Source organism: Rhynchophorus ferrugineus, unplaced genomic scaffold, assembly GCF_030347505.1.
Source record: "Rhynchophorus ferrugineus isolate W39M unplaced genomic scaffold, kcgeb_rfMv2 rfM2, whole genome shotgun sequence".
Lineage (NCBI taxonomy): Eukaryota > Metazoa > Arthropoda > Insecta > Coleoptera > Curculionidae > Rhynchophorus > Rhynchophorus ferrugineus.
Window position 1 is genome coordinate 30,039,690 of NW_027472581.1, and position 211,428 is coordinate 30,251,117.

The 211,428-nt window shown below is 30.4% G+C and overlaps 5 protein-coding genes and 2 long non-coding RNA genes across 32 annotated transcripts; 3 read left to right on the forward strand and 4 right to left on the reverse strand.

The window, feature by feature from the left end:
* Positions 1-28,628: 28,628 nt before the first annotated feature.
* On the forward strand, positions 28,629-29,973 carry LOC143191077 (uncharacterized). The gene is made up of 3 exons (XR_013004396.1): positions 28,629-28,777; positions 29,295-29,455; positions 29,746-29,973. It is a non-coding gene; the product is annotated as an uncharacterized LOC143191077 (long non-coding RNA).
* Positions 29,974-41,116: 11,143 nt separating this feature from the next.
* Sar1 (Secretion-associated Ras-related 1) lies at positions 41,117-43,787 on the reverse strand. 2 transcript variants are annotated; one of them, XM_076394884.1, is made up of 6 exons: positions 43,655-43,787; positions 43,334-43,381; positions 42,900-43,019; positions 42,729-42,794; positions 42,440-42,675; positions 41,117-41,621 (listed from the first exon to the last, which is right to left on the reverse strand). In XM_076394884.1, exons 2-6 carry the CDS (start codon positions 43,374-43,376, stop codon positions 41,505-41,507), a joined length of 582 nt encoding a protein of 193 aa, XP_076250999.1. In that variant the 5' UTR covers positions 43,377-43,381; positions 43,655-43,787; the 3' UTR covers positions 41,117-41,504. The 2 variants fall into 2 exon arrangements, with proteins under 2 accessions (XP_076250999.1, XP_076251000.1); XM_076394885.1 differs by having other exon boundaries at positions 43,703-43,762.
* A 238-nt stretch (positions 43,788-44,025) lies between these two features.
* On the forward strand, positions 44,026-45,351 carry LOC143191789 (uncharacterized). 5 transcript variants are annotated; one of them, XM_076397174.1, is made up of 5 exons: positions 44,026-44,084; positions 44,152-44,437; positions 44,489-44,681; positions 44,740-45,047; positions 45,099-45,351. In XM_076397174.1, exons 2-5 carry the CDS (start codon positions 44,221-44,223, stop codon positions 45,320-45,322), a joined length of 942 nt encoding a protein of 313 aa, XP_076253289.1. In that variant the 5' UTR covers positions 44,026-44,084; positions 44,152-44,220; the 3' UTR covers positions 45,323-45,351. The 5 variants fall into 5 exon arrangements, with proteins under 5 accessions (XP_076253289.1, XP_076253285.1, XP_076253288.1 ...); XM_076397170.1 differs by having other exon boundaries at positions 44,740-45,351; XM_076397173.1 differs by having other exon boundaries at positions 44,152-44,407; positions 44,740-45,351.
* Positions 45,352-45,914: 563 nt separating this feature from the next.
* On the forward strand, positions 45,915-194,449 carry slo (calcium-activated potassium channel slo). Of its 19 annotated transcripts, XR_013004265.1 has the most exons (30): positions 45,915-46,132; positions 56,695-56,977; positions 62,735-62,920; positions 89,179-89,240; positions 98,188-98,284; positions 99,088-99,199; positions 102,272-102,423; positions 108,797-108,964; positions 113,296-113,387; positions 127,641-127,751; positions 132,497-132,602; positions 139,132-139,284; positions 142,588-142,743; positions 151,673-151,785; positions 155,627-155,782; positions 155,838-155,914; positions 164,069-164,119; positions 166,909-166,929; positions 170,080-170,142; positions 172,459-172,488; positions 172,797-172,938; positions 178,527-178,595; positions 183,503-183,677; positions 187,383-187,607; positions 187,673-187,952; positions 190,380-190,516; positions 190,576-190,688; positions 190,740-190,989; positions 192,322-192,557; positions 192,615-194,449. XR_013004265.1 is itself a non-coding variant. In XM_076394886.1 (29 exons), exons 2-29 carry the CDS (start codon positions 56,780-56,782, stop codon positions 192,442-192,444), a joined length of 3,618 nt encoding a protein of 1,205 aa, XP_076251001.1. In that variant the 5' UTR covers positions 45,915-46,132; positions 56,695-56,779; the 3' UTR covers positions 192,445-194,449. The 19 variants fall into 19 exon arrangements, 12 of the variants coding, with proteins under 12 accessions (XP_076251001.1, XP_076251003.1, XP_076251005.1 ...); XR_013004266.1 differs by lacking the exon at positions 178,527-178,595; XM_076394886.1 differs by having other exon boundaries at positions 192,322-194,449.
* On the reverse strand, positions 113,896-116,529 carry LOC143190547 (uncharacterized). Its single transcript, XR_013004274.1, has 2 exons — positions 114,403-116,529; positions 113,896-114,367 (listed from the first exon to the last, which is right to left on the reverse strand). It is a non-coding gene; the product is annotated as an uncharacterized LOC143190547 (long non-coding RNA).
* Positions 194,450-194,835: 386 nt separating the features above from the next.
* On the reverse strand, positions 194,836-197,299 carry LOC143190544 (trophoblast glycoprotein). Its single transcript, XM_076394903.1, has one exon. It carries the CDS (start codon positions 196,375-196,377, stop codon positions 195,229-195,231), a length of 1,149 nt encoding a protein of 382 aa, XP_076251018.1. The 5' UTR covers positions 196,378-197,299; the 3' UTR covers positions 194,836-195,228.
* Positions 197,300-197,301: 2 nt separating this feature from the next.
* Positions 197,302-211,151, reverse strand: LOC143190542 (cytosolic carboxypeptidase-like protein 5). Of its 3 annotated transcripts, XM_076394902.1 has the most exons (11): positions 211,021-211,151; positions 210,567-210,773; positions 210,355-210,507; positions 210,161-210,306; positions 209,774-210,106; positions 209,443-209,714; positions 208,029-208,201; positions 207,620-207,941; positions 205,924-206,128; positions 205,657-205,860; positions 197,302-198,604 (listed from the first exon to the last, which is right to left on the reverse strand). In XM_076394902.1, exons 2-11 carry the CDS (start codon positions 210,658-210,660, stop codon positions 197,978-197,980), a joined length of 2,529 nt encoding a protein of 842 aa, XP_076251017.1. In that variant the 5' UTR covers positions 210,661-210,773; positions 211,021-211,151; the 3' UTR covers positions 197,302-197,977. The 3 variants fall into 3 exon arrangements, with proteins under 3 accessions (XP_076251017.1, XP_076251015.1, XP_076251016.1); XM_076394900.1 differs by having other exon boundaries at positions 207,620-208,201; XM_076394901.1 differs by having other exon boundaries at positions 207,620-208,201; positions 210,847-211,055.
* Positions 211,152-211,428: the final 277 nt, after the last annotated feature.

The window sequence follows — 211,428 nt, forward strand, 5'->3', positions numbered from 1 at the left end:
TTCGAAATATTGAAAAATTCCCCGGTCCCCCCTTTGCACTTTTTTCACGTAATTTTGAAAAGTTCTCTTTTCTAGTTCCTTTTATCATATTATGTACTCCAAAGTACGCCGATTAAAAGTACTACTCGCATTTTGAATTACTTCAAATAGTTTCTGAGGTATGACGCATTGTACATTAATAAATTTGCCTATCTACTGGTTTCTCAATTTTGACTATAATACGAAAACTGTAAGGAATAGAGGAACGGGACTTTCACAATAAGAATTACAACATATTTTTTAATAAACTGGCGAATTTTTACCAGATTGTGTCGGATTTCGAAATTTTGAAAAATTCCTCCGGTCCCCCTTTGCACATTTTTCACGTAATTTTGAAAAGTTCTCTTTTCTAGTTCCTTTTATGATATTATGTACTCCAAAGTACACAGATTAAAAGTACTACTCGCATTTTGAATTACTTCAAATAGTTTCTGAGATATGACGCATTGTAAATTGATAACTTTGCCTAACCGCCGGTTTCTCAAATTTGACTATAATGCGAAAACTGTAAGGAATAGAGACAGCAGGTTTTCACCATAAGAATTACAACATATTTTTTAATAATCTGGCGAATTTTTACCGGATTGTGTCGGATTTCGAAATTTTGAAAAATTCCCCCGTTCCCCCCTTTGCACTTTTTTCACATAATTTTAAAAAGTTCTCTTTTCTAGTTCATTTTATCATATTATGTGCTCCAAAGTACGCCGATTAAAAGTACTACTGGCATTTTGAATTACTTCAAATAGTTTCTGAGATATGACGCATTGTAAATTGATAAAGTTGCCTATCTACTGGTTTCTCAATTTTGACTATAATACGAAAACTGTAAGGAATAGAGGAACGGGACTTTCACCATAAGAATTACAACATATTTTTTAATAATCTGGCGAATTTTTACCGGATTGTGTCGGATTTCGAAATTTGAAAAATTCCCCCGGTCCCCCCTTTGCACTTTTTTCACGTAATTTTGAAAAGTTCTCTTTTCTAGTTCCTTTTATCATATTATGTACTTCAAAGTACGCCGATTAAAAGTGCTACTCGCATTTTGAATTACTTCAAATAGTTTCTGAGATATGACGCATTGTAAATTGATAAATTTGCCTAACCGCCGGTTTCTCAAATTTGACTATAATGCGAAAACTGTAAGGAATAGATACACCAGGTTTTCATCATAAGAATTACAACATATTATTTAATAATCTGGCGAATTTTTACCGGATTGTGTCGGATTTCGAAACTTTGAAAAATTCCCCCGGTCCCCCCTTGGCACTTTTTTCACGTAATTTTGAAAAGTTCTCTTTTCTAGTTCCTTCTATCATATTATGTACTCCAAAGTACGCAGATTAAAAGTACTACTCGCATTTTGAATTACTTCAAATTGTTTCTGAGATATGACGCATTGTAAATTGATAAATTTGCCTATCTACTGGTTTCTCAATTTTGACTAGAATACGAAAACTGTAAGGAATAGTGGAACGGGACTTTCACCATAAGAATTACAACATATTTTTTAATAATCTGGCGAATTTTTACCGGATTGTGTCGGATTTCGAAATCTTGAAAAATTCCCCCGGTCCCCCCTTTGCACATTTTTCACGTAATTTTGAAAAGTTCTCTTTTCTAGTTCCTTTTATCATATTATGTACTCCAAAGTACTCCGATTAAAAGTTCTACTCGCATTTTGAATTACTTCAAATAGTTTCTGAGATATGACGCATTGTAAATTGATAAATTTGCCTATCCGCCGGTTTCTCAAATTTGACTATAATGTGAAAACTGTAGGGAATAGAGGAACGGGACTTTCACCATAAGAATTACAACATATTTTTTAATAATCTGGCGAATTTTTACCGGATTGCGTCGGATTTCGAAATATTGAAAAATTCCCCCGGTCCCCCCTTTGCCCTTTTTTCACGTAATTTTGAAAAGTTCTCTTTTCTAGTTCCTTTTGTCATATCATGTACTCCAAAGTACGCCGATTAAAAGTACTACTCGCATTTTGAATTACTTCAAATAGTTTCTGAGATATGACGCATTGTAAATTGATAAATTTGCCTATCTACTGGTCTCTCAATTTTGACTATAATACGAAAACTGTAAGGATTAGAGGAACGGGACTTTCACCATAAGAATTACAACATATTTTTTAATAATCTGGCGAATTTTTGCCAGATTGTGTCGGATTTCGAAATCTTGAAAAATTCCTCCGTTCCCCCCTTGGACTTTTTTCACGTAATTTTGAAAAGTTCTCTTTTCTAGTTCCTTTTATCATATTATGTACTCCAAAGTACGCCGATTAAAAGTGCTACTCGCATTTTGAATTACTTCAAATAGTTTCTGAGATATGACGCATTGTAAATTGATAAATTTGCCTAACCGCCGGTTTCTCAAATTTGACTATAATGCGAAAACTGTAAGGAATAGATACACCAGGTTTTCATCATAAGAATTACAACATATTTTTTAATAATCTGGCGAATTTTTACCGGATTGTGTCGGATTTCGAAATTTTGAAAAATTCCCCCGGTCCCCCCTTGGCACTTTTTTCACGTAATTTTGAAAAGTTCTCTTTTCTAGTTCCTTCTATCATATTATGTACTCCAAAGTACGCAGATTAAAAGTACTACTCGCATTTTGAATTACTTCAAATAGTTTCTGAGATATGACGCATTGTAAATTGATAAATTTGCCTATCTACTGGTTTCTCAATTTTGACTAGAATACGAAAACTGTAAGGAATAGTGGAACGGGACTTTCACCATAAGAATTACAACATATTTTTTAATAATCTGGCGAATTTTTACCGGATTGTGTCGGATTTCGAAATCTTGAAAAATTCCCCCGGTCCCCCCTTTGCACATTTTTCACGTAATTTTGAAAAGTTCTCTTTTCTAGTTCCTTTTATCATATTACGTACTCCAAAGTACGCCGATTAAAAGTACTACTCGCATTTTGAATTACTTCAAATAGTTTCTGAGATATGACGCATTGTAAATTGATAAATTTGCCTAACCGCCGGTTTCTCAAATTTGACTATAATGCGAAAACTGTAGGGAATAGAGGAACGGGACTTTCACCATAAGAATTACAACATATTTTTTAATAATCTGGCGAATTTTTAATGGATTGCGTCGGATTTCGAAATATTGAAAAATTCCCCCGGTCCCCCCTTTGCACTTTTTTCACGTAATTTTGAAAAGTTCTCTTTTCTAGTTCCTTTTATCATATTATGTACTCCAAAGTACGCCGATTAAAAGTACTACTCGCATTTTGAATTACTTCAAATAGTTTCTGAGGTATGACGCATTGTACATTAATAAATTTGCCTATCTACTGGTTTCTCAATTTTTACTATAATACGAAAACTGTAAGGAATAGAGGAACGGGACTTTCACAATAAGAATTACAACATATTTTTTAATAAACTGGCGAATTTTTACCAGATTGTGTCGGATTTCGAAATTTTGAAAAATTCCTCCGGTCCCCCTTTGCACATTTTTCACGTAATTTTGAAAAGTTCTCTTTTCTAGTTCCTTTTATGATATTATGTACTCCAAAGTACACAGATTAAAAGTACTACTCGCATTTTGAATTACTTCAAATAGTTTCTGAGATATGACGCATTGTAAATTGATAAATTTGCCTAACCGCCGGTTTCTCAAATTTGACTATAATGCGAAAACTGTAAGGAATAGAGACAGCAGGTTTTCACCATAAGAATTACAACATATTTTTTAATAATCTGGCGAATTTTTACCGGATTGTGTCGGATTTCGAAATTTTGAAAAATTCCCCCGTTCCCCCCTTTGCACTTTTTTCACATAATTTTAAAAAGTTCTCTTTTCTAGTTCATTTTATCATATTATGTGCTCCAAAGTACGCCGATTAAAAGTACTACTGGCATTTTGAATTACTTCAAATAGTTTCTGAGATATGACGCATTGTAAATTGATAAAGTTGCCTATCTACTGGTTTCTCAATTTTGACTATAATACGAAAACTGTAAGGAATAGAGGAACGGGACTTTCACCATAAGAATTACAACATATTTTTTAATAATCTGGCGAATTTTTACCGGATTGTGTCGGATTTCGAAATTTGAAAAATTCCCCCGGTCCCCCCTTTGCACGTTTTTCACGTAATTTTGATAAGTTCTCATTTCTAGTTTCTTTTATCATATTATGTACTCCAAAGTACGCAGATTAAAAGTACTACTCGCATTTTGAGTTACTTCAAATAGTTTCTGAGATATGACGCATTGTAAATTGATAAATTTGCCTATCTACTGGTTTCTCAATTTTGACTATAATACGAAAACTGTAAGGAATAGAGGAACGGGACTTTCACCATAAGAATTACAACATATTTTTTAATAATCTGGCGAATTTTTACCAGATTGTGTCGGGTTTCGAAATCTTGAAAAATTCCCCCGGTCCCCCCTTTGCACTTTTTTCACGTAATTTTGAAAAGTTTCCGTTTCTAGTTTCTTTTATCATATCTTGTACTCCAAAGTACGCCGATTGAAAGTACTACTCGCATTTTGAATTACTTCAAATTGTTTCTGAGATATGACGCATTGTAATTTGATAAATTTGCCTAACTGCCGGTTTAACAATTTTGACTATAATGCGAAAACTGTAAGGAATAGAGGCACAGGACTTTCACCATAAGAATTACAACATATTTTTTAATAAACTGGCGAATTTTTACCAGATTGTGTCGGATTTCGAAATCTTGAAAAATTCCCCCGGTCCCCCCTTTGCACTTTTTTCACGTAATTTTGATAAGTTCTCATTTCTAGTTTCTTTTATCATATTATGTACTCCAAAGTACGCAGATTAAAAGTACTACTCGCATTTTGAATTACTTCAAATAGTTTCTGAGATATGACGCATTGTAAATTGATAAAGTTGCCTATCTACTGGTTTCTCAATTTTGACTAGAATACGAAAACTGTAAGGAATAGTGGAACGGGACTTTCACCATAAGAATTACAACATATTTTTTAATAATCTGGCGAATTTTTACCGGATTGTGTCGGATTTCGGAATCTTGAAAAATTCCCCCGGTCCCCCCTTTGCACATTTTTCACGTAATTTTGAAAAGTTCTCTTTTCTAGTTCCTTTTATCATATTATGTACTCCAAAGTACGCCGATTAAAAGTACTACTCGCATTTTGAATTACTTCAAATAGTTTCTGATATATAACGCATTGTAAATTGATAAATTTGCCTAACCGCCGGTTTCTCGAATTTGACTATAATGCGAAAACTGTAGGGAATAGAGACACCAGGTTTTCACCATAAGAATTACAACATATTTTTTAATAATCTGGCGAATTTTTACCGGATTGTGTCGGATTTCGAAATCTTGAAAAATTCCCCCGTTCCCCCCTTTGCACTTTTTTCACATAATTTTAAAAAATTCTCTTTCCTAGTTCCTTTTATCATATTATGTACTCCAAAGTACGCCGATTAAAAGTACTACTCGCATTTTGAATTACTTCAAATAGTTTCTGAGATATGACGCATTGTAAATTAATAAATTTGCCTATCTACTGGTTTCTCAATTTTGACTATAATACGAAAACTGTAAGGAATAGAGGAACAGGACTTTCACCATAAGAATTACAACATATTTTTTAATAATCTGGCGAATTTTAACCGGATTGTTTCGGATTTCGAAATCTTGAAAAATTCCCCCGGTCCCCCCTTTGCACTTTTTTCACGTAATTTTGAAAAGTTCTCTTTTCTAGTTCCTTTTATCATATTATGTACTCCAAAGTACGCCGATTAAAAGTGCTACCCGCATTTTGAATTACTTCAAATAGTTTCTGAGATATGACGCATTGTAAATTGATAAATTTGCCTAACCGCCGGTTTAACAATTTTGACTATAATGCGAAAACTGTAAGGAATAGAGGCACAGGACTTTCACCATAAGAATTACAACATATTTTTTAATAAACTGGCGAATTTTTACCAGATTGTGTCGGATTTCGAAATCTTGAAAAATTCCCCCGGTCCCCCCTTTGCACTTTTTTCACGTAATTTTGATAAGTTCTCATTTCTAGTTTCTTTTATCATATTATGTACTCCAAAGTACGCAGATTAAAAGTACTACTCGCATTTTGAGTTACTTCAAATAGTTTCTGAGATATGACGCATTGTAAATTGATAAAGTTGCCTATCTACTGGTTTCTCAATTTTGACTATAATACGAAAACTGTAAGGAATAGAGGAACGGGACTCTCACCATAAGAATTACAACATATTTTTTAATAATCTGGCGAATTTTTACCGGATTGTGTCGGATTTCGAAATCTTGAAAAATTCCCCCGGTCCCCCCTTTGCACATTTTTCACGTAATTTTGAAAAGTTCTCTTTTCTAGTTCCTTTTATCATATTATGTACTCCAAAGTACGCCGATTAAAAGTACTACTCGCTTTTTGAATTACTTCAAATAGTTTCTGAGATATGACGCATTGTAAATTGATAAATTTGCCTAACGGCCGGTTTCTCAAATTTGACTATAATGCGAAAACTGTAGGGAATAGAGGAACGGGACTTTCACCATAAGAATTACAACATATTTTTTAATAATCTGGCGAATTTTTAATGGATTGCGTCGGATTTCGAAATATTGAAAAATTCCCCCGGTCCGCCCTTTGCACTTTTTTCACGTAATTTTGAAAAGTTCTCTTTTCTAGTTCCTTTTATCATATTATGTACTCCAAAGTACGCCGATTAAAAGTACTACTCGCATTTTGAATTACTTCAAATAGTTTCTGAGATATGACGCATTGTAAATTAATAAATTTGCCTATCTACTGGTTTCTCAATTTTGACTATAATACGAAAACTGTAAGGAATAGAGGAACGGGACTTTCACCATAAGAATTACAACATATTTTTTAATAATCTGGCGAATTTTTACCGGATTGTTTCGGATTTCGAAATCTTGAAAAATTCCCCCGGTCCCCCCTTTGCACTTTTTTCACGTAATTTTGAAAAGTTCTCTTTTCTAGTTCCTTTTATCATATTATGTACTCCAAAGTACGCCGAATAAAAGTGCTACTCGCATTTTGAATTACTTCAAATAGTTTCTGAGATATGACGCATTGTAAATTGATAAATTTGCCTATCCGCCGGTTTCTCAAATTTGACTATAATGCGAAAACTGTAAGGAATAGAGACACCAGGTTTTCACCATAAGAATTACAACATATTTTTTAATAATCTGACGAATTTTTACCGGATTGTGTCGGATTTCGAAATTTTGAAAAATTCCCCCGGTCCCCCCTTTGCACTTTTTTCACGTAATTTTGAAAAGTTCTCTTTTCTAGTTCCTTTTATCATATTATGTACTCCAAAGTACGCCGATTAAAAGTACTACTCGCATTTTGAATTACTTCAAATAGTTTCTGAGATATGACGCATTGTAAATTGATAAATTTGCCTAACCGCCGGTTTCTCAAATTTGACTATAATGCGAAAACTGTAGGGAATAGAGGAACGGGACTTTCACCATAAGAATTACAACATATTTTTTAATAATCTGGCGAATTTTTACCGGATTGCGTCGGATTTCGAAATATTGAAAATTACCCCGGTCTCCCCTTTGCCCTTTTTTCACGTAATTTTGAAAAGTTCTCTTTTCTAGTTCCTTTTATCATATTATGTACTCCAAAGTACGCCGATTAAAAGTACTACTCGCATTTTGAATTACTTCAAATAGTTTCTGAGATATGACGCATTGTAAATTGATAAATTTGCCTATCTACTGGTTTCTCAATTTTGACTATAATACGAAAACTGTAAGGAATAGAGGAACGGGACTTTCACCATAAGAATTACAACATATTTTTTAATAATCTGGCGAATTTTTACCAGATTGTGTCGGGTTTCGAAATTTTTAAAAATTCCCCCGGTCCCCCCTTTGCACTTTTTTTACGTAATTTTGAAAAGTTTCCGTTTCTAGTTTCTTTTATCATATCTTGTACTCCAAAGTACGCCGATTGAAAGTACTACTCGCATTTTGAATTACTTCAAATTGTTTCTGAGATATGACGCATTGTAATTTGATAAATTTGCCTAACCGCCGGTTTAACAATTTTGACTATAATGCGAAAACTGTAAGGAATAGAGGCACAGGACTTTCACCATAAGAATTACAACATATTTTTTAATAAACTGGCGAATTTTTACCAGATTGTGTCGGATTTCGAAATCTTGAAAAATTCCCCCGGTCCCCCCTTTGCACTTTTTTCACGTAATTTTGATAAGTTCTCTTTTCTTTTATCATATTATGTACTCCAAAGTACGCCGATTAAAAGTGCTACTAGCATTTTGAATTACTTCAAATAGTTTCTGAGATATGACGCATTGTAAATTGATAAATTTGCCTAACCGCCGGTTTCTCAAATTTGACTATAATGCGAAAACTGTAAGGAATAGATACACCAGGTTTTCATCATAAGAATTACAACATATTATTTAATAATCTGGCGAATTTTTACCGGATTGTGTCGGATTTCGAAATTTTGAAAAATTCCCCCGGTCCCCCCTTGGCACTTTTTTCACGTAATTTTGAAAAGTTCTCTTTTCTAGTTCCTTCTATCATATTATGTACTCCAAAGTACGCAGATTAAAAGTACTACTCGCATTTTGAATTACTTCAAATTGTTTCTGAGATATGACGCATTGTAAATTGATAAATTTGCCTATCTTCTGGTTTCTCAATTTTGACTAGAATACGAAAACTGTAAGGAATAGTGGAACGGGACTTTCACCATAAGAATTACAACATATTTTTTAATAATCTGGCGAATTTTTACCGGATTGTGTCGGATTTCGAAATCTTGAAAAATTCCCCCGGTCCCCCCTTTGCACATTTTTCACGTAATTTTGAAAAGTTCTCTTTTCTAGTTCCTTTTATCATATTATGTACTCCAAAGTACGCCGATTAAAAGTACTACTCGCATTTTGAATTACTTCAAATAGTTTCTGAGATATGACGCATTGTAAATTGATAAATTTGCCTAACCGCCGGTTTCTCAAATTTGACTATAATGCGAAAACTGTAGGGAATAGAGACACCAGGTTTTCACCATAAGAATTACAACATATTTTTTAATAATCTGGCGAATTTTTACCGGATTGTGTCGGATTTCGAAATCTTGAAAAATTCCCCCGTTCCCCCCTTTGCACATTTTTCACATAATTTTAAAAAATTCTCTTTCCTAGTTCCTTTTATCATATTATGTACTCCAAAGTACGCCGATTAAAAGTACTACTCGCATTTTGAATTACTTCAAATAGTTTCTGAGATATGACGCATTGTAAATTAATAAATTTGCCTATCTACTGGTTTCTCAATTTTGACTATAATACGAAAACTGTAAGGAATAGAGGAACAGGACTTTCACCATAAGAATTACAACATATTTTTTAATAATCTGGCGAATTTTAACCGGATTGTTTCGGATTTCGAAATCTTGAAAAATTCCCCCGGTCCCCCCTTTGCACTTTTTTCACGTAATTTTGAAAAGTTCTCTTTTCTAGTTCCTTTTATCATATTATGTACTCCAAAGTACGCCGATTAAAAGTGCTACCCGCATTTTGAATTACTTCAAATAGTTTCTGAGATATGACGCATTGTAAATTGATAAATTTGCCTAACCGCCGGTTTAACAATTTTGACTATAATGCGAAAACTGTAAGGAATAGAGGCACAGGACTTTCACCATAAGAATTACAACATATTTTTTAATAAACTGGCGAATTTTTACCAGATTGTGTCGGATTTCGAAATCTTGAAAAATTCCCCCGGTCCCCCCTTTGCACTTTTTTCACGTAATTTTGATAAGTTCTCATTTCTAGTTTCTTTTATCATATTATGTACTCCAAAGTACGCAGATTAAAAGTACTACTCGCATTTTGAGTTACTTCAAATAGTTTCTGAGATATGACGCATTGTAAATTGATAAAGTTGCCTATCTACTGGTTTCTCAATTTTGACTATAATACGAAAACTGTAAGGAATAGAGGAACGGGACTTTCACCATAAGAATTACAACATATTTTTTAATAATCTGGCGAATTTTTACCGGATTGTGTCGGATTTCGAAATCTTGAAAAATTCCCCCGGTCCCCCCTTTGCACTTTTTTCACGTAATTTTGAAAAGTTCTCTTTTCTAGTTCCTTTTATCATATTATGTACTCCAAAGTACGCCGATTAAAAGTACTACTCGCATTTTGAATTACTTCAAATAGTTTCTGAGATATGACGCATTGTAAATTGATAAATTTGCCTAACCGCCGGTTTCTCAAATTTGACTATAATGCGAAAACTGTAGGGAATAGAGGAACGGGAATTTCACCATAAGAATTACAACATATTTTTTAATAATCTGGCGAATTTTTACCGGATTGCGTCGGATTTCGAAATATTGAAAAATTCCCCCGGTCTCCCCTTTGCCCTTTTTTCACGTAATTTTGAAAAGTTCTCTTTTCTAGTTCCTTTTATCATATTATGTACTCCAAAGTACGCCGATTAAAAGTACTACTCGCATTTTGAATTACTTCAAATTGTTTCTGAGATATGACGCATTGTAAATTGATAAATTTGCCTATCTTCTGGTTTCTCAATTTTGACTAGAATACGAAAACTGTAAGGAATAGTGGAACGGGACTTTCACCATAAGAATTACAACATATTTTTTAATAATCTGGCGAATTTTTACCGGATTGTGTCGGATTTCGAAATCTTGAAAAATTCCTCCGTTCCCCCCTTTCCACTTTTTTCACGTAATTTTGAAAAGTTTGCTTTTTTGTTCCTTTTATATTTTATATTTTATATATTATATTTTACATTTTACATTTTACATTTTACATTTTACATTTTACATTTTACATTTTACATTTTACATTTTACAATTTACATTTTACATTTTACATTTTACATTTTACATTTTACATTTTACATTTTACATTTTACATTTTACATTTTACATTTTACATTTTACATTTTACATTTTACATTTTACATTTTACATTTTACATTTTACATTTTACATTTTACGTTTTACATTTTACATTTTACATTTTAGATTTTACATTTTACATTTTACATTTTACATTTTACATTTTAAATTTTCATTTTATATTTTATATTTTATATTTTATATTTTACATTTTATATTTTATATTTTATATTTCATATTTTATATTTTATGTTTTATATTTTATATTTTATATTTTATATTTTATATTTTATATTTTATATTTATATTTTATATTTTATATTTTATATTTTATATTTTATATTTTATATTTTATATTTTATATTTTATATTTTATATTTTATATTTTATATTTTATATTTTATATTTTATATTTTATATTTTATATTTTATATTTTATATTTTATATTTTATATTTTATATTTTATATTTTATATTTTATATTTTATATTTTATATTTTATATTTTATATTTTATATTTTATATTTTATATTTTATATTTTATATTTTATATTTTATATTTTATATTTTATATTTTATATTTTATATTTTATATTTTATATTTTATATTTTATATTTTATATTTTATATTTTATATTTTATATTTTATATTTTATATTTTATATTTTATATTTTATATTTTATATTTTATATTTTATATTTTATATTTTATATTTTATATTTTATATTTTATATTTTATATTTTATATTTTATATTTTATATTTTATATTTTATATTTTATATTTTATATTTTATATTTTATATTTTATATTTTATATTTTATATTTTATATTTTATATTTTATATTTTATATTTTATATTTTATATTTTATATTTTATATTTTATATTTTATATTTTATATTTTATATTTTATATTTTATATTTTATATTTTATATTTTATATTTTATATTTTATATTTTATATTTTATATTTTATATTTTATATTTTATATTTTATATTTTATATTTTATATTTTATATTTTATATTTTATATTTTATATTTTATATTTTATATTTTATATTTTATATTTTATATTTTATATTTTATATTTTATATTTTATATTTTATATTTCATATTTTATATTTTATATTTTATATTTTATATTTTATATTTTATATTTTATATTTTATATTTCATATTTTATATTTTATATTTTATATTTTATATTTTATATTTTATATTTTATATTTTATATTTTATATTTTATATTTTATATTTTATATTTTATATTTTATATTTTATATTTTATATTTTATATTTTATATTTTATATTTTATATTTTATATTTTATATTTTATATTTTATATTTTATATTTTATATTTTATATTTTATATTTTATATTTTACATTAACATCAGGCGAACATATATAAAACAAAATACATTTTAATATTTTATATTTTATATTTGAACATATTGTAAATTGATAAATTTGCCTATCTACTGGTTTCTCAATTTTGACTATAATACGAAAACTGTAAGGAATAGAGGAACGGGACTTTCACCATAAGAATTACAACATATTTTTTAATAATCTGGCGAATTTTTGCCAGATTGTGTCGGATTTCGAAATCTTGAAAAATTCCTCCGTTCCCCCCTTTCCACTTTTTTCACGTAATTTTGAAAAGTTTGCTTTTTTGTTCCTTTTATATTTTATATTTTATATATTATATTTTACATTTTACATTTTACATTTTACATTTTACATTTTACATTTTACATTTTACATTTTACATTTTACATTTTACATTTTAAATTTTACATTTTACATTTTACATTTTACATTTTACATTTTACATTTTACATTTTACATTTTACATTTTACATTTTACATTTTACATTTTACATTTTACATTTTACATTTTACATTTTACATTTTACATTTTACATTTTACATTTTACATTTTACATTTTACATTTTACATTTTACATTTTACATTTTACGTTTTACATTTTACATTTTACATTTTACATTTTACATTTTACATTTTACGTTTTACGTTTTACATTTTACATTTTACATTTTACGTTTTACATTTTACATTTTACATTTTACATTTTACATTTTACATTTTACGTTTTACATTTTACATTTTACATTTTAGATTTTACATTTTACATTTTACATTTTAAATTTTAAATTTTCATTTTATATTTTATATTTTATATTTTATATTTTATATTTTATATTTTATATTTTATATTTTATATTTTATATTTTATATTTTATATTTTATATTTTATATTTTATATTTTATATTTTATATTTTATATTTTATATTTTATATTTTATATTTTATATTTTATATTTTATATTTTATATTTTATATTTTATATTTTATATTTTATATTTTATATTTTATATTTTATATTTTATATTTTATATTTTATATTTTATATTTTATATTTTATATTTTATATTTTATATTTTATATTTTATATTTTATATTTTATATTTTATATTTTATATTTTATATTTTATATTTTATATTTTATATTTTATACTTTATATTTTATATTTTATATTTTATATTTTATATTTTATATTTTATATTTTATATTTTATATTTTATATTTTATATTTTATATTTTATATTTTATATTTTATATTTTATATTTTATATTTTATATTTTATATTTTATATTTTATATTTTATATTTTATATTTTATATTTTATATTTTATATTTTATATTTTATATTTTATATTTTATATTTTATATTTTATATTTTATATTTTATATTTTATATTTTATATTTTATATTTTATATTTTATATTTTATATTTTATATTTTATATTTTATATTTTATATTTTATATTTTATATTTTATATTTTATATTTTATATTTTATATTTTATATTTTATATTTTATATTTTATATTTTATATTTTATATTTTATATTTTATATTTTATATTTTATATTTTATATTTTATATTTTATATTTTATATTTTATATTTTATATTTTATATTTTATATTTTATATTTTATATTTTATATTTTATATTTTATATTTTATATTTTATATTTTATATTTTATATTTTATATTTTATATTTTATATTTTATATTTTATATTTTATATTTTATATTTTATATTTTATATTTTATATTTTATATTTTATATTTTATATTTTATATTTTATATTTTATATTTTATATTTTATATTTCATATTTCATATTTTATATTTTATATTTTATATTTTATATTTCATATTTTATATTTTATATTTTATATTTTATATTTTATATTTTATATTTTATATTTTATATTTTATATTTTATATTTTATATTTTACATTAACATCAGGCGAACATCAGGAATTACGTGAGGAAAGTGCAAAGGGGGGACCAGAGGAATTTTTCAAGATTTCGAAATCCGAGTGAAACCGGTAGAAATTCGCCACTTTCTGTGGAATAATCGTGTCCCTATTATATAAAAATAAAGAAAAACTTTTTAAAACCTCTCTACCATATACGTACAATTTGGAAATGGATAATTAATTAAAGTTATAATTAATTAAATATATTAATTGATTAAAAATAATAATTAACTTAAAATAATAAATAATTAATAAAAATATTTCATCAAAATTAATAATCAATTAGTGAAAATAATTAAATGAAAGTAATAATTTATTAATGAATATATATTTATTAAAAAATAATGATAAATTAATGAAAATGAATAATTAAACAATTATCATTTTTATTAATTATTAATTTTATTTTTTATTAATTATTATTAATAATTAATTATTATTATTTATCAATTAATTAACATTATTAATTGATTAATTATTATTATTATTATATTATTATTATTATAATTATTAATTATTATTAATTAATTTACATTATTAACTAATTAATTATTACTATTATTAATTATTATTAATAAATTAATTATTATTAATTATTACTCATAATTAACTATTATTATTAATTAATTAATTAATATTAATTCATTATTATTAATTAATTAACATTACTTATTAATGAATTATTATTATTGATTAATTAGTATTATTAATTAATGAATTATGATTATAATTATTAATTTTTATTAATTAATTAATTATTATTATTATTAATTAATTATTATTAATTAATTTTTATTAATTAATTATTATTAATTAATTATTATTAATTAATTGTCATTAATTAATTATTATTACTTAATTATTATTAATTAATTGTCATTAATTAATTATTATTAATTAATTATTAGTTATTATTAATTAATTATTAATTATTATTAATTAATTATTAATTATTATTAATTAATTATTAATTATTATTAATTAGTTATTATCAGTTAATTATTATTAATTAGTTATTATTAATTAATTATTAATTAATTAAAATTAATTTATTATTTTTAATTTATTATTATTAATTAATTATTATTATTAGTTATTTTTCAATAATTAGTCATTATTTTTTTATAATTATATTTTCATTAATTAATTATTATTTTCATTTAATTATTTTCCTTAATTAATTGTTATTTTTAATTAATTATTTTCATTAATTAATAACTATTTTTAGTTAATTATTATTTTTAATTAATTATTACTTTTGATTAATTATCAAAATGTTTGAGATGTTTTATAAATGCTAGTGATACTTTTAAGCGGCGTACTTTGGAATACAAAATATGAAAAATGGAACAAAAAAGCGATCTTTTCAAAATTATGCGAAAAATATGCAAAGGGGTGAATTGAGGAATTTTTCAATATTACGAAATCCGACAGAAAGTGATAATAATTCGCCAATTTATTAAAAACATATGTTGTAATTCTTATGGTGAAAACTCCGTGTCTCTATTAATTTTAGTTTTCGAATTATAGATTTATTAGATTATTATTTCAAATTATATGACGTCTTGTAAATTGATAAATTTGCCTAACCTCCGGTTTCTCAGTTTTTTGGCTATAATGCGAAAACTTCAAGGAATAGAGACACGAAGTTTTCACCACAAGAATTACAACAAATTTTTTAATAGACTGGAAAATTTTTACCGGTTTCTTAATCTTGACAAATTCCTCCGGTCCCCCCTTTGCACTTTTTTCACGTAATTTTGAAAAGTTCGCTTTTTCAGTTCCTTTTATCATATTTTGTACTCCAAAGTACGCCGATTGAAAGTACTACTCGCATTTTGAATTACTTCAAATAGTTTCTGAGATATGACGCATTGCAAATTGATAAATTTGCCTAAATGCTGGTTTCTCAATTTTGACTATAATACGAAAACTATAAGGAATAGAGGCACGGGAATTTCACCACAACAATTACAACATATTTTTTAATAAATTGGCGCATTTTTACCGGTTTCTGTCGGATTTCGAAATCTTGAAAAATTCCTCCGTCCCCCCATTTGCACTTTTTTCACGTAATTTTGAAAAGTTCGCTTTTTAGTTTCTTTTATCATATTTCATACTCCAAAGTACGCCGATTAAAAATACTACTCGCATTTTGATTTACTTCAAATAGTTTCTGAGATATGACGCATTGTAAATTGATAAATTTGCCTATCTACTGGTTTCTCAATTTTGACTATAATGCGAAATCTGTAAGGCATAGAGGCACGGGACTTTCACCTATAAGAACTACAACATATTTTTTAATAAACTGGCGAATTTTTACCAGATTGTGTCGGGTTTCGAAATCTTGAAAAATTCTCCCGGTCCCCCCTTTGCACTTTTTTCACGTAATTTTGAAAAGTTTCCATTTCTAGTTTCTTTTATCATATCTTGCACTCCAAAGTACGCCGATTAAAAGTACTACTAGCGTTTTGAATTACCTCAAATAGTTTCTGAGATATAACGCATTGTAAATTGATAAATTTGCCTATCTACTGGTTTCTCAATTTTGACTATAATACGAAAACTGTAAGCAATAGAGGAACGGGACTTTCACCATAAGAATTACAACATATTTTTTAATAAACTTTCGAATTTTTACCAGATTGTGTCGGATTTCGAAATCTTGAAAAATTCCCCCGGTCCCCCCTTTGCACTTTTTTCACGTAATTTTGAAAAGTTTCCGTTTCTAGTTCCTTTTATCATATCTTGTACTCCAAAGTACGCCGATTGAAAGTACTACTCGAATTTTGAATTACTTTAAATAGTTTCTGAGATATGACGCATTGTAATTTGATAAATTTGCCTAACCGCCGGTTTAACAATTTTGACTATAATGCGAAAACTGTAAGGAATGGAGGCACAGGACTTTCACCATAAGAATTACAACATATTTTTTAATAAACTGGCGAAATTTTACCAGATTGTGTCGGGTTTCGAAATCTTGAAAAATTCTCCCGGTCCCCCCTTTGCACTTTTTTCACGTAATTTTGAAAAGTTTCCATTTCTAGTTTCTTTTATCATATCTTGCACTCCAAAGTACGCCGATTAAAAGTACTACTAGCGTTTTGAATTACCTCAAATAGTTTCTGAGATATGACGCATTGTAAGTTGATAAATTTGCCTATCTACTGGTTTCTCAATTTTGACTATAATACGAAAACTGTAAGCAATAGAGGAACGGGACTTTCACCATAAGAATTACAACATATTTTTTAATAATCTGGCGAATTTTTACCGAATTGTGTCGGATTTCGAAATCTTGAAATATTCCTCCGGTCCCCCCTTTGCACTTTTTTCACGTAATTTTGAAAAGTTCGCTTTTTAGTTCCTTTTATCATATTTTGTACTCCAAAGTACGCCGATTAAAAGTACTACTCGCATTTTGAATTACTTCAAATAGTTTCTGAAATATGACGAATTGTAAATTGATAAATTTGTCTAACCGCCGGTTTCTCAAATTTGACTATAATGCGAAAACTGTAAGGAATAGAGGCACGGGACTTTCACCATAAGAATTACAACATATTTTTCAATAAACTGGCGAATTTTTACCGGATTATCTCGGATTTCGAAATCTTGAAAAATTCCTCCGGTCCCCCCTTTGCACTTTTTTCGCGTAATTTTGAAAAGTTCGCTTTTTTAGTTCCTCTTATCATATTTTGTACTCCAAAGTACGCAGATTAAAAGTACTACTCGCATTTTGAATTACTTCAAATAGTTTCTGAGATATGACGCATTGTAATTTGATAAATTTGCCTAACCGCCGGTTTAACAATTTTGACTATAATGCGAAAACTGTAAGGAATGGAGGCACAGGACTTTCACCATAAGAATTACAACATATTTTTTAATAAACTGGCGAAATTTACCAGATTGTGTCGGGTTTCGAAATCTTGAAAAATTCCCCCGGTCCCCCCTTTGCACTTTTTTCACGTAATTTTGAAAAGTTTCCTTTTCTAGTTCCTTTTATCATATCTTGCACTCCAAAGTACGCCGATTGAAAGTACTACTCGCATTTTGAATTACTTAAATAGTTTCTGAGATATGACGCATTGTAATTTGATAAATTTGCCTAACCGCCGGTTTAACAATTTTGACTATAATGCGAAAACTGTAAGTAATGGAGGCACAGGACTTTCACCATAAGAATTACAACATATTTTTTAATAAACTGGCGAATTTTTACCGGATTGTGTCGGATTTCGAAATCTTGAAAAATTCCCCCGGTCCCCCCTTTGCACTTTTTTCACGTAATTTTGAAAAGTTCTCTTTTCTAGTTCCTTTTCTCATATTATGTACTCCAAAGTACGCCGATTAAAAGTACTACTCGCATTTTGAATTACTTCAAATAGTTTCTGAGATATGACGCATTGTAAATTGATAAATTTGCCTAACCGCCGGTTTCTCAAATTTGACTATAATGCGAAAACTGTAAGGAATAGAGACACCAGGTTTTCACCATAAGAATTACAACATATTTTTTAATAATCTGGCGAATTTTTACCGGATTGTGTCGGATTTCGAAATCTTGAAAAATTCCCCCGGTCCCCCCTTTGCACTTTTTTTACGTAATTTTGAAAAGTTCGCTTTTTTAGTTTCTTTTATCATATTTCATACTCCAAAGTACACCGATTAAAAATACTACTCGCATTTTGAATTACTTCAAATAGTTTCTGAGATATGACGGATTGTAAATTGATAAATTTGCCTAACCGCCGGTTTCTCAAATTTGACTATAATGCGAAAACTGTAAGGAATAGAGACACCAGGTTTTCACCATAAGAATTACAACATATTTTTTAATAAACTGGCGAATTTTTACCGGATTGTGTCGGATTTCGAAATCTTGAAAAATTCCCCCGGTCCCCCCTTTGCACTTTTTTTACGTAATTTTGAAAAGTTCTCTTTTCTAGTTCCTTTTATCATATTATGTACTCCAAAGTACGCCGATTAAAAGTACTACTCGCATTTTGAATTACTTCAAATAGTTTGTGAGATATGACGCATGTAAATTGATAAATTTGCCTATCTACTGGTTTCTCAATTTTGACTATAATACAAAAACTGTAAGAAATAGGGGAACGGGACTTTCACCATAAGAATTACAACATATTTTTTAATAATCTGGCGAATTTTGCCGGATTGTGTCGGATTTCGAAATCTTGAAAAATTCCTCCGGTCCCCCCTTTGCACTTTTTTCACGTAATTTTGAAAAGTTCGCTTTTTTAGTTCCTTTTATCATATTTTGAACTCCAAAGTACGCCGATTAAAAGTACTACTCACATTTTAAATTACTTCAAATAGTTTCTGAGATATGACGAATTGTAAATTGATAAATTTGTCTAACCGCCGGTTTCTCAATTTTGACTATAATACGAAAACTGTAAGAAATAGGGGAACGGGACTTTCACCATAAGAATCACAACATATTTTTTAATAATCGGGCGAATTTTGCCGGATTGTGTCGGATTTCGAAATCTTGAAAAATTCCTCCGGTCCCCCCTTTGCACTTTTTTCACGTAATTTTGAAAAGTTCGCTTTTTTAGTTCCTTTTATCATATTTTGAACTCCAAAGTACGCCGATTAAAAGTACTACTCACATTTTAAATTACTTCAAATAGTTTCTGAGATATGACGAATTGTAAATTGATAAATTTGTCTAACCGCCGGTTTCTCAATTTTGACTATAATACGAAAACTGTAAGAAATAGGGGAACGGGACTTTCACCATAAGAATTACAACATATTTTTTAATAATCTGGCGAATTTTGCCGGAAAAAAATTGGATCGCTGTCAAACTAACATCAGTTTTTCGACATAATATCGTCAAGTTGCCGTCAAAGTTGTAGGAAATATTGGACAACATTTTGATCTAAATATATTATACTAATCCCTCCCAATAAATGTATTTTTAAAGTGAAATAATAATACACGCAAGTACCTAATAATATACTAGAAAGTTTTAGGAAATAATAATCGTGTTTATCAATTGATTTATCACTAAAACAACATAAAGGTCAATATTTATTTATTATATTACATTGTGCGTTGCTGCAATGTTCACATGTATATCGAATTTTTATTAGGAAATTAAATGAAATTATATGCCCACAAACATAGAAAAATGACAGTTGCATTTATCGATTAAACAAATATTCGAATGATGTTTATTTTGAGTACTGATACTTGCAATCTGTACACTGGGTGCGCAAATAAATGTTGGAGCTTTTTTCGTAATCAAGAAACTTTATCACATAAACTAATACAATGTGTTTTACTCAAATTTGTTAGTTATGACTTTTTCACGTCCTTTAAACAATATATTTTGTCTTGTTCATGGGTGGTTAAAGATCTTACCTGTACTGTACGTTAAATTGTCAATATATGTCACTGTTACCGGAAATAAATAGATTCATATTGGCGACATGCTACCACCCTAGTTAACAAACGCATATACCAGATAGCATCACAACATATGAGAAGAATAGTATTCAAAATATTACCCTTCCTGCCTTAAAGGTAACTAAGGACTAACTAAGAGGATAACATGAAATGTCTGAGACTAATACTAGTAGCAGTACTACAACTAAGGATGATTTTATTGTTTTTGTGAAAAGGACCCGTGATCAACTACAGATATCAAAAAATGATTCAGCTCATTCCATAGCTATCCAAATATAAAAAATTTTGTTCGTGTAACCCAAGTTTGTGCACATCAAGCCAAGAAAGATTCATTCCTCAACAAGAGACTGTTTGTCTGATAATACAGGATATTACAAAAATCCAGTGTTCATGAAAGGAAATTCATCTTTTACTGAATATACCAGGCTGTATTAGTTCTATACTATTGAAATAATCTAATTCTGATATTAATTTGTATTTTAAATAGAAATTGATTATATAGTGTATTTTGTTATTTTTATACTCTTATATATTTTTCATATATTTCAAATACACAATTTAAAATACTTTGTATTTCGTATTTAAAATACATGCGAGATAATATTTTGTAATTTCTATTTTAATGATATTATCTTACAGATATCTTGACCAGCTCTGAGGGCGGGTGAGGTTTTTCTTTTAAAAGTTTCCATGTAAATTTTCTTAGATGTCGCAATATGTGCCAGAACAATTTTATATTACGAAGTCTTTTTTTTGTATTTTAATCACTACACAATTCCTCAAAAGATTCAATTATCAAAAAAATGGTAATGAATTTTTAAAGTTTACAATTGAGAAAGATTTCTTAAATATAATTTGCTGAATGTTAACCCTGGTATTTGCGGCATACGTTTAATCAAATAGTAAAATGTTTTATGGCTGCTCGCCAGACCGACATTCTAATATGCTGGAAAAGCTGGTTTGTTAATATAAACTTTAGATTTCAAATAGTTCCACAAGAAAAAATATAAAAGCTTTATATCAGGATAACATGGAGATTGATAAATCAGCTCTGAGTTGGTGTTTTGGGCCTTTAATTATTACAATAATTGAATTTTGCAAGGTTTTATTTTGTTTATCAGATGAGCTAAAGCATTAAACTAAACAAATATAAAAATATCTTTTAAGGCACCTTTTATAGCGACTGTGTTGATGGGTGCTTCACTAGGTGGTCTTATATTATTATTTATTTCATTTCGTGCTTTCAATTCTACATCTTTTTATATTTTTGTCATTCGACGCCAAATTCACCATCTAAGGTTTTTGGGGCCATACTCGACAACATGTGGTACTGATATAAAATGTCTAATATTTTAAATTATAATGTTGAAAATTGCTAGTTATAACATGCCGGTATAAATAAAAAATAATATTTAATTTTTTTGACGAAAAATAATTATCTGAAAGAATAATTTTCTGTTACAATTAATATACAATGTAGGAATGTTCGTCTGGTCGGTCGGTCGGTCGGTCGGAATGTGTAGCTGTCGATGCGGTTGTTTCCGAACACTCACTACTATTTGTGGAAAGACTTTGCACGAGAACTAAAAACATTGCTTGAAGAAATACTTGTTTTTTTTTTCGATTTAGTGGTCACGTGGTCTACGGGAAAATGAACAGGATATTAGGTTAGGTAGAGGAAGTACGTTAGCTCCGTGGAAGTGGTACTGTTACAAGAGAGTAGAGAAAAGAAAAGAGAGCGAGACGTCGTCGTGGTGGTCTTTTATAGCCGGGAACTACATGGTACAAATCCACCGGCGCTGTCGACCTTTGAACTTGCTGTAGGTGAATGCGTGCTGACCTAAATGGTCGCCACATCACTCCCCTCCTAGTGGAGCTGCCGTGGAACGTGCTTCTATGTGGCGCAGATTAGGGTAAAATATACAGGCTCAGTGAATAGAAATAAAACGAAATGAAACAGTGTTGTTTACATTATGTGACCGTTATTAATTGACGATATAAAATAAAATGTGGAAAATACGAGTGACAAAAAGGATCGGTGCTGGGTTTACCTGATGACGAGGCTTGGGCAGTCGATGGTGGCACGTTTAATCTAAACGATAGTCGGTTACTCAAAGATCCAAAATGCCCTATAATAGTCTCCCAGATAAACGTCTCGGGGTTGCCAGCTATTCGTTATCGTGTTTCAGTTGGCGCTGCTGGCACCCCGCCCGTGTTCAACATTTGGGATTATATTTCTGGGTATTTTAGTAGACCGTTATTCCACGATGTAAAATTCGACCTGCGTCAAGGTCGCTACAACAAAAATAATAAAAACCACATAATACTAACACTTTTTGTTAGAATATTATAGGCATTAGTCACTAGGAAGATATTATAGATAGAAGGTACTAAGAGTAATAAGAATTAAATTCAGATTTTCTCCAACATATTTTTGTTTTGAACAATTTGTATAGAATGACACATCATTGCTGCTTTATTTTAGTCAATGTTGATTTCTTGCAAACACTTTGGAAGCATGGATAAATAAATTATCTGATTGTCAGATCAGATGAACGTAGATTAATTAACATGCTTTATTATTGAAATTAACAATTTCTTACACCGTATATTAATTTTGTGAATACTCTGCGATTCTTCTTAATTTCAATATTTAATCGATCCAGTCCTATTATATCATCATCCTGTTTAAATCTGACACTGATTTTCCTGTAATTTGGGAATATCATATATTTTCTTCCCAGAACCAGTAGTTGAATCTCGGCTTTTCATTTTTTTATCTTTTATATATTTAAATATTATTATTATTCGTTCAATTTCAAAAGTATTTATTAAGAAAAAATAGCATAATATATTAATCAAATTATTTTCCATCATTTTCTACAGCTTCTTCAGAATTGCGAAATTATGCAGGCTAAGCTATGTTGCATCGATCTGAACATGTTCGCATTCGAACTGCAACAGTGTATGTGCGCATATGGCCGAGTATAGTTATGGAAGAAAACGAGTTTGCGTCTGTTAATCATTATTACTGGTCTTTTTTGCAACAATACATTGTTTAGTTTGATTGACAATTGAGAACTGCAATAGTTTCATTTGATTTTTGATAATTGCTCATAATACACTACACCTTGCTAATATCAGGTTCCGCTAGTGCGTCGATTTGGACGATTCCCCTGACTTTTTGCCTTTTAGATTGTCACTTTTTCAACCAAAATACACAGCAGAAAACTATTATTTTTAGGTGGTAGCCTATGAAGCCGATGCGCGGGACAAATTAATGATATAATTAAGCCGCATCACATAAATTACTGTGTAACTGTTTGATAGGCTTCCGGAACAGATTTATTCAAATCAAATAACATGATTAGCGCCTCTATCCAATGTATAACTCAATAGTGTTAAAGGAAAACATCCAAGTATCTAATATTAGGTCATTTTTTTCGCTTTATTACTATGTAGTCTACTAAGAATTCAAAAGTCGTCCATTTTCTAATACTATAATTATGTAATATTTAATTTTTAAATTAATTAATGGACTTTAAGTGCCGTGCTATTTTGACACCTCACGTCACAGAAAAATTATCCAGGACCGCCACTGGTGAGGATTGATATATTAAAAATGTAATATACATATTTTAATAGCAAGACATGCTAAATAATGCAACGATGTGTTAAATAATTATAAATTGTTATGAGTAATGTTCAGCTTAAAAATATTTTATCGCGAACAATTAATACTATACATTATAAATCAAATTTATCAATATATTTATTAACATAACGTGCTCATTTTATATTTCTGTGTATTTACTCGAAGGCTACAAATAATTAATTATTATTTTTTGATAATTAACCCAAATATATACTACATGTGAATACAAGTAATCATAATATTATATATACTCTGAATTTCGATAGGAAATTAATGGGAATTTAATGCGAATGGAAATGATTAATATATTACAAATAAAAGAAACATTTGTACATTTTTTTCTTTAAGTTGCGTTTATGGTTTTCGATATTAGAATTAATAAACTATTATGCAATATAATTAATAAGTGTGTAGAATAACACTGGCGATTTAACCCATTTACCTATTAAGTCTTCTGTTTAACTTTGACCTCATACTGTTTAACATTGACTTTATGTGAGTGAACAGAGCCAAGATAGAGGGGTCAATATAAATAAGTGACAAAAGAAAGGTAGTCGGCTGCTATGAAAATGTGGAATAATAAATCTACTCACTTGTTATAATCTAGGATTTATAGAAGGTGTGGTATTAACTTCTTGAAACTACATTGCTATCTGAATCATTTTGTGTTAATGTGTAGTAAATATGACAAATTTGAAGAAAATCTACAAACAAAATAAAAAATAAAATAAAAATTATCGTATACATGTAGGCACTTATAGCAGCCATATTCTTATACAAAACGCTTGTCCACGTCTTAAGCGAACTGACAAATTTGTTTTAAAAAAGAAAGACCAACAAAACAAATTGTGCGTGTGTTAAATTATAACTACTGTTGGATGCAGATGATCCGAAAACGCAGTAACAAATAACAAAGACAGATCAAATATTGTATTAAATAAGTAAATAAAATCTAGAAAGATGTGGGTTGAGTTGGAACAACGATCAACAACTACCACATGACTGAAGCATTGCCGAAACCAGGTATAATAATAACAACTCAAATATTCCTGTTGTTAACTCAACTTTCATAAGAACAGAACCATATTTTAATTATTAAATTAAATCTAGTAGGAATATTCTAACGGTACAGTAATTTGAAAGAGATTTTAAAAAATTGCAAGTCGCTTTATTACTATATATCTAGGACTACCGCAAATAGGCGTAAGAGGGGTCCATCTCTTTATCTCTGAAATAAGTTCATATTAAATTTTTAATTATTTTAATTAAATTTATAATTTTTTTTAATATTCGATATATTCAATAAATTGTCTAAGTCTCTAAATATTACTATTGTAGCGCTATGAAATACAAAAATCCATGAAAATAGAACCGTTTTGCAGAAGAATAATACCATTTTCCATTAATAACGCCTACAACATAGCTCAAAAAACCAGTCAATTAAAAGATTACTTGTTTTAAAAAGCTAGTCTTATTATATGTTCCACAGTGCATCACGTTAGACAAAAGCAAAACACATTAGAACCAAAATAAAACAACTATACTGTTTAGTCGGAATATATTCTCAACTTGATCTAAAATCAAAGAAGTTGATCTATAATACAATTATAAAGCCAATTTGGACCTATTGAGTGTAAATATGGGGTTGCACTAAAAATTTAAATCAACTAGTCATACAACGCTGTCAAAACAAGGTTATTCGATTGATCACCAATGCCTATCGCTATGTAACTAATGAAGAACTGCACGATGACCTGGAAATCAAATGGATTTGCGAAGTTATCCAAGATTTCGCCTTGAAACACGAAAGAAGATTACTAAATCATACTAACGTGGAAGCAATACAGCTGCTGGATAGCGCGCAGGATGTCAGGATATTGAAACGAACAAAACCATACGAACTTATATAAAGTGTATACATTTAGTGTAAACTATAGCTATAAGTTAATAATTAATAAAATAATTATAATTTTATAATTGAGGAATACATACTGATGTATTTTCTCGCACTCGTCTTGCTTGTTAATTAATCCAAGTACATAGGAAAAGTAGTAATAAATTAATTGTAAATTAAGATTGTACTGAGCGTATCTAATAATGATGTTATAAAAAAAATTATATGTTCCACAGTAAAGATTTCCGTGCATATCGCCTCCAAATCGAAAAAGTCTCTATCCCTTGGTTCCAGAAGGTATCATACCTCGGATTCCAGTGCGACAGTAGGTTCCAATGGTCAGCTCAAATACAGCTCGCTATTGGCAAAGGTAATGACGTGTACAGCCTACTATTACCACCTCTCTGCAGAAAAAACAAAATCTCAATCCCCCAGTAAACGACTCAGAGATACTTGTCCTTCCAGTCAGCCTCTTCCGAGCACAGGTGTGGTACAGGTACGTCTCTGAAATTCAACTTGCTTTACATCAAGTGTTCCAGTCCAAAAAATATGCTTAGTGTAAGGTTCTCCCTTAACGTCTTAGAACACGAAAATAATCTGATCAAATCCCAGTGGCAAAACTCGGTATTTAAACTAAATAGGACAATCCCAGTCCAGTCGTTTCCCACGGCCTCTGCTGCGCGCAAGACATTTCTATCCCGAACCCGAAGCGACATCAGCAAAAAATATTTGGTTCTAGCTGGTCAATCTAGAAAAATTAAAAAAATCATGTTCGCGTCCCAAGGTTATTACAGAATATTTAAAGATGACACAAATAATTATGCTTATAAAAACTGAGAAACCGACAGAACAAGTCTTGTCCTATAGACCTATTCCGCTATTATCTGGCATATCTAGATTGTTTAAGGAACTCCTGTTAGGGCGTGTTAAACCTATTTTAAATATAACAGATTTATAATTTTCGAAAGCGCTACTCAACTATCCATCAAATGCATAGTAAGAGTGTTTAAAAAAAGACTATATTGACCTGTAATGTTTTTGCATATCTCACAGGCATTTGATAGGGTATGGCATTCGAGATTGATCTACAAAATGAGAAAATGAGTTTGTTGTCAACTATTCTTGCTGCTCTTGCCAAAAAATGAGTCCTATAAAACATAGTGAAAGTAGGTAGCAGTATCTTGAGACAATTCCTATATTTATTGTACACTACCGATATTCCAAAAACCCACGGTCAGCAACAACAACAAATGCACTACAAACTGGGAAATGTATCCTAATAGTTTGTCCAAATCTATTTGCGTTGCTGCGAAAAAACATGAACCTATTAATATTAGGACTATACGAAGATTGACCAATATCTCAAGCAAAGCCAACGAAATAGCTCGGCATCCATCACGATAGTAGATTAAATTGGAAACATTATGTTATACAAAAAGTTGAGTATATGAGACACAAAATTGAAAAACTGTCCTAATGCTTTTAATCGGATAATAATAAATAATAAAGCATATTTGGATCTATGAGGTGGAAATATGGGATTTCACTAAGTGATCAAACTAGTAACTAGTAACCCAATACTACAAAACAAAGTGCTTCAATAAATTAAGAATATTTATCGCTTCATAACCAAAGAAGAACTGCACAACGATCTCGAAATTAAATGGATCCACGAAGTTATCCAAGTTTTCACCCTAAAGCAATAAATCACAGCAACATGCATGTAATGCAACTACAGGACAACGCACTGTAAATCAGAAGATTGATGCAAACCAAGCCATACTAACTTAGCTTAACTTAGACTAATGTACAAAAGAAAAGTACTAATAAATGTGTTACTAAGATTTTACTAAGCAAATACACTAAACACACTTTACTAAACAAAATATGTTATAAAACATTCTTGCTTCGCGATATCGTGCAGTTTAAATAATGGAGATGTATTTTTATGAGATTTTTAGAAAGCTTTTATTATAAGTTTATTAATTCCAAAGAAGAACACCCAATACAACAAGTAGAAAACAATTATGCTAAATAATTTACAATTTTGCTTAGGTTAATGCTACCCGTAATATGGATCTTCAAAAAAGCTCCGCATCAATTACAGTATATGTAAACAAGTGTGAATTATTGCGCATTTGTTTTCTATCAGGTACTGGGGGCATCCGACCCCAGTAACATTATTTATAGTTACTTAAGTCGTTATGTAAACAATGTTGGGAAGATGCCTGTTTTTAAATATTTCGGTGCACGATTGTGGCAAGTGAATCTCTTGAGCGATGATAATAAGTTTGCGGTCGACCAATTAAACAAAACACGCTAAAAAATTCTCTTATGCTGTGAAAAACAAAATCGTTAAGATAACTACGTAACACATCAATAATTCTGATGTAAGTAGAAAAACAGGTATTTTTGTATACCCGTCAATGTACCAGTACCGTATCTTGTTACACAATTGTAGACATCGTTAATAATAACAAAAATCAAACCTGCAAAACAAATTTTGAGAGCTGTTTAGGTTTTGTGACGTAATAATTAACGTTTTTGAGTGTGCTGATCCAAAAAATTACTTCCTTTTCCTTAGGACGACACGTTTATTCACAATTTGGGAAACTATAGTCTACTAAAAATAACAGTGAACTTACGTCATTAATATGTTTAATCTATTGCCTGTCGCAATTTGTAAATTCGTTTTAGAAACAGACAATGTTTTCCTTCTCATTTGCTTCTAGTTAAAAAAAGACTGAATGCTATTTAATAAGTTCGAACATGTAAGCAAAAGAATCTGCAACAGTTATCCGGTTGTCAAACGTCTGCAAAATTCTTAGATAGAGAGATAAGCATTTCTACTGTTAAATATTAAGTTACTGTCGTTTTTAATGAAAATACTTTTTTTGCGTGTTTCAGCTGCACTGAATATTAGTATTGACACGGTCATTGATATTTAAATATGAAAAAATTAAAAATATAATCTTGGATTTGCCGGGAAGAAACCATCTTCATACGAAGCGGTTGACGAATCAGATCAAGCTTGATGTTAGCTCAATTATATGAAATGTATAAAAACTGTGAGTAGTTTTTCAATATAAACATAATTTAATACAATTACTGCGGAGGAAACTGTTAAACTGAAAAGTATCGATAGGAAGCTTAGAGATCTGCAGCTCTTTCTTATAAATAATATAAAAGATAAAGGAAAACCTGGGAGATTAATTCAATTTGTGTATTTAGATGAGACGGATATTTTAGAATAGGACTAATATTCCCAACGGTCACTCACGGCAAGATCGTAATAATAATAATAGTGTTAAGGCAATTAGATTTTATTAGTCACAACATTTTTAATCATTCATTGTAGATATATTGCTATTTATGGTGGAAACACGTATGGTCAATAACACCTTCGGTTTGGATGAACTTGATCCAACGTATTAAAGTAGAAATTGACAAATGATGAAATCATGAACAAATGTTAGATGTATTGAAAATTGACACTTTAATTATTCACTTGAATGAAACTTGCCGAATATGAGATTATGATTCAATGCTGACAATTTCCAAGACAGGATGATGAGAGTGGAAACAACTAAAGGCGAGTATACAATAAATATTAAATAACTGTAGGAAATCTGTAGACTGGGAAAGGTTTATGTACACAGATATGTGTGTAAATATAAATAAAGAATATACATAACCATTTAGTTAAAATGAGCAAGGAGAGAAAGAATAGTAATTATTTTGCAGATGTGGCAAATATATTAGACAGAAGGCAATGATTAAATCTATTTTTATTGAGAAATATTTATACAGGGCACACTAAGGAGAAATACACAGCTATATCTAAATAACTTTACTCGGAACACTGTACCGAAGGAAACAAAAACTAAGCGTAAATGGTAAATATGCTCTCTAATGAAAGTTTGTTTTTATTATTTAATTAATATATTGTTACTAGTCGTTTCCGTCTAACCTACAATTTGTCTTTATGCTAACTTAAATCTAGGTATATAACTAGGACGACCCATCGGCCCTATCTCAGTCTCTGGCGAAATAATGTTTATACATGTCACTGCGGAATTTTTTAATATTTGCACCTCACTACACAACACTACACAAGATCAGATGGTTTAATTCTTTTAAGTCTGTGTCCTGTTTTTGTGGTATCCAAAAGATGCAATATTTCAATTTTAGTATGAGAATGGAGTCTTTCTTCATGCCCCCTTGCAATTGTCTTGATTTCTTGACTGAATGTGGGTATCTGAAGGTCTCGATGTAGGTAATCAGTCCTATAGTATTTGGGTGCACCCACAATACCTCTCAGGACTTTGTTCTGAAAAATATGTATTTTATTAATGTTACTCTTTGCAGAACATCCCCATAATTGAACTCCGTATGTCCATATAGGTTTCAATATTTGCTTATATAATAGCAATTTATTATGTACTGATAATTGTGATTTTCTTCCAATTAGCCAGTACATTTTCGTATATTTCAACTCCAGTTCTTTTCTTTTCTTCTTTATATGTTCCTTCCAGCGAAGTTTTGCATCGAAATTCATTCCGAGATATTTAGACAAAATCGCCAAAAAACGGCCGCATTTGAAGAAAAAGAAAGTGCTGCTTCACCAAGAAAATACACCGTGTCACAAGACAATGAAAGCTATAACAAAAATCCATAAATTGGGCTTCGAATTGTTTCCTCATCCACCGTATTCTCCAGATCTGGCTCCCAGTAACTATTTCCTCAAAAGTTCCTCAAACTATTATCTCAAAAGTATGCTCGCTGGGAAGAAATTTTCGTCGAATGAAGAGGTGATCGCGGAAACTGAGGCCTATTTTCAAATGTTACTACAAAAATGGTATCGAAAAGTTGGAGAGTCACTATAATCAGTGTATCACCCTTGAAGGGAATTATGTTGAATAAAAAAAACTAATTTTTCCAAAAAAATGTGTTTTACTATGGTAGGCCGGTGACTTTTCAAATGACTTGTTATGTCGTGATGAATTGTAGGTCATTGTTGTCAATTGTAGGAATTGTAAGTCATCAGCCGTCTAATAATTGGTACGAAGAAAACACCTTCCATAGCTTTTGCCTCTGAGGGGTCTCGAAATTTTTAAACTGCATATTTAAAGCAATCTCCGTCTCTGAGAAGCGATTTTACAAAATTCTTCATGAATCTCAACTATATGTGCAGGTAAAATAACTTTATATGGCTTTATAAGTGTTCCTTGGAGGATATTCTTTTCACCAAATTTTAACTCGTTGGGCAGCCAACTCTGTTTTTCTCAACAAGGAAGTCTTGAAAATCCAGCTTGTTGTCTCAATTCTTGTTTTTTTTTAGATGTATAGAGTAACATAGGGGAATTGGAGCATAACAAAAACAGCCGTTGTGAAGCAAAACTCTTCTTGTCTAAAAAAACAATTGTTTTGGGCGTTCAGCTCACACGCGAAGGTCGGTTAGTTATTTGGTTAGAATATTTGTCGAATCTCCTGGACTAGGTAGCGGACCCCGGGGTTCCATATTTTCAATCACTGTTTCTTTATTCCTATTTTTCCTCATACAAGTTACACTTTTACTTGGCCTACCCATTGTAATACTTAATAAAATAACTGCGTAATTTGTTGAGTAAATATCTAACACTAAATAGAGTGTGCCGCGTCCAAACCATACAAAAATAATAATATAATTTTGTGTCATATACCCAAAATTGAATTACGAACAAGACAAATCTAATTTATTGCTCGTGCTTTATATAAAATAGTGCTTTATATACTATTTTGCAGTCGTCACTCAATTAGCTTGTGATTTTAGACCGAACAATTAATTTTTCAAATATTACCAAATCATTGTTTGGAAATCTCAATTGTTTGGAAATTGTTTAGAGCTTTTTATTTTATTGGCAGTCATATATTACCATTCTCATCCGCGATAGTCCATTGTTTTAATATAATAATTCGAATAATGACTCTAATTGAAGAACAATAAAATAAAAGAGTTAGCAATGGAAAAAAAATTGTGATTGGTTTTACAATATAATCCGATCCATAAATTAATTTTAAAGGATTTAAAACAGATGTTATTACTGTGTATTAAATACCAATCGGATACATTTGTAACACGTTAAAAATGTCTGAATTTCTACCGAGTGGGAAATTTTCCTTTTTTATATCAATTTGAAGAAAAATGCGGCGAATTTTGCGCAAAGCTTATGGCAAGCATGCTTAACCTTGAATACTGCATTCGACGTTTTGGAAGTGATGATTTCGATACCGAGGGATATTGGCCGCCGAAACAAATATCGTTATTTCGATACATCGATATTTTTAAAAATATCAATATATTTTTAGTAACAAATATACAAAATATCAATATTTTACAAAAAATATATCCATATTTTTTAAGAAAATATAAAAATTGTGAAATATTAGCCTATTAAAATATATAATTTTTTTAGATTTTTAGATTTTTTTAGTTTTTTTTTTATTGTTTTAGAAAAAAAATATGTGAACTTTGTAGATGCTTTTGAAATTTGAAGTTTTTCCTCGATTTCCCTGTATTCCGCCATCAGATGCTGACTTGGTTTCAATGAAAGTGCACTCTTTCGAATAAAAAATAGAATTTTGAAAATTCGGACCATCATTGACAGAGAAATTCGTTAACATACATTAAAAAGATATACAGCCGAACATGGAACCTCCTCCTTTTTTGAAGTCGGTTAAAAAAGAACGTTTGGTTCTATTTTCTGTTTATTGATGTGTTCTTGAATACACAATATTTCTTGTTTTTCATCTGGTCTGTACAGGAATAAGTCAAGCGGTTTTCCTAAGGCTGAGAAATTTACTGTCCGTGTGAGAACTATAGATTTTCCAAATTTAGTCCAGACAATTGCAGTGATTGTTACTGCCCTATGGTGGGTACTGCAAGTACGAATCCCAAAAGAAATTGCAAAAAACTTATATCATGTAAAGTTACATATCTGTTGTGCAAAATCAAAATAGACTGATAAGCTTATCGCAAGCATGCTCAACAGTGAATACTGAATTCAACGTTTTAGAAGTGATATGATAGAAGTTGACACCGAAAACTAGGTGTTTTGACTAACGAAAAAAAAATATATTTTACAAAAACTAAATTCAAGAAATGTTTAAAATTAAGTACCAATTTTAAAAGTTTATTAAAAATTGTATTTAATTTATTTTGAAAAAAATAGCGATATATCGCTCAAAAAGATATCGGCCAAAAATATAGATATTTTTTTCAGAAAATATGGATATATCGCAAAACTGGTGAAAATATAGTTGGAAACATTAAAGTAGGAAGTGCTCACCATATTTTCCAGGCTTTGCTGCTTCTGGTTATTCCTTGTTTCGATATATGAGTCGTGACCTGTCTGAGCAGCACTTCACTTCTTATGAAGATACCAAAAAATTAGTAGATTCGTCGATAGCCTTAAAAGACACATCGTTCATTCGAGATGAAATCCGTAAATTGCCTGAAAGAAGGGAAATGTATCTATCGATGGACAATACTATGAATAAAATATATTGTACCAATTTTTTCACAATAACGCGTCAAGTTTAAAAAAATTGTAACTAATTTCTAGACCTTGATTGATACATTATCAATTTTTTCCTTTTTACAGTAAATATCGTATCGAACATCATAATACTGAGTACTATATTGTTGGGTCCTCTTGAGTTTGTTGATTTTCGCAGTAAATTATGTTGTTTTAGCTCGCGTTTAATTTTATTTCAAATATTCCTAAATTCCTTCGTTTCGTTTGTTTTTTTTTTATTGCGTTGAGTTTACAAAATGTACTTCAAAATTAATTCATAGTTTATATATATATATATAGATTTAACATTTTAGGAAATTTTAGTGAAGAGTTTTTGTTTTTTGGTATTATTTGAATTTGATTAGTTCATTTCATTTCTATAGTGCGTTTTTTTATACTTTGGTCGCTATTTTCTGAATGCCAAAGTAAAGAACAGTGCTTTTTACATCTTCCATTAAATGGGAAGGATCCATTAGGAAGTGTAACCGGGTGTACAGAGAGCAAAATAATGAGACATGGATTTCTTATTAAGAAGTTTCCGACTCTTACTCAAAAAATAGATAGATCATGTCAAAAATTCTAAATTATCTGGATTAATTGTGTGTAGTTTCTGACTCAGCATTATTTTTGCCTGGTATATATACAATTATATACATTATCTTTCTTATATATGAGTTTTTCATATTTTTTGTATATATAAACATATATTGTTATTTCAGAAAGTTAGACTATTTTTCAACTTTTTACCAACAAATGGACGATATTTGTAAAAATATTAGCCACCGTATAAACTCAAAATATGTTGAAATAATACAATCTTAATAATATGAAGGTAAATATGGCAACACTGCAAGAACATTTGAATGACCTTTGAATAGTGTTAAATTTCATTGCATTTTGAAAATATGCTTTTTAAAGTAGAATAATTATTAAGGGGTTAATGTATTTAAAGAAATATTTATTGAGTAAGTATCCAAAACGGTATGTTGTGATATGAGACTACTTAACCAAGACAATTTGGATCTTTATTATTTGGACCTATTATAACAGTCAAAAATATATATGACTCAACAATTTATTTATAACCTGTTATGGTTAACTCAGTAGACCAAGATGAAATAAAGTTTATAGTGACAGGACAATATTTTATGCCACACTTAGTAAGTCCGTTAAGATTATTTTATTATGTTGTGTATGGGTCTTTAGGCTATCTGTTTTATTTTATTCCTAGATTCTACAACTATTCAAGTTACAATAATTTCACACAATGTTTTTAAATATTAATTTTAAGCCTTTTTGTTGTATAATATGAATGATCGATGTGACATATTTTTGAATTAAAAGAATTATTCGAGTTATAACAGGAAGTATTAGAAATTTGCTTTCAGTATAATACATCAAAAACTTAATACAAAAATATATGTAAAAAATATATATATAAATATAAAACTGTATATATTTATAATGTTTTTATATATAGTTTAACCTAAGTTGCTGTGAACATATTTCATGAAAATGTTTAATGCTGCAATTTTTAAATTCGTTTTTGAATCAGACAATATTTTCCTTTTCATTGTATTCTAGTTTAAAAGAGATACAATGCTACCTGATAAGTACGAAAGTGTAACCGAACTAGCCTGCCAGTCGTCCGGTTGTCAAACATATGCAAAAAAAACAATAAAACAATAACACAAATAAACAATAAACAAATTCTCAATAAAACAATAGTATTAAGAGGTTATAACTCTAACCTATAAATTATTGTGGCTATATAATTAACTCTAGTTTTTAGATTTACTACAATCTAATAACTTTTTGGTTTCATTATTTTATTTAGATTAGAATTTTGTTATAGGTGAAATACAAAATAAACTAAAACTCACATGTGATGCGGCAACATTGCACCGTTTTAACGCCATAAATTGAGATGACGTATGTTGACACCAACTTTGGATAGACTATATACTCTTTATGTTATTGAATTTGATTCAATTTTATTTAACAAATTTGTTCTGCAAAATTAAATTTAGTTTCTCATTTCAATTTTATTTATCAATAAAATGTGATGTAATGGGTTAGCCGCGTGATACATATATGTGACACAGTTGTAAAATCTGTTTAAGAACCAATCAAACGCCTTCATAACAAAATCTTTTCCTTACAGACCTCTATAATTTATATTTAAACTAACGAATGAACTTATTAAAATGGCGATCAAGTACCATCTGGATGTTGAGAGACTGGTATCAAGGACACCATTGAGTTTTCTCTAATTACTCCATGGTTAATATAATGGTATTTCGTCAAGACATTTATTATTATTCTAACTATAAATATAAATATAATCTAAAGTAATTCTTTATTATAACCTCATTATTTTGTCAAGCTTTCATAATAATTCAATTAAGTAATAACTTAAACCCAATCGTCAGTCTATTTAAAAAGGCACATTTTATGTCATATAATGAGATAAAAATATTACAAATAACATCGTAATAATCTCCTCCATTAATATATATTTAAAAATAAACTTTTCAAAACATTTCGGTCAATTATTCCCAAAAGCGCAGAATTATTTATAATTTCGAAAATACTCAACGAAATGTAAACGTACGACTAACCGATGTGGGTTCCGTATTTTGGTCGTGTGTCAACGTGGTCGATGCATGACCGATAAATTCGTGTATTAACTATTTTGGCGCTAGATCGAATCGAGGCGCCTTTGACTCCGTTTTTATTTGGGATTCATCTGTTTTCGCATCTCGACAAGGACGATTCGATTATCGAAAGGTGAATTGAGGTTATATTTGGACTTAATTACTGGTGGACATGTCAAGCAAATAATAACAGAGAATGGATTGGTTCAAGAATGTGTTTTCTTGGTCAGGCGAATGGAGCAAACAAAATATTGATAAATCGTACGTTGCAATTTTAAATCGTAAACTATCATTTTTATTATTCGGAGAACAAAATGCCGATACATTAAGAGAAATACTTTCCGAGGAAATCTATATAGAGTATAAGTAAGTCTTCCAATTATTGATCGTTGACATAATTTGATTTGAGAGCGCAGCGACGCTTATATGGGGAACTTACTTAATATGGTCGAATACAAGGATAGTGTTAATTTTAAATGAATGCCTTTATTTGATTGGAAATAAGTATTTTCGATTTTATAGTGTGAAATAGAAACCATTTGCTATAGATAGTAAGGAACTTTAGCTATTAAATATCTTGAATTATTAGAAATAAAATTCAACACAACAATCGATTTAATAAGAATATAACCAACATGTCATTATTAAATTACGTTCAAGTTCAATTAAATTTTAAAGACAGAGCTGTATGTAAGAAAATGTTATCACCACTTTGTTTGGACGAAAACACAATTTTGTTCTAACCTATTAAATTAATTGAATGAAAGAATGGCAAAGCTATGGCTAAAATTAATGAATTTAAGTACGAATAGCATATTGCAGTATTGTAGATTTTTAGAGTTTATGGTATCCAAAAAGAAAACATAGTAATACACTGAACTATTAGACTCTTGCATGTATTTTCATTTTTAGTGCATATGTGATTATATAAATATAAACAACTTAACCTAATTTTTAAATTCGATAGTTTTGACATTTCTCCACCTAACATAGCCTACAGGAAAGTCAACAAGATATAATTTTTATTCCATTGTTACTAGTCATTATGTCATTAACCATTTCTTAGTCTCAGATATAATAATGTTTATGTATTAACGCTGCTATTTTTCTATTAAATTTACCTGACCACACCATATTACTCAAGATCAAGTGATTTGATTCTTTTAAGTCTGTGTCTCTTGATTTTCTAACCGACAGTCGGTATCTGAAAGTCTCGGTTTAAGTAATCAGCACTATACTATCTGGGTTACATTACTTCTCATGACTTTTTTCTGGAAAACTTACTATTGTATTTACATTATTTATTGAATTCCGTATGCATATATTTGCTTGTATAATAGCAATTTATTATGTACTGATAATTGTGATTTTCGTCCATTTAACCTATCCATTTTCCTATATTTTGACTCGAATTCTTCCCTTTTATTATAATATTGTGCAAAAAAATATCCATATTTTTTAAAATATATCGAAAACGGTATATCGACATTTTTTAAAATATGGATATATCTTAAAACAAATTAACATCTTTAGTAGATATGCTTAGTACATTCTTAATTATAAATTAATTTATTCCTACATTTCATTTTTACTTGGATTAATTCACAAGCAAGACGAGTATGCGACATAAATACATCAATATGTATTCCTCAATTATAAACTTCTAACTTAAGCTTATTACTTATTACTAACCAATATAGTTGGTTTATTTTGGTTCTAATATGTTTTGCTTTTTATCTAACATGATTCCAATTAAATCTACCGTCTAGATGAATACCGAGGTATTTAGCTGATTCTGCTTGAGGAATCGGGCATCCATTGAGTGATATAATTAAGTTTTTATTATTTCGCCGCAATACAAAATTAACATGAACAGATATGGAACTATTAAGTTAAATTTTTTAATCTTTCGTCCATTTGTAGATTTTGTCGGCTGCCACTCGTACTTTTTCTACTGTCACATATTTAAATATCGATATTGTTCTCGGTGGCCGACACCCCTTAGCCAAGCAAAAAAGAAGAGTTTTCTGTATTGTAACTGGCGTGTAAAAAAAGGAACTACTATGACAATCCCAAGATCAAAGACAGTGGATTCACCCAAATGCAAAGTAAAAATAGTAAAAAGGAGTCACAGATGAAATATTATCCTATTACAACCTAAAATTATTAGAATATTTGCAAGTACCTAATAAATATAGTAATCATCATAATTAGGTATAAGTATTATTAAATATAAGAAACAAAAAGTCATGCTCTGTCATCTTATATAAGCATAAGAATTACTGTTCAAAAACATGAGAATATAACTCTTACAAATAGAAAATATAATAAATACGCACACTTTTACGCATCGAAAGGATCATATTTTTCGCAAGAAAAATTTAGCTCTCTACATGAACATGAACTGTGCTTTCAAAATACCCCTATAGTAAGTAATATTATACATTTAAAATAAACTTAATAGAGAGAAAACTTAATAGAGGTCTCTGGAGAAATATTTCGCTACATCCAATACGTCTAGATGAGGCTATAATCGCCTATTCAAGTAATATGATTTGTCAGTTTAAAGCTCCATTATAGGCACCTGTATGGTAAACATTTTGCAGTGAAAACATTTGATTGGTAAAAGCTGCCACGCAGGTGCGGCACATGAGAGCCCAGAGATGTCACTTTCATTGACCAATGAAATTTAAATAAACAATCTAATTTCTGAAAAAAAACTATTAACTAAAATTGAATACATATATAAGAATAAATATATCTATAAATAGAATTCAAAATATTCTCTTCCATTTTTTATATTTCTTTAGTGCCATCAATTTAACAGGATCTATTTTGGTGTTGTCTTTTTGTTCTCTTATACCGAAAACAAACTTTGAACCTTTTTTTATTAAAACAATGTTTAATATTTTATCAGGAAGATCATTATGTACTGTGCAATTATGATTTTACATATTATCAACCCAATTTTTTGAAGACAGCCAGATACTTCTTCAAATAAAAAAGATGCTGCATTTCTTTATTAACTCTGCATCCGGGTATACAACACTTCCTAGATCGAGAATGCATTATACTTTAATAAGTTCAGAGTAGTGACATCTAGATATTGGACGTCGCGAAACATTTCTTCAAAATAGCCTATACAATAATTAATACAATCTCCATTTTATCTATGATTATACATTAGTTAGATAGTTGTTGGACTAAAGATATTAACGTTGAGGAAAATTGTATTGAAAAATAAACTCATTCTTTTTTCAAATAAATTCATCACAATTCATTGGCTGGCTGTTATATATAAATAAATGCTATTAAATCAAAACTGTGTAGGGAATTTGTCTTTTTGTGATTGCAAACATTATAATATATAATTTAAAATTAGGGCTATGTGAATAATTTAATCTGATAATATATGAATTTAGAGCTCTATGGTTCATTTTGTTATCTGTACTAATAAGCTTAATATAGCTTCTGCTTTCTCCGCTATTATTGGTGGCCCCACGAAATTATTAAGTAAATCTTCAAGTAATTAATATCCGATAAGGTTTGTTAATAACCCCCCCCCCCCCCCACGAAATATTATTTTTAATCTTATATATACAGTACTAAAAGAATAATATTCCTTAAATTGGAGATGAAATTTTATACTAATTTTTTATACAAATTTTAAATAAAAACATTTCATGAAATCTAAAGTATTTTATAAGATGTATTATATTCTGTGTTAAATTTTTGCAATCTTTAAATATATACATACAAAAACCTTAAATCCAAAGTATGGTAAATATTTTAAAATCATTTATTCGAACTTGCGAATGGCGTCATATGCATGGAACGGATGAATAGGTATGAATGCGAGGAATGTAATGATAACAATGAAATTAGGTTCTAGATTATACAGACGAAATACCATTGTAACGATCCAAATATGACTTATATACTAACGAGTTTGCTCATTTTAAATCTAACAGAACGAGTAACAAAGATATATAAAGAATTCCAAAATGAATTTAAAGTAATGGTTTCGTCAATATATCTGAACTAATAACTATATGTTCAGATATTTACAGTTGTTCCAACAATTTAAAATCAATTTTTATTAGCTTCAAATTTTCAATAAACAAACCATTCTCAAGCATTTCAAACCTGTTTAAATACAAAATCGACAACACTCTTACTCTTTCATATATCTAATGGTCAATTCCTCATGATAAGCCTATACATACCATAAAAAAATATTTCCTAATTGTAAGACATCGAAAAAAATAAACCCATCAATAGTTGCAATATATCGTAAACCAAATTATGGATATCATCATGCACACATATACAAGATGTTTAGAATATGGCTATGAATGATATTTAATTAACAACTCGACCATGTTTTCAACACATATTAAGATATTACTTTTAAGACAAATTTAATTGTATTTTTAACTGTCGAGGCATCATTGGGCTCCGCTAATAACAGTAAAAAAATGCTGTAAAACTTACATTTACAAATAAAACGAAAACATTATAGAAAGCACTTTATTGTTTAACAAAAAAAAATAACTGTGTATGTGTTCGAATGAAATTAATATCAAGACTTGCCTGTAACAGTTCAAACCTCACAATTTGTTGACCGGATTAAATTTAATTTTGTTATTAATCACTTCGCTTGTAACTGCCTGTTTACTATCCGGAAACGTTATAGATAATTTGATATAAAATTGAAATCAAAGGTAGAAATAGGTTGAAATACATATAAGTATATTATGGACAGAACAGCATCGGAAAAAAGGAATTTGCAGCTGGACGTAACGAATAAATTAACGTTTGATTACCTATAAAGTTTCGAATCGTTTATAAACCTAACCACGTTCATCCTTAACCGAAGTATTTAAAAATAATAATAACACCATTCAGTCAATGTACTGCGCCAACCAACGAAAACCTTCACCATATCCTTGTCTTTTCAATATGGAGCACATGAAGAGTTCTAGTGGACGACCAGGTAAATCGGACCTAGATACTTTGCCCTGAAAATAAAAGATGAACAAATATTATTGTACAGTATTTATAGTTATAATATAATGTTGAAACATATTGCTATAGCTTTTTAATTAAAATCATGTTTTTATCCTATACATTTCTGATAGTTGACACATTTCAATAAAATAGTACATTTGACCTTGGTCGAAAAAGTCCAATAGCTATTAATTTTACATCTCAAATAGAAAATTATTGTTAGTATTATGCCACCGTCCTGAAAGCTGTTCAAAAATAGTTAATGGTTTGCGTCGATGTTTTGAAAATAACAGTAATGTGACATATCAGCCAAACAATAGAAGCCACAAAAAATTATAAAACCAACGTAGATAATTAAAATTTCGTGTATGCCCTTGATAAACAAGTTCTAATAAAATGTCATGGCAGACTTATTGCGCAACACATGCATTTAATATCACAACGTATACATATTTTCGGATTATTACAAAGAATAAATATTAATAAGTTATAGTAAAAATTATAGACTGTATAGAAACTGAATCTGATAGGTTCAAAATTGAATTTTGATAATTGCGATATAATTAAAAATTTTTATATTAAAAAAAAAGGATTTTTTGACTAAAATGTATCCATAAACATTATATTATAATACACACTACTAATATAAATTACAACTAGTTCAAAAATGTTACATTACAATTGTCTAACAATGCTTTATAGAAAGATGACTCGATAACCTTCAAATATTAAAATAAACACATCTTAATACAATATATTATATATAAATTCCTAAATGATTTTGAATACATTAACACTGCTAAAGATTACCTAACATATTGGGGCTCACCTTTCCTGTTGTTTGTCCGAATAGTGCAAAGAAATTTCTAAGCTCATCCTCAGAAGCTGCACCAGGCAAATCAATCTTATTACCCAAAATTAATACAGGACAATTGGCCAAACTTTCATCTGTTAATAGAGAATCTAATTCTTGTTTACTTTCCACAAACCTAGACCGATCATTGGCATCTACCAAAAAAACTATGGCATCTACAGCTGGAAAATAGTCTTTCCAAACTCTTCTTGCTGCAAAATAAAAAATAATATTATGAAACCCAACAACTCCTAATGTTGATTACCTTGTGTGTGTCCTCCTAAGTCAAAAGTGGTAAACCTCATGTTTCCTATTGATAATTCTTCAGAAGCTAAAATCAAAGTTAAAGTTATAGAAATTATAAGATTAAGCAAAGTTACAGTCATTAAAAAGAGTTGAAAGAGGTATTAAGGTATATAGTATTAATTAATCTTACTAGGATGGAGAGTTGGAAGATGCTGTGCGAGCCGGTCATCCTTGAGCATATGCAAAAGGGTAGTTTTGCCTGCATTGTCCAAGCCCAAAAAGAGGAGCTTGCCAGATTTCTTCCACAAACCTGCACAAACATGCATAATGTTAGTAAACACCACTTACCATCTGGGTTACATTCTAATGGTATATCAGAATATGGTATAAAATCAATTTCATTGTCATCTAATAATTGTCGAATCAAAGTGGCTTTTCCTGAATTTGATAACCCAAGGAAAACGAATTTGCCTTTAGTTTTGAACAAACCTAATAATACAGAGATATATCACAGAATTGACTGCCTTTGTTCTTTGATTTGATAGAATAAGACTTTTAAATTCAGTTCTTATTGAAGAACTAATAAGATTTAATTAACACGAGAAAAATATGTTTAACACTTACCTAAATATCCTAAAACTCCTGTGAACCAATCCCAAATAAACATTTTTTCTGAAAGTTAAAATCTGCTGTTAGTTTAAGACGAACTAGTGTACTTTAGTACGAATTTGTAATCACAAAAATTATCAACTATTAAGTAAAAATGATGACTAGCCGTTTATACGGAAATCAAAGGTTTCCGTTGTCCAATATCTACATTAAAAGACTATAATTGCGATTTAACTTGACAATGAAAAACGTCACTTTTGAACAAGGATTTCAAAACAGATTTTACAAATATTCAAGGATTTTAAATTATAGAATCACAAAACAACAATTACTTACACTATATATTGCCTAACACCACTATTTATCTAATTAAATTAATAATACCTTACGTAGTTGTTTAAAATTTAACTAAAAATTATGAAAAGAGCCAACGCGGTTGACAGTTCAAGTGATGATGTCAGAACCGTCTGTTTGTCACTATATTAAGCAGTATCTCCAACAAAAATTAGAGCATCTAAATCATATATAATCGATAAAATATATAATAAAGAAAAACTTTCATAAAATAGTTCTACGAAGCACTGTATTAAATTTAAATATATTTATAAATTTAACTCATTCATATATAATTTTATTGACAAATAAATTATATTTATATAATCAATCACTACAATTAAAAAGAAGAATTTTATATGTAATAGGTTATATTTTTATTTACTCATAAGACATTACAAACATATGCATTTCAATACTGAACTTATAAATTGTATGTGTTTATATATTTAGGTAAAACAATAATTTTAAATTGCAGAATCTGATAACTTCATTTGTAGAAAAGATATGACTACTACTTTTTGTAGTCTCATAAAAAACCTAATAATATTGAATTATTTACACATAAAATGACTCACAGACGAAGAAATAGGAGTGTATCAACTATTCCTACTTACGATAAAAAAGAAATTTTGAATAATGCAAATGCCTCTTCATATATTAATTGTTTAGAGCGAGTCTTAGGTGAAAATATAGATGATTCAATTAAAAAATGTACAAGAGAAAAGCATGCTTTTGGAGATTGTACCTTAGGAGGTAAATCTACCTCTAGTAGTGATCTAGAAGGTTTGTTTTTTTCTTGCTGCAAACATCTTTGTACATATTAATATATTGTAGATATCTTTGATCTAAAATTAAGTGGAATTAGTTCAAGTAGTTCATTAACTTGGAGTGATGATTATGATTATGAAGTTAGTAAAAGGGTGCAGAGTGAATTGGAGAGAATTGATAGGTGTTTTCAAGGCATAGGAGTACCTACATATTATAAAGAAGAAATTAATGAGTGGTTGCACTTTTTTCCTCACTTATCGTAAATATTCAATATTCTTTTAGTCATTATACTTAAAATATATATACAATTATTTTAGTATATTAGGATACAAAACTCCCTCAAATTCATTAGAAAATTCAGAAGCAAGTTCAGAGTCTGATGATGAGCAATCTACTGTTGCTATTAATAGTAATTCAACTCAACTAACCTCAAGTAACAAAACTAAAAGAAAAAATGAACAAGTCATACAAAAAATATTACACCGTAAAGGACAGACTATTCATCCAAAACCCAAAAGTTTAGATATTGATAAATATTTGAGGATATCGTCAATAAAAAGTCCATATCTGGATAGAAAAAAGGACAGTGTACCAACACCTTCAGTAAAAGATGCACATAGATTAAGTGAGCCCTCAGAATATATTTCCTTACCTTTTATAACAAATGCTCTTAAAGCTGAAACTAGTCATCATAAGCAGCCAAAACCTGTTTCGAAGTTAATATTGCCACCAATAATTAATAATGCTAGGTCAGTGTCTGCAACACCGAGACAATCATCAACCAAAAGTATGTTTGTACGTCTAAACTTTGAAAAGGATATCAAAGCCAAAGAAGCTCAGATGGAGTTGAAAAGTGATCTTTTAAAGTTATTTGAACACATTCCTGTTAGCAATAGATGATAGCAAGAAATATATATATATTTTTGTAACTGTATTTTATTATTAAACTAAATCTTATTGTATTTGTTATATAAATAAATACCGATGCTTTGAGATTGAGAACATTTATAGTATATAGTTAATATTAATATGATATAGTTAATATTAATATGATGATATTTAATATTAAATGACTAAAACTTAAATCATAATAATATCATGTTCCACAAAATTTAGAAATATAAATTTACATTTAATTATACCAATATTAATTGTGTAAAAAAACAAGTAATGGTGATAATAGGAAAACCTTGGGCAACAGTGTATATTATGGTTATTTGTATTATATTATGAATATTAAGTACAAATTATAAGTTAAACATTTAAAATAATTAATATTGTTGGAATGGGGAGATATTGAGTAGTTTTAAGTGTTTGACCCATTTGTTTTATTTTCACCAATGATCAATGCTAATTAATAATATCAATAGAACTAATTTGACGTTAAATTTCCAAAGATATCTGTATTGGCGTTAGATGGCGGCACATAATAACGATGTAAAAATTAGAAGAAATTTACTGTTGTTTCCCTAAACGAATGGAAAAACTTCCTATGTGACAACATAGCCTTCTGGCGCCCGCCTCACCATCGATCTGCCGCATCGGCTGGCGTCGGCGCCGTCACGACGCGGTCGCCGGGCGTCGGATCAGTCGCGCTTCGACGTTGAGCAGTGTGCGACGCCCTGCACTCAAAACAAGACGAAACCGCGAACACCGTGCTGTGTCTCAGTGCGACAATGTGCTTTCCAGTGTACCATTTCTGAATCAATTGTAAGTTTTCGTTACGTTTATTCAACTCATCATTTTCAACGCAATCAGAATTGATGTTGGGGTTTACGCAAATGTCAATATCGCGCACACATTTAACAAAAGAATAACACCTATAAATAATTAAACAGGTCGACGCGGCCTACTTCTCGACTGGGAGAAAAAAATTTGTCGCGTTATAGGGTCCGACGACGAAAGCCCGTTTTTTTTTTCTAGGCTGGTGGATGAGATTAATTAATTTTTGGCACATTCCTCGATCGAAGTGGAAACTCCACGGCGCGCGGTTATATCGATAGTGTCGTCCTTGTGTCTAGTGTCACCTGCAACAGTTTCTTTCACGCACAAACACGTAATTTCTTTTGTTTTATAATATAGGGTATGATATGATAAATTTTCTACCCTACTTTTATTAAATCACACAAATTATATAATATAACAGTGATAATCTTTTTTTTATGGTGGATCATTATACTCTCATACATTTTATCTAAATATGAAATTTATGAACGTTGAATACACTTAGAGCAAATAGATGTTTACGTTCGGTCAGCCAAAAAATATATATTACATTTTAAGGGTATTTTTAAGAATCGATTCCTAGTGAAAATGGTCCACCCGAAAAAAAAATGGGTCAATCTGTGCTAATGTCAAAACCAGCTGATTTGTTTAAAATCAAAAATTGATTTAAACCCCATTATACTATAATAGTATTAAATGTTAGAATTAAAATCGGAGTTCCTACAATTTTACAGTTTTGTTATTCATTTGTTTAGTCGAATATTATTGCAAGCTTATTGCTTTGTTCCAGCTTCAGATTATATAGATTTTATGTGAGTTAATTAATTACTTTCATTATTATTTGATCATCGTATATTTATTATAGTGTTATTTATCTATTTAATTAACTTAAAAATTACACTAGCCTAGTCATTTTATTACTTATCTGCCTCCGGTATTCTAAACCTGTGTCAAATTGTTCTTATCATCAATATTAAGTCAAAGATCTATACCGTGGATCTATACATTTTTAGCATCAACATTTGTACGTGGATACCTCTTTGATTATTTCTGAAAATATTTTAGATATTAGCCAGTTGTATTTAGTACAATTTTACTATGTATCGGTTATGTGTTTTAAGATAATAATTATGATGTAGCGTTAAAACTATTATCTTTTATTATATTCTTGTGAAATATTTCGAAATCTCCTTTGAAGGAATTGTAATGGAAGGATATTATTATTAACTTACCGCAAAGAGTAATCTCTGGCGAATGAGTACGTTATAATATTACAACAAAATTATATATTGTATGTTGAAATTATGTTTTGTTGTCTATGCCTCAATATGACTTGACGAGAGAGTGATTTTTTTGTTTAAATGCAATTAATTCTTGTTCTATGAAAATCTTATTATATTATTAGTTGAATATTATGATGTAGAGTTTAGCATGCGATTAAGTAGTAAGCTCATCAATTATTTTGAAAAATGTATGGTGATACATTTGACTTATCGGTTTTAGTTTAAGCCATTGAAAAGTGGAGATTTTAGGTTAATCAAAGGTTCGAAGGCAATGAATTGCACACCCTATTGGACGAAAATCCTGCTTAAACTTACAAGAAACTTCCAGACAGCTTAATTGTTGATGAATTAGCTGTTTCCAGATGTTTACGAGGCTTGGAAAAGGTCTAAAGGGGTGCGGATGGCTACCACATGAAATAACTGGAAATGTCAGTTCGAACCATTTCAATATCACCTATTCATTGCTTGCTTGGCAAAAAAGAAGAGTTCTCGTGACTGACTGACGGTGAAAAGTGTATATACTCTACGACAGTTTCAATCGCAAATAGTCATGGTTACGAGGGTGGTTCGATAAGTACTTAGTCTACAAAAGAAAAACTAAAATTTCTAAAATTTGGTGATCTATTTCTCAGCATAGTCTCCTTTTAGCTTGATACACTTGACTCAGTGATGCTCCAACTTATTTAACCCGTCTGAAGAATATGTTTTCTCGAGGACTGCAAAGTGGGTTCGACTCAAATGTCGGCCCGGCGAGTGACTTTTTTAAGTTCGAGTACAAAATTAAGTCACGCGGTATCAACTATGGAAATTCCAGTGCATGGGGCAGCAGTTAGTAGCCAAATTTGATCAATTTAGCCGTGGCGAATGCGGAGGTATGAACTGGTTGATTGTCATTGTGGAAAATCGCTTTTTCTTCGCCAAATGAGGCCGCTTTTTCGGCGTCCAATCGGCACGATAATTCACCATAGTACAGTCCAGGTAGTCGATGTAGATCACACCTTGTGAGTTCCAGAAAACGGTAGCTATCATCTTTTCGGTAAGATAGTCTTCGCCTTTTTCGGACCACGTTCGCTGGGTGTGGTCTACTGTTTCGACTGTTTCTTGGTCCCTAGTGCGTACCAGGGGTACATGTTTCGTTGACAGTCACGAAACGACGCACAAATCCCTTCAGATTGCGCTTAAACCGCGTCAAATACTGCTCTGAAATGGTTTCAAAATTACGTCTGTTGTTCGGAGTGAGAAACCTGGCACCTCGACAGCTTTCTCATTCTAAAAATTTTATGGAGTATATCTGGCGCATATTCAATCGGCGGTCTGACATTATGAGATTGTGGATTTTTGTTGTGTTATCCTTCGTGGTAGCCGTTTTCTTGGGACACCTGGGCATTAAAAATCGGCATGCGACTACTTTGAAACTCTTTAAACCAATTTTTGACGGTCACCATCGAAGAAGGGTCACCGTACACAGCATTCAAGTGCCCCCTAATTCCGCTGCGCGATTTCCTTTCCAAAAACAAGATTCGAATCATCGACCGATATTGCTGTTTTCCGATTTTTCAAAAATTCCTGGACACGCCTGTTTCGACACATGATGGAAACAAAGCTAGAAGTCCGATTCGGCTAAAATTTCGACAGTATTAGTCTAGGAAAATGTACTACACGATAGGACCAGGTTAATTGAAAAGTTCCCGGCCTGACACATAGATGGCGCTACTAGAATTAAATCCATATGTTTTTTAGTTAGCCCTAACTCTCAAAAAACGCGTATATAAATTTGCCAGCTGTTGGATCATTAGTTTGTGAATTATAGCATTTTGAGTGAAGCAACTTTTGTTATTGTGAAAAATGGATAAAAAGGAATTTCGCGTGTTGATAAAATATTGCTTTTTGAGGGAAAAAATACAGTTGAAGCAAAAACTTGGCTTAATGCCGAGTATCCAGGCACTGTCCCAGGAAAATCAACCATTAAGGATTGGTACGTTAAGTTTAGACGCTGTGAAATTAGCACATAAGACGTTGTGGTGGCCCAAAAGAGGTTGTTACCGAGGAAAACATTAAAAAAATCCACAAAATGATTTTGATTGACCGTAAATTGAAACTGAATGAAATAGCAGATTCTAAAGATATCAACTGAACGTGTACATCATATCATTCACGAATATTTGGGTATGAGAAAGCTCTGTGCAAAGTGGGTGCAGTGCGAGCTCACTTTTGACCAAAACAACGACGAGTTGATGATTCGGAGCTGTGTTTGAAGATGATCAAGCGTAATAAACCCGAGTTTTTATGTCTATATGTGACAATGGATGAAACATGATGAACAAACAACATCCATCATTTCACTCCGAAATCCAATCGACAGTCATCCTAGTGGACTGCACATGATGAACCCGCTCCAAAGCGTGTGAAAACGCAACAGCTGGCAAGGTTATGGTGTAAAAAGGAAGGACCATCAATAGCTACTACTACATAGCGTTATTGGACCGTTTGAAGGATGAAAAACGGCCTCATTTGAAGAAAAAGGAAGTGCTGCTTCACCAAGAAGATGCACCGTGTCAAGAATCCATGAATTGGGCTTCGAATTGCTTCCTCATATTCCAGATCTAGCCCCCAGCGACTATTTACTGTTCTCGGATCTCAAAAGAATGCTGGCTGGTTCGTTGAATGTAGAGGTGATCGACGAAACTGAGACCTATTTTGATGCAAAGGACAAATCGTACTACAAAAATGAAAAATAGGAGGGTCGCTATAATCAAAATTTTTTTTTCCAAAAAAATTATTTTACTATGATAGGCCGGGGACTTTTCAATTGACCTGTTAAATTTCTCTTGCGATAGGGGCGCCATTGGGCGGTGAGGCTAAGTACTTTTCCGACCGCCCTCGTAGTTACGGAGAGTCTTAATCATCAACATCGATTTGGAATATTCATGTTCATAGTCAATATTTGTATTTATATTTATAGTTTCTATATTTGTTGTTATTTGAGTTGTTAAAACTGAATGAAACTTATTGCAGATGTCTACCGACGTCAATTAACAAAATAAACGACGTATTGTTGCTATTCTCTGGCGAGATGCAAGTGGCCAATGCAAAGAGTTGTGAATAATGCACTGTGTTAACCGAATAGGAATTTCTACCGCACCCAGCAAACTTACCAGTCACAGTCATTTCTAATTACCTTTTTCATACTAGCACAACATAACATAGCTGGCACACGATTTTGAAATGCTGAAGAAGTGCAAATCAAAATTGTTCTTTCAACACGGTATCGTCATGTTGCCCGAACGTTGGGAAAAGTTGCGGAAAATAATGAAAAATATTTTGATTTATATAGAAAGCACCAATACATGACTTATTAAAGCGAAAAAATGAACAAAATATCTGCAAGCATCCTATAGCTCTAATTCAATTGATGTCTATGATTATATAACTTTGAAAATGAAAATGAGCTTTGTTCGAAGTGATATTTTTCGAAATAACATCCATATAATTATTTTTCAACATTATTTGACTTCATGCTTTAGACCAAATTATTTATTCAATGGTGTTAATGTCGGCCATTTGTTTATTTCCACAAAAATATATAAATGGCCGACCTTATAAATCTTATCTTTTTATATATATGTCACACGACATATTACAGTATTCTCTGAAATCCTATAATACCCCCAATTAGTTTTATAGCCACCCGTTATTCATCGCTTGATAATATATTCGAGTTTTATGGTGCTCCAAAATCTAGTGTTTCTTTTATTAATGATAATAAAACAAAGCTACATCCAGTATATAAGCGTGAGACTGATCGGGTATATGCATTAATGATAATGCGGTTTCCTCGTCAGCTTGCCAACACATTCTAGCGGGGAATACGCTTGAATCTTTGAACATTGTCTTAATAATAGAGGTGTTGAGAACAATGTTATGTCTGTTTATTATTGGATAGCCTCGTATAAAAAGTATTTTATCACTCATCTTTTTAATAATCATAGTAATATAATATTAGTGACCATCCTATGGTCGAAATACGACTTCAATTTGTTAAAATTTAAGTAAAGGGAATGATAAAAAAATATGTTACTAAAATTTGTTTTTACAGTATTTTCAATATAAGATCATAAATGTGTGATATATAACGTTACTTAATATAATAAATTTCTGTCACTCACTAAACATATTTAAATGACATTTAATTAAATCTAATTTCCAGTAATTTTCAATAATCAACAAGTATTAATAAGTTTTTACTCATTTATTCATTACTGAACAGTATAACAAAATATCATATGCAAGATTATTTTCAGAACTGTAACAATTTTAGAGCATCAAATGTAAGTATACATGATGTTTCTTTACTTTTATGTTATAAACATAAATAACGAATAATAATTAAAGTAATACATGTTTGTATATTAAAACAGAGAAGATATGTGTATAATTGTAAATAAATGTAATAAATAATTGATTTTTTACAATTTAGAAATGCTTATTTATTCCAATTTTTCAATCTCTTCCTTCCAGAGATCATCTTTAATTTGCCTTCTATATATTCTGTCGTTCTACTACTTTATACTTTGTCTTATGCTCCATATGAGAATCAACAACTCATCAATAAATGAGGAATTAAAATTCTGTGAAGCTATTTTATAATTGTTAATATTCTTTATAACATTTAACTTCATTTTGATTCTTGATGCATGAATTAACGTACTTATTTCCTGCAATATTCAGTTAGTGTTTCATAATGCATTTACGAAATTAATATCAATCAAATTTACAGAAAAAACTCAATAACTTTTAGAAAACCTCTACTACAATGATATACTATGTACCCAGAATAATATCAATAACTATCACCCTTTAAGCAAGAAGAATTCGCCAGCTATCAAATTAAATTAAAAGCTGTTTTTGAATCTCAAGATATTTTGTAAACACAGAGGACAGACGATTTTTGTTATTCTCGAATTTTGTTAATCTATGTTGGGATGAAATATTCGCATACGTGGGGTTTTTTTTCACAGCTGTTTATACCTTCCGATAAACCAGACACATTAATTGGTTCTGTACAAAAATGTATAAAATATAACTTCAATTGATCAGACTATTGCTCATATCATTTGCTATACTTCTATAATAGTTCTAACAATACGGGAATAACCGGAAGTAACAGAAAATCTTGAATAATGCTGCTAAAATTAATTAAATAATTTCCTTTAATAATCTATTAACATACTCACTTTCCGTTTTATTATAGTTTGAAATGTAAAACTTAGAGTTTTCTAATTCAAAATTGCCTACTGGAATTTTGAACATTGCCAGATTTTTGTTTCAAAAATTACGCGTCCGTAGTTGATTTACGTATAACCGAAACGGCAAATAATCTACCGTATAAGACTTGGAGCTGGCAGCGCTTAAAATATTTGTTTATATATTTTGTATCACCGATTTGACGTCTACTCCTGGTTGCTTGATTTTGACGTATTTCGGTTTTAGTTGAATTTGGTTATTTGTAGCGCATATTACACAAGAAATTTAGGCCCAAAAATTCTTCCTCGATATGAGCTTTAACCGTTCCAAATGTCACGCCTCCAGGTGCCCCCCTTTTCGTCAAAAAAGGAAGCAAAATGTTCCCCAAGTCAATCAATATGTAGATATTAGATGATCTTTGGATCACATACATTTATTTAAAACATTTTCTCCGCAGATAACTATAGCTACTTCGTCGATTTTCGGTGAATTTGTAATGCTTGGATAATAGTTCGCTTGACTGTTGGATTGATAGCATAACACCTTTCCGCACACTCATTAAATACTCATACATTTGTAAGAATTGATGATCGGCACCTGGCGGTGGTAATACCTCTCCAAGTCATTCATTTGTCCCTGTATCTTAAATTGTTTAACATTTTGTTAACTTATATCGGATACTAATTTGCTTGTTACCAAAAAATGTTATGATATAATAACTTGAAAGTGGGCAAGAAATTGTTTATGTTTTTGTCAATTGATGTCATTTAGAAACAATATTTATGTTGGCCAAGTCGTTAGAACCTTTTACTATCCCAGAAACTAATGAGAGTACTAGATGTGTTGGTGGGACCAGTTGATGCATACTAAAACAACTCTTATCCACTATTATCATTTTCTGTCTCTCGCTGGTTAAGGTAGGGTGGTTGCATATTTGATTGACCTCGGCAACCTAAATCAAGTGAGGTAAATAACAACAAATGTGAATTACATTTACAGAGTTTGCTTTACCGTAACGAATCATTTCGTATTTCAACTCTACCCTGGGTACAAAGTGCTGGAGCTAATTTTCATTTGAACAATATTATATCATATTTGACGTATGTGTCATTATTTTTCACTTGATTTCGATGTTATCGAATCCATGTACCTATCAAAAAATACCAACATTTGTATGAAGTATAAATCACTGTAAAGAATTAAACAGTCGCTAGCGAGAAATTATCTTCAGTGTTTAATACACTGTATATTCGCAGCATTCAACATTAAAATAAACAAAAACAAAATAAATTATCAAGCGCTCCCTAAAATATTTGACTACCAACAAAAAAGTCCATCCTTCGTGACAGCGAGTTTTAGCTAGACTAATGAACAGCAATTCACTTTATGTGTATAGGGGTTGTTATTGAAGATATTATAGAAGATATATATAAGAAGTTATAAAATGTTTGTTTAAAAAAGGGGTTTTACAAGAAGTAATTTTGTTTTGATGTGGTAAAATATAAGGTATGTTAAAAAGGGCTATCGCAAAACAAAGAAGATGTACTAAACAATTGGTTGGTCTAAGAATAGACGTCGAGAAGTGTCGTTTTATATTGCTGTTCAACAAATCGTCACTTCTTTCGATGAAATAAAATGCTCCAAAAAAATTAATAAAAAATATATATTACTAAATTTAACTAACAAAATAAATATCCGTTGATACAAGTTTGAATTTATTGTTAGTTGTGAGTTAATTTATATATATATATATATATATATATATATATATATATATATATATATATATATATATATAGACAAAAGTAGACCACGTGGCAGCAGAAATAATCAAAGCCTATATCAAGGCTTTCTGAGACTATTCTATATTCTAAGAGAAAAACGTTATTGATATCTTCGTAGACTTTGAAAATAAGCTAAAATGATGAAAATCAATTTCCTAATTACTTCCTTAAAAAATTAATTCAATTTAAGTCTTTTAAAATATTTTAACGATTTGTCGCATGAAACTTTGGTTCCCAAGAAAAGATATCTAACCAATGGCAATGAAATTACCATAGCTTTATAGTCGGGAATCTATGCCGTCGGTTGCTCCTATGCTCGAATTTTTGATATTGGGGTATTATTACACTGCCCACAATTAGGAACACACAATTTCCAGTAAAAAACAACTAATTATTTTACAAACTGTCAACGTATTTAAAAGTTCAAGAAAGCTCAACGTTCAATGCTACTCCATAGTTTGCCAAAATAGTTTTGAACTAATGCCAGAATATTTAAAAATTTAGGTTCATAATTTTTTTTTTGATACCAGCGCCGTTGGTTTACGCTGGTTTTGAAGTTTGAAAATTTTGTCACTTTCCTTTGGCTAATGGTTCATTGTCTATTAGTATTGACAGAATATGCTCAACTTTCGGATGGTAACTCCATATAATGGTTTAGATCATTCAAAGTGGTTAACAATTCTATTTTCTTACATGAATATGAATTCTATCTTTTTTACATACGCAAGAGATATAAGAACAAACTTAGTTCATATGTATTTTGGAGAACTTTAAGAAAACAATAATAAAAAATTTTCTATTTGTAGTGTTATCATGTCATGAAATATTAAGAATAAAATACAATAAATACGATGAGATACAAAAATACAATGAAAGGTCCCAGGCCTTACACATAGATGGCTCTACTAGAATTAAATCTATACGTTTTTTTGTTAGCCCTAAACCTTAAAAGATGCGTGTATATATGTTACAGCTGTCGGATCATTAGTTTGTGAATTATAGCATTTTGAGTGAAGCAACTTTTGTTATTGTGAAAAAAATGGATAAAAGGAATTTTGCGTGTTGATAAAATATTGCTTTTTGAATGGAAAAAATACAGTTGAAGCAAAAACTTGGCTTGATGCCGAGTTTCCGGACACTGCCTCAGGAAAATCAACCATCAAGGATTGGTATGCTAAGTTTAGACATGGTGAAAAGAGCACCGAAGACGGTGAACGCAGTGGACGCCCAAAAGAGGTTGTTACCGACGAAAACATTAAACAAATCCACAAAATGATTTTGAATGGCCGTAAATTGAAATTCAGTGAAATAGCAGACACTCTAAAGATATCAACTGAACGTGTACATCATATCATTCACGAATATTTGGGTATGAGAAAGCTCGGTGCAAAGTGGGTGCCGCGCGAGTTAATTTGATCAAAAACAATGACGAGTTGATGATTCGGACCAGTGTTTGAAAATGATCATGCGTAATAAATCCGAGCTTTTGCGCCGATATGTGACAATGGATGAAACATGGCTCTATCATTTCCCTCCGAAGTTCAATCGACAGTCATCCGAGTGGGCTGCACACGATGAACCCGCTCCAAAGCGTGGGAAAACGCAACAGTCGGCTGGAAAGTTTATGGCGTCTGTATTTTGGGATGCGTATGTAATAATTGACTACCTTGAAAAAGGAAGGACCATCCACAGCGACTATTATATTGCGTTATTGGATCGTTTGAAGGACGAAATCGCCGAAAAGCGGCCGCATTTGAAGAAAAAGAAAGTACTGCTTGACTAAGATAATGCACCGTGTCACAGATCAGAGAAAAGGATGGCAAACATCCATGAATTGGGATGCTTCTAATTGCTTCCTCATCCACCGTATTCTCCAGATCTGGCCCCCAGCGACTATTTCCTGTTCTCAAAAGAATGCTCGCTGGGAAGAAATTTTCGTCCAATGAACAGGCGATCTCCGAAACTGACGCCTATTTTGAAGCAAAGGACAAATCGTACTACAAAAATGGTATCGAAAAGTTGGAGGGTCGCAATAATCGGTGTTTTACTATGGTAGGCCGGTGGCTTTTCAATTGACCTGTTATATTATCTTTTATAAAACGCTAGATATTAATTCCACTACCTATTGGTTTTCATTTTTAAGTATTCTTTTTAAATAATAAGATTAAGTTAATGTACTATATAATTTCTACCGAGGTATTATGGCAATCTGTTGATATGAGATTTGAATTTCCAGGTCAAAGGGGACTATTTCAGAACGACAGGTGGGGGCGGTTTTGAAGGGGCGAGCGCGGTTACCCGATGCCTGCGCGGGCGACTGAATGACGCCCGAGGAAGCGAGGGGCGGTACCGGCCCGCCCTCGCCTGCTGCCAACTGCACCCCGCCTTTCAATGGCACCTGGGGCAAGTACAACGACACCCTGGTCATCCCGGCCGACAAGTGTTTGCAGGTGCGGAAGTACTGGTGCTTCCTGCTATCGTCGATCTGCACCTTCTTGGCAGGATTGTGCATTGTACTGGTAAGTTTTCGATTTTACCATTTGCTAGTAATTCCATAACAAGCCCCTGTTAGCGGTGATCACAAATTCATTGTAGTTAGTAACCTGCTTCGAAAGCAAGATATGGTCAGACTTGTGTAAAATTGCAAAAGACACCTTCGAGTATCTTTGAGGTCTTAGCTATCAATCAAGAATTCAAGAATGACAATTCTCCTGGTGCCGTTTCCTAACATTTTTCAAGTCAGTGATCAGCACTCTTTGTTCCCATTAAATCGACACATACAATTATTTTCTGTTCCATTTTTCGAAACTAACAATATTTGTTTGATTAAAGCCACTGTAAAACTTGCAAGCTAATAGTGGGAATGACGTTAAATTTAGACAACTATTGTTTGAAGATTAATACTATTCAGAAATCATATGGTGCAGTCAACGTACTATCTGTTATTCAGATTGGTGACTTATTGTGTTATATATCATGGGGATTTTCCCCATTAATATAATTTTTTTGAACATATTTTAAAGTATCCTTTATACCAATGAGGGTTTATCTGGATTGCATGTACTGTTTAACGTGGGCTCCGAACCACGGTCCTCGGCATTAAGCCTACCCAGCCTTGGTTACTGGAATGGTTATTCCTTGTCGTATTTTTCACTGTTGCCTATAAAGACATTTACAATTATAATTAAAAACATAAAGCACATCCATGCCGCAACAGAATTGGAACTTGCGACTATCGCATATTTAATACCCTATCGTAAAACGATAGCATCTGAACGCGCCTTTTCATTTAGCTGGAGTCCTTATTACCGTCTGTCTAGGTCGTCATCGTATGTAAAATTACATTAGGCTATTTGTCTGTATCGTATTATCATTTTGTTTTGACAATAACCCATGAATTTTTTACTTCAGATTGTCGTAATATATCTATCTTTCATCGTCAGTTACAATACGTACAATCGTTTTCACTGACTTGTGACACGGTGCATTGTCTTGGTGAAGCAGCACTTTCTTTTTCTTCAAATTAGGCCGTTTTTCGGCGTTGTCGTCCTTCAAATGGTCCAATAACCCTATGTATTAGTCGCTGTTGATGGTCCTTCCTTTTTCAAGGTATTCAATGAAAATTATTCCATGCGCATCCCAAAATACCGACGCCATAACCTTACCAGCCGACTATTGCGTTTTCCTACGCTTTGGAGCGGGTTCATCGTATGCAGTATACTCGGATAACTGTCGATGGACTTCGGAGTGAAATGATGGAGCTATGCTTCATCTATTGTCACATATCGACGCAAAAACTCGGGTTTATTACGCTAGATTATCTTCAAACGCTGCTCCGAATTATCAACTCATCGTTGATTTTGTCAAAAGTGAGCTCGCGCGGCACCCATTTTGAACAGAGCTTTCTCATACCCAAATTTTCGTGTATGATGTGATGTACACGTTCAGTTGATATCTTTAGAGTGTCTGCTATTTCTTTCAATTTCAATTTACGGTCATTCAAAATAATTTTGTACACCAACCGCTTTTGGGGGTCCACTGCGTTCATTGTCTACAGTGGTCATTTCACCACTTCTAAACCTAGCATAGCAGTCCTTGATGGTTGATTTTCCTAGGGCAGTGTCCGGAAACTTGGTATCAAGTCAAGTTTTTGCTTCAACTGTATTTTTTCCCTTCAAAAAGCAATATTTTATCAACATGCGAAATTTTTTTTACCCATTTTTTTTACAGTTACGAAAGTTGCTTCACTCAAAATGCTATAATTCACAAACTAATGATCCGACAGCTGTCAAATTTATACACGCATCTTTTGAGGTCTAACTAAAAAACATATGGATTTAAATCTAATAGCGCCATCTATGTATCAGGCTAGGAACTTATCAATTGACTTTTACCACGCTTTTCAATTAACGATTACGAGCTGAAATGTCAGTTGTTTATTCAAGAAATGATTGCAGAGTATTAAATGGTGCACTATCTTTTCTGAAATTTTTAATGCAAACAATCTAAGAGACACGTTGAAGGAGACTAGACAATTATTAGAAATCGTGGAAAGAATTCAATGACCGAAGATCGAAGAGCAGCTAACAGTAATGCTATATATTGAAAAACGGTTTATATCAAATTTGGGAACAGAAAAGAACGTTGAATGGACTTGATTTATAAAAAGTTTTTTTTTGCAAAGATTGTAGAAGACCTTAAAAAAATTTTCACGAGCCGCTACAGACACTATCCAATTTTGGGCATCATCTTTAATCATGAACTAGCAGTTCTAGTAAATGTTTATTCATTCTGTGGTCTTTATGCGATTATTTAATTTTCATTCTAATTCTTACGCTGAAACATGGATATAACGATCGCAGTTGATGAAACAATCGGGGTGTCAACAGCTGTATCATTCCGATTTATTGCTATCGGTATCCGACTCTCTCGAACATCAAAAATAAAACGCGTGGTCGTAAAGTTTGAACGCTCCATCGGACTAAGTAGCTTAGCATGTCAGTATCCGCGAATATTGTTTCAATTACATTTTTCATCGGGTCCATCAATGAGCGAGTCATTTAAGGTAAATGGATTCGAATATTGGAGATAATTTATACGTTCGACATTTTTATGACAAACGTTCCTGGAAAACGATGAATCAAATTAATTGCGATCATTGGGTGCGACTTGGCGATGGTCTGACATCATAATTAAGACTTATGGCATGTTTAATAATAATGTGCGTATATTGATGGGTCATGATGCATTTTATTTACTCCTATACGTATTAGAGTTATAATATAATACTAGTGAATTATTAACATATTAAAATTAATATTATTAAATAGTTAAAAATACAAATAATTATTTGAAAGTTATATTAAATAATGTAAGAGTTATTTTAAAGGAAGGAAATTTAGCGTAATTAAATGATCTATTAATTCTAATTAAATAATGAGCAACTGATAAAGGATAAAAAGAGTGAAATGGCTAATAGAAACTAATATATCTAATATAAATAATAGAAATAGAAACTATAATATTTTTAAAAGCTGAGAATATCTGTTCATGCGATATGCACGTTTTCGTTTGAAAAGATATGACTACAGCAATTAACAAAAGTTCTGCGGAAACAATTTGTGGATTTGTGAACTCATCTCATAAATAGAAAAATATTATTTTATATAGAGAAATTCCAAAAGTGTATAAATAATAGAGTTGTATTAAGGCACCTTCTTTTGAGAAAACTTATCTAGTGATATATCTTAAAAATAAAAATCTTCTTAAAAATTCTTCTCACTCACAACTGCCGTTGCTTTTACCATTTTGTATTGAATATTAACTCTTACTCTCTTACTTTCAGCGTGAATAATATTAAAAATAGGGTTCGTTGAGCTTAGAAAAAATATTTAAAAAAAAATCTAGATAATGAAACAAACATCAAGATATGTTAAAATACCGAAATAGCACATGGACTGAAAAGTTCCGCATGTGATAAGGAAAATGCGTTTTTTTTTTGTTCAAAATTGGCTTTATTCATCAACCTAATCTCCATCAAGAGCCACACAATCATTCCAGAGCTGCTCTAATATCTCAATACCACTTTTGTGAAACGATTTAGCTTTTGCCTCAAAATAGGCCTCAGTTTCAGCGATAACCTCTTCATTCGCGCGAAATTTCTTACCGCTGCGCATTATTTTGAGGTCTGTGGACAGCCAATAACGAAATCTGGCGAATATGGTGGATGCGGGAGCAATTCTTGTAGTTTTGCCATTGTTTTGATCGACCTGTGACACGATCCGTTGTCTTGATGAAACAAAATTGTTTCTTTGCCATATGCGGTCGTTCCTTTGCAATATCGGCCTTCAAACGCTCCAATAACTCGATATAATATTTACTGTTGATGTTGTATCCTTCTCAAGATAGTCGATGAATATTATACTATGCACATCTCAAAATACCAAGGCCATAACCTTTCCGATCGTTTATTGTGCTTTCGGGCGCTTTGGACGAGGTTCACCAGTTGCTGTTCACTCAGATTAAGTTTAAAATTATTTTCGTTCATTGTCACATATTGAAGCAAAAATTCCTGTTTGTTTCATCAACACAATTCATCAACAAAATTCATCAACACGTTCTTGTTTTTCGTTAACAGTGAGCAAACGCGGCACTACTTTGAACAGAACTTTCTCATAGTCAACTAGTCATGCAATATAAAGCCAATACGTTCTTTTAATATCCTTACGATATTAAGTAATTTAGGCCACTTCAGTTTTCGGCCATTCAAAAAGATTTTGTGGCTTTTTTGTTTTCTGGTGTTAGCACCTCATTTGGACGTCCACTGCGTTCTGCACAATCACTGTCTCTACGACCGTGATGTTAGTCAGACGTTTGAAGTCAGCAAATCAACGTTTTATTGGATAGAACGGAGTCCTTATAAAAATGTTTAGCCATTGCGTCGCTGGAACGGTATTCCCATCAAGAAGCACTGTAAAATTAAAACACGAAATTGTTTTTGATTCATTGTTTTGGAACAAAAGTAGTGTCACTCTTAGTACAATAACTCACAAACTTATGAGTAGAACATCATTAAATTTTAACCGTTGTCTTTTGAAGGTTAGTACTAACTGAAAAGCGATGAATACAATAAATGTAGCGCCATCCATGTATTATGCCCGGGAGTTTTCAACCCATGTGTTACGCTAAACAGGGCGCATACCAAGAAAAGAAAGAAATTAAATAAATAGCACTAGTTTAAATGTATCTCAGATCTTTTGAAAATAATTATTTTTTCTGAGAAAGCCTAGTAAACTGTTGTAGGTATTTCAGATACAGTATTTCTGTAGTTAGAAAGATTGTATGTGGAAAACAGGACTTTCGTATATGATACCTTAGTCCTATCTTAGTTCTATCAAAGGTATTTGACGAACTTCAGGACTTCCAAGAACATTATTTTGAAACTGTAGAACATTCCACTGATATTTAGTTGCGTTACATACATCTATTCTGACTTAAATAGTTGCTTGTATAATATAAACTTATTACAGATTAACAACCTTGTTTTTGGTTTGCTATTATAACAAGGTTTAGAATATTTTCTTTATTCTAGAATGTATTAAGTTAAATATTATCAGACTTTGTTGTGCATATCAACCGCTAGAGGGCGTGGCAAACGTATATATTTATAACGGGAAATTACAAAAAGATTTTAATTAAAAATATTTACACATTTTATATACTACTTAATATTTCAATGAATCATTCTCAAAAAACTATCTACTGTGACAAATTATGTATGTATTCATATATGTACTTTTAATTAACTTAATAATATAATTTTAATTGGGAGTATACTCTACTATTTATTCTTTAAGAAAATATGTATGACATATGTAAATCATATATGTAAATCAAACACCTTTGTTGTACACTAATGCACATTTATCGATGTTTTATGAAATTCTAATTTTACCGTATTAGCCAGATTTGGTTCCCAGCGATTACTGGGTGTTCTCAGACCTCAAAAAAATGCTCACCGTTAAGAAATTTAGCTTGAATAAAGAGGTTATCGCTGAAACTGAGGCCTATTTTGAGGCAAAAGATAAATCGTTCTACAGAAGTTGTATTAAAATGTTAGAGCGGCACTGGAATTATGGTGGAAGAGTCACACAGACTCTTGATGGAGATTACGTTCATGAATAAAGCCAATGTTGAATTAGAAAAAACGTCATGTCACTTTGTCTTTTAAAATAACAAATTGTTCTTGCAAAAGCTTTAACGTTTGTTTCTTTTAGGTATGGCGGCTGTTTGCGTTCCTTTGTTGTCGTAAAGAAGCGGAATATGGACCGAACGATCCGAAACAGAAGGAACAGAAAGCTGCGCGGCAGGGCAAGCAGGAGTTCGAAGGTACTTTCATGACAGAGGCCAAAGATTGGGCCGGTGAACTGATATCTGGACAAACCACAACTGGTCGAATATTAGTAAGTAGCCTTTGTTTTGTGATAACTGCTCTATCTATTCAACTTCTTTAAATATTTTTTTTACTATTGTTTCTACTGATAATTAGAATTAAAAAGTGAACAATGTTAAGTTATACATAGAACAAAGTAATTAAATTAATTGGTGATGATAATAGGATATTTGCTAATCACTGAACTTACCATTATCCCAATTTATCTCTTTTATATAATCTCTTTCAAATTATGAAAATAATTCCGACTCGGCATTTCAGCGATTAAATGAAAATTATTAATATTTTTTTGTATATTACAGAAAATGAACTCCCAAATAACAACATAAATTAATGAAAGCTAATTTTAATATAATATTTTTTAATTTTTAACAATATTTTAATGTTTCCTCTAATTACAAGCCCAATGATTGAGCATAATAACTAAAATTGCATACCACATAAAAACCACACATATGATTCATAGACCAGTACTAGTAGGTTATTATGGATAATTGTTTTGCATGATTTAGTCATTGGAGGCACTGAAATCATCTTTTCGCGGAATTTGATTGGTCAGCCAATGAAAAAGGCATTTCATTGGCCTTTGATTTCATTCGGTTTCAGTGTCCTACCAGTAGAATCTATATGACTAACCCCTGACGATATGTTTAGAAAATAAACATATATAACATAACAAAATTCAAATCAGCAACATTTAAATACTGAAATAATTTTCTTTAATCTTAAGTAAATCTATACAAGTTGCGTAATGAATATTTTTAATATAAAAATATCAAAATTATAAATAAAAAATAATTAAATATGATTATAAAAATTTACTTTGCTGGACCATAACTGAAAAATTTTCCCATTTTCATATTTCTTAGTGTCACCAATTTAATAGGGCCTATTAAAGTTTAAGTATCAAAACTATCAAACCTGAAGCCTTTCCTTCTTAATGTTAATTAACTTGTGTAAACCAAAAATATAATGAACACCACCATTAATTTTAGAAATTAAATAAAACTGCTCAAATATCTACAGTCTAATAAATCTATCTTGAACCATAAAATCAGTCTCAAATTGTGAATCTTCGGACTTAATTATTATTCATCGCAAACATTTTATTTATTTACACCCGAGCACACATATCATACGGAAACTTTTTTTCTTCAGTAAAATGGTGCTCAAAACAAAAAGATCAAATAATAAGCAAAATTTAAAGTAGGTTAGAGAACTTCAAGTGAACTAATCAAATGTATTTGCGAGCCAAGTCTTAGATATTCAAATGCTTGAGTTAATATAATTATTCACGAGAGGTAATGTTGAAAAAAATATCATTTTTAAAGAAGTATTTCTTAGAAAAAACTACATTAGATAATGATTACTGTAAAAAGCTATTGTGGTTTTGTGGCAATTACCACATGCTTTCCTACTATTATTGACTGTATTATTGCTTTTATGATCATTCGTACTTTAAACATCTAATTTAATAAATAATTGCAATCATTGTAATATATAAATAATTAAATTTTTAAACTATTGCACTATTTAGTATATTTTATAGTATAAATATCATATACTCTGCCAATAAAACAGCCAATTCACGTTTTGAATGATGTCGAATATATTGCCAATTGCAGTTTGTAAATATGGGAAATTGATTTTAGAGCCGTAGCGGAATTCTTCTTCTAATTTTATTCTAGTTACAAAGAGATAGAATGTTGCCTGAGGCGTCGAAACATGTGACCGAACGGAATTAGTAAATAAAATATGATTTGGGTAGGTGCTGGTGCGCCATGTTACCAAATGTTCACAAAATTCTTCAAAACATTAGTGGTACTAATTAGAGGTTACAAACCGGCAAACGTTATAAACCAAATTTCTTTTTTAAGCTGCGATATTGCGACTTGTTGACGTCATAAATTATGATAACGTGATGACGCGCATTGGCTTTTTTTATTGGATAGACTATAGCTTAGTTGCTCAGCCTTAGACAATTGTATTTTGGAGTCGCCGAGGCTTGGGAAACCACTCTATTCCAAATGTTTTGTTCTTAAACCCTACACGTTTTTAAATATACATGATATGTAGCTGGCCAACATTCGAACTACGACTAATTAGAGAATAGAACATGAAAATCAAAATTGTATTTACGATAATTGTTCACTGGACGATCAACCGAAAATAACTAGACTTATAATTAGACGCGTCTGCTAACTTGTATATAAATAAAACGTCTTTAGCGCGACGCTATAGATAACTTGTTTACTATTTGTTACAGTTTGTCTACGATGAACGCTACTATTCACTACTTGCGTATTAAAATACTTGCCGAAAATCACTTAATTTTTTTATACGTTGACGCCCGCCGATCGTCGATAGTACGTGTACCACTTCGATTTATTGGCAGACCGACTCGTCTCGTAAATTTCATTCTGATTCACTCGAGCGCCGGGACCTTTCCAATGATTTGTCTCTTTTCAAAATGTGATATTTTTAATACGTGCAAGTGCTATGTAGAATCCACGCTGAGTATATTAAAATGTTTTCTTTTTGTTTCTTACTCTTGTTCGGTCTTAAATTAAGACACTTATTTAAGAAAATTAATATAAAACAATTTCGTATTTTAAACAAAGGTATACCGGAAAGTAATTATCGGCTTTTCTCACAGACGTTGTTAGGATTAAATATGCAGTGTTATGATTTGACACATATGTCATTTTATTTTACTGACATCAAGCTTCAACACTATTAACGTTATATTATGCGAAAGTAACACCGTCATAGATTTATACCTCTTTGAAGATGTCAAGTTACCTTTATGAAAACGCGCATTTGTTACATGCACTACTTTTCTTATTTAATCAAATGAAAAAAGCCGCTGAAGGTCATCGTTTGCTGATATAAACCTTTTGATGAGCATGCTCTAACCTTAAAAACATGTAAGGCGTGGTTTCGAAATTTCAAGAGTGGTGATTTTTGATGTACAAGACAAGGAATGTTCTGGTAGACCGAAAAAGTTTGAATATGCGAAACTTCAAGAGAAGGCGAAGGATGAAGACCCAACCCAAACTCAAAAACAATTGGCAGAAGCGTTAAATGTGACCTAGTAAACTATTAGCGACTGATTACGAGCAATGGGAAAAATCCAAGAGATGGGTGTAATATAAATTGAATGACGGCAAATGGAAAATCGAAAAATCATCTGTGAAATTCTGTTTCAAAAGTATGATCAAAAGTCATTTCTTCATCGAATAGTGACATGAATTTATGGTTCATGACATTGAAAATAATGGTTCAAAATCAGCTGCCGAAACCGGCTGATCGACTCCAAGGCTAAATCGTTTTGGTCGCAAGATACTCTGTGTCTGGTGGTACCAACGTGTCGTGGTGTATTACGGACTGTTGAAACCTGGTGAAACAGTTAATAGCGATCTACAGACAACAAATGATCAATTTGGACCTTGCATTTATCAAGAAACATCCAGAATGGACCCGAAGACGCGGTAAAGTGCTTTTACAGCACGATAGCATTGTCATTATTGTACCCGCCATACTCTCCAGATCTTTCCCCGTCCGCTTCGTCTGACTATCAAGTTTTCGCATCAATGGGATACGCGCTTGCAGAGCAAACATTTTTCGAATATGTTAGAAAATAGCTCCATGAATTGTTTTACTCAAAGGACAAACAGTTTTTAGGGTGGCATTCATAAATTGCCTGAAATATAGGTAGGGCCTATAGAATCAAATGTCCAATACTTTGAAAATATAAAATATGCAGTTTTTCTTGAAAATTAATTAGTTATTTCAGGAAAAAACTGATAACAACTTTCCACTATACTCGGTGTAAAAAATAATATGTTGGTTATATGGAAGAAAAGGCAAATCATTCGTATATAACAAGTTGATGCTATATAGGCAAACACTAAAACTTATATGGATTTATAGTATTCAGTTATGGGGATGTTGTGCGAGAACTAATATCAACGTACTACAAGTGTTTCAGAATAAAGTTCTGAGAGGTATTGTGAATGAAGTCAGGTCCTATAGGAATAGTTAGTTAGATCGAGACCTTCGGACTCTGAAAATTAAGAGATTTACTACAAGACATGAGGAAACCAAAGTAACTGAAATGAACACGTCGAAGTGCGTCAACTCTTGGCTTATACTGAACTAGGACTCAAGAGAACTAAACCGTGTGACCGTGTAGTTGTGTAGTAAAATGTACTAATTGGAAAAAAACTAGAAAGTACTACTAATTTTTATTTTATTTTATTAGACTAAGTAAGGGCCAAAGGGTCTTTCTACTTAAGTGCCCAGTTTTAAGCCAAAAATTCTAAAAAAAGAAGACAAATAAAAAAATGAATGTAATAAAAAATACTTATAAACAAAATAAATAAATAATACTAATTTTGTGTGTTAAATTGTGGTGTTGGGGTCATCGGACGACAGTTACGTACCTGAATAACAATTTTTGCCAACAATTGTAGTAATAAATAATTATAATAACAGGTAATATGGCAGTAATGTAGCTGTAATAGACTTGCCGAGAAGAACTTTTGCATGCGCATACCATACGAATGGAAAATTAACAAGTGATGTACCCGCTTATACCATTCATTATAGTGAAAGAGAAACGCGTAAAATACCTTGTCATTAGAGTAGCAGACCTATTTAGGATAAAGCAAAATTAATTTGAGTATTGAGATGTTCATGTGCAATGCGTATCAATAGAAAAATTAAAAATCAAGCACGTTAGATGAAAACCACTTAAAGACACTTTATATAGCTCAGATTTGTTCACTGATATTTATGGGATAGTCCCTTGTCGGTTAAAAAGGGTTTTATCTAATTGACTTTGTGTGACTTTCATACATACATTGAACTAGCTGTCGTTTTAATTTAAATATTTAATGCAGAAAATATTCATTTACTTCTCATTTTTAGACAAACATGTTTATGTGTGGTTTAAAACTATAGCTGAGAGTGATACTACTAATAGATTGCTCTTTGTGGTCTATTGTCGTCAAAATGAATATCAATTTCGAATAACATATTTTTAAAGTCTGTAATAATACGAGAGATAGGCAAAATAACATGAGCACTATGTAATATACTATATGTTGTTACATGTTGTCAACACTGCTATAACAGGTCAATTGAAAAGTCCCCGGCCTACCGTAGTAAAACACATTTTTTCGGCAAAATTAGTTTTACATAAGTACATAGTCATTACAAGTACATAGTAGTACATAAGTCCCTTCAAGGATGATACACTGATTATAGCGACCCTCCAACTTTTCGATACCATTTTTATAGTACGACTTGTCTTTTGCTTCAAAATTCCTTATTATTCATTTTTACAATAATAAAAGTTGCTTTACTCAAAATGCTATATAACAGCTAATGGCTGAGTTAATTCCTTGAGAAACTTTTGCGCTACTTTCGACTTCAGGATCGTGTTCAAGGATAGTTAACACTATTTAGGTTCATAACCACCTCTTTGAGTAATTCCCTTTAATATGTTGGGATATTCCTTATATGCGGCCACATAGGAGCTAGCGGCTACACCTTTCATTTTCAAATTATCAATCTCGGCTTTTTCCTGGGTAGTCATTTGACTCCGTTTGTTGGCATTCTCCGTTTGTTATTATTCTCAATCCTTATAATCAATAGTTTTTCCATGTTTTCCATAATCCAGTTTCTTTGGCGTGTTAATTTCGAGACATTTAAAGGTGCAGCAGATTGCAAATATGTTTTAATATCTTCTTTTTTATCGCGAATACTTTGAATGGTAGATTTCACAAGTCCCATTGCCTTGCATATTTCGACAATACATCTAGTTTAATTCCTAGCGTGACTGATTTTCGGCATCTCTTTTTATCAATCTTCGAAGTTGATAATCTTTTCGGTGGCATTTTGTCTAAAAAATAATGAAATTACAAAATAAGTTTAATAAAAAATACATATTAAAATTTTTTATTTTGCACATACATACACACGTACCAAAAATACTTATAGACAAGTCAAAACCTACATTTTGTTGCATTTGAACTCCAATTCTTTTTCTTTTTAATGATTACTCCAGCTAAATTTTGCATCAAAATTAATTCCGCGATACTTTGCGTTGTTGCTGTATGGAATGATAGTATTATTTACTGTTTTTGGTGCGGTCTGGTTAGACCGCAAGAATAAATAGCACATAGACAGATTGAAAATAGTGGTTCCAGGAGGTTATTTCCTGTTTTATACTAGTCAGCCGTCATGCCAACTAGCTGCAAGTTCCGTTCACGCCGTTTACAATCATCTTGTAATTTTGTTAAATGCTTTCTGGAATAACCACTTCAGTTTTTATCTATTAAAGTGTTCCTGTGCCCACCTTTAACATTAGCTATAATAATTAATACAATAAATCCTACTCGCACTAAGACAGCTGATAATAGGTATACGTCAAAATACTATTAAGTGGCGTTCTAGCCGTCATAATTAATATCGACCATCAATTAACGATGCCGTGTTTCGTCGCAAGCGGAAGCCGCCGAAAAGCTGGACACTTCGCCTTTTTTACACATCGTGCATTTTTTTCCGTCCCCTCTAAATTGGCAGATTTCTATCTGGTAATTAATTGAAAGCGACAATACGCCACCGAAGGCCCGATAATAAAACCGAAATTTGTCTTTCTATTTTCGAGGCTCCCAAATCGATCCCCTCCCCCCGCCTTGTCCTTCCCACGCCCGTTCTGTCTCCGTTAAATAAATGATTATCTGTGTTCATCGATCCGGGTAGAGGGTGGGGGGATTTGAGGTGGTGTTTGTAGGGAGTTGTAGCACGAAGAAATTCGGCTCGCGCGGTAATCGAACGATCTACACTAAATTATTTTGTGAAACGTTTTTGTTCGCTTTTTTTTTTCTAGTCGGGCGACGTTGGAGGCAAGGTGAAGGTTGGAAGGTTTTCACTTTTCGGCTTTTCCGTAAATGGGTCACGGCGTTTGCGAGATATCGGATTCGGAGGAAATTTACCTTCAGGGTGACGGATATGAGTTATTAGAGATCGATATTATTGGGTAATAAACTGGGGCGCCATTATTTAAAGTCAGCTCGATGGGATGTGCGTGAATGGGATATTGATTGAATAATAAATTAGTAATGTGGCGAAGATGCCCGGATATTGGAATTGTAATCGGTATGAGCAACAATGTCTATTTAAACATTTTGGATGCAAACATTTTTAACATAGAGGGGATAGACAACATAATATTTTGTCATAAGAAAATATTGAACATCTTGTTGCATGTAGGAAACATTGCTTTCCTATAGATAATAGCACACAATAATCTTCGCCAATTTCACTCACATTTTTGCTGTTACTGCTATAGTAGGGCTGCTTTTCTTACAAAAAAAGTAGTTCTTTCTGTTCTGGCCTCAAAGCAGGCGGTGGAATGCATGATGCATACCCGATAACGCAGACTTGCCCGGGAGTAATACGTTGGACCGGGTTATGTGGAACTGCCTCTGGGCTTACCAATACACTAAAACTAAAACGCTTCACAGCTGACCCCTGTAGGTCTCTACTGCTACTGCAAGAAGATGGCACCTGTCAATCGGGCAGTCATTATTGGTTATGAGGGCTTGGCGAAGAACAGTTAGTGAACTAACTGTGGGTTCGCGAACTTGAGTTAATACACGACTGGGTACTGTCCTATGGGGCAAAAGTTATAACTACTGCGACGGATGAGGTCGTTGCAGCTTGAAAAAAGGGGAGTTTAGCGGTGACGCGGTGCTAAGCTCCCTGCATGTCGACCAGCTCGCAAACAAGCGGGTTTTCAGAAGATCTTCAGCTCAGTTTTTTGTGAAGAGATTGATATGTGAAGTGCTTGATTTGTGGAGTGTCAGTTTCTCTATGAATTTTATTATTTCTAACAAAGCATGGAGCATTTAAGATTCTCCTGAGGAGCTTATTTTTGAAAACTTAAAGCCGTTTTTCCTGGTTCGGTTTAACAAACTTGAAGTAGACATTAGATCCGTAGAGGAGTAAGGACCGGATTAACATCTTGTAAGATAAGCATTTTATGGAGATGGCAAGTCTGCTAGAAGAGGAGATCAGTGAAGATAGCAGGTTTGCTCTCCTCGAACCTTTCTGGATTTGGAAATGCCAACGAAACCGTCGGTTCAAGTGGAGACCTAGGTACGTAACATAGTCTAGGCATGGAATTATTGCGGTGTCGATTTGCGAGATGTTCAGTGTGAAACGTTTTTTTATGGAAAATAATGGCCTGGGTTTTCAGGAGGTTAGTTTGCAACCTCCAAAATTTGAATTTGAATGTGATTTTATAAACGTCGTTGAATGGTATCGTCGAGCTTGAAGCCTGTGAAAAAAGCAATATCGTCAGCGTAAAACGTCGTCAATGTGCTCTTTTCTCAGCATATCTGAAATAAAGATAAATAAGGCATGTCCCCAGCCTTAGTGGAACCTTGAAGTACGTTAGCGTTGATTTTCGTAAGGAAAGTTTCCCTGATCTTGACCTGGATATCTGTCCGATAGATAGGACTTGATGAGAGCGGTCTTCTGAGAGGCCTAACCTTTTTTCTTTATATTTGGTTTTAACCATAGCCATTTAAAATACTGTAGTTATACTGGTGGCAGTAACATTTTTCGATTTTACTTCATTTGGTGAATTTTGAAGTTTCGGGATCATATTGATTTGATTAATTAATCTGTAATGTATGATCAATATTTCATCCTTTATTCACGTCGATAGTAATAAAAAAAAGTAATTAGAAATTAGTAAAAAGTAAATAATAATTAAGTTGATAACATTAACACGTATAACATTAAGCTTCTAACTACTTTGAGTAAAATGTTCAGATAAAGATAAATAGTAGTAATTAATGATGCTTGACCACTTAAAGTCAAATTAAATTATCATAATTATGTTATGTTAAAAAATTATCCTTTAAAAATATCAGTGATTTACTATCAATAAACAAACATTGGCATTTCCTGAGATTTATTTTTCAAATTACAATAACAAGTATTAGGCTTGTTCGTCAGTAGGTTCTGAATACATAGATTTTGTTTGAAAAGTAACGGAAATTAGATAATGAAACAGAATTATTTAATTATTTATACACATTTGTTGTACCGCTTTCAAAGTAGTCCCCTTCTGAAAAAAAAAGACTTTTTGCCTACGCGTAAACCAAATAACAAAATAAAAAAAATTAAAACAAAATACTCTTATTATTATTTAGTTGTGGAAATATAATATTTTACTATTATCAAACTTGTAGTGTCATAGTGCAAGTAGTTTTAAAGTAATTTAGAGGCATGTTAAATTAATATATGTTTACTGTTTCCATATATGTGAAAAATCATATTTTTTTGGTATATTTTATAATTTTCTTTTCTTTATTTCTTTTTTTTTTCTTATTAATCTACCTACTGATTAACGTGGGCTTCGAACCATGGTCCTCGGCATTAAGTATGCCGTCTGGCGAGTGACTGAACTTAGAAATCATCACGGAAGTATAATCAATTCAATATAGCAGTGACACGGGAAACGTCGTAATGTTGCCGCAGCTTCTCCAAATAATCCACTAAAATAATCATTAATCACCTAATCTACTGAATTAACAATTGTATATCAATAATTATTAGTTTATTCATAATTATTAGTTATATCAATAACATTTATATATTGAGTAATGTATTTTACTTTCATTACAGAATATATTTATGTTTTACGCTTAGTTCTTGTTTCTTTCGATACAATGTATCCTTGTAAAGTCATTATAATATTACTACATTTCTCTTTAGTTTGTCCTGTTACTATCTGTATACATCTTTCTTGATAAAACTGCATTTAATCACTGCATCCTCCTTAATGCATTTCCCATATCTGCAAAATAGTTAGTGTTATTTCTCTGCTCATATATGTTAACCAAACGCTCATGTATATTCTGAACAATAACACACATGCTCATAAAGCTTCACACTCCATAATGCAATTCCCTACAATCAAAGTATATCAATTGTAGACTGGCCGTTAGTGGTGTCCTCTTTCATCTCCCTGTCTTGGTAATCGTCAGCATTGAATCAGAAACCAACATTCATAAAGTTTTATTCAATCACAGTCACTTTCAGAAATATTAGTCAAGTTAATAACCAAGCTGTTTACTTCCAATCTATTAAAAACTTGCTCAAGATTCTACCATTTGTCAATTTCTTCTTCAATTTGTCTGATCGAGCTCATACAAACCGAAGGTGTTATTTTCGACAATGCCTCTTTCCATAAATCCAGACAGTTCTGGTTTGAATATCCTCCTCGACCTGAATATCTATTGTAATAATTCTTTGCAATACCCCTTATCCACTAAATTGGATTAAAAATGCAGTGATAGGAAGGGAGACATAATACTCTGTTGCCACAAGGTTCAGTAATCTGATCTACTATGTATCTTTTCTCAGGCTTAATTCTGAAAAAGTAAATTACATAAAATGCAAATAAATATTTCATTTATATTTATCGAGTAATAATTTTAAAAAGTTCATTCTTTAACATGATTTCCTCGAAAATTATTTTATGTATTTTAAGCCATTCCTTAATTGCAGCCTTTGTTGAAGGATTTTCTTCACCAGAGTACTATATATACCAGTGTACTATATAGTAGATATGGTACATTGTATATAACAATAACTGATGGTTTCTCCAAGTTCTTTAAAAGCTGATTTTCAAACTACTGCAAAGATAAGTTATGGTTCATTTCTTCATGGTAGTCATCCTTGGACTTAATGAATAAATGTTATGACTAACAAAACTTAATCGATAGTTATTCCAACATTTACCTTTTTCCATGAACCTTTGTTGTCTTTATACTATATTTATTATCATCTTGCCATGAGCAACCCAATGTAGCATTCTGAAGTATTCATGGCTTTTTTAAATATATAAATTGATATAATTCTTCCTTGATTTTGTTATATGTTTTTAAAAATTGTATTATTTTAAAAGTAATCTCCGGAAGTTCCATTAAAGCCCTTCGTGGGTTATCTTTACACCACTTAAATCCTAGATTATCCAAAAATGTATGAACGGGATTTTCTATATCTCTCAGATATATATCATTTGGATCTGTATGCATACTCTGAAATAATTGTATTAAATTATGTTTCGATTGAAAAAACTACTTACTGTTTTATACATTTCGTATATTTGATTTCTGAAACACCAAGATTGATCTTGATTCGTCACCTGTTTCGCATAAACATGGTTTCTTTTTGGAGAATTTAAGGTTATATTGTTTTTTATTTTTTGAGATATTTTAGTGAAAAATATTTTCAATAAAAACCGCGGCGATTTCAAATTTATTAAAATAACGTTTGCCGGTTTATAACCCATAATTATAATATTTTGAAGAATTTTCAGAAGGTTGGTAAACGGACAACTTTTGCAGGCTCATTCCGTTATGTGTTCGAACTTCTCCAACAACATTCTATCACTTTTTAAATAGAATAAAATAACAAGGATAATATTGTCTGGCATTGTCTGTAAAACGAATTTACAGCTTTAGACAGGCATATATTGACACTCGCGTCACTGCTATTTTGAATTGACTATATATGCAATCACTAGATTGCTAGTTATTGCATTAGTTATTGGGGTGACTGTGATCATTTTTCTTATCGGATTTTGCTCTACTGTCTAATGGAAATTTATATATATATATATATATATATATATATATATATATATATATATATATAATATATATATATATATATATATATATATATATATATAATATATAATATATAATATATATAATATATATATATATATATATATATATAATATATATAATATATATAATATATATATATATATATATATATATAATATATAATATATATAATATATATATATATATATATATATATATATATATAATATATAATATATATAATATATATATATATATATATATATATAATATATAATATATATAATATATATATATATATATATATATATATAAAGTGGATTAAGAAATGGCGAATATAAATGAATGTTATGAATGTTATGAACATATATATAATATATATATATATATATATATATATATATATATATATAATATATATAATATATATAATATATATATATATATATATATATATAATATATAATATATATAATATATATATATATATATATATATATATATATATATAATATATAATATATATAATATATATATATATATATATATATATAATATATAATATATATAATATATATATATATATATATATATATATATATATATATATATATATATATATATATATATATAATATATAATATATATAATATATATAATATATATATATATATATATATATATATATTGGAATATATTTTGAAAAATTAAAAATATAAATGCATAACCATGCCTCAGCAGGATTTGAACCTTGTGACTATCGAAACAATAGAAGAACTATCCTATCTCCTTGACTACTGCACCAACCAACTCAGCAAATTATGTTTTTATTACAATAATTTATTTTAATTTGTTCGCAACAGTTTAAAAATACATCAATTTATATTTTCAAAATACTATGTAGTTATTCTCTTACATTTAATTACTTTTCTGGGTCGATTTGTTAGTGAGTTTTAATTAATATCACTGGAATTTGAAACTCGTATATAATCGATGTATGATTGCATGTAAATGCAATTTTAATTAATACCTAAAGTAGTAAACAACAAATCTCAGGAATGTATAAAATGTTATTTCCGACATTATCTCCTCAATTTATGTCATATGGGTTTTTATTCATGAGTTTTTTCGATTAAAGGTAATCGTGCATAAAATTATGTGTTTTGCGCTGTTTTTACGTACCATTTATAGGATAATGTTAGATAGGAAACCCATTGTCATATTAACATATCGATTAATTACGGAAATTATAACGTGCAATGAAACAACAATCTACAATCGTGTTTATTGGAATAAGCGTCTATCGATGGAAACTGAATACAGATTATAGTTTTGATATGTTTTTACGCCTAAATTATTAAATTCACTTGTTTAAACTCAAATGTTTATCAGAAACTGATATTTCGAGAACAGCTATGCAAATTTTCATTTATAATTTTTAAATTCTAAATTATTTACATTTTTCTCTACACTGTTATAGTTTTTATCTGGTTTCTAGTATTTCTTTATTTCTCATGTATTATTGATGCTCACATTGCTGTGATCTTCATGTTATATACTAAAAAATAAAGAAGACATAATAAAACTAGCACATTTATTTAACACTATACTGTGACTGAAATATTTGATTTATAATTAGATACAAAGAAACAAAGATTCCACAATTGTATCGTATTACTATGGTAATTGAGAGTACTTTTTAATAAATGATATTTATTCAGCCGTATTTCTAGAAGTGGCCGAAGCCTTTGAAGAGCGGCATTAGCGTCTGCAATATAAGTTACCAAAAAAAAATTCCAAGTAGACGAGCCAGATTCTCAAATACTATATTTCCAATTGTGATTCCAGAAGAAGATACAGTGACGAACATTCAGTTTGAAACCCATATATGCGGGTATATGTATAGTATTTATGCATATGTACGTATGTAGTATATATACTTGTCCATGGATCAATATTGTATTTACTCTATACTTGTGATATCCCTAATGTGAAGGAGCAACAATGGTCACATTTGTTGTTGATACTGCACTACTTTCTACAAATGACAATACTGAGACAATAAAAGTGGATTAAGAAATGGCGAATATAAATGAATGTTATGAAGTTTACACAAGTGGTTCAGAGTAATACCTTAAGCGAACATTGTTAAAAATTGGGCATGACACTGGACGCCAAGCTCAATTGAAAAGAGCATGTTGAAAAGAAACGAGGAGAAATTTGGCTCAAGATGTGGCAGTCGGACTTAGACGATAATCCGAATTAATACTCCACAATGAACTTTTATTAGACAAGCAAATACTGAAGGCAGCATTGTGAATGTACGGCATGCAATTATGGGCTTGCACGAAGAAATCTAATGTTAGCGTGATCCAAATTTACCAGAGCAAAGTTCTACGCAGTATTGTTAACACCAGATAGTGAAGAAAACGAATGGAGAAATGAGGGCATCCACAAAAATCTAAGGGTACCAACAGTCAGCGAAAAAATTAAAAGGTCTGAAAAAAATCAAGAAAGATTGTGGGATCATCAAATCGTCGAAGTTCTAGAACTGCTTGATAACAGTGGGCTTATCCGGAGGCTGAAGTAACAAATGTCTTTTAAACTAATGTAATTAGGTTTAAAAAAAAGTGCGTTTCCTGAAAACTATTTGGAGTGCACTAGTGAGGGTACATCCATTAAAAGTTAGTTAATAATGAGTTGTAATATGTAATATAGTAATATGTGTGTCATGTATTAATCGAAAATAATGATGATGAAAATGAAGACTAAAGACTTTAGAGCAAGGCCTTATTTTTAACAAAATAATATCACATTTGTTAGAAATAAAATATTTTGTTAATTAACGCTTGTTAATACAATTTTATATTTTATAACCCAATTATTTGCAGATACTCATTTCACAATATTTACTTGGTTTGCATGGTTTACAATCATGATCCGGATTAATTAGTATTATACAAAAACCTCCAGGTCACTCAAAACAATAATCCTAGAATATTTAATGGTTTTTAAGACAATTTTCAATAGTCCCGAATTTCTTCCGTGATGAAATGCATAAACAAACATTCAATTAAAAACGTTCCTTGAGTGAGACGATTCTTCATTAGTTAATGACAAATTATAAACATATTCTGGATTAGCTAAGTGACATTGAAAAAGAAAATAAAATTAGCAAGCCCATCTGCTTTCTATCAAAATATTTGTATTGAAAGTATAGTTATTCCCCGTGTTGTATATATTTACTGTAGTTCCTGCGCCTTCGCTGTTCTGTAATCGGTATGATATTTGCAGTTACTGAATATTGATTGATTACTAAATCGATTGTCATGGACAATGTGAGATCACTTACATTAAACAGTCTGGCCATGCGAATCATATTAAATATCTTGAATGATTAACGAGTGAATACTATTTCTAGGTAGACGTGCGTTATTATTACAGGATGAACGAATATAAGTATGCTCTGCATTTAAATTAACCGATTTGTGAAAATATATTTGTCGAAATATTTCAACTCGATTATTTTTTCACTTTAAAAAGGCTTTTACAGTAATCCTTCGTTATAAGCGGTATCACCAACCGCGGTTTCTCTTTTCATGTTTAAGGCAGCTAAGAACCGACTAACTCTCTTGTTGTAACGCCTCAGGTAATAAGGTGAAGCCAATTCTTGTTTACAAATCATTAAATCTACGACCCTTGAAAAATAAAAATAAGGACTGTCTGCCTGTGTTTTGGACAGTAAATCCCAATGCTTGGGTTACGATAGCGCTATTTGTAGACTGATTGCTTTATACCTAGTGTTATACAGTATTAGGCCTCAAAGTCACCACCGTTTAAGGTACTTCTGCTTATAAACAATGTACCCGGACATCCGGAGATCCTAAATTTAATCAACTCCATTGTGAAAATACAATTCCTCCAAACCTTGCAAGACAGCTTCGGTTCTGCAAACAAGATCAGGGTATGATGGCAGCATTTAAACGATATTATCTAAGGCACACTTTCAGTCGCATCTTACAATGCATGGAAGCAGATCCTCTGTCGATTGTTACCAAAAGTTGGAAATAGTTTAATATAGCTCATTGCATACCCATTATTAAATATGCAGTATGTAATAAGTAGCAGTAATAAATGCTGGAAAAACCTATGGCTGGAAGTTGGCATTGCCGGACAAAAAAGCCGAAGTCACTAACATTTTACCAGTTATGCATTAAAGGAGAAAGATCTTCACTCAACCGATGTTGAAAAAGTTTTAGCCGCTAATGACAATGAACTCACAGAAGAGGAACTCAATTTTCGAAAGCAATGCAAATAATGAATCAAATAATGACGATGATACTTCTCAAGAACTAGCTGGAAAATCAACTACGTCTTTAAGTTTATCCAAGATATATAAAAAAAATTATCTGCTCATCAACTGCATAATTTGATTTTGGATTTGGATTCTTCACTAGGACGAAGTATGAAGTTTAATAATGATCTAGGTGGTTTACTACAACCGTATAAAGAAGCGCAAAAAGATGCTAAGAAAATAATAAAACAGCCAACAATCCTGTCATTTAAAATAAACTTTGTTTTGTTACACTTGTATTTTATAAGTACGTGTAACTTTGTGACTTGCGTACTAAGGCGTTTTTGTCATTTTATGTTTTTATCAGCAACTAAAATAAAAGTTAAATTAAATTTTGTATTAGTACAAATGTACCTAGAGTTTTCTTCATTAATGAATAGACAAATAAATTCAACTATAAATCTGAAAAAATTACATACTTTTCTCCTTTTCCCCCTTACATGTATGGATCCCTCGTCAACCACAGTTTCATCAACCGCTGCTATCTTATCGTAACGTAACCCCCGGAGGTAACGAGGGATGTGGGGATGATGGGATGTTATTGTTTTAAGAAAAACAGGGACAATTTATATTAATCAAAATATCTCCCATTATTTTCTACAACTTTTTCCTCTATCTGTGAGAATATGGCGTTACCGAGTCCAAAAAAATGAGGTTAGTTTGACAGCGATTCTATCATCGATCCATTTTCACTCATCTTCAGCATTTCTAAACCTTGTGCCAGGCAAGCAAGGTGATACATTCGATGAGTACCTTCATGACTGAAAAGAATAATTTAGCGTGCGGTCTTTTTTACGGCAATACGTTGTTCTTGTATTATTATGTATTAAATTGACATCGCTAGACATCTGCAGTAACAGTTTCAATTTTAGCAGATCGCAACACATTACACCTTACACACAGACTTTATCGCTATGAATATTCTTTGGTGTCGATATGGATGGTTCTCCTGAACCCATCACTGACTTTTTGTACCAGGGATCGTTGTAATGGATCTACTTTTCGTCGCCATTACCAAACGCCACATATAACCCCTATAATGACACGGTTCAAAATAGCATCTTTAATTAATTCGTGAGGTAACAATTCTTCCTCCTTTTAGATCTTTCCATTTGCATGTAAACCTCTGAAAATAATTTGTTTAGCTACTGCTAAGCTGTATAAAATCTTTGATAATTTGAGCTATGTTCGTGCAATGAATCTTTAAATTTCATCAATTTGTATACACTTCTGAAAGTATTTGATGGGCCTTGGCAGTAGGTTAGTTGGTCGAAATAAAAAAAACAAAAGAAACGAATGTCTCAAAAAGCAGTTTGAAGCATTCCAGTGATCAGCATCTGTATGATATGAATAAATCAATAATATTAAATGTAAAGCCGTTAATTTATGTAGAAAAATGTCAAAACGCTTATCAAGATACATATAATACCTAATATCTGAAAACTGGGGATAAGTATACTTTGAATAGTTTGAAAGTTTTATATGGAATTTATACAAATAACACTACAGGGTGAAAACGATGAAAAGATCTAAAAAAGCAAGAACTATTTTAAGTTAAAGAAAAAGTTTTATATTTATTTAGGTATCTTACAAATATTCAAGAATATATATACCAACGAACGACTGAGTGTTTTCCAAGAATGTCTCCCCGTAGCCTTTCAACATAGCATTATACGCTAATTCAAGAAATCGTTAAAATATCTATATCTATTTCTCAAGCAAGATATTTGGTGTTTTATATTAAACATTATATTACATTTACACAAATGAAAAGTGACTTCATAAAAATAATTGTAAAATTATATAATTTTTAAAACAGTCATTAGCTGATGTTGAAAAAGTAAAAAATAAATACAAATTAATACAGTAATTTTGCCTTAGAATGTAGTTAATAATGATTCTGACATTTATGTGATTTTAACTAAAATTATCAATGGATTTGCCTCTATTACTGCGTAGTTTAGAATAATTTATGCTGTGATATTATCAATCAGATTAAATTGTTGTGTGTAATTAAGGTGACTTTATGTTCGACATATGAGTACAGTTGAAAACGAGAGCGTTGCATTCTAATTACAAATATAATTTCTGAATTTTTTTAGGTAAAGAGAAACTGTACAAAATTTATTTTATTTGAATATTTATTATCAAATTTCTTAAATTAAACATGTCATCTAGGTTAAAAAAAATTCTATTCCAAATATCCATAGGAATCTATTAGTTCATAGCATTTTACAAAAGATGGCGCAAGTGAAACATTACTCCGCTGTTCCCGGCATCAATATGTTCTCCAGAAAACAGAGGTTATTGAACATTAATTTCCATATATTCTATTTTGTTAAAGGTTGAAAAAATGAAGTGGTTTACTTCACATTTATAATATAAAAACACCGTAGAAACTTACCAAACACTAAACGTTTTAAGAAAAGGAATAATGAGTGTAATAAAGAGTCATAAAAATATTAATTTATTAAACCTTGACGTCATAAAAACTTTCCTAACCAGCATTTCCACATTTTAAAATTTGGACTTTTTGATGTCTTCGATTTTATTTGTATTATTTATATTATATTTGATACTTAATAAATCAGTTTAATAGTATACTTGTAATATAATTATAAATAATAATAGTATAGTTGGCAAAGAATTAATTTAGTTTAGACATGCTTCATGCATATTAAATTCTTTGAAATCTTAATCTAAATCTCTGTTCAGATTCTTTTACTTTATTTGACTTCAGTGGCAACATATGCACTCAAATATTGTCTATACCTAAGTACTGTTCGAAGGGTTTGAAATTTCAGTCCGCCATAACACGTACATACCAATCTATAAGCATTTGATAAAATTATGTTGTTCAACCATATATGTATTACTTACCCTTAATCTGGTGAAGTATAGTTCATAAAAGTATTTGATGATGAAGAAACCAATTATTTGATATCAGCTTTTGGTAATCTAAACACGATAGGGTTGATTACACCTTTTAATGGCATGTATTTAATTATTATTTTTCTTTGCATGTTGTGGATATATAAGCGTTGAGTAATGAATAGCAGTGATATATTCGGAGAGTTTAGCTAGAAGCTTTTCTTTCTTCTGTCAGCTGTCATTGAAATCTTGTAGGAATATATGCTGACTTCATGCACACTTGGAAAACTAAATCAAACTGAACAAAATTATTAGGGACTCAATAAACAAATTAAGCCTAACCTCAACTGTGTTATTTACGTCGATATTACGTTTAAAAGACACCTTAGATATTATTAAAGGCAGTCAAAATAGTAAACAGTTGCATTAGAATGGTTTTCACAGCAATAAATTACCGATGATCAAGCTATGTGCCCTCCACTATTTAACCAGGCTTCTCTAGTATTTTTCTGCCATGAAACGGAAATAGATAACTTGTGAGAAAATTTTACCGATGAATAATTACATTAGGAAACCTCACGCCATCGTTGCATATTAGAACTTGTAATTATAACCCAAAATAATGTATAAGTAAGACCTGTATTCATACAAACCTTCCAGCGGGATAAATTTAACTAGGGTACGCACAAAATATCAAAAAATCTTTTAATCGAAAAACTGAACAGGATATCGCTTCAATAAAGACACGAAGAAACGACAATTTATAAAAACGGCAATCCATTTTCCATTAAAAAAAGAATTAATTTAACACAAAACATTTTTAAACATGTCTAAAAAATCAGTATTTATTACATTTTTAAACTCTTTAATACAATTTGTCAAACTGTTCGGAAATACACAAAAAAGCCGTAAATGATATGAGTTGGCTTACTGTTCATCAGGATGATTCCTTCGCAATACTGACCGTCGTAAATACGTTCGGTCGCTTTACGCCGGAATTAAATTTGCATACGGATTGACTAGAGAGTTAAAAACAGCCTTATAGCGTTGTAACGAAGTGTCACCCTTGTGTTCATCATATAAATAATTTTAATTAGAGACTGTACCTGGTTTAATTAAACCGAGAGAATGTGTCGAGGTCGGGAATAGGTTACAATTTTCGCGTCTAATTAATGCGTAGGTGTTGATGCTGTTTTCTGGGATGAAATAGACCAAAAACTAGACTCGTAAAGCGGGAGATATATTATTTATGTATAAAGTTAATATAGAGGAAGCGTTGAATATAGTGGGTTGTTAAAAATGTAATTTCTAGTTTTATAGTGTGAATTAAATATACAATTTGTGCATAAATGAACTTCTATATCGTTTAAATTGTGGTAACGCAATGTTGAAATACACATTTTAGCAATTAGAAATTTTTCTAAATCCCAAACACGTCTAGATTCAGTTCAACACTCTGGATTCTCGGTATAAATATCTGACTTAGGAAGATTCTTAAGATAATGCCTGGAGATTTACGTCTTCGATTTCAGAGCTTTGATGGCGACTAATGGTAATTTTTGAATTGATGTAGACTGGTTTTACGATCGAGGGTTTATCTGGACTGGACTTACAGTTTAACGTGGCCTCCGAGCGATGGTCCTCGGCATTAAGCCTACCGACTAGCGAGTGACCAACTTAAAAATCATCCCAGAAGACATCCGGTCGTACACAACCTGGTTACTGGTGTGACTGGAATCATTTTCGTTGTCGGATTCGAAACCGCGACTATGCCAACAGAGGGAGGTCGCCTTTACCACTGCGCCAATCAAGCCGACCTATTCAGTTTATGTTGATATAAATAAAGTTGATATAAAGTTGATAAATAAATAATTATAAAAATACTGAAGAAATATACTGAATAAACGTCACAAAACATGTCGTTTCTTCACGCAATTAAATTTTCACTAGAAATATGAGAAAAAGTAAAAGTATTAATAGACAGTTTTTAACAGTGTATTATATAACACTGTCTATAGACAGTGTTTTATGTATGTTTTATATAAAAAATAGTAACACCTTTTTTTCCTTGCAATTACTAAAAAATTCCTAAATTTATTTGATATTAAAAAGGCCGAAACTACACTTTCGGTTGTAAATAGAAAAATTAAACAATATATGTGCATTAGTTTTATTTAGATACCCCACAAATTAATACTACTAGTACAATAGTAATTTGCGTAAGATTAATAAAAAATATTTTTTTAAAATACAAGAATAATATTATTTTGGCCAGAAACTACTAACAAGTTTTAGGAGGTCATAACTGCAAAAGCTCAAACCAAACCCCAGTCAATTAAAAGTTGATTTTGCATATTTAAGATTAAACTTTTTAAGAAGGGTTAGTGGAAGAAGAAATCTAGCAGCTGCCGATAATGAACGCTAATTTAAATTTAATTATTTGGGAACGTATACTTGTCTTATTTTCGAAATTTATTCATACTCTACTCTATATTTTCGACACTGATATTTCTTTATGACAAGTCCATATAAAACAACAACCAACGTTTTTGGTTTAATTACTAGATAAATAGCGTAAAACTGTGAGATTTAAAATACTATATCGGAAGGTTGAATATCTGCAAGTTATATTAACTTCAAATATTAGAGATTATGCAATTATTTTTTCTTGTCATCTATTCAAATTTTGAACCAAATAATTCCTTATTAAGCGACTTCAAAAAAAGGAAAAAGGGTTTTAGGTTCGGCTGTAAATATTTTTTTAATATATGTTCGCCGATTTCTCCGTCTATTATGGACCGATTTTCAAAATTATTATTATTTTTATTCGAAAGAGTGCACTTCCGAGGTGGCCCCATGAGAACCAAGTCAATGTAAAAACCTGCTTTTTAACTACTAACCATATCATAGAAGAAGTCGTAGTAATATTGAAGGAAACTGCTTCTATGGTGTAATGGTTAGAACGTTCAGCTCTTACGAGGATGTCAAGGGTTTGATTCCTGACGGGGGCAACAACTTTTTGTTGTTCTAATTTGGTTAGAAAATTTATAAAATCGCCTAGACTAGGTAGCGGACCCCGGGACCTGAAGCGTTCCTTATTTGCAATCATTGTTTCTTTATTTCTATTTTTCCTCATATGGGCTGCTCCTTTACTTCGCCTACCCATTGTAATACATGTCGAGCCCTAATAATACAAAAATAATAATATAATTTTGTGACATATACATAAAATTAAATTGCGAACTAAACAAATCTAATTTCAGCACCATTGCTCGGCTTCAAAGTGATCAATTGGTAGAAGTTAAAACAATATTGTAAATAGATAAATAGATTTGAGTAGATATTCTGCTAAATTATGTGTATATAGTAGATTATAAAATACGTATAGGTTAAATAAGGTTTTTGTTTATTTTTATTTAGTTATTACAATGATTATTATGAAGATATTTTATTATAAAACGTTTTTTTGTGTTAAAAATCTAAATTTGATTATTTTTACTTTTTAATGAGCTCCTCATTTATTTTTTTAAGTCAATGTTGTTCAATTTTTTTGTTAATAATATGTTTTTAAGTATATTTTGAGAACGTTAAAAGTTTCCGCATATATATATATATATATATATATATATATATATAAATATATATATATATATATATATATATATATATATATATATATAAATATATATATATATATATATATATATATATAAATATATATATATATATATATATATATATATATATATATATATATATATATATATATATGATCGATACTAGATTTAACATAGAAAAATTGCCTAACGAAATGTAATAGTAATTTTCTGGAAAAAAAGCAAAATCATAAAGCACCTCAAAATCGTGTAGCAATCAATCACTATCTATCATCCCAACAAACAAGTATAATAATGAATACGCCAAAATGGGCAGCACTATTAATAGTGTAACATAATATTAGCTTGTTTAATATCTTCTGCATCATCTGTTGTATTATCCACTCGACTAAATCTATTACCATACTGACTATTATTCTCTAATCAATGAAGCTTCTTAAGGCAAACGCGAAATTACCATAAAACTCAAAAACAACGTTTAATTCTGAAGGTAACGACTTGTTATGAGTCTTTTTTATGTAAATTCTTTTAATTAGACGCTATAAAGAATTTAATTAAGCGAAGAGGGTAGATTGTTGCGAAAATGAGAAACAGTTTAGGTCTCTAATGTGACGGGTCTGTGAATATGTATGAGACAAACACTGGTAGAGTTTGAAAGGCATTTCAATCAATTCTCCGGTTTTCCACATTGTATATTTAAATCCTCTTATTATTCTAGTTACAGTTTATTTTTTTATTAAGTATGAATCTCAATTTTGAATGCAAAAAAAAAGCTAAAGCGATGAATGATAGTGATAGGAAATATTTCTTATTTATTCAGTCATTATTATTACTGTTTGTTTAGATATCCAAAATTTTAAGTAAAACTAACTTATATGAATATAAGGTTGCATGAATATAAAATTTAAAGAATATATGAAAGAATATAATGAATATAATACATTGTAGAAAATAATAAATATACAATTGTACTAATCTTTTCCAAACTTAATAATTATATTCTATTCTAACTAATATTTTGAATAATTTAGCGTACATCTGACAACCAGAAGGCGACCGGCTGTCAGACGTATGAAAAATTCTTGAAAGCAATAGTGATAAGAGGTTTTAACTCTTACGTATAAATTATTGTGGCTGTGTAATTAACTGTAGTTTTTAGATATAATATAATGTTAAAATAAATTATATTTGATAACATTTTTGTTCAATTATTTTATTTAGATTAGAATTTGTATGTCAAAGACAAACTGAACTAAAACTCAGATTTAATGCGGCAACATTGCAATATTTCGACGTTCTCACTGCAACTTCCATTCCAAAAATCGGTTTCATCACAGAAGTTCTAACACAATCTAGGAAAGAAGCATTATTCTATCTATTAAGACACTGACAGAAGTCAGGCCGTAACAGTGTTGTGCAGCCATACGGAAGAATTGGCCCAATAAGCGTTTAAAGAGCTGTCTTGATTGCAATATATCTTCTTTTCCATATGCACCATCTTACGCAAGCGCAACCGAAAGCTCCTACAGTTTGGTAAATTTGGCTTATTGCTTCGGTCGTTGAATTAATTGAGTTAATTGTTGTAGTTACTGATAATTATTCACCACTTTGTTATTGTCATCTCTCAGCCTTTATACTTCGACGCTTTAGATGATCTTTTGACCATTTTGTGTTTGTTAACCAAAAATTCTTCTTTTTCGCACTTTTTTCAGATTGACATTTTCTTCTTGCTTTATATGGCTTTGCAGACCTTTTGAAATGACGCCTTAGTTTCTCTTTTTCTTATTTATTGCGGCCTAATACTTTCTCTGATCTCTTTTTCTGGAATAATAAACATTTTAAAGAGTCTTTAAAGAGTCTGAAATAATTGTTTTTACTTTATGTTAATTTTGCATATGGTTTGATGGAAAGTGAATTGTATTTTTACTATATGTAGTTTCTGTTTCTGCTTTACTGATTAGATTTGTTTCCTGAAAAAAATACATAGTATACCCTTTTCATTTCAATTTTTATATTTTGTTATATATGATATTTTTGGTTGCCACTTCCTTAAGAAATTAATTAACTTATTTATCAATCAATTTTTTTTCATGGATCCTTATTGCTTTTAATTGTCTCATTTTAATTGGTATTTTTGGGCATCTAAGGTCCATAAAGCTCTAAAACTTAACTTTACTTGATCTCGACATAGACATCTGACCTTCAGACTTATTGATTACTAACGCTGCGTTCATTTTGATTGTTTTTACTCACGTCTGGGATTTATTGGAGTTTTCATCCATTTCATTTCGCTCTCTAAAAAAAAGATTTGTTTAAAACTATTTACTATTTTAATATTACATATTACTTTTGCTTTTAATCTAATTCGTCTAATCTAAATATCAGTCAGTAAATCTACAATTTATATAAGCGAAAACTTCTTTTACAGTTTCCTTTAAATTCGCGCAATTTCAGTACCTTCAATATTACTTTTAGGTACTTGCATGTATTCCGATAGTTTTTTCATTTCAAAAAAGTTTTTATATAATATAATATATATAATTTATAATACTAATGTTAGTTTTGCGCTGATCTAGCCATTGATCCATCGATCTGAGCAAGTGGTGATCAAAAGGTGCTATATCTGGTCAGTATGTTAAGTGCAGCAAAACTTTCCATTAGAGCTGCAAAAATGTATCTTTCATAATTTTTGCAACGTGTCGCTAAGCGGACTCATGCGAAAGGATGATTTTGCGTCTATTACATACTATTGCTGGTCTAAATTTGTTTAATTGATGTCGATATATATCTACAGTAATAGCTTTATTCGTTTTTAGTACACTACTCCTTAATAAGCTCAACCCTAAACCGATATGGCTGTGTCTCGTGAATTAACCCATGATTTTTGCGCTTGGGATTGTTGTAGTAAATTCGCTTTATATCGCCTGTCAAAATACGCAACAGAAAACTTTTTTTTGGGAAGCGATGAAGCCGCGATGATGAAACGGTTTGAAATGAAATTTCAAGTCAACTTATATAGTAACCATTTTCTTTCCTTTGAGCATTTAAACTGTCTCTGGGCAAACAGTTGATTCGTAAACTGCTAAACCGTTTGAAAGTTCTTTGAGAGTTTGAGTTGGGTTTCCGTCCAATAAGTTTTGCAATTCATTGTCTTTCAACTTTTTGCCGTCCGAGTTGTTCTTTGTCATTAACATTAAAATGACCAAACAGAATTGACCATTGAGAAATTACCGATGACCAATGACCAATTCAAATCGTTGAAACAATTCGAATTTGATAACAATCAATCAACATTACCATAAGTTTCTAAACGTTTGGGTAGATTCCTTCCAATCAAAGAACAGAAAGATCGAATGTCAAATATGCAAGTTGAGTGTTCCATGATTAGCATCTATATATACTGAATAACTCAATAATGCTAAATGGAGGAATCCTGGCTTAGGGGCGCAGTAGTAAAGGCGACAGGACGGTCCTCTTGCTGTTGTGATATATGTCAACAGATATCGCTGATCAAAATACATTTAAATACCTAAAACAATTGCTTGATGAACTATTTGGAATCCACCGATGTAATTATTTTACTAAAATATTATTGAAAATGTATATATTTTGTTAGACAAGCAAGTTTTGTGTTAGTAATTATAGGGATTGGGATTAACACACTGTTAAAATATTAAGCAAGTTTATCACAGAATTTAATTAAACGATTTTATTTCTATTTCAGGTGGTTCTCGTATTCATATTGAGTATAGCATCATTAGTCATTTACTTCATAGACGCCTCATAGTAAGTATAACTTTTCATACGAGCTTTTTAAACCGTAACTAATATTTCTATAAAGAACAACGTACTTCTCGAAAGTTTTTCTGTATGTAATAATGTAAAAATAATGACAATTTTTACTATTCGTTTTTCTTTTATTTTTCTTTCGTTCCACATTTGCTTAACCACATTTTTTAAAATAATATTTTTCAATTTTTTTTTAGTTTCCATGTCCGGTAAATATTTTTTGTTGCTAAGATTCAGATAAGTATTTTCAAGCTATTGGGGAAAATCTTGAGGAACAGATTAATGTCTAATCTCAGGGTTTTGACTAACAATGTGTGGCTTTGTAGGCTTGAACAAGATTTATTGATGTACATATATACGTATAATATATTATAGAGAAAGTGTAAATAATGGCATGAATTGTAAATTGGAAATTATTGGTATTAATAGTTGGATTTTTTATAATATATTTTAATTTGTTTAATTTGATTATTTGGTGAATATATTGTAGTTAAATATTTCTGAAGTTAAATATTTCTGTAAAACGTTTATGTCAACATTAACAATAATTCTAATTATAATAATAGTTTTATTTATATCACAAGAGATTACCAAATAGTATATAAAAAAGTTTTGCATAGGAAATTAACTTGGGTTTTGCCAAACAAAAAACTGTGAAATATTACGTTTCATATTATTACCCTTAATTGGTCAATACTTTTCCCATCTTTATTGCATAACCATAATCAGAAGGGATAATGTCTGGTGAACAAGAGGCCTCTAATATTCATTAATTAATTTTGTATCAGGGTGTATCAATTGCAATTTTTTTGTTGTATTTCCCTTTGTAATTTGACTGTTTTCCCTTCATATTCGTCTCACATCTATTACAATTACTAGCGATCTTGAGTGTTTCAGCTGTCAATTCCTGATTCTAGAACGTCAACGATACTCACAAAGTTTCCAGCAAAACATTTAGCAACACTTTATTGAGTCACATAAAAAAGGAAATCTTTTTTAAGTATTGTTCGTACACAACAAAATGATACTTATCAAATCTGTAAGACTAATAACAGAGTATTGTTATGATAACAACACAATATATGAAGTACTTGCATGTATTTTTATAAATTTTTTCTCTTTATTTATAGAAAATTTTGAGTACTCATTGAGAAAAATGTCTTCAATATGTATCAATCATAATAGTTTTTATCATTTTCTACTTCTTTCCATTTTTTTGGAGACAGAGTTGTTCGTTTGGCAGCGATTCATTTTCACAGTTCAGTATTTCGAAATCGTTTGCTAACCAAGCCACTGATCTAAACAAGTGGTAACCAAAAGACATTATGACTAATAAGTATCAGGAGTCACTTTACAATTTTTTGGCCCAGCGTTGTCATGCAAGTGATAACTTTATGTATTTCACTCGCTATTGCTGGTTCTCTTTTGCAACAATACGTCGTTCAATTTCTTCAATTCGCTTGCTTACCGATGCATCTTCAGTATCTGTAGTATCGTTTGGTTTGAAACAAAAATAATAAATGCAATTTTGCAAAGTGAAGATGCAAATATTATTTTATGTAGTTAAATGGCCAAGTTAGGTTATTTAATAGTTTTTTTTCATTAATATGTTGCATTTTGATCAATAGATATCGCCGACTAAAATAAATGCAACCATCTAATATAAAATAGTTGTTCGTTTACATTTTCCTTATCTATTTGATTTGACGGATACATTTATCTATATTTCATGATTTTCATAACTTCAATGTAAATTCGGGTAATATATGGTACAATAGATAAAGATATTGACAAAAACTGTCTGGATAACTGAACATTTAAATCATATATGAAGAAGTCGTTCTTTATGGTGCTTGGTGTGAATTAAATGTGTGATAGTGTCCATTTAAAAATTTTTACGGTTACAGAATATTTGGAACACTAAAAACAGTTTTCTTATATATAGTTTTTAATAAAGTTAATTATATTAAAATGATTCCCCACATGGCCATTGAATTGAAATATACATGGTTCTCAAGTAATGCTATACATTACTAAATGAGAATGCCATCTTATATTATACTATATACTTTATTTCATGGTCGAGACACTCAATCAAGCTTTTGTCAGGATATATTAAAAATCATCGTGGACCGGTAGATTAACTATACTGCACTGGCTCGCGCGTCCTCAGTGTTAGAAATATTTGAGTATTCTCAATACTGAGACTTGGACTTGGGACGTCATGAGTAGGGCTGTGTCTTATCTATAACCAAACTTCTGATATCGACATATTCTTAGTCTTCGAGACGTAAACTATACCCTGTATTAGTTATAAGGAGTAACGTTCACAAGTTTTATATTAAGCTATATATACCATACATATGTATATATAGTAAAACTGACTTAAAAAAAAAGTAAGAACATGAATTTAATTTACGAAACATTTTAGATGAGGTAAAAAGAAAAATACAGCATAATACTAAATTTTTATAATATATTCATTTATATATTTTAAAATTTAATATTAATTTTAAATTATAAATAAGACGATATAAAACAATGAACCTTAACTATGCCATAAACTATTTAATAAATTACCACATATTCGAATATACAATAGTACAAATGTATTATATATAAATAAAATTTTATAACAACTTTCTTTTAGATAGAGTTCTTTATACTTCTCACGCTACTTACTAATTAATTACAATACAATAAAAGTTGCAAAATAAAATGTCGAAATTTCCAAATAAAAGTAAAATTCTCATCTAAAAAAACATCACCATAATTAATGAAATCAAGGACTCAAGTACCTAAAAACTCAATGATGTTAATATTTTGTGTTTTATTTTAGTATATATATATATATATATATATATATATATATATATATATATATATATATATATATATATATATATATATATATAGCTTTCAATTATTTTCTTTTATTTCTGCTTAGGTATGCTTTTCTGTTTTTTGATATTTTGGCATATTACTTTTCCATATCAACAAATCATACAGATGTAGCAAGTACAATCCTTTTCTACATAGTTACCTTTTCAGGATTAATGATATGCAATATTTTCCTGCATTTCTGCAAAGCCTATAAACTGGACAATTAACTGAAATTACTTAAATATATAATTCTCTATTACCTTGTCAAACTTCAATTGTCAAATATTATTTTAGGATTCATATTGGACACTTATATTTGCTTCAATATTGAGTCTTAAAACATTCTTAACAAAAAAAAAACTTATATAGACAGACTCAAATTATTTTTTTTGCCTGTAACCCTTGTTGACTTATCGTACCCTACCTAAAATTTATTCTTAAGATAATAATGATACCAATAGTTTTATGGAAAATACTTCCTTGATAACTTCTTATACAGTGGTATATAAGCTTCTTGACCTCTTGTTTTCTAAGAAATTATTTAAGCTATTTTTTTTTTCTTTATCGTCCTGTGGCCTCCAACTTTCAAAACCTTACAAATTCTTAAAATATAGATTAGATTTTGTAACATCTATTTTATGGATCCGATAAAGATGCTGTCGAAATTCAGTATGTATGGATGCTAAAATCATTAAATTGGAGATACAGAGAAGGCAGATGATCCTTCGGTTATCGGCTTTAGTTGTGCGGCAAGCTCATGGTGACATCTTTTTTTCTCTTTCTACTAAGTATGTCATATTACAAACTTGACATATTAATTTACTTTCACTGCAAAATTTAAGTTATTTAATTAATTTATCCTATTTCTATCAACTAAAACTAAACCTACCTTTAACTCTGCATATTTGTAATCCTATTAAAATGCTGAAATGTTAAACTAAAAGGCCTTCTTTTGTCTTTTCGTCGCCTTTTCTTTCGAGAAACGTTTGGCTTGCAATACTATGCAGTGTTGCCAAATCTAAAGATAAGACTATATATTGTATTAAATACTAAAAAACGTATCTACTTTGGTATTGATTTTTTTTCATAACAAAATATAAAATTTAATGTCAGAAAGTCTTGTTACATATATTTTTTTTAAATAAAATACATTCATAAAGCAAATAGCTTAGGTGTAAATTTGGCAACATCGACATTTAGCATTTCGGCTTACGAAGAGTAGATTGCCCCGACGAATATACGTATAGTTCCGAAAGTAGCCGAATCTCAGGAACACGATGATTTTTAATGTATACTGCTTTTGTCGAATTGCTTGTGGCATAGCGGTCGCATGACAAAATGTATATTTGCTTTCCGAAATATGACAAATATAATTAATTTTAATTAAACAATATATACCAAATTTAATAAATAAATATATTGTTGAAATGAATTTCGGATTGAATAGAGTGAGTTGTAATAATAAATCAGCCTTTTTAAATATGGCTAATATATAAGTAAACTATTAATATGAATATAGATAACAAATAACTATTTTTACTGTCAATTTTCGATGTTTTAAACGTAAATCAAATAATCGTTATTTTTATTTTCCAGGAATCGCGTATATTTGTACATCAAAAATCATATATCTAACTTAAATTAGAGCATTAAGCCAATACATAATTTTTGCTAACAATCTCATACTAACCGAGAAATTGTTTGTGCCTAATCTGTCCCAGGAGAATGTAATTAATGGGATTCTCGCATCTCTACCGCTATGAGCAGCTTTTAACACTATCCAGTATGAAAATAAATAAAGTTATGTCGGTTATTAAATGTAATCTACTAAATTATAAACGGATGCCAATCAAAAGGTGGTGATTAGTACCAAACGGTTTGTTTTTTTATCTAGTAAAAAGCTTTTTAATAGTATAACTTTAAAATAGCCTGTTATTTTGTCATGATATTGTTGGAAATATAATTAATTGGACTATTGTTGAATTTGTTTCTAACTAACTGAAAAAGAGCAGATTTCGTGAAAAGGGTACTATGTGACTTGTAATTTAAAAGAAAGAGATTAATGAAGTTGTAATGTTTTTTTTCTGATAGGTGGTGGAATTGTGAGCAGGATTTCTCGCCTCAGGTCGCTAAACACTTTAAAAAGGTTTTTATAAATTAGTTTTATTAAATTAATCACTGTAAGCGATTCAAAGATCTTGAGGACTTCTAGGAATAATTTTCGATAATTTCAACTAATGAGAATATTAATAAATATAGAATTAATCAAGAGACTAAAAATTAAATAAATTGCAATAGGATTTAAGTAATATCCTTTTTTCTGTTTATTTTATGAATGCTTAAAAATTACAGCAATAAATACTTATTCCAAAGAAAACATTTTTTTATAACATCTTTATTAGATACGCTTAGTACAATCTTAATTTACAATTAATTTATTACTACTTTTCCTATGTACTTAGATTAATTAACAAACAAGACGAGTGCGAGAAAATAATATAATTATTTATTAATTATTAACTTATAGCTATAGTTTACACTAAAGGTATACACTTTATATAAGTTCGTATGGTTTTGTTCGTTTCAATCTTCTGACATCCTGCGCCCTGTCCAGCAGTTGTATTGCTTCCACGTCTGTAAGATTTAGTAATCTTCTTTCGTGTTTCAAGGCGAAATCTTGGATAACTTTGCAAATCCATTTGATTTCCAGGTCATCGTGCAGTTCTTCATTAGTTACATAGCGATAGGCATTGGTAATCAATCGAAGAACCTTATTTTGACAGCGTCGTATGACTAGATGATATGAATGTTTAGTGCAACCCCATATTTGCACCCCATAGGTCCAAATTGGCTTTATAATTGTATTATAGATCAACCCCTTTGATTTTAAATCAAGTTGAGAGTATCTTCCGACTAACCAGTATAGTTGTTTTATTTTGGTTCTAATGTGTTTTGCTTTTTGTCTAACGTGATGGTTCCAATTTAATCTACCGTCAAGATGGATTCCAAGGTATTTAGCTGATTCTGCTTGAAGAATCGGGCATCCATTGGGTGATATAATTAAGTTTTTATTATTTCGCCTCAATGCAAAATTAACGTGGATAGATTTGGAGCTATTAAGTTGAATTTTCCAATCTTTCGTCCATTTGTAGATTTTGTTGACTGCCACTTGCACTTTTTCTATTGCCCTAGGCAGAGATATATCTTTTGCCATAATAATTGTGTCGTCAGCAAAGGTTCCAAGAAGTGTTTCTTTTGTTGTTGGAATGTCAGCAGTGTAGAGCAGATACAGGAGAGGTCCTAAGACGCTACCTTGTGGAACTCCAGCCGAGATATTTTTAAATGTCGAGAACGCCATTTCGTGCGATACTCTAAATTTTCTTCCGAATAAATATGTCTCCAGCAATTGACAATAGTTACGCGGTAACAATTTGCTCATCTTACAGATTAATCCCAAATGCCAAACGCGATCAATAGCTTGTGAGACATCCAGGAATATTGCAGGGCAGTATTTCTTTTTCTCAAACGCTCTTTCAATAGCCGCAGTTACTCTGTGCACTTGATCGATTGTTGCCAAAGAAAACATAAGTAGAAATCAGTAGATGAAATATAACATTTCTTGTATGATTTGTACAATTTCTAATAAACTTCTATTTGTTGTTATGAATGTTCATGTTTATTTAAATTCATATTGAATAGCTAGCCTGTCTATAACTACAATGATAAACTGATCTATGAAGTAGGTACTATAACATTATACGATAAGCTTTAAGAATGAGTCTCTTAGAGAGTAGAATATATGGTCAGATGTGCAAAAACCTAATAGTATTATTAATAAATTATTCTGAATAACTTTATTAGGAGGTTCTTAGTGCAAATTTAACCTTTAATATATCCATAATAATGATTGGGAAATATAATTTAGGGTTTTTTCATATTTTCAAGGTGAATTTATTCATATAAATTATAAACACTAATCATACGAGCTGATGATATGATTTTTTCTCACTTTATGGTAAAACAATAATTATACCACTGTAGAGTTTCTGAGATTTATGGGCACACAACACTCTTCGAAGCTACTTCTATTTCATTAAGAGAGTTTTGTAGAAATCAGGAGAAATGGTGGATGTGTCAAAACTTCTTAACTAACCTCATTAATTTTTTTCTCAGTCATTTTAATAGTTTTAGTTGTTGACAGTAAAACCAGTATCAAGTATGTTACTATGAACAACTAATTTTCTTGGTCGGATTGGAATTAAGAACTTTTGGTGTATCAAGATGGGTTTTGCAACCGATATTTAATTGCACAGCGATCTTGCGATATGAGTGACCAGAGCGAAGTTCACCTTTAACATTTTTAAGAGGAAAACTAATAAAACAATTTTGCTATTGGTGTTCGCTTAGATACTCATTATCATAAATAGCACACAATGTTTTATGACTTTTCTTACCTTTAATTGAAATATTATTTTAAATAGTTTGCAATGAAATGTTGTGTTAAATTTCGAAAACATCCGCCAATGATATTCTGATATTTGGTTGTGTGTATGGGCGTATTATCATCTTGAAATATGACAATATGGGAATGTTTGGCGGCAGTATACTAGTCATAGCAAGAACTGCATCATTGGGGATGTTGAGATATTCATTTGCAATTATCCGATCAGATCTGCAACGTGAATAAAAATGTGAGCTGAATACTACAATATTGATGCCCAAATTATAACGACCACCTCCCTCTCCCCCATGCTGGACTAAAGTCTGTAATAAACAGATAATCTTCGGATTCTTCATACATACAGCAGGCCGTTTGTAGGAAACAATATAAACCATGATTTATCGGAATATACCGCATTCTTCTAATCACCAAATTTTTTTATAATGGTTGCATCAGTTAACAGTTCGGTTTAGTCATACTTTTCATCACAGACCCTCTCTCTAACCGAATACCAACGATTTGCTTCTTTGTAACTATGAGAGACCACACAATTCACTGCTCGCTTGTTTTGACTGTCGCAGAACAAAGCGTAAATCAGTATACATTTTATAGATAATATATGTATTAAAATAATATATTATATAGAATTACAATTGGAATTTAATTAGTGTAATGTATACATCATAGATACTTACAAATCCATCCAAACAATAAACTAATAGAATACAACTGAAAGAACACAAACATTCTTTATTTGTTTGATACTACAACATGAAGATGAACTGCATCAAATTTCAAGAGAAATATTTACTATAACAAAAGGATTGATATAGTAATATTATCAAAAGAATTGATAATTTAGTCTATATCTATCCTGTTGTAATATTAGCTGGATTTAATAAAAGGAGAAAAGAAAGTCAAAGGTAATAATTACAAAATGTTATGTTACAAATTTCAACAGAACCTGTCTGATCTTTAAAATGAAAAATGTCTAATTGAATTACGAGAATTTGAAATTGATGGGTCCATATGTTTTTCACTAGCAAATAAAAACAGAACTTTCACTGAACATGTTCTGATTACTTTATAATTAAAAAGAGTTGTCGATTGAAATATATTCGACGTTAAAACAACTATACTTGCGTAAAAATAATACTTTTATTTCAGATTAATTGCCTTTGATAATATCAATTTGCCTTACTCCCCAATTAAATTAGTCCATTATAATTAGTTTTGAATTAATAGATTTATTCTACAAGACATTTTCTTTAAAAAATACTCAGTAACTGCTAAAATTGTAACAATAACTAATAGTTATGACAAGGATATAATTTAATTTCTTCATTTATTTTCATATGAAATCGAAAACATCTTTTTTTCCTGAAACCTCGGTATTTGTTGCTTATACATAGTTAATCAAGTCGTATACAGAGATTGGTACCAAGCAATAAAGTTGTACTCAAGACATTATGCCGTTAAATGATCGACGGTTATGACCTATCGATCCAAGCAATAAAGTAATACTATTAATTAAGTAAAGTAACGTTCGCATTAAGTAATTAAAATTCGAGCGAAAGAATCCGCTCTATACCTTTTACTTACAGACTGTCATGTTTTCAGCGAGGGCGTGGAGCATTGTGAAGAATGGAGCAAAAATATCACTCAACAAATCGACCTTGCCTTCAACATATTTTTTATGGTGTACTTTTTTATACGAGTAAGTATGACGATCGTCTGTTTCGATACCTGCGTAGATTTATCGGGTTATATACGGTTCGTTTCAGGTCGAAAAATGCTTTATTATTCAGCTGTTTTGCGTTTTGTGTAAATTTAGTTTTTTTCTAGTCAAGAAATATTAGTAATTTTATGTAAAGCAGTTGAGACCTAACATGAAATGTTGAATTTATATAGACCAACAACTATATCTCTATTGTTTTATTTCAAATATCTTTTATTTTCTTAAAATATACTTCCTTTTTTCCTTTAAGTCCTTTTTCTTTTTTTACTATCGACGGTTTATCTGGACTGGACCTACTGTTGAACGTGGTCTCCGAACCACGATCCTTGGCATTAAGCCTACCGACTGGCGAGTGACCAACTTAGAAATCATCCCATAAGACATCGGGTCTTAACCAGCCTGGTTACTGGCGTGACTAAAACGTGACTATCAACTAAAAATATCATTTAAAACTAATTTATAGACTTACATTAAAAATATGTTTAGAGATTATGATTTGTGGGACTTTACAGGACAATTTAGGTAAGCTTATTCATAAATAAATTACAAAAAACATAATACTATACAGATGTTTATTATGAACTGAAAATTATTGTGATATTTATAATGCAGGACTATTATTTAACATATATTATTACATACAATATATTCTGATTAGATTCTATTTTTAATAAACACGAAATATATACATTAAACTGATTGTAAGAATATCTGAACGAACCTATATAGCCAACCGATATCGTTGAATCGATTTTACAATATGTGTATTTATTCTCTTTCAGTTTATAGCAGCAAGCGACAAATTATGGTTTATGCTGGAGATGTACTCATTTGTAGATTACTTCACGATACCTCCATCATTCGTTTCCATATATCTAGATCGAACATGGATAGGTGAGTGACTTCAGAACTCGTATCGAATTACCATAATAAGATTGAAATGTCGTGCGTGTTTCGAATTCTGACGACAAAAACAAGGAAATAAAATAAGGAAACTCTAATAAGTCAATTCGTTTAGGAAATATGAGTTTTTCCTGTAAAGATAAAAACAACATTTAATTTAATACACGCAATACATTTTTCTTCATTATTTTGTTAATATTAATAACAGCTTTACTAAAACTATTATATAATGGGCTGATGAAAGGGTAATTTTGATTTTTTCATGTTTTGCAAAGTAAATGTGTTCATATAATGTGAATTGCTGTTTGCCTAGCATCGCTAAAACTCGAGAGCGGCTGGACCGATTAGTTTAATTTTGGTTTTAAAATATTTGTGGAAGTTCTGGAAAGGTTCGTACGGTGAGAAAATATGGAATAATCATGAGGAAAATAGTAAAAAAGTTGTTTTCTCCTGCAATAGGTCACTGTCACTGTGACAAAGGATTAACTTTGTTATTGGTTGTCAAATATTTATGGGTGATTTGGGAAATCTATTTTGTAACTAAAAATATTGAGTAAAGATTAAAACCATCGGCTACTTTATCCAACCGCCATTGAAATATAAGATGTATTGAACAATGAAGATAATTTCTGATTGCGTTATCATGATTTATATTTCATACAACTGTAGGTATTTTATAATAGGCACATCGATTGATAATGTGAAAATCACGTGAAAAATAATGATATTTTGCGACGCACTCTTCCTGTGAGCCACGTACAAGCAGCATTCCACTACGATCCATAAATAGGTTATGGTAACATCAAGCTAGTTACATTTGTGAAAATGACAATCGTTTGTCAATATTGTAAGACATCAAAATACACTAGATTCATTACCATCAGAAGTTCCTAGTATGGGAAATGATTTTTATCCAACATCTCAAAATGTAATAGTTTTCTCCGAATAAGGTCGTTTGGTACAACGCATATTGTAAATGATTTTATATTCAGTTTCGAGATATTATACCATAAAATTTTGTGATAACATCCAAATTTGTATCAAAAATACGTTCTAAAGTAAAAAAATCTACAGATATCAGGAAAAATGTATTACTTTCTTGGAGCTGTTACAACTGACAGATACACATCATCAATTCTTACAAATTAATTTTATGGGAAATCCGAATGCCGAAATTGATGGGCGTTGTTATCACAATCCAACAATGAAGGGAACTATTGTCCAAGAATTTCAAATGTTTCTTCATCAAGACAATAATTTAATCAAATTGTTAAAAATAGCATTGTATCTGACAGCCATAATATCGTCATCAGACCTGACAATGACAACCTGACCTATCGGTGAGCAAGCGAGGAGGTTTAATTTACTGACAATCGACGAAAAGGCTATTGTAATTGTCGGAAAAAAATTGCTACAGAGATATACGAAGTGGTGATACGAAGTTTAGCGGGTCATTTACTCAATAATATACGTACTGTTTCTGAAAAATTGAATCAAGTTATATTCGTAAGTCCAAAATTTTGAAACCAAAGGAAGAGATTCCGGAAGAAAAGAAGCAGACTAGTCGGGTGAGGCCAGGTTTGGGTTTCACGGTAGTTAAGGTAGTTTCTCAGCTAATTTCTCTAAATTTCTGCTAAATATCAAAAGATGTGTGTGATCTACCATTGACGCGATTGAAAACAACCCCTTTCATATTGATCATTTTTAAGCGCCTGCCTCAATCCCATTAGTTGTAGACAGGTAAGAGTCGAATTAGTGATTTGGTCAGGGCTGAGTAGCTTATGATGAATAATCACTTCCCACTTCCCCCTAACACTTTGTATCATCTTTCATATTGTCAATGTGATTTTCAACCATTTGTAAACATTTCTAGAGCACTCACGGACTTTTTCATCCATTATACATGATCTAATTTGCATAATTTCCTAATCATTCGTTCCAGATATTAAGCCTCTTTTGGTATCCAGTCTTACGTAACCAGTTCAAGACAATGATGTAACATGATGAAATATATCAACTTACATCGATATTTTTAAGATTTTATGCACCGTTTCAACGATATTTAACATTCCAAATTCCAGAAGCAGAAGCATTAAACTAAAACTGACCTCTGGGTTATCTTAAAAACTCATCGCCATGTTTCCTTTTTCGGAAGTAAAAAAAGCAAAACATCAATCAAGAAATAACAAACATTTATTAGAAAAAATCAAAATTACCTAGATAGCTATGGAGTAGTATTAATTACTGACATTTGTCTTCTGGAGGTTCATGTATTTAAATTTAAGGAATTTTTGTTAGTGGTTTTTTTCATTTATGAATTTATGAGATACAGAATACATCATGTAAACATATAATTTGAGTATGGTACACTGAAATTGGTTCGTATTGCATTGCATATTGATCGGCTATAATTACAAGTACAGAAATTAAATAATTAGGTAAATACTAAAAAGACTTCAATAGTAACGTTCCTCAATTATTAGAGGGGCAGTATCTTGTGTAGACAGTATATGCTTAATAACAGAATACCTGTTAGACTTATTCTTTACATGAAACTTTAGATTGTCATATGTATATAATATAATAACGGAAAATCATTTAAAATTTTTTGAATTCATTAAGAATTAAGATATTTTGACAACCAAAACTAATCACTATTCTTTTTTTGAAATGAACTATAGCTGGCGATAATAACAAATAATAGTTACTATCAATGTTTAAGAGCAAATCTTTCAAATACATGAAATATACTGAACACCTGGAAAGCTAAGTGAAGTAAGAACATAGTGCCTTTATTAAGATGTTTCTTATTAAGTAATGAATTCATCATTAATACCCAAATCAATATATAAATGTAATTATTAATTCCAACAATTCGTTATTTTAATTACGTTAGGACTTTTTACCAAATATTTTACTTCGAAAATATAAAACTTCTCATGCATTCTGTATCAAATGGTAAGTTACTAGACAAGAACAAATGTAATTCCAATAGTAATTTAAGATAATAATATAACTAAAAGGTGCATTTTGATTAATGATGATGATTTCCTTTTATTATAGGTCTTCGTTTCCTTCGTGCCCTAAGATTAATGACCGTGCCCGACATTCTTCAATACCTCAACATTCTGAAAACTTCCAGCTCTATCCGACTTGCTCAGCTAGTTTCTATTTTCATCTCTGTGTGGCTCACGGCTGCCGGTATTATCCATTTGGTAAGTTCTGCATGTTTATATATGGTTATTATTATATGATTTAAATTTTATGACATAATTTATAAACAGCTTAATTTTATTGTTAACATTTCTTTTCTATAAAAAGTTTCAATGCATTTGATTAAAAATTTACTAAGTTAGTGATTGAGAAGTTATAGTGGCCACAAACAAGTAGTGCAAATTTTAAACGTAAACTAAATTTATATTTAAATAAAACAATATAAAAGAATTTAGTAGCTTAAACAAATAAATACACAGATCAAAATAAATGATATAAGAGATATTCACACAATAAAAACATAATAAATAAATTAAACTAATTTTAAGCATTAGAGATCTTGATCTCGAGGTGGTCAGGTGAATCAAAATTCAAAATGAAATGAAATCGTATCTGAGCCACCAATTTATACTGACTACGTGACTGGTAAATTTAAAAATACATGTGAAATATATTATCACGATATATAATTTTAATGTCAAGTAATAATGAAATGTGATGGTAGTGACAATTATTATTACTAGCAGCTAATAATATGGGTGATTAATTGTATCGATAAGTAATGGTATTTATAATATCAACAGTGGATAATAATGTATATTACCATGATAGTTAATAACATTCTTGGACAATATTATTCAAAAACAATGACAAAGAATTATAACAAACAATAATAACAGACAATGGATAATAGCAATGATTGATTACAATAATAAAGAATAAGTATGAAGTATGACGTGGGTATATGGTACGAAAGTAATGACGACCACAAATTAACGTACAACCATCTTCCACTTCTACCTATAACAGGACGTTTAATGAGGCCAAGAAAGAAGGCGGGCGAGATCATTCTACTAAAACTACTGTAAAGCCATAATAGCAAACAAATCAATAAATAAAACCGTAGACTAATTTCTCTTAACGCGGACTATGATGAACGTGCAATGCGTACAAGGCAAAAGCCAAGGCAAACACGCTAGATAGGCTGCCATCATCAGACGGAGGGAACCACTGAGTAGTTTCAGCCGCGTTGTGTATGCTTCACTCAAAAATCACTACTGGATCAATATATGAAGATAATACAGCCATTTTACTATCTCACAAAGATCTAATAACAACATCAAAAAACCTCCAAAACCTTGATAAAATACTGTAGCATAACACATGGCGTATTAAAGCAAATTAAACAAAATCTACCCATGTAACTTTCACTCTGCATAGAAGAACATGCCAAACAGTAAATATCAATATTTGCCAACTTCCTCAAGACGTGGATGCTAAATATCTTGGTATGCTTCTAGACCGACGCCTAACTTGGAAGAAGCATATACTTGTTATCATATATATACATATATATATATATATATATATATATATATATATATATATATATATATATATATATATATATATATATATATATATACATATACATCTTACAACGGCTCCAGAACAGTATTGCGTGCTATTGCCGATGTACGTACTGTTCTAATGAAGTGCTATAACGTGATATCCCTCTACAACCTATAGCTAGTGTAATTCAACACGTTTTTGTTTAAGAACTTTAAAAGTGCGTTAGTGTATACATTTTAAAATAACATTTCAAATAGGACTAACTAATTAAGATAATATTTTACATAGAAGATCAATTAAAGTGATTTTCTATATGTATACATTATAATTATAAGAAATACTTATTGCCCACTATGCAGATTGTTGAATAGTTAATAGTAATAATAAAAAAAATTATGCTTCAAATTATTAATAATTTATAACAAATATCTATAGTTATAGTTTAAAATTTATAGTTGCTACAATAACACGCTATTATCTTTAATTTAAAGTAATTTAAGAATTATGAGAAAGATAAAATAAATAATAGAATAGAAGATAATAATATAGATAACGATAAAATAGAAAATAATAAAGGGTTAACATCTAAAATTCTAACATCTGTTGGATACCCCGTCTAATTCACTTTACATTATTACTGAAACCTTTTTACTGAACATAATGTTCCAAAATTTTTAAAAAATCTAAAATATCAAATTATCAGATGCAATTATAAATGCCATAAGTATTCGAAATGACTTATGACTTTCTTGATGTCAGGTGTCTTTGTCCGCGTTTTAAGAAAAAAATTGTGAACAAATATAACTCGCTTTTATATATAAAAATAGATATATACCACCGTATAGATCTAAAAAAACAAAAGTTTAAATGAAAGACATTTCCAAAGTACATAATAAATTTCTTTGAAATGTTGATACAAAGTTGCATTCCAATACATACAATTTTTTATTTGCTATACTGTTTCGACAGCATCTAGATTTAATTAGTAAACTGCCTACATAGCAAATAGAATATCGTTAAAAGAAGATTAATGTGAATTAGTTATTGCAGATCCAGTAATTGCTAAATCTGATGAATAATCTGGATATTGAAACAATTTGTGCTTTAATTTACTGGTCTAGTTATTTGATTTAGTTTCCTTACTTGTATAAGCTGTTGTTTGATGGAAAATTTTTTGTATAAATCGGATATATTTTCATCAGCTTTTGTATATATCGAGCTAATATTAAGTCTGACATCTAGAATAAATAATACATTTACTTTAGTATTGAAAGAGGTTAACGCTAACTCCTACTTAAAATATTTTAACATTACATAATTCGAAAAGATGTAGTACTTAACTAGGTACGTATTTTAGTAAGGTGTTTTCATGTGTTTTGATCATACTTTCAGCAACACAACTATTCAACCAGTCTGTACGGCGCGGAATATTCTACTTCAATGTATATGATTTATACTATATGAAAAGGTTTTAAACAAAAAAACTATTAATTTTCTTTGAGAAACTGTTTTATTTAACGCAAAGAAGAAGCGACTTGTTGAACGGCGATATAAAGAGATACTAAGGGTTTTTATATATTAGAAAACAGATCAACCCGTCTCACCCGTTTACCATTCAGATAGTTTTAATACAGATGGCCGGATAGTCAGGACCGTTTTACATAACAAATGAGCATGGCTGTCCTGGACCACCCTGGACATTTTGCCTTGGGAATTGCAGTGGATCCACTTTTCTTTCGCCAGTCACAATACTCTATGAAATGAAAATTCTTCTTATTTGCTTGTAAGCAATAAAACAACGATGTTGAAACGGCTCGAAATAGCAATTATAGTAATTTGATATGGTAGTCATTATCTTCCCTTTTGGATCTTTTCCATGTAAACGTCTGGAATTATATATCCATCATCTGCTAAGCTGTCAGATTTTTTTATTCTTCGGATCGTCATTTGTCATTGACATCAAAATCACCACTTAAAAATGGTCAAAACATAAACCGACAATTAGGACATGACGGAGCAACATCTAGATAAGTTTCTAAAAGTGTTTTTGAGCTTTGGCAGCAGATATCTTCAAATCAAACAATAAAAGTAATAAATGTCCAAAATGCAATGTTGATCGTTCCATGATTATCGTAAGTGTATACTGAGTAACTCAATGATGCTAAATTTAAAATTGTTATTTTTTGGAGAAACAGTTAACGATATGTTGCATTTTTTCTATTAGAATGCACCAATTAAAATACATGCAAGCTCCCAATACTACATCCGTAAGTATGGTAACAGTTAAATATAAAAGTTAGCGCCATGCGTAGAGTACTATACAGAAGTGGTGTTGGCCACCGAGAAAATATCGATATATCATTTATATATCAATTATTTTAAAAAATATTGATATATAATTTTCAATATTTTCAAAAAATATCGATATATCGAAGAAAAAATAATATCGATATATTTTCGTAAAATACATTGATATTTTTAACAAACCCTTGCAATCAAATATCAAAAACCACAATGTTTAAGAAATATAATTAATTTTTTTGAAAAAATATCGAAAAATGTCGGTTTACAAAATATCGATATATCGGTCAAAAAAATATCGGTCAACAAAATCGATACATTTTGGCATCCCTACAATATAGAGTATTAATTTAATACATATAATTATAAAATTATTTTGTGTGGACAGAAAAGGCCCTGAAATCGCCATTTCACTGCGTTTTATTGGTTAGTTGAATTACTATTACATCTTCGCATCTCTAAAGAAAATATTTTGTCATGAAGGCATTTCAATGGTCCAGGATCTTTTTCGGTATCACGTGATTTACTTGTATCACCACGTAACTAATATATCACGTCACGTCAGGTATAATTCCTGGTAAAATTTATTGTAACAAAATAACATACATATAAAATATAATATATGAATATATATATAAATGTAAATATGCTAAAATATAATATAAGAAAATGTATAACTATAACGTATATAAATTATATAAATAGTATATATAAATAAATAATTATAAATCATGTACCTTTACCATATTTTTTTTGTGTTATCAATTATTTAATTTTTATTAAAAAAAAAGAAATATATTTTATTAAATTTCATACATTTTTGTTACGAGAGAAACGACGTCTAATTCTTTATATTTCTGTACATACACTAGGTACACAACATTTCTCAGACTGAATTCTAATCAAATAATAGTGATCATAATTAAGTCATAAAAACTCAGAAAAATGCTTTTAGCATTTTTGTCAAGCACACAAAAATGGCGTCATAAACAAATAATCGCGTTATAGATGAATCAATCAAACGCTTTTCTGAGTACAATTCAAACGAACGAACCAAACGCATAAAAAAATGGTCTGGTGCCTGCTTTGATGGGACCACGCAACTGAATTTTCTAGCTTCTCCTATTTGAGTTAATCCTCTATATATGTTATTACTCTATGATTTTGACTAGCTACGTGTCTGGAAACCAAAACTCGTACAGTGACTAGTGATTACTGTACATTAGTGGCCTGCAAATGAAAAAATAATTTTAAAAATATAAAATAGATATAGAAAATAATTATATATTTTAGCAGATTAATTGAAAAGTCCCCGGCCTGACACATAGATGGCGCTACTAGAATTAAATCCATATGTTTTTTAGTTAGCTCTAACCGTGAAAAGATCCGGGTATACATTTGACAGGTGTCGGATAATTAGTTTGTGAATTATAGCATTTTGAGTGAACCAACTTTTGTTATTCTGAAAAAAAAATGGATAAAAAGGAATTTCGCTTGTAGATAAAATATTGCTTTTTGAAAGGAAAAAATACAGTTGAACCAAAAACTTGGCTTGATGCCGAGTTTCCGGACACTACACCAGGAAATTCAACCATCAAGGATTGGTATGCTAAATTTAGATGTGGTGAAATGAGTACCGAAGACGGTGAACGCAGTGGACGCCCAAAAGAGCCCACACGTTGTTACCGACGAAATCATTTAAAAAATCCACAAAATGATTTTGAATGACCGTAAATTGAAACTGATTGAAATAGCAGAAACTCTGAAGATATCATCTGAACGTGTACATCATATTATTCATGAATATTTGAGTATGAGAAAGCTCTGTGCATAGTGGGTGCCGCGCGAGCTCACGTTTGACCAAAAACAACGCCGAGTTGCTAATTCGGAGCAGTGTTTGAAGGTGATCTAGCGTAAGAAACCCGAGTTTTTGCGTTGATATGTGACAATAGATGAAACATGGCTCCATGATTTCACTCCGGAGTCCAATCCGAGTGGACTGCACACGATGAACCCGCTCCCAAGCGTGGGAAAACGCAACAGTCGGCTGGCTAGGTTATGGCGTCTGTATTTTGGGATGCGCATGGAATAATTTTCATTGACTACCTTGAAAAAGGAAGGACCATTAATAGCGACTATTACATAGCGTTATTGGGCCGTTTGAAGGACTAAATCGCCGAAAAACGGCGGCATTTGAAGAAAGAGAAAGCGTTGCTTCATCAAGACAATGCACCGTGTCACAAGTCAGTGAAAACGATGGCAAAAATCCATGAATTGGGCTTCGAATTGCTTCCTTATCCGCGGTATTCTCCAGATCTAGTCCCCAGCGACTATTTCCTATTTTCAGATCTCAAAAGAATGCTCGCTGGGAAGAAATTTTCGTCGAATTGAGAGGTGATCGCCGAAGCTGAGGCCTATTTTGAAGCAAAGGACAAATCGTACTACAAAAATGGTATTGAAAAGTTGGAGGGTCGCGATAATCAGTGTATCACCCTTGAAGGAAATTATGTTGAATAAAAAATAAACGGGGACTTTTCCATTGACCTGTTATGTTATTGCTCTATGATCTTGACTAGCCACGTGTCTGGAAACCTAAGCTGTTGCAGTGACTAGTGATTACTGTACATTAGTGATCTGTAATTAAAAAAATAATTTAAAAAATCTAAAATAGATATTGAAAATAATTATATATTTTGCTATTACTATTTTTATCTGTTTCAGTTGGAAAATTCTGGCGACCCTCTGGATTTTGACAACCCCCACCCCTTACCCTACTGGACCTGCGTCTACTTCTTAATCGTCACCATGTCAACAGTCGGTTACGGCGACGTGTTCTGTCACACGGTTCTCGGCAGGACGTTCTTGGTCTTCTTTCTGCTGGTCGGCTTGGTAAGTTCGCTCAAGCACATTTCTTATCTCTATATTCATTCTTCTCCGGCTTCAAATAAATTTAAAGAAAAACATTCTCTCCGTCAATAGCAATGTCAGCTTGTCGCTTTACTTCTTCTTCTTCTTCTTCTTTAATTTATTCGTGCTTTTCACGTCGTAATTAGCTATTAAATAAAAAGACAATGATTCGCGTATTATTTTAATCATCAAAATTTTTTCACTATTTCGTGATTTGGTCACTGATATATCTTGAGCAGTGTATTTCATGAAACTTCGAGATTTTTCTTAAAAAATTGGTAATATTTTTGCTATCTTACTTCTTTCGATTACAAATAATGGCGTAAATATTCCGTATATACATTAACTGAGCATTATTATAACCTTAAATTCATTAAAAAAAACTATCAATGTAACATAAAATAGGAATGTTACTATTGCTAGTTTTCTAATTAGCTGGAATTTATGGTCATTACGAATGGATGTAATTTGGTTTAAACAGTTGCTGATCAGTTGGATTGCTGCCAATTCAAGAAAAGACCGACTATATTTTTTTTACAAATAATTACATGGTTGTTCTCGGCGTCATTACTTTTAATGATACCAAAAAAGGTCACCAAAATATCATTACCTTTAAAAAATAATAGAAATATTGTATGCCTAGTGTATAAAATGAAACACACTGCCAATATGTTGAAGTTGACACGGGTTCACTTTTAGTTTTAGGTTAAAAAAATTCCGAAACCGAATCCGAAAACATCGTACCTTAACTCCATTCATCCATTATACACCCCCCCGTTTTTTTTCTCTGAAAATCACTCCCCCGTTCCCTCTTTTTACACACGTTTTGATTTTGAGTCCTCAAATTAAATTCGAAGGATGTTCTAATTCGTTCTACCTCCACCCTTCTTGTTTCGACCGTTGTTTCGTTCGTACGTCGACGCTTGATTCGGATTAGATGACAGTCTCGATCAAGTAGTATGGAGATACGTTTAGGAAATAGGGTGGGGGATGAGTGGATGATGTAGTTTAGGTTTTATGTGCATGCGCGTATAATGCTGGACAGCTTTGGTGGTGTAGTGTTTTTGTAATACGTTTTTGATGAGCTTCACAGCTTACACTACACAGATCACGCGCTTTCAGTTGACCAAAAATATTTTAATAAATTATATTTACATATTTCTTAGATAATTTTGTGTTGGATGTTCGAGGATATGAGATTAGTATTACAATATTATAGATTTCTTTTTACTTTTTTTGTATGGGAATAACATTACCCTTATTTATAAAAAATACTTCTTTTAAATGTTACTACTGTTAATTCTGATGAGCTGTAATCACAAGTAATTGACATGCCCCATTTTTTTCACTATATAATGGGCGAAAATTTTTTGACAAAGCTACGAAGAAGAATGGAAAGTATAATAGAAGAACTTTATTAATTTTTAAAATGGCATACATATACTAACTTCCTTGATTTATATCTTTGGGGCCTTTTATTTTTTATTGATTGATATCTTTTTAGATAACAATCTTTTTTGTTATTGTAAACAAAAATGATGTCACAATTAAGGAATTCGTAAATTTTGTGTAATTTTGAATTATTTTCTTCACTCCAAAAATCGACAATCTATTAATAATTTAGAAAAACTTTATTTTTGTTTTTGTTAGATGCAAATTTATTAGTCAATATACATTTTTTCAATTCCAGTTGATTAGAATGCGTTAGGAGTTTTGCACCTTTTACTGTTCACAATGCTATTTTTTTGATTCAGATGTATAATAGTGGAGCCATCTTTCATTCACTGTCATATATCAACGTAAAGTATATTATATACTATACTGTGAAGCATAGGGGCATTGTTTCTGGAGATAAGTGAACAAACGCGAACCATTTACATATTTTTGTGTAAAACTGTGAACACATTACCTTTTGATGTCAAAACTATTTCATGGCTTTCCTATTTTAGACGAGCACATCCTTCAGCTTTATTAACGCATCGTCCATAATAGCTGATTTTTCTGGTAAAGAGTATCTGCAACGTTTGTCTGTTTGGCTTTAACAGTTTAACGAAACATAAAATTAGTTTTATCGACTAAAATAATAAATAACAAATAGAAATAAATAACATATCAATATTCCTGTTCCTATTCCTATTGAGAAATCATATGGATCTGTCAGCAATTATGCTATCTATTGGTTAGACCGAAAACTTTTTGGAGTGATAAGCTCATTAAGTGTTGTGTTGGAAGATAACTTTAGGTGAATTTTAAATCATTATGCATTTTTAATAAATAACTTATTTTTTCCACTACGTGTTTTCCCAATAATATCGTTTAGAACTAAATTAATATCCACAACCTCAAATATTAATATATGGATAATCACATACAAATGTTATGTAGAGTAACTACTGGGAAAATTCATATTTTAAACTTAGATTGTACGACATATCGATATCGCTATCTTCATCATACAGCCACTGTCACTTTCACATTCTGAGTCACTGTTCAAGTAAGCCACTAAATTGTTATTTCTCATTCTATCAACAAGCGTAAATACTTCTATCATTTGACAATTTCTTGTTCCGTGTGTCTAATGGAGTTCATCGAGTCCAAAGGTGTTATTGTAGATAATTCTACTCGTCCAAATAATTGAAAAATGCAATATTACACACAATTTATTAAAATGAGAAAAGCACCAAAGCAACGTTTTCCAGCTTTTAACGTGTAATTTTTATTAATAATATTAATTTTGCAAATATTTTTATAAATTTTATAGATGAGAAAAAAGAATACGATCTGATTTTAAAGCGAATATACAAATCGTTATGGCGTGAAGTATTTTCAATCCATGCTGTATATATTCTCTCTAAACCACTCTTCTCACAAAATACATCCCTCTAAAAAAACTTATTCTCCTCAAGAAGTCAGCATTCGATAATTTTCTTTTCAATTTTGTTTAATTTGATATTACGATATTTATCTTAAGTAATTTAATTACTTAAGATATATGGATTAGTAAGATCCCAAATTGAATTAGACTATTGAATACATCAAACGCTTATTTGAGTTTTAATATCAATTAGTTTAAATGTTTTAAATTATTGATTCTCGGTTTATGACATATATTTAAAGTAAACAATCCAGAAGTCAAATTATATAATTGATGTAATAAAATTCACGCCTCGGCTACTTTCGAGCTGAGTAGATCTATGACAGTAGTGTTTAATTTCTTTTAAATTTATTTATTTCATATTATTCTGTCCCTATTTACTATATTTTATTGCCCTTTGGAATATGCAATGACGTTCACTTAATGGTTATACATAATTATATAGTATCTAGCTTTATTGTTTTATTATTATAAAAAAAGATCTCTGATGATAATGCTAATATTCTTTTAGCCAAAAATGATCATTATTAAAATCAAACACAAGCTCTATCGAAAATAAGAAATTATGATAAATAGAATTGGCAAAAGGCCAGTGCTTTTCTTTCGTGCAATTCATATCTCTGTATCATTTATAATATATAATTTAAATTGAATATGGTGCAATTTTTCGCTATCCATATCCATAATATCCAACATTATTTAAATTCAACAATTAATCAGAGTTTTCTTAAATTTTATATGAAACTCCTCGATCTAGTGTAATCTTAAAATGTTTTGTCTATTTCAAAATATCTAGATATATTTATGTTAATTGATCCATATTAATCCTAGTTACATTTTAAGATTCCATTAAATATATTTTTTTATTTCTAATGATGTTTCTATTTATTAACCAATAGAGTTTACTTCAAGAAAGATATAAGATTTCAGATTCATATTTCATCCATATTCCTTATTGTTAGAATGATATTTACTATGAATTGCATATTATGAATTACATTTTGTCTTCATAATCAAAAATCTGTGATATCGAACATTAGACCTGGTATCACCATTAAAACTTGGTGTTGAGATTCATGTTGAATTAATCTTCTATCCCCTATTATTAACTATACACATTGACACATTGACAATATGTAGTAATTTAAACTCTGTATTTGAAGAAAGGCATGGTTCCTTAAAATATATTCTTTGATTTTTATATAATAGTGTTGCCAATCATTGACTGATAATTTTTTAATTAATACCAAAATACATATATTTATTACAAATTTTGCAGTTGAAACACGACAAAAGTAATTAAAATGTTATAATATCTGAGTTTAGAATATTTTTGGTCAACTCGTCTTTTGTTACATCGTCCTGCTAGGTTATCCTGCTTTAACACCGCTCCAAATACAGCACAAAGAATTTAAATATTTGCCAATGATTTTTTCAGGCTATATTTGCTAGTAGCATTCCCGAAATCATAGATCTAGTAGGTACTAGGTCCAAGTACTGTGGCGAGTACAAGAGAGAACATGGAAAGAGGTACTGCAATACCATAAGAATAATTAAAAATAAACAAAAAACGAAATAAATAAAAACGAAACAAAATTAAAGGAAATTTATTTCCCCTCTTAGTGAGATTAAATTTTCTTGAATTTTCGTTCGATTTAATGTCTTAATGAGATTGTATTGGGTCTACAAATAAGTTAATTATTATTGTTTGAACATCATCATCCCATTATTTGATGCTATATTATTATAATGAAATTATAAAATAATCAAAATATTCAGATCTAGAGTTGCGTTGCTATGTCACTTCTACTATCATCTTCAGACATCTAAAGCACCAAAATATATCGGAATGTAGCGAAATGTAATTTTGAGTTTAAAATAAACTGAAAGAAATATCAAATCGCGTACATTTGGCCAGCTAAAGATAGTTTCTTTCCACTGTATCCGAAGAGAAAGGCGTTTGAGTCATTTTGAGGGCTTTAATAAACAGCTGTGAAACTCGTATATCTGCTATGTGTTTAAAAGTTATGCATGGTCCAGAGAGCTGGCGCCATTCCAACTTTTGTAGACTTTTAAATCAATAGATTTAAAATATTCATCGTCACAATTTTAAATACGCTATACAAGTTGTTTGATTTATTTATATTATTTTTGTTATCTCTACAATAACGGTTTGGTAACCTATTAGAGCTATGAAACTTATTTTTTATATATTTGTTTTTATTAAGTGCATATTTTTGTTTTTTTATAATTAAGCCATCAGTCTAATGTTTATTTCACATTTATTTTTGCTGATATCCGAGATAAAGTTTAGCTTGTTTTAGGGTATTTAAATAGATTTTTTTATATTGAAACATAGTGAATTGCAGTGTTTAAAATATTTTCGTACCTAATCGTTATCCTTCATAAAGTCTATCCGGCAGTATTTCCGATATAGGCTTTCCAATTGTGACAATTGTGTTGTGACAATATGACATGGGTTTTATTGGATTCTTGTATGTTTATAATGACTGTTTTTTATCAAATCGCTGGTTTTACTCGTCACTAATGAGGATTCATGGAATAGTTTGCCATTCATTAGTTTTATTATACCCTAATATAGGTATACCATACTATTACCACCAAATCAACTTAATGGCAAATAAGTAGCTACTTATCCTAATAAATAAGAGACTCGTCAAAATAACCTTTATCCTCGAGCTTTTAAATATATTACTGATATATATTTGCAGATGATTAATCACCTTAAAGCTTTAATATATTAGGGCTAGTAAAAAGGAATCCATTTGTTCTAATAGATGCATTTTATCAATTATATCTCGCAGTGTAAAAGTCGGATGGGTTTATATTGGATGGTATTAGGAAGTTGATATAAAAAACCTATTTGATAGTTTTGTAATGGTTGAATCAGTTATGTTTGAATTCACATCAAAGATGGCTTATGGTGAAAATATGAGCAGTGGTTAAAGTTATGATACTTTAATAGCTAATTAAGCATATTTTAGTGTCGTCGAATTCGTTCTGGTAATTTCCATATACACGACGGTCTCCATGGTCCGGAAGGCCTATTTCTGAAAATGTGGATAAAATCATGGAAATGGCCTAACCAGATCGTAGTATTTCTATAAAAACTATTTCTATTTTCCAGGAGCTATAAATTAGACAAAAACCGTTTGGAACTATTTAGAGAAGTCTATATACTAAAATAATCTAGATGTATGATTGCCACACGTGTTACACCTTCATAAACCGAATATCCTTTTGTGAATCGCAACAAAATTGACCCATTTCTGAAGCAGATATTTTTTGATGATGAAAAGTGGATTATTTCCTCCAATGTCAAGCGAAAACTCAAACGGTCAACGGTCATATAGGCGAGATGAGCCTGCACTAACGGTGGCCAAGCCAGAATTCATGCCAGGTAGGTTTTAAGGTGTATTTGATGGGATTTCCAAGGAACCATACACTATGAGCAGCTCCCATATAGCCAAACTCTTAACTATGGCCAAGGGATTTCATAAAATAAGAATAATGGAATTACCATTTGTATAGCAACAAGTTGTTTGTTTTAAATTGGATAATATTAAGCATTTGAATAGAGCAAAAATAATTGATTTCTTTTCACTATACCTACTATAACCCTATATACAATAACCTTCATTGTTTCAATGTTATTCAGCGTAAGTATAAAAAGTATAATAAATAATAAAAATTTAATAGTTACTTAGTTAATAATACAAATAGTTTTCAGAAAAAATCTACTTGAATAACACAAAATAAGTATATCTATAAGAATATCATCTCTCATCATCATTTATTATCATCTCATCAATATATTTCATCTTAAGAATCTCTATCTCAAGAATATAAGGTTCTTGACTAGTTCTTCACTTCGGCTTAGGTATACAGCTGTGATTGTCAATATAAAAGTTACAGATAGTTTGGAATGTTGGCCAAGATCCAATATTAGAGGACGTCTTATTCATTATGTTCGTAATATATTTTTTATCAATTTAGATCGATTTTCGGTCAGACTCTAAATTAAATCCAAATTTATGTCACTAATAAGTGATGGTTTTGTTATATTAAGCAATATTATTATTTTATGAAATTTTAATCTATGACAGAATCCTAAAAATGATTCTAAAAGTGTTCGTCAGCTTATATTACCACCGTTCACTCAACAAATCATCAAATTCTAGCACTATGTGTGTCAATTATCATTAACAATTGAGAACTTTATTCGTAAACCCAATACATCAGGATTTTTTACTGCTATGGGCATTAATGGGAGCAAAATGGTCTCATTATTAAACATCATGAGGTTTAAATGGCATGATAATGGTCATAGCGAAAATTAAAAGGTTGTAAACCGTTACATGTTATAACACAGACTGGCAATATTACCAGAGCCTACTCTTAATGAACAGCCAGAAGCGCGAGCAAACGAATATTTAACAAAAATTAATATATTATGCTGTAGTGTTGCCGGATTGACTGAATTGTATGTATCTATTTGAAATATATTACACAACTTGCAGGATCGCTTCTAAAATTCTGAAACCCTTTTGACAAAACTACCATTATGTATTGATTTTTATGTTTATTTACTATTTAATTATTTATATCATCTTATAATCTTATAATTATTATTTATCATCTTATAATTCTAATTAAATTTTTAATTCATATTTAATATAGGATATTTTCTAAATTTTGGTAACTGACCCACAAACATTAATTATCTATTTTGCTGAATAAATAATTTTTCAATAACTTAAAGGTATTTCAATAAATGTTGTATTCTATAAGAAATAATGTTTATCGGTAGATATTTAGCAGGAGCACTAGGAAATTCGTTAAGCCGCATAAATAATACAATGGTGAGAGTTTTGGGTTTAACAAATCTATATGCAATAAATTCGAATGCATATTTAAAATCGTTAGAAGTTTATTATGTGTCACTCGGTCAATTTGAATAAGATTTGGATTTACCTTTATAATTCTAAATGGAAACATGATTATTATCCAGTATATTGGCTCTCAAATCAGTTAAAGTACAAAAACTAATATACTGCATGTTGTCACCAGTTTTTTAAATTCATTTAAATCACAAATTTTAAACAATGCTCTTATATGAATTTATTTTCTGAAAATGAATTTTATTTGCTTCAATACATTCCAAATTGTTTATTATTATATAAAATGGTTTCATTTTTGTTGATAAAATCATCTTGAATTATTTAGAAATGAATTAATTTACATATATTTTAAGTATCTAGAACTTGTATTAAGCAGGAGGAATTTTAAAATCCACTACTTAAAACTTTGAAACACTCCGCAAACATTTACTGAGAAGTCATTCAAGCAAAAATCAAATGAAAATAAATCATTCTTGTATTTTTTCATATTTAGATCATATAATTCCTTCCTAAACAAAAAAAAACGTTGTTGTGTAAAGGTATATTCTAGAAAACTTGATTGTGACTAGTGATTAAGAGTTAAGGCCCATATTTCTGAGCTAGATCAATTATATCCATCTTTTTTTTAGACAATCAGTATATTTATTTTGTTTAAGTTTTAAATATTTTATTGCATTAAAAGTTATTATTTACGCTCCTAATATTTTTTGTCTATTGTTGAATATCATACTTTTAATTTTTGTCGATTCAAATTATACTTTTATAATATATTCTTATATAACGATTTTTAAGACAGACATTAATAATTTAATAGTTTTAGAATTCAACTCTATTGCCACACTCAAATATATATAATTAAATAATAATATATATTTTACTCTTATATAATCAACAAATAAATAACTTGAATTTTAAGATAACACTTATATTATATTATATAACACTGATAAATTAACTTAAAATAAGGAATTCGTGTCCTTATTACCTCTGAAATTGAGTAAAATTTTCTAACAAACTTTTCTAATGCTGTATCGAATAATAATACAAAAGATAACTATTGATATTAAAGGGCCCAATCATTTTTAAATGCTTTCCTATCTTTTTGATAAGCTTTACTAGTTCGAATTCCTCTCTGAGTACCAATGGAAATAATGTTTTAAGTAAAGGTGAATAATGTGACCCAGATAATTGTTCTGTAACTAAGATGATGTCAAAAATGTTCCATTTGCTAATTTGTTGGATATATATTAATACTCCGAGAGATGTTAATCGAGATTCCAAGCAGTAGATATGGAAATGAAATATCCAAGAACCGCTACGTCGAAGAATAATAGCAAATATAACTATTGATATTAAAGGACCTAATCCTTTTAAAATAATTTCCTACCTTTGTACAAGCTTTTATGGTTCGAATCTCCCTCTGAATACCAATATGAATAATAGTTTAAATAAGTGAAAAATGTGACCTAGATTCTTGTAATTAAGATAACGTCATCAATCTATTCATTTATAGCAGTAGATATGGAACTGAAATATACAAAAACTTGACGTATTTATGATTTTTTTTATATATATTTTAAAGTTTTCTTTTTACTAACGACGGTTTCTCTGGACTGGACCTACAGATAAACGTGGTCTTCGAATCACCATTCGATATTAGGCCTACCAACTGGCGAGTAACCAACTTAGAAATCATCCCAGAAGACATCCGGTCTTAATCAGCCTGGTTACTGGCATGACTGACATCATTTTGTTGTCGGATTTTACACTCTTCCTAGGACAATCACGAATATTAAACAATCACAAACATACATTTTAGGACTATTCCCCACCAGGATTCGAACCAGCGACTATCACAACCGTCCTGTCGCCTGTACCACTGAGCCAACCGAGCATCTATGATTTTTATACTCAGTTCTCTTTGTGGCTATCGTAAATCAAAAACATGTTAATAACAGTTATATATATATATAATAATTGAAATAGCTGTTGTTGTTTAGTCCTAACCGAAGTCTCGCTATTTGATGGATGAAAATATATCAATAATTCTTTATCATTTTAATTTATAATTATATAATTAATATAATTGTAATATTTATTTTAGTTATAAAAATTGAAAATTAAGTTGAATTATCATGCCATTTGCCTTAACAATGTTACGAATGTTGTTGGCTTATTTTAACCCACTATGTCTGAAGCCATATTGTATAATTATCTGTTTACACCATAACGAAAGAAATCAACTTGTACTACAGCCGATGAAAGCATGACTTTGCACTAACAACAGAATTAACAGGTCAAATTTTAAACTTTTTTTTGACACAGCCAGCCCGCACAATATTAGTGAATTATTTTTTGATATATATATTTTTGGTTTTTAACAATTATTTAACATAGTTTTCACACACATGGGAGTCACCTGATTATCTGATAATATTTCCTTTACAAGTTTTAGTCTCAACTATTACGTATCAGATGTTCAGTTCCCTGGTTATTAGACTGAGTATTATTTATTGTATTAACATTAGAGTCGAAATTAGTTAGTGTTTATCGTAATCTGAGTAGAAATTATTCTGCACATTATTTCGACACATTTTATGTCATTTGTTTGCAATAAAACTCCTATCCCGGTCCATACATTTTTATATTTATTTTTATGCATATGCTGTACTATTAAGAAAGTAATAATACAAAATTATTATCATTTAAGCAGCTAGCTTCAGAACAGGATATACTGAAGACAACAAACCAGTGTCAAAATTTTATCAAAAAGATTCCAATAATTATTAATAGCTTTAATATTTTTCCATATATTGTTTAAATTAATTGATGCAAACCAAATAATACTATATAAAGCTAGCTGATAGTTTATGTCAGAATAAAAGTGTAATTGAAATCAAGTAACTAATACAAGCTAAGACAGTATGTATCCCAAACAAATATTTTTAAATGCAGATCGTACTATCAAAAAATAATGAATTTTTATGATTTTTATAATCGGCAGAGTTCTTAAAATGATCATCTGTTTTCATACAAACTGGCTTTTATTGATTTTAAATTAAGAATCAGGAAAACATATTAAAGTTTTTTATATAGTATGTTCTTCTATGGATCTGTCAAAAAAACAGGACTTTATTATTGATTGCCGTCTCTTGTAATTAATTTCCTCCTTTACCAAACCAAACCAAACTTCCAGAGAGATATACACAGTTTAATTTTAACAATAGTTCTAAATATTATATTTTTTTGTTAAGGACATACCATATCAGCTATGTATATTTTAAAACAAGAAGATAGAAGAATGATGGTAAAATCCCTTCTTGTATTAAAGGAAAACAATTTTCGACAATTTTTAGAAGCATTGCAGATATAAAAGAATAAAGCATGTCTGCAATTAATCATAGTGAATTTAGAATAGCATTTTTTTACAACTCTTCATTTAACGCCATTTATATTCAATATTCATATAATGAATATTACCCCACCAATTATTTTAGAAATATTACAGCATCCTGGGTGTCTATCATCATCATCCATCAATACGCTGGTTGGTGGTAATAGACCAAGGTTTATTATTCACCAAATTCGCCACTGTTGACCATAACCGTTCTGACTTTGAACAGTGTTAGTTTCCAATTTTTCTGATAACTCTCTGATCCATGTTTAGTTTGGAGCTAATGGGAGGAATTCGCATCCCTTTCATTTGACAAATATGTCCAAGCCATATTAATTTTCGTCGTTGGATTTGTTTCAACGGTAAATCAGTACACAGTCACTGACAAATTTGACTTTTAATGACGATTCACCGACGATTTAATTTACGACCTCCTTTAGACCAAAAATCTGTCAAATCTTCAAATTACACTCTGTTATAAAAATGTATTCATTTTCAGAGCTAATTATTATTCCATTCCCCATAAGAGTACTTTAAAAAAGAAACTACAAACATATTTTTAGCATTATATCTTGAATGCTAGAAATCTTTAATAATAATTTTTAGTATTTTTGTATAGGATAATAATTTAACTTAAAGTCTAAATAAAAAAAAAAAAAATATATATATATATATATATATATATATATATATATATATATATATTAGTTTGAAATTTTTATAACAATTTTTAAATTTTCTTTAATTTTCTAAATATTATTGTAAATTTGAAAATCCAGGGCAATAGATAAAAAATTTATATATTGTGTGAGTATAAAAATAAGTTTTTTAACATTTTATATTGCTAATTGTTGTCTCTGTGTATTATTTTTTAGTATATTTTTGGGTAGTTTGAACACTGATGTAATTAGAGAATGTTTATAGTTCTTGAAAAATTTGCTCACTATATGTTTAAATGTGTTCATTTCCATATCCTTACTTTTTTTGGTGATTTTCTACAGCTAAGTACTATATTGTATTATATAAATTAGTTGATATCGTTTATTTTGTTGACAACTGCTAATTTTCTACATTACAATTACAAGTAATAGTACAGCAAATGTATTTTTCACTGAAAAACTAACACTACATCGTTCATTGTTCTGATGGAAAAGCATCACCGTGTAATAATGCTACAAAAAAAGTAAACGTTACGTAATACCTTTCGCGATCACCATTATCGTCAACCAATTAGTTTGAGTAGTAGAACAGTTGTCATAAACTTTGGGGAGCCTCAATAGGGGTAATGTCGATTCTCTGACAGGCGGTGTTCGCTAGTTGGATACCCGAAATCACGGAACTCGCTGCCAATCGTCCGAAATATGGTGGAAAGTACAGCAAAGATATCAGGCGCAGGTACAGATCGATACTACGAAGACGCAACTCAAAATATTTAAACAAAACAACAACCAAAAGCCTGTCACACGTTGACTAAATTTATGTTGTTTTATTTTTCTTCCTTTATTTCTTTATCAATCGGGTTTTACCGACACTTGTACAGTTTGATTTGAAATGGGGGGAAATTTTGTCACCGTTAGTTTTTTTTTACTAAATTTTGAATAAAATATTGCAAAAGTAATAAAAGTGGGAAAGACATTTTTTAATAGTTAATATTATTAATTAAGTGTTTGTAACAATAAATAATCGTAGGATAACATGTGCTCTCTCCAGATATTTTATGTTTGATTTTCGTTATATGAACTACACGACTATTAGATAGTTATAACGTAAAGTTAGTATAAGAAAACCTGATGATGTTATATACAATTGTGTCCAAAACGTCATCAAAACAATCAACGGTTCCCATGATGACCATAAGAAAATGAAAATAGCATTTGTAAATTACTCAGAATACAGTTTGTAAATTTTATTTGCTTGGTTTTTGTCCACTTGATTTATTATTAAAATATGCCCTTTTGTGCAGATATCTTGAAAATTACATCTCATTTAATTCCAAAACTTTATTGATCCTATCATAATATTTCTGTATTCCGTCCATATTTTCAAACAAATTTTATAATCGAAATTTATGGAAATGTGATGAAGATAATTACGTCAACAAGTTATCAAATAATAATCAATTAAAACATAACTAAATGTGTTATTATACGTACATCGATTATATATTCGATTATAATTCATTAGCCCTCCCTTGGCACTTGATGCATAGTGCTTCCAGTCATGGTCGAGACTGAACACTCCACACAAGTAGTTTTTCCTTATATTTAAGTTAATGGTTCCTTCTCTTTAGCTTTATCTCCACTTTTTTTCTTTAGACTTCACTCATATTTGTCATCCAGATCTCCTTCAATGTTTTATTATTTTTTTAATTTCCTTTCTTTTTTCCCGTTAATCTTTTAGTTACTCAGTTTTTCCTATGAAGCAAAATTACACAAAATGACATCAGCATTTCGCTTCTTTCACAGTTTTCTTTTGACATATCGGTAGTTTTAACAACATTTTGGCTACTGTAATATACAAAGTTTCTTAATACAAGAACCTTTTGATGTTGATGTACACCTCCTTAATTCCTTAATTGGGTTCCATCTTTTTCTTTTTTCCTTAAGGTTCCTGTTTTTTTTTTGCTATGAAGTAAAATTTTGTAGGGTAACAACATCATAATTTCACTTCTTTCACAATTTTCCTTTGACGTATTAGTAATTTTAACAACATTTGTCAACTGTAATGTACAAACTTTCTTACAACAAAAACTTTTTGATGCTGATATACCCCCTTAACTCCAGTTTCATCACAGTTATTAAATATTGGAGTGTACATATTGTATGTAGTAGTATATAGTGTCATTAATCTTTTCAGATTGTCATAAAATATTTCAACCTGCACTTTATTGAACCTTAGCGAGGATGTCGCACCTAGGTTAATGCTTTCAAATATATTTGAACTATTTTATGATGAACTTTTAATCATTTTTGCAAAACTATTTCTTTTTTAACGTGTCTTTATTATTTTTGAAAAGTTTATGGCAATTATTTCTTATAGAGATCCACTGCTTTTTGTGCAAACGTGTTTAATACATTACAGTAAAGTGTAAATATTCTATTTGATATTAAATTTGACATGTCTTACTTCGGCGTATTTCTGGGACTAAATTTCAAGTTTGCTTATAAAATTTAGTTCTGATTTTACTACTACTGAACTACTATTAAAGCTTTTGTTATAAAAATACTTTGTTTTCTACTTTTTTTGTTTTGTAAATGGTGTAAAGGGGTATAATATTAGAAATACATATCATAAATATGCGCTTATGGTTATGGTTCCAAATATTATAAGCACCTGTACTTAATTAACAGTTGATAAATAAAAACTCGGCCATAGCCTACTTGATCCCATTCAAACCCATAATCACAAATTAATTATGGATACCCTAAAATATCTACGTCAATCGATTTTTACTATTTTTGAGCTAACTTAACAATTAAAAAAGTCTTTTACATGATTTATTACAGATTTTTATTTAATCAGTCCTATTTTCTTTGAAATAAATTGAAGACTACTGACAAATAAGTACCCATTAACCATTTCATTTCTGTTTTATTAACTATTACGATTCTCAAACTGACTCGAGTATTTTTTGTTTCTATTTACTAATAAAAAATAATAACATTAATAACGAAGTTCATCCTATTTCAGCTCCACATTTTTGTACAAAACAATTTCTTTTAAAGGAACTCACTTAGCAACGGAGCTGAAATATGAGTTGGTTTTTGACGCAATAATAACAAACCACGTGTGGCATGGGCCAGGCCTATTCTTTTCATAGGATTTTGATTTCTTGTTTATTTATTTTTGAGAGAAAGAGAGAGCAAGAGCTATAAATATGGCATTAGGTTGTCCCAAAAATAATCTCGGTTTTTATATTGCTCGAATAAAGTGATATTAATGTTATTAAAATGTTATTCTTTGTGTTTTAGAATATTATGTACTGTAGAAGTTCTTCACTTATTTTTAACAATGTATGGTACTAAAGTAAAATATGGATAAAATGTTAATAATTTATGTGAAATTGATATCGTGAATATTCTGCAAGAAACCATATCTGCCATTAATACACATTTTAATACAGCAGTAAATCTATTTTCACACATAAAAGTATGCGAGTATGCTGAAGAACATAATGTAAATATACTAATTTTAAAGCATCTGAAGGTATATGGAATATCACAAATTGTCTAAATAATCCTTAGCCATTCACTAGAATTTAATTCTCGACAAATATTGGGTTCAGTGAGACTCTACAAAGCTCTACAGCATATTTAATAGCCAAAACGGAAAGTGGTGACAATTTCTTTGTTAACCATTGCTAGCATCGATATTTTTAATTGATATGATAATAAAATAATTAAATTGAGTCTAGTGGCTTTTATTATACATTTTAATTTTGTTAAGTTGCTATTTAATAAGAATAAGAAACGTCATTACTTTTGTGACAACCTAATTTTCATTTTGGAGTAGAGTAACAATTAACTTAGCATGTTTTAATGCCAGTTTCAGTCGCATTTTGTATATTTTTGTAGAATTAAATACAGCCGACTTTTTTTTGAAATTAGATTGATCGAAATATACAGAACGCTTGACTGTAGATCGTTTATCCACTTTATGGATAACATTGAGAACGCTTCATTTTTTTCCTTTTATTATTGAATAATTCGTAAAATAAGATATTGGAAACTTGTGGCGATTTGGAGCACTAATATAGCGATTTAAGATATGGAATATTGTCTAGAATCTTCTAGGTTACTGATCGAAGTAGGTAGATATGAATAGACGCACATTTGGTCGCCTGCACAGCCTTCAAGAGCCACGCACTTGATTATATTTCGAACGGGCGTGTACAATTTACATAGAGAAACGCCGTGAACATGTTCCTGGAGACAGTTGCGTGAGACGAAACGCATTTTCACATCATGTATGTTTTGGTTTTAGCAGCCTACGTCACCCTACTTAAATATGGGCTTTTTCACGGCGGGAGATCGAAACCTAACCTCCAAATCGAACAACCAACAAAAACCCATTTTTGAGTATGACGAGTCGATTTGACAAAATTTTAAAATTGAACAAAATATTTTGAACAAAGATGATGCGTTACCCTTAACAGGCTCCCCAGAAGAGATCCTCATTGTATTATTGTCGTTTTATTTTTCAGTTTTTGTTCGTTTTATTTCGTTACTTTTTTATTTAAACCTGGTACCTGTTTCTTTGCCCCCATCCCGATGTTCGAATCCCTTGATCCGTTTCCGACCAATTTGCTTTGTCTAAGATTTCCAGAACAGATATCATTATCGTTCTAATGGTTGTCTCTTGACATTGACGTGTCGTTGATGTCAAGCAACAATCGTCAATTATTTTGCGCAAGATTTTGAGAAGAAAGGAATGAAATCAGTTATAGTGAGCTTCAGGATTGTTCAGATGATTTATGGGTCATTTTTATTGTTGGTGATAAAAATAAGAGAAACATAGTGAGGAACTGTGATAAGAACTCCGACTCATTTGGCATATGGTGACAAGAGCGTCACGTGACGATATCACATCGAGCTTAATATAAATAATTTTGCTCGGGTTATTATTTTATTTCTTCATGACTGATGATGGACGTGGAGACTCATGAGTGATAATTTTAAGTTGCTGAAATTGTTTGTTAAAACCTAAAATAAAAGTATGTCAAAAGGATGGATAAAATAAAATTAATGATAGCAATATAATGATAGAAGCAATGGAAGTGGAAGTACTAAAATTGTAGTAATTTATCAGAATTTGTACCACCATTTTTAAGGTAATATATTTTATCAATATTTAATTTAAATGATTATAACGATTAATAAAATTTGTAAACTACTTATAATCTAAAAAATATTATTTTAAAGTAAAAAAAACTTCAGTTCAATTATTTTTGGTTAAAAATAGGGAAAGAAAAATGGAGAAAACATGGTAACATACATATTTTTTATAAATGGGTTTATATGATTTATGGACATCGTATTTTTTTAACAAATAAACATTATGTGCCTCTGCATTTTTCCTTTTTACTTTTATTGTGGATCTTATAACAACAATGATAAGATTTGACGTAATAAAATAAAAACGAACATTTTATCGGCCACAGTCTTATCAGAGGAAAATGAAATAAATAAAGCGATAAACAGAGGAAGAATATCTTGGAATTACATAATGTCGTCGACATTTATTTTAGTTCTACTTGATTTATTGATGCATTTGGTTTTATAGTCGGAAGGAAGTGCGAGGATGATAAATAATGAATATGGTGATTCATCTATGTTTCTTTTATTTGTCAACATAACGATGACCGTTGATAGAACAGAATGGGGTACTACTACTGATATAATTGTCTACTCCATGTTTCTTGTATTTCTTCAGATTTGATGATCGATTTGATGGTGGTGGTGATGGAAGAAATATGAATGGCGCGTCATTCATATTTCTTCCAGTGCTTAGAGTTGATAGCGGAAAAGAAGGGTTCCGATCTGGAAAAATACAAATATACAAACATAGTTTCTCTGATCTTGCTCAAAATAACAGTTGTTTAACGTGCAAAACACCATTGATTCTATGTGTTTGTCTTGGTGATAGGCAATATTCGCTAGTTGTATCCCAGAAATCATTGACTTGATTGGAACACGTCCTAAATATGGCGGTACCTTGAAGAACGAACGTGGCCGCAGGTGAGATTACCTAGAATTTTTTCTAATTTTCTTATTTTTGGTAATAACATCGCATTGGGATGGATCAGAGACCAGCCGTTCCGGTCGGTCTGTTGCTCATTGACTAGCCGACCGTTGTCTTGATGATAGTTGATGTGTATTATTTTATGTGTTTTTTTTTATTTTATTTTAGAACGTGTAATCGAAACCGAGATCGAAAAGACATCGTTTCTATCGATTTTGCACGCTATTTTCTTCCCCATTGTTGTCAGTGTTGTAACATTGTTTTTTATGTTTTCTTTATTGTCTTTTTTTGTTGTTGTTATTGTTGTTTTTTTGTTTCGTTCTGTCGTGATTCGACTGAAAACGTTCTAGTATTGCATGGACATGACATGATGTGCAAAATTAAACATTACCATTTGACCAAAAAAAAAACGAGATTACCTAAAAACTATGTGCGTGGCGAGGCTGTTGGGCATTTACCACATTTTATTACCGTTTTCCGTTCAGTTCAGTTCCGTTTTTCCTCCGTTTTAGATTTTTCGATGATATTTGCACAGTTGATTTTGATTTGAATTGATTCGAACGTTGATCCTAGTTTATCTAAAATTACTAATTTTGTTTTCGGTTTGTTTGTGTTTTGTTTTTTGTTTCGTTTTTGTTTTTGATGATAGATTAGTTGCATGACGTTATCGAGCCGACGGTCTATTCGTTACTGGTTTACTTATGGACGTTTCTTCCTGTTATGTAGGCATATTGTGGTCTGTGGACATATTACCTATGAATCGGTGTCGCATTTTTTGAAAGATTTCCTGCACGAGGACAGAGAGGACGTGGATGTGGAGGTAGTGTTTCTACATAGGTATGTTTTAATTTTTTTCTATAAAATTACTATTTAAGTATATATAACATAATTATAATAATACAGTTACCCATATTCTTTTAAAATTGTACCGAGTTTTTTTAATTAAGTCAGTCAAAAGTAGTTTAGAACTGTGTAAAATTGTTTGGAAAACAACGTTTCCCATTGAGAACAACCACATCAGTAAAACAACGATGTGAAATTGATTTATAAGGGTGAACAGACGAATGACAAAACGGAATATACTGGCATGTGTGAAGCTTCGGCTGTCGATATCTTTCGATCCGATACTGTATTTCATCGGTGCTCTGGAACTTGAATGTAGTCTCTGGACGACGTTGAAAATAAAATAATTTTCGAACTGGACTCCCGTAATCGACACATGACATGACAAGTCTACGATGACTGCAATCGATACCTAGCTTCTGTGGCTGCTCTATGACTAATCCGTAGCCACATATGTTACGGTTTCCAGGAAAACAAGTAGCGACGGCGTCCGACCAAAGCTAAGCAAAGCTTTTCAAATGAAAATATCTGCAGATAAGACTGAGACAGCGGGCGAATGAAGACATTCTGATTTAAACATAGCGCCGAAAGAAATATCCAGTCGAAATATTGATGATTAGACAGTGGAAATAATGATAATGATGTTAAAACTTCTAAGATTTCAAAAGATTCTCAAAAAATAAAAATTTGAAAAAGAAATTAAATAAATGAAATGAAATTTATTAAAGTTCCGGCACTAAAACTAAATTTAATAAGGAACTACTTCATGTAAGACTATAAATATTGAAAGAAAAACACTTGTGAAAGTGTGATATTGAAATTCAAAAAAAAATGTGTCAGAAAAAATATAACGGTAACACACTATATTGTACGAAATATCCATTCACCAGACCAAATCTCATATTGCGAAAGGATCACATCAGGGTCACCACTTTATGGATTATATGACTATGAGTGAATGAACGATTCAAATTACCCTTTAGTAATATCCCAGATAAATGTCTCGGGGTTAACAGATCTTTATCGTTTACTGGATGTCGCTGCTGGCACGCCGCACGTCTTCAACACCTAGGATAATATTTTCTTGGTATTTTTTTTTTATTTTTCTGGGTAAAACTTTACACCTTCGCCATGGCTCAAAGTCGTTACAAGACCATAAATATAACCAGATTTGAAATTTAAGAGACTATAAATTTCATGCTCTAACAATTATATTTTATACATTTTTATTTGAATACTCATTTATATTATATTTTGAACTTTTTCTATTTAATTTCACTTTTATTCTTTTTAATATGTTTATATTTATATATATTTATAATATATTTATTTTAATTATCTTGAAAGGCAAGTTTGATGACTGAAAGTTAAAAAAACTTTCGGCGTATTGTCGGTACTTTTTTAACAGAATATGTGAAAGTGTTAAATAGAAAATATTATCTACAGTAACCTACTAAATTAAACTAAATTAACAAGACATTTATTTTTATATTTAATTACCTGAAAAAAATTAAAATAAATGTTTTAATACATAAAGCATTTTTATGTTGCGGTTTTTTTTCGAACTTTAATAGGTTGATGCTAAATGTACTTGATATTTTCTACAATAATATTAATTAATCAGCATTAACACAAATGTAATAACCAAAATATTATTTTAAATTAATATACAGCAATTAAAAATAAATTAACCATAGAAAATTTAATTCTCTACTATTTTTGTTATTAATTCTCTTATTTATTTAATATTATTCTGTATTTTAGGATATAAAATAACCTCTGGGTAATTTTTGAGAATATTAATGCTTTATTTAAAAACTTATAAGAGTATATCAATGAAAATATTGTCCGTTGCTAGTGTGTATTTTTTCCATCTTCCTTGTAGTTCTGAAAGATCGGGTGTCCAATACGAATGAACAAATCTTGCGATATAATTACAATAACACAGAATATTCAGAAGGAACAAGATCTGATGAATATAAGAGTAGTAGTTCTAATGGCACTTTAAATAAATATGTATCATAATAGAAACTGAAAAGCTCATAATAAATTATACGAAGTTTATTGTTCCAAGATACGAAGCAGAATATTTAAATCGTGACTTTCTACTTTATATACGATATTGGTGCCTGAGCAAATTATTGTGAACCGTCAATTTATAGTATATGATAACAAATTCAACTACTGGGTCTGACGCAAGTCTTGAAGAAGACTAAAAACCTTTCTCATGTTTAAATATATTCCGCGTGACTGTGTTATTTATTTTCAATCTTAAATGTAACATTGAAATTGTTACCATTTTACACCAAATTCATTCTTAGATAAACTTCGACCACCAAGCTCGACAAACAATCAGTAAATACTAATTATTTATGGTACTTCATTTCGCATTAACATTTCAATTTTTACTTTCCTGTCGATTTGATAATAAATAGTTAATTTATATAATAAAATTATTTCATATATTCTGTTTGGTAGTGATTCATAATTTATAAGTGAGTCATGTATTATTTTTTCGTTATTGCACTTTCGCATATTAGAGACAATATCGATGCAATTTTCTTTGACCTTAATTTAAAATGGTCAAGTTCAATTCGCTTCAGCGGAATAGCTCAAGTAACTATTATGAACTGTGAGACATTTTGGTGTCAAAGGTTCGTAAATAATTATTAAAGGCTTAAATATTTATAGACGGTTAACATGCAATAAAAATCAAAATTATTTTAAGAGGTGAGTTTAAAAATTAAGTTAAAAAACAGATGGTTAAAATATTTTTATTCTTAAGTTGTCACTTGAATATTTTTTTAATAAAATACATTATAATTCATTTATAATAAATTAAAATACCAAACAAATTTATATTATACTGAAATATGTTATATATAGAGAATAAAAGCCAATCAAAGTAATCGAGGTATATTGAATTTACTTAAAACCAAACTGCACATACAACAATAATAATGAATAACAGTGTCATCCGATATATCAACAACACTGGGATGAAGCTCGATGCGAAACTCCTTTGCGAAAACAATTGAATTTGAAATATAGAAAATTGTATTGATTACTTGGAAGAATAATAAGTTGCTATTGTATAAGCAAATTTTAAAACCGATATGGACTTATTGGATTTCTGTTGTGGGGATGTTGTACGAAAAGTGACACCAATAAAATACAAATGGTCAAACAGAACAAAGTCCTACAAGGATACATCCAGATTCTATCAGAATGATTATTTAGACCGAGATTTCAAATAGCGACTTTTACTCAGGAAAAAAGTAGTAGCGACAAGCAATGGACAATATTTATGATATATTTTTTGTTTATATAAATAGAATGCAATGCAGAAAATAAAGACAAAATATAGCGTTAGTGCTAACAATGATCAACTTATTTTAACGTATTCTGCGATAACATTCTGTAGTAGTAATTTGATTCATATTTACGTAGACAAAGGCGTTATCGAGTTGCAATATTATGTTAACCCTACTTTGGTGTTGTTTTAATGTGAAAATGTTGTTGTCCCATTATACAGAAAGGAACCCGATTTGGAGCTGGAGGGACTGCTAAAGCGTCACTACACGACGGTGGAATTTTTTCAGGGCACCATGATGAACGCCGTCGACCTTGAACGTGTCAAGGTGTCACTTTTTAATCTGTTTACATATGACATGCGCACTTCGGTCGTCTTTTGTTTCATTTACATACTTTGTTCATGTTTTCTTTGCTGCAAAAATTCGATTGGTCGTAGTCTAAATGGATGTACGTAGAAGAACATGTTTATTTCATTATCTGGGACATTAAAACGAATTAAAATGTCATTAAAATTAATATACAATCAGTTCCATAACTCCGCACTACATATATCTATCTCTGATGTGGATTGACGTTCTGAATTCAAACTCGAACCCATGATCCATTAGCCAAATAATAGAAGTGAAGTTTTAACAGGTTTCACTTAGGAATCAAGGACATTTTTAAATAATTTATTTAGCACCAGTCATTATTCATGAATAACTTATTCTAAAAAAAAATTCTCTAGAAACAACTAATAATTCTTAAGTTGTTTTATTAAGTTGTTTTTATCATACATAATTTATAAAATGAGGTTAAATCTAAACAATTTAATATTATTCGTATTTCATTTGAAAACAAATAAATTAATCGAAATAAAATTGAACAATTAAAGATACTCTAATTTTCAGCAAAACATGTCATCCTTAGGAATTATATTTATATTGTGCTAAATATATAAAGAAATAATGCTTGTTTGGGAAGATGGTAACTAACCAAGGCTTACTTAGGTTTCCATTTTTATGTTTTCTTGCAGAAACCAGATTTCAATCTGGTGAGGCAAATAATTATTTATGTCAACAAAAAGTTCTTTTGCATATAACTAGCAATACAATCGGTCACTTAAGAATAAGTAAATATGAAAATAAAACAAAATAAATTAGCAAATGAGCTTTAGATGATTCTATAATACCAATCTGTAGTACCTTAAAATACGAATCACATTACGTATCAGTTACGATGTAACTATCATAACTAATAGCAATAACTAAGTCTTCTGCTGTGCTTCTGATTTGGGCTATGACCCCCTACCATTTTTATTTTAAGTTAGTGGCTGCATGGTAATGAAATTAAGATGATTTCCCTTATTGATTAGATCAGCGTGTTGAGGGTAACATTTAGAGCCATTTCGTACTTTGTACCGTTTATTTTTTGCGACTGTACAGGAAACCACCGGATCTCGAATTGGAGGGCCTGTTCAAAAGGCACTTTACCACGGTGGAATTCTTCCAGGGCACAATCATGAATCCCATCGATTTGCAACGGGTTAAGGTAAGGATGTACACGGCCACTCGGTGTATAGTCTATTTTTCAAATCACAGACTGCAAGGTTGTCATTTTCTATTCTCTTTTTTATTATTAATTTTTATTCCTTTCTCGAACTAATGAAAATTTTGTAAATCTGGCAACACTAAGTTCATTAAATCATTATTAACCTAAAATCTATTGTCCTTGATACGTTTGATAAAATATTTTATTTTTATATTGATTGTATTTATGTTTCTGTGTACTATTTTGCCTGGAATCTGTCAAAAATCACTTACATTTGACAAGAGTAGGGTCATAAAAACTGAAGAAAATTTTTATTTTTATATAGATATTTCGTTATATCAAGTATTTGTTTTTTAAACATTTATGGTATAAATCAAATAAGATCCCCTAATATATTATATTTATTATTTAAGACGTATTATATATTATTGATAGGTATTATAACCAATGAATTTGACATTATTATAAAATCTAAGGAAATGTGAAAAGCGTTGCTTAATACAAAAACATGAATTAATATTCTTGTTTTTCTATTGAACATATTACTACTTTCTAAACATATTATAAGAACTTAAATAAAATAGAACTTATCATACACGAGAATAGTACTTTAATATTACAAATATTTTGATGTAATAATTTTTTTGTTTTTGTTTGTTTTATATATATATTCGAATTCTATCCAAAATTAGAACAAATATGGAAACACTAAGAATTTAAATACATCCCAATTTCAATACATATTTCCATTTATATATATTTTTAAAGTTTCAGCGAAAATATGAATAATCTGGTAACGTTAATATTCAAAATTCAATTACCTAATATTTAATAGTCTTTTGTAAGAACTTTGAAAAAATGTTCATAAAACTTTAATAAAGATTTGTTTTATTTCCTCTTAAAATTATTATTCTTAATCTAACAAAAAGAAAATGACAACCATTGTAATCTAGTAAATAATAATTTAATAATATCTAAGAACATTTTTGGATAATTAAATGATAATATTTAGTAATTTAGACAACGTTTATGGACACTATTAGACTAAACCCGTTCATGATTAACTGGTTCCATATAGAATTAGTCGTTATTATTTTGGCATGGAATGACTGAAATAAATGTTTAATTCATTTTGTACGGAACTAACGAATGCCGTGACGTTGACAATAGTGGAATTGACAGTTTCAGAGCGAGATTATAACAATATTTTATCAAAAATAGAATTATCAATTGATGGTTTCGAAAAATAGACTATAATTTGACCAAAATAATTTGTAACTCAAAAATATTTGGTGTTGGTACCTAACATTTACTAGCCACGCCATATTACAAATCAACAACATTTACAAATCACACTTACATAAGTTTAATTTTACTAAAAATAATTTATAAAATAAATGGAAATGAAAACTATAAAAAAATCAAGAGAAATTGTCTAGTAAGGTATAAGAAATTGTACTTCCAAAATAGTACTAATATATTCTTGCTAGACATTTTCTTAAATTTGATAAAAATAATAGTAATATATCTATGTCTCATAGGAACTATACTATATAAAATCCCGAAACAAGCTAGTACTATATTGAATTAAAATCATTATGTGTTACCATGTACCGTAACAGACTACACGAGTGGTACTCACAAAAACTGGTTACAGGAGTTTTCAATAAAAATACTTTTAGTTTCCTGGTTAATATTGCAATAATAATGTTGTAAATATAAAACTTGACTGAATTATTGACTGCTTAAGTATATAATATAAGTGTGCATAATTTTTAATGTTATGATAGTCATTTTGTTTTTTGAACTAATAAAACTGTTAGTGCTAATGATACTCACAATAACTCTTTACAGGAACTGTAACAACAAACAATTGGGGTTTCAAGCATCTTGTTAAATTATTAGTTATAATCCCAATGATGGAAAAGCTGTAATATACTAATTTATGAAATAATAATATTATCTGTATTACTAATACTGTGAATGGCAGCATAATTTTTGAAATGATGAAACACATTTTATTATTAAACACAACGACTGAATTGATTACCATGGAGCATCCACAACACCTGGCAGTACCTTGTTTTAAAATATTTATATACTATTTCTATTGCTTTTGCTGATATAACCCCAGAGTTGAATACCATAAGTCCATACTGGTTTCAAAACTTGTTGGTAAGGTAAAAACTTATTATAATAATTATAATTATTATTATAACATGTGGTTTTTGAATGCGTCATTTTTCTCTCCAGCATTGGAACTTGGCAATATTTGTTTGTTTTTTTTTTCGTAAAAAATGTAGCAACAATATTTTCGTTGAATGTAGGCAAGTCCCGAGTGTACAGAAGATAATGGATTAGTTCCATTATATTTCCTTGTACCTGCTTATATTTTTCTCAAGTTAGAATAGGCGTTTTCTTGTTTGAGTCTGACGTACTGGTCACTATGGCGCTGTTTCATGAGGCGGCTTTCATGGTTTAGGAATTATAATTACTTCAGCCACCTTCAACTGTTGTAATATATGTTGTAGATTGAATGTAGCATTTATTACTTTCATGACCTTAATTAGTGTTCTTCTTGAGAGTTCCTTTAATAGTTTCCCGGTAATATGTTCAAAATCTATTTTGCCTATAGAGCCTATTTTGCGCTAATATATTTTTTTATTTTTCAGCTTTTCCTATACAATGATGGAGGGAAATAATTTAACGTTATCCCCTGTATGGGGTTGAGACATTCTCTTGGGATGGTCTGAAAATTTTGTAGACTTCCCCGGATTATCTCTGGCCAAGTACCCATCCTTATTTTTTATCGGAGGCGATTTCATTATAGGCCCCTTTAAGTGTCTGATAATTCTCCACAGAAAACATTCAGGCACTTGTTTTATTAGCAAGTCCATGGAGAAATTGACTCATGTTGTTAACTTTTAATTGTTTAATTTCATGTCTCATTTGATATTAGTTTCATCTTTTTGAGCCCTGAACTAATATTATTTCTTCCTCGCTCTTTTTTTCTGATAATAATTCTAAAATTTATTTAGGGAATTTAGTACCATTTAGTTGCCTTCTAATTTCTGGGGTATTCTGCCACGCTGAGTACTGAACATCGTTATCAGTTTCTCCACCTCGGAATCCAGTTCTTTTTCGTCAGTTTGTTTTTATCTAGTTTGTATCTAGTCTTCAAAGTTTTTTCTTCCAATTTTATTCCAAAACTTATCTAATCAGTTTTTCTATTAACCAAACAGGAATTACTTTTTACTTTACAATTGATGAATAGTCTTATTTTAGTTTTAGATTCTCTTTAATTTTCAAATAATTTCTTGAAATGTTTCTAATGATGTAAAAATCCAGCAGACCTGGGATCTAATCTGCATTCGTTGGCCTATATGTGGATTTATCTAATGAAATAGTTTCACAACCATATGCTATTCAGGCAACAGGACCTTCTGTACCTTCGGTGATAATCAGTTTTGATCGCTAATGTTTTGCCATTGTAGTCACTGCCTATTATAATTTCATTTTTCAAGTTAGCTACTTTGATGTTGTTTACTATCCAATGCAGTGCTACTATCCACTAAATAGTATTGATAATGATTAGCAGATGTCACAAACTAGTAAGATGTCCGTTAAAAATATCATAGGTTTGCAATATATTATATTTGATAACAATAAAATCAACACAATTATAACACTATATGTTACTTTTGGAAATACAAGCCGATATATTAACCCCTTACTCGTCTTGCTTGTATATTATTACAAGTACAACATAACAGTGGTATTCAATTAAGTTGTAAATTAAGATTGTACTAAGCATATCTAATATTAGATGCAATTAATAAAAAAATAAAAAGAAAGATATATGTTATAATAAAATCAATTGATAATAAGAAAAAAAATTCATATTTTATTATGTGATGTTTTATGGAAACATCACAAATTCAAAACAATAAAAATTAAAATATTAGTTAAACTGATTGTAGATCAATAAAAATTCAGCACTAATATTTTTAACAAAATAATATATTTAGGGTTATACAAGTTTGATGAATAACCTTTCCAATTTTTTATTGCAATTTACAATAATTAGACCCAAAAATATTACGAATTTATATAATTGAGATTAACTTGAAGGTCTAAATAATGATTCCCTTCTTATAACCATTCTGTCTTCCCTTCTTGTTCTAATTATTTATTATCTATCTATTACGCAATATTGATACAAGGATTTTAATATATAGATCTTATGAGACATATTTTAAATCAACAAAAATTAAATAAATTCCAAAAAAATACGATGAATATTCGGTAAGTGACCACTCTCGCACTGAGAGCCATCTTGTTTCAACTAGCCTTTTTTATATTCTACAAATAGGTCGATTATCGCTTGCATGCAACTAGAAACAAATTTTGATAGGATTATTGGATCTTTTTTTTTGTTTCATTTCCTTTGTTCTTTCTTTTACTTTTAGACAAGAAACCATTAACAGCACACATTCCGGTTGTTGGACTCTCACGACTTTTTTCGCTTACTATTTCATCGATTATTCGGTCTATCATGATTTATTTTTAATGAATTACTTGTTAGATGAATGTTAGTTGAGGCATGCCGAACAGACATACGTTTTTTTAGCTTTCGAGTCGATTAGAAACGAACTTGGCCAGTAGGAGTCGTTCGTATTAGAGATTACTTTTTTCTTCTATGAAGAAATTGACGCTTTAGTTTTCGAATTCCTGTACATTTTTAACGAAATGCTTTGTCGTCGCAATGATTGTGAAAACAACTTTGGTAATGTAACTTTTTAACTGGGGATGCAAATGGTATTACAAATATGTGTTGGTTAGTTTCAAATATGTATAAATATTTCAAAATTATTTTGAAAAAATAACGAAAAACTAGTTTACTAGTATTCTAACAGGACTTAAATATTGCAAGCATATTAATGTACCTGATTCAATATTGATGATGTTATTCAAACAGTAATAATGTGATAAGCACGCCCTAAAAATATATTTAAGTTGACATTTCGGTACCAGTCCCTAGATTCAAAATTATATCAAAACAATCAATATAAATTAGACCTAATATGAAAATAATTTATCTAAAAAGTTAGTTATTAAAAAGTTAAAAGTTAAATTATAGTTAAAGATTCGAATGATTAGTTTTCACGCATGACGAGTTGTTCTTGAATTAGCTTCAATCAGTTATCAGTATCTTTGGCTAATAAATCATGACGTCTAATAAATTCTAATAATAGTTCAATCTATTCATATATTTTAGAATATCAGATGAAAATTCACTTCTAATCTTAAACTATCAGTCAAAACAAGGCAGGTTTAAAAAACAATGATGCTGATTACTTGATATATTATTGCCACATACCTGCCTATAAGATTTCAGAAATTGTGGAGCTTTAAATTTGCTCCAAAATTTCTGAAAAATAAAATATAAAATAAATCGTTTACTTAATCAAGTCGAGCGAAATTCTGTTAACTTTGTCAATAGTTTTTTTCATGGAATATTGTATTATAGTATATGGTTAGGTCATTTTTCCGAATTCTGTGAATGTTGAATTTGTGCATTGTTAGAAAATATTCGGTTAAAATAATATAAATTGATGTTGTAATCTCTAACATTTAATTTCAATTTATTTTCAGAAATATGAACTGAATATATTCATATTTAAATTTGGATTGACTTATATTGTCTTTAGAACTGAATAGCCTTCGTGAAAAATTCAATAAAATTTACCCCTTCGATCACATTTTGACCATTTCGATAATATTTCTCAATTTTTTATTTACTCTTCGATTTCTAACAATGTTACATCAGAAAAATTTCAACAAAGTTATGTGCATATGCTATTTGGCAAAAGTCCAGTTTTACATCATATAACAATATAAGTGAACGATTATAACAATATGAGCTTATCAAAGTAAAAGTTGATGAATATTGAAACTAGGCAACACAATTGTATTAATATATAATTGTACATATATATTTGAAATTATAATTGAATAAGCAAATATTCCTGTAAAACTTGTAAAAAACAATTAATCTACTTCATTTTTACATCAAGGTCAAACTGCTTTTAAATAAAATACGTTCCTAGTTATTAATTTACTAAACAATATTAATGCAAAGACTGTATTCCATTCTATGAAAATAAAACAAATTATTAATTAAAATATATTGTAACATATTCTTAATTAATGCACACTATAAATAATAATATTGCCTCAGTATATGAATTACATCAATAATTTAACAGGAAATGAACCATTGGTAAGTAATTTTTTTAATAAATATACCAAAACTATTAGCTTAATATTTAATGCTACATGCTGGCTTTATTATGGAATATAAATGTACATAATTTTCATATATTATTATTCATCAAGCGCTACATCTCCGGTAAAAAGTTATTGTTTCAATTATATATTACCACAGTTTTCACTTATCATTGGTCGTCAATATTTAAATCAGTTTAATAACATAGAGTCGGCGTATGATGAAAGCGATATTTTGTAGGTACACGAAGCAGACGCTTGCCTAGTCCTAGCCAATAAGTATTGTCAAGACCCTGATGCAGAGGATGCGGCCAATATCATGAGGGTAATATCAATCAAGAACTACAGCGATGACATTAGAGTTATTATTCAACTGATGCAGTATCATAATAAGGTAAGCAATACATATCGTTAACAACGACACAACTTGTACAGCTGAATTCAAATGTAATTTTTTTTATTAACTGGCTATTTACCATTAACAGTTGGATACTAAAAGTATGTAATATTGCAAAAGAAGTTTAAAAGGAATTGAAAATATATTTGCCTTACCTCATATTTTTCTATGAAACATTCATTACAGTAGAGATGTCGACCAGGGTGAAAGATTTCGATAATTATAAAAGTATACCGATATAGCAGAGAATAAAAAATAATGATCTTTTTAAAATGGTTAAAAAATATGTTTAATCATTTTTTTTTTGTAAAAATATCGATAAATATCGGTCAACAAGAATATCGAATATTGAAAAAATAGATATATCTATATTTTTCGGCATCCTAGTGTAGAGTTCAAGCACATCAAGAAGATTCAACTTATGTTTTAATGAAGGTGAAAAAATATTTCTACAGATTCATAAGGAATTTACTTCCGGCCCATTATATTAATTAGATTCAGATGTAGTATCGCTTGAAATCTATTTAAATATTTTATTAAATAAAACAAAGTATATTTTACACCATTTCTTTATGTGCATTTTTTCTTAAATTTCAAGATACTAGAAAATAATTGCTTTCTACTAATTTTTAATGAAATCATTTTATTGCATATTGATCTCAATGATATTGTTCGTAAAATGTATCTCAAGAAACATATAGTCCTTCCAATCAATACATCCAATGCACGTCACAGGTAAAATCGAATATACTGTCAAATGCCATTTGTAAAATTGTAAAATTCGTTTTAAACTCGGGACCTATTTTTCCTTCTTATTTTGCCCTAGTTAAATGTGGAAAAGGCAGAAGGTCTGATGCGTTGGAAGTCAGTCTATAACATTTGATTTATGTTGGTACTGATCGACCCTGTTGTCAAATGTCTGCAACATTCGCCAAAAGGTTAGATAATAATTATAGGTTACAATTATAGGTTTGTTGGAAGGACTATAGCAACATTATGTATAGTCTGTTCAAAAACAGTGAACTCCGTCATCTGAACTGATTACGTGGCAATGTTGCCGCATCAACTCCGAGTTTTGTTTATTTTTGCTTTGACATACAACAAAATTCTAATTTAAAATACCAAATGCTTATGTATATTCTAAACAATTACACACATATCTAGGCACATAAATCTTTCACATTTTACAATACGATTTTCTACAGTTATCCTATATTATTAATGAGTATATACACCTTTGTGTTGTTTCCACTCGCATCATCCAATCTTGAAAATTGTCAGCATTGAATCATAATACGACATTCAATATATCTAACACTTGTTCACAATTTTATTAATTGTCAATTTCTTCTTCAATGTGTCTCTTCAATGTGAGTTCATCCAAACCGAAGGTGTTATTAACCATTACTGTTTCCAGTTACTATTAAATATTATGACTAATAAAATCTAATCAATTGTTATTCCAACGTTTGCCTTTTCCCATCAACTTTCGCTGCCATAACACTATTTTTATTTAATATTGCCATGAGTGATCCAATGTCCTATTCTGAAATATGCCCGACTCATCTAAATTCACAAATTGAAATAATAAGCCTTATTTGATTTTATTATATGACTTTAAAAATTGTATTATTTTAAAAGCAATGTCTAGAAGTTCCATTAAATGTTATGTTATGCTATGTTACCCAACAGTGACACATATGAAGAGAGCTGCATATATCAAAGCTTTGAAATAATTGTATTAAATTATATTTATATTGAAAAAAACTACTCACTGTTTTATACATTTCATATATTTGATCTCTAATGCAGCTAACATCAAGCTGATCTTGATTCGTCACTCGCTTCGTATGAGAAAGGTTTCTTTTTGGTGAGTCCAAGATTATATTTTTTACTTTTTGAAATATTTCAGTGACCGTGCCCATACTAATATTCAGTGCAGCTCCAACAAAAAAATATTTTAACGCTATTATACGCTAATAAATATTTTCAATAAAAACCGAAACTTATCTTGCCGCATACTAAATTTAACTTATTTAGTAGAATATATTTAGGAGTAAAAATGCCTCCATTATCTCATTCCTGTTCGAAGTATCTGATCAAAGACACAGTCTGTTCTCTCTAGTTTCGGCATTTTCAATCAGAGTAATGATAAGCAATGATTTGTTGAAATAAATCAATTAATCAAAACAAGCAAAGCGTTAAAACAACGTTTACCGGGTTAAACCTGTAGTTATTGTAATTAATATTTTAAAGAATTTTACAGACCATTTGACAACTGAATGACTTTTACAAGCTGACTCGGTTACATGTTTGAACGTATCAGCCAGCATTGTGTCTCTTTTTAACTAGAAGAAACTGAGAAGGAAAATATTTTCTGATTCTAAAACAAATTTACAAGTAGCGGCAGGAAATACATTAAACTCTTGATGGTGTGAGTTCACTGTTATTTTGAGTAGACTATGTATATCAACTAATTATAACAAATATTATCAATCCTAAATTTTCTAAATTTAACTGCTTGAACCAAATTGCAGCCTGGTCTATAAGCTCTAAGAAATTGTATCGGATACAACAAATTCCTTACATGTTAGGTTGAAATTGACCTGTAGTAGCCTTAAGAGAAAAATATACTTAAAGAGTGGCCATTTACCTTTAAAATATAAAATATTTTACTTATTATATTTATTATATATATTTATATATTTATTAAGATATATAATATTGCTTCGTTATGCTCTTATCATATAGCATAATTTGTTAAATTACGATTCACATTATATCAGGTATTTATCGACAACTTAGTAGCAATTGGAAGTATAAGTATATATTAAAAACGAACAAACCCAATTTTTATAAATACACAATATTTAATTGATTTATTGTCTATTGATCATAGTGAATAATAATATTGTAAATTGATACATCAAAAATCTCTGTATACCGCTTTCATTATATATCATATATATACCATCATATTAGCCTAATTTAACCCCCATCAGACATACATTTTCAGCATATTTGGATATTTAAATAACTTATTTGGGTTTACTTCAATAGTCTACTAGTATTACTTTAATAGTGCAACAGTTAAAATTACAGCTTCTAAGATGAACAATATAAGACAACTTGAATTGGCTCTTTTGGAAATTTCATTATAGTCTATGAAGCACGGTTTCCTTGGATTTAATATATATCTGGGATAAAATTCCGATTTTATATTGTAACATTTTTAGTAACATAAATTTTGTGGCGGACTGTGCACATATGGAAAATAACGTCGTTTTTTTTATTTTGCAGGCTTATCTATTGAACATTCCATCGTGGGATTGGAAACAAGGCGACGACGTGATCTGCCTTGCCGAATTGAAATTGGGATTTATTGCTCAATCGTGTCTCGCTCCAGGGTTCTCCACCATGATGGCGAATCTCTTCGCCATGCGCTCCTTTAAAACTGTAAGTGACCGATTTGTGATCTCTCTCCTGTTTCTGTTTCTTTTTCGGTTTCAATTCTGGTGAAAGCTGAATTCACTGCTCTGGATCGTTTTGGTTATATCAACAGCAGACGGGATTAGTTTTGATGACTGATTATCAATGTTTTTTAAATCGAAACCAAACTGAATAATTGTGGATGATCACAAAACACACTGGTAAACAGTCAGCAAGATTTCCTTTTTCCTTCCTTGATATTGATGATGTTTTAGCACATTAAAATTAGTTGTATTGAAATAGAGAAAGTATACAATATGAGGCTTGGTATCTAAGTTTAGAGATGTATATTTATGGCTTATAAATTAGTTTTAATTTTTTAATTTGAAGCTTTATTGCGATAAATAGGTACAATATATTTTATTAAAAATTTTGTCCATTGATAACCGCTACTGTTTCCCAATTTTTATGGACTCCATTTCGGAAAAAAACGATGTATTTTTTGAGACTATCTACGAATCCACCCATTTTTTGGTATGTTCATAAAAAATGATGCGTTTCTCAGACAGGTCAGGACTTATATGTCGAAATAAGTAGTATAAGTGTCGAGTTTTGTGATGCTGAAGAATAACATTGTTGTGTTTTTGCCCATGATCTGACCGTTTTTCGTGCAGTACTTGACTCAAGGGCATTAATTGTAGTCGATAGCGATTCCCATTGGTGGTTTCATTAGATTTTTGCAGGTCATAGCTTACCGCACCAAGCTGATATTTTCTTTTTCTTAAAAAAGTAAAACTTAGGGCAAAAGCAATTTACTCTATACAAATACAGACATTCTCAACGCACTGAAAAAAATACTTTGACAAAATAACACTTGCTGAAAACTGAAGCTTGTCAATGAGTCTTCATCATGAAGTCGATTATAAACGTACCGGATGTAATTTAATACACGGTAATACCATCGGTTATGAATAGATTAAAATTAATTTATAGGCCAATTTTTACAGCGGGTTGAGAAATTATTAGGGGCAATATTGAGATTATTAAATGTTCTAGTTTAATTGGACTTCTGTAACCAATGATTAATTGGGGGTCTCATATACTTTTATTTGTATCTGTAAACTACAGAAAACGAAACAGTTTTATAATATTCGTTTTGGTAATTTTAATATTATTATAAAATAATTTAATTAATGTTAATATCTAGTAATGCCGCCCTTTGCTCCAATATGAGCTTCTATGCGTTAGGGTTTACATGTTTTCGCATCTTTCTGGAGTTTGGAGTTGTGATCCCATTTTCTGATGAGAGTTTCAATTAACTGCTACTTGGTGGTAATCACTTCTTTTACATTTGCCTATTTAGTGAGTTCCCACATGTTTTCTATGGGATGCATATCTGCTGAATTCCCTATCCAAGGCAAAATAGTAATTTTTTCCGCCAAATATACAGTAACACTTCTGGATTTCTGACACGGTGCCGAATCATGTATAAAAGTGTAGTTATCATCAGGAAACCATCCATTAATCTGCATAGTAACCGGCTTTCTAGTACTCGCTTGTATTCGTCTTATTTCATTGTCTCTTCTACAATGTATAGGCGTCCCAAGCCTTTGGCTAAGATGACAAACCATACCATGACCCCTACCGGATATTACTACTAACCCTCTTTACACCACGGCATCGTCCTACCAAAGAACTTGTTAAAATTTGGAAGGTTGATTAGTCGGAAAACCACATCTGTAAATTAATATAATTATTACTAGAAAATCGTTTTTAGCCAATTTTATTGTCCAATGAAGTTATACTTACTCTACTTCAGGCGACAGTTATATTTCGATTTTTTCTAGCTTATTCGAGTCGTTTCTATTTCATGCTGTAGGTTAAACGTGTTTTTTTTGGAAGGTTGCCTTCGAAATCTTTACACTCTCGTCGCTTATTACCGTAATCAAATGAGCAACGCTCTTTTTACTATTTTCGAGTAAGATGTTTCTTATTTTTCGATCGGAACGAGGTGTGGTCATTCTTTTTCAGCCATATTTACCAATAAGATTAGAGGCTTCAAAAGGCCTTTTATTATCAATTTTAATTTTCTCTAGACTAAACCTAAACTAAACCTTTTAACTAGACCTCTCTTTCAAGCCTCACTCATTCTGTAATGTTGAAAATTTAAGGTAATCGCATCGAAGCATTTATATAATGTAAACTCGTAGACAAAAGATAGCAAAAGTATTATCATACGAAACATTAGTTACCTTTTGACTATTTTAGACACAAAAAAAGTTGGTTAAAAGTAATATAATCATAATATCTAGACAATACAATAATGAGAATAAATGTTACACAATTGACAAATGACGCGCATATACTGTGTTACCACTTAGCAAAAACAATAATAGTGATACATATTTAAGATAAAAAAGCCTTTAAAAAGAGCATAATTTATTCAAACAAATATAATAAACTATAAATTTCATAAATACTGTCCCTAATAGTAATTTGAACACCTACTGCATACCAATTATGACATTGATATTATGTTTGATATTTTTAATCACGGTAAAACATCATCAACACTCCCGTTCTTTTTGTGCGAAATGATTGCACCATTTGCAATGATTACAGTCGCCAGGCATGCAAATATGGACCAACGATTATTTGCGGGGTACGGGTATGGAAATGTATACGGAGACGCTGAGCCCCTCCTTCATAGGCATACCTTTTGCCCACGCGGCCGAGTAAGTCGCCCTCCTACGTCGAAGTGACAAACCAACTTGCACCCGCCAAACTGTGCCCTCCGTTCTGTGCGTGTGTTGCCGACGAACCAGTCTCAATCTCTGTCTTTGTCTCACTCGCTGTCGTATCTCCTGTCTTCCTTCTCGTTTTTTGTCCTTTTTTGTCTGTTTTCGTTCAATTGGACTAGACTAGTAGAACCTCGATTAGTCCTAATTTACAACCACGATTTTTATTTGGTAATAATATGTAAAATATTGTAGTATATTATTTGAAAATGAAATGTCAATCATTGAATAAGATATTTTTAAAATTATGTACGAAGCTTTGATATAAAAACACTGTGTGACATAATTTTTCTAACATAAATAAAATGACGTGTTTTGAATTACTTATTTCGTTGTTAAAATACTGTGTATTGACATGGTTGCCTAACATGTCACGTTTCCTAGTAATGGAGTGAATTCTATTTACGCTTAAAAGCTGTATTACTCCATAATGGCAGCCGATATAGTTTTAAAAGAAACGTATGAAAACATGAATCTAATTTTAGACTTAATCACATACAAAGAATACGACAGGAAAGTTTGTGCTGATTTAAAAGTTGTTGCTATATTGCTTGGACTACAAGAAGATTTCACAAAATATTGTTTTTTCTCTGTTTGTGGGACAATTGGTGTATTGCTACTATGAAGTTAAAGATTGGCCATAAAAACTGACTTTGTGGTAAATCAAACGCTAAATATAAAACTATTATTCCACAGAAAAATGTCATTCTTTCACCCGTATATATAAAACTTGATTTAAAGAAATATTTTGTCAAAGCCATGGGTAAAAAATGGTAAAGGATTTTTGTATCTGAAAACTATTGTCTCTAAACTAAATGATGCTAAATTAAAAGAAAGCATTTTTGTTGCCCCCAAATAGGAAAACTAGAAAAACAATGAATTCGATGAAAATCTTATCGCGAAAAGTTAGCGGTTTGGTTATCTCTAAAAAAAGTAATTCATATATTTTTCGGCAATCTTAAAGCCGAAAATGCCGAGTTTTTGTACCATTCTATAATATAGAGTTTATTTGTTACAAAAAGGTAAAACGATGCAAAATATCTTTAAAAATTCATTTTTTGCATTCCCATTTCGATTTTGCCCCGTTTCACTTTCAATGGCGAATGACGAACAAGGTAAACGCTTTCACCAGAATATAAAATAGATAGAAGAGCGTTATAAAGGAAGATGGGATGCTAACATTATTAGATTACCACTGTTTCGTAATGAAAGAGGATTCTACTTTATTTTACAAGAGGTAAAAATTTACAAAAAAAATGACAAAGTAAAAATTTCGTCTGTTTCTTTCAGAATATATGGTTCATTTTTTCTATTGACCACTTAAACCTGAACTATTTTGATTCATTGTCTATTTGTAAATATATTGTCTTTATTTATAGTACTTTAATTTATCATAAGTCTAAAATAGTAAATGTTACAAAAAATCCGTATAAGCTTTTGTGTCCAGTATGTACAATTTGACAAAAAAAGCCGTTTTATTTAATGTTATAGGACAAGAAAAATTTGCACACAGTGCATCAGCTAAAGAAATACATTTATTAAAAAGAAATATAAAAATAAAAAGTGTAGACATGAAGAAAAGATTGTTCCATCTATTACAATAATTTAAATAAATAATCTAGATAATAATGTGGCCAATTAAAAATAATGTCCACAATTAATACATTCATACTAACAAAATAATAAATAATTTGACAAAAACAATACAATTTATGGGAATTGAAATATACGAATTATTATTAATAATGACTCTTAATTTACATGAAGAGTATTTTCCTGTGTAATCGAGGTTCTATTGTATTTAATAATTTTGTTACACCTGAGGTGGCAGATATTTAATTATAATTATTTTGTATCAGAATAAATTAGTGTCAAAATGTAATCAATATAACTACATTATTAAAAATATGGAAAATATAGCAACATATTTCAAATATCGCTACAAAATTTTAATCAATCAATAATACAGGAGAAAAAAGTGCCTCCGATATGATAAGCCGAGTCGGCCAAGCTACAGCAGCTTTTGCTTCTCTAAGGTAGTGCATCTGGAAAAGAGGAAATGTGGCAGTAAAAACTAAATTTGTCTCCTTCGAATGCTCATCTTGTCAATCCTTCTGTATAACACCGAGATCTAGATACTATTACAATGTGACATTTGTAAGCTTTAGATCTTTCAGATACGATACCTAAGGTAAAATCTACATGTTTCTTTCCGATATCAATGCAAAGTTGAGGAACAAATTCAGGGATGCAGATTATAATAGTTTGAACATGACTGTCCAACAAAAAGTCAATGAATTCCTCACAGATTCCTGTGGCGAAATAATCTTTAAATTGATTGATGAGAAAGATTCGGAAGAAGATTGAAACAGCTCCAAGAAAGATATGGATTAAGATATAAATAGCGATAAATAGCGATTGTTAAACACGAGTTATGGACTGATGATTATGATAGTGATGATCATCGGATTGATATTATTCAGAAATCATCAAATATTTCCTGTACTAATGAAAAAAGTATCATTGGTCTACGCTTAGTACTTTTAAATAATCATCAATCGATAGAAAGAAAAATGCTTTTTAAAAAAAAGGCAATAAAACCTAAAATTGCTTATCATTAAGATATAATTTGATTAATTTAATGGTTAAAAATGTTTAATTAAATTTCAATCAAATATTTTTATCGCAAATGTTACATATCTCTAAAATATTACCAACTGGCAACATTGGTTACAAAATTAAGACCATTTGTGAGCTAATGGTTGTTTGAAATTCTGAACGAATTATAAAACAACTTATGCAAACAAAACAAATAGACAGCTAATATTTATAAATATTTAGTGGATTTTATAAAAGAATCAATTTAGAATCAATTGCTTTAAAAGTAAAAAAAGACAAACTCTTAATATGTCTTATTAGTTAAAAATTAATTGCGAATAGCTCTTTGAAGTGTTGCGATAACTATAATTGGTTTCTAACAGCAGTTTCCTGCTTATAATCTCAATATCCCTGAATTTAAAACCGTCAAATTTATTTTAAGGAAGTCAATTTTATCACTAGTTTATCAATTTCTCATAACTTTTAAACATTAGCGCATTGTATATATTTAAACTATTAATGATATAGCTTTGTCAGACATCCGAGTCATTGATGTATATATTAACACATATATCTGGTGAAATATAATTATTGCTATTGAAGGAACAACGCAATGCTATACCTATGCCATCTTTCGTAGAAATATACGAATTCATTTCAAACACTTAACATATTAACAGTTATAATTACTCCTGCGAAATTACTTTCAATTTAATTTGCCGATAATTACACGATAATACACTATGCTTAAAAATTCTACCTACAGAAGTAACAAAATTATTACAGAATTCTAGTCATACATTTGTAAATATTATCAATATATTGAGAGAGAAATTACACTAGACTGTAATCATATTAACTCCGATTGATTCACCAAATTAGAACGTACCGATGTTGGATTGAAGACCTTCCACAGTGCCAAACGCCGTTCTGTTTCTTTTTGTTGTTTTATTACAGCTCGAATAAAAGATGTTCAGTACCATCGTTCTCATTATTTTCAGCTAGCTTTTGTGGTAAATCTGCTGTTGATGTTTTATTATTTTAATTGTTGTACTCCTTTCTCTTTTCTTTATTGTTTTAAAATATTTTTGCGTATACTGATCAAAGACGAGCGCAGTTTTGATATATGTTATATTATCTACGGTAAATAGTTATAATAAAATTATTATATAGATTGATAATTAAGGATCTGACAAACCCCTAGCTGCAATTAGCCAACATAAGTTACAGCATAGTTTAATCTCTTGAAACTAAGAAATCTATGCTCTATGTTAAAATATCATCGCTGTTCTTCATTTACAAAGCTAGTCGTTAATCTAATCTATATTCCTCAGTTTTATCAGTGATATTGATAATTACTTGTATCATCTAAAAAAAGTATATTATATTAGAGTTCTGGCTTATCTTGACTCCAATTTTATCTGACATCCTTTCTATGACTATTAATTTTAGTATTACTTATTGTTTAACAGTTTTGAATTATATTTTCAATTTAATTGAAAAATGAAGTGAGAGCCCTGGAGTAATTTAAAATAAAATAATTTAAAGTAAAAAGAAAGACAACTCTGGGGAGAAGTTTGCAACATCCAATAACTAGATGGTACTATGATCGCCATTAGTGTAATTCGATTGGTTAGTTTAAATTTCCATTATAAGCACCTATCAAGAAAAATATTTTTGTTTTGAAAACTCAGATCGAATCTTAAACGAAAATGGTGTCACGTGACTGACGTCACATTTTATTGGCCAATAAAGATGAAATTGAGAATTTTATTTAATTTATCGAATAAATTTGTTAAAAGAAATTAAATAAAATCATAAAACATATATATAGAAATAATATATACCATAATAAATAAATAAAAGAAACTATATGCGTAAATATTAAAATTCAGTATTTTTGTTTTATTATATCAAAAAGAAACACCTCATTTTTCACTATTAAAATTCTTTTAACTTCTTTAATCCAAAAATATATCATATATCAAGAAATATATATCATCATTCTTTCTAACGTTTTATCTTGTAAAATATTATGTATCGTACAGCGAATAGGAATATATCTGTTAAAATTACGTCTGACATAATCTAGGAATAAAATAAAGGATCTAGCTTAAAGACCTGCATAAATAAGAGAATGTTGACAAAGTTACTAAGGGAGGCAGGAGATAATGCTTTACCTCTACAAAATAGATATCTTAGATAAATTAACCTCTTACAATTTATATACAAATATATACAAATAATAAATAATAATAAAGCTTTTTAAAGTGCTATAAATTTGGCAATATTCAGATATTGATTAACTTTAAAAATATTCTTGTAGTGTACATTTACCTTCATAATTTAGACATTGTTTTGTTTAAGCCCATTTTGGTACTAGCTTAGGAAAAAATAAGTTAACTTTCTTACAAAAAAAAACAATATATGTTAATATATCTATGTATCAGGTCTTGCTTGCATAATTATTGTCGTAAGACCTGATAATGACGGATCAGATTCTTCTGAAACGTTGCCAAGGCATTAAAGGTTTTTCTAGGAATCGAACGCGGAATAGAATTTAACTATAACGTTTCCTATACAACACCTTTCAGATCGAAAATGCATTACAACGAACTAATTTTAATTATAATTTTGTTACAAAAAACGTATAAAAAAATCTAAACCTACTCTTCCTTAGGTCACACACATAGAAAATTGCGCCCAAAACAGGCAACAAACTCACCGTAGAAATGAAATGAATCAATCAAATAACTTCACGAGTCTTAGTACAACGATTTAGACATATTTTTTTTAATTAATTACATCTTACATTAGATATGCTTAGTACAATCCTAATTTACAAATAAATTTATTACTACTGTTCTGTTGCATTAATACACAAGAAAGGCCGATTAATACATCAGTGTGTATTTCCCAAAAAAACATATAAAATGTATCAAAAAGGTATTGTAGTATTATCTGGACTTTGGACGTCGCGAAATATTTCTCCAAGTTCTCTGTCAAGTTAAATCTCTATTTACGCTTTAAATATAGCTCATCATATGATATAACACCACCACCAAGTCAGTAGCAAGTTTTTAACGAAGCAAAAATTTTACCAAGTTAGGAACATTTGTTTCACCATCAAAAGATAAACTTTGGCCGTATTTCTAACTATTTATTAAAGTAGTAAAACCTGTGTTATACTTCTTTATTTCTACAAATTAATAGGCGGAAACAGTAGAAATGTCTGTTTTCAAATGTAGACACAACTTAATAACTGATTTCGATTTTCAGTTCCATTAAAACTAGTGAATATACTGTTTTAAGGAATATTTCAAAGCCAGATATTTGAATACCAATCTGTAAATAATGAATATTAAAACTAATAAAAATAAGTTGCCTTTTAGATTTAGATTCATATCAAAACTGCGCACGTCCTCTGTATAAAACAAAAAGATCATATTTCCGCTACTAACAATCAAAATACGTCACGTAAAAACGGGATACCAAGCGACGTATCTTGATCTGTCACGGTGAAAAATCATAGAATGGAGATCCTAGATGGCTTTTTTCAGTCTCCTGACACCCAAGTGTGGCAGAACGACTATCTCCAAGGGACTGGATGTGAGATGTATACTGAGACTCTGTCCCCCTCCTTCACGGGCATGACTTTTCCTCAGGCCAGCGAGTAAGGCTTTCAACTTCTTAATTAACACAACCATTCACATCTCACACAATAATCTCGGTCATGGCTTGAATTTCCAACAACTAATACGATGATGTATTCACATTTACTTAACCAACATTATATTTATGGTAAATTAGTGATATAATTATATTCCAAATCTATATACATCTCTATTTCAGTTAGTAGCTTGTGATTGATTTTATGTTACTCCTATTTGTTATTTGATTTGACTATTTTCTTTTCATATTTTTTTAAACCAACCAAAAGAGCTTAATCTGCTGCTAAATTTTGTCTAACTGAACATATAGCATAAAAGTTGTATTTGATCGAGTAATATTTTAATACATATTTCCATTTTTTTTGCAATATTGCAATAAAGTAGATATTAATTTTCTTTCAATTCCACTATATGCTTAATATTGTTTATTATATACTTTTAGTATATTAGATGCTTGCATGTATTTCGATCTACAATATTGGTGAAAATGTGAAATATTAATGTAAACCACTGTTAAACATTTTAACCTAACTGTTAATTAGATGGTTTGATAATTTTCTACATAAAACAGAAATTTTAAATTTAGTATTATTCAGAATGCACATACACTAATTATGGAATGCTCAAAATTGAATTTTCAATACGTATTACTTTGGTTCTTAGATTTAAATATATCTGCTGCCGAAGCAAATTTTAATTTGAACGACTTAATAGTGGTGGTTTTGATGTCAATGAAAAGGGTGACATGAAGGATGAAAAAAAGGCAATGAATTGTTAAAATAATTGAACAAAAACCCAGCTCAAAGGTTCAAGCATATTTCAGATAGCTCAACAGCAGCTGAACCAAATGTATCCAGACATTTACATGTGAAAGGAAGTATCCAAAAGGAGGGAAAATAGTTATATCTTGAATTTATTCAAAATTACATTTTTTTGCGTATTGTGACTAGCAACGAAAAATTTAGCTACTATGGCAATACTAACCAGAAGAAGTCATAGAAAGCCTGACACTTGGACATCATTTCAGTGACAACATTGACAATGAAGCTGAAAATTAATATCCATAAAGCTTTACTGCGTTGTGGCAAGGTGCTCTGTAGCAAGGAGTTAGGTTTTAAAAGCCGCTAAAACCGAATGAAATATTACTGCAGATGAATGCCACTGAGATGTTTACCGTCGTCAATTAAACAAAACAATAGCGAGTAATAGTTCTTGTTTTGAAAAGTTACGAAGATGATTATAATGTTTTTAAAGTGACAAAAAATGACCCTAATACATGCAAGAACCTAATATATTACAGCCAAACCTTGCATAGTCGCCAATTGATAGGTTGAAATATTTTCAAAATTGTAGATTTCAAGCAGAGTAAAACTCTATTTACACATTCAAACATTCAGAAGAAATTTTGATATGACAAGGATAACCCTGATAACATAAAGACCCTATAACAAATTATATATTTATTAATAACTCATGCAAAGCGGGTGTAATATTCTAATAAAAAAGTAAACTATATTTTTTACAGAATAATAACCTACATAATTATAAGAACTACCAACTAATAATGATTAATAGGAATTTTCAAAATTACGTATACACAACTATAACACCATATATTTATATATATTCTTCAACGACACATAATGTCCACCTAAAATATTATTTTTACTTTTTGTTATGGTAAATTTCAATGCTGTATCACTGATTTACCATGAACTTGCATAATATTTTATTGTAAATACATCCAAATAATATCAATCATAAAGTAAATCGAATATTACCTAAAAACACATTGTTGTGAATTGTAAACTACTAATTGTTACTAATCGTAGTAGACTTAGAAATTTTGCTACTCGTATTTTTTTAACCCGATAGAATAGTTGTGTTTTTTACATGATTTTTGGTTCGTTTCCTTTTGGTATTTTTTTTTCTCGAACAAATAACGATTTTAGGGGGATAGAGCTTGGAATTTTGACTTGTATTGGTTTTGACGGAACAGCTGATGATTCTCCAGCGCTTGTCTGGAAAGCCGTCGTTGTTGTTTGACAGTCCCCAAAACAATACAAAATCTCGCCTGTTGGAATCGTATAGTTTTGTAAATAAACCTTGCTTGGATTTATTCGAGCACGCATTTGTCGCTTTAGATGTTTCCTTTCTATGTTTAGTCAAAAGCTTTTGTTATTGTTGCTACTTAAAATAAGGAAAAGAATAGACAACATTAAGGATACTTCTTATAAATCGTCTATACTTTTCTTTTGTTATAGACTAGTTTATTCCAAGGCATTAAAATCACTTTTGAGCAATTAGCTTAACAAAAAGTACAACCATGAGAAATAATATGTTTACAGCAAATAATAAAATGAAAAACCTTATAGACAAATGGATAATTTTATTTCTATATATTCAAAACTGCCAAAGAGCACAAACCATACTGCTTAGTACAATATAGGATTGCAATCTATAAATGAAACCCTTATGTCTGGACACCTTACTCATCGCATTTTTTTTTAAATTTCGCGTCAACTCTATATGTGTTACTTGGCAACTACAACGAGAGTTTTATGGATTATGAATTACAATTTACAAAGATATGTTAAATGTTAAAATACAGGGAGACTGTATATGACTGATCTGTATATAATAAAAAGTGGGTAAACGTAAATACGTATAGATAGAATAATTAATTACAATATACAAGAACATGTCGAAAAACAAAAACAATTTGTATATAATAAAATGTGAATAAAAGAGTACAAAATGTACACAGTTAAAAGAATTAAGCATATAATACTGGACTTGGATACATGGAATAGTTGTAAATGAAACTGATCACAAGTAAAATAATTATTGGAGTCATATATTGTTTCTTAGTTCAAGGATGTCAAGGAACCAAAAGAGCTTGAACAGGTCTTTTAGGGTAACTATGTCAAATAGTGTGTTTGGACCGCCACGTCGGCGATATTATTGGGTGATCTCCCCTCACTTCTGAGAATGATATGAGTGCATAGCTCTACAGTGTCTCAGCATGAACCAATTTAGGATGACCTGGCAGGTTCTGGATTTGGAAAGGATAATAAAAGAGGAAAATAACGTGCTTTATTGTCTACATTTATTGACTTTATTTGTTGTCATCCTCAAATAGGTCCCATACCAACTGGATCAAATCATTAAGCTTAGTTTCAATGGAAGGATCTTTGTATAATATTAGGACTTTGAAGTTGACCATTTTATTTCCCTTGATTCCCATGTAGCTGGGAAATATCTTTCCTCGACAAGGAAAATATTTCTGATTAGTTTAGTCAGTTCGTGTAGAGTATTGAGTATATTTTCAATTATTGGATGATCGTGAGTTTGTGATTCAATAGCACTTAATGCCTTTGATTATCCTTATAATTTCTTTGTTTTAAACCAAATTTCAATAGTTGTATGGAATGGCTTCCCAAGTGTTTGTCTTCCACATTCTAATTGTGTTCGGCTGAGCTACTGACATCCGTTTTGGTGGCCTTATTACACCATGTGATGCTCGTAGTGGGAATCTAGTTCTAATAGTTTATAGCTAAATGTCTTTGGGCATCTTCAACTCACGTTTTGTTACCTTGCGTCTTCAACTGCGATTCTTTGTTTGAATAGTTTCTAATACAACAGTTCAATGTTTCTCTTTTATATTAGCAAACAAGTAAGGTAATAGTTTAATTTGTCTTGTTAAAATTGTAAATTAATTTACAATTTTAACAAGACTATTATCCTGATCAAATACTATTTGCTCCAAAGAATTTTTAATGCTCTTAGAATGACAATATCACGACATACCTTGGTAATAATGTGTTTGTGGTAATAAATTAGGTTGTGCTTTACAAAGCTGAAATTGCTTCTGTTGGCCATTGAGGTAAAGGGTATCGAGGGAGCGGACACGAAGATATCCATCAATCCCCGAGGAGCCAAGATCGTGGCCAACACCCAGGGCTTCTTCATAGCTCAGTCAGCCGATGAAGTAAAACGGTAGGACACAAACATTATTCTTTTAATTTTGAAAATTACTCCTCTATCATTTTAGGGCATGGTTCTACTGCAAAGCGTGTCACGAAGACATCAAAGACGAAACGTTGATCAAGAAATGCAAATGTAAAAATTGTGAGTTCTTTTTCCATATTACTTAAAGCCCCCTCACCTCCCACCGTACCCCCGTTTATTGTGTCTAACCAGCAAATGATTTTGCGTTCTAAATCGACCACACACATACTGTACATAATCTCCGTTCATGTTGCTATCAATATGACTCTTTTTCCTATTTTTTAATTTATAAACTTTACTGATGGAAATTAATTTTCGAAGCACCAGCACAAACTCCAAAAAGAAAAGACGCGAAAGCTATTCGAAAATCAATTTCAAAACGGAGCTCACTAACTCCGTTCGTCTTGTTTTTTTTTTAATTTTTGTTCTTTATTTACTTTTAACTTTTGATTATACTTCTAAACAATTTCTGATGACTTCTAGTGACTCAACAACAGCGTAACTGGTCCCATGATCTAGGTAATTTATGATCTATATATTGACTCTAGATCGGTCTAGATCTTGCCTGTGGATCATCTCTATTTTTATTGTTACCGATTTTATTATTACCTTTCTCTTTAGTCGAAAAAAGAATGACCCCAAACCAAATAGGTTTCTGTTCGTGCTCGAATCTTTTGTAGGTTTCATTGTTATCCATTCTCATTTAAATATTAATTGAAAAAGGAAACATTTCTGTATCTATTGAAAATTATATTTTATATCAGTATGGGTTACAGCTAAAACATAATGTATCATATGAGATGATAAAAATATATTTATAATAAAATAAATGAAAATTGCTAATACAATATATATTATAATAATATTGACTCATTATTAGTGCTTTATTATTTTTACAAGAATATGTTTAAATTAGCAGCTTGAATAAGCTTTCGCTGTTTGCAAATGGATATCATTTTATTCGCTATTCTATTCTAGTTCATGAGATCTTAAGATTTTTAGAACTATTGCTATGGCAATAACTTATTAAGAATAAAGTTAAAACATGATTTGCCGACATTAGCATTGATTGTAGTTTATCAACTACTGGAATAAATGTCTTTGAGGCAAGCATGAGAACAATCTATAATAAAAGACTCTATAAGATATTGATCATAGAGAATATAATAACTGATTAAATATATTGTATAGGCTATTTTTGGAATGGGTTAAAAAAACTTATTATATATTTTAAAATATTGTTCTATTTATTTCTATATCATGGCTTTTAAGGAATATTTAATAACTTTTAAACTAAACGTCCATTACTTATTTAATATCTCGTTATTAGTATTAATTAAATAGCATACGATCAGGTCATAATAATACTTAAAATTACCGAAGGACATTAATTTCTAGATGACCAATTTTTTTTAATCAGACGAAATCGCGTGTTACCAATCCCTCACTTCGCCATGTTATTTTAAAAACTAAAAACTTTTGCAATATTTATATCTACTATGTTTTGTCCCTATATCTCAATTTCTTCTGAATATTATAGAACCCAGCGATTATCAAAAGCTTTTACAAACGTCAGAATAAAATTATATGAAATTATACACATCTGATTATTTTTGAAAAGTAAATTATTAATTGTAATGATGTTTTAACGCCATCGTAATGAGAACAAGCTGTAATAAGGTTATAATATTAGTAAATCAATGTACAGTTGAAATTAAATTTTAGGGTGAAGAACTATTTTAAATTAAGTAAGAGGACATGAGCAAACTTATCTAGTGTTTCCAGAATAAATTTGTAGAATATAAATATTTTATCAGACATAGAATATACAAGGTTATATAAATCTAGAATCTAATGAACCGAAAAAGTCTAATTCATGGATGTACCTACTGAGAAACGTTTACATGAAAAGTTTTATCTCATACATCGTATTCACCAGATATTGCCCCTTTCGATCACATAATCTGGCGGAACAACATTTATTATTCAAAGAACTTATAATTATGCTTTTAATATTAAAATTAAAAAGTTATCATTTTTAATATTAGATGTGTTATTAAGTGCTAATTAATGATTTTCTTGAAACATTATATATAAGAGATGAAATTGACATAATAGTACTAGAGACCTGTTTTGTTTGGGATCAATTTTTGCCACATTTAATGTTAATATTCTGCATTCTACCATACACCTGTTTATATTATTCTTCTATTCACCGTATTTTTTTTGAAACGAGGATACCCTGTAGATACATGATCGTAAGCAGACACATGGCTGTCCTCGATGGTCTTGTAGCCATTTTGATTTGTTTGTTTTTGTTTCGTCAAGTTCTGCACAACCTATACCCGATTACATACATATCTATAAATATGCGTTCATTTTGTTTTCGATCACGTGAGCGAACCGAAGTTTGAATACCTTTCTAGGCTGTTGAATTTCTGGCTGTTTTAAGGAATGTATACTGACACATATCCTATACCCTTTTGCACATTACATGCATGAATTAGGTTAACTCTTTTCTGTTCGTCGAACTTCGGTTGTCCTCGGTTGTGTGCGGTTGTGGCGGGAGGGATTCGATGATATATGATACAGGGCCGTTACAGTCGGTTATTAAGGGGGTATACCAGTTTAGAAAATTCAAGAAATCGATCTTTTTTGATATTTTCAAGGGTTAAGGCCTTTAAGAATATGCTGTTAAGATGGTTTTTTTATATAGCTTAAAAACTAAACATGAAATAAACTACTTTTTTCGAAGCGGTTAACATGATATCTCAAGTTCAACCGAACCGATTTAGTTCAAATTTGGTGTGAGCCTTTTCTATCCATTGTTATGTCTTATCTATTGATGTTTTCAATTTCCTAAACTACAATACCCCCTTAAAAATGATCTGAGAAGGAATTAAGGGTAAGGATATTGGTGGCAATTTTCTTTCTCTGAGTTATAATGCAAATTATTTTGACAACATGAAAAGAGAAATATTATATAGGCAAGAAAGTAATTTTATTACATTGTGGGTTCCTACTGTTTTAAAAAACATGAATAAGAAACTGGATCATTTAATATTAAGTATTAAGATATTTAAAACACACTGTTTTTAGTACATTTTCTACATCAATGAAAATTTCCTCATATTTTATGCATTAATATTTTTTTGAACTCATGTTTTGTTTAAAGTTTTTAGTATATTAATAAGTATTTTCTTAAAAAATTGTCACTGGTAATTAAATATCTAGCTAGCTTCTTCTTTTTGAGTTGCTGTAACCCTACTTCCATCTCAGAAATAAAACGATAAAATGCCACCAAATACTTGTTTTTGTACTTCTTGCTAAAAAATCAACAATCTGTTGAAATACAATTCCTAAAGGCGATGTTTCCAATACAGAAATTAATTTTTTTGCCAGAAAAGTTCTTATAGACTTTGCGAAAAATATAATAATTAGAATACCAGGAATATATTATGGGTTTGAAATACGAAATTATCAAATTGTTCCTTATTTTTGGGATAAAAATACATAAAAAATAGTGAAGCTTTGCTTCCTGCTATATCGCTAACTTCTATGATATTTGATACGTGAATGAGGCTAAATTTAACTAGAACTTATTTCTTCCTTTCGCCGTAATTAGTACTTTATTATAATATTAGGGCGATTAGAGTGAGTTTGTTTTAAGTACTATACATTCATATATATTTATTATTGACTGTACAAGGAGTAATATATAACTCTAATGGGTAATATTGAAAAGTTAAATGTTATTACGTATGTACCCAGATAAGGAGTAATGCTGTTAATGGATGATTTTGCAGATGTCGGGATGATCATGATGCAAGCGGGTATGGTCAAGCACGGCATAAACACCTACCAAAAATACATCGATGGTAGGAGAACGATCAAAATTAAATAGCTTCCAGCTTGAAGTCGGTGTTTTAACTATTGGTCGTGCCCATTCACGATAACTAACTTTTACAGCCAAAAATAATCAGTGGTCAATGTTTTGGTTAGATCATTCAATTTCAATCGTGGTTATATCAAAAATCTAATACATTCTATAATATATTGATCATAGAGAATATAATAACTGATTAAATATATTGTATGCTATTTTTGGAATGGGTTAAAAAATTATTATACATTTTAAAATATTGTTTAAACTACTTGTTTCTGTGTCATGTCTTTTAAGGAATATTTAATAATTTTTAAAAATTAAATGTCTATTACTTATTTAATATATCGTTATTAGTATTAATTAGATAGCATATGATCAGGTCATAATAATACCTGAAATTATCGAAGTACATGAAAATTTAAAACAATTTAATTTCCAGAAGACCAATTTTTCTTAATCAGAAGGAATCGCCTATTACCAAACCCTCACTTCACCATGTTCTTTTAAAAACTCAAAACTTTTGCAATATTTATATCAACTGTGTTTCGTCTCTATATCTCCATTTCTTCTGAATATTATATAACCGAGCGATTATCAAAAACTTTTACAAACCTGAGAATAAAATTATATGAAATTATTCATATCTGATTATTTTTGACCATAAATTATCATGAATGGGCAGCTTTAGCGGTAGATATAGCCAAATATATTATAACTATATTTTTGAGTGAAATTTCGAATGGAATAAAATCTACGAAATTAAATAGAAATATTATTGTAGTTTTTCAGGTGATTTTATGATATAAACGTGCTCCACGAGTTTTCTTTTTATTCGCATAAAATATCAGCAAAACATTGTTTAATAAGATTTGTTTTTGGTAAAAGATATTACTATTTGTTTGATCGTATTTGATACACTTCGACAGTTTTTCAAATTCTGACTACAAATTACAAATTTATTAGTACTGGCATTTTCAAGTTCAAGATTATATTGAATAATATATCTAACCAAAAAATAATTTATCTTCCATCGATTGAACAAACTTGTATATTATATATTTCGGTCTGTAGTTTCTATTAATCCATATAAAATATTAAATCTTTATGGTCGTTCAATATTGTAATTGTGTAATTACGGTGTAAAATAAATAAGATTCGTAGTATATTCCCCATACTATTCCAGTATTCATTGTAGAACCTATGTCAATACTATGAAATATTTATATATCAAGAATATATGGTTTTTAAGACCCATAGGGCATCAATTTTTACATTATATTTTTTAATAATATGGATATATTTTAATGATTAGAACGTGTATTAATTATATTTATCAACGTTTATTAAATTACTTTTAACTATTCTGTTACTCTCACTATAATCTATCTTTGAAATTGAAAGGTAGCTTTTATTTCATAATTTGAAATCAACTAGATACATATATTGTTAATAGTACTTATTATTACATATATTACGACAAATAAAAAATATATTACAGTGGATACATCATATATATCATAACTATCGCCGCTTTCACCATTGCATTAAGTTTAAATTTAAATTAATTTGTTATAGTTCGAATTTTATTGCATTATAATTCTTAGGAGGCAAATTCACGAAAATAACACCAAACTTTTTGCATGGCCTCCAAATAAAAATAGATTTCACTCGAAAATAGTTACTGAATACTATATCTATTAAGTGACTTGACACGTTGATGAAAAAAACAGCACTGATCTTGCATTGACCATTTAGTGATCGCTAGTTTTCAAACCCATCTTGAACGCGCTAGAAATACTATAGATATTGGTCAATTAAAATTTTGTTGGGGACGTCAGTGTCGTTGTCTTAGGCTTGGAAATATAATTATATTCGAATTTACCAGACCAAAACTCATATTCCTTATTTAAGTTTTCAATTAAATAAAACATTAGTTCTTACATTGTCTGAATAAATTAGTGATTGGTAATTACTCATCCACTAATTGATGATTAGTTGAAGAAGACAATAGCAATAAATCTTCCTGTTGGAAATAGAAATGGTATTTATTTTAGTACCCTCAGTTTTCAGAAATACACTCTTTTCCATATATCACTTTCTAACTGCTTGAAGTTCAACTAATTAATCATATTATTGAATATTTTTCCTGTGATCTAAGTCATAAAACATATAGTAATCTAAGTGATAAAACATAGCAATAAGAAACTAGGCCGAGCAATTAACATTATCTCATAAATTATACTAATGGCAGCTGTGAACATATATGCTGATCCATTATTTTAGAAAAACTAGAGTTTCTTATTTGCCAAACATTAATATATTTTTTCAACTAAATATGGAAATAATTGAGTCATCATAATCTTGTTAATTGGTCATGTTCTTTCCTGAGCATTACGTCTTTCTTGTCCCATTGTTCTGATCATAATTGGTGTCATTAATGGAGGCCTTACCATTCATTTTCAAAATAACCAACAGAAACACAGATAAATATAAGTTAATTTATATTTATTATGGTTTTGTGTATTATATTTATTATATTGGTACACTTCTCTCAATCAACTTGTCTTACTAACATAATGTATAATCCGTCTGTAAATCAAAATGTATTGTCAAGATTTTGCCAATCTTCAAGCACATACTTAATCAATCATTCTTGTTAAAGATACCATTATTGGTTTCTCAAGTTTGTGTATAGCTAATTATTACCTAACAGAATTACGGCTAAACTGACCAATCCAAACTCATAATTTCCTTCCTGTAATTATTACCGCCAAACCTCAGTTCCACTCATTCTTCATTTCTGACCGCTAATTTATGATAACACCAGAAATGATAAATGTCTAGTGCATTGTTTCTTAAACTGGAAAAGGTAGATGATAAAATCCAAATTAAGCCTTTTAAAAAGTCCATCGTTGTTTATGTGTTAATGATGAACTTAATTGCTTTGCAACTACTTGCATTTGCACTAACTCACTTCCTTTTATATTATTAGGAGCATGCATTTATTATGACTATTTTTTTTTATTTTAAACAGGCTTTTATTGAGAAAGTTTTCCATCATTTTCTACAACTTTTCCCGATATTTCTGGCTAGCGTTGTAAGCAAAATGAGCTTTGTCGTGCAGATCATTTTCATCAAGAATATCATTTTGCGTCTGTTACTTGTCATTACTGGTCTTTTTGAACCAATAGATTGTCTAATTTGTTCAACTAACGTCGATGGACATCCGCATTAAGAGTTTCACTTGGCTTTAGTAGTTCTAACCACACTATACATTACTGATATCGACCATATGGACAGGTAAATTGTGTGACCGTGTGTATTCCATTTCAGTGTCGATGTGGATGATTCACCTGGTTCTAACCTATGACTTGGTATTGTTGGAGCAAATCCTCTTTTATCGCCAGTTACAATACACCACAGAAAGCTTGTCTTTTACCTGGCGAGCAATAAAACCTCGATATTGAATCAATTTTAAAGGACATTTTCAATCAATTCGTATGATAACAGTTTTCCTTCTTTTTAGACATTTCCCATTCCATAATAATTGATAAGTCAACTGCTAGGGAAGTGAGAAAGTTCTTCGAGAATTTATGCTGGGTTTTCTGTCAAAAATCTTGTAATTCATTATCTTCGAATTTTTTTGGTCCTCAAAACCTAGCAATTTATTTCAGTTCAAACAACAAAAGCAGAGAAAGTCATAAATACAATTTGTAGTTTTTGTAATCTTAGTGATACTAAAGAGCAAACGGTTAGTTTATGTACAGAAATGCCAAAGCCATCAAATTTAATTGTTAGGTTATATTCTTGATGACAACTGTTGATACTGATACTGCACCTTTTCCCTAATATTACTGAACAAAATACGCGCAAGCACCTAATAATTATACTATGTTGTTTCATTCATAGTATCGATTTAGATATGCTGATTTCATTTTTCAAATTTCGTCTTATATATCAAATCTATTAAGATTCAGAAACGATGACCTAGACATTAAAGTGTCAATATTGTTATCTTAACTTTGGATTTATTAAATCCGATTTCACAAACCTAAAATCAATGGTCCTTTCTTTAGTCCATTAGTCAAACTCCTCTAAAATAGATATAAAACAAAAAATAAATTTGAAGTTTGAAAGACGACATTACCAGTGTCGCCAAAACATAGTCAATGGCCGCTAGTTTATAATGTAACGCCGAAAAAGCTAGAAACATGGTATATATTAGATATTAAGATGATTTAGAGTATTTCGAGACACCAGTATCGTTATATTAGGCTTGGAAACATTACAATTTACTACTTACCAACCCAAGCCCAACATTCCCCAACCCCCTAGTTACATGCTATCCAATTCTCAATTAATGTTAACTTATGATTTCTTTCGCGCAGTGGCAACATTTAGGAAAGGCGTTCGCGCTGTCCAGTTGGTCGGCCGAGCAAGTACGTATTCCCACCATTATTTTCGCAAAATATTCTGCAAACATATACACCACGAAATAAAAGATTGTCTCTTTTTGTCGGCCGTCTCGATTTGATTACTGTCTACACCACAAACACATTATTATTGTCTTCTGTAAATAGACGAACTCCCTCTAAATAATTCACCTACACGTAGGAATAAGAATGGTACGTCATAAATCTGATCAATAATAATGTTATTCTATACATTTTTGCTTGTTTCTAAGTTAACATGTAGGCTTTTCCTTAAATAGTCTGATAAATGATGAATAGCTTTTAATATTATTCTTATTTTCTTATATTAACTCTTTAAATAAAAAATGAAATTGTATAGTGTTATAAAAAAATATTCAGAATAAAAATCAGAGTTCATTACAAGTTAAATTGAAAAAGATAAAAATATTTAATGTAGATACAACAAAATTTTATACCAGAAATATATATTCAGATACGCCACCACCATTAGAGTGGTGAAGCTATTACAATTATTGGAAACAGAAAGCTACATTCATTAAAATGTGTATTTTAATAAAACTGCAAAAGAAGCGTGTCTCTGTAATTCCTGTTTTGATATGGAAAGATTTTTTTTATTAATATATAGTCGTTGCCAACTAACAATTTGTCTCCATAGTAACTTAAAACTAGGTACGTATCTAAAAAAAACCATTGGTCCTTACTTAATTTCTAATAAAATCAAGTTAGTTGCACTTTTCAACATTTAGAGCACTTCACTATACAACTATGTTATATGAGATCACACGGTTTAGTTCTCTTGAGTCTGCGTCCTAGTTCAGTATTTTCCAAAAGTTGCGGTACTTCGGTGTTTACATGGGAGTTTAGTTTTTTCTTATGTCTTAATTTACTCTATGACAGTTGAAATCTGAAGGTCTTAATATAAGTAATTGTTTCTTTAGCATCTGGGTCCGTATTTCTCAGAACTTTATTCTGAAATACTTGTGTTATGTTGACATTTCTTCTCGCAAACTATCCTCATAACTCAATTCCAAAATCCCATATAGGTGTGAGTATCTGCTTGTACAGCAGCAAATTATATGGGTAATTTAGATTTTCTTCCTATTAAATATAATACTTTTATTATTTTTAATTTTTGGATAAGCTCCTTTCAAGGAAGTTTTGCGTCAAGATGCATTTCAAGGTATATGGAAAGATGTTGGTAATATTTTATACTTACTATTCTGAAGGCCCGTTCAATGGTCAGTCAAAGCATAATAAAATTTACATTTATTAAACATAATAGTTAAAGTTAGTATAAATATGGGGTAGTTTTCTTATTATGGTTTGAAATAACTGAATCATTCTAATTAACAAGAGTCTCAAAAAACTCTATCCAAACAAATTGCCTATCGATAATGTTATCAAACAAATATTTCGCAATTTCACAGTATTTTATGTATTTTCACTCTGAATTATCAAGCATTCATCACTATGGCACCATTGGACTTTCCAATCGGTTCTAAAGTTGTAGTAAAAAATCTTCATCAAAATTGCTCAAGCTTATTCTATCTGGGTTCAGTTCTCCAGTATTTGCTCCTATCTAAATCTTATCAATTTATTATTGGTCGATACACTGATTTTTATAGTTTTCAAAATCATTCATCAAGTCTGTGAAATTACTATACCATAGAGTTAACAGTCGATTTTCTCAGATTGTTTTATAAAAAAAAATTTAATAAATTACATAATGATCCTCCTACTGCTACAATAATCACGGGCTCGAATCCCGCAGAGCAGGGATGTACTTTATGTTTTTAATTCTAATTGTATATGTCTCTAAGCAACAGTGTAAATCCAACAATGAATAGTCGCCAATAACCAGGCTGGATAAGACCAGAAGTCTTCTAGGATGGTCTCTAATTTGTAAACTGGTCAATCGGTAGGCTTAGTGCCAAAAATCATGGTTCCAAGTCCATATTAAGCGTAGATTCAATCCAGAAAACCCCAGTTGGAAAATATAATTCAAAAAACAAATGAAGTATGTTTTAATAAGATAAAGGTCCTTTCAAAATAACATTGAAAGTAAATCACACATAATATAATAAACGTTAAAAAAGAATTAATAAAATATATTCTAATTGACTTAAAATCAAAAACTACCAAATTATGTATATATAGCAAGATACATTGTCCTGTTGATAATTAACCAATGATACAGTGCCCAAATAAATTTGAAATGAAATTAATAAAAAAATGATGAAGGCGACGGGAATATGTATTACTCCTGCGTCATATGTTAATTAAAATAAAATTCAAAGCCAGATTTATGACTGCCAAACATGTATTCCTACGGGAGAAAATATATTTTAAAGGTATATCTCGCGTATATCGTCGAATAAATCATCAAACCTTTAAAATATATGTCTATTTCAATTTTCCGTAACAGTAAAAGTACTATCCAAGTCCAATGTATCTTAAGAGCACCATGTGTAAACTATATTTCTTGTATATTCACACTATCAATACTCTAGTCATATATATATATATTTTGAAACTATCTTACTGTTGTTAGATTCAGTGTGTGATAACTGTTGTGTAGACTGTTATATTTTGTGGAGTTTTATAATCTCTTGTATTGGAAAATGGTTAGAGTTCTAGTTCGTGATATTAGATCAGTACGTTGAGACGTAGCAGATGAGATAATTGTGGGTAGACTTGATAGAAGCCTATTGTAGTTATCTGAGTCGGGGAAACAAAAGAGCCGTTCACTTTACCACAACATTAATGGTTTTTGTTTTCTTATGATCGCTATACAGACGAGTCGGAATTCGATTCATGTAAGTGTTCATCAAGCCGCATTTGTGAGGGAGAAGCCTTAATAGATGGGAGGGATATTATACGGCGTCAAGAAACAACGATGTTTTGTTAATTTTGCGTTAATTATTTATTCCTGATATAGATCTTATTATTTTCTATATAATACATATATATGTTCTATAATCACGCTTGACTGCACCATACCTTTTTCTCTTTTTACGTATATGCTATTTACATTACGTAGAGATTACATGTCTTTTGCAACTGTACTACATGTTATAAAATATATTTATTAATAGATTATATATTTCTAATTAAATATAAATGCATGTTATGACCATTAAGTAAAGATACAATTTGTTGTAAGTGGTTTAGGAAAAATACTACATGTGACATAAGTTATATTAAAATAACCTTCATTAAAAGTTTATAATAAATGTAATAGTATAAATATTAGCGACGTAGAGCATCTACCGATTCAAAGCTATTTTGATAAAACTTATTTCTTGAGTATGTTCTACTTTGTTATCATGAAAATTCAAATATAAAATGACTAATTTTCATAGAATCTCTCAAAATATCTTTAATAATATGCTCATAGAGTAATAAAGGAAAAACTCAATAGTCCAATATCCAGATGGTAAAGTGATAACCATTCTAGTAATTTGATTGGTTTAAATATGTATTATAGACACCTGTAAAGAAAAAGTTTTATTGTGAAGGCATTTGATTAGTTCTTAAACAGATTTTACGCGCAAATTCGTCACATCGCATAACGTAACTAACTTAAACTTCTGTAATCCAAAAATATGCCATACACTAGTCATTCATATTTTTAATATAATAACTGTAGCATTTTATTAACTGAAAACCATTACATATTATGCAACGAAAAGTATTAAAATTTATATTTTTGAAAAAATATGTGTAACATTACCCTGTCATTATCGGCATGGAAAATCTAGGAATAAAATAAAATAGATAGCTTAAAGACCTACACACTAACACACCTAAAGTGTGGCATGCATTTGATCTGTAGACTTAGCCGTAATAGATCACAAACAAAAATTTCACTTAACGTCTGTTCTTAAACATAATTGTTGGTGCACATATATTTTTGACTCCTATGATTTCTAATTGATCCATAACAAAAATCCAAACTGTCAAGATTAAGTAGCCTTATGCCACAAATTATTGGTTTAAGTACTTAGCCATAATATATTTCTTTAAATAAATTAACCCCTTAAAAATTGGTGCTATCTTAATAAGCATCTTTTTAAAATGCAAGACAATCTGACAATCTTTTTAGCATTGTTCCACTTGAACACATTCTGGGTTTATACTCTGGCTAAAATGTTTACATCTATTGCACATTTGTTTGTAATAAGATGAAAAATAGGTTAACTTAAACTTGAAAAATACAATATAGAATAATAAATAGTATACCAAATAATACAAAATCTCTATGTATTATATGTCTATCACAAAATTCTAACCACAAATTATATGTTATATATAAAAACAATGCTAGACAATTTGGAATTTCTTATATTACTGTCTAGTTTTTAAAAAAGAGCCGGAAACTTCTTGAAAACGATCTCTCTTTATTTTGCTTGCCATATAATATCCGTTATAAAAAACTAATTTTGATTATAATTTAATCATGATAACGTAGAAAAACGATGAAAGTATAGCAGTTCTAATAAGTAATCAATAATAAGAGTTCAAGAGAATAACATCTACATATTGGACGTCGCGAAACATTTCTCCAAAATTTCCAATAGTTAAATCTATATTTTCTCTGCGAATATGCTTAAGTAAAACGCCAAATGATGTTTCTACACTCATCATTGCTCTTGATGATTAAGGTAATTCTATTTTTAATTGTATTCCTTTTCAAGTAAGGAAATCATCATTCGTTTGCTTCCAAAATTTCTTTATTACTTATATAATATTACTCAACAATGTTTTTAACATTTCTTCCAGCTGTTACAATGCATTTTTAATGGTACGTTATGATAAAAGAGGCACAAAAATAACCCTATATGAGGTCTTCTGGTAATCTCTACATTTAATACCAGGGAATGTTGATAAGCCGGTGACTTTTTGAATGAAAGATTTATTTTCAAAAAAAAGCGGTTTATTTCTTGACATAATCTCGTTTATTATCTGAAATAATAGATTTTCCTTGTCCATTCGACCCAAGTCTCTTACGAGTTAACCCATTTCTTTAGATTTGGAACCAGAAATTAGTTTTTTACTAGAAAAATTAGCATAGAACTAACTCTGCTCAATGTACTTGACGGGATATCAATTTGTAGCCCAATGTATGAATTTTTGCTAAGGTGACTACATACGTGTACACCCCCATAACCAATTAAAAATTCTACATATGATTTTATTCTAGAGCTCATCTTGAATAATATCATCCAGAAATATTCCGAAGATAAATACACATAGTAATATTGACTACTTAAGGGGTAATACTAAATGAGAGATGCTAAAACAAGTTACATATCGCCAAGCGATTGCTAACTGAAGTAATAAAATTATATAAAAAATAACTATAAAAAACATAAAGTAATTTTTTTCAAAATATATTAATAGGATATGAAAAAATAAAACAATGGCATAAAAATCAATTTTCAAAATATAGTGATGGAAATAAGACAATAAGATATATTAATTGTAAGATAATAAGAGATGTTTGGTATTTATAACACCAGATCTCCTATCGTATTGACGTAACAAATTTTGACTTGTTTTGTTTTGACAAATTTTGACTTGATCATTAGTAATTTTTCGGTTCTACATTTACAAAAAGTGTTACTTTCGAAAACTCACAATATTTAGACTTATAAATAAATTTGTATCTTTACTTTTGCGTCAACATTATAATTCACCATACTAGCATGTGGATGCATGTCATTTTATGTGTTAGCTTTACAAACATCTGTAGTTTAGTGATAGAAAATTGTCCCAGCTTCAAGATTCGATAGCACAGGGATACTTAGCCGAAGAGCTACGAGCTCACACCAATCTGTAAAACATCACAGGTCCGGGTTTCATAGAAAGTTCGCGTAAGCATAGCGCAAGTTGACAGAATGGTGTGACATTAGCTCATAGACAATAAAATCTAGCTGAATGCCAGAATGGTTTGTGGTTTACAGATGACCACCATCCTCCCCCTACTTTTACACCACCAGAGTTGCCCAAGAAGGTCCATGTTAGAGGTACTATTTCATGCCCTTAGATCACCGTACATCAGTTTGCACCGATGGTAGTACTGGATGGCGCACGAAGTTTAGCGATTGGTGTCACCACTAGAATAAACCTTTTATAATACAGCATGTCTATCGAGAATTCTAAATTTGAACTTGCTAAATATGAATGTGCCTTGGGTACAAAGAACTAGCTTTGTTATTTCTATAACATGAAGTAAATTTTTATATAACGATTCAACAAGTTAGTACTGGTTACCACATATACATGGGGATATCGTACGAAAATTCTTCATTATTTACTCAATACATTGGATTAGAAATTAGTTTTAAAGGATTGTTTCAATTTAAAACTTTATTTTATAATATCACTACAATGATTTTAATTCATTAATTACGAATTATTAAATATTGTCCATCGATAACCGCTACTTTTTCCAATTTTTTAGTGAAATTACCGATTCTATCTTAAAAGAACGATATATCTTTTGAGGCTGTCACAACTCATATCTCGAAACAAGTCGTGTTCAGAAGAAGCAAGATTTGGAGAATACGCCTGGTAGGGTAGCATTTCCTATTTTAGTGATTCCGCGAGTATGTTTTCACCAGTTTTACAACATGTGGTCGAGCATTGTCATGCTTTAAATCCTTTAAAAAACTAATTTTTAATCAGTACACACAGTAAATAGCTAAATCTTGTATTAATAATACCAAAGAATCGTTTACAAAGGCAAATTAATTTTCTTACTAATTTAATAAGTATTCAATTAATTAAATTATAATTACAATATGTATTAAATTAGAACATTCCTATTACTTCAGAAAAAGCTAGTAAAAGACAACGAAAATATCTACATGCATTATTGATACTAAATAGAAAAAAATATCAACACTATAATATGAAGTAGATAATATGAAGAATAGTAAAACAGAGAGACGGTAAATTCTAAAAACTTTTTCCTGTTCGAAATCTTTTACCAACATTCTAATCATAACTTTAAATCAGTTTAGACATCTTGTATTATCATCAACCAACAAAACACCAATGCTAAATATATCACGCTTCATCCATCGCAAAACAACGCCAGTTATATCTCGAACAGACACGTATTATTGTTTTGTTTATTTGATGACCGTTTTGCCTTTATCGCTCTTCAGACTTTTTTTCGCTTTCTTATTACGCAGCCATGGAATTCTCCATCAAAATTGTTGACCGTTTCATCCATTCAGAAACTGTGAAGCTTCTTGAGAAACTCTGTCATCAATTGTCCTGTGCCTAGATTACCTCTTAGACCTAAAAAGCAGAAGTCTCATTTTATAAAGTATTTATTCCTTTTCCATCGTATGGAAAAGGTGATAATTTATGATATGAGACCCAATTATATGTTATTCAAAGATATTTGATATAATATTGATGTTGCGGAATGTATTTGAATTACATATTGCTGTAAAAACTCTATAATTCATGAGATAAGATACTTCCCTTAATATTTTAAAGAGGTGTAAACTTTGACGATGTTGAATAAGAAGGATAATCTGAGCTATTGTTTATCAAATGACAAGTGGTTAATCCTTCATAAGTCCACCAAGCTCTTCATCATCAATATGGGGAATAAATCTTGTGAAAACATTGCGTAGATCCAATTAATAACATTATATCATTACTGAGTTTAATGATGATGTAAAAATCCTATTATTTCGTCTGATCAAGTAAAGTCAACTTATGTATGTTAAGTTCAACTCAACAACAAGGACCTTGATAAGAACAAATGATTTTTTATTATGTAAAAAAATTTCTTCTATATTCATTCTAAAGTATATCTTTCTGTGGATGTGAAAATAAAATAAATAGAATTATTCAATTAGTGTTCAGTATTTTATGATTGTTTATAGTAGTTGATAAAAAATATACTAGCTTTGCTGAGCTTGGTTTCAATCTCACCATTAATGTTCGTTTTAAAAAAAATCTTTTTACTAAATTTTCTTACTATTTATTGTTTATAATAAATTATGGCGCTAATGAAAAGTAATTTTGCTGTAATCAAAATTAAAATATTTTGTATGACTTAATTCTACGTATTTATATTACCCCATACAAATTACCTCATCGAATATCTTGGCTGGTTTCTTTTTAGATGCAAGAGATATTATACAAAAATCTTTGAAAAACAACATTTCAGGTAGAAACTTAGTTTCTTACATACTAGTTTATGTTTAGATCGTATGTAGTTCATATTAGAAATAACTTTTTGAAGAAAAAAGACAGAATCAATCAAAGCGATTCGACGTTATCACTGTGGTATTCATGAGTATATTTTCTATTTACAGGTGATGTGAATCGACCAGACGATTTGCTTAGTAAGTTTTTCCTTTTCAGTGACACTATTTACCACCCCGTTTTTCTTTATTTGTAGTTTTTTTGTGACTAGAGTAGCCTTAGACATGCATCCATGTACAAAAGGGTATCACTTCACTCTCGATCAGATTTTTTTGAGTTCTTTTATTGTACATACCGATATGAAAACTCACCAGTGAAAGAGGACGCGTATCAATTAACCCTAGTTTTCGTTTTTCCTTTTTATTTAGTTTAGATTTGAGTTAAGGTCGCGGCTGGCGAACCTTGTTTATCTCGATGGTTGACGTTTTCTATTTTTTGTTTCGTCTAGTGGCTCATCGTAACCAGAACCACCGGAACAGCACGATACCGGCGATGAACATGGTGAACTCGACGAAGCAGGTCAACAAGGTGAAACCGAACATCACCAGGAACACCACGGAGAATCTGATGTCTCCTAATTACAATTCGAGGTAATTTATTCGATGTTTTGCTTACTAGGTTTTGTATATAAGCTTACGAAAGTTTATTTCGATTCAAGTTTAATATACTAAACTAAAATTTAAAAAATAATAATGCTAATTAACAAGGAGGAGGTACGACCTGGTTAATCAAAGTTGGATCTAAAGATACATTTGTAATATTTCATATACATTCCTTTACGTATCAAAACGCATAAGTTAATGACCTTCAAGAAAAAGCCTGTCAAACTGAGTATATTAAATAAGTCATAATTCTACTGCTTTTACATAATGTTGATAGTGTTCCAAATTCTAATATATTCTTTAATTAACATGTAGAATCGTTCAAATTAAATATTTTAATTAATATAGTAAGTCGTAACCACCAACGTGGTTATATAGACTATATACAGTTTCGTTGTTCTGTAAGAAAAACTCAAGTTTACTATTGATCTACAGTACAAGAAATAAATTTTACTATCATACAGTTGTTCCATCTATGAAGTGAAAATACGAAAAACTATCGAAATATGTACATATCTAGTCAATTGTACTTTGGAGAGGATAATATTAATGCAGATAAATAAATAAAATTAATTCAATAAAAAATAAAAAATAGAAAATTCCGTTATATTTTAATACAGTCTATACGTCATTAGTAAACTTTTAAAGCCTATTGTTTATTAATATTTACTCTATTAGTCATACTTATTTAATAACTATAATGTATAGTAATCATTAACACCTTGTTGCTTAGATTAACCAGCTTAGAAAAACCAAACAATATCACGGCTCACAATGTGATATTTTAATCAAAATAGTACATTGTCTTTATGATTTTATAAAAGTTTAGTTACTGGAGCTATTTAATATATTAATGTTTTCAGTGTGAAAATTTTTATATTCATTGGCGGTGATGTGTTGAACGCCAATAAGCGTATATAAATACGTTGCTTTCTTGTAGAACCATGATTTTACCAACCACCAAATAGGAAAGTTTAAACTAATATAACCCACCGTAACCGATTAAATGATTTTAGCTATTTAAAACACAGAAGCAACTACATGTATTTGGCAATGTGCTTGGGGAGTTTTGGAAAAAAATACCAGTTTCTAATTAATTTTTTTTTATTTTATAACACGGAATAGTTCCACGGGATTCGAAACTTTTTCATTTGATTCTTTTATCATTATTAAACAATACTCATAGTACATTAGTGCTAAATAAACCACTTTTGCGTACTTTTGAGGATATGCATCCGTACACAATTACAGATAAAACCTATTGATTATTAATATTTACTCTATTAGTCATAGTCATTTAATAACTAAAATTAATCAGACAGAGGATCAGGATTGGAATTTAAATCCCAATTACATTCTGGCATGGTTGATATGAGGTACCTTGAAACCGCTTTTTTATATTTGTAGTGTAATCCTTTTGAAAAATATGTTTTGTTCTTCCAAAGTAATTATCATCAAAATATAATCTTATAATAGCTCTTCATATTTGTTAGCGTTTATCCCAACACTTATAAAGTATCAGTTATGTCATTAATATCAAGGTTAATAACATTAAAATATTTTTTATTAGAAAATATCACGTCTAGTCAGATATTTTACTCACTTTTTCTGTGTAGGTCTTTCTACAACAGGAGGATTACTATTTCTGACCCAATAAATGTTCACAATGAAAATCAATGCAATTTTCAATGCTTTTGGGTCAATTCCTAGAACTTTTTCCACTCCTATTTAAGATATATCCAAACAAGTTCCTTTTAATATGTAGGAATATTAAAGTCATTGTGTACCAAATCACTTCTTTATAGCGGTCAATTTAATATCTTGGTCGCTAAAAAATTGCATTGTTTAAGCTGATTTTTGTCTCATTTTCATTTCACATTCCTCCAAACATTTCTGGCTTGTCACCTAAGATTTACTCAAAAACTAATTCAATTTCAATCATCAATTTTATTTTTATTATTATTAAATAACAATTTCTTAATATATTAAGATAGCACATCTTTGCTTAGAGTAGTTATAATGAATTGTTAATCCAAACAATGCAATAAATTAGACCGATATAATATTTATACTCTATATGGTAACGTATCAGATACGTCAAATGGAGTCTACTCTAAAGACAGTAAAATAGTTGGTAACATATTTAACAACCTAAATGAAAACCAAGTGTTTCAATTTGTTATCAATTTTCAATAGTTATTTAAAATGTACCTCGAATAATCTTCCTATACGGATAATTACAATTTGGTTACATATTGACTTATAGAGTTAATATATAATTTAATAAAACATATAACAAAACATTTCTTATTTAGTTCAACATAATAACGATATTAATTGATTTGAGTGCTACATAAATGTTAAGCTATCACCAGAAAAGTATTCGTATCATGAACTAGGTGAATTCAAACATTTTCGCAATACAGAAAAAATAGATATCTGAAAATTGTTAGTTTATAATTAATTTAAAAAATTTCCATTATCTCAAGAATCTAATTTGAAATTGAAATATATTGAAATTTGTAATCTTTGATATTAATTATAATGTAAATTATAGCCGCTTCATTGAACAAGAATGAAAACTTATTTCCTATTTATACATTGTTTTTTTTAAGTCTCCTTTTTACCAACGAGGGTTTATCTATACTAGTCCAACTGTTTAACGTAGTGGTTCCGGACCACGGCCCTAAGCATTAAGCCTACCGACTGACGAGTGACCAACTTAGAAATCATCCCAGAAGACATCCGGTCTTACCCAGCCTGGTTACCAGCGTAAATGGGATCATTTTCCTTATCGGATGTTACACTCTTGCCTAGGATAATCACAAATATCAATACAATCACAAACATATATTTACGCCAATGCCCAAGCAAGATTCGAACCCGCGACTATCGCAACAGTAGGTGGCTTTACTGTCGCCTTTACTACTTACGGCCCTATTGCCTTTATCACTGTGCCAATCAAGCCGGCTTCATACATTGTTATAGCCGTAAATATAACATAATACAATACATTTCATTGAAGCAACATTTCAATATCATATTTCCAAAATATATTAATTAGAATACTCGTAATTTTTGTATTACAATTTTTATACTTTTGTATTAGCACATTCATATATATTTGAATTTGTATTACTGAACCTTTTTTCTTTGTTATATATTTCTTAAGTATAAAATTGAAAATGTTATTTAAATTCAACAATGCCATTTTTTCACATTTTCACACATTGAAATTATTTTGGTGGATTTCTTATTTTATGGAGTTGGCATCCAAGAGTCCACTGACAAAAAGAAAATAAAGGAATAGTCGAATGCATATCTGCCCAGCACTGAAAAATTTTATTATATCTGCTGTATGGTATTGTAAGATATTTGATAAGTGCATTTTTAGGGTTTTTTTCTTCAAAATGGTCAATTAATGCGTTTTAATACACCTTACAAACTTATTAACAAACACCCCAAGATTTTCCAGATCGTACATTTGGAAGTACGTAAATTGTAAATAAAATGTTTTAATTTGTTTAATTAATATATTTAAATTTTACATAGGCTGATTATAAATACATTCTCTAAATTATTAATAATTTGCTGCCTAATAAGTTTAAGTATATGAGGTCAGGCCCAATACGCATATAGCTTTATTATGTACAAATACAATAGTTTATACAAAGACGATTTGAATTTTGTCTATCAATATTCCTTCAATATCTTGAATCAATTTTCTTCACTAATTGGTCAGTTAACAACAACACAACAGTCAATATTCAGAATCGTTATAAAGTAGATAGTTTATATAATATCGAAAATTAAGATGCTCCATGTTCAACTACTTAAAACCATAGCAGCTTCGGAAACTATCTTTCCTAAATTTTCTATATGCTTTTTTGTGTAACTATAATATTAACGTTAATTTTTACTAATTTATTTCCATATATTTTAGAAATATCACTATCAATATATCAATTAGTTTTGGTAAAAGATTAATTTCTACCTATATGGGTTTCATTGAGTTGATTTCAAAAATATCTAAGTTAATGTATAAATATTATAATAACCTAATTTAGTTTTTAATAATTCAGTAGATGAATTCCTGTAACACTCTCCACATAATGATGATCACTTTGTTCACGTGACGGTAGTAACGCAATATGCACTTTCACTGCCATTACACTAGTTTTAATCTCTTAATTTGTACGAGAAACAAAAACTAAGTTGATGCCAAAAAATACCAAAATTTATTAGACAGATCAATATAATTTTATGAAATTGAAATAAAACCAAAAACAAAAACAACAAAAATTATCAAATGTATTTATAGTCGTACTATTTTCTTTTTTCTAACTTTCAGTGAAATTTTTAAAGATCTCACAACTCAGTAACCAAAAGTAATACGAATGTGGCCTTTTATATTTCGTGATTAGAGATACAAATGCAGAAAAAGTCTCTTTACAATTTTGCAACACTATCTTACAAAAATTGTCACTAGAATAAGAGGTTTTCAGTAAACAGAAAAATATAACAATTCATAATCAAGAACAACCCAATGGTTATTCCTGATGGTTAATCCTCAAAACCAAATTGGTTAATAAAATAACAATTGGTTTATCAATAAATGATACAATCCCTAAGTATAAATGGCAATACATTAGGTGCTTGCATTTATTATTATTATTTCACTTTAAAAAGGCATATTTTATTCCCAACTTTCTGACAACATGGCGATATCGTATCGAAATAACGATGTTGGTTTGGCTGCAATCCAATCGCACCATCGACCCAATTTCGCGCGGTGGGTGCGTCAGATTCAAGCGGCAACTGGGTATTTATCCAACACAACTCTTGCAACATGCTGATCATTTATGTACATGATGATGAAGAACCCGTGACATTTTGCGCTTGGTAGTAAGTCCACTTTTTATCGCGAATCATAATATGCCATAGAACACTCTTATTCTTACCTCGCAAATAATGAAATTTTGATTTTGACACTATTCGAAATGGTATTTTGAGTCAATTCGTGTGGTATCCATTTTCACTCCTTTTGGAACTTTCCCATCGCATGTAAACGTCTTGAAACCATTGATTCAACTGCTAAGCTATCCAAAAGTTCTTCGAGGTTCTCATGTAATAAATCTTATCATTAATTTTCGAATTGTTGAAATAATGAACTTCACGAATGCAATTTTGAGCATTCAATGTTTAGGGTCTGTATATACCTAATAACTAAATAATACTAAATGAAGAAATATCGTTTCATGCAGAGAAATGTAAAAACCATCAAATTTAACAATTAAGTTAGTTTGTTCGACGGTGTTTACATTAATATTTCACATTTTCACTAATAGATATCGCTGATAAAAATACATGCAAGCACCTAATAAATACTAGAAAGTCGTATCTACTAATATATTGTAATATGTTAATAAAATAACAATACACTGATACATTCTCTATTCGTATTGAACTATATAAATGAATATATTGAAATGATATAAAAATTTGACTGAAAGAAATACGAAATACTAACAAATCAGAGATGTTGTGGTGTGCTATCGGCAGTATGCTGTTTTCAGACAACCAGCCGACCAAGAAACTACAACTTACGCCGGCTATCATCTTGCCTATGAAGTTAAAAAACTCATGTATGCTTTGGCCAGAGTACTAACACTTTATTTATTATTTCAATTGTTGCTGCATATGTGTGTAGCCCAGTAGTGGTTCGATGTACATTAATTATTAACACCTTGATTCTTAGAGTAACCAACTTATAAAACCCAAACTACTGTGTTTGTTACTAATATAACACATGGTCTGAAAAGTCCCGGGCCTAACCATAAATGGCGCTAGTTTTATTGCATGCACCGCTTTTTCATTGAATACTAACCTTCAAAAAAAACCTGTTAAAATTTCATGATATTGTACTCAACAATAGATCTAAAACAATTTTGTGTTTTAATTTTATACTGCTTCTTAAAGAAAGCTCTGTTCAAATTGGGTGCCTCGTTTGCTCACTGTTGACCAAAAATAAGAGCGTCGTGACAATGGATGAAACATGGAACCCTCACTTCACTCCGTAATCAAAACGATCATCATCTGAGTGGACAGCAACTGGTGACAGGCCTATTTTGAGGTTAAAGATAAATCGTTCTACCAAAGTAATATTTAAATGTTGAGCTTACGTTGATGAATAAAGCCAATTTTGAACAAAAAACGCGTTTTCTTTGTTACGCCTGGGACATTTCAGCCCATGTGTTATTAATTATTCATCAATGTTTTCAGTGCGGACAGGCGATGTTCTAAGCTTTTTCATTTGGTTCATTTATTATTTTGAAACAGTATTCATTCGCTGTCCAATGTCAACTATTAAGAGTAATATCAGTACAAAATAAACCAAGTACTTTTGAGGATATGCATCCATATACAACCACGGATAAAGAAAACTTTTTTAGATAGTCTAACTGACCTTCACCATATTTAGCGTCTTACTCCATATACCATTAATGTGTAGTCCCGTATAGTGCCCCACTAGCTATTTTCACGCCCTCATACAGTACCGATTACACTGCTACAGGTACACTGGGTGTAGACATGTTAATATATTAGTTTCGGTACTTTAATAGTTAGTTCGTTCTTTAAAGTCGTTCTTAGTTTAGAAAAGAAACAGATTCTTCTTCACTTAGGCTGATCTACGCGCTGATCTTACTTTACATTCTTCACCATTTCATTACTTAATTTCTTGACAATAACAATCATCAAAATGTTCATTGCCAGAGGAATAAATCTGCAAGTTAACAAGCCAAACTTCACTGCGAGGATTTAAGAAATTATAACTGCTACTTATTCGTGGGCGTCCTCTTTTATAATCATCAATCCATAGCCTACCCTATGGTAGAGTGTCTACTTCTCAACCACGATGTAGCTGTTGGTGCCCTTAGACTTTCACAGAACATTCTTTACTAAAATCCGCCACAGATGAAGATCGGCCATAGGTTTTCAGACAGTATCAGTCTTCTATTTTTCAGATCTTTTCGCGATAAAATTGATCATTTCAATCATTCAAATCATCATTCAAAAGGTCGTTTTCGCCACAAAAGTCTGCGAGGAGTGATTTACCTTTCATTCAACATACATGTCCAAATTATTACAATCTGCGTCCCCGAAATATTCCTCAACTGTGCTTTGATAGTCGAATCTTAAATGAATTGCTTGATTTCTAATATGACCTCGGAGAGAAATAAGTAACATTTACCTGAGATAAAATTGTAAAAGAGCCCGAGTCTTGGAGCCAGATAGAAGAATTGACAAGATAAGCTTTTGAAAGAAAAGAATATTAGTCTTGATTGCAACATTTCTTCTCTTCCACACGCACCATCTTAGAGCACCAAACGCTACTGCAGCTTGAATGATTCCGCTTATTAGCTCAGCGGTAGATGCCACTTGTTTTTCCTGTATTACTGATCCTAGTGGGTTCTTGAATTCACCTGTACTTGTTCCACCCGGATCCAGTTGATCTTTACAATAGCAGAATTTATTAATTTTCTTCATCTATTAATCCCTCTCCTATGACATTATTTTTCTATAAAATTAGTTAAACGGGCCGTTCAATAAACTTTAAAACTTTTGTATTTTCAACCTGTTTGGATTAATTAACAATCAATTGAAGAAATAACGTCAATATTTATATATACTTATATACTTTATAACTTGAAAAAAACCAAAATAAACAGAATAAAAATGAGCTAATTTCAAGATAAATGTACGCTTAATATTAAAGTGGTCAAATAATTAAGCTTTTACAGTTGGTTGAACATTAAACTACTTTAAAAATTAAAGAATTCTATTATTTTAATGAAGCATGTAATTTTCAAAAATCTTTAAAAATAAAGTATCCGAAACTAAAACCCTGCAATTCGCAAATATCGACTAATTGCTCGTTTAATAGTGAAAGATTAGATTTTTATACTTGTCCAGAAACCAGAATTTTTACTGAACATTATTATTTGGTATACCGTGTATCACAGAATATTTTTACAACTAACCAACGTCAGAACTTCAGTTACCCAAACATATTATTATATGGCCTTTTCCAATGCCCGTTTAAAATGATTTGTTTCAAGAAACGATGTACTGATAGTCTTTGTTGCATTTCAGTCATTTGTTCTTTTATTATTATATAAATACTGAATATTCTTAATTATTTTAGTGAGGCACCACATAGCATCCAATAACGTCAGAGGAATTGTTTAAAATCACTTAGTAAGAAATACAAAATTGGGTTATCTATATCCAGTTACTCAAATTACTATAATATGTGATTACGCTATTATATATACTATATTATTGTTTAGTTCTGGTGAAACATCTTATTAAGTATTATTGTACATCGAACCAATGTGTTGACAGTACGCTTAGGCTTTCTAGAAATTATCCTTAATGCTTTCTGTATTCCTTGTTATTGTGTATCGTGTTATAAGTAGTATGTTTTAGTAGAATTATTAATGTTATTCACATTAGCATATAATTATTTATTTTTTATATTCTAAATGCTTTTGTTTCAATATTTTATTAACAATAAAATGCACAATAAAATGAAATATGAAATATAAGGTAAATCATATCTCAGGGGTAAGAAAATCGAAATTGTTGAATATTCGTTGTATAACTAAGTAAATATAAGAAGATAAATTGACATTATTTGATTAAACTGTATATCCCTACTTGGGTAATGAAATAGTAGCCCCTTAAATAAGACGATTTTTATATCTTCTGATAATATAGTGTTAACATCCAGCCTGTTTACAATATTTTAGCATATATATCACCTAGAAATCTTCAGTCCTTAGCACCTTGCCCATTGTTAGTGCCGCTACGTAATGAATACATTCATATAGTCTATTCAAAGTAATTTTGTATATACGTCATGTAAATTTGTGACGTCAAAATGTCGCAATGTTGCCGCATTAAGTCTGAGTTTTAGTTCAGTTTGGGTTTGACATACAACAAAATTCTAATATAAATAAAATAATTGAATAAAAATATTATCAAATATAATTTATTTTAACATTAAAGTATATTTAAAAACTACAGTTAATTATACAGCCACAATAGTTTATAGGTTAGAGTTATAACCTCTTATCACTATTACTTTCAAGAATTTTGCATACGTCTGACAACCGGACGACTTTAACAGGCTCATTCGTTTACGTGTTTGAACTAATCAGACAGCATTGGGTCTCTTTTTAACTAAAGAAAAATGAGATGGAAAATATTTGTCAGATTCTAAAACGAATATTGTCTATAGCAGATTATACATTCGGCCATTATGAGTTTGTATACTATTTATTAGCCTTGAAGATATATTTTTAGAATTTCTAATACTTTATTTTAACTTCATCTTCCCAAAATCTACCAATATATGTATAACAGTATACAATCAAGATTTAGGTACCTTAATTAATTATTCCATATAGACACAATCAAAGCATTTCAAAAATCAAATTTATCTGGTTTAATATCTATTTAATCCACTAAGTTTTAATTTTATTTATTTTTTAAATGTTTTAGATAAAATTAGCTTGTTCTCAAAAAGTAAAACCTATAAACATAACGATGCATTGAAAACAACCATGTCCTCGTGAGTGGGATTCGAACCAATAACTTGTATTATCAAAAAAGGAGATTTTTACCATTATGTTTATTACGCCATTCAGCTGTGATTACATAGTGAAGCCGTGAAAAAACTTATCGACCCATGTATTTAATGAATGATTTATGATTTTTATATTCATAATTAGCTTCGAACATTTTTGCTTTTCCCAATTGAATTTATTCCAAAAAAAAAGTAGTATATACTTGCATCGATATCCAATATATGTATATGTCCTTCAAAATATTCAAAATGTATTCATATATTATAAATTTGCAAGCCGTTCTTTCAAAAATGTGTACTTCACAAAATTGTGCATTTTATTTCTAATGTATATTGCGTAATTAGCTAACTGCTGATAGCAACTTTGATGCTATTAACGTTATATAGGACGTCAATAGCAAAGAAAAGCAATCTTTAGCATGCGCGATACCTTTATAAAAACGTTAATTTAAATAACATAGCATGAACCAGATTAATTTTATTTTAAATTGCTACTAATGTTAACTTTGCTGATTCTAAATGAGTCGACTTTTGAGTAGAACGCTATGGAACAGTAATTTGGTGTATTTTTAATATATTTATGGTTTTTTCGTTAGTATTTTTATGATTATTTAACTATTTTGACTTGGTAAGTAGTACCACACACAACATCCAACACGATATTACACACATTACAACGTTATATATAGGTTTATACAGTTTGGGATGTTGCTCTTGTTTAAAATCAACATCGATGTATCAGTTATGCGTGACAATCAAGTGGAACATCCTGCTAATTCACAGCTTTTGGACCCATAATACCTGCCACAACACGACCGCTTTCACTATTTTTTCGAAACATGACAATAGATAACATCGATACATTTATCGAATGGAGTACTGATAGTGTTCGTGTTTTAGGCCGACTAGCAGGAGTAGCAGTGGCACCAACCAAAACAATAACGGGGTGGCGCTGCCCGTCGGTCTAGCTGATGACCAAGCCAAAGACTTCGACTTCGAGAAGACTGAAATGAAATATGACAGCACGGGGATGTTTCACTGGAGCCCCGCAAAAAATCTGGAAGAATGTATTTTAGTGAGTACTTTATGTTGTATTAACAAAGTATCGGAGATAATAATATGAACACCTAACATATACACAATATTCATTTATGAATAAGGTGGTGAACCACCATTTGCTGTTAAAACAACTGTAATTCTTCGCGGTATAGATTCGCACTGTGTTTCCACATGAATGTACGTAGTTTCCAACAAAATGTTGGATTCACGTCTGTATTTGTGATAGGAATCTAATCCTCATTCGCTACTGTAACATTCCTAATAACAACTCAATTATGTTAATGTTTAGCGACAGTGCTGACCAAGGAAAATATTTGATGATATTCTGATGCTTACTCACATGAATATTTTTAGTAATATGTTGTATGTTTGGATGCATTATCATCTTGGAATATGACAATATTTGACAGTAATACATTCGCAGTGATACCACTATATTTCCGCCCAAATCAACGAAACCTCACCCACGCTTGTCTATAGGAAGCAAGTAGTCCGGATTGTAAACTTCTTTTGGATAAAGCTCCATACATAAAGCTGACTGTTTTTAGGAAACAATATAAACAATTATTCATCAGACCATACTACATTCTCCCAATCATATAGTATCCAGGTTTTATGATTGCTGCAGTACTTTCGCAGCTTAACGTTGGCATCTGTTATAAACAGTTTCAAAATCGCAGCGCTTCAATAAAATCACTTTGTTGAGCTTCGGCGTACTGTCTTTGTCGAGAAAGTATTACTCAAATAAGAGTTATTATTCAACCATTTTTAATGTTTATCTATCTTTGTCAGTTAACTTTGGGTTTGCCAATTATCCCTCTTCGCCAATAAACATCTGTAGTAACGGTTTAACTCGGCTTTAGCAGCTCGTAATGTACTGCATTTTGCTGATCCTACCATAAGCACAACAAGACTTTATGGTCATACGTATTCCGCTTCGGTGTTGATGTGGATGACTCTCCTGGGCTGGCCTATTACATTTTACACTTAAGACTATCGGAACAGATACACTTATCTCTCTTATCTGGCATGCAATGAAACCGTCATGTTGATACAGTCGGAAATGGCATTTCCCATCAGCCAATTCGTGTGATAGCTATCTTCACTGCTTTTTGGTCTTTCCCATCGCATGTAAACATCTGGAAACATTTCATTTGTAGACTAGGATAACCGTTAAGTATCGATATTTATCAAATGGGATGTGGCTTATATTATGCGACCACTCCAAGCCATGACGAGAGATATCTGACGAATATTATGTCATTATTTCAAATGTTATGCCTCTGGTGAGTTGTGAGATTGACCGATAGAACTAATTAAGGATCATTTCCAGCCTTATTAGTGATTTGAAGATAACTGTTACACTTGAAATAGAAAACGTTTTGAGTAGCTTGAACATAATGTGTTGTTCCTAGACTCTCGTTTTCAAAACTGGCATTTTAAGAAAATTGACACATTTGCATGAGATACATGCGTATATATAGCTTCATTTACTTTATTATATATGATTTTTTTTTAATTAAATTTGTTTACTTATATTTAATATCGATTTAATGTTACAATTATATGTAAGGAGATAAATAGGTTTAGGAGTAAAAGTGAAAATGTTTTGTTACAAATATAGTAGCTAACATTCATATTATAAATAAAACTAACGCTATTTGTATTTTAAAACTTTTAAAAATTTAACCTTACATTCTGCCTTATTTTTATTTTTCCATATTTTAAAACCAATGTATGTTAAAACACCAAGAATAACGCAACAATTTCATTACTATTTATTTTATTTTTAAATATTTTCTCCTTTTTACCAACTAGAGTTTATCTGTACTGGACATACTATACGGGCTCCGAACCACGGTGATTGGGATCATTTTCCTTGTAGGATTTTATACTCTTCCCTAGGACAATCACAAATAGTAAACAATCACAAACATAAATTTATGTCCGTGTCCCAGCAGGATTCGAACCGAGTCGGAAATGTTATTATTATTCCTATAGATTCATTTAATGTAGCACAAAATAACAAAATCTACATATCCTAGATATTTTTTGTTGCTTTCACTCGATCGCCTCGAAAAGAACCTACAGTCATTAGAAAAAGAAGGCAATAGTGTTTATTCTATGTAATACAGTGGGCCTCATAATTGTAGGCATGTGTAGGGACTAAAATCATTTTTCTAAATAGCGTATCGATTTTTCAAAGTCAGCGACTACTATCACTCAAAGCAGATATCGGCTTCATGAAAATAGGCTATCAAAGTTATAATGTTTAAATTCAGTGGCGGCTATAAATTGCCGGACTTTTTATACCCGGAAGTTTTTTAAATAATTTATGATACCATAATTTTTTATCAATATCAACTTAATCCGATATATATCGTTACCGATGATATACACCTTGCATCCTTAGTCCACTTACGTATAAACTGTTGCACGTATTTCAGAGTGCGGCTTTCCAAAACTATTTTAAGAACTTATTTTCACTAATTTTAAAATTTTCCATTTTTCCAACAATTTCAACAATTTTGGATGACAATAACAGGTCAACTGAAAAGTCCCCGGCCTACCATAGTAAAAAACATTTTTTGGCAAAAAAAATTTTTTTATGCAATATAATTCCCTTCAAGGTTGATACACTAATTATAGCGACCCTCCAACTTTTCGATACTATTTTTGTAGTACGATTTGTCCTTTGCTTCAAAATAGGCCTCAGTTTCGGTGATCACCTCTTCATTCGACGAAAATTTCTTCCCAGTAAGCATTCTTTTGAGATCTGAGAACAGGAAATAGTCACCAGGGGCAAGATCTGGATAATACGGTGGATGAGAAAGCAATTCGAAGCCCAATTCATGGATTTTTGCCATCGTTTTTATTGAGTTGTGCCACGGTGCATTGTCTTGGTGAAGCAGCACTTTATTTTTCTTCAAATGCGGCCGTTTGAAAATGAAAATTACGCTTTGGAGCGGGTTCATCGTATGCAGTCCACTCGGATGACTGTCGATTGGACTTCGGAGTGAGATGATGGAGCCATGTTTCATCCATTGTCACATATCGACGAAAAAACTCGGGTTAATTACGCTTGATCATCTTCAAACACTGCTCCGAATCATCAACTCGTCGTTGTTTTTGGTCAAAAATGAGCTCGCGCGCTACCCACTTTGCACACTTGCTATACCCAAATATTCGTGAATGATATGTACACGTTCAGTTGATATCTTTAGAGTGTCTGCTATTTCATTCAATTTCAATTTACGGTCATTCAAAATCATTTTGGATTTTTTAAATGTTTTCGTCGGTAACAACCTCTTTTGGGCGTCCACTACGTTCACCGCCTTCGGTGCTCATTTCACCACGTCTAAACTTAACATACCAATCCTTGCATCCACTCAAAATGCTATAATTTACAAACTAATGATCCGACAGCTGTCAAATTTATACACGCATCTTTTGAGAGTTAGGGTTAACTGAAAAACATATGGATTTAATTCTAGTAGCGCCATCTATGTGTCAGGCCGGGGACTTTTCAATTGATCTGTTATTTCTATTACCCGGTTCAAATTCATCATACTAATCAATAATAGTTGATTTTCTTGGTCTAGAGTATCCATAACGTTTGTTATACCATTCTTGATTCCATCAGCACACGAAAAAACGTAATTAAAAAATATTAACGTTACAAACTAAACTAGTAGAATGACACTCTGATTCATTTTTTTAGGATCGAAATCAGGCGGCAATGACAGTCCTTAACGGTCACGTGGTGGTCTGTTTATTTGCCGATCCGGACTCCCCGCTGATCGGTTTAAGGAACCTAGTGATGCCACTGAGAGCCAGCAACTTTCACTATCACGAGCTCAAACATGTCGTCATCGTTGGATCGGTGGATTATATACGCAGGGAATGGAAGATGCTGCAAAACCTTCCAAAAATATCCGTCTTAAACGTGAGTTAGCAGTTATCAATTAATACTAAAAAGAAGTAACTGTCAATTCAATGAGTTTTAAACAGGGTTCACCATTAAGTAGAGCGGACTTAAGAGCTGTCAACGTTAACTTGTGCGATATGTGCTGCATCCTATCGGCCAAGGTGCCAAGCAACGACGATCCCACCCTAGCGGACAAAGAAGCCATCCTGGCGTCGCTCAACATCAAAGCTATGACGTTCGACGACACCATCGGCGTTCTGAGTCAAACCACCGAGGACAACGAAAACGGGACGCCGGTTGGTAGTCCCATCATCCTCCAAAGACGTGGATCAGTATACGGAGCCAATGTACCAATGATCACAGGTATGTTAACACTAGCCCACTAAAATAAATTTAAAGAGCACTAAAATGTGTTTGTTACCAAGTATATTTTTTAATTTATAATTTTAAAAATTACTAGCATAATATATTCTTATAAGAACTGTGGCTCTTCTTTCCAAATCCTCTTATAATGACCAGCTTTTGTTTTTTCATACTACTTGGCTGTTGTGTCTGAAATAATTTTAACAAATATTTCACCTTCAAAATAGTAATCAACTAGAATATAACCATCCACCATACAATAAATACAAATTCATACCTATTTATATAATTTTGTCTCTATCTTTGAGGAACTAATTGCCTGATGACTCCATTTATACATTTTGTGCCACCAAATCATATAGCTCATAATGATATTTCTAAATATGTACACCCAGCCTTTTCCCTTGTGACTGAATATATCTTATGATGAGTTTGAATCATTTTGTAGTCATTAGAGAACTGTAAATGTTTGAAATTTCTTCAGGAATCTATAGGCAGAACTTAAGTTGTATAAACATAACAGTTTTAGGACATATTCTTACCATAATCTTCAGAAGAGTTGGATTTTGGGAAAAAACTTGTTTTGATAAGTTTCTAATCGTTGTTTAATATTTGTGACTACACTGATTCAAAATTCCTAGTTCGATAGGTAGTCAGAGCCAGCAACACAGTATGTCTCCAATCAGTTACTTCAAACAGGAACGAAATAATAGTCAAAGTTGATGAAATTTTGATGGCGTAATATACAATCACTATTGTTTTGTACGGACTTTTGATTGACAGGCAGTCATTGTCCGCCATCTAAACCAATTTGATTAATGGTCACTCTGTTACTAGTTTCGATATAAAATGAATGAATAGACTTACATAACGTGTAGCTTACGATGTTTCTAATGGCAACTGATAAACAGCATATTCGACAACCTGTACGCATGTGTCCTGTATCTTATGAAACATTTAATTATCCCCCAGTAGATGATTGGTTCGTACTGCACAAACGCATTATGATAATATAATCTGGTTTTTATTATTATTTGCTAGTTATATGTTTATGTTTTCATTTACTTGTTAATTTTTTATATATGGTTGTGAAAATTTAATTGAATTCAGAGAAAAATAACAAAATACCAGTTTTTTATTGGTAAACGATGAAATGAATAAATTATAGAGAAGCTGAGATGACAAATATTGAGTTTATCAATATATATTAACCCTAAAACAAAATCCATTCAAAAACATAAATAAAATTAAACTATGAATAAAAATTTTATTTTCTAGATGTAAAAATATTAACAAAATTACCAGGATATGGTAATTTTAAAAGCTCACAGATAATGTAAAATGTAACTAGTCATCCAAAACCATATGTATATGATTCCTAGTGGTTGTTTAAAAATATGATGTGTAAGCATGTACATTTGATATGAGTAAGTGTAAGGAATGTATAAGGATATGTGTACAGATAATAATTTACATGCTTAAGGAATGAGTAGTACATAGATGCTACTGGATGAAAAATAAAGCTACAAGAGAAAAATCATCCATACATATAAGGAACATTTAGAACAATTTAGTGGTCTGAAAAAAACCTAAATGCACAGGAAATACAATCAACACTATCTGAATAAACATAATTGAATATATATATCGATGTTGTTACTTTGATATCGACATATACCACATTTAACAACAACTTCGTTTTGTTTCATTCATTTTGCATTGATGTTTTCAATACTACCATTCTATTAATGTAATTTGTTTAGTGAAGAAGAAAGTAAAATAATAAATATCTATCGATACAAGTTTCCTTTTATTTTGAATTAAGGTTTTCATTTATTAATTCCACCAATGATCCTAGAATATTGATAATTGTATTCACATTGTCATGAGTTATTTTTCAAAATAAAAACAATATCGTGAAATTTAATTCTCGACGAAGTACGAGCATGTAAACAATGAAAATGTAATACATAACCAAACTAAATTGAAAAATTTTTAATTTTAATTAAAAGCGCATACGAACGCATGCGCTAGCCGATATCATTTACATCTTGTTCACTTCCGGGTAGTCTTGAACATAATCTTGAAACAAAACGCAACAAAACCCTGTAGAATAAAATTCATTCAAACATTTGTTTCCAAGCGTGTTCGCCCAGTGGAAAAAAATAAAAATTGGAAGAACAAACGTGCCATTGACTAATTACCTTATTTTGTAAAAATTAAGTGTTAAACGACATATTCATATATAAAATGATTTTGTTTTTGTAAGTTATACTGGAGATTTTTCAATTGACGGTCTGGTGAGATATTCTAGTTTCATTCTAAAAATCAATTAAACTGTTTTGCCATAACGTATAGAAAATATTTAAATATTTATTAAAGCTTCAACTATATATAATATTTGTAATTTATGATTGTTTGCTTCAGAGCTAGTTAATGACAGCAATGTACAGTTCCTGGACCAAGACGATGACGACGATCCAGACACGGAATTGTATTTGACGCAGCCGTTCGCCTGCGGTACTGCGTTTGCCGTCAGTGTGTTGGACTCTTTGATGTCAACGGTGAGAATATCCTTTAGAATGTAAACAAACTCCATCAAAACACCTTATATTATTTTCAGACTTATTTTAATCAAAACGCTCTAACCTTAATCAGATCACTGATCACAGGCGGCGCCACACCCGAGTTGGAATTGATTCTCGCAGAGGGCGCTGGTTTAAGAGGTGGATACAGGTATGATATCAGATTTGTGTTATCGACAATCATTACGTCAATGTTTTTCAGTACCCCGGAGAGTCTTTCGAACAGAGACAGGTGTCGGGTCGGTCAGATATCATTATATGACGGCCCTCTGGCGCAATTCGGGGAAACTGGGAAATATGGAGACCTATTCGTGGCGGCACTGAAACAATTCGGCATGCTGTGCATCGGTTTATACCGTTTTAGGGATACTAGCTCGTCCTGTGACGCCAGCAGTAAACGTTACGTCATCACCAATCCACCAGACGATTTTCAATTGTTACCCACCGACCAAGTAAGTTTTACCGTTACTCTCACTTTACTTGTTTTATGGGAAGTATGATGTTACCACTGAAAAAAATCAAAATACCATCTATTTTAATTCATCTCCTGTTTTAACATTAGGTGTCAATTTTTCACTTAAAAAAAGCGTTTAATGGGAAAATTTGATAAACATCTGCCATAATTTCCTATAACTGTTTGCCGTCTTTGGCGAATATCGTGTCAATTCACTTTCGTACTTCTTGAGCATTTCGAAACCGCATGCTAGTCATGCCTCGCTGCATCTATCTAAACAAGCTGTAATCATAAGGCGCTATGTGGGTAGTTGCGGTAGTTCAATTTATTTAATTAGCAGATCAATGTACACTATACCTTGTTGATTCCACTATATTCATAGCAAGACTTTAATGCCATAGATATCCCGCTACGATATCGATGTGGATGATTCTCCTGGATTGACCCATGGCTTCTTGCGCTTGAAATTGTCGTAATAGATGTGTTTATCATTGCCAGTCACAATGCTCCTCAATAATTTTCCCTCCCTTTCAATCTGTTTTAACGCTTATAGCCATCTGAAAATAGTTATTTCATCAACTGCTAAGCTGTCCAAAAGTTCGTTGAAAGTTTGAACTAGGTTTTTAATTAATAAGTGTTTCAATTCATTGTCTTTTTGGCTTGAACTTGATTTGAACATGGGCTAGATTATATTAGATTGCCTACTATTACTCTTGTTACTGTTACATACTGTCACTACGTAGCCAAGAATTACAGTTCATCTAAGGACATAACCTATGAATAACTGTGGAACTATTCTGAGAAACATTTTTCTGAAGCAACTGTCATGCTTAAAAATAGAAAAATATAATTGTATGAAATTCTAATAGATTTAAAAAAAAAAGTACGTTGATCATGTGTAAACAGGAATGGGAAATAGTCTTAGTTACGTAAAAAAAACAAGGTTTTGGAGGCTTAGGTAAACTGATTGATAAATAATTATTGACGAGCTTGTCATTAGAAGATACTATGAATATGGTGTAACATTTCGACAGATAAAAGTTGCATGATAAATATCCAACTGGAGACTCTTGGTGATCCTGTTAGCATGAGAAAATTTCAAGTTGTCAGTTTAACTACACCAAGCATCTAATTTCTGAATCACTAGAAAAACGAGAAAAAATCAGTATTGAGTCGAATTATCGAACATATTATTATGATTTCGTGAAATTATATCCTTTTCAAATCAGAATTTCAATTTAGAAATCAATGTTTTCATTGCTATAAATGATGTGTAATAAATGATATTGTTTACTGTATATCCGATTATAAAGTGGTTTAATTTTCGCAGGTGTTCGTATTGATGCAGTTCGATCCGGGCTTGGAATACAAACAGGTCCGCGGTGGAAGGCAAGGAACCGGTCAAGGCGGCGGTACTGGTGGCGGAGGTACGAACAAGGACGAGAACTCTTGATTGTTGCTGTGTAGCGCCCTCACAGATGGACCGTACTCGTACATATAAGTCGTAATCGACAGAGGGTCCAAAATCGATATTACCCACCATTCCATTACTATGTTTAGTTCCATGTATATACATTTTTCATTTGTCTTATTGATCCAATTTAAGAGTTAATTTGTTTTCAGTTTCAATATATGAGTTAAGTAAACGAAGAGAGGTCGTTGATTTAGCAACTCCGGAGTTTTATTTTAACTGAAGCACGTTGACAATATTTATGTACATCTTACTAACACAAGGAATCGAAAAACTCAGAATATGTAATTCAAAACACACCGGTAATATTTAATACCACTGACAGACACTAACAATTTTTATTTCTCTACTATTTATTTTTGTGGGTAATACACTAACACAAAGTGGGAAAGGCGCTACACTAACAGCCGTTTAGATAAACTTAATAATTTAAATAGACTTATCTTGGTAGGCCCCGGACAGACAAGCTCCCGCATTTGTCATTAAACTTGCACAAAAAAACATTGACAATTAGTGTAAAAATCAGTTCGTCTGGCCACGGCATACTAAGATCCGCCAATCCAAATTATAAACATACAAATGTTCCCCTCAAATATACTCAACACTTTTTACACTATACTTCACCGACGGACCGAATTAAAGGCTTGATGATTATAATTTGGTAAACTAAAGCATATGGTAAAATAATAAATATATATTTAAAAATTAACAAAACGCCTTTATAGTATTAAAGCTAATGAAAAAAATCTGAATTACTAACGTATTAATGTTCTAACTTGTTAAGTTGCAAGTGACAATTAATGAGAATTTATTAAATTAAAAATTAAAAAAACCAGAAAAATCTATACAATCTCTAAGTGTTAAGACGCTATATTGTGCCACTTGTATATTTTATATATAAATATGTGTAGCTTTAACGGGAATATATTTAAAATAAAAGTTCGATTATTATAATGGCGCGACTGATATATTGAATATAAGTAGAAACATACGTCTTCTTACAACCTATGACATGTGGACACTTGGCTCTTTATTTGTATTAACTTTAAAATAATTGACTTCAGACACATTGACACTAAAAAACAGAAACATATCTTTAACAATTCAGGAATAAAAATCACATAAATTATCAAATCAAAATTATAATTATAGAGTATTTTATTTCGTTTCAGTCTTAAATGCCAGTTAATAAAAACCACGGAATCATTTTTATACAGAACTATTTATAATTTACTTCGCGGGTGAATATTTAGACGAATTCAAAATAAAAATAGCTCTGTTTTTCATATTTCTCATTCCACATGCCACTAGTTGTATTTCTACGTCATTCACGCAGTAGTTTTAAAATTGTCGTGTTTTATAATCTCTTGATCACTTCCTATACCGTTTATTTTAATTTCTAAACGAATCAAAGAATTAAAAGAAAAATTCAGAGATTTTAAATTGGACTGTGCAATCAAGGTGATTTATTCCATATATAAACTATAGTGATATCGTGTTGTTTTATCCTTTCCAAAATAGTCTATTTAAATTTTATTTAAGAACCTATTTTTTAAGATACTATAGTTTTATTTATTAAGACATGGATTATATTGAGGAATTGTAAGATATGTATAGCTAAATACTAAAAACTATTAAAAACATAAAAAAATCGTTAAAAATTTACATTGTGATATTGTAAATAGAACTAAATATTATTGAAAGATGTTTGTTAGGTTTTTATTTGTATATAGCATAATATAGATAAATTATTTATTAGCAATATTGACTGTGAACAAAAAGAAAATCGTTATATGTACACTAAATTCATTTTTATATATTGTACTTACGGATGTTCGAAGTTTCGTCACTTAATAGCAATAGGATCTGTTTTCCTTCGTAACTTTTTTTTGCATATTTTCGGCTTAATTACACCGAAGTTCACCAAAAACATTTTTGTAGTGTTACTGTTAATGGAATTTTATAAAGTTACAATTATTTCGACAAACCTTGTTTTATTTATGCTTTATAATGCTACGCCTTTATTAATTAATCATTTATTTGGCCGATTAATATCAAAATATTTAAGAGTATTACAATATAGACAACCAGATATTCATAGTACATTTAACATAGTCCCTTGACAAAATACTGTCATGTTATAGTCGTTAAATGATAGAGCAAATTAATATTTTATTTTGATAATCACTGAGTTATTTGCCAAATCAAATACGTGTGCAGCATAGAGAAAACATACATTTAGTGATATCGCCTCGTACTTAATTGTGCTATTTTTTTAACTAAAAGGATAATATTTATTAAGGTAAAATAATACAGAATTTTCAAGAATTAAATTTCGTTTGGGGAATTTAGGACTGATATTTAAAAAAAACATTCTAAGAAATTCAGGTAATGTATTTCTAGGTTATTGCCATTCGTTTTTGCTTAGTATACTAATTAATACAGCTTAACATTGAAAACAATTGTGTAACAAATGTACATTCTAAGCGTAAGTTTATTTCAAAGGAAATTAATACGAATAAAATGGTTGTTATAACCTATAAGTAGTGTTAGTTAGGAAAAAATATTTAATATCACAAAGTCAACAGTAGGCAAAAACTAATATGTATATATATATACAAAATACAATCATTTCAAAATCAAGACTGTTAATACTTTTTAAATTATATAAATAAGCACCAATAGAATAAATTAACGTTAATTACATAACATTCAGTCGAAAAATATATTTTTTAATACAAAATGGCTTTTGTAAACATGATATAATTAGACATCTTGTGATTCGATTGTTGTGTATTGCACCTTCCTGGAAATAGCATCAAACACAGGGGACAGCTTTGTTCGAACACTATCTTTTTTCAGGTATATATAAGCAGAAAGGAGAGTCAGTAAAATACAGACCAAAATGACTAGGAGAACTGTCAAAGCTTTTGAAATTTTTGCATGACTTGATTCACTCAAACTTTTAATATTCACTATGTATTTTTTTCCATATTTCACAGTTTGGCATTGTAATTGATCAGAGTTACGAACTTTCACATGAGTATCCTGTATCCAAGAATATAAATATTTACTGGCAGCCTCACAGTCTAGTGGGTTATTTCTAAACTCTAAAACTAATGGGTCCTTCCTGTCTGGATCATTAGCCATAACATCAAAGTTCTCCAAGTCAGAAGAAGTAAATCTGGTAATATTGTTATCTTCCAAGTCCAAATATCTGAGTTTTTTCAAGCAAAAAACATCAAAATTCAAACTAGGAATATTGTTATCACCAAGATATAAGTCATGTAAATTTGGCAAATCACAAAACACTTTTTTGTCTCTCCATGTTTTGATTTCATTTTGTTCCAAATGTAATTTATACAGTTTTGTCAGATTACTACTTACAAAAATGTCATGCAAGTCATCTGCTAGTTCCTCATCAGTATTGTCAGCAAAAGCATTGGTTAAATGCAGTTCTTCCAAATTTACGAAGTTAGAAAACACTCTAGGGTGATGGAAATTCCTATCGTACTCATCATTGATTGATATATCATTGTGATTTAAGATGAGCCTTCGAACATTTGTTACATGATGGAATGATTTGCCTTTAATTTCTTTTATACCATTATTACTCATATCAATAACTTGTAGATCATTTAAAGTAATTGTGTCCCCAAATATATTAGTTGGTAAAATATTCAAATGGTTTCCTGTGAATACTAACATGTTAGTCTCCTGAGGTAGTACTGCTAAAGCATCGGTGTTTGTAAATCCCACATTGGTACAGTTCACCACAAACATTTCGGTGCGATCTATATAATGCTCCCCACAAATGCATTTCTCCAACAACTTGTCCCTGCACTGGTTGATATTTGCTTGTACTATCACAAACAATGAACACAAAACGGCAATACACTTTAAAACACTCGTCATTCTGAAAACTAAGAAGCCAAGTGAGATCACAAGAGTTTTGAAAAAATCGCGAACACAAAAAAGATATTACCACCAACTTCGGGGATTTCCTATTTTGGAAATTCCAACACTTTATGCTTACGCTTTTTTACAGTCCACTTCCAAGTATCCTCGAAACAACCGAATCTCGGAATCGACTCACCTGTCTACCCAGGTGATCGTTTAAGAAGAAACACCTTGGTTAAAAAGAACTTAAAACTCAATTAAACCGTCGGAAACTTGTTTGTTTTCCCTGCTACGGCGCATCGAAAACCTTGGTCGCTTATGCAGGTAAAAAATATGTTGTAAAATCAACAGGTGTGTCAAGGATGAGGTGTTGTGGTTGCAGAACGGACGACCAATGGTATTTTTTGGGTTGCAGACATATGGAGGGACCTAAAGAAATAAATAGCTTTTCGAAATTAAGTTTAAAGAACTAGAAAATTATGAGTGGTATTTGATACTCGAATTTAAGGATCATATTAGTAGTAATAATTGTATTACTAATATACCAAGTAACTCAAAATTAATTCCGTAAAACTAATATAATAACTTTTGGCAAAAACATTAAAATTACATAATTAAGAATGATAGTAATTAACTCTAAGCGGATATTTTCTATTTCGTCTAATAATGAGATTAAGTGAAATTTTGTAGTCAATACGGTATTAACCACTTAATGTGGTTTTATCAACTTAATTCCATGTTCATAGATTATTATATTTTACAAATATATTTTAAATAAATCTACACGTTTATAATAAGCTAATTATACACAAAATTAAAATGAATAAAATTCCATTGCAACATAAACTGGGTGTAACATTAAAATGACAATATAAAATTGTCAAAGTAATATAGAAAAAATATTATGGGAACAAAAGTTAGGTTAAAAAAAAACAAAAATACAAGTTATATCATGTTTTTATTTGTCTATTAAATTAATGAAAATAAAACACATCTGCAAAGAAAATCACAAAAATATTATCACTCTTCGGAGAGAGAGCCATTTACAAAACGCTTCTCACTTAGTATAAGCTAAAACAATGCTGGAATTAATGTAAACGAAAAATATATATAATCTGTACTTTCCAGTACAGTTAACAAAAAATAAACTGTTTTTTTTTAATTCGCTTTACGTTCGGTGAGTTTCAACTAGCATTAAACTAAAAAAAAAATAATAAAAATCAACAATTATATATTATTTGACAGTCGCTAAATTTAGGGTCACAAAACTCATTCGTTTAAGCCAAAAAAAATGCTCTCATCATCAAACATTTCCGTCTAGTACGAAAAACTAACAGAATTTGTGGTTGCAAATTTTTTACTTACATGTCAGTGAAATGTCATGTCATTTTAAAATTATTATAAGTCATGTGATAGGCTACTTGATTTATCGTTTTGGAGTGTGTTAGGGTGAGTTTGTATTTCGAAAAATAATATTAAAATTTAATTTTTATTTAAAGCATATTCCAAAAATATTTTTAATGAAACCGGTAAGTTTTACCAGTATTGCAACCATTTTATTGGAATGCCTTATACAAAATCGAAAGAACATACTCCAAAACGTTAAGCTCAACTTTTACTTGACCCTCAGTTTTTTCTTCTTTTTCCGCTCCATCTTACCCAATTCGGCCGCGCTACTCAGACGTCTAAGGGCTTGTTTCTTCAATTTCACCTTCGAGCAAGTTTTAGAAAAGTTGTGCACTCGGAAAACGCCCTGTTGCTTACTGGTACCGGGTTCAGATGAGGCGGCGACATTACGCGCGAAATGCGGAGCTGATAGCGCCCGCGATTTGTGCGAAAATACAGTGGCTTTGGAGGTGGGCGCGTCCCAAGACACCACTAGACTGTCGTCGAATTCCTCGCCCTCTTTATTCTTATATTTCGCGATCATGGTTTTACCCTCCGTGCTTTTGATGAAACAAATCTCTCTGAGGTGCAGCTCGGAACCTCCCACAGCCTCCTTGACCTCCGGGGACTTTTTCACCGGCTTCACGGTAACTCGTGAACGCTTATCCATGCCGCCGGCTGCGTTCTTGGCCTTGAGCGATTGTTCCTTTCGGTTTTTGGCTTTAAAGGGACGGTTCAGCTTCGTTGAGGACCGCGACGTGGAGCAGCTGGGCTGGTTCTCCTTACGCTCGACCGGTATCAACTTGCCGACTTTCTTGATGGGTTTGGATGGTTGGACGCGTACTTTGAGCTTACCCTGAAGCAATAAGAGACTTACCAATTGAGATTTTTTCATTAGAAATATTTAGATGCTCTTTTGGTTTCGATTTTTTATTTGTTTTTGAGGGGGAAACTATTGAGGGTGATATGTTGTACTCCCCATGTGGCTGTACGTAGTGCGTGAAGGGAGAGGGAGTACTAGTTGGTTGAGGCCCCCACTTTAATACCTCAACCGGAGCTGCCAAAAAAATAAAAACGTGAATGTTTCGTAAAAGTGAATGAGTTCATTTTGAACAGAAAAGGTCGAGATTACTGGTAATATTTATAGTTCCTAATATAGTTTCATTAAAACAATTTCGTTATTTTTAATTCGAAAATTTGCTGAATAAGTAGATTAGAATAGCAAATTTAAAGTACACAGATAAAAACCAAATATGACTTAAGAGCAATAAGATTTATAGTAACAGAAAAGGTTTTTTACTTAACCGTCCGGTCAATGACCGGGCACCCGGGTATCCATTTCAATACGCAGGAAAAATATATTAGCTTCTCCTAAAAAAAATTATAGCCGCCTGAATCCGCAAAATTGAAGTAATTTGACACCCATTTTTCGTCAAATTTTTTAACAATCAATTAATTAATAAAAGTTATATCAAACTTGATACCGTTCAATATCCAGGTACCCACTAAGATTAATGTATATGAACGACGGGTTTATACACACTTCAGAGACCGCTTACTGAAGTATTTAGTTAATTTGACTTTTAAATTGATAATAGACAATATAGTTTGTAATTTTTTTATTTAAACAATAATTCTTATTATAAACAATAACAAAAATAGTAAGTAAGAAATACATAACTCCGTTTTATTTTATTATATCGTTTTCCATTCTGTTACTATTTATTTATTTACATTATTTTATTTATTATGATACAGTGCCATATAAAAATTGAAGTACATTAAATTATTTCGTACAACCTTCACATGTCGTGGTTGTAATACAGTGTTCGTCACAAATAGGGTTCTCACATACCGAACATATTTTTCTAGTTTTGCGACGTTTTTTAAATTCACTTTGGAGACATTCATAGCATACACCAGTAATCTTTTTCCTCCCAGTTGAATCGAGCTGCGTCTGAGGTATCAATGATACAGATGATGTTCGCTGATGTGCAATTCGGATTGATAGCTCGACTAAGAAGAGATTCAATCGCCACTTCCGTTGAGAAATGCCTCATAATTTGTGCATTATTCGAACGACTTTCAAAGAATGGAGTACATAGCTCTCTGAGCCAAATTGCCGATAAAATAATCGTCGTTCATACGATTTTTTAACAATCATTTTATTATTCTCATAATACAGAATGTTGATGCAAGGCAGGCAATATCGAGAATATTGTAAAAAATGCTAGAGGCCACCTTTGAATTGATCTTTTTGTAGAATATCTACCAAGCATTTTATCCATCGTATCTACTCCAGCTTTAAACCAGTTATAAAACTCAATAATTTCGGGTTTTTTCTTTGCACTATCACTAATTTTAGCTTCATGATGCATTGATAATAGCATAATTACTACCTCGTTTTTTTTTTGGCACATAACTACATAGGGTAACTTTTTCATGAAAGCCAAACACAGTGGATAATTTTTCTCGCGTTTTTAATACATTGCTGGTGGAATGTATGCTTTATTTTACTTCAAGGTGCCAACAATTGTCAAGTTCCAAGATAGTAAAAAATTTTCCAGTGGAAGAGTAGTGAAGAAATTATCCATTGTAATGTTCCTACCGGATCCTCTATACGGTGCCACCAAGTATTTAACAACTCTCTCACCAACGTTTTTCTCACGACCATCTTTCGATTTTCCAGTGTAAAGCTGTCCAGTAAGTGGATACGAATTTTCAGCGTCACATATCCACCATACTTTAATTTTATATTTAGCTGGCTTTGACGGAATATACTAAGTGAATCTAGTTCGACCTCGGTATGGATAAAGTTGCTCGTCAATTGTCAGGTATTCTGTTGGCTTCCGCTATTGTTATTTCTAAGAGGACCTTATCATATAAGTAGGAACATATCCATATAGCTGTTTCATATGCCACATAGCCAGTTTACACAGAATTTTTTATTCAGTACACTAATTTTTTTTATTCAGTACACTAATGACTTGCACATCTGCCACGCTATAGGTGGGTACCCGGTATAACCAAACCAATGGGAATTTAACGGAGATAGTCAAAGGAGTGGTACAGAAAGAAAACGGAAAAAGCTGAATTGATTCAAAATAAAAGAAGTCAATATTTGTAATAAATTGTCATGATTCAAGAAGAATGATAAACCTACCTAAACCTAGTTAAAAACTACTAAATAATAAATTGCATTGAGAGCCTGAGAGAATCATAATGATCACATAATTTAGATGCTTCTCATGTATTGTGGTAAAATAACGCTTTCCTCACACAAAAGCAATTTGAAGTCTCTTATGAAGACTATTCCTCAGATACGTTACAAGTTATGTTTAGTTATATTACCAGAATGACTGACCTGAATATACAAAACAATCAATGGATTTTTACTCAAATTTTCATCAAGGATTGGTATGCTAAGTTTAGACGTAGTGCAATGAGCACCGAAGACGGTGACCGCAGTGGACACCCAAAAGAGGTTTTTACCGACGGAAACATTAAAGAAATCCACAAAATGATTTTGAATGACTGTAAATTGAAATTGAATGAAACAGGAAACACTCTGAAAACATCAACTGAACGTGTACATTATATAATTCACGAATATTTGGGTATGAGAAAGCTCTGTGCAAAGATTCGGAGCAGTGTTTGATCAAGCGTAATAAATCCGAGTTTTTGCGTCGATATGTAGCAATGGATGAAACATGGCTCCATCATTTAACTCTGTCGTCCAATCGACAGTCATCCGAGTGGACTGCACATGATGAACCCGCTCCAAAGCGTGGGAAAACGCAACAGTCGGCTAGCAAGGTTATGGCGTCTATATTTTGGGATGCGCATGGAATAATTTTCATTGACTACCTTGAAAAAGGAAGGACCATCAATAGCGACTATTACATAGCGTTATTGGACCGTTTGAAGGTCGAAATCCAAAAAAATCCATGAATTTATTCCTGTTCTCAGGTCTCAAAAGAATGCTCGCTGGGAAGAAATTTTCGTCGAACGGGTGATCGACGAAACTGAGGCCTATTTTGAAGCAAAGGACAAATCGTGCTACAAAAATGGTATCGAAAATTCGGAGGGCCGCTACAATGGTAGGCCGGGGACTTTTCAATTGACCTGTTACAGGCGGACAAACCAATTTTTACTCGAAATAAAGTAATAAATATAAAATGAAAACAGTGTAGAAGACTAAATACCCAACAGGTCTACAACATCCCATAACCCTGACTTTGGACAAATAGATCTATATAGTTAAGTGATCTCGTTAGAACCTTGATTTGTCACTTGAAAAGGTGGAATTATTAAGGTCAAAATTACAGAAATAACATCTTATGCAGAATGATGTTAGTATTTTTACAACAAAAAGCCAAAAGGTAGCCATTTCATAAGCCATGAATTGATTATTTGCAGATCAAATCACCTAGGCGGCAAATGTTTTTCGGCAATTTAAAATCAAATACACTTAAAAAGAAAAACCATAACTGGAGCTGACAAAAATGTACTCTTGAAGAGATGGAATGAATATTTAACTTTTTATTATTGGGCAGTGTAATTAATTGTATTTATCTTTTGTTGTATTTGTAGAGTAGAAATCATATATAGCTTGTTTCATCATCGACTCCGCCCCCTATACCCTTAACAATACCTTAAAACCTTAGAGAAAACCAAATTTACTTTCATGGAAACTGAGTATATAAAACATAAATTAATAAAAACTGTTAAAATGTCTTGGGGGGTTTCTAGACTTTCGAGTTATTAAATAAACGGGATTATGTTACACAAGTACATGAGGCAATAATAAACCGTATTAAATCCTAACTTAACCATACCAGAACATAAAGAATTTTTCCAAGTCCAAATCAATGGAATGTAGTAAAGACATAATATAAAATAAATATAATTATAGTACAATTAAATAATAATAAATGATAATATATAATTATAATTATATTATTTATTATATTATATAATATATAATTCTAAACTAATTAAGAAGACTTACTAATTTAACTATCATTGATATGATGATGGAGTGTTTAGATTAAGAGGGTATGAAATTCAGCACCATGATAAATCTAAAGAGTAACTTTCCCAATGCAAAAAAAGACATGGACGGGACAAATAAACAACCAAAGAAGACCAAATCTATGCTCTATCTAATTATATATATATATATATATATATTAATCTGAAGTAATTATATTTCTCCTTGTCTGAAAATTATACAAGTAACAAACAAGTAAGCTTTGATGCAAACGAGCACTGTATCTATACAATTGTTATTGACGTTATATGTTAATTATAAGAATAAGGTAAGTAATCATTAAAACATGCAAGGATTTGTACTTGACAACATCGAAAGATAAACTGAATTAAATATAAAATAAAAGGTTTCACTATACTTACCCAGTATTTCAAAATATTAATTCGTTTTGTATATTTTATTATTTATGTATTTACCAAGGTCATCAGAGAATACATATCTAGTTCATGACGTATGATAAATATTTAAAAAAATAACGTTTTATAAACAAACTGATGAAAACGTGACATTATAAGAGCAAAAAGGTAAACCACGTTTTATAAATCGTCGATTTAAAAATCAAAATAAAAAATATTATGGTAGATATTTGGACGCTTTAGTTTGTTTCGATGGCCAAATAAGACATGGCAACATATTATCGTAAGTCAACCATAAGAAAAGGTTTAAACTTAAACGCCATGACCTTTATTTAAGAAATAGTCGGTACCACATTAATTAAGCGAAAACGATAAAAAAATTGCTGAAAGACTAGTATCATTGATAATTCCGAAAGATGCTAAAACTAAGATAAATATCAAATATTATTTCTAAAGACCAACATTTTTTTCATCATTGAATATCATTACTTTTTGAAATATTGGACCAATACTTCTTAATAGAATAAACATAATTTTCAAGAAATGTACATTTTGTATCCAAACGTTAAAATAAAACATAATCTATAATAATCTCAAATAATCTAACAAAAAATCAGGAAAATCAGCATATCTTTTATGCGGCAGTAACAACTTTGACCTCGTGGAAAGCTAATTGGTAGTGTCCCAAGATAACGTAACTATTAACACGAACAAAAGCATTTTTGAAACTATATATTCCCTCCGTTAACTTTGTTCTTCTCTTTAGTCTCTTTTAATTATGTTTATTGTTTCTTCATTTTAGATCTATTATTAAACTCCTCGTTTTAACTGTATCCTATACAGAAATTTTATTTAAAGAAAAATATCGAAATATTAATGTTTTAATACATAATGTTGTAAAATGTTGTAAATGTGTCTTCATATCCCATCATATAGTTTTTTTGTAATATAAACCATAGATGGAAAGAAAACATCTCAACCTCGCAAAACAATATAAGTAGGATCCTTGTTATCCTATTAGAAAAGCTATCTACACTACAAATATTGAGGATTTTCACTATGAATATATTTTACTTTTAAAAAATCATCTCAGAACAGTACAAATTAATTTACATTGTGACAATGAAAGCTATTTTCGTTCATTTAGAAAATGTATATTCAATATTTTTATTTATATAACATTTGTTTAAAAGAAATTAAAAGTTAAACAAAATAATTATAGACGTTATTCCAAATCGGAGATACTAAATCAATACTATCACTTTGTAAAAAAGCAGGTTAACTATGAATCATTAATCCCAATCAATAGTATCTCAATGAACAATTAAATTTAATCATCGAATAAAAACCCAATATTTATAATTATTACAGTAAATTCTAGCTAACCGACCTAAGAAGGCTGCTATAAATCTAGTTAGTAAATCACAGAATAATATACCTAAATTTTCAAAATATTAACATACTTCACAATCCATCTTTTTTTTTCAAAAATTAAAACTAAATCTTAAATAATGTACTAATATATTATTTCAAATTAGAGTACTATATATAGATAGTAGTAACTATACAGACACGCGCTGATGATAAATTAACATCCAATATATTAAAACGTAGATACATTTTTTTAAATAGCGGAATAGATTTGGAACATTTTATCATACATCCTCAAATAGACATATATTCCTCTTTCACTAACAGATATTGCGTAAAAAACATTGAATATTACCAATAATTTCTCACTGCGTGGACAGTACAAAAAAAGCTGACCAAAAAAAAAACGACAAAAAAGCAACGCAAAAGGTGTATTGTGTGTTGTGAAAATTTTAATTAAAAAAAATAACTTTTAAAAAATACATATCGATTTAATTAATAAATCATACGAAAGCTATACAAATATGTTGGTCTACAAAATGAAAAATTAATCACAGATCAGTTCTTTTCCCACCTTCTTTGATAGGCTATTTAATATGCGGCAACGAGTTATCACATTAAAAACATTTACGTATATATAGGTAAATATATACACAGACATTGATTTTTGACACAGTATTAACACAAGACTAGTTAAAGTTAATTACATGGTTTGTCCAATTTTATAGCTTGAAGGTGATTTTTTACTATTGGTTAATGGTTTAATACATCAGGTTGCTCTTTAACGGTATGGTTTTGTTATATTGACACTTTTGAGTTCAGTATTTAATCTCCCCTTCTCTTACATTAATTTTTTCAAAAACAATTAATTGAATTGCCACTGTGACCTCGTTGAGTATGTAATATTTATCAGATAGCAACAAAACATTAATTAATAGTTCATCAATTGTATACCTTCAGATATGTAAAGTTTTAACTGAACTGAACTCAGAATTTGATTTCGATGTGGATTAAATTTAGTGCCCTACTACTGTACCATACCGAATCAAAGGCAACCTGGTATGAGCATCAGCAAACCGAGCAAGTGCTTATGGACACCGGAACCTCATCGTCAGCGTCATGGCCTACCTGAGTTTGATGGATGGGGTGACAGGACTGTGACTTGATGCGGGTCATCTTGGGTCGGCCTTCGGCTGAATGGAAGTTGTTGGTGCAACTGTTCCGGAGCCAATCCCTCAAGCCGCTCAAATTATGGAATTCGGAGTTGGGCAGTCTGGAGAAAGGATTTTGGCCGGTAAGGTCCAGTATGGAAGCACCTAAGGATTTGCCGACCTAATCGACAACAAAAACCGATAATCATGTGAACAGCTCAGTAATTAGTAATACGAGACTTACCTCTTCGAATATTTGAGGGGTGTACTTGGGTGGCACTGGAAGAGTGTGAACTTTTCCGGCTGATTCCTTAACGGTGGGTGGCAATACGTTAACCAATCTCCCCGTATTATAATTACATTCAAGCGTATAACTTTTGATAATACCCGTAATGGATAAAACTGCTACTCTACCTGATCCAGCTCTACTCATACCATCACGTTTATCCCTATAAGAACATGCGCATTAGATTACACAATATTAAAAAGTAATTAATTGAAAAACTATTGATATATCGATATTTTCAAAAAAATTAACTATATTTCTCAAACATTATAAAAAAAACCATAAAATTATTTTCAATAAACTTTTTAATTTATCATTTATCATTATTTTGAACGCGGTTCCTAAATATATTATTTAGTTACCAAATTCTGTTCACACAAATGTAACAAATATTTTATTTTGATCCGTGGCAACTGAAATAATTGGAATAAACCAATTCAGTAAAAACAAGTGTCTCGATGAGTAATCAACAATGTTGAGAGCGTTTTTGTGGATACACAACTTTAAAATGAAAAACATAAATATAGTAGAAAATTATACTTCGGGTTGTTGCCAAATGACAAAAAGACAGATGTAAGACCTTTAGTTTTATGTTACTGGCGTTGAGCTATAATATTATTTTATGTAGCGTGAGAGGAAGACAGAAGTATAAATGGCACTGTATTTTGTTTTTATCATTTTCATTAGTATTGTCCCATATAGAAGACTTTGATTCTACAAATTCAATTAGTGTTACAATAGCATATTTAAAGTAAGACATTTTCCTCTTTTAGCTTTAAAAATATATCTCTACACAATAAAAATCGCGGCGCCGACACGAGTGGAGCGGTTACTTCCCGTCGACATGCATATTTTGACCTGATATTTTATGCCTTCTTGTTGAAATCAACGCTCCTCCACATTCAAATTCAGATCAAACTCAGTCAAGTCAGTTTCTGGATGTAACGGTACCTTAACCTAAATATGAGTATTACCTTCAATCCAAATGCGGTAGTTTTGATTACTGACATAGCCATTCACCCAAAATAAGCTTCTTCGCTAAACAAAATTTTCTTGAAATCGGGATCAATAGCAATCTGGCTCAGGTGATTGTGTGATATTTTCGTAAAATTCCATAACGTGTATCGCATTTATTTGGATCTCCTTCTGTGCTATGCTCCACAACTCCTACTCTCTATGGAATCTCTGAGGGTCCTCGTTATTATTTAAAGTAAACGTAGTTCGAAAATATTTTACCGTTAATATAATTAACAGCTATAATTGAGGCCACCCACTGAGTCAAATTGAGTTAAATGGGCGTAATGTACTATACATATTTTAAACAAAACAGCAGTTTTCGAAATAATTTCGCACAATTGTACAGGTATCAATTTGATGAACTGCAAGTCAAAGTAAACATCATATTACCACTTTCAAAATGGTATTACTCGAAAACAGTATTATTTAGGGTTGTATACATCCACCATCAAAAACATCCATAAATTTGTATGTATATGTATTACCATTTATTTTTAACCTTGGAAACTTTGAATATACTCTTTAGAACAGATAAGATGTAACATTTCTATACACAACTTATAAAATCTACCTGACCAAGTCAACACACATGAAGATACAACAATACTCATAAACATTGAGATACAATGTACTATACCTGAGATACATATTTCTTTCTGTGAAGTTGCACGCTTGAAAATGGAAATGATGATTGTTCAGTCCCATCAGTTTTGGCAATAGCATGCACTCCACCCTCCTATCAATGTCGTCGAAATGGTTTCCATACATAAATATGCCCTTCTTGGATGCGTGCCCGTGCAAGTCCATATACATGAACACACCGGATTCGTTTCGGTTAAGGTCGCTCACATCAGACGTGGGAGTGTTGGTGGGGATGGTATCGACGTCTTCGAACTTGACCTCTTCCTTACTCTCTGACTGGATGAGTTTGCAGCCACATTGTCTACAAAAGTTGTGCCCTGCGGAATGGGACGGCAGGTTAAATGTGGGTACAAGAGTGGAAATGCCCGGCATCGTTTTCTCTAACTCGACGATGCTGGCCTTACACTTGGTGCACCAGGTCGTAGAGGGTACTTCTTTCGCGGCTTCGCTTTCCGTCAGTGTCATGGTAGAGAGCCGATTCAGGTTATCGTTTTCGCTAGAGGCGTTGGCTGTGCTATTCTGGCAGTTATCGCATTTTGGAATTTTGTCTTCTTTCTCAGTTCCATAATGATAATACCTAAATAAACAATTTGACAATAACTAAACATTTATCAATAGTATTAAAAAATATCTGTCTATGTGTGTAATACTTAAGGGGGTCATATCTTATTGCAATCGGTCTTTTTTAACGAATAATGAGATGAAGGAAATTATTTTTTTATTAATATTTTAACAGTAAGACAAAGATTTACATGGAATTGATTGAACTCACCCATAGCTTCAGCGTACCGTCATTTGCAGAATTTTTTTTTTGCCCTCTGGGCAATTTTGATACTAAGAATTTTAATTTGACAAACTTTTACTTTTAAGAACCCAAATTTCTATCATTATTTCATCAATTTCGATGACGTTTCGTTTTACTCTTCATAGCCCGTGTATTATTTTATATACTAATGAGTCTCAATATTATTTGATAATTAAAATGTCATTAAACATTTTACTACCCCACTATTACCAACAGATCCTTTACGCCATATGTTTCTATCGATCTTGACATGTGTCTGATGGCATTACCGGAGCTCTCATGTTTCACACATTCATTGAGATAAGCTTGACATCATGTTTCTGGTTCTGTTTTTTTGACCTTTCAATAAAATACATCCACTACAAAAACTGCTCATAATCAATGCTTTTACAACTTCTCCATTATAAAATTAGAGTTGAGAGCTACATATCAAGATGCTTCTATGTTTCTGATCTGGTAGCTCTATTGTTTCTTCCTCAATTAAAGAATTAATTTTGCATATATTCTGAATAACTGCAATCTCTCACACTTGCAAGATTGAATAGTTTTGAAACATAAGCCTTGTACACATCCTCATGTGAAAGACATCACTTTTACATCTCTTATATATAAGATTTGCATCTATGAAAGAAAATACTGAAACAAACTTCAGAATAGTACCCAAACTAATTGTAAGATTTCAGGAAACAAAATGACACAACACAATAGCCTTAATTCCCAACCAAACGCTCCGAACACTTGATCTTTCAGCTGCTGCAACTTTTCAGATTTTTAATGTTAGAAAATCGCTTATTATAGAGGCATATTTTATAGATGTTTAGGAATCTCCTTACAAACAAAAATCTATATCTTCAACATATCACACAGCTTGACCCCCTTATATTATTTAACAATTTGCATTTATTTAGAAAATTTGCTTTTATGTATATGTTATCTTGTTAACTATAAAAAAAATTCTTTAAGCTAACATCATATATTGTTACAAGCAGTAAAAAAGAGCATTTATGACTTGCCTAATTAAAGCTCTCGCAGCATATATAGAAGGATGATCCTTCAAACTTGGATTCAAATAAATCCTATTCAAATTTACTCCTCTATTATCAGTCCTATAATGTCCCCTGGCAACACCATCTGGATTCAAGAATGGGATTAGCTTGAAAACATACAGTTTTCTTAAGTATTGAGCTTGAAGATCATCTCTGTTCAAAAGAAGATTGAGAAACCCATTAAAAACGAAAGTGGATGGAGTTTCTCCAGGATGTACTCTTGCTGATATGAATATCACCTTTATTAGAACCATATATTAACTAGTGATTCTCAACAGGACTAGAAGCATTTACTCACCTTCTTGCCCTGAAATTTATGAGGTCTAGGTACATTCTTGTCAGGGAACAAATTTTTCAACCTGTCTTCTCTGTCCATTGTAATGCCATGATAGGAACTAATTGTAATAAGATCTATATTCCTACCTTCTAGTGAATGACAAACAGTCTCATGTACATAATAAATGTCATCCTCACATAATGGTTGCATAGTAAAATACTTTGCATCAATATTAACCAGCATTTTTTGAAGATCAGTATAAGAGAATGGATACGTAAAAGCAAAATACGTACAACTGTCTGTATTTTCTGGAGTCCGAAATTTGAAAGACAGTGTAAAAATGTCATTAATTAACTAAAAGGAAAATAATACTAGTCTTATTAATTTTCCTCTACAGACTACACATACACTATACACAGGTTTGTCTTGTATTCTTTCCCATTTAAGCTTTCCTGGCAAGACTCTATACACAGGTGCCATTCCCTGACTATACATCTTACCCTGCCGATTCACATCTACTAAATTTAACCTCACCAATAAACCTGGCTGAGGTGCTATAAATCAAATATTACTACAGTAAATAAAAGTAGAAAAATTATTACCTTTGATAGCAAAGTAAAACCAAGTCCTATTGCCATTTTCAAATTCAGTGCCATAACAGTCTGGTTTCGTCCACAGATTAAATTCAGCATCAACCAGTTCAATAACTAGTGACTTATTGTTATTTGAGGTATTGGAATTTTGTTTGGAAACAGCTTAAATTATCAGTGAAGCAGTAAATGTAGTAATATTAAACTACAAAATGTTAACATACCTGATTCATTTTGTGGAACAAATTCGACTCGTGACAGATTTGCTGAATCAAAATCATTGTAAAATGTAAATTGGGAACAATGGATACCCTCCATATCCTCAACAAATTAGGTTATTGCACATACTCAACTTTAAAAATCACCAAAAAAATCTCGTATCAAAAAATATTGACAGTTTAAAGATTCCAAGGAGAAACAACTGACATGACCTAGAAATAGCATACTTAACAAAGACAATAATATTTCTTTATTGGTAATAATTGTCATGTTTTAGAAAATTACCCATATATTAATAAAACGGGGTTTTAAATACTTTATGAATGTAAACAAAAAAATGACACCTTATCAGCTGTTTTTATATGTAAACTTTAACTGACGCAAATAACACAAACGTTGCTATATATACTTTAAATACTTATTAAATATCCATTAGAACAAATCCAATTAATTACAAACCTTATTTTTAAACTGGTAAAACTTCTTTACAGAACACAAAAAACATTTCTCTCTTATGTCATCGCGATAAGCTGTCAAAATATGTCAAAGCATTCTTAGATGTCGACACAAAGGACAGAGATCTGTTGTAAATCTTTTGGGTAAAATAAATTACTGCATTTACAAATGTTAAATGTTTCTTTTTATGATTTTTGTTGGCAAATAAATTTACATTCGAAATAACTATTTTCTATTGTAGTAAAGTTTTCTGGAATAGAAATAAGTTAAATACGTGCTTTATCGTATAGATGGCGCTGTAACTATGAAGTATTTAAAGTGACAATGATATTTTACGAAATATGGCTTTATAAAATATGATTTTGAGTAAGCGTCGACGACCCAAAGAAGAATCTTTTATGTATATGAGTG

What these genes read in the sequence shown, in the direction of transcription:
- Sar1 (XM_076394884.1), bottom strand. Translation starts at nt 43,376, where the DNA reads ATGTTTATTTGGGATTGGTTCACAGGAGTTTTAGGATATTTAG. An exon ending in TCTTCCAACTCTCCATCCTA is followed by an intron (nt 42,795 to 42,899) that starts GTAAGATTAATT and finishes CTTTGATTTTAG; the next exon opens with CTTCTGAAGAATTATCAATA. An exon ending in CTTAGGAGGACACACACAAG is followed by an intron (nt 42,676 to 42,728) that starts GTAATCAACATT and finishes TTTATTTTGCAG; the next exon opens with CAAGAAGAGTTTGGAAAGAC.
- LOC143191789 (XM_076397170.1), top strand. Translation starts at nt 44,221, where the DNA reads ATGACTCACAGACGAAGAAATAGGAGTGTATCAACTATTCCTACTTAC. An exon ending in CTCTAGTAGTGATCTAGAAG is followed by an intron (nt 44,438 to 44,488) that starts GTTTGTTTTTTT and finishes AATATATTGTAG; the next exon opens with ATATCTTTGATCTAAAATTA. An exon ending in CACTTTTTTCCTCACTTATC is followed by an intron (nt 44,682 to 44,739) that starts GTAAATATTCAA and finishes CAATTATTTTAG; the next exon opens with TATATTAGGATACAAAACTC.
- slo (XM_076394886.1), top strand. Translation starts at nt 56,780, where the DNA reads ATGACGCCCGAGGAAGCGAGGGGCGGTACCGGCCCGCCCTCGCCTGCT. An exon ending in TGATGCAGTATCATAATAAG is followed by an intron (nt 139,285 to 142,587) that starts GTAAGCAATACA and finishes TTTATTTTGCAG; the next exon opens with GCTTATCTATTGAACATTCC. An exon ending in CCAGTTGGTCGGCCGAGCAA is followed by an intron (nt 164,120 to 166,908) that starts GTACGTATTCCC and finishes ATCGCTATACAG; the next exon opens with ACGAGTCGGAATTCGATTCA.
- LOC143190544 (XM_076394903.1), bottom strand. Translation starts at nt 196,377, where the DNA reads ATGACGAGTGTTTTAAAGTGTATTGCCGTTTTGTGTTCATTGTTTGTG.
- LOC143190542 (XM_076394900.1), bottom strand. Translation starts at nt 210,660, where the DNA reads ATGGAGGGTATCCATTGTTCCCAATTTACATTTTACAATGATTTTGAT. An exon ending in TGTTCCACAAAATGAATCAG is followed by an intron (nt 210,508 to 210,566) that starts GTATGTTAACAT and finishes TGATAATTTAAG; the next exon opens with CTGTTTCCAAACAAAATTCC. An exon ending in CCCCTCAAATATTCGAAGAG is followed by an intron (nt 205,861 to 205,923) that starts GTAAGTCTCGTA and finishes GTTGTCGATTAG; the next exon opens with GTCGGCAAATCCTTAGGTGC.